At 38.5% G+C, this 214,058-nt stretch overlaps 1 protein-coding gene across 3 annotated transcripts; it reads left to right on the plus strand.

Moving 5' to 3' along the window:
- Nucleotides 1-55,202: 55,202 nt before the first annotated feature.
- EPS8 (epidermal growth factor receptor pathway substrate 8) lies at nucleotides 55,203-209,382 on the plus strand. Of its 3 annotated transcripts, XM_058655784.1 has the most exons (22): nucleotides 55,203-55,349; nucleotides 117,247-117,279; nucleotides 150,303-150,372; nucleotides 154,352-154,428; nucleotides 161,176-161,243; nucleotides 162,224-162,385; nucleotides 162,512-162,661; nucleotides 165,549-165,631; nucleotides 166,086-166,222; nucleotides 167,493-167,566; nucleotides 168,888-169,014; nucleotides 170,867-170,955; nucleotides 171,333-171,407; nucleotides 176,340-176,488; nucleotides 177,931-178,114; nucleotides 181,404-181,537; nucleotides 185,727-185,835; nucleotides 187,009-187,152; nucleotides 196,920-197,142; nucleotides 204,528-204,708; nucleotides 205,923-206,052; nucleotides 208,043-209,382. In XM_058655784.1, exons 3-22 carry the CDS (start codon nucleotides 150,317-150,319, stop codon nucleotides 208,154-208,156), a joined length of 2,466 nt encoding a protein of 821 aa, XP_058511767.1. In that variant the 5' UTR covers nucleotides 55,203-55,349; nucleotides 117,247-117,279; nucleotides 150,303-150,316; the 3' UTR covers nucleotides 208,157-209,382. The 3 variants fall into 3 exon arrangements, with proteins under 3 accessions (XP_058511767.1, XP_058511768.1, XP_058511766.1); XM_058655783.1 differs by lacking the exons at nucleotides 55,203-55,349; nucleotides 117,247-117,279 and adding an exon at nucleotides 120,870-120,936; XM_058655785.1 differs by lacking the exons at nucleotides 55,203-55,349; nucleotides 117,247-117,279; nucleotides 187,009-187,152 and adding an exon at nucleotides 120,869-120,936.
- Nucleotides 209,383-214,058: the final 4,676 nt, after the last annotated feature.

A 214,058-nucleotide genomic window follows, 5' to 3' on the forward strand; every position in this document is an offset into this window, starting at 1 on the left:
GGCCAAGTCCTTTAACATTTTTTTTTCATTTTTCTTTTACAAGCGTACATAGGTTTATCTCGCCCCGGGATTATCTCCAAGTCAGACTCTTAAAGTAGCATCTCCAGCCAGCCCCTCTGCTGTGTAGCTTTCCTTATTGCTGGATTTTAGAAATGAATGCTATGTGGCTTCAATATGCACTTACATTCAAGTTCTTTTCTGCCCACACCCCCAGTATTTTTAATAAAATATTTCACATTGATAAAGTTTGAGGCTGCACTGCCTATAGATGGTTGAGACTTACATACATTCACATGAAACAGGTAAAAATAGAAGTATTAGGATATTCTGGAAAATTGCATATAAATGGAAATGCTGACTTTATCCTCCAGCAGGTGGCCCACTGAGGAGTTTAGTGCCATTGGGGTTATGAGTTTGCCATTTGACTTGAGTGCCACACTCTGAGTGACATTTAGTCAATGTTGAGCAAAGGATCGTTTACTAGTTAAATAATTGCTACACTATTGCTGGAGGTAAATAGGTAAAAAGACTCAACAGACTACTAAGTTAAATAATTGATAGTATTTACTCATAGCTCACTATGCAGGTAACACGTAGCTAATTATAGTATCTGCTTTGTAAAGAGTGTCTTATACATGCACCTCCTGTTCACATATGCAGTGTTGTGGTCACAACCAATTGTGTGTGCTTCCAGGTCACTATAATATCAGAAGACACGAATACAATGAATATAAGTAACCGTATGGAAAGAAAAAGAGATGTGTGGCTTTTGATATATATAGGTGTTCATTCCTGATCATTAGCAATAGAAAAAAATTTTAAAGATTTATTTTAATTGGAAAGGCAGATTTACAGAGAGGAGAGACAGAAAGATCTACTACATCTACTAGGTCACTCTCAAAATGGCTGCAACAGCTGGAGCTGAGCTGATCCAAAGCAAGGAGCCAGGAGCATCTTCCAGGTCTCCCATGTTAGTGCAGGAATCCTCCACTGCTTTCCCAGGCCATAAGCGGAGAATTAGATGAGAAATGGAGCAGCTGAGACACAAACCAGTGCTCATATGGGATGCTGGCACTTTCAGGAAAAGGATAAACTAATAGAGTCATCGTGCTGGCTGATAGGATCTATAGGGAAAAAGAAACACCACACCTCCACTAAAGATGCCCCAGAAGCCTTCCCAGTTAGGCTGGGTTCAGGACGCACATGACTGCAGAAGCAGTGCTGGGTATTCAGACATCCCTAACAGATACGACTGTTGGAAAGACAGTTGAAATCTGTGATTATTTGCAGAGCTGAGCAAGTGTGCCAGATTTTCCCAAAGTATAATAAAAGCTTTTGTGTGACAAAATGCTGAAATGTGCCATAGAGATTAGCATCAGCAGTTAACAAAGCTCATGGAAGTGGAGTCTGACAAGTTATGTTTCCCAGGAGGAAGATAAATTGGCACACTGAAATGAGCCCTTTGTCAAACTGTCCTCAATGCCTACATCTCTTGGTGCGACTCTTTCTTGAAGGGGAGCAAACGTCTTAACCTGAATTTGCAGAAAGAGCTGTAGCTGGAGAAAGCTGCTGAACCAGCACTGCAACAGTTGGTGAAGGTCCACTACTGCCATCGGTCACCATCAGGCCTGGGATGGACAAAAAAGGAAAAAAAAAAGGAGGACTGGGCCCAGTACGGTAGCCTAACAGCTAAAGTTCTAGCCTTGCATGCATCGGGATCCCATGTGGATGCTGGTTCTAATCCCGGCGGCCCCACTTCCTATTCAGCTCCCTGCTTCTGGCCTGGGAAAGCAGTTGAGGACGGCCCAATGCCTTGGGACCCTGCACCTGCACCCACATGTGGGAGACCCAGAAGAGGCACCCAACTCCTGTCTTCAGATCGGCTCAGCTCCAGCTGTTGCGGCCACTTGGGGAGTGAATCAGCAGTTGGAAGATCTTCCTCTCCGTCTCTCCTCCTTTCTATATATCTGACTTTCCAATTTAAAAAAATCTTTTAAAAAATAGGAAATTGAATCCTGCCTTGGCCTCCTGCTCTGCTTTCCAGTGATCAGAGTCTGGTCCAGCTCTGATCATTGTGGCCATAAGGGGAATAGACCAATGGATAAAGATCTCTCTCTTCCTCTCTTTCACTTTATCTCTCATTTTCTCTCTGTAACTGTGCCTTTCAAATGAAAAAAAAGATCTAAAGGAAATTCATTTTAAAAGGTACCTGTGATTGTCTCTAGATGGTGGGATTATATAGATCTTTTATTCTCAATACTTTTCTGTAGTGTATATATTTTTGATAATTGTATATTCAAGTATCCTAAAGCAGAAAAATAATATAACTCACTGGAAAAATTATTTACTTATTTGAAATTTTAACCACTCATACCTCTATATCTGAATTTGCTTCATTCTTGAATTAAGATAAAACTTTTATTAATAAGATAGTGGGAAAAAAATTTACTCTTTTCACAAGCACAGAATGAATTTTCTATTTGGCCACAAGGTGGCAGTATTGTCACATATATCGCACCAGTTACAATCCTGACCTAGTTTTGTGGGGATTTTGCCTAAATTACAAAATATATCATTTTTTCAACCAGCAACTTATAATATTTTTAACATTCATAAATATTTTAGCACTTGCTGTGAATTTTTTTCTAATCTAAAATTTAAATCAATTTTTTTTTTTTAGAAATGTATCAAATGTCCCGATAGCTTCCCTACATTTTCCATTCCCCAAATGCTTACAACCATCAGAACTGGGCCAGGTCAAAGCTAAGAGCTGGGAACTCAGTCCGGCTCTCCTACACGGGTGGTAGGGCAGCACGCTAAGAGAATTACTTAGTGTAACCAGTGATAGCCAACGTACCCTCATGTTTATATCAACTGCACATTGGCAGAGACCCAAGAACAGGCATTCAAGGCGAAGTCAAACTGAACCATACTTCTCAAGGTTAGAGGGCAGAGGAGGAGCTATTCCGTGAGAGGTGTCCTGGAGGCACCTGTCTGAATCAGAGCAATTCTAAATCTCATGTGAACTAATGTATCTGGAGACTTTAGAATATAGGAGATGCTTCAGGAGGATTTTACAAATAATAACTGTCACCATTCCCACCACTGTTTGCATGTAGAATACATAGGCACGGTCGACATCTGTACTCCTCTCCAGAATTGCTTTCTCTGTCTCTCGTTCTTTCTTTCCAAACTCAGGTTGCTGGTCAAGAACGAATCCTCCAGAGCTAGTGCACTTGCCCTTGACTGAGAGACTCCAGCCTCCCACCTCAGAGTCCCTGGGTTTGAATCCTGGCTCTGGCTCCTAATTCCAGCTTTCCACCAACCCAAGCCAGCAGTGCTGACTCGGAGCAGCTGAGTCCTGCCACTCATGTGGGAGACCTTCACTGGCTTTCTTCTCCCTGGCTCTGGCCAGACCCAGCCAAGGTTTGGGGGGTATTAGGGGTCATGCGCATTTGGGGAGTGAAGCAGCGTATGGCAGCTTCCTGTCTTGCTCTCCCTGACTCCTCTTATATCTCAGACCCTCTTTCTTTCTCCTTTTCAAATAAATAAAGATTTTTAGGTGATTCCTCCTTTTTAGGCTTCACGTTGCTGAATGATGGCACGTCTGCCTGGCATTACAGTTTCCATTTACAATTCCAGTGCTCAGTGAAAGAATGCAGTGTGGTAACCTCAGAGCCACTCTTCTGCCAGATCAGCTGGGCCTTTTGCCTTTGGACACGTGACATGCATGTCGAATGTCTGAATGTTTAGGGGCTGCATGTTACATTCAAGGGGGATGACTGCACATTCAAGCAGGGTGTAACAAACACATCACAATTTTTACAATTATTCTGATGGCAAAATGCATGTGCTTTTTAAAACTTTTGGGGTACTTTAAAAGCTCAAAGAAAAAGGCTTAAAGTCACTCCTAATTTATTTCCCCCACACCCAGGCAGTCTCCTAGAACTGGCTATAAAGTTAATTAGGAACACTTATGTCTTAGGTGAGTTGGACAGCTCTGCGTTCTCGTCATTTTCAATGATGAAGTTGTATCTGTGGTTCTGTTGCTGCTGAGAACTGTTATTAGAGATAGTGACAAAAAAATCATACACTGTATTCTGTTTCCAAACTAGGTGGCAGCTAACATTTAAAGGCAAGTCCCTTCTTAACATTTTTATTCTCCTAGGGTTAAATATTTTCTTAATATAGGTTAACTTCACAGGACCGCCACAAATGAATCCTGTAGCTTGGACATGCACCTGTTGGACCGAATCAGTCTTTCTCAGGATACCGGAAATTCGAAACGCCATTCCTGCCATCTGACAGGATTCTGTGCGGCCTTAGCAAGTTAATTATCCTCTTTGTGTGCCTGATCCTCTTACCCCGCAGCCCTCCTCGCTTCTGCGTGCTGCGCCATTGAATGCCGATGAATGTTTCTCTTTATCCTCTGTGTGCAGAAGTGGGCAAAAGTGGAATTAAAATACGAGATTGAGACACCTCAAATCTGCATCGAGCTAAGACACATGGGTTCAATGTCAAGAGAACCGAGTATCCGAGTCCTCTAGGACAGTTCAGAGCATAATTTTAATTTTGAAATCAGAAGATTAGAAGTCAGCGTTTAACATGAGTGTTGTTTGATTTTTCTTTTAAAAAGATTTATTTATTTGTTATTGGAAAGCCAGATATACAGAGAGGAGTAGAGACAGAGAGGAAGATCTTCTGTCCACTAATTCACTTCCTAAGTGGCTACAATGGCTGGAGCTCAACCAATCTGATTCCAGAAACCAAGAGCTTCTGGGTCTCCCACTTAAGTGCAGGGTCCCAAGGTTTTGAGCCATCCTCGACTGCTTTCCCAGGCCACAAGCAGGGAACTGGATGGAAAGCAGGGTCGCTGGGACACGAACTGGCACCCATATGGGATCCTGGTATGTGCAAGGAAAAAACTTTTAGCCACTAGGCTACTGTGCTGGGCCCTGTTGTGTGATTTTTAACTGTTTTTCTCATTTATTCAGACTCTAAAATGACACCACCTGTTATTGATTGCTAGTAGGTGTGAATGTTACATGCATCTTGATAAAGCACAAGCAAGTAAAAATTTCTTCTTTCAGGATTTCCTATTAGTCCATTTAAAGAACATTTCTCGAGTGTGAAGATCGATGACTAACAGCTTGTACTTGAATTCTGCTGAAGGGCCAGAGAAACCCACAGTTGCAATATATTTGAAAATATTTAACAAGTGTCGCTAAATGCACGTAACTATACTATCACAGAGCTTATGTTTTGCTGGGGACAGACACACAGTGAATACATAATCCCCAAATGACCATTGCAAATTGTTCAGTGGAAACTTTCCTCTTTCTTGGAACTAGGACACACATCACTTCCACTTCTATCATTTGTGGGTACCAGGAGGTGTCAGGATTAAGAACACTTGCTGTGCCAAATGCGTGAAGTCACCACCTGTGGTGCTGGCATCCCAGAAGGGCACTGATTTGAGTTTGGCTGCTCCAGTTCTGATCCAGGTCCCTGCTAACGGGTCTAGGAGAGCGGCAGAGGCAGGCCTTAGTTCCTCCCTGGCCTGGGAGACTGAGCCAGCCCTAGCGACTGAGGCTATTTAGAGACAAGTCTCATTAGAAGGAAAATCTCTCTGTCTCTCCTTTTCTCTCTCTGTAAGTCTGTCTTTCAAATTTAAAAAAAAAAAAACAACTTTTTTTTTTAAATGTCAAAAACCTCTGAATGTTAAAATGTGTAGTTCCCATCCTGGGCTGTGGATTCAAGGATTCAGATATTCTTCTAGAGATACACGATTAAAAAAAAAAAACCAGCACAGTTGTTAAATAATAATTTCCAAATGTAAATGGCCTGTGGCAGAAATGAAACAGGACTCTGCGATGCAGCTGACTAGATGGGGCATGCATGGTGGTGTGACAAGGTTTAATTAGAGTTAACAAAAAAGATATATGTGACATGAGACTCAAAACACCACACAAGAAAGAGCCTGTTACCTTAACTCAGTCAACAATCCTCTGAATTCCATAAGGTATGGGTAAACCTGGGGCGAGGAACGTGCAAGTACGTAGTAAGAGGAACATACAAGATGAAAACATGGCCTGGACATGTTCAAGGACATCTCCAAGGACAAAGAGAGACATGTGCAGTAACAACTAAAATTCACCACCACACAACCAGTGCACATGGGGTGTAAATGAAATGTTAAAGTCAGAGAGATACAGAGCGTGGCTTTCCTGAAAATGTGGGGGAAAGCTTGACGGATGGGCTTCAAAGAGCAGGTGGTGGCAGAGCTTGGCATTAAGAATAAAGGCACTTAGTCATCAAGGTCTGCCTACATCACTGGCATCAACTCATGTGTACTCCAGCCACCATGTTAAGGAAAGGGAATCTTTCATCCAATCCTGTTAACTCTGAAAGATAGTTACTCATAATCAACGCATGTCACCGTGAACAGGTGAGCTGGGACTTGAGCTCAGCTAACTATAGAACACAGGCATAAGGTGTGCACTTAAAAAGGTAATCAGCATATTAGCTGTGCCTTTCTGTTTTCATTTTTTTAAAGATTTATTTACTTTTATTACAAAGTCTGTTATACAGAAAGGAGGACAGACAGAGAGGAAGATCTTCCGTCTGATGATTCACTCCCCAAGTGACTGCAACGGGCCGGTGCTGCGCCGATCTGAAGCTGGGAACCAGGAACTTCTTTCCGGGTCTCCCACGCAGGTGCAGGGTCCCAAGACTTTGGGCCATCCTTGACTGCTTTCCCAGGCCACAGGCAGGGAGCTGAATGGGAAGTGGAGCTGCAGGGATTAGAACCAGAACCCATAGGGGATCCCAACGCTTTCAAGGCAAGGACTTTAGCTGCTAGGCCACGGCGCCGGGTCCTCTCTTCTCATTTCATCCTTTAGGTACTGTAGATAATCTAATCAACTCTCAGCACATTCATCTTACAGCATCATTCCCAAAATATATGCACATAATAAAAACATCGTAGGGCGAGAAGAGGAATCTCATAGCTCATCAAATTCTAGAATGCGCAAGTGTTTAGGATAAAGTGGATTGCATTTATCTCAGTTTGCTGTTTTGAGCATTTTATTTATTCCATCTGAAAGTGTTATCACAAAATAAATGTGTGCATTTATAAATAGAGACAGCAAGTGTTCAACTGTTTCCCTAGACCATCAAGCAAAGAGGAGCAAATGGACACATCTCAGCTCTGTAGAGCAACCAGCGCTCCCCAACCTGGACAGGTGCTGTGGTCAGGAGTCAGACTCTTGCTGGGAACCTACCACATGAATTTTAGATTTAGGAAAATGCTTCCTTCGGAACATAAGGGGATATTTCGCATAATTTATATTTGGAAGGAAATAACACAATAGTATTTTTTCTGTCTTTTGTCTTGCAGATCGGTTCTCTTTGATGACCCTGGAGATGGGAGAAGGTCCCATGTTGACTTAGTTGTCATTTTCTGCCCCAGCCAGATGACTCCCGCAGTCGCTGCAAGTGTGAGTGAAAGGCAAGGTTACATTGCCTTTTGGAAGGGTGATCCCGATTGTTGATTCCAAGGTTTCCTTAGAGACTGATTGTAATTCTTTGTAGTCTTTTAAAGTTTGTGTTTTCACAGAAGTGAATTGAGGAACACGCACTTCATATTCCAGGAAATTGGGGCCTATTTCTGGAAATTGGCCATCTCAGCAGAAAGGAGAGAAACTGAATAACATTATTATTCAACTAGCTCACTGATGTCAGATTTATTTTTTCAAAGTCTGTGTTGGAGAGAATTTGTTTGCTTTGCTTTTTTTTCCCTAAAAATGAGCAGAGGGCTGTGAGGAGGTAACATGTGGCCTGACTAATATGGATATGGATTTGCCTGTCAATAAATACTTAACCTAAATACTGCTATGGGAGTGTGTGTGTGTGTGTGTGTGTATGGAATGTGTATGAAATACATTTAATGTGCTTACATTTGATTTAATACTGCACTGGGCATGTATTTCCCTTGTTATTATGATTGTGCCATCATGCATAAAATTTATTTCTCAAATATTTCTGTAATCTTTTAGCAGGCAGATATACATACATATATTCATAATCTATGTATTATTTCCCTCATATATAAAATCATTTCATTTTATCTTTATCCTAGTAATATATAATCTACTATCTATATCATTAATATATTACCTACCACATATAATGCATATATTTTATAATATATAGCATCATCCATATAACATCTACTTTTAATCAACACTTCTAAGCAAGTGAAATATGATCAACTCAGACACTTCATCCTCCCATTATTCTCCTTGCTTAAATTCATAAGTACCACAGTCTCTGCTTACTGTTCTACTCCCACGATAACACATGACTACATGTAGGAATATATATATGTACATATTTATATGTTTCATATATAAACATACTAAATATAGCACCATGGAGTCGAAAAAACACACCACTGAATAACCAACACATGGATGACAAAAAGAAAACACAAAAGCCTCTTAGGTAAAATGATACCACCGTGTGATCCATGAGCCAGCAATGAATTTGACAAGAGAAAAGAAACTATTTAGAAGAAAAGAAAATTAAATCAAACACATCAAAACGCATGGGATGCAGCAAAAACAGTGTGGAAAGGGTTATTGATCTTATAATTTGCATGATGGTTGCCTTGGTACTGTAAATTTTATTTGCTTTAACTTCATACCTGTTGTTGACTTTGTTTAATGGCTTCTCATTTAAGGGAATGTATAGTGATGGCGTCATAGAGACTATCATATTCAGATGTGAAGATACAATGCAATTTGTACCCTACTTCTAAATCAAAGATGGACTCCCAATGAGTCTGTTGATCATATCTAGACAATGGGCTGCTGGACTGTCTGACATTGTCTGTACCAGCAATGTCGGAACACACATAACAGACTGATGGAATTAGGACTCCTTAAGAAGGACTATACTACTGTAATAATATAGGGAAAATCAGCCAGGGGGTGGAAATTTGATAGTGGTAGTGGGGGAATCCTGGACCCTATGGAATTGGACCATTAAATTAAAAAAAAATTAAAAAAGGAATTTAACTCCTTCAAAAAACATACGAAATATATAGTGTGTATTCACACACATATTAGATTTTGTATTATAATGAGGGAAATGAAAGAAATTTCCTACAACCCTTAAACATCTGGGTAGAGACAGAGAGTTGCACTGATTAGAACTGGAGAGGCATATGGGCTGTCAGTCAGATTATGTGGATGATCCAGAATTAACCTACAGAGAGGGACTTGCTGCTTTAGCTCCTGGAGCTGACTTTGATTTTAAAAAGACAACTGTAGTGGCATCTCCTATTCACATGCTTTCCTATACCCCAAATGGTGGAATTCTATAGAATGGTGGATCATAAACACGGCATGCACATCAGCTTGTTGTCTTGGGATGACCATGAGGCAAAGATGCTCAGAATGCCTGTGGAGGGATACGGGGTTGGCCAGCAGTGTCCAGCATACTGTATGAGTGAGCTATCTTGAAGATGGAAGTTCCTTCCAGCCTCCAGCAGTGCCACCCAGGATGAGCTTTACCCAGATCACAGATTTTTGAGCAAAATCATTATTTGGTATTTCCAGCCCTGATGTTATGGCATGGCTTGTTCTGAAGCAATAGATAACTGATACAATGATAGGAAAGTTACAACAGGATGTGGCAATCTGCTGTTTTCTCAGGGAGCTGGATCAGGAATGTAGCAGCCAGAATTCAAATGGGATGCCAATATTCTCTGCCAGTGGTTTCACTCCCTACACCACTACCCTGACTTCCAGAACGAAACATTAACTGAGAGTTCTCTCTTTAGTCCCTGAAAATGATAGCCAGTGAATACCAAGATATCAATACTTTCCTACACCTGTAATATTATTGGAATTTCACTATTTTAACACTTAGAAATGTTATAGAATTTTCTTCTTTATCATAAAACTCCCACATTTGGGTACAAGATAATAGAAGCAAGAGACAGATGAGCTAAAATCAGAGGGACTTGCAAGAAAAGAAGACCTAGCGAAAAATCCTCAAGGAACCCTGGTATTTGAAGATGTGTAGAGAAGTCAGCAAAGTTGGCATGGAAGAAACTGGGACGCAGCAGATGAGCTGAGCGTGTAGTGCTTAAGAATGCATGGGAAGTGATGAATTTAGGGATGAAATATCCATCCGGGTTGATCATATTTTTGTTAGAAATGAGTTAAAAATAAGAAATGTTGCATAGATAACATACATTACTAGAATCAACACAAAATCAAATTGATTTTTACAAATGAGGGACATAGGAACGTGGCATTTATACCCACCTCTGAAAAGATACCACATATAGTTTAGAGATAAATTTTACATACAGTAGTACAGTCATAACACAGAGTAGAATATAATTAGACATCACAATACATCAAGTCTCTACCCTTAATTTATTAACTATTGACATTAATCCATTAACCTTTAATATAACATTTTGGGGTTCAAACATCTGCATCAGTTTATGTGTGTATGTGTGTGGGGTTGCAAATCCTTTTCAACCTATAACCCAAACTTATACAGATTTCCAGGTTGGTGGCTGGAACCCACTCACTGGGCCATATTCTTTGTCTTTGATGGTTTGCTTGAGCAAGAAGCTGCAGCTAGGAGCAGGCACTTTTGCATGAAAATAAAATGATCAGACTTAGGCACTCTGATGTGGGACTTGGGCATCTTAAACCCTAGACAAAGTGCCCATCCCTGACTACAGGATTCCTGAGGGTAGATCGTATGTCTCTGCACTTTTGTATCTTGATAACTGCTTGCACATGGATTAATGAAAAGAAACAGAATTAAAGAGAAGGCAAAGTCAAGGTTGATCCAACATACACGAGAGTAATGTATTGAGGGCTGGGAACAGCACCAAAGTGTGAGAAGTATGTCTCGTACATGGAGAAATTTCAGAAAGAAACTAGGTGAGCCAATAGAAGCCAAATCAGAGCGACCTTTCATGTCATTTAAGAGAGTTTGGACTTTGTTTTGTGCAATGAAAAATCACTCAGTAAGAAATGAAAAGATAAGACTTGCATCTCAGGTCATGTGGGAGAGTAGAAGTCGGCCAGCGCTGTGCGGAGCACAGATACTGTGGTAGTGGGGGCAGGCAGACCAATTAGGAGGAGGCTCCTCAGTGTCTCCAAGGCGATCAGGGTTTGTCCCAAAGCCAAAGCAATGAGAGTGAAGTAAAGGCGGAGGGGCCCAGTGAACATCTGGAAGCTCTTAGCAACACAGTTGGTGAGTGACTCTCCTGGGACTGTGAGACAGTGGTCCAGGATCACTCTGAGATACCTGAAGCACAGTGCACAAAAGATGAGGAAATCTGTTTTGGGGCATGAGACGTGGAACTATAATGAGACTCGCAAAGCAACTAGTAGAAATTTGATGTGGAAAATAATTAGCGAATTGAGAGAGAAGGGGGTGGGGGCAGGAGACTGACACTGGTGTGCTCAAGCTTTATGTTTACCCTTGCCATAGTTAGAGGTGGCATTTTCCTCTTCCAGTCTTGTTGTTGTTGTTGTTGTTGTTCCAAGCTTTCAGAATGTGTTACTCTTCAAAATACATGTGAAGGAACCTTCCCCAAATGTTCTTTTTTTCCCAACTGATAAAGAGAGCTTGATCTGTTGTATGAGGGTAATTCAAAAAGTTAATATAAAATGGAATGAAAAGATAAATTTGTTTTGATTCGCAAAATGCAATCCATGCATAACTTTTTCATAATAGCCATTTAAAATTTTATTTAATGAAGAGGTAAAAGGGTATAAGAGGCAAATAGGAAGATCTCTCACTTAAGTGTTCTTTCCCCAAATGCTCACAACATTTGGGGTTGGACTGGTTCTGAAGCCAAGAGCCAGAAATGCAGCCTAGGTGTGCCTCATGGATTCCAGGAATCCAATTACCTGAGTTACCATCTTTGCTTCCAAAGGTCTGCATTGTCAAGCAGCTGGAGTCTGGAATTAAACCCAGGAACTTTGATGAGAGACACAGCATCTCAACATCTAGGTTAAGTACTGACTCCGATAATATGTGTTCATGAACCTTGGAAGAATCTTGAGAAAGTAGGTAGCTGCTTTACAGTTATCTTTCTGTAATGCTCAAGTATCAGTAGTAACGATGCAGCAATCAGCCTGTGGCTGAATCACTCTGAACTGTCAGAGAAAATTTAAATGTACATTTCAGCCATAATAACCGGAATCCTGAAATGGTCAAGAGCACTTACAATTTCTGAAAACCAAAAAAAAAATTGTATATCCACAAGAATCATTTATTTTCACAGTGATGTGAAGTCTCTTGGGTCATGTGAACAGATTTCACATTGTACCAGCACGATGCATGGATTCTTCAAGCACAAAAGCAGATGCTTTAAAATATAGGAGAGTTTCCAAATTTCAGACAACGCACTTACTTTGGAATGCATCCCAAAACCTTGGAACTGAGGCTCAAATTATCTAGGATACATGGGCCAGAATTTAAGCGTTTGAATTCTCAACACAGAGATCATCTTCTATACATGATGAACACATTCACAGCTGCCAAGTACGATGAGTCAGTCGTGAGACAATTTGTTGAACCCTTTCCCATGATCTCAGTCTCTCTGGACTTTAATAAGTAAAAGACCAGGAAATTAGAAAAGAAACAGCAATAATATAGATTAATAAAAATATGAAATCACTTAAAAGTGATTTATTTTAAGGTCAAAGAGAGAGAGTGGAAGAGAGAGATAGAGAGAGGACTTTCATCTGTTGATTCACTCCCCAAATGGTCACAACAGGCGTATCTGGGCCCAGCCAAAATCAGGAGCCAAGAATCACATCCTGGCCTCCCAAAATGGATATCAAGAGCCCAACTAGTTGTGCGTCTTCCCCTCTCTTCCCAAGCTTATTAGCAGGAAGCTGGATGAGAAGCACAGTGGCTGGGGCTGGAATCTATATGGGGCGATAGCATTCCAAGCTGTAGCATAACCTGCTATACCATGATAGCAACCACAACTTACAAAATCTTAAATGTCCAGCTTTTAAGAATCAGAATAGTAACTTAAATGCTGTGTTAGTCAACTTTTCAATACTGCAATGAAGTACCTGAGGCAAACCACTGAAGAAGGAAAAAGAAGTTTATTTAGCTCACAGTTTTGGGTTTCAAGTTCAAGGTCAGGTATCGCCACTAATTTGATGTCTGGTGAGGCATGTGAAGAGAAAGGACCCCAGAGCATGCTAAGAAGAAGAGAGCATGATGAGCTCAAACTCAGGCTTGAATAACAGCCCTCTCCTGAGAACTCAAGAGGTTACATGAGAATAAGTTCTCAAGGGCACATTCCCAGTGACCTAGCAATGTCTTACTATGCCTAATCTCCTCATGGTTCCACCACTTCCTGATGATATCATGTTATGCACCAAACTTTTGACTCAGTCTTTTGGGGAACATTCAAGCTAACATTCAACCTTTCTGTTCTAATTCTCAGGTGTCTTGGAAATGTTTATTGACTATTATTCTCTGTTTTGATTTCTGGTGTGTGTGTGTGTGTGTGTGTGTGTGTGTGTGTGTGTGTGTGTATGTGGCACTACTGAGGCATGAAAGACCTGTACATGCTTAATGCATGCAATTGGATGAGTTTGGACACCTGCACATATCTGTGATAACAGATGTCTGTGTCTGTGGTGAACATATTTAACAAAAAAATCTACTATTTTAATAATCTCAAGTATACAATACCATATAGCTTTTTAAAAGATTCATTTATTTTTATTGGTAAGGCAGATTTACAGAAAGAAGAAGAGACAGAAAAGTCCTTCATCCACGGGTCCACCCTTCAAATGGCTGCAATGGTTGGAGCTGGGCCAAGGTGAAGCCAGGAGTCAGGAGCCTCTTCTGAGTCTCCCACATGGGTGCAGGATCACAAGGCACTGAGCCATCCTCCACTGCCTTTCCCAGTCCATAAGCAAACAGTTGCATGGAAAGTGGTGCAGCCAGGATATGAACGAGTGCCCATACAGGGTACCGGTGCTTGCAGATAAAAGATTAGCCAGTTGAATGATTACACCGGCCTCTACAATGTTATAGTATTAACTATAAATACCATGTTCTACTGGAAATTTCTAGAACTTATTTGTTCTTCGCAACTGAAACTTTATACCTGTGAGCATCAATTCTCCATGTCTCCTTCCTTCAGACTCTGATGACCAGCATACTATTTTCTGCTTCTGACTATTTTAGAAGCTTTATATAAATGGAATCATGTATTGGCCCATTCGTGACAGGATCATTTCACTCAACATGATGGCCTGTAGGTTATGAACATCAATTTTTAAAAATTTTCTTTAAATTTAAGACAGAGAATTTAAGAGAAAGAGAGAGAAACAGAGCTGTTCTCTGCTGACTTACACCCCAGATATAGAGCTCCCATCTATCTACCGGTTCAGATTCCAAACAGCCACAACAACCAGGGCTGGACCAGACCAACCCTGGAGACTGAGAACTCCATCCAGGTCTCTCACATGATGGCAAAAATCCAATTATTTAAATCATAATCTTTCCCTCTAAGTATCTGCACTGGCAGGAAGCTGAATCAGACACCAGAGCTAGGAAACAAGCCTGATTAGGTGAGATGAAGGTGATGTGAAACATGAGTGTTTTTAATTGCTAGGTTAAATACCTACATGTTTCGTATGCTCCTTTATTGTGTGAGGATTTTGGTGTAGCCAATCTAATCTTTTCAACTTTAAAAGCATCTTATTACTTTCCAGGGGCCTGATGAAGCAGTTTATTCTATATTCCAATATCACAATACTGACTATACTTTTCCAAACACCATTGATTTCCAGGTTATTAATAAGCCAGTTGAGGGAAATGAATCTTTATTAAATTTCCTTTACTGTATTTTAAATATATGTGTCTTGCTCTTTAGGGTAATAAAATCTGGTGCATGTTGGGGGTTAAAATCAATGTCTATACTCTCATACAGATGGTTTACAGTGGTAGAAGAACAGCCTCCTGGGAACTCATAGCCTGTATGTATGAAGTTAAATTGAGTAGCACAAATTCCATGCTCAGCTCTACACCAAGCTCTGTACAAAACAACAAAAATGAGATAAGGCTCATTTCCTATTCTGAGCCTTACAGTGTTGCTAGGGAAACAAGGCTTTTACACTTTAGACAGACATAATATAAGATGGCATAGAATTGCATCAAAATTAGTTAAATGAGTACAAGGGTATAAGAGATGTCGGAGCTCAAAGGAGGGAGGACAGATTGCTGTGGGGCTTCACAGAGAGGCTTAGGACAGAGTTGGATTATAGATAGGATATGTGGAGAAAAAGATAGAGTAATGAAGGAGACATTCAAGGGTGGGAAATGTTTTAATAAAATCTTGGTTTTAGAAGTGATCCTAGCCTGTCACAAATCATGAAAGAAAGGAAAATGGAGGACTCATGCCAGGAAAAGTGTAGCCAAGGATTTACGATTTACTGCAAACATTGTCATTGTACTGGTTTTGTTCAAAAACTCACAAATAATGAGGAGTTTTAAAAAATCCATTTGAATCAAGTGGAAAACAAAACAAAAGGTGATCAATGTTCTATCATAAGGGTTAACACAGGACCTAGCTTTCTATTTTCAATATTTCACAACTTTTAAAAAAAATTGTGGCTCATTTTAACATGTAATCACAAATGAGTATCAGAGGCAAAAAGAGGATATTTCCAATCTAATTAAAATATGAATGAATGAAATGCTTGACAGTGTATAAAATGCTTGACCTTGTCTTATTCCTATACTTAAAAAGTACTGATGAGTCCACAATTTAATTTCTACAAGTCTGACTAGAAAGGATAGTTTGTAAATAAGTACTTTCCATTGTAATAACCTCTCTAAAGTTACAAGAGGCGAATGCATTATGGCTATTTATACAATGTGTTAGAACATACAGCAGTTTTGTTAGTTATGAAAGCTAATGATTGAATATTACACTCCAAATGCTTATGACTTTAACATTTTTTTTCAGAGCCATGAACTGATTTTCTACAGTGAGCTGATGGAGGAAGTTGAAAGAAATAATTTTATTTTTTAATTTTTAATTTTATTTTTGATGATGTTTACATAGTTGATCAGTTGGACAGGGTCAAGGATCAGGGGAAAGTGGACAAGACCATTGTTTACACATTTTCTTTCTCTTCCTGTATCAGGGGGAGGGAAGGATACAATGGGAAAGACCACACCCAGCCTCTCCAGTACCTGATGTCATCCCGGGTTCCCCATTGTGGAGCATGTTTTGAAGGTTCTGACCCTTAAAGACCTAAGGGTGTGACCCTTAAAAGTCCTCGTGTTTCCTCCTCCACGGGTGGCTTGAGGGCTTCACCAGGCACAAGCTCTTCCAGACACAAGCTCTGATTCCTGGGACCCTGCCCCTGGGAGAAGTACATGGCTGCCTAACGGGCCTGAGCCACCAGATCCTAGCCCTGCTGCTTGGGAGCCACCACCCTGGGCAGGCCAGCTCCTCCGGCTCCCGAAGGAAAGAAATTCTTATAGCCTGAAATCTACTTCTCAGAGCTATAAATTCTTCATCTAGTAAACATAAGTTTGTCTTGCATACATAAAACAGGACACTAACTTCTTTTCAGTTATTTTAGTGCATCTTGAGTCTGTGTCCTTTCTAACTGAAGAAAGAATTGGGCTCGTAAATTCTCCCTGAACTCCTGACAGCCGTGTATGCACCTCCTACAGAGAACCAATTCTGTAGATAGCCCTGAGATCAATATTGATTGTGACATCAAAATAAGTGGGCTTGATGTTCTCTTTTTAGCACTCAAGGCTGCAAGTAATGAAATCTCAAGGAAACATGGGGCGGGAATAGGCATGGGTGTAGAGAATCCAGACTTACATCTCATTGCACTAGAAAACAGACTAATTGTTCGAAACTCTATTCTGTTTTGTCAGACAGGAGGCAGGGATGAGGCATTTCATCTTTACTTTGAAGCTAGTTCTTAAACCTGAGGGTTTCCTGGTTTTCTGGTGAGACACCTGATTAATGGAAATCGGGTTTGCCTTTTTCAGATCACACGTGGCTTATCAAGCAGTATGCTTGACAGAATTACGTCTCTACCAAAGGACTATCTTTTTCTTATTTTGAAGAATGTATATGGATGACGAACTCTGTTTCTACTAAATGCCACTCTGCTAACTTCCAAAGCAAATGCATTCACTATGCCAGGGACTCTAGCTAGAATCACTATGATAAGTGTCTTTATTCTGTCTGGTTAAAGGGTTCCTTCCTTTCTCTGTGTGAAGACTCTGAGAAGAAAATTCTGTCCCTTCAATAGGGAATCAATGACAAAACATCCCAGTTGTATAAATAGCTACTGTTTATGTTGATTTTCCAGTTCTCTCATGACATTAAAATATTTACCTGTATGATAAAACACAATGTCATGAATCCCTTACAGGAATCATTACAAGCAACTGAAGTGTTCTATTGCTTGCCTACAAACACACTTTGTAATTCCATAGCTTTAATTGTCTTGACTTACTCAAATCAAATGTACCCTTTAATGTTTATGTTAAATGCTAAATCTTCCTGAAAGTATTTCATGTAATATTATTTTTTACTTTTTCCTCACATGTACTGTTTTTAAAATTTTAATATTTATGTGAAATACAGAAGTACAAAGGTGGGGGAGACACACAGAGAGATACAGAGAAAAAGTGATTTCCATGCACTGGTTCACTCCTCAAATGGCCATGATGCTCAAAATTAGGCCAGTCTGAAGAAACAATAGAACTCACCCAGACACTAGAGCCAACGGACTTAATTGATAGCTACAGAACCTTTCATCCTAAAGACAGAGAATACATTTTTTTTCATCAGTACATGGAACTTTCTCCAGGATTGACCATGTTATGGGCTACAAAAAAAGTCTCAGTAAATTAAAAAAAAAAAACCAAAACACTGAAATTATACCATGCATCTTCTCAGACCATCAAGTACTAAAACTAGAGACCAAGAGGACAAAATACCCCAAAGACATGAAAATACTTGGAGACTGAATAATATACTACTAAATGAACAATGGGTTAAAGACGACATCAAAGAGGAAATGAAAAATCGCTTGAAACAAATGAAGACATCAACACAACATATGAAAACTTACAGGACACAATCAAGGCAGTGTCAAGAGGAAGGTTCATCTCAATCAATGTTAATGTTAAGAAATCAGAAAAGCAACAAGTAAATGAGGTAACCATACTTTTTAAGGAGCTAGAAAAATAGCAGCAAAGTAATTCCAAGATTGGCAGGAAAACAAAAATAACCAAAATAAGGGAGAAAATAAACCACATAGAGACCAAAACAACAATACATAAGATTAATCAATCAAAGAGCTGGTTCTTTGATAAAATCAACAAAATACATTTCTTACTAACCCAACTAATCAAAAAAAAATTTAAAAAGGAGGGAGAAGATACGAATCAAAGAATCAAAGACAAATTATAACAACAGATACCTCAGACATAAAAAGTATTACTAGCAACTATTACAAGCAATTATATGCCAACAAAGCAGAAGATCTTGAAGAAATGAATCGATTTTTGGACATATACAATCTACCAAAATTGAATCATGATGAAATTAATCAACTAAACAGACCTATAACTAGGAATGAGATGGAATCAGTAATTAAATCCTTCCCAATCAAGAAAAGCCCTGGACCAGATGGCTTCACTGCTGAATCCTACCAAATGTCTCAAGAACTTACCCCAATTCTCCACATGCTATTTCAAACAATAGAAAGGAAGCTCAATCCTTCCAAACTCTTTCTATGAAGCCAGCATCACCTTAATACCAAAGCCAGATAGAGAAACAACAGAAAAAGAGAACTACAGATTGATATCCCTAATTAACATAGACATAAAGATCCTCAACAAAATACTAACCAACAGAATCCAACAGTGCAGCAGGCAGATCATTCATCAGAACCAGGTGGGATTTATCACTGGCAGGCAGGGATGATTTGACATTTGCAAATCAATCAAAAAACCAACATCATTTCATAGTTAAAAACTTAAGCAAATTAGGCATAGAAAGAACATTCTACAACACAATCAAATCAATGCCAGCATCATACTAAATGGGAAAAACTGGAAGCTTTTCTACTAAGAACTGGAACTAGACAAGGATGTCCACTTTCACCACTTCTGTTCAAATTTACTAGAAGTCCTTGCCAGAGCTGTTAGGCAAGAAAACCAATTAAATGAATTGAAATCAGAAATGAGAAATTAAATTATCCCTGTTGCAGAGGACATAATTCTCTACATAAAAAAACCAAAGGATTCAACCAAGAGACTCTTGGAACTCACGGGAGATTTTGGAAGGGTAGCAGCATACAAAATTAATGAACATAAATTGATGGCACTAGTATAGAAAAATAGCTGCATAGCTGATAAAGAAAGTGTCAGGGGCCCGGCGGCATGGCCTAGCAGCTAAAGTCCTCGCCTTGAATGCGCCAGGATCCCATATGGGCGCCGGTTCTAATCCCGGCAGCTCCACTTCCCATTCAGCTCCCTGCGTGTAGCCTGGGAAAGCAGCCGAGGACGGCCCAAAGCTTTGGGACCCTGCACCTGCGTGGGAGATCTGGAAGAGGTTCCTGGTTCCCGGCTTTGGATCGGCGCAGCACCGGCTGTTGCAGTCACTTGGGGAGTGAATCATCGGACGGAAGATCTTCCTCTCTGTCTCTCCTCCTCTCTGTATACCCGCCTTTCCAATAAAAATAAATACATCTTTAAAAAAAAAAAAAAGAAGGTGTCAGTATAGTCCCCTTTAAAATAGCTGAGAGAAGTCTTAAAAACCTTGGAATTAACCTAACCAAAGATGCAGATGACCTCTATGATAAAAATTACAAAACATTAAAAAAGAAATAGAGCACATTAAAAGATGGAGTAATTTACCATGTTCCTGGATCAGCAGGATCAATATCATCAAAATGTCCATATTACCAAAGGTAATATACAGATTCAATGCAACACCAATGAAAATCCCAACAACATTCTTCTCAGAAATAGAAAAGATGATACAAAATTTCATCTGGAAACAAGAGACCACAAGCAGCCAGTTATCCTGAAGAAAAAAAATCAAGCTGGAGGAATCACAATTCCAGACCTCAAGACATACTACAGGACAGTGGTCATTAAAGCAGTCAGGTACTGTTACACAAACAGAGAAGGTCAGTGGAACAGAATAGAAACACCAGAAGGGAGCCCACGCATGTACAGCCAACTAATCTTTGACAAGGAAACTGAAAACAACCCAGGGAAAAAGCCTGGTGTCTTCAACAAATGTTGTTGGGACAATTGGATAGCAGCTCACGGAAGTGAGAAGTAAGACCCCTATCTGTCACCTTATACAACAATCAGGTCTATTGATCAAGGACCTAAATCTGCACCCAAAACCCAAAAAACTGCTAGAGGAAAACATAGGAAGCACTCCTCAAGATATAGGAGTCGGGAAAGACTTCTTAGGAAAGTTACCAAAAGCACACGCAAAGCCAAAATAAACAAATGGGACTACATCTAGCCGAGTAGCTTCTGTACAGCAAAGGAAACGATCAACAGCATGAAGAAGCAGCCAATGGAATTGGAGAAAACCTTTGCACACTACACAAGTGATTGGGGACTAATATCCAGTATGTACAAAGAGATTCAGAAATTCAGCGACAGCAAAATAACCCTGTGAAGAAATGGGCAAAGGAAAGGAGCATGCATTTCTCAAAATAACAAATTCAAATGGCTAACAGACATATGAAAAACGCTTAGGCTCCCTAGCTATCATGGAAATACAAATGAAAACCACACTGAGGTTCCACGTAACTCCAGTGAGATTGGTCTACATTCAGAACTTTACTAACAACACCTGCTGGCATGGGTGTGAGACAAAAGGAACCCTCCTTCACTATCTGTGGGAGTGTAGGCTAGTACAATCTCTATGGAAGCCAGTATGGAGAGTCCTACAAGAACTGAAAATTGACCTGCCGTAAGATCCAGCTATCTCACTTCTGGGACTATATCTGAAGGAAATAAAATCTGCATTGGAGACTTTTTCTTCAACCTCTTACCAGGAACTAGCAGGGAAAAAAAAAATGTTGCCTAGCCCATAAACTACTATTTATGGAGACAGGCATGGAGCCCATATGCAAACAGGATTGTGACATATTGAGAGAAACACAATGAACTGATTACAGACTTAACACCGGCCCTGTGTTCCTAAGAGATTATGCATCACTATGTGAAAGTACACAGTACACAGAGTGGTAAAATACATACCCAAAAGTTAGCTTAAGTCCAAACTATTCTGCTTTTCAACATATAAATATCACTAATCAGAGTTACTTTTTGTTTAAGTATAGACTCGAGTGAGAGAATTAACTATAATGTGTTTTATTTCATTCCACTTCATTTCACTTCATTTTTGTGTATAACAGAAACAGATTTCATGCTGAGGCCAGCACTTTGGCTCAAATGGCTAATCCTCCACCTCAAAGCACAACATATGGGTGCCAATTTGTGTGTTGACTACTCCACTACCTATCCAGCTTCCTACTTATAGCCTGGGAAAGCAGTGGAATATGGCCCAGTGCCTTGGAACCCCACATCCATGTGGGAAACCCAGAAGAAGCTCCTGGCTCCAGTCTGCTGGGCTGACACAGTAGCTGCAATTTCACCAAGTCCTCAGGTTGACTTTGCATTAAAATCACTGTCCCAGGCTGGGGCCAAGGGCTTCTTCCATGGTGATAACTTGACTGCTGGTTCCCAAAACCTAGTCATGTCAATAAGCTCCACAGATGTCCTGGTTTCAAATACAAGGCAAAATGATGATGCTGTAGTTAGAACTGCAAATATTGACTGAATGGATAGTTTGGATTTGGAAGTTTCAAGCAAATGCATGACTAGGCACTATAACAAGTTAACTAAATGAAGGAAACCTAAAAACTTTCTTTGGAAAGTTCCATAGCTACCAAGCTTCTGAGGAAATTTCCCTTCTTTTTAGAAAACAGGTCATCTCTTGGATTCCTTCAAGGTCACTGCCTTGGCCCATTGGCTTAGGCTGACAACATGACCATATGGCGCTGACTGTACCGCTTACAATGAACAAGTCTTTGGATCCTAGAGTGGAGGAATGCTTTCCCAGAAATCAGAGAGAAATTCAAGAAGGATGAATAAGAGAACTATGAGTCATATTTAGCACATACCGAAAAATGAGGGAGATTAGGTAAGAATCTACATGGTCTAGCACTGAGGATTATTTGATTAATATATACTAAGCTCCAGTACACTTCTAATAAGTACAAGATTGATGAGCTCATCAATTAAATACTTGTTAAGTATTTTATGATCTTATAAAAATTGCAAAGCTAAAAAGGGGTTTGGCAGGTCAATGTCATCATTATGTATTACCGTACTGGCAAACAAGTAAGCAACTTTTGTTTTTCAGCATAAAAGTTTTTTTTTTCTAAATGACGAAGATCAAAAGAAAGAGAAGAAAGATCGAAAGAAATTACCCTGTTACTAAGAGCTTACACCTGAGGAGACTAGGCATAGCTGTAGATGGAGAAATGGTAATGCAAGTAGTATCAGGTCAGTTAAAACTTTACCTCCTTTGAATTCGTTTGTGTTGTTCTTTTTTGGTGCAGGTGGGGGGAGCGAGAGGATAAACAATAATTTTGTGATTCTAGACACAGGAACACAGGTGGAGGTGACCTCCAGTATGTCTGCACAATGAAGAAATGATTGAAGATTTTATTAGGACAGAGATGCCCATGTAAGCTACTGTGAAAGAAAGTTCATTGGCACATTCTAACAAGCTACTGTGATTGTGTGAAGCTAGTCTTAAGGCCATATTTGATGGCTCCAAATAAGCAGATAATTAAACAATACAATGAATATAAGTGAAATTGACATTTTGAGATTTGAGTTTTTAAGAGTTTTTTTTTCTTGAAAAAAAGAGTTACAGAGAGATAGGGAGGGAGAGACAAAGAGAGAGAAAGAGAAAGAGGCCTCCCATTTGCTGGTTCATGCCCCAGATGGACATTACATATGGACCTGGACTGGTCTGAATTCAGACGCCAGGAGCTTCTTCCAGGTCTCATTGTGGGTTCAGGGGCCCAAGCATGTGGGATTTCCCAGGTGTTAGTGTTAGCAGGGAGCTGAGCAGATGGGAATTGAAATGACGCCCATACAAGAAGCCAGTTAGGCAAGCCAGCAGCTTTACCTGCTATGCCACAGAGCCAAGTCTGAGATTTGTTTATTGTTTATAACCTTGTCTATACTCTTGAGCTACAATAATTTTTTTTATTTACTACTTGTTGAATTGTTTATTTAGTGGAGATTTAAGCTTGTAACTATAAAGAAAATTAAAGGTATGTCACTGCAAACATTAAAAGAAAAAATCAGAAGTTAGGAGGATGGGAGTGAGGGAAGGGAAAGCAGGGTTGAAAGTATTATTATGGTCTTAAAACTATATGAAGGGCCCAATGCAATGACTCAATTAGCTAATCCTCCCCTTTCAAATGCTGAGATCCCATATTGGCGCCAATCTGTGTCCCAGCTGCTTCCTATATAGCTCTCTGCTTTTGGCCTGGAGAAAACAGTGGAGGATGAACCTGATCCACATGGCCGACCTGGTAGGAGACTCCTGGCTTCTGGCTTCAGATCAGCTCAGTTCTAGCTGTTGCGATCAGCTCAGCTCTAGCTGTTGCGATCATTTGTGGAGTGAACTAGTGGACAGAAGATGTTTGTCTCTCTTTCTTTTTGTAAGTCTGTTTTTCCAATAAAAAAATAAACACATGAAACTTGTTCCCTTCTCATAAATAAAAAAATTAAAGATTTATTTGCTATGCATCTCCACTAATACATATTTATGATTAATATGCCTAACTATTCCAGGATTTAATTTTGTCCTCCAGCCACCATTTTAAACACAAGCATTCCATATCAAATCACTAGTTTGAGTCCAGTTACTTTGATTCCAATCCAGCTTCTTGCTAATGCACCTGGGAGGGCAGCAGAATGGTCCATGTACTTAGGTCCCTGCATCCTCCAGAACTCCACCATGTGGGATATCAGGGTAGAGTTCCTGGTTCTTGGTTTTGGACTTCACCAGACCGTTTATCACTTTCTGCTTCTCTCTTAAATAAACAAATATTTTTAAAAAGTTTACACTGAACACACATTTAAGTTTTGTGAAGAAGAAAAACCTGAAAGACTGTACGTGCTTCTCATAGAACCAATGTTTAAACAAAGTTCTATGCACCTTTTGGTGAAAATCCTTCTTCCGAGTAGACACAGACCTGAAAGGCAAAAGCCAATTTTATTTTTAAACTAAAATCATAGCACTGGGGTATGATTCAGAACATTTTCAGATTGTTGCACATATTGCTAACAGGTACTGGTGTGAATTATTCTAAATGACATTCCAGAGCTAATTTCAACATCTTATCATTTTGAGCAATTTGTTTTCCCAAGTATTCTGCTTCATACATGCATTCTGTGATTGGCCAATGCAATGCTGGTATGATACAAGGAAAAATAGTAATATAGCAAGGCATACACAGTAATAAAAAGAGAATCATAGGAATGGGAAATGTGGCATAGAGGATTATTTGAGGAGTGAACCAGTGGCTGGAAGAAATTCTCACTTTGTCTATTGTTGTGCCTCTTAAAAAGTAAAAATTTAAAGATAGTCTTTAAAACACTACAATATTAATACAAGAAAAGACAAACGCACCCAGAAGAATGAATAAGTAATCTAGAAACTGTAAATCTTATATACCATACTTGATATTTAACAGCTGTACATTTGTAGGAAAAGGTTCTGTGATAAGTGATCATTTAAGTGAAAGGATCAAACTATTTCCCTATCTCATAAAATAAAATTCCAGATGAATTTTTCACAATTCTTATGTCAATGTGATATTAAACACAGATTCAATGTAGTTGACAAAATTCTAAGAATATAATTATACTTTCCTCTCTCCCTTTTTCCTTGTTTCCTACCATCCTTCCTTTCTTCTTTTTTTGAGATTACATTTTAAATTTATATTACGCTTAGAGATTTAATGCTTCACTAAATAAAGAATTCAACATAGGGCCCGGCGGCGTGGCCTAGCGGCTAAAGTCCTCGCCTTGAAAGCCACAGGATCCCATATGGGCGCCGGTTCTAATCCCGGCAGCTCCACTTCCCATCCAGCTCCCTGCTTGTGGCCTGGGAAAGCAGTCGAGGACGGCCCAATGCATTGGGACACTACACCCGCGTGGGAGACCCGGAAGAGGTTCCAGGTTCCCGGCATCGGATCGGCGCGCATCGGCCCGTTGCGGCTCACTTGGGGAGTGACTCATAGGACGGAAGATCTTCCTCTCTGTATATCTGACTTTGTAATAAAAATAAAATCTTTAAAAAAAAAAGAATTCAACATATAAAAGTAAGGGGTATAAACAATAAACAAATGAAAACTTTCACTCAGTTAAAAAATAATTACAATCATTAAAAGTATAGTAGTATATCATTCTTAAAACTGGCTTTTACAAAGATATATAAAACAAAGCTTGACAGAACCATATTTGCAGCAATACTAATTTGCATAGGCCTTTCTTTTTTTGGTTTCTTATATTTTTTTCTTTTTGACAGTGAAATATTACAAGGTTTAGAAGAAACTAGCAGAATATGTTCATGTCACTAAAAGCGCCAGCCATCAAGAAATATATTGTTAAATTTAATGTAATAAAAAATCAAAACCTGCATTTGACAAAGGTGCTAATTAAAAGCATAAAAAAGCAGAGCTGGGAAAGAATGTTGAGATACACATATCTAACAGAGGATTGTTACCTGGAATATACAAAGAGTTTCTGCAAAGGATGGTGAAAAAGTTACAGAGGCAACAGCTAACGGACAGCGAACATCTTTTTTTTTTTTTTGTGACAGCAAACATTTTAAAATGCTCAATATAATTTGGATTCAATAAAATTAAAATGCGATAAAACAGCAAGTCATTAGTGTCAGTAATTGAAGCAGTAATCCTAAATCAAGGCTATGCCGGGGAGACAGAAATCACAAATACTGTCAGCAAAGATGGAATTTGGTGTACATGCTTTGGAAAAAAGCCTATATTTTATGTTCATTATTTATTTAAGAAAAACAGAGGGGAAAAGAGAACAAACTACCATCTGCCCATTCATTTCCCAAACGCTCACACCAGCTGGGGCTGGGCTAGGGCGAAGCCTGGCCTTAGAGAGTCCATCTACGTCTGCGTTGTGAGTGGCAGGAACCCAACTGCTTCAGGTATTCTCACTGCCTCCCAGCTTCTGTAGTAACAGAAGTCTAGAACCAAGGATTCAAGTTGGAAATTGAACCCAGTCACATCCATGTAAGAAGCAGGATTCTTAACCACGGAGCTAAACATCCACTCCTATGCTTACGCTTTACTCAAACCAGTTATAATTTCTAACTTGGGAACTGTTGATTTCAAACATACAGCTCTAGGAAACATGTACGGGTATGCCCACAAGGACATGTTCAAGAAATGGGCTTTTCCCAGCATTTTTCTTTTTCATGTGCAAAGTAAGATTTATATACCAGAAAGGCCTCCTGCCTAGTGACAGGAGGAAAGACTCCTTCCTATATTTTTTGTACTACTCAGACTTTTAAAACAATTTTCCACCAGAACAATAGCTATTCATTGTGTTTCTTTTTTTTTTTAAAGACTTATTTATTTTTATTGGAAAGTCAGATATACAGAGAGGAGGAGAAACAGAGAGGAAGAACTTCCCTCCACTGATTCACTCCCCAAATGACTGCAACAGCTGGAGCCAAGCCAATCCAAAGCCAGGAGCCAGAAATTCTTCTGGGCCTCCCATGTGGTTATAGGTTCCCAAGGCTTTGGCCTGTTCCTGACTGCTTTCCCACAAGCAGGGAGCTGGATGGGAAGCGGGGCCATCAGAATCAGAATGGGCACCCATATGGGATCCCGACATGTGCAAGGTGAGGTCTTTAGCCACTAAGCTACTGAACCAGGCCCATTGTGTTACTTTCAACACCATGTAATAGTAACAAAATTGAAGTAGATGAAGTAGAGCTACATTTGTTTACATAGACATTTCTTTAAAAAGCAAATACCATGCCTAGTGTACAAAGAGCAAACTATGAAAGCTATTTTGTTACACACTTATATAAAAATGCAAGGAACATTCAAAATACATTCCTGTTTTATATATAGATGTACCCAAAAGTAGTGAATGGACACAATTTATGTCACAGATGCTGTGCACCGGCGATAGGATACTGCTTATTTCTAGGTAAAGTGGATAGTGCAATGGTCAGAGGTTTCAACCTGTTTTATTAAAAAAAATCTGTTGCCAAATTGACAGAGCAATGTATTTTTAAATCATGGTGAAATTATTTTTTTTTTAATTTTATTTCATTTGAAAGGCAGAGGAACACAGGCTTCATGAGCATGCTTGCTCTCCAAATTCCCGTTAACACAGGGTTGGCCCAGGGTGAAACTAAGAGCTGGGAATTTGGTCTGGGTCTCCCACATAGGTTAAAGGAACCCAAGTACTTGAGTCAACACCTGGTGCTTCCTAGAATACACATTATATGGAAGCCAGATAGGAAATAGAGCCAAATCTTTAATCAGGCACTCCAACAGAAGGAATTTTAATGGATATTTTCTATGTATTCTCTGTATCACTATGCATTATTTCATTTATTTTCTAACAATTTTACTGAAACATAATTTACTGAAATAATATACATAGTCCACAATTTAAATGACAAAAATTAAATGATGTGTAGTGCAATTACAGAGCTGAGAACTATCATTGCAACCAATTTTAGGACATTTTTGTCATTGCCACGCAACGATGCACCCACTAGTGGTATTTGCCAAATTTTCCCTAACCTCATCTACTACTCTCACCTACAACACTCATCTATTACTCACAAATATCTCTATAGATTTGCTCATCCTGGATATTTCAGATAAATAGAATCTTAGAATTTTGTCATTGACTTCTTTCACTTTGCACACTGTTTTTGAGGTTTATCACTGTATTTTTTTATATGACCAAATACTATTCCATTGTTTGGGCATATCGCATTTTGTTTACTTCATTTTTCACATGTGCATTTTTCATTGTTTGCTTTTGCTGTTATGGATGGAACTGTTTTGAAGATTTGTGTACAAGTTATTATACGAACTATGCATACATAAACTAGGAATGGCCTGGTAAGGTCATGTGGAAACTGTGAAGGTAACATTTTGAGGATCTGCCAACATGGTTTCCAAATCAGATGCATGTATTTCTGAGCCCAGTCCTGAAGTAGGTTCTAATGTCTTCACATTGTCAACAACACATTTTTGTCTGTCTTTTTGCTTAGAGACATTCTACTATATGACTGGTACCTCTTTGTGGTGTTGATTTACATTTCTCTGATAAGTTACTTGGGGTATCTTTTCACGTGTTAATCCTGGATATGTTTTCAAGGGCCTAAATAATTTATAATTTAAAATGTCTTGGGCCCAGCTCATTAGCGTAATGGTTAAGGTCCTCGCCTTGAATGCGCCAGGATCCCATATGGGCGCCGGTTCTAATCCCGGCAGCTCCACTTTCCATTCAGCTCCCTGCTTGTGGCCTGGGAAAGCAGTCAAGGATGGCCCAAAGCCTTGGGAACCTGCACCCGCGTGGGAGACCCGGAAAGAAGTTACTGGCTCTTGGCTTCGGATTGGCACAGCACTGGCTGTTGCGGCTCACTTGGGGAGTGAATCATCGGACGGAAGATCTTCCTCTCTGTTCCTCCTCCTCTCTGTACATCTGCCTTTCCAATAAAATAAATAAATCTTCTTTAAAAAGTCTTACAAATTAATTATTGATATGGAGACCAATTGTCTACAGAGCCTAATAACAGTGACTTAGGTAAATGTTGAAAAATATTAATGTCTCTAATCCTCTTCCTGAAACATGCTAAGGACAAATTGCACAGAACATGATGAAAGAAAAACAGTCATTCAATCAGTGGCAAAGAGAAAAGCTGTTAGCTTATTTGTGTTACATACAAATATAAGACACCCATATCACAGAAGGAAGAGGTGTGTTAAGATTGTCAACTTTATAGATGAGTCATCTGTACCCACTAGTTTGCAATCAAACACTACTAGAGTAGTAGAATTGGAAACGAGCTAGAGAGGAAAGTGGGTGCTTTCTTTCCATAATTTAAAATACAGGTCATAAAATCTTGAGAAGAACAATGTGCTCTATAAAATATATTAAGTTTAAAAAGCAAATCTGATCTTTACTATAGATTGCTGTAAGTCAAATTCTTTTAAAACTATGATGAAATTTGATTAGTAGATCAAGGATCAGGCCAGTATATTCTATTACTCTGTGAATTAAATGACAATGCCAGAAAATGACATGGTCACGAAAGATGTATTTACAAAGCGCTGCATTGAGGTCACAGTTGGTATGAACTTGGAGGATTAATAAAATCTATTCCCAGAAGCACTCTTTCATCTTTCAAACTCTGTGTCTTGTGTAAGGGGAAAGTACTCACATGTGCGTGTAAGAGTCAATGGGCACATGAGAAGAAAGATACACCTCTTTCAGCAGTGAGTTTGAAGGCAGCAAGTTGCACCAGTATGTCTGTAATTCTAAATAACTTGATATGCTCTAAGTATAATAAATTTAACGTAAACAGTCTGTGAAAAAGAAAATCAGTAATGTCATCAACAAATACACTAAGGCAGGAAAACAAAACATTGTGAAATTTTCTAAGTCCTTTCTGGCTTCCTCACTGGTTTTAATTTTGGTGAAGTTATTCTGTGAATTAAATAAAGAACCAGCCTCCAGCCTACAGGACTTTTTCTAAAAGAAAGTGAACATGCAAATCTCCTAGAACTAGAGTGGCTAATATGCAAGAAGAAGAAAACTACTGACCACTCATTCACTAAACTCATAGAACTGGATCACAACACGAGACAGTCATTTGGAAGCACATGTTAGAAAAAAATAAATGGCCCCCACACAGCAGCCTAGTGGCTAAAAGTCCTTGCCTTGCATGCGCTGGTATCCCAAATGGGTGCTGGTTCATATCCCAGCTGCTCCACTTCCCTTTCAGCTCCCTGTTTGTGGTCTGAGAAAGCAGCTGAACAGCCCAAAGCCTTGGGACCCTGCACACATGTGAGGGACCTGGAAGAAGCTCCTGGCTCCTGGCTTCAGATTGGCTCAGCTCCAGCCTTTGTGGCCACTTGGGGAGTAAACCAACGGATAGATGATTTTCCTCTCTGCCTCTGCTTTCTGTAAATCTGACTTTACAATGAATATAAATAAATTTTTTAAAGAAATGAAGTAAGAAGTAAACATAACAGCACACGAAGTTGATGATAATTTCTTTTATTTTTAAAATTTTTTAAATTTTATTTTTGATGATGTGTACATAGTTGATTAGGGTGAGAAGTGGCAAGGATTAGGGGAAAGTGGGTGAGACCATTGTTTCCAAATTTTTCCTTCTTATTCCTGTTTCTGGGGGAAGTGGGGAAGAAAGGGGAAAAGCCAACTGTCTCAGTACCCAGGGATGGAAAAGCCACCTGATATCATCCCAGGATGTGGAGCACGCTCTGAGGATTCTGCTTAAGTTGTTTCAATAAGCCTGAAATGCTGTTAATCTCGCAGATGCAAAGATGAGATACTCCTGCTAAGGTCCACTGGCTGACATAATTCACTTCAGAGTTTCCATTTGCCCAGATACTTGCTGTCAACACTTGGCAGGATTGTTGACCAATTTATTCTGTCGTCCTTCCCCTGCTATGGTACCAGATGTCCTCTGCAGGCTCCAATGGACTGCCATATCCTCCATGTGCATCTGGGTATGCCATCCATTTCTCATCTAAGCCACTGAGGAGGCTCTGTTCTGACACATACACTCCATGGTCAGACCATAGCTCCTGTGATTCTCTCCATGGTTGAAATTCTGAGTCCAGTGGTTCAATTTGGGGGACCCCCAAATAAATATCATCTGAAGTGATCCCAGACCTGACTCTTGGGTGTGCTTGCCAACACAGGGTTTGGCTCTGTCTGTCAGGCACACCGCTAGTTGCAATTGCTGGGTCAGTTCTGTCTCCAGCCCCATCTCTTATGTTAATCAATGGATGCTGTGGCCCAGCCCAGTGTTGTCCCAAACACACACAGCCTTCACGTACTCTAGTGGGAGCTCTAGCTGTTGGAGAGTGACCCCAAACAATCCCCAATAGGCCTGTCCTAGCCCTGGTCCTTGTGCTTGTCCTTGTAGTGGACTGGTCCAGAATGTCCCACATCTCATTCAGCTCCTGTACAAGTCAATGAGTGTTGAAGCATAGCTCAATCCACCCAAACCCCACTATCCAGCCCACACTCATGCTGGTTGGTGCCATCACCCATCTGGCCAGGCTCACCCCCAGATCTGGTTCTCATGCTCACCACTGGGAGTTGCAGCCCATCACAGAAGTGCCCATAGTTTCCCTACTGAACCCACTCCCAGTCCTGAATCTTGCACTCTCCAGGTGGTTTTGCAGTCTAGTTTGACAGGATTTGCCCCCAGTCCTCCCAGCACTTGCCAGCTGATGCAGCAGCATCAGCTTGTACTTACTCCACCTTATGCATGTACCAATGGACACAGGCGTTTAGCTCACCCTGCCTCTTGCTCTAACCCTGTTCACATGCAGGCCAGCAGGAACTGTAGCCCTGCTGGCCTGGTCTGCCTCCAATCCTAGTTCTCACACTCATCAGTGGGAGCAGTGGCCCAGCAGGGGAGTTCCCCTGCAGCTCCCCTACTGGGCTAGCACCCTGCCTTTTGGGTCTCATATGTGCTGGTGGGTCTCATATGTGCTGGGGGCAGCCTGGCCAATCCCAGTCTGCCCCTCCAGTTCCAGTCATCCTGGTAGATGTTGCTGCCTAGCCCAGCCCAGTCAGCCCCCAGTCCCAGCCCTAATGTGAACTGGGTGGTGATGGGGCCAGACCCAGCCTGTCCTGTACCCCATCCTGGTTCTCAGATATGCTAGTGGGTACTATGAATTGGCCCAGCCTGGTCTTCCCCAAGACCTGACTAAAACATATGCCCGAGGGCACCCTAAACTGGCCTGTTCTGGGCTGCTCCCACCCTTGGTTATTGTGCTCACCTGCAGGGGTTGTATCCTAATAGAGGAGTTCCCCAAGCTCCTTATTGGGTCTCCTCCTAGTGGCAGATCTCATGCACTGGTGGGTCCTCGGCCCAGCCTGATTTGACCCACCTCCTGCCCTGGCAGGAACACTGGTCTTGCCCCACCAGCCTGCACCCATTCCAGTTCTTACTGTTCAGTGCTACAGCCCAGCCACAGCACCAACACAACCCTCACATGATTCAGCGGGAACTGAGATAGAGCCCAGCCTATCTACATCCTGCCTGGCTCTCAGGAACACCAATGGGTACTGGAATCTAGCCCAGTCTGGCACACCCCAGACTCAGTCCATACCCATGCCAAAGGACACTGTAGAAATGTCCAGCCCAGTTTGTTGCCCCTATTCCAACTCTCATGCTTACCTGTGGTAACCCCAACCCAGCTGGGCATCCCCTTAGCTCCCTAACCAGGCCTATTTCTAGCCACAGGTCTTGCATGTGCCAGTGGTTGCTCTAAACCAGCTCAGCATAGCCCATCCCCTGTCTTGGTCTTTGCTGTCAGATGCTGTAGCCTGACCTGTCCCCCGCCTACCCTTGGTCTCAACTCATTGGTGAGTGCAGCAGCCTAGCCCTGCCCAATCTGCTCCCATTGTTGGCTCATGCAAACTGGTAGGTGTGATAGCCTAGTCTGGCATGACCCACACTCTATCCTGGCCACTGCACATGCCAGTGAGCTAAGGTTGGCCTGGCCCTGCCTAGTCTGCCCTACTCCAGAACCAACCCTTGCTGACAGGTGGAGCTACCTTGCCCAGCCTGACCAATACCTAACTCTGAATCATATGCTCACCAGTGGGAGCTATGGCTCACCAAGGGAGTTTCTCAGTTTCTTCCATCAGGCCTACCTCTTGGTTCCTGGCTTTGGTATTTTGAGCCTTTTCTCTGTCAAAGTGTAATACTGTACTTTCTTAAAATAATTTCAGAAAATCGAATAAGCATTTATCACCATACTCTTCTTCATTCTTCAGAGCCTCACTGATGGATTTTGTGTAGGGAAATGCAACCAGCCACTGCTGGTAGTAAATCATGGTTCCTACTTTCTTAAAGATATCTTATTTTTCTACAGAAGAAAGACATGCAAAAGGCAAAAAGTGAAATTATTTAAGTTATATTTGCTGTAGGCACAACTGGTCTAACAAAATAGACAATAATAAGCTATTTGGCAAAGAAGAGGAAGAGTGAGAGAAAACTTCAAAGGGAAAGTCATATTTAGACTAGGTCTTGGCAAACAGAGACACTCTCTGTGCCAACCAAGAGACAAAAGGCTTTCCAGTTAGAAGAGAGATGTGTATGTGTGTGTGTGTGTGTGTGTGTGTGTGCACGCGCACTTTGGGTGTGCATCTCTGTGTGCATGAAATAATAAGATGGGTCTTTCAGACACAATGAACAGACTGGGGTATCCATCAGTAGAGGAAGATGATAACAGAAAGGCAAAGGTCATACCCTTAGGAGTTGATTATATCTGGTGATGGTGGGAAAACATCATTCATTAAACTCGATTCTTTTCTATAAGCACTACATTAGCTATTTTAGGTTTGGCAGTCACATGACATCATTTGTACTTTTGTGACAATCAGTATGGCAGCAGTTTTAAGGATGGCTTGTGGGAAAGCTAGAAGCAGTTTGACCTCAAAAGGAAACAACCTCTGAAAGAAACAATAAAGGCCTGAAAATTGTTACTGGTGATGGAGATTTAAAGGATGGGGTAAGCAGGAGTTCATTTTAGGTTGATTTGATGGGATCCAGTGACCTAAAGGGAGTAATTTTCAGTGACTGAGGAAGAATGATAGTCATCTAATTGGGGGCTGAGGAATTGGAGATGAATATAGAGATAGAAAGGTTGACTTATAGATAAGGAATAGAGAAGTTTTGATTAGATGGACAAACATTAGGAATTGTGATCTGCAAATGTACAATCACAATACAATACAACCAGAAACAACACTCTACACTGACACCCTAGAGATGAAAAGAACCTCTAAGGGCCCGGCAGCGTGGCCTAGCGGCTGAAGTCCTCACCTTGAACGCCCCAGGATCCCCTATGGGTTCTGGTTCTAATCCCGGCAGCTCTACTTCCCATCCAGCTCCCTGCTTGTGGCCTGGGAAAGCAGTTGAGGACGGCCCAAGGCACTGGGACCCTGCACCCACGTGGGAGACCTGGAAGAGGTTCCTGGTTCCTGGCATTGGATCGGCGCGCACCGGCCCGTTGCGGCTCACTTGGGGAGTGAAACATTGGACGGAAGATCTTCCTCTCTGTCTCTCCTCCTCTCTGTATATCTGACTTTGTAATAAAAATAAATCTTTAAAAAAAAAAGAAAAGAACCTCTAAGACTGTAAGAGTTGGCAAAGAAACCACTGGGTAGATGAAATAAAAAGCAGGAATGAAAAAAAACAGAACCATCACAATTTTTCAAGGAGGAAGCAGTTCCGTGACTGCTAGCACTAGACATTGAATAGCACATCCTGGGAAAGAAATGTGCTACCAGCGCAAAGGCACACTCACTTGTTTTCATCCCTCACTTCACTGCATCGGTTGTTTCCTGCCTAGCTTTGCACACGGTTGTTGAACAATAAGTGACAAACAATATTAATGATACTTATAAAACCAGAGAACACAGTTTACTCACCAAAGAAACAGAATGCATCCTCTTTTCAGCCGCATAATGATAAGTAGGAAAAAACTGAGATTTGTCATTTACTATGTCATGAAATCAATTTCAACAAAGTCCAAGCACATTATTCTCATAAAAGTAAAAGTTACTTAAAAAGCATCTCAGAGTGTCTCAAAAGATTTGCGACTATTCTCTCAAGAGTCACAACATTTTTCATTTGTTTATCGTTAGAAGTATTCTCTTATGTTGCACTGAACTCAATATGCAAACATTTCCTGTACTAGTTTACTTTTAAAACTAAATTATGAAAATAAAATTCAGAAATATTTAGCACATAAAGAATTAAAATACTGATTTTTTAGGAGAAAAACTATCATACCCAATTAAGAATTATTTAATCCAAACAAAGAGGTATAGCAAAAAATATTTCTTAGTCTTTATTTCTATATTTGTTTTCCTTTTTCATAGAAAAAATATTCACAGGAAACTACAATGTTTAAAAAATTGTTGGACATCTCTAGGCTTCATTCTCTTTTTATAGAAGTGTGATAACAATATTTTTAAAGTATATAAAGGTAAGGAGATACCAGAAAAGACTCAAAATAAGATTTTACAGCTAGATATGATTATTAATCTTGGTTCCACACCCGTATAGTGAGAGAAATGTCCACGATATGTCCAAAGTCAACTTCTATAGACTGGGAAGGCAATCTGGTTCTATTTTCAAGATTTCTCTCATGAAAATATTCTATTCCTTATCATACTCAAATAGTACCATAAAACCTGAAAGTTATCTATTTTGTAAATACAACCACATTAAAAAATGCAGCAGATTTTAAGGAAAGACATTAGTGTTATTTTGGGCCTTAAAAATGTTCCTGACGGAGGGCGCGGCAGGAAAAAAAAAAAAATGTTCCTGACAAAATCTTTACCAAGACACTTAATATATTCTACAATTAAATTGTATAACTTTTTTTTAAAGTCATGCTAGTACTGCATTTATATAATCATTTAGATTGGACTTTCAGTATTAGAACATCATAACAAGTTATTTCTTTTTAAGTTATTTGGAATTTTTAAAAAATTAATTTAATTATAAAAGGTGAACAAATTTCAGGTATTTCATACATACAGATTTAGGAGTATGGTGGTACTTTCCACCCTACCCTCCTGCCCATGTTCCCACCCTCCTTCCTCCTTTCCTTTTTATTTTTAAATTATTAACATGACATATTTTCTTTCCTTCTTATTTTTTTATTATTACCATGACATACTTTCAATCCATTTTATAACCACAGGATTAGCATTCCCCTAGGTAAATAATTCAACAACATAAAGAATCTACCAGTAGTAGTAGTTACTAAGACGTGAAATAATTTTCTATTTGGACTATATTCCCCTCCAAAAGATTATGGGCTTGCATGTCTGCATGTATATTTTAGAAAGAAAGAGAAACTCTAGAATACCACCAATCCAAGGCCTTGTCCGAAATATTTGGTTAAGATAAATATTGGTTAAGATAGATATTACTGTTTTTATTTATGTTACAGTCCCATGTACCTTATTAGTGAAAAGAATTTTTGAGCCAGGCCATATTAGAAAGAATGCAGTTGTTTAGAGCTTTAAAAAAAAAAATCTGGAAAGTTATTCTGGCAAGTAGAGTCAAATCCATTAGCAAAACAGATGTTTTCCAGTGTGGTGGGAAAACACAAGTTTATTGTATGTGCTGCATATGCTCCAGATTTCACAAATGACAATCACTTCCTAGAGGACCTTGGGACCACAGTATTCTTGTGAACTTTGGCAATATAAGCATGGCCAAGCCCGTTTAGTATAGCAAAGCCAAAATTTTATAATAGTCTTTTAATCTTGTGTTTCATAAAACAAGAAAGAAAAGATTTAAAAATCTAAGCTGCCTTTCTAAGTCTTCAGCTAAAAAAGTTAGAGTTGGGGGTAAACATTTGATGAGATAGTGAAGGCACCCCTTGGCATCCCTATATCCCATACCATAGGGCCTGTGTTCTAGTCCTACTCCCAACAGTGGCATCCCAGTTGAGTTCAGATTGCACCCTTTCCTATTGAGCTTCCTGCTAATGTTCCTGGAAGAAGATTATGACCCAGGTGCTTGGATCCCTGTTACATATATGAAGCACTCAGTTTGAGTCTGCATTCCTGGTTTAGGCCTGGCCCATTGCTGAGTGTTCCAGACATTTTAGCGTATGAGCCAACAAATGAACGACCTATCTGTGTGGATGTTTGTCTTTTTTTCCCTGTTTTTCAAATAAAGAAAAATTAAATCTAATTAAAATCTAATGGGTGATCTTGGGCAGGACTTCTGAGAGTCAACAGGAAAAAATTTTCCTTTTATACATGAATCTCACATTCTCAAACTAAATGATTTAAGTAATAGATGTCATAAATCAAATATTCTATGGTTTTTTAAGCATTTGTAATAAAAGTAAGACAATTTTAATAGAAATTGTATTGTTCATTTTCCAATTTATTGCTTTAAGCTAAAATGTTTTGTATTCAATGGAACCAATTTCCTGGAATTTAGAAACTTCCAATGAAACAATTTCTTGGTTCAAAAACAATGTTTTCAGCATTGCTTTACCCAAGAAAACATATGACATTGGGAAAAACAGAACAAAACAATGACTTATTTCCAGACTATTTTCATTAAAGTTTTTAAAACATTTAATAGACACACAAATTGCACATACTTATAGGGTGCCATGCGATATTTCAGCACATGTTTATATAGTGCAGTATTCAGTCAGGGTAAATACATGTATCTCTTCAATCCTTTGACATTTCTTTGTTGCAAAACATCTAAAACCCAATCTTCACTTTCTTTTTTACGCTAAAATATGCAATATATATTAATATTATACACAGTCATCTTATCATCCAACAGAATCCCAGAACTTGTTCTATCTATTTATGCCCTAGTATCCAGCAATCAACTTTTTCCCATTCCTTTAGTTTCCTCTTCCCTTCCAGCCTCTGTTTATCACCATTATACTCTTATCTCTATGAAATCCCCTTTGTTTTTGTTTTAAACATTCCACAATTAAGTGTGATCTTACAATACCTGTCTTGGTTGTATCAGGTATTGTCAAATAATTTTTATCAAGTTGAAAAAGAAGGCCCATTTCTTGGAACAGGCTGATTAAGTTGGTTTAGAATAATCCTGGCTGTCTGAAAAAGTTGCTCCACTGAACCGAGAACTATTTGGGCTGCCTCAGATCACTGCTGAGCATTTAAAAATATTTTATAGTTTTGAAAGTACATCTTGTAAAGATAAAGGGAGCAGATCATTAGTTGGATCCAGAGACATTTAGGCTTTTGCTATTTCTAGAGAAGAGCTGCCTGCTGTGACAAAATGTTTTAGGTCTCTTTATAATGAGGAGCGATCATGGTATAGACTGCAGTGCTGACGGAGAGTCTTTATTTACGTTCTGTTCATCTCAGCTTGCTACATATGCCTGCCAAAATAACTACTGTTATGCACACTGGGGTTTGGTTTCACATGTTTCAGGGAAAATGTGAACAGAGTCAATGATTGATATTAACAGACACGTCTTATTTTAAACTTCTTGTTAACATTGTAACCTGATCCGCTTATGATATCATCACCACCTCTGTTTACTCTCATTCTTGTCAGAAGCTGGCTCATTGGGAATTTTACAGTGAATGCCTTTGAACCTGAAACACTTTAATTATCACCTTGCTCTGGGGAACTGCGAGTTAGAAAGATACCTTATTTTAGAGAAGAAAATAAGAATCTCTTCGTGACAATGATTTGCATCCGTCCAAGACATAATGCTATTCATCCATTGCATGCAGGAGTGCTCAGAATAGAAATAAGCAAGGAGGAAAGATTTGCTAACTAGATAGCTTTCTAATTGCAACTGAAATGTATCGTCCAAGCACAACTGTACTTTGTTTGAAATGTTGTGACTTTCCACGCCTGTGTCTATACAAATTTTTTTGAGCATTAAAACACATTTCAAAGCCAGATTTAAAAAACTGAATTTTGTATTTTTTTGTCATCAATTCTTCCCTACTTTATTTTACAATGCTACCAGGGGAATAATTGAAAACTGATATTTACAGATATGAAAAGGAGCAACTAGAGATAGGAAAAGTTGTGCAGGAAGGCACAAAGAAGTAGGAGTATGCTACATGGAAGGATGTGTGCTGAGAAAGGGCTTTGTGCAACAGTGATGTAATTTCTGGGCTGATATGTGACCACTGTAATTGCTCATGGGAGGGTAAGGATAAAAGAAGTTTAGCCTAACTGGAAGATAGCATGTTAAGACTAAAGCTGAGGGGTGAGAATTGCAGGAAACAACACTAGTGATTATGTCCATTTGGGACACATTGTGAAAGGAATACTAAGGCTTCTTTTTAAATAATTGCTGCAGTTAATATTTCTCCCTGTGGAAGCAGAGGCAGAATACAAAAGGGAGGAGGCAATGAAGAAAATGAATATTAATCAGATGACCTTGGTTCCTGTTAGTTATTTAAAAAGATTGGAGAGCGTTCTAGTTCATAGGATATTACGATATTATTACGCGCAGCTAATTCCCACAACCTGGTTCTTTACCGTGAGCTGAAACACACCAGACGCAACGAGGTATCTTAGGAGGTTTATTCCAACGGGCAGGAACAGGGTAGAGGTGGTGAAGATCAGGAAAGAAGGGGAGAGAAGAGAAGGGAAAGAGAAGAGAGAGAGAGACCAGAGAGAGAGAGAGCAGAGAGACAGAGACCAGAGAAGGAGGGATAAGAGAGAGAGCCGCACCTGCGGGGGGGGGGGGGGGGGCTTTTTGTCTGCCAGGTGTAGGGGGTGGGGATTGGGAGGGATTGAGGCCAGGCCCCCAGGGGATTGGCGCCTACAGGTGAATGCCTAGGGATGACTGGCGAGTGGGCGGAGTTGGGGAGGGGGCTGGAGGATTGGGGTGGGATTCAGGTGGAATGCCAGGTTACATCTGATTGGTGGACGGCTGGACCGGTGCGAACTTCATGAGCTGTGAGGAAGAAGGAATGGCGCCGGGTTCAGGGAAGGATATTGGAATAACTCCTTACAGTTCCTGTTTTCCTAACCTTTGAAAACAAAGTAGAAATGTGTCATTAGGCCAAATCCAGAAACAAAAAACTTCATGTCCCTTTTAAGGACAACAAATGTCATGGCCCATGATGGGGAAGCATTAAAAGCACATGAATTATAAAGAAATTAGAATAGACAGGCCCATGAGTTTCTATTTAAAGTCCTCTTTAAATGTGTAGTAAGTGATTTTCCAACTAGTTTTATAGAGTGAAATCTTCCATCTGGCTTCCCTGAGTAAGATTCTGCAAGCTGTGGAATAGTAGCATCAGAACTGGAAAGAACCTATGTGTTTTTTTGTTGCCACCCCCTCATTTTTCCTTAGCAATTCTGGAGTGTGATTGTAAACAGAATCTACTGAGCCCATATGCTGACACAATCAGAACAGCTTCTGGTACTTCTTTGTTCCCTCCCAGCCACTATTTCATCCTCCTCTACTCTTAGCTAAGCAACTAGGCATCTGCATTTGTCCCTGGCACCTCCTCAACTCCCTTAACCTTCCCAAGTCTCAGACATGCCACTCCACTGGAACAGCCCTGACTTAGGTAATCTCACAAATCACACTTGTGCATGTGTGCCAGTGTGGGCATTTGGATTATGGTATTTGTGTAACTCGGGGCAAGTTCACCTCTCTGGGCCTCATTTTCTCATTGATAAAGTGGAGAAAGGAATAAAAATCCCTCAGAAAATGGTTGGGAGAATTGAATAAATTATACCCTAGAAACTGCTTAAAACATTGCCTGGCATGTTCTAATTCTTTAACAGGATACATTTTGAATGCTTAGCTATCAACATTATTCTTGATATCTTTGTAGCACTACTATCAACCAGCTTCTTCCGTCCAGGCTTCCCTTGACCTCTCCCTCTTTGTGTTCCTTTTTCTAGTTCCTTTGTTTCACAAATGTGAGTCTACCATGTGCCAGGACATTGGGACCACCACAATGAATAAGATAACCCAGTAGTAGAAGTGTTCCCATGGGCTTCATACTCTTACTTTTTCTCTTATTCTGTTAGCTGTCTCTCACTTTGAGTATGTGTGGCAATTTCCTCAGTCTCTTTAATGGTTCTTATCTTTTATCTTCTTGTTCCAATACATCACTCTGAAGATCCAGGCCATTCTAAGCCTGTCTCATATCTTAGCATTACTCTGAGGTCTATGTTTTCAGCTACATTTTAACTGTTTCCACCAGTTACAAGAGAACTTTGATCCCAACACATCGCACTTGGAATGGATTACTTGATCTTGTATAGTCCCCTTTCACCAGCCCTGTAGTTGATGGCACTTGTCCAGCCGTCCATATCTGCTTTTTCTTTCCTTGTTGCTGCTTCCACATTTAAACATTTGACAATTCCATTTGCTTCTCAAATATGCTCTCTCTTCTCAGTGTCCATATTCTTAGTCCAGACCTTCATTATTTTATTCCTTCTATAAGTCAACCTTCAGAGTTGTCTCCCCTCGGGCCTGGCAGCGTGGCCTAGTGGCTAAAGTCCTCACCTTGAACACCCCGGGATCCCATATGGGCGCCGGTTCTAATCCTGGCAGCTCCACTTCCCATCCAGCTCCCTGCTTGTGGCCTGGGAAAGCAGTTAAGGATGGCCCAATGCATTGGGACCCAGCACCCGCGTGGGAGACCCGGAAGAGGTTCCTGGTTCCCGGCTTCGGATCGGCACAGCACCAGCCCGTTGCAGCTCACTTGGGGAGTGAATCATCGGACGAAAGATCTTCCTCTCTGTCTCTCCTCCTCTCTGTATATCTGGCTGTAATAAAATGAATAAATCTTAAAAAAAAAAAAGTTGTCTCCCCTCCTATCTTCTGTTCCAGCAACCCATCTGCATACACTTCCTAAAATACCAGCCTGGTAATTCAGTTGTTTATTTACTTTTTGATTTACTTCATAGCATTTAATGTAAAGCCACTGTGTGCCACACACGAATCATTTCCTTTCTCTCTTTAAATTTCTTCAAAGATTCCTTGGCTCCTTTTGTTATCCCTGTGTCTGTGAATATTCTGTGCCACCACCGTTTCTGTTGACAAACTGCTACGTGTTTTTCATAACTCAGCTCAAGTATCCTTTCATCCATTCATTTAGTTCTGTGTAGCATTTGGAGATACAGCAATAAATAGAAATGATAAATCCCCCATGACCACAGAATTTATATGAGGCAAGATGACAGTAAATAATTGAGTAGGATGTTCAGATTGTGGTAAGTGTCTTGAAATAAAAAGGTAATGTAGTGAAAATGTGTGTGTGTGTGTGTGTGTGTGTGTGCATGCAGGAGAGGAGTATAACTATCCTAGGACCACAATTGTGATGTAGTATGTAACACTGCCACTTGCAACACCAGCATCCTATATGGGCACCAGTATATGTTCTGGTTGCTGCATTTCCATTTAAGCTTCCTGCTGAGGCCTAGGCACAACAGCAGAAAATGACCTACCTGTTTGGGGCCCCTGTTACCCCCATGGGAGATCAGGATGCAACTCATGGCTCCTGGCTTTGGCCTGGCCCAGCCCTGGATATTGTGGCTATCTGGGGAGTGAACCAGTAGATAGATGATCTCTGTCTGCCCTCCACCCCCTCTGTAACTCTGATTTTCAAGTAATAATTTTTACAAAGTAAAATAAATAAGGTGAATGTTGAGAGATGTCTTTTCGAATGAGGTTGATTTTTTTGAGATGGGACCCAGAAAACAGAGGGGGCAAGCTGTGTGTCTATCTGTAAGAAGTGCTTTAGAGAGCAAAGGAACAATAAATGCTAAGGGGCCAAGACAGATAATGCCAGAGAGATCAGGAGGTTGGAAGGCATTCAGCAGAGGCAGAAGAGAGTTTCTGTGATGCCACTTCCAATTCTGTACCACAGAATCGGGCATTATCTGCCTCTTTTTGTTCAAATAGTGCCTGGTATCTTACAGCACTATTACAACATGGCATATAGTTATTGTTATTGGCTATGTCTAATTGCACATATTGTAAGTCCTCAGAGAAGAGGTTATTTGGCTTGTGTGTGTGTGTGTGTGTGTGTGTGCGTGCGTGTGTGTATTCCAGGGCTATCTCTATACTTGTTTGAATCTGCTTAATGGACGAGTTGAGTTAGAAGCCCTCAATGTGCTTTCTTATGTTGCAGTCACCTGATTGGGTTTCTTAAGTACCTTCTTGAGGTGTGTTTTTCTTTTTTTTTAAGATTAATTTATTTATTTGAAAGTCAGAGTTAAATAGGTAAAGGGAGAGAGAAAGAGTTCTATCATCTTACCATCTGCTGGTTCACACCCTAGACGGCTGTAACAGCCAGGTCTGGGCCCAGCTGAAGCCAGGAGCCAGGACCTTTATCTGGGTGTCCTAGTGGGTGCAGGAACCCAAGGACGTGGGCCATCCTCTGCTGCTTTTCCCAGGCATTAACAAGGAGCGAATCACAACTGGAACAGCTGGGACACTAACCAGCCATCCATGTGGGATGCTGGAGTTGAAGGTGGTTGCTTTACCTGTTACTTTCATCATCTTAGCCTCTTTCCACTTCATGTTGATGTTTTATCAGATGTTACTACTTTTTTCTTGGAATCTTGAATCATGGGCATTGAGGAGTTGATGTTCAATCATTGTTCTCTATTCCTCTCTAGATTTCTTGTGTGTGGACTAATAATTGTGGTGTGGGGCAATATCCCTAAGGGGCTCCATATAGTACCGCTTTGTAGGGCTCATGCTGTGAGCAATAAATGAGTTTAACTGCATAGTGTGAGGTCAGAGTATAGATGGATTTACAAGCTTAGCAAAAGGGAAAGATATTGACAACTATCTGATTATTTAGCAATGTCACTATGAAGTATTTTTAAGGTTTCATAAACATTTTGCCACTTATTGTCACTGTTTATGTTTTTGTTCAAGAATGAATGTGCTCTACATCTTAGCTTATTTTCATATGGCTCATAATTTCATTGAATACATGTATCAGAATGACATGGTTTTGCAATATGTCAGGCCCTGCAAGTACATCTATAAAATGAGCCAATTTATTTTTCTCTCTCTTCTAGAGCAGGTTAGAATTATTTTCTGAGGTTAACAATCTCAAAAGTAATGGATACAGTTGAGAATTATTAGCAAGCAAACAAAATCTGTAAATCATGGAAGCAGATATTATCACAAATGTGAGTGAAACTTATTTACCATGTCATAAATAACTTTTAAGCTCCTAAAGTAAAGCTTATTCCAGTTTAGTAGATGACTTTGTTTTAATCTCTTCTAGTTTTTAAAGTCACAGCAGATGAAAGTAATAAATTATTAGTGTAGGACAGGTGGCAGAAATGCTCTCAACAACAAAATGGATGGAAAGATGCCAGACCACACAGAGCAGGCATAAACATTTTAAAGAGGCAGACTTTACACACTTAGAATGGCAGATATGATGGTCTTCAAGAGCAGGGTCAATACTTCAATTAACTCCATAGGCTCTGCTATACAGATGCACAAGGCTTTACCTATAGTAGCAAACCTTAAGTCACATGTTTAGGGGCTGGCATTGTAGTGCAATTGGTTGAGCCACCACATGCAGTACTGGGCTCCCATTCCAGATGTCTACTTCCATTCTAGATGCCTGGTAAAGTACAGAAGATGTACTTGGGTCCCTATTGTCCATGTGGGAAAGCCACATGAAGTCCCAGGCTCCTGGCTTCAGTTAGGCCCAACCCCAGTTGTAGCCATTTGGGAAGTGAGCCAGTGGGTGAAAGATTCCCCCCACCTCTCCCTCTTTCTTTCTCACACATTGTCTAAAATAAAATACATTTTTTAAAAATTCAGATATTTTTTTCCTTTTTAAAAATATTTATTTTATTGGCAAGTGAGATTTACAGATAGAGAGGAAGACAGAGAGGAAGATCTTCCATCTGCTGGCTCATACCTCAAGTAGCTGCAATGCTCGGAACTGAGCTGATTCGAAGCCAGGAACCAGGAGCTTCTTCCAGGTCTCCCACACAGGTGCAGATCCCAAGGCATTGGGCTGTCCTTGACTGCTTTCCCAGGCCACAAGCAGGGAACTAGAAGGAAGTGAAGCAGTCAGGACACGAACTGGTGCCCATATGGGATCCCAGCACATGTAAGGCAAGCACGTTAACCACTATGCTAACATGTTGGGCCCCAAATTATATATTTTAAAAAGTTGTGTTTTCGTTTCAAATTCAGTGTGTTGGCAATGCCTAATCTGTTTGCATTTATTTGGCAGTAGATGTGCTCTAATGGGAGGCTATTTATGAATTTATTCTAATTTAATATCACTAAAGACCCTGCCAAGGATATACTGAATATATGATAGAAGCATCATGTCATCTTTACAATATCAAAAACCACTAGCCTGAAGGGTTTTAGAAAAGTGACGATGGCACACTTGTGCAGCACAATCCCAAATGCCCATCATTAAGAAGTGTGGTTAATAAGATGAAAAGCATTACACTTCATAAGAAAGCATGGGGGCTGGCATTGTGCATAGTGGTAAATCCATGGCCTACAAAGCTGGCAACCACTATGAACACCAGTTCATGTCCCAGCTGCTCCACTTTGCATTCAGCTAATGGCCTGGGAAGAGCGAAATAAGAAGGCCCAACTGCTTGGACCCCTGCTGTCCAGGTGGGAGACCCAGATGAAGCTCTTGGCTCTGGATTCAGCATGCGTCAACCCTGGCTATTGCACGTATCTGCAGAGTGAACCAGCAGAAAGATCTCTTTTTCCTCTCTAATTCTTTCAAATAAGCATTTTTTAAAAGATTTATTTATTCTTATTTGAAAATCAGATTTATACAGAGAAAGAGACAGAGTCTTCCATCTGTTGGTCCATTCCCTAAAAGACTACAAAAACAGCAGCAGAGTTGATCAGAAGCCAGGAACTTCTTCCGGGTCTCTCACATGGGGGTTCAGGGTCCCAGTGCGATGAGCCATCCTCCACTACTTTCCCAGGTCATAAGCAGGGAGCTGGATGCGAAGTTAAACAGCTGAGACATGAACCAGTGCCCATATGGGATGTTAGCACTTGCAGGTAGACAGCCAATTGAGCCATCCTGCTGGCTCCCTAATTTTTTTCTAAAGGAAAGTTTGGAAAACACTTTGAAAACTTTGCCTTTTATACAAGCATATTTGGAAAATTAGCAAGCATTTATAGTTCACTTCAGATATTTTACACCTTTTTTTTGTGTGTGTGTGTGTGTCCTTCAACATTAAATTGTCTTGGAATTGGGAATTCTTGCTCTTGTCTCACACAAACTTGGATTTCTGCACTGTGATCAGGAAAATTATCATTGTATTTGTTGTAGTAACCGTGATTACTAGGGATTAGTTTGAGCAAGTATTTTTAAATCTTTCTGATCTGCAACAGGAGTTATATTTTGTTTTATTCCCTACCCCTTGAATGCTGTCAGGCAAGAAAGAAGTTTGGCTGCCAACTAAGGAAACAGTGTGTATGTTATCAATATCCATGAGCAGGCCCAAGGGGAGTTGCTAAAGAGCCTAAGGAAATGTTATGCTTATTCTAGCTCAGCAAACCTAAAAATATACAAAGCAAACTTCAGACATCAGGGATAGAACTTCTGAAAATCTGGTTGAATTCTAGTAGGAAGAAAGTTTATAAATTCACATCATTCATAATGGAAAATGAAACACTGTGTTAAAGTTGTATGCTGCAGATGAAAAAAAAAACTCTAAACATTATAGAACATCCTGATAGAAATAGTCAAAAAATTATTCCTAATAATTACACCTCATGCTGTCGCCATAAAAATAGTGTTACACTGTTGGCTTACATTTCTCTCATTCTTTTCCACATTGTTAATTCTTTATATTTACATTTATATTATATATCTATATATATTTGTAATATATATATATATATATATATATATATATATATATATATATATATAAACCATGTGCCTTTCCTCTCACATAACTATTTATTTTGCTGCCCATTTAAGTTAGTGGTTAATTCCATCATCCCACCCTTTTATAAAAAAAGATTTTTTTATTTGTTTGTTTGTTTAGTTGAAAGTCAGATATACAGAAAGGAGGACAAAGAGGAAAATCTATCTGCTGATGACTGCAATGGCCTGTGCTGAGCTGATCCAAAGCCAGGAGCCAGGAGTTTCCTCCAGATCCCCCACGCAGGTGCAGGGTCCCAAAGCTTTGGGCCATCCTAGACTACTTTCCCAGGCCACAAGCAGAAAGCTGGCTGGGAAGTGGGGAGGCTTGAACACAAACCGGCGCCCATATGGGAACCTGGCACGTTCAAGGCAAGGACTGTAGTCACTAGGCCCGTTCTAGGCCCATTCCACCCTTTTCAATCTAGATAAAGAATCCCATTTTATGTCTATACCACACTGTATATACCTAAAGAGGATGATGAGCTGAAGTTTCCCTTTTTCCCATTACTATTTTAGTATTTCCCCTTTGATTCACATTAACTTTCTTGCTTGAGCACACATTTGAAAGTAATAGTCTAGATTTGATTAAGAAAAAAATCATGAATAGTGAGATAAGTACTATTCTCAAGAGGCAAATTTCCAGTTTAGTGGAATAAGATGTGTTGTTACCTCCCAGATATATATATATATATATATATATATATATATATATATATATATATATATATATATATATCTTTCACATTTTTAAAGAAAAAAGCCAGGTATGACTACTAAATAAACCAGTAACTTTCACATGAGAAAGTTAAATTTCCCTGGATTATACCTAAGTATTAAAAATTCTGGAGAGGATAGACTCTGTTACAAAAATAAACTTTTTCATTTAACTTAGCAAAGACTACCTGTGGTTATGTTCAGGAAGCAATGCTTTATCATCCGGGCTCCTGAGTGTATAAAATTCAGTGATCAGGCACAATAAAGAATTCTGACCAGCAATTGTGACGACAGGTGTCCAGGTAAGCTGAGGATGGGACGGGATAATCTGACTTCAAATCGGAGCAACTGTTTCCTCTGCTTGTTCTCAGCGTCTCCCTCTCTGTGGCTGTTTCCCTGCGTAGCGATCCTTTTTATTGTATGCAATTCCACAATCTTTTCCTCCTGTAGAAACAAAGGCTATAATTCAGATGAACACAATCGAGCGGCTGTAAAATTCTACGGTGATGTATCTAATTTATCCTCCCCATTTCATCCTTCTGCAGTTCCTCAGAAACCATCACCACTCTGATTTATGATAAACATCCTTTTGTTTACCAACTAGATTTTAGTAAATGTGTATGCTCCAAAAATATGCATAGTCTTCAAAAAGTACATGGGAAAACATGTATTAAAAATTGCATAGATTTCAAACTTTTGTGCACACAAATAAACTTATCTTCTAATTCTTTCTACCAACTTTTTCTGAAGGGCAGAAAAAGAGCGAGTATTCTTCTGGTTCACTCTCCAATGGTCACAACAGCCTGAGGTGAGCCCGGCTGAAGGAAGTACTTCCCACTCTCTCACGTGGTATGACAGGAGTGCAAGTACTTGGGGCCATCTTCTGCTGTGTTCTAAGTTGCATTTGCAGTGAGCTGAATTGAATGCGGAGTACTTGGGATGCAAACCATCAGTTTAAAACAGGATGCCAATGTTAAGAGTGGCTTAACCTGCTGTGACACAATGTGAACCCTGCCACAGACTATTTGAAATGCCCTGCTATACCATTTAGTTTTGCCTGTTTCTAAGCTTTGTAAAAAGGTATCTTATTTGACACCATCTGTGACTTTTTTTAAGTCACTATTCCTTCATAGCACTAGAGTCTTCATACTCATTGCTATAGAATATCCCATTATCTGAATATAGTAACATTTGTTTTCTTTCTTGTCATTCTAAATATTTTAAAATTTTCATGATGACATCTTTGATTCAGGAGTTCACTGAAAATCTCTTAAAATTGCACTTATTTTCATTGATCTTTAGATTAGTTTTATTTCTAATTTAGATTTATTTGAAAGGTGGGGGGGAGAGAGAGAGAGGGAGGGAGGGAGGGAGAGAGCGAGAGAGAGAGAATGAGAATCTTCCAGCTATTGGTTCACTCCCTAGATGGCGACAGTGTCCCTAGTTGGTCCAGATTGAGCTTCATCCAGCTTCTCACATGGTTGTCCAAAACCCAACAACTTGGACATCTGCTGCTGCTTTCTCAGGTCATTAGCAGACAGCTGAACTGGAAGCAAAACAACAAAGACCCAAACTGGTGCTCCCACATGGGATGTTTGCAAGCAGCTACTTGATTTGTTGTACCACAACACTGGCACTTCCACTGTGATATTATTAAGAATTTTAATATTATTAAGAATTATTTTTAGTATTTTATGGACCTGGTTTCTTCGGTTTAACCCAAGTGCTTATCAATTTATTCTATCACCATTTCTGCTTGCATCCCCATATTTCCACTGGGTCTCATATTTTGCCTCTGAGAACAGGTTGGTGAACTTCATCCAGTGAAGCTAAGAGAAACAACAGTATTTGTTTATCTAAAATGGCTTCATTTCAATTTTTGTTCTAGAAAATAATTTCTTCTGGACACAGAAATCTAAGTTGAAAGCTCTTTTCACTCATTATTTTGAAGATGTTCCACTGTCTTCTAAGTACCATCATTGCTGCTAACATTTGCAGCTTGCATGTTTCTTCTTTGAAGAATATTTGCTTCCTCCTCTGTTGATGCTTTTAAGATTGCTCTTCCTCTGATGTGCCGCAACCGTGGTCATGTGTAGTGCTTTGCTTTGCCTTTCAAATATATTACTTTTTGCATGTATTTGCTGTGCTTCCTCCACTTGGTTTGGTTGTCAGTGTCCTGCCGGATACATGTATGTTCCTGTATCTCCTTTCTAAGGATACATCTCCAGTATCAACCTGGGCACATTATCAGCATTTGCCTCTTCATTCTTCATTTTCTCAGTCTGGAGTTCTTGTTACATATATGTTACATCTTGACAGTCTCTCTTCTGTTTTGATTAATCTGTTATTGTCTATCTCCTTTTCTTCCTGTATACTTCATTCTGGATACTTTCTTCACATCTACCTTACTCTTTTTTTTAAAGATTTATTTATTTTTATTGAAAGTCAGATATACACCGAGAGAAGGTGAGACAGAGAGAAAGATCTGTCCACTGATTCCTCCCCAAGTGGCTGCATTGGCTGGAGCTGAGGCAATCCGAAACCAGGAGCCAGGAGCTTCTTCGGGTCTCCCATGTGGGTGCAGGGTTTGGGCCACAAGAGGGAGCTGGATGGGAAGCAGGGCCTCCAGGACACAAACTGGTGGTCATATGGGATCACAGTGTGCGCAAGACGAGGACCTAGCTACTAGGCTACCATGCTGGGCCCTACCTTACTTATTCTTTTCTGCTGAGTTTATCTCACTCTTAAACTTATCCAGAGGTTCAAATTAAAACAGCTACATTTTTCCTTTCCAAAAAGTCTGAAGCTTTTTTCTACCTGATTGTGTAGTCCTTTAAAATTGTTTTTAATTTATGATTTTTTTTTGGCTTCTTTGAATAGCTAGATCATAGTTAATTAGTTTTTGGCCTCATAAATCTAATTATATTTGTTTATTGTGCTGACAGTCATGGTGATTAATTTTCTTATATGTTTGTGATCTCTGATGACAAATTTCTATTTGGTTTATGTTAATTTGTGGGAAATTCTGAGACACTAATATGAAGCTATTTTTCTTTCCCCCCAAATACATATTTTGTATATATATACAAATATATATATCAGTCTTGAAAGTCTTGGGACCCAAGAACCTGAGGCCATTCTGACTTCTCTGGGGGTAATCAGATACTGTGGGATTTTCGAGGTTGGCTTCATGGGACAGGCATTTGTCTTCGTGCTTGGCACATCCGGTTTCCACATCAGAATCTCTGAGTTCTGCATCTGGCTCTGGCCAGAAGCAGGAATGCTAGAGCAAGTCATTGGGTTCCTGCTGCTCAAATGAGAGAGCTGGCTTGACTTTCTGACTCCTGCCTCTGGTGCTGTTTCGGTCCTGGCTGTTTTGCAAATCTGGAGAGTGAACCAGTGGATCAGAGCTCTCTCTTGCTGCCTCTCAAAGATTTAATAAAACTTTGCATTGCTCTAGTCACCTTAAGGTGGTTAAAGCTGGTTTGAGGTGCATTCATTTATATTTTTTGTAAATAAAGATTTATTGGCATACAATCATGTCTGAATATCTATGTCCATTTTGTTCTACATTTTCACTAGTGGTTTATACCACAGTAGCAATAAAATTAAAGAGCAAACAAGATTGTGTTCGATCATAGAGCATTTTTTAAAGATGTATATATTTATTTTTTGATTTGCAATTGTTACGCTCTTCCATGACACAGTTTTTTAGGGACAGGGATTTTCAACGCTCATTTAAAATATTAATATAGACCTGTACTGTTTCTGTGCTTTTCTTTTGTCTTGGACTCTGATTCTCTTTACCTCCTGAAGGTCCAACAATACGTATCAAAGTATATTTTGCACAGAGTCCAGTTTTATAGCTGGAGAGCTCTTCAGATGATCTAATTCTCTCTACATTGTGAAGCTTAAATAAACATGCAATGCAATAACGCACTACAATGTGAGCACAAGTGCAGTAAATAACAATGGAGACCTCTTTGCTTATAAGAGCTCTGAATGTCTTCTAACATTTACTTCATTTTTCCTTAGATTTTCAGTGTTTTTTCTGAGTGTCTCCTCTTTTCTTTTTTTCCTGCGTTGTATCATTACCTGTAATTTTTTGCCCAAATTTTTATGTCAATTTTAGATTTTTACTCGACCCCAAGAGTTACTTGTTGAATCACTGATGTGATAATATTACATCCATTATAGTCTTTTAATAGATCGAAATTCTTGTTTTAGATGATCGTAACCAAGTAATCCATGGAAAATGAATTATTTTTTAAAAGTTATAAAAGAAAATATTTCATTCATGTATAAGTGCTATACATTCATGTTATAAATTCACTTCTTTTTGACTAATAAGATTCCTTGTAGGTAAAGTAAAAATTGCACTAGCATTAGAAAAAAAACTGTTAATTGTATTTCACATCCTATCATGCCTCAAGTTTTCACAATTGTCTAGGTATATGATATATCACAAAGCATCTGCACATTCAAAAGCAAAGGAAAACTATGTCTCTTGATAAACATTAATTACAATATGAGGAGGAGGTCCAATATCTCTAAAGATCAAATATAATAATCCAAGCAATTTGACTCATTCCTTCAACAATGTGAAATAATAACGGTGATGGTAGCCAGAGTGTAATTACTTGTCTACCAAGTTACACTTAGAAGATTTAGACTGGGTCATAAGAACAATAATATTCTAACCTATGGTATACTTCTTCTAGGTTTCTCTGGAATTACATTTTTGCATTAGCTAGCCTTAAAACTGAGAGTCTGCAGAAGTATCCACAGCAGTGCCTAAAGGATATTCATGTGGCAGGTTAAAGGGTGGGCATGGCAAGGAGTGTTTGAAAAATATATCTAATTTTTGGGTAGTTTAGGTATCTTTATCTGTTACTCCCAGATAAAACCCAGTCATTCTAATTGCTCCACAATTTCTGTAGCTGGTTTTCACATCCAGCATAAAAGCTATCCATTCTTCAAGTTTTGCTTCTCCTGTTGCTTCGTTCACTATTCCTAACGCCCCATTCATTTCATTTGCTCCTCTTCAGTTTACCCTTTGCCATTTTCATCCCATAGACCAAAACTAACAAATGAGATTTTTAAAAAGGGAATTTTTTTCTGTGATGGTGCTAGAAACAGCTGTTTGTCATCCACTCTTTTAAAAAAATATGAGCCAGATTATTAACAATGACTTTAAATTTAAAGACATAGTAGAGGCACAGGGAGTTGGCACAGCAGTTGAGATGCCTCCTGGGACATGTACATCCCATTTTACAGAGCTGTGTTCAAGGCCTGAAGCTTCCAATCCCTGCTAATGTACAGGCTGGGAGGCACCTGCTGATGGCTAATGGACTTGAGTTCCTGCCACCAACTTAAGAGGCCTAGATGAAGTTCCCAGCACCTGGCTTCTCCTGGCCTAGCCCTGGCTGTTGCAGATACACAGGTAGTGATTCAGCAAATGGGAGCTGCCTCTGCTTTCTGCTTCTGCATTTCAAATGCATAAAAATAACACACATGTTTTTTAAAGCGATAGCGATCATTGATACCACAATGGGTTCATTTTAAAAAACAGATCTTATTTAATTAGCTCTGCATTTAAAAAATAAAATTTACCAGACCAAAAGAAAGAATTCTATAATTACAAAATTAAAGACGTATAGACTGTGTGTTAAAGACACGTGGTTTTCTATCTGAGTTCAGAGACAGTGTTTCCTAAAAGAAAAATCTACACAGGGTTTGTGGTATAGCTACTCTCCTAACCTCACAGCCATGCAGCCTTTGTCTTCTTCCTTTGGCCTAAAAACTATTTCCCACTTTTGGATGTTTTCTTTTCTTTCTTTCTTTTTTTTTTTTTTTTTTTTTTTTATCTCCCCATGGAAAAACAGGAAGAATGCCCTTGGCTTAAAGGGGCTACTGGTCACTTTGTGACTTAGGCCTCTACTGTACTGGGATGTTGTATTCTTAGGGAGAGTAAAAAATGAAAGTACATTTAAAGCAGGGTAAGAAGTATGGTTACAAGAACTTACTGTGTTATCTGATGAACCTTGAAAGGGGGGAAAAATCAAAGAAAAATACACAGAAAATCTAGAGGTGATTTAACAGTTTCCACCATGAGGTGACTTGCAGTGCCTACAAGATTATCAGTGTGGTTCCTAAGTACAGAAACAGCCCTAATTGTCTAAGTCCAGGGAAGCCGATGGGATGTTCCCAACACAGATCTTTCTGGTTTGGGAGTTAAGCCAGAGCTGGATTTTAAATTTGATGTCGGCCTTGGCTTTGGTATAAAGATGGAAACTCCTGAGCTTTCTTTTCCTAAAATGTTAAACAGGTGTAATGGGGCCTCTCTGCTGTCACAATTAGAAATAATGTTTGAATTATTTGGCTCCTGGCAAAGGTAAATAGTCAGCAAACGATCATGGTTAACCATACTATTGATACAAATAGAGATTTCCAACCTTGGAAATGGGCAAGAGGATGGAGAACTAGTGGAAATATTGTGGCAAGGGTTCCTGCTTAAGGTAGGGGACTTGATTTGTGATTATTTCAAATTTCAGCACAATGATTTTGATTTGTGCTGGGTCTGGTACATCAACCCCCCCGCCCCCCCCGCGCGCGCGAGAGTGTGTGTGTGTGTGTGTGTGTGTGTGTGTGTGTATGAGAGAGGGGGGGGAGGGAGGGAGAGAGAGAATTGGCTACCCAGGACGTGTAGGTCCAATCCATTCTAAGCAAGCTCAATTTACAGTGTTTCACTGAGTCCTGGAAGTCACTAGACGTTCCAGTTTGGGTGGAGGTGGGAGGGAACTACAACCTGAGGTGTTGTTTTAGGAGTCAGAACACAGAGTTCAGAACTTGGGCTTCTGGCTCCAAGAGAGATTCCGCTACGGGCGGAGGTTGTGAGGCTCCATCACCTCTAGCTCTTGGCAACAGCCCGCCCTTTCTTTCTTTCTTTTTTTAACTGGGATCTCAGGCGGGCAGCCGAGCGTGGCAGGTCTGGGCTCGGCACCGGCTCGGGAAACGTGGCTACCGCCCGTTTAGTGCACGGGACGGAGGAGACACAAAAGAGAAAAGCGCCCAAAGTGGACAAGCCGGGCTGGTCCCGGGGTCCGGGGAGTGCCCAAGGGTTGCACCCCAATACCTGTGGCACTGAGACGACAGCGCTCCGTGCCCCCGTCCAGGGCGTCACCCCTTGCCCCGGGGGCGACCCTCTCTCCTCACCGCAGGCTCTTAATCCCTCTCTCCGCGTCTCCGGGTGGCGACACTGTCCCGCCCGGGCACTTGAGGGAGCCCAGTCAGTCAGCGCCTCGTAACCTTGGCTTTCCTCAGACCGTGGCCTCCAGAACTTGGCGCGAGGCCCGCCTCCTGCCCTCCGGGTGTCCCCTCCCACCCGGCCGCCGCCGGCCTCTTGCCTGCAGCGCCGGGGTCCACCGACACTCGGCCACAGCCCGGAGCGCGCAGCCCGCTCCCGGCCGCAGGGCGCGCTCTCGCCGCCTCAGCTCGTTCGCTCGCTCGCTCGCTCACTCCCGGGTGCCGGCGCTGGGCATGCGCGGCGCGCGCTGGCTGCCGCTCCAGACTCGGGCGGCAGCGGTGAGGGAGGCGGTGGCGCCGGCGCGAGGCCGGCGCTGTGCTTGCCGCGGGGATCGCTGCTCCTCTGCCGGGCGCGGAAGGCGGCTGTGCGGCGCGCGGGCGCGGGGCGGGGTGCGGTCATTCTCGCCTGGACTGACGAAGCCTCCAGAGAATCCCGGGGCTCCGAGGTAAGAGCTACCTCGGGTCCGGCAGGCGTGGACTCTGCTGCCTGGGTTTTCATCAGAATCCGTCTTTGTGTGCTGGGATCGGAGCGGTGCCAGGCGCCGCGTCCGCCTCCATTCACTTTGGGTGCTTTCAACTGGTGTTGGCAGCCAGGTGTGCGAGGGCTCTGCGCCCGGGCGCGTCCGCGCTGTGCGGAGCTGGGACCGGGAGCTGCAGCCGACCCGCGCCCGCCTCGCCAGCCCCTTGCGCTCCTGGGCTGCCGCGGGGTAGGTGGGCATGGAGGACCCACGGTGACCCTCGCTGCTCCTGGGAACCTGGGCTCGCAGATACACCTGAGCCCAGCCGGGGCCTGGGGCGACTCCCAACGGAGTGTTCTTGGGGTCCCAGTCTAGGGACCGGACTGGGGGGCTTTGAGAGCTGATTTCTCTGCTCCTCACTTGGTTTGTGTGACGGGTGCAGGGGTGAGGAGAAGGGTCTTTTCCAAGTGACCCTTTAGGGCACGGTCCTTCCACCGTGTGTCCTCTCAAATTAAGGAAACTTCTTGCTTAGGAGTAGGCAGTCCCTAACTGTTGACTTTTGTGACTCCACTTCACGTAACATTTTACTTTGGGGGACACGACCTGTCGTTGCCAATTTGCGCCTTTAGCGAAATGGGGGGAGGTTCCCGCGTCCCAGGGCGATCCCACAGGGTCCCAGACGCCGTTTACCTTCCGAGGAAACCGCCCCTCACCCCAAATGCATCTTTTCTCAATGCCTTTGCAGTCCGTGGACTCTGGGGCCAGGACGCGGGATATTAGCGTTTGAAATCCGCAGACATCCAGAGTAGGGGAAGCGTTTAGAATCCTTGACAGAATACGTGTCAGCGGAGTAGCTGCGGCTTTTTCCCCTCTAAGGTTTCTGTTCTGGCCTGTGGTGATAAGGGTGAGACAGACAGCTCATCTTTTAAGATGGGTTTAGATCAAAGTTGATTGCACATATGTTTGAGTAGTTTGCTAGTTTGGGAAGATAGAATTCCAGAAAGGCTTCCATATGTTAAAAACAAACCAGAAAAAAAAAAATAAAGGCAGCTATGAAAGTCAACTGTTGTGTATTGCTTTCATCTCTTTCCATCGAATAGAAACCATTCTTCTACAACTCCTTGAATCTTAGAAAGTGTGCATTGATAAAGCAGCTCATGTGGTGGTGGGTCTTTTGAAATTATAGTCAGTGGCTTTCCTAGTGTGGATTTTCCTATTTGGGATTGGAGTTATCTGGACACAGTGTTACTGTTGGTAAATTGTGGCTGTGGAAGAGTTTTGATCATGGGTCCTCAGAATTTGAGAAGGAAAATATTTTATACATCTGCCACATTGAGGCGAGATTAGAATGGAGTAGCTGCCCCTAGAATGCCTTCAGTGCATGACATAGCTTTAAGACTGGGGTATTGCAGAATTCACTCACTTCACAGCAGGGATAAGCAAAGAAAAGTCGCTTTTATTCCACTGTTCTGAGATAACCGTGGTACACAGTATTCGACACAGCTTCTTTTTAACTGTTTTCACTTCCCACTGTTATTATCTAGCACCGTGTAGTGATTTTTAGCTTATCAATAGTGGGGAATACTTTCAATGAGGTAGTGATTAGGGTGATGTCTCCTCCTTCCTTCTTCCTTATCAGGAGCCTAATGCCTGATTTTCAAGGCTTTGCTTGTTTGTCATGAACAATTTACTTATTGTATGAAGATTTTGTGTATATATATATATGTATAATATGTAACATATCTAGTTTTTTCCTGCTGAACATTTTGATCCACGCATCTTTTCAGTTACCAGTCTGTGTCATGTTTTCACTTGGTATCTTGTAAGTGCTAGTCCTTTCCTTAGACTATCTTAGACATCCCTGTCCTGATGCATTTTATTCTTGTTAATTTTCTTCACGTATCTGTTTTAATTATGCAGGAGTTTACTTGGTCCAGGTTTGTGTCAGGAAACAGAGTTTCCAGGATACTAAATTCTCTCTGTGGAAGGTTTATTGGATGAGTATTTTAGCACAAATTTGATTGGTATGAAATTTGCTGACTGTATTATCCATATTTTCTAATTATTTGGTGCATAACACAAAAATGTAAGTTGATGGTAAGTTACCAACTTTCAAAAATCTGCATAAGTAGGTAAGGGGGAAATGTGGACATTTAGTTAAAATACTTTGGCTATCCTAGATCCCTGTTGGAAATTACTGTGTGCAATTGTTTGCAGCTGTTAGTGATTGGACATGTTTTCCTAAGACAAATCCTGTAATGGGATAGTTGCAAATGTTTTCAAGCTGAATGTATACAAGAAAGTGGGAGGTTCATCACTATGGCCATCTTCAGCATTTTCCAAGATGCCTTCCTGAGTAGAATTTCAAAAGCATGCTGTTTTTTTTTTTTTGTTGTTGTTGTTCCCAAGACCAATTTTAGGTTTATAGAAAAACCACAGAAGCAGTACAGTGACATCTCATCTACCCCAGGCCTGTCCCCCTCACCTCTTAACATCTTATGTTAGTATTTGTTACAACAAATGGATTATTAATAATGCATTATTATTCCTCACAGTTCACACTTTTCTTTAATTTTTAACCTAAGACTACCTCCTCCCCCCTTTTTCTCTGTTCCAGAAACCCATCAGACAGGATACCACATTGCATTTAATCAGTGTACCTTGTAGGTTCCTCTTGGATATGACACTTGGTTAGAATTTCCTGTTTTTTGATGACATTGATAGTTTTGAGGAGTACAAGTAAGGCATTTTGTAGAGTACACCTCCATTCAATTTAGCATGTTTTTCAGGATTAGACTGTGGTTGTGGGTTTGCGAGAGGAGGACCACAGAGGTAGAGTTCTACCACCAGCCTACTTTAGCACCCTTGGCAGGCATTTTCGTCACTGGTCTAAGTGACACTGGTTTAAGTGACATACACACAGTGTGTGGTATGCTCCCCAGCATACAGTTACCCTCTTCTTCCCTCTTTAATTGTGTGCTCTCAGAAGGGACTCGCTGTGCTCCCCACCGTGGCAGTGGAGGGTCTCAGGACTGGAAAGTTCTCTGCCTGGGTTTGTTTCATCTTTTCTGCTCAGTGTTTGGTTACTCCATCATTGGCTTGCATTGCTTTAGATTCATGGAGCTGCTTTTCTACCTGGGGTTGTATTCCAATGCTGTCCTGTTTTGTTGCTTCACTTGTTGCAGTTTGGCTCCTGTGTCCCTTTTGACATGCCATGGACAGTGTAAGGATTTTGTTTTTGAAGCATGTAAGATACTCCAGACTTATCTTGTATATTTCTTGTACCTGCCAAGAAGTAGCCATTTCTACAATTTGTAGACTTTTCTTTGGTAGTGCTTCTAGAAGCAGAGCTTTCAATGAAGGACACTGCAGAGTCATTACCTCTGAACTCTGTCATCTGACACTGCAAGGAATACAAACCCATGGAAAAATACATGGCTCTATTTGGGTAGGCATATGTATATCTGTGTTAAGCTAAATATGAATTCACACTGTCTTCTCTGATCCTATTCTGCTCACATGTATGTCATTGTAGTTTCTCTTGTTGACTTGTAAACTCATTCCAGTACTGAGAAGAAATCTGGCTCCCACCATCTGCCATCCATTTGCTTAATTGTTCTGTTGTCTTGCACATGTACAACAGTACTGAAACTATTGACCTGTGCTACCATGGGGAGCAACTAGAGGACATCGCTTATGTGCAGTTTCTTTTGCTTTCCCCTTACATCCTTCATTCATTTCCAAAGTTCATTAACTAAGCATCATTTCCTCCTGTAGTTTCTGGTGAGTGTGTTGCACACATTTAGAAATATGGTTTGATTCTCTTGTCACAATCTGCATCCCGTTTTGTGATTCCTTGATCTTCTAAGTCAATTTTTCATAGTTATATAGTTCACTATTTGATAAAGTTCTGTGAGTTTTGACAGCTGCACACTTTGATATACCTGTTAGTTTAAATCTCATAATTTTTATACAGAGTAATTTCAACACTTTAAAAATCCACTTTCATTCTCTTCCTTTCACCCATCCCCTGGCAACCACTGATTTTTTTCTTTCTTTCTTAAAAGGTTTTGCCTTTTTCTAGATGCCATGTAATTGGAATCATAGAGCCTGGCAAAGTGATTCCTTTCACCTAGTAATATGCATTTAACTCTTCATCCCATATATTCTCATCTCATGTATTCTTTTGGCTTGATAGGTCATTTTTAAAATTGAATAATAATATTGCAATGTAGAGATGTATCACAATTTCCCCCATACAGAAGGATGTCATGGTTGCTTTCAGTTTTTGGCTGCTATAAGTAAATCTACCATAGATTTCCCTGTGGAAATCTGTCAGACATACTCTTCAAACCAGTTTGGTCAATACCCAGGGGAATGATTGCTGGAGAATGGTAAGTATATAGTTAGCTTTGTAAGAAATTGCCAGACTCTTTTTCAAGTGGTGGTACCATTTTGCATTAGCACCAGCAATGCAGGATAATATCCATTGCTCCACACCCTTGCTGGCATGTGATTTTGTTTGTGTTTTGATTTTTATTCTAATAGATGCATAGTGATATCTGCTATGGGAAATTTGACACTCCATGGGGACAGATTGTTAACTTCCTCTGATAAAATGTTAGTTCATATCTTTTGCTTGCTTTTTAGTGGACTTGTTGATTTTCTTCTTGTTTATTGCAAAACTTCCTCATATGTTTTGTTTATAAGTACTTTATAATATAATTCTGCAGATGTTTTCTCCCAGACTGACTGGTCTTTTTATTCTGTTAAGTGTCTTTACCAGAGCAGATAATTATGATTACAAAATTATCTGAAAGGCAGAACAATAGAGAACTGGAGCAATGGAGATGTCTTCCATCAGTTGAGTCACCCCTCAAATGGCTACAACCGCCAGTGGTGTGCCAGGAAGAAGCCAGAAGCCATAAACTCCGTCTTGGTCTCCCATGTGGGTTTTAGGAATCTGAGTATTTGGTCTATATTCCACTACCTTCCCAGGAACATTAGTGGAAAGCTAGATCAGAAGAATAGCCAGGATTCATAGTGGTTTCCAGCATGGGACACCGATGTTCTGCTTTTCTTTCCTTAGTCTTACAGTTTTTTTTTTAAATGTTTTGATCATCGATGGTCCATTTTGAGTTATGTTCATGAAACATGTAAGATTTGTGTCTCTGGCACACATTAATGTGAGTTTTAAGATAATAGAATACGTATATGTACTACCAAAGCAAGCACAAGAAATAGAATATGAATTAAGTACAAAATAGAAACAGATTTTTATTAAAAACTTTTTAAAGTTTGAAAACCAGAGTGACATAGAGAAAGGAGGAGGATGAGTGGGAGAGAACTGACAGACAGATACACAGAGCTATCTTCCATTTCCTCGTCCATTCCCCAAATGACTGCAACACCCAGGGTTGGGCCAGGCTGAAGCCAGGAGCCAGGAATAGCAGAAGGTCTCCCACACCAGTGGCAAGGGGCCTGGCTACATTTACAATCACGTGTTGTTTTCTCAGATACATTAGGAGGGTAAGTGGATCGGAAGTAGAGCAGCTAGCATGCTACTATACATGTTGGCATTGAAAGTGATGGCTTAAACTGCACTGTGACATTGGCTTCAGGAAAGTGCTTCAGTTTGATTTTTAAAAACTGTTATGCAAAGTCGCTTACTAGAAACAGTTGAGAAAAGCCTTGGAGATTGAAACATAGTACAGCATCTTTTTGTGTGGATGTTGGTTCCTAGATATTGTGTGTGATTCATTTCTTTCTCCCTGATTAACTCAGATTCTGTATGAAAGTAGTGTTTTGAGTCCAGAGTAGCATCCATCTGTTCTTTTAGATCTTACCATAGGAAGAAAAGTTTGCTTTACCACAAAAGGATCTGGAGGAAAGGGTGTGCAGGATAGGATGTATGCTAGGAAGAGCAGATGATGTGTATACCAGTTAGAAACTTAACCAGAAGTTAGCTGTAACTTAATAACACTTGCTTTGGTCTTGAATCTTACCTCCTGCCACTCCTCTTACACCAGTGGCTTTTTTCCAAGTACCTGTCTTGGGGAAAACATTTTGTGTTACTTTCACTGGGGTAAAGGTATCTATATTGTTTCATTTAAGAAAGAGCCAATAGCCTTCAAGTAGCATCCAGAGAGGCTATTGTGTAACACTAACTTTGGTGTGGCAGGAGTTGCATACATTGTATGCTTTAGCTCTTCTGAACAAAAGCTCTTTACTGCACAGTCTCTTCCCTTTAATGGTGTGTGGGAGACGGCCCCTAGAGCTCCACCTGCCTAGCCCATATGGGAGGCAATAGGCACAAGGCACACACCATGTCCCCGGGAGAACCTCTGACAAGAGTCTCAACTAAGAGACCCCAACATGGCCTGTTCACTGGGCATACAGCAGGAGCGATGGACATGCAGCAGTGGTGTATATGAGTAAGTTCAGAAAAATAAAGCTCCTTCCATGGGGTGGGGAGGAATAGAGTTAGGACGACGGGGTTGAGCTTCTTGGCTTGAATACTCAGGCCCTTTCCACTTAGCTGTGCTTCTCATGAAAGAAAAAGTGCAAGGCCACGATCAGGCTACCCTTGATGTCAAAATTTTTTTACTATAGACTACTTAAATGACTACTGAGCTAACATGAATGACTTCAAACAGTTTGTAATTAAAATCCATGGAGATTCTCTTTTCTTCTTTTTTTTTTCCTGTTCACTGTTGATGTGTTTCCTGCTGACCAGATTTATGTGGTGTTGCAACATGTTTGTAAAGAATGAGGTTCTCTTCAAGAGAGGAACTGGTGAGGGATTAAGGAAAAATAAAATAAGTCATAATAACAACTAGCTAGATGTTTATCCCTTTCTCCAGTGAATTTTAATTTTCTCAAAGGCAAGGAACTCATTTTTTTAAAAAAATATATATCTTCTGTGGTATTTAAGCACAGCACATCACATATGATAGGCACTGAAACAGTGCCTGTGAAATGAAATGAGCACTTATTAGCCTTCTTTTTGCACAGTATTTAGAAAGAGATGAGGGTTTCTCCCATTTGAATGTGACCATTATTCCATTTCATCTGTGTGTCCATCCATCATTTGTTGAACATCACTTGCATAAATTTTCTTTTTTTTTTTTTAACGATTTTATTATTATTGGAAAGCCGGATATACAGAGAGGAGGAGAGACAGAGAGGAAGATCTTCCATCCGATGTTTTACTCCCCAAGTGAGCCGCAACGGGCCGGTGCGCCGATCCGATGCCGGGAACCTCTTCCGGGTCTCCCACGCGGGTGCAGGGTCCCAAAGGTTTGGGCCTTCCTCAACTGCTTTCCCAGGCCACAAGCAGGGAGCTGGATGGGAAGTGGAGCTGCCGGGATCAGAACCGGCGCCCATATGGGATCCCGGGGCTTTCAAGGTGAGGACTTCAGCCGCTAGGCCATGCCGCCGGGCCCACTTGCATATATTTTCCTTGTCAGCCACAGTGCATATATATGGGCATGGACTAAGGCAGGACCTCTGCCTTCTGTCATCAGGAGACTCAGAGAATGGAGCCAGACAAGCTTTTCAGCAGAATGTGGAGCTAAAGGAAGTCCATATTAGAAAAAGTAAACAATGGACTTTGGAGCCAGAGAGACCTTATCTATTTAGTCTTATTATCTAAGAAGTGGAAATAATAATAACTAACTCTGCTTGACACAGTTGTGGTGGTAGGGGAGAAGTTAAATAGAAAAAAAAAATTTCTATAAAGTTACATTCCAGTGCAAGCACAAAGGAAAGGCTTACTACAGCCAAGGGAGTGAACAGAGTCTTTACTGGGAAAGGTGACGTTGTTTTACAAGGTGAAATTTTGAGGCGTGGAGTGAGTGGGAGGTGGCACACTAGAGCATACCAGGAAGAAAGGCAAATTTGTACGTCATGTGCTGAGTGGGTTGCCATGATGGGAGTGGTGGGGGACTCTGCATAGAAAGAGAGAAGGAAAATGGGCAAGAAAGATGGAGTTTAGTAGAAGGAAGAGAAGTTTTTACCTAAAGGGAGGGAAAAATGATGTTAAATCCCTTGTTGAGGCATGTTGAATTTAATTTTGTTTAGAAGATTTTGTTTTAGCATCACTAGGATGTTAACTAAGTCATTTCTTTTTTTTTTTTTTAAGATTTATTTTTTTATTTTTATCACAAAGTCAGATGTACCGAGAGGAGGAGAGACAGAGAGGAAGTGGAGCTGCCGGGATCAGAACCAACGGCCACATGGGATCAAGGCGAGGACCTTAGCCACCAGGCCACGCCGCCTAGCCCACTAAGTCATTTCTTATTCCAGAAATGCCACATATGTTGTTGAGATATTTGTTGGTCTGATGCAAAAATATACTATTTCCAGGGGCTGAAATTTGTGGTCATTCAGCAGTGTGTATTTTTTTCCTGTGGATTTTCATGTTTTGATGTGTATTTTAATTGTTTTTTATTTTTTATTTAGCAAATTAAATGTTGAAAAAGATGGCATGAAACCAGTAAAGGAAAATGTATGTTTAAAATATATTGCTTTTGAAAAACACATGGAATATAATTTATCTAATTTCCTATAATGATTTTGACGTTTGAGTTTAATGGTAATATTTTAGCTGTGAATTTACAAGAAAATAAATGTGAAGTACCCTGACTTTTGAAGATCAAAGAAGGACGCAGTGCAGTAGCATAGCAGCTAAAGTCCTCACCTTGCACATGCCAGGGTCCTGTATGGGCACCAGTTCTAATCCCAGTGGCCCTGCTTCCCATCCAGCTCCCAAAGCCCTAAGACCCGGTACCTGTGTGGGAGACCTGGAGGAGGCTCCAAGCTCCTGGCTTTGGATCGGCACAGCTCTGGCTTTTCCAGAGGCTTGGGGAGTGAATCATTGGATGGAAGATCTTCCTCTCTGTTTCTCCTCCTCTCTGTATATCTGATTTTCAAAACAAAGCAAAAAAAAAAAATCAAAGAAAGCTACATTGATGATGATACAGAATATATTGTTTCAGAGAAGACTGTCTTATTGTAAAATCATGTTTTGATTTCTGTTTAAATAGGCCTGCACTTCTTGAAACTTAATGTGTGAGTAACCTGGCAAGTGTAATGACTTGTTTTCTGTCAGGGAAAACTCTGCATTCACTTGTTTATTTCACATATCAAAGATATAAGACAATACTGAAGCTGGATGAATTCTTCCCCCCTCCCACTCCTCTTGTAAAAGCATGGTCAGGTTATTTTTGTTCATAGGTGTGTAAAATCTTGAATTTCTCTTACCAGAGGATATTTGCAATTTTAACTCTTCCATGACAGGCGACATGTATTTGGGAGTTTTTGTATAATTTTCTTTAATCTGGGAATGCTGATTTAAATCTGTTCTAAGTCTTGTTTTTGTTATTTACATTAACAGAACATCTAGTGTGTGGTCTATTTTCAGTACTAAGTACTATCAACTCCAGGTCGTGTTTATTACATCCTAAGGTCATTTTAGTGGAGAGCATTAGTTTTGCTCCCTCGCTTTTTTGTTTTAAGCTCTGTGTAGGGCCTTGTTAGATTCTGAATAATTTAAAAGCAACGGAATTCTTTCTGTGATAAAAATCTGGTCCTTGAGCCAAGTCTTGTAGCATTATTCACATGATACTCAAACATGTAAAGGTGTGGGATTAATGTGACCGAAGAATATGTGTTACAAGTTTTTAATCATTGAGGAAAATAGTTCTCCAATTTCAGTTTACTGTGTTATGCTATAGATTTGCCTAAAGTATCACCATTTTTATTTTTAAGTGAGTGATCCACAACATCCATGCCTAAACAGCAGTTTACAAGAGCACCTCAGTATGTTTGGGAAAAAAAAGAAGTTAAATAATTATATAAAGAACAATAGGGGCCCGGCGTGGTAGCCTAGTGGCTAATAGTTTTGTCTAGTACATGCTGGGACCACATATGGGTGCTGAATCTAAACCTGGTGACCCCACTTCCCATCCAGTTCCCTGCCTGTGGCCTGGGAAAGCAGTCAAGGACAGCCCAAAGCTTTGGGACTCTGCACCCATGTGGGAGACCTGGAAGAGGCTCTGGGCTCCTGGCTTCAGATTGGTCCAGCTCTGACTGTTGCGGCTGCTTGGCAAGTGAATCAGTGGATGGAAGATCTTCCTCTCTGTCTCTCCTCTCTGTATATGTGACTTTCCAATAAAAATAAAATAAATCTTTAAAAAAAACCACAAAAGAATAATAGAGGGCCCATCACAATGGCTCAGTGGCTAAATCCTTGCCTTGCAAGCACTGGGATCACACGTGGGCACTGGTTCGTGTCCTGGCTGCTGCACTTACCTTCTAGCTTACTGCTTATGGCCTGCGAAAGCAATGAAGGACAGGCAAAAGCCTTGGGGCCTGTTCTAGGTTTTTCTGATTAGTGAGATCTCAGTTGTGGAGAGAGAAGGCTGGTTGAGAGACACTCGTGGTGGTTGTGTGACAGTGCAGATGAAGCAGGCAGCTGCAGGGCTGACACAGCAGTGAATGGTGCTCCCACCCCCTTCATCTATTGGAGGGTGCAGGAAAGGTATTTTGGAAATAGTCCAATTCGTTATGAAGAGAACGGACTCTTGTCCATAGCAGTGCCTCCACCATGGCTCTGCTTGTAAAGTAGATATCTTTACAAGCTACTGATATCTTGTGGACATTTGAAGAATTTATTTTGCTTTTTATTTATTTAGGAGGTAGAAACACATCAGTGGGTAGTTGGAGTAACGACCCAGAGACAGGAATCAAATCTATGTGTTCTGTAATGGAATGGGGACATCTTAACCACCAGGCTCAATACCTACTCCTTTTTGACATTTTGTAGGAGCTGCTTATCCTAAGACATTTTTAAATTTTAATTACTATGTCTCTCAAGAAAATTGCATGTTATAGAAAATTATTTTATAGAGGGTATTCTTTGCCTCTATAGAGTCTTGAAACAAAAGTAAACATTTCTTCCTTTTTGCCTCCAAGACCTCCTTGATTCATCTGTGGCTGCAACCAGATGGTTATTTCCATTTTTGGTTGCTTAGGAAGTAGGCTGTTAATACAATAGGTAACATGTGATTTTGTGAGTTTTCACTGGACTAGAGGACAGAAGATTCAGTGACTACTGGTGACATTTTATATTCCATAATAGGTTTAAAAGCAATTTCAAATGATCAAGTTATTGTTATGTGAAAATAGGACATTTTGGACAATTTTTTTTTACGATTTATTTATTTTTATTTGAAAGGTAGATTTTACAGAGAGAGAGAAGGAGAGATAGAGACAAGGTCTTCCTCCACTGGTTCCTTTACCAGAATGGAAAAAGCTAAGTTGATCCAAACCTGGGAGCCAGGAGACTTCTCTGGGTCTCCCACAGGAGTGCAGAGGTCCAAGGACATGGACCGTGCTGTGCTGCACTCCTAGGCTACAAGCAGAGAACTGGATGGGAAGTGGAACAGCTAGGACATGAACTGGCACCCATATGGGTTGTTGGGTGGCACAGGGTAGAGGCTTAGCTTGCTGGGCCACTGCGCTGGCCCTGGACATGCTTTTAGGCTAATGGATAAAGCTGAAGTAGAACTTGATAGAGAGTTAGTATAGTGATAATAAATAGGCGGAAAAGGGAGGGGGGAAATCCAGACTATACAGAATTGTATGATAAATTTCAAAAATAAAAAATAAATTAATTAAAAAAGTGGAAACATTTAACTTTCTTCCAGAACCCAAAAGCTGTTTTTACCACCACTATGCTGTTGGTGAGCTGTATCCAGGGAACTTTCAATATATTGTAAAGAAACTTTATTATTTGACAAAAATATGTATTGAATGTCTATTCACTGAGTGAACACAAAATGAAAGGCTTTGTATTCCAAACACTGAAATTCCTGCTTTTTGCAAGATTTAATAGCAGGCATTTGTAGCTGACATTGGCTTTATTTAGATGAATATGGGCATTAACTGGATTTTGCACACTAAATGTAATGATGGGTTCTTGATTCATAGAGGCTAATCTAGCTCTGTATTAGCTCCTGGGGGAGCAGACTGAATCTAAGTGTAGACATTTTAAATTAGAGAACTCATTTAAGTCAAATTTTTCTCTCTCTCCCAAAGGAATTCAAGAAATCTGTTCACTTTTTTTCTTTTAATTTTCATTTACTTAGAAGGGGAGACAGAGAGAGCTTCACACTCTGCTGGTTCACTTCCCAAATGCATATAACTGGGAGAACCGTTCTATACCAAAACCAGGAGCAAAAACTGCATCTGCGTGTGCCCATGTGCATGGCAGGAGCCCAAGCACTTGAGCCATCATCGCTGCTTCGCAGGGTGAACCCGAGCAGGAAACTGGATCAGAAGCAGTGTGGGGGCTCCCGCCAAGGCCCAGGACCCGCCCACTGTGTCCCAGGAGTGTGCAGATTTTTGCAGGGACTTCATTGAGAACATGTTTTAATGTATATTGCCAGCGAAACTAGTTTATTGCCAGCAGTGTATTTCCCCCCCATCTGAAAGAACTTAGATTGTGATCCCTTTCGTCTTCCTCTTCCTCCTAGCTCTTTAATTGTTCTTGCCACGTTCTGTTATGGCTGTCAGTCAAGGCAGGCACTGGAATGGATAATACAGGAACAAAAAGCTTTCCCTTTCAGAGGAACGTCAGCAAAGAAATGCACACACACTCGCATATTGACTATAATCAACATCCAGCTGCTTCTGTAGGTGTGGATGAGTTTTGTCGTAGTGGCCTTAGGTCTTGTTGGATCCTGTTCGCTCCCTCTCCTCTTGTGTTGTACATGTATGACAACGTTATGCAGATTTGGGAATGGGTTAAGTCACCATTAAGCCCATTGGCTGGGAGGAGCCCAGTATCGTCTCTTGGTTTCACAGTTCTAAACATCGCAGTCTATCAATAAAGAAATACTGGAAAGTCCTGTTAAGTGCTAGTTTTATCACTAAATAATGAGGAAACTGTGACGGACAAGATGGGTAATATTTTTATTCTTGTTGAATAAGACAGCATTCTTATTCTTACCAGTTTAGGAGCTTCTGTTAAAAGCAGCACAGACACTGAAAAGAATCCTTTTTTGACCAGGTAAATGGTTAAACATGTAGAAATTAAAGGATAACTCTTTCGACTTTGCTTTATCCTTAATTTCCATAAGTTTTCCCTTCAAGTATTAAAAGATTCACTTTTAAACTATGAAGGTTTCTTACATATCTTGATACTGTGGATTTATAAATCAAGCCTATTTCCAAATTATATATGATTTTACAATAGCGCCACAAAAGAACATTTGTTATTTATGAGCTTTGGGAAAAATTGCAGTATACAAATACTCCCTTTGAAAGATTTTCTGCTATTAAAGTCAGTTTAATAGCAGATCAGACAAGTATGGTTTGTGTTTTTCATATACACTATTCAGTGTTCCCCCCCTCCCCCGGAAACTTTGAGGAATGAAGAAGCCATTATTCATAAAATGAAACCACACTAAAGACTTCAGGCTGGTTGTAAAGTGTCAAATTCTGGAGATGGGGAAAATATTATCTTGAATTTTGAAGACTGCCAAATGAGTTACACAGTTGCTCAACTGCTTTTGCATTTCCCTTGCAAGAGAAGAGGATGTAGACTCCTCCCCCTTACGTGGAGCCAAGTGTTCTAACATACCTCTCCGATTACACACCATTGAAATGATCCTCACAATGAGTTTGGCTCATGTGTTTCTAGTTAGCTCCTATGAATGAAAGATTCATAACTATCTATTTCAGAAAACTTCTTTATTTGTGTTACAGAGAGCTTCATTGTTTAGTAGCAAAATCACAAGAGTAGCTTATAATTTCTATATCAGCTTGTGTGCCTGGGGCCAATGACAGTGAACTGTGACAAAAAAAAAATTCTGTATCTCTCTATATAGACACAGATATAGATATAGGCTTCTGTGTATAAAAAGAAGTCCAAGGTAAATATTTATGAAATTGTTGATTACATTATTGGCTGTGGAAGGAGAAAAGTGTCTGTTTTCTCATAGTCGTAGTGGTTTGGATCAAATATTTTTGTCACTGTTAAAGAAAACCCTGCTAACCTTTGTCTTATCTTGCCTGTGGGACACTGCACAACATGACTGCAGGGCGGAGGAAGTCACTCACGCTTGCCAGACAGATGGTTGGAGTCCCCGTGGCAACCCTGTGACCTAATTTTCCAAGCTCTGTCTACCTAGCTGGGGAGTGAGAACTGTGGGCAGTTGGCTTAAGTAACACTGAGCTCCTGTCCTGTGAGGATGGAGTAGGGAGAGGGAACCAGGCGTGGATGCACAAGTCCATCTCCCTGCTGTGTAGCTTAATCCACACAAACCAAGCACTTCTGTTTTAAAAGAAAACTTTAGTTCATTGCTACCGCAGTGTGGTTAACATCCCTTATTTGTGTTTCAAAAAGTTTTTTTTAATCGTTTTTACATGTCTGTGCCTGTTTATATTGTAAGCATCAGGAGTTTGAGTGTCTCCTGGTGTGGTCCTATATGTATCTGGAAAATTCTCCCTTGCTACTGCTGTATTTCTGAATTTTCCCCAGCTGGATTCTTGAAGAGACTCTCGCACCGGTTTTCTCTTCCTTACTTCCACAGTTGTCAACCTCCTGTAGTCTGGGGCCTGAGCTCATGTCTCTGGGTCATCTGTCATCTCCTAAAAACAAACCGAAGGGATAACGTTTAGTTGCTCTAATTTTACTGAAGCACTTACCTGAAGACATGAATTGTGTCTTGTTCACAACTGAATCTTTGTCAGCTGGAGTTTTCATGTCTTTGTCGACTTGTCTGTCTGTTGAGTCAATGTGTTTATGATGATCTTTGCCTTTTTCAAAGGAATCTTATTTTTCTTGGATCTCTGGTGAACATCTTATCTTTTATTTTCTGCCTACCCTTGATGTTACTGAAACTGTTCCTTGGGATGGATTTGTTCCAAACTTTCCAAGTTTTAGCGCCATCTGTTGGTAGCGTGGAAGCCAATACCTTTTTTGGTTGGTTTTGTTTTCTTCACCTCAGTTTATGGTTTTGTGCATTATCTGAACACATTCTTAAGAAATGGGAAGCTTCCGATTTTTTATCACCTCCTGCCTCTTTTCATGTGACATTCTTTGTTTCACTCTGTTTGAAGGTGGCCTCAGTGGCACACATTTCCAATCAAGGCAACGGACTCTTCATTCTTTATTTTCTGCCATTTTCTCTCTTCTGGGCTCTAGCTCTTTAGTTACGACTGTATCTGGATGCCAAACAGGCCCCACAGCTTTCACACTACCCCCCAAAATTTGTTACTTTTTAAAGAAGTTCACCCTCCTCTCATCTTTTCTTTCAGCTCTGTTATCCAGAAAACTGTCTCAGGAATTTGATCTTTTTTCCTGAACTTTTTTTTCCCTCTGTCTTATGCTGCTCCATCTTTGATTAGTCATCAGACACTGTCCATCTTTATTTTAAATATTTGACTGCTTTCTTCTTCCTTATCTGGCTTCAAATTGTGCTTAAAATTCATTAGTGTGTGCCCACCTCCTCTCCGCTCTGCCCATTCCCAAGTTCAGCTGCTCTGTTTAGTAACACACAGTGATGGCGTCCTGGGACTCGATTCCTGCCTTCTTTTCAAGCCTCATTGTTTCACTAGTAGACTCCACAAATGCCATGGTTATTGCAGCTCCCTGAACACACGTAGCTTCACTCATCCGTGACTCCGCACATGCTGTTTCTCTGTTTCTCTCTTTCTGCGATTTCCTCTTTGTCAGCCTCATCGTCTTGTTCAGCTTGGCATCTGCTCCATATTTTAGGTTTGCCTTCTTGATCATTTTACTGGGAAGGGCCCAAGTATCATTTTATAGTTATAATTACAAGGTGACTCAACTACACTGTGTAGTTTTTGTGCTTTTTTCTGTTCAGCCGGTGTATGAACACTTGCAAAAATAGATTGTTTCTGGATAATCATGTGTTTCTTGGGGAGCATACCACAATTACTTCAGAATTTTGTGTCAATGAGTGTTCATTGAATGAATGCTTAACATGAGGTTTGGTCCTGGCGAAATTCCAGTCCCTATCCTACATGTAAATAAAACACGAAAGGAAAACTGAGCAGAATCCATTTGTCAACTCTTGGACATTTTACCTCTTTCCCAGAGCAAGCAGAGGTACAGCTGTGAGGTGGGGCCATGTGTCTGAAGGCTCGTTCCATTTCCCGTTCTTCTGTTTTGCACTTGGTGTTTGGGCCAAGCGTACTCTTTCATTCAGTGGCTTACTGCCTAGAGTTCAAAGGGAAAAGTTATCATCAGGTGACACTTGAGTTTTGTGTTTCCCATGTCTCCTGGATGACTTCCAAGCATGTTTTCTCCAATTCATTTCAAAGCTTAAAAAACAAAAGGGAAGAAAGCATGTGAAGGAAATATAGAGTAACTACTTTATCTTTTCATGATTACATTGTAGTGTTTTTTTCTTTGCCTCTTCTTTTCGTATTTTCAAATAGCTCTCAGTACTGCCATCAATAATAGTTTAGGATGAGTTAGCCTCAGAGAGAGTTCAGTTCTCAGGAGAATTGGTAGCCCTTAGAAGAACCTGTCTTGGACCTCTTCTCCTTTACCTGCATTTCCAATTGGCTGCCAGAAGCTGCTGCTTCTACATGAAAGTTAACCCTAAAGCTCCATTTTCATCATTTTAGAGCCCATGGCCATTTTCTTAAACTGTTGCCTCCTGCGTGTCTCTATTATCTGACTCAGAAACACTTCAGCTCATTTTAACCGTTGCTTTCAGACCAGACTTGCCAAAGTTCCAATAATGGCAGCCCGTTACTTGAAAACCTCCTGACAGAGGAAGATTCATTCCCACCACCTGGTGCTTTGCTTTTCATTGTAACTTCAACCTCACTTTCCCGTTTCCTCTAAATGACTGATTTAGCCAAGTGAAGTACCATACACTTCCTCCTGTGTGCGTCATTCTTTCCAATTTCTCTGTGCTTAGTGCCTCTGCTGTGTTTCTTGGACTGTCTTGATTTTATCTTCATATACGAACCTAATCTGCCATTTAGGGTCCTGTTTGTCATTATAGAAGCCTGTTTGCCATCTTGGAAACCGCCCCTCTCAGACAATATGTTAGGCGCTCTATCCCATCATATGCGTCTTACCTGCTGTTGTATATCATGTTTCTCTCCAGTGGGCTCCACATCTGACTTTTACTTTTTGCTAGGCCTTGAAGTGTAGAATATTGCTTTTGTGTGTGATCAGCACTTAAGGCATGTTTGTTAAATGAGGGAATGACTGAATTTTTGCTTTGCTTTTTTTAAATTTTGAAATATGTGACAGTAACACTGCAACTCATAGCCTAAAATGGAGAATATCATGCTGACCACAGCTTTTATGGAGCTTAAATTGAAATACTTGGAGCAGCTTTGCTCATGGTGACAGCTAGCATGCACTCTTGTTTTGGGTGAAACCCCATTTTTCAAGTTCTCATTCTTTCACATATAGGCTGTGATTATTCCCTTTAATGAATCCCATAGACTTTAATAAATTAGCCATTGTTTTATAACTGAGTTCATGACAAAACTGACCTCATGAAATACAAAGCCAACAGAGATGAGAGGATTTCAAGTCTTACATTTGCCCTTTCTATTCATTCCTGTCATTAGGGCATAAATGTCAAAGTTTTTGGTAAAAAATGATATATGACTAACATGATAAAATCCTTTTGATACTTTTATGAGCCATACCCTTATGAGGGGGGCCTGAAAGCTGTGCTTCTTCACTGAACTCAATTGTAATTACGGATATTTTCAATAGTGTACGTAATGCTGTCTCTCCTTTTCCTGGCTCTTGATAATTCATTCTGTACACATATATAAATAAATGCAATTGGATTCAAGGTTCTGTCTTAGGATATTATTTGTTAGGCAATTCTTAATCCAGGTATTTATAATGAATAAGACCAAGCTAAAATGTAAAAGTCCAAGTAATGACGGCAGTCTGGGGGATTATTCAGCTGCTAAGAATAAAATAAAAGTCTAGAAAAATGCATTTGAAAAATGATAAAATGTGGCTTTGGTTAGAAATCTCAGGAAACTTTTGTCCTGTGTTTTATTTTGCACTGCAATCAGATTCTTGTTCGACAAAGAGCTGAAAATGTGGTTACTATTTAGAGATAATCATTGTTGCTGGAGAATTCAGTAGAATCTGAATATTCTCATTATATGTGGAATAGTGTTATAGTTTTTAAAAACCATTAATGCATAATTTTTAGTGTCTTAAAATGATATTAAAGATATTGCTTTGCAAATTTCTATTCTAATGTTGTTATTACAATATTTGCAAATAATATGGTCTTATATTTGTGTAGCCTTTTGAAAACTGATTAATATCCATGTTCTAGTTTATATAATTTACTTAAAATTCTGAAAGATTCGGCTAACCATATCTATGGATTATGTCTACATTTATTTCTCCATTGTTTTGCTTATATATGACTCTAAATATGGCATTTATTTTAATGAGTCGGTTGATAACATTTACAATAGAATTTTAATCTTGTGTTAATGAAAGAAAGAATGATTTAAAATTTGCCTTTCATGTCTTCTATCTTGTGCATTTTCTTAAACACATATCCTTTTATGTTGCCAACATTATTTTATAGAAGGAGAACTCCTGTGCTTTCCTTGTGATTATTTCTTTTAGTCTCGGTTAATAGATGAAGTGAGATTTTATTGATAACAGTGATTGGTTTTGCCTTGAAAGCACAAGAAAAAAGCAGGGGATATTGTTTTTGCAGATGATTTAAGTACTTTCTAGAAGAACAGTTGACCATTGCAATTAGGAGTGACTGTAGTTGTACCTAATTTATGTTTTATCCTAAAATACTCATGTGATTTTAATTCCATCCATAAAATGTTGCAGTTATGGTCTGCTTAAAACGGCATTTTCTACAAAATGATTTTTGGTGCATTTCGCTTTACTATCTTCTTTTTCTAGGGGATCACCTGGTAAGTAAATATAGAAAACAAGGCAGAGACCTGCAGATCTGACCTTCTCTGTTTTTTCTCGTTATTGAGTTGTATTCACCTTGATTTTATTGCCAAGATGTCTTGTTGAGACAAATGTCAATGTTGTTTAATGTTAACCATTCACTTATACGGCCAGGAGAAAGCATACTTTTCCCTGTCAAGATATCCATTATCACTACCATTTCTGCCATAACCACCATCTTACTGGTCATCAGTAATTGTATTAAATCCCAGGAACTGTTTCCTGATCAGCTTGTAGAATATTTGAAGAATATAAACCTGAGGATCTTAAAAGATAAAAGCTGATATAAATGTCAGCTTTAAAAAGTTAGAACTTTAACACCCAGCATGGTAGCTTAGTGACTAAAGTCCTTGACTTGAATGCGCCAGGATCCCATATGGGCACTGGTTCTAATCCCAGCGGCCCTGCTTCCTATCCAACTCCCTGCCTGTGGCCTGGGAAAGCAACGGAGGACCCTGCACCCATGTGGGAGACCCAGAAGAGTCTCCTAGCTCCTGGCTTCGGATCAGCTCAGCTCTGGCCTTTGTGGCCACTTGGAGAGTGAATCAGTGGATAGAAGATCTTCCTCTCTGTCTTTCCTCCTCTATATATCTGGCTTTCCAATAAATAAAATAAATCTTTTTTTCTTAAGTTATAACTTAATTTTTTTAAAGATTTATTTATTTTTATTATAAAGTCAGATATACAGAGAGAGGAGGAGAGACAGAGAGGAAGATCTTCCGTCCGATGATTCACTCCCCAAGTGAGCACAATAGCCAGTGCTGTGCCGATCCGAAGCCGGGAACCAGGAACCTCTTCCGGGTCTCCCACACGAGTGCAGGTTCCCAAAGCATTGGGCCGTCCTGAAATGCTTTCCAGGCCACAAGCAGGGAGCTGGATGGGAACTGGAGCTGCCGGGATTAGAACCGGCGCCTATATGGGATCCTGGGGCGTTCAAGGCGAGGACTTTTAGCCACTAGGCCACAGCGCCGGGCCCAAAAAAGTTATAACTTTAAAAAGGGCAAATGTTATGTATCATTATAACAATTGAGACTAAGCCTTCTGGCAGTAATGACTAGTGGTTTGGGCCTGTAACAGAGATTTGATTTAGTACCATGGTCAACCCCACAGAGGCTTGTTTTGTATGCATGAGGTAGATGAAAATTAGTTTTATTTATTTAATCTTAGGACAAGTGTTTCATGGTGATCACTATTAGTGTTCGCATTACATTTATTAGTTATTTAAATCATTGATGAGTTTTCTACTTAAATTCAAAAATATTTATTAAAACTTTTCCTCCCAGTGTATATAAAATCAAGACACTATTCTTTTATACCTGACTTTCATAATCCCTTTAATTCTTTGTAGCTTTCGAAAATCACTTTTTTAATACTGACTTTCTATATAACTTAAGTTTCTAAGGGAAATGATTTCTTCAGTTTGTATTGGCATCACCTTCATCCCCAATCATCTAAATGTGTTATACTGTTCTTCATTTTTAAGAGCTAATATTGTTATTTTTCCTTACAGAAAACCAGTGATGGGTACAGTCCTAATCTTTCTCTTATTTGGGGAACTTGTGTTTCTTTCTTTTGTTGATCCTTCAGCAAGTGACAGTTTCTCAAACCTTTTAACATCTGACTGCTCTAAAATCTGTTTAAACAGCATGTGGAAGTTGGCAGTTGATACGGGGGTAAGTACAGAGATGGAAAGGTGCACCAGGGTCTCTCGGATGTATTTATATATGAGACGTACAGTTTGAAGTTTACTAGATTATGATAACCTATAAAAGTGAAGATACCCAGTACTGTGTATTGATCATTATGGGAAAAACTTGTTTTACTTCTTTAAAAATTTCTTAAAAGTTTATTTTGATGGGAGGCAGGAAGAACAATAGGAAGAGGGGAATGGAGGGAGGGAGAGAGGATAGAAGGGGGAAAGAGAAAGAAAGGAAGGAAAAAAAGATGAAAGAGATCCTCCATCTACAGATTTATACCCCAGCAGCCAGATACGGGCCAGGTCAAAGCCAAGAGCCATAGTTTCATTCATATCTGCCCCATCTGTGTCCAGAGACACAGGCACTTAAGCCAGCGTTTGTGCTCCCAGGATGTGCATTAGCAAGATGCAAGATTAAAAACAGAGAGCAGCCAGGACTTCAGTCAGGATCACCTGCTGCTTGTTTTATTTCATTTATATACTTTTTCCATGTCTTTTGTTATTGTTAAGCAAAGTCTAGCCAGCAAGAGGTTTGGTTTTCAAATTTAAAGAGCTAAATTTAGTTCTGGTTCTTACCTGATTATGTTGGCAGTTCTGTTGGCTATGAACCCTTTAACTTGAATGGCTCCCAAGATTAATTATAACCTGATAGTTATACTTAAATATGGCTTAATCTCAATTTCTACAAGACATGTTTTTGACCTTTGGTATAAAATGATATATTGTAAACTGATTAATAGTATACTGTTTCTGGACAGTGATGCTGTGCTTAACACTGAAGATGCTTACATGTAGTGGTTATAGACACTATTATTTATTATTGTTATATTGAATTGCTTTTACTAGCTCGTCATACCCCAGATTATGTTAGGGTGGAGAACATCCAACTAAGACTCACGGCACATTTAGTCTGATCTTACCAAGGACACTGTAGGTGGGACTAGGAATTAAATAAACCAATGGCAGATTGATTGTTTTAAGTTGATAATTTTGTTTGCCCTGTGAATAATATTCTACATATCCAAATGGCTCTTGACGTAGAGCAGTACATTACTCTTACTCCAGAAATTATAAGGTTTTGTTATCCTATCCAAGGACAAGAGGTTAAGAGTTCAGAGTGTGAGTTGTATAACCTGAGCTCCTTTCCATTGACATTAGAGTTTTCCCCTGGGATCTGACTTCTCAGAATTGTTGGCCTCAGACATGAGTGTTGAATGAGAGGTGTTAAAATGGATCCTGTACAATTTCTTGTCTCTGAAGTTGAGATATTATTTATCTACCTGAAGTTTCATCAAACCCAGAAAAATATCTTTTTAAGTAATATAAAACCTCTTGGTTTTATAATGTACGCAAGTTAATCTTTGATACTAATAGCATTTTCTGGTATTTTACTTGTAATATTTTATTCTTATGATATTTCTTAATTTACTTTTGTCTGGAAACTTGTGGACTGGAACAGATTTCCTTTTTACCTCTCATCCTGCAGCTTCAAGTTTTTCTCATACAGTACTGTTTACATTTGAATTTTGTATAAATATGGTGTTGAACATCATTCTGATTAAGAAAAAGTCATGGTTCTCACAGTAGCAGGAAGTTTCAGAGATAACTTTTGTATATAATGAAATGTTGTGTGGGATCGATAGGTTTTGCATGTGAAATGGTTCTGAAATTCTTGACTTTGACATCGAAACTAGGACACTCATTTATGGCATGGAAAGGCTACAGTATTTCAGACCAGGATAAGGTGGGGTGGAGAGAGAAGAAAGCCGGTGGTATGCATGTGTGTCTTTAACCCCGTGAATTTATGTCTTTTCCCAAATTTTATCATGTTTTCGAGGGGAGCATGACCCTTGGTGAATACTGTTTGAACTTGGGAATCTTTGAGTCCTTTTTTTAATTAGCAGAGGTCCCTTGTTGGAAGGTGGCAGGGTTCCTACGGTGCTGCATTGTAAGTGGCTGTCCTGCCTGTCAGCTCTGCCTCAGCTGTTTAACCCGTTGTCGGGAGGCCAAGGATGTGGTCAGGCCATTTCTGCATTAGTTTGGAATTTACCCGGATATGCCATCCTTTGTGCTCATTAAATATTGTAATCCATATTTCATTGCCTTGCTTTACCTTTTTTCTCCCTTAATCAACTTGAAAAATTTTGTATTTGAACCAAGTTAGATATCACTCTCGATTTTAAGCGTATACACATATTTCCCCTTCTATCCAAGTATGAATATGATCTGTTTTTTAAGGAAAAAAATAATCAAATAGAAAGCCTATATTTTATTGAAAGTATAGCAATATTTATAGCATTATGTCACAAATATCTAACCATATGTTAGTGACAAAAACACAATTGAAATTCCATTTTGCCTCCTGAAACTTAAAATACATTCAGAAAATCAATGAAAGTTTAATTTATTGATGTTGTTTCTTTTTTTTTTTTTTAAGATTTATTCATTTTATTACAACCAGATATACAGAGAGGAGGAGAGACAGAGAGGAAGATCTTCCGTCCGATGATTCACTCCCCAAGTGAGCCGCAACGGGCCGATGCACGCCAATCCGAAGCCGGGAACCTGGAACTTCTTCCGGGTTTCCCATGCGGGTGCAGTGTCCCAATGCATTGGGCCATCCTCGACTGCTTTCCCAGGCCACAATCAGGGAGCTGGATGGGAAGCGGAGCTGCCGGGATTAGAACCGGCGCCCATATGGGATCCCGGGGCTTTCAAGGCGAGGACTTTAGCCGCTAGGCCATGCCGCCAGGCCCCAATGATGTTGTTTCTTAATAGGTATGTTTTGAATTTAATGGATGGTCATTGCAATGCTTCTTTATAACATGAAGCTAGTTATATGTGTATCAGAACCAAATTATAAAAAAATATAGCTTGTTGCTATCTTCAAAGCATGATAAAGCCTTATTTGGCAAGAAATCCTTCTGGATCATTACCATCAAGGTCAGCCTGACCAGGAATTCCCCAATATTTAGACACACACCCCTGACCAAAGAACATAAATAAGGCTATTTTTAAAACTGCTACTCATGGTTGAAACTCTGTGATAGTATTTTAAAGCAATAAGGAAATCAATAGCTATTAAGAGAGCCACAACTTCAACCCCTAAACCACGAAATCACTGTTACATGGAAAAATGGTTATTAGGCCAGATTTATCCTCATATCTGTCTGGGGCGTTTCATGATTGTGTGTTGCTTATGTTGTCTATGAAGCGTCTTGTCTTTTAATCACTGCAAATAAAGCAATACTGAAAACAAACAACAAAAAAAGAAATCCTGCTGGATACCAATCAAATTAGCATATATTTCTTTTTTTAATTAATTAAAATATGTTTATTGGGATATTTTTGGTGTATTACCACACTGTTGGTTATTGTGAAATCCAAAAGAAAACATTGGTGGATGTAAAATGCAGTAAAAAGAAAAATTAGGACATAACCTAATTTTGATAAAACAGTGTATGTGTGAAGTATGATAGATATTGGAGAAGAAAATTTCATTCCCCTTCTTATGTTTATTTAAACAAGTTAAATTATGAAAATGTTGTTACGTATAATGATCAGTCATATATGCTTCATTGAGATTCAACATTTTTTAGTAACTTAATGATTTTGAATTTGCTCTCCACGTAAGGGGCCCACATGTACACAAACACAAATGTAAATAAGTGATTTCAAGCATTTTTGCACCAAAACATCGTTTGATTTCCTTTTCCTGTGAGCTTTATCTAGTATCCTTTATGCTTGTTTCCAGCCCCATTTGGAAGTCAGCTGCAGTTGTCAAGACCTTGTGCTCCCTTACTGTATATAGCCCGGGAACAAAATTGTTCATGCACATAAAAATTATAGCCTTTCATACATGAAAATCTTAACATTGCTTTAATATCATCTTTTACTGTGTGGGCCTTTTTAGATTTCTCCTATGAGCATTAACCTTCATACGTTTCTGTTTGAGTTAGGGTCCAATCAAGGCCAACACTTAGTGTTTAGTTATATGATTATCCTGTTTCTTAGGAGCTATCTCCTATTTATCTTTGTCCTGTCTGGGAATTCCTTATGCACAGAAACTGTGAGAGCTAATAAATTTTCACCGTCCTTCCTTGCTGCACAGTTTTCTGGAAGTTGTTACAGCAATAAATAACTCATCCATAGCTTAAAAATTCTGATGAGGCAGTATATGGTGAATTTTCTATTGCATCACATCAGGAAGTGTGTAATGTCAGTATGACTTGCTGGTAATATTTAATCACTTGGATAGCATGCCATCAGGTTTCTTTCTATGCAGAGAACCTGAGCTTTGTTAATCCTGTTACTTGAATATGAATAAAATGGATCAGAATTAAATATTGGAGCTTTTCAAATTTGTTCTGCCAATAACAGCCCATGTTTTTCTTCTCATATGTTTGGCTCTGAGATACAAGAATTAGATTTTATTTTGGCTTGTTCTTTTTTTTTTTTAATGGGAAATTTAGATTTTTTTAAATTTGGTATCCTGAAGTCTATTTAAGGTTCTTGGTACAACATATAATTTAAGATAAATGAGAAGGAGTAGATTCCGTACTTATTTCATCACTGTATTTGCTGGTCAAATCTTGCTGGTTAGACTCTGTTGAAAATGTCATCAAGCTCAACAAATTTCAATCCTTTGTGGAATCTCTACTTTCTCCTGTTTCTTGTTCTCAGATTGAACATTTAATAGCATTTATTCCGAAGTAGCTTTGATTTAGGAGAAATCCCACAAGAGAGTGAATGGATTGACAGACAATTTAGGGAAATAAGCCAGAGAGCAACCTTTGCTAATTGAAATGGGATACATTAATTATGTTTATAAGTGAAATGTCACAATTGCTTCAGAATCACAGGAAGATGCAAGAATAGTGCTATGTACCTAGAGAAATAGCAACCACTTTTGGAAAACGTAAAATACGAGAAAACCTGTATAGAGTAAATGTGAAAGAATGTGGTTCCATTTAGAGGTGGAACAAAGCTGTGAAGAGTTACGGAGATGCATAGTGGAAATGTATAGTGTGATGGAGTACTGGGGTCTATCATATACAGATATGGGGATATAATGGAACATGCATCCCTGCTTCCAGATGAAAGACGGATTCCAATGAAATTGTAGGACATGTGTAGACAATGGGATGCTGGTCTGTCTGACATTGTCTGTACCAACAATGTCGGGGTACACTTAAATAAGAGACTGAGAGAATTATGATTCCTTATGAAAGACTACACTACTGTAACAAAATGGGAAAAATCTGATGGAGGGTAGGAGTTTGGGGGGGGGAAGCCTAGCCTATACGAAATTGTACCACATAATTCAAAATTCAAACTAAAAAATATATTTTTTAAAAAAGAGTTAATGGAGGGGCAGGAAGGGACCCTACTACAGGACAAGGAAAGGGGGATCAGGAGTCAGCTTCTTAAATTTTGGAGTGAAATTGTGGATTGGAGTTCTTAGGAAAGAGAGACCAGGGAATCCATAGAAGGACACATCATTGCTTCAGATGTTTGTGCAATAAATACTTTTAAGAGTTACAGAGGAAGGAAAGATGCTCAGTCTTCCAGAAACCAGAAAACAGAAGAAACTAGCTGATGGGCTTTGAAAAGCTCTGAAAAGGTGCCTTTGTGTGAGTGATGTCATCAACACATACCTTTGTTAGATGTAAAATGTAAGTACAGCTTTCCATTGACATCTGTAACCAGTGACATCAGGTTGTCCTGAGGTCTGGGCAGCTTTCTGGGTCATACACATCAGGATAGTGAGGTGTTTTTATAGGGAGCAGAGAGAGGAACTGCATTCCCAGGAGCTTCTGCTTCAAAATGGGAGTGACATTGTCTTCCTCTCTTTGTACCTTGAGGAGGAGGTAGAATAGAAAGTGACCAAGCAGCAGCAAAGACCAGGGAACTTAATGAATGCCCTGGCCTTGTCAAATCACAAGTATCACATTACACATTGCTCAGCCAGCCTACACCCTGTCTCTAACCCTTGGGCAAAAAAGAAAGGTAATATTGTTTCTGTCCCATATTTCCTTCACATTTTGACTAAACCTTAGAGTTTGTTTGGAGTACTTGGGGTTGGGTGTTCAGGGAAAGGAGAAATAATTTCCAGTTGTTGAAAAGGGCTGAGGGTTATTTGCTTGTCTTTGTCTCTGCTGGCATACATGATGGTTGCTCTGTTTGCCTGGGGCCTGAGGATGAATACCTAGTCACTTATTTCTCATTTACTACTCAGCCATGCCAAGGGCGGTATGCTCAGATCAGCTGCTAAATAAAACAGCAATATGTTATTATGTGACTCACCCTTCATGAGTGACTTGCCCCTGTATTGCACATTTATAATGGTGTGGTGCGAAGAGATTCAGGATTTCCATCCGTGCTTCCCCCTTTCCTGTCAAACTCATGACCCCAGCCAACTCCATCTTTCCCTTCATCTGTATACAGCTTTGGTTTAGGTTCTGGACTCTTTGGGAGTTTTTAGAATTGGGGTCATTTAAACTCTTTTTTTAACCCCCCTCAAATGGAACAAGTGTCTTAATTGAGGTCAGTCCAACACCTAGTGCGACAGAATCTTTCCCTCCTATTCGTCTCTGGCACACAGAGAGAATTATATTGAAGAATGGTGTGAAACTGTGTACCCAAATAGTGTCCATTGGGATAAATCTAATGCCCAGTTGGAGGCACAACACAGTAAGCTCTTCTGCCAAGCTCTGTTGTTCTGTTTGGTTCCAAGCCAGATGGCAGCCTAGCAGGAGAACCATTGATTCTGGCCTTTCTTCAGCCTGCTTGGGGCTAGCATAAAATGCCCAGCTGTCCCTCCCTTTGCAGGAGTGATCCTGTGGAAATAGTCGTTGCTCTTCTAGTTACTTAATATTTATGTGGTTCTGTGTAAATTTGTACCTGTAGTGTTAAAAATATGGTTGTACTGGCTGTGTGAAAGCTTCGGTCTTATCACATAGCAGGTAATCTGAGGCTTTCCTAAGGCCTCGGAGAGGAGGTAGGAAGATCTGCATTAGACTTAACTGGGGTAGATCATATAGTATTGCAGAAAGTTCATGGAAGATACAATGGGCAAATTTATTGTAATGCAAAAATACTTGCAGTATACATAGGAGGAGTCTTCAACAGCTTGTGCAAATACATATGAAAAGATTGTGCATGAAATTAAAATAAATTTACCTTTTAATTTCATTTTATCATAAAAAAATTGAGGGTTTTGTGACTCTGCCCTTTAACATTTCTCTAAGGTCTAAATAAAATGACAGTTTGTCCTACAAATGCTTCTTCCACCAAAATGTAGCTGGCATGATGCAAAGAACATTGTTAATGTCATTAGAAAATGATCCTTACTGTGCCTTACTCAGGATTTATGGCAGCTTAATTCAGAAGCATTAAGTGATCCGAAAAGAGGCATTGTGCTTATTGCTGTTATTACAACAAACTTTCCTCCTGTTGGTCACTACCCACTTAACGTCTAGGAACATCATCATTACTGGGGTGTAACTTATCTGCTTTTTCTGACTGAGAAGAGAAAGGAAATTATCATCGTACTCCTGGGCCTTTTTTTCCTTTTCTCTTCTTGGAGAATGTGAAGCCTCAATATAATGTCTGTGATTCTGGACTCTGGATTTTCTTTATTTCTAAGCTGAAAGTACTTGATTTTTGCCTTTGAAAGTCCCTGTACAATCTAAGAGACCCAGATTTGTTCTTGAAGGGATTTTAAAACTCCCAATTAGGTACTGCTTTCTGGATACCAAGCACCATTGATGCTGGTTCTGTGTTCACTTTGGGTTCCAGTCTGGTCTCCAGGTTTCTCTCCTGCATCTCTAGTGAAGTTTTCTAGTCATTGATTTTCTGCATTGACTCTTTGTTTTATCTGATAAATGTGCCTAGGATCTTTCCACTCTTTGATTTCTTGAACTTTACCACTGCCCCTTCCATGCTCGCATACCCTCCAAGACCAAAGTTTTACTGCTGTCTCAGCCAATCAGCAGCAGTCTCAATCACAGTAATGTGCTACCTGGAAGATGATATGTGACTACTTCAACAGGATTGATTCTTTTTTTTTTTTTTAAAAAGTTTTATTTATTTAACAGGCAGAACGATTGATCCTCTGATCATTGCCCTGCTCCTCAAACTGCTGCAACTGCCGGGACTGGGGCCAGGCTGAAGCCTGGAGTCGAACGCCTCCTGGGTTTCCCTCTAGTTCCTTATTGTGACAAAGAAGAAACAGAATTCTGTATCTTATCATTTACTTTGATATATATTGTAGTAAGGATTTTGCTCTTGAAGCATTTTAGCAGATGAGTTCAGAAAGGAAATCTTTAAGTAAATGGATCTTTTTAAATGTAAGATGCTTTGAATGTAGTGTATAAGTATGTGGATACAATTTTTAAATGTTTTTCTTTCTTTTTAATATTTTTTACATAGTTTAGAGGAGTGCACACCCATGTGAGCCTCTGATTAGGGTGAGAGGGTCAGGTATGGAGTAAGGTGGGTGGGACCCGTGTTTTTCTTCTGTGTCCACAGGGGAGGGAGGATAGAGGACTGCTACTTGTTGTCAAACTACATCAGTACCTGGGCTTGGTGAATGGTCATTTGATGATGCCCTTGGAGACCCTTTCTCAAACATGCTTTGAAAACCTTGATGACATGGATCATCCGTGTGTGTATATGCAGCAATACCGGAAGTATGTGCTGATTTTATATTGCATGAATAATGGCTGTGGTTTTAAGTACTCAACAAAGTGATGAAAGGCATGCACTGTGTTCATTCTTGCTGGTCTACTTTGCTTGAGGCTCCTGGAATCTGGGTTTCTAGGTGTCAGATCCACTTCTTTGTCTACCTCTACCTCTGGAATCAAGCATGGTTCATTTTAAGACCATCAGGATATGTTTGCTTGAAGCACTTTCACTGTGGGAAAGTGAGATCCCCCTATAGTGCTACCAAAGTGGGTGAATTCACTATCAAAACCACTTGAGCAGTGCCCTCAGAGCATGCCCCATGTTAGGGACGCAGGAATGGGGTGGGAGTTTGGGTGGGGCTTGTCCCTTTGTCTCCCTTCTTACCCCAGACACACACACAAAAACTGTGGAAACAATGGTCTTACCCACTTTTACATAACCCTTGGCCCTTTGTTCGCTAATCAACTATGTAAAGATTATTTTTAAAAAGGATTAAAAAAAACAAATAAAAAAGAGTTTATCTTTAAGGATATACATAAAGGATTTTCTTCAGTTTCCATCTTCATTGAGTGTTTCCATTGCTTATAGGATCACATCACCCGTGATTGCAGTAAACATTTCTTACAAAAATAGAACGTTTTGTTTTGCTTTGCTTTCTACACAGGATGGCAGACATGTATGCTAGTCATGGACAGTTACTCCTGTCAGCTCTGAACTAAAACTGGAGCTGGCATTTGAGCAGGACTCTTGCGAGCACACAGTGAGCAGGGGGGTAGCAGGTGCAACCTCTACAGGGTGGGAGATCGTTGTCACTCTTAGCTCCCTGCTTTCCCCTTGTCTTCATCCAGGCTAACAGCAGGCGTAGAAAGAGTCCAATTCTCAAGGCAGTTGCTCTGCAGCAGGAAGAAAGGAAGGAAAGTGATTATATGAAATCTTGGACTAAGTGGACAAAAGGTCGGGGTCTTAAGTTTTCTAGAATGTGGGTATCCTATGGTCAGAGTCCTTTTTCTTAGCTAAATCCCTGTCATCTACAGGTTTTGTTTACCTAGTGAATTGATTCTTTTTATGCTTGCTGATATGCTGGAACACAGGTAAAATCTATTAGCCAATATCAGAAAACAGAATAAAGAAGAAAGTGACTATCCACAAAATCGATATCTTAGAAGTTTTTATTCAGTTTTAATGATGAACAGTATTCTGTGTGTTGTATTGATGAGGCTGATTTGTCTCCTTACTGCTCCCACCATCATAACCATTGTGATTTTCATCACCAAATATTAATCGAATGCTTCCTACGAACAAGGCATGCCTCCAAGGAAAGTGGAGAAAAAGAGCTGATTTTGTCTCTTAAGGACATTGTTGTCTACTTAAGGTTGAACATACCTTTAAAAAATGATCATAATACATGATTTGTTTCCTCAAGAAATGATTATCAAACTTTGTTCTGTGCTCAACATTTGAGAATAAATTTGAACTGGATGTAGTTTCTATTCATGAGGTTACTATCTACGGGAAGTGACTGACAAGCAGATAGTAATTACAATTAGTTATAATATTTGAGTTGTTAATGAAATAGTAGACGGGAAGTACTGGAGAAAGATATGGTCTTCTGAAATATACTGAAAACCTGGATAGAGACATGGACATTAGAATAAAACTATTCTTTTAAATACTCATTTGCTATGTTGGCCCTAAAGGAGAGCCTAAGGCACAACCTTAAATATTTAAGTAATCAATGTATTTTATGGAAAGAGTGCATTCTATAGAAAGCAATATTGAGTTCACTTCTTCCAGGAAGATTCTAGAATGTACCTTTAGAAATATAGTTATGCAGGTGTAAATTTCTCTTTTCTAGCATCAGCATATTAGTATTTTCCTTCTGTCAAGGCTCTGAAGTAATTTGACAAAAGTATGAAATTCTCATAATCTGTGGTGTGGAGGAAAGAGAAAACCAGGTGGTCGAGATTAGAATTGCATTCAGAAAACTGGGAAACTGGACGGGCTCTTTTGGTGGGATGGGAAACAGTGGACATTTCTGCCTGTGCAAGGAGAAAACTTGAATGAAAGAGCAAAAGCTTAGATCTGTTATACCTTAGTTGGCTTTCACCTGCTATGAGATCTGTTGCCGAATAGAATGTTATTTCTAATGTTTCTATTTTCAAGTTAGGGTAAATTTCTTTTTTTCTTTTCTGTGTGATGGGGAGAAATGAGAGCTTACTTGTTTACACCTTGTTTGAGTTGCTCTGTGCTGGAGTGAAGAACACCAAGGGAACTGTGAAATTTCTTTCCCTTGAGATCTTTAAGAAAAGGTGTTCTGACACTTAACTGTGTACAACTGCTTGTGTAGCGTTCTGTGAGTCTTTAAAAATATCAGATGTATAGAAACCTAGGCTTAGAAAGTAGGCGTTATTGATGATAATTTTTCCTTGTCTAATCCTTGCCGGTTTAGTTTTCTCAAGAATTGGATTTGAGTTCAGAGATTTAAAATTGGTGAGTGTTTGACTTGAATATGGCTTGCACAATCATTTATGTCTGAAGCATTTAACATTTTTCAAAACCTTTTTACATCATTCTTTGAGCCTCGGTGATCTTGGATCCAGATCCTTCCAAAAATTTATGGAAAAATAGAACTAAAAGGTAATTTTACTTGCTTTAGAAGCTGTGAAAATCTGTGCATATTCTTTCATAATATTTGTGTTCTGTGAACTGTGTGAAGACTTCTTCTATAGCAGTTTGATATGATGAACATCCTCATTTTTCCGATAAAGATTGTGAGGATGAAAAGTTACAAAATTTGATGTTAGCTGTGATTTATTAAGTGGTGAAGTTTTGTACAGAGCCATTTTATCACTGATTCTGTGCTTTTACAAGGAAGTTTGAGGTCTTTCATTTAAAAAAACATGAGCTAGGGCCCAGCATGGTGGCCTAGCAGCTTAAGTCCTTGCCTTGGATGTGCCAGGATTCCATATGGGCACCACTTCTAATTCCAGCAGCCCCACTTCCCATGCAGCTGCCTGCTTTAGCCTGGAAAAGCAGTGGAGGACAGCCCAAAGCCTTGGGACCTTGCACTCGCATGGGAGACCTGGAGGAAGTTCCTGGCTCCTGGCTTCAGATCACTGCAGCTCTGGTCATTGCAGTCACTTGAAGAGTGAATCAATGGACAGAGGATCTTCCTCTCTGTCTCTCCTACTCTGTATATATCTGACTTTGCAGTAAAAATAAATAAAGCTTTAAAAGAAAGATGAGCTATTGTCCTGTGTTAAATGAACATCAGGTTAGTGAATATCTTGGAGGATTGAATTTGCATGTAAAATGACAGAGTTGTTACAACTGGAACTAACCTGCTGCTCATACAGGATTGCATTTTGATATTTAAAGATGTATTGGGTTTCTAGGAAGTAGGGAGTGAATTTGTTAATGCATTGAGATTAAGTACTCTCATTAAACCACAATAGCTGTATGCAGTATTCCCTTTAACTGTGCATTAAGTTAGACTGTGCACTTCAGAGAACTCCCAAAAATGTGTTCATTAACTGTTGAGTTCCTACATTGAAGCCACAGCTTACATAGGTTAAGGAAAATTAATAGGACCAAATGTGTATAGCAAATAAACTACCCAGGAAGAAAAAATGATATGTGATTTGGGGTTGGCAAGTTAGGCTTCTTGTGTTAAGATAATGTTACCTTGTCTTTCTAGTTTGGAAAGTTTGTTTTTCTGAATATGTAATGTGTACATAATATATACTAACTGCACAGAATTTGAAAATGAGGAGAAAATGAGCCTACATTTGTCAATCCCTTGAGAACATGTGTGAGAAGAAATTAGTGAGTATAGAAGTAGAGTTATAATTTCAGACATCTAGCAGAATATGCTTTAAAATAAATTTATATTTAAAATTTTAAGATGTGACAGTTTTAACATGTAAATATTATACATGAACATATACTTGTTTTTCCTCTTTTAAATTGTTATTTCTCATGATACATTTGCATAAGTACAGAGATTCCTCCCGATATCCCCCCACCCCATTTCCCTAGCCAATGTTTCCATCCATATTATTACCATAGTATAGTCCTTCAGCAACAGTCCGAAGTGCGACTTAAGTATATCATGGTATTGTAGGTACAGACCATGGTAGAAAGTCCAATATCCTATTGTCAAGCTATATTTAACAGTTTCATTGTGAGCCCTCCTTTTATTAGGGAGTGGAGGTCTATACTGCAATGCATCTTCACCTCCAGGAATGCCAGGCTCTATTATGTGGTTATCTATATATATGCATGTTCACTTCTATTCACCTATATTTATCTTGTATTTTGCGTGAAGAGATTTTGAAATGTGGGATTCATGATAGTGATCACAACATTAGGAAACAAGGATATATTTTTATGTACATAGTATAGTTCATTGAAGTAATATTTTTTTAAGCTACATGCTAAATTATATAACATCCATGTAATTTTATATTCTCTGTTATATCAACTTCCACAAGTAAGAAAAAAAATCTTGGATATTCGTCTCTCTGAGAGTGATTTATTTCAACAAAATGGATGGAACCAGAGATCATTATGCTAAGAGAATATGCTTTGAAGGGTGGTTGGAAATGGGTTTGATTAGTTATCCTACTGCTAGGAACAAAGGTTTGCTGTTCTTTGAAAGAAGGGATCCAAAAGTTCTCTTCTTTAGGGCACTTGTTTTCCAGAGAAGGAAACCAAATTGAATTGTTCAGGTTACTGGAGGAGCTGGAGCTGAAACTGGCTGGCTGGTTAATAACCTAAAATCTCTTCTAGTGTACAAATACCATGTTAGCCTTGTTTCTAAACAAGCTGACAGTGATGTAAAAGCAGTGATTTTTGAGTAAATTCTCCGTTTTAGAAAAAAAGGAGAACAGATCCAAAGGGGAAATGACTTGAAATAGGAAATCCAATTAAACTTCTTTTGATCATGAGACCTGAGGTGCTAAATGTAGTTGTGGGGAACTTTTTTTTCCTGCCGAGGGCAATTGGGATATTTATTACATCATTTGCAGGCCATACAAAAATATCAGCTTAAGCATTACCCTGCTGTAGACTTATTGAACTGCAGGTTCTGTCAATGATTGCCATGGCAGGGCCAAACCACACAATTTCGTGTTCCCTGTGTGATCCGTGAGCTCGACGTTCCCCACCCCTGTGAGACGTCAGTAATGCTGGAGTGACAGGGAAAATAGAAGGGCCATTAAAATACACCAGAGAATTTAAAGAGTATACTTGTAAGGAAGAGCAACTTGCGTTTTTGACTGAATTAGATCAAGGAGAAAATTTTATTAGGTAGACAGCAGAATGGTGCTGTTATTCAAGGCATTCAAGATGCTTTACCAGTAATGAGAATTGACTAGTAGATTAGCAACATAGGACTCTTTGCTTCACACTTGAAGGCAATTTTATTCTAAAACGTCTCATCATGTCTTGATTGAGGCTTCAAGAGAAAACTAGTCATCTATAAATGTGTCACTGGATGGAACAGCTGGTTAGGAAACTGGAATAGGTAAGCTCACTTGAGAAAACCTTTACTGACCCTGTTTTGTAATTGTGTGATGCTTCTGTTTCTCTAATAAAGCATTTGTTGAATGTGTCACCCCATGTGAAATCTGTATGTCATAGAAATATGATATGTGTTATGGAAATATGATGCTAGTCCTAGGTGGCTCTGTGAACTTTTATGATATGAACACATGTACTGACATGATTGTGATTCAGCTTAATAATGCTAATCAGTTTCATTTGATCAATATATTTACCCTAGTCTCTCATCAATTATTATTTTAAGCTTGTACATATAGCGAAACCATATGTAACAACTGTTGATGTTTCTACTTAAACATGAAGAACCTGAACTGTAATCTGTGTGGTCTTTGAAGACTTGAAAGAAGGGGTCTGGGGTTGGCAAAATGGTATAGCGGGTTAAGCAGCTGGTTGTAATGTTGGCATCTCATACTGGACCACCTGTTCAAGTCCCTTCTGCACCACTTCCATTCCAGCTCCCCGTTATTGTGCCTGAGAAAACAGTAGAAGATGGTCCATTCTGTCATCCATGTGGGAGATCCAGATGCAGTTCCAACCCAGATTGTCTCATTTAGTGATAACACATAATTTCCTTTCTCTCCTGAATTTATACATTAGTTACAACTTAGAGCAAAGTTGAGCAAGACTCCCACAGTTCTGGGTTCAGTAGTAAATAACTGATCCATTATTGCTGTCTTTCAGTGATGACTGGAATGGGGAGTGCCTACGAATTTGCTACCTCAATCTGTCCTACTTTACTTGTTTCTTAGATGAGAAAGCTGAAATCTTTTGAATGACTGACTTAGTGTGCAATGCCCAGTTATATGATATTTAGAGTTTTCCTTTCACATCTATTCTTTGAAACAGATAGTTTTCCTATAAAAATAAAGGTTAAAATAGTGGATGATTTGGTTTTCAGACTAGTCCATGAAAGATTTTTTAAAATATTGGTTAAAATTATCCATATGTGGTTTATATAAATAAATAAATAAAATTATCCATATGTGGTTTATATAAATTCCTGTTTATAAATTTTCCCAAAACCCATGCTCTAATATTTGCCTGAGTCTGAAAATAGTCTTCATTACTTAGTGGCTATCTGTATTTATAAGTTATTTCCATTTTTTTTCAGTTTCCTCATCTCTAAAACGTTATGATGTGATGATTTGAAAAGTTAAGGGTATAGAACACTTCAAGAATGTGACACCGTTAAAAAGTATTTATTTTTATTGGAAAATGAGATATACAGAGAGGAGGAATGGCAGCGAGGAAGATCTTCCATCCGCTGATTCACTCTCCAAGTGGCTGCAATGCCTGGAGCTGAGTTGGTCTGAATCCAGGAGCCAGGAACTTCCTCTGGGTCTCCCACGTGGGTGCAGGGTCCCAAGGCTTTGAGCCATCCTCGACTGCTTTCCCAGGCCATGGGCAGGGAACTGGATGGGAAGTGAGACTTCCAGGGTTAGAACTGGCGCCCATATGGGATCCTGGCACATTCAAGGCGAGCACTTCAGTTGTTAGGCTACTGTGCCAGGCCCAACTTTTTTTTTTTTTTTAACACATAAGCATGAGTGAAATCCCTTGTAAATAAAAACATTAGTAGTCTAAACAGCAGTTAGTGGCTAACAGGTACTTGGATATTAGCTATTGTTTTTCCTACTGGTCAGTTCCAGCCAGGTCCTTCTATATCTGGACCTAGAGAAACGCCTATATTAAGAACTAAGGAAGGGAGTAGAGGAAGGATGAAACCATAGAAGACAAGCTCTTGGTTGCAAGTGTTACTATTGTACCTGTTTAGCTGTACTCTTGAAGAAAATTGAGTTTCTATAGTTGCTAACACTTAAAGTTTCTGACTTCATTGTGTTGGTACAAATGAAATAATTTGCTTAATCTAAGTTGGCAGTAGTGAATAGTTTTCATACACCTTAAAGGACAAAAACACTACCCAAGCATACCTGTCTTGTTGTCATGGGCTTTTTTTTTTTTTTTTTAACCATTGCAAACTGAATGCCAGGGTAGGTTACATCATTTGAAGCTATGAGAGCCAAAATAAAATGTGAGGGTTCCGCTAAGGTGGAATTTCCTCCTTCCTCTTTGGCCACTGCATGAAACTGCAGGTGACTAATATTATGGAGCTAGAATTTGCTTGCCGCTTCAGTTGGGGATGGGCAAGAGTGCCTCATTGAGTCATCCACTTAAAACGTACAAGTTGAAGGTGGCTAATGCCTCCCAATAGGGAGATCACAGCTCTTCAGAAATTCAAAGATGCAATTTTATGAATAGATTGTAACCACAGATCAAGGTCCTGGTACTTTGGTGCACAAGACGCTGTGCATCTCATGTTTACATGCCCATTAAACCCACTCTGGTGAAGAAAGGATTTTCAGATATACCTGATTCCCCATGTGGGGAATCTGTTCTGCCTGTTAAAGACACCTCCCTCTTGTTCAGTTCCTATGCTGCTGCTGCTACCTTTGAATTTTCAATTTTCCATAAAGCACCACTTTCAGTAGCACGGCATTGCCTTTTCCCTAGCATTTCCAGTCCACTTGGATGGGCTCAACTTAATGGCTGTATACACTGTGATATGTCAACTAATTATATTTCTCTAAGTGTCCCACAAGAGAGGCAGTCTTGTTTCTCTTGTACATTTTAAATACTAAAGTTAAGCCTGGTTCATCAATACCTTTCTTAAAGACATACAGTAATTTACTGAACTTGGAAAAGTTTGTCTTACTCTAATTTCTACTGTTTCCGATAGCCTCTGATAAAAATTTTAGTGTCAACTTTACACAATATTATGTTCTGGTGACAGCTCTGTGGTTCAGGAACTTTTCAGTTTAGTGAAGTCGTGTGTATGTGTAAAAGTGCCCTGTGGTTTCAATGTCCTGTATGATTTTTAGTTACCAATAGGGATTTAGTTCTTCATGTAATGTACTCCTGCCAGTTTGATTTCCTCTCCCCTCCTACATCGGTCTTTTGTTCCCAGGATTTTTAGATTTCTTAGATTTCATTCTTGGAGCATTATTTCCATTGTCAATTTTATCTTCTCTTAGCTCACTAATTTCTGTTGGTCAGCATTCTCTGTATTCATGGATCTGTGTGTGAGAGAATATGAGAGGAAAAAGCAATGGAGTCATATAATGAAATTAATATTGCTATTTGGAGGCTCATTAAAAATATCTAATTACCTCACGGGATCATTAAAGGTTTTTTCCAAAGCTTCGTAATCTCATAGCTTTCTATATTTAATGTTCTCTAGAGAGAACCAATAGTCTTGCTTCTGTGCAGATGGATGGTTGGCTAGGTAACATGGATAGCAGAGATATATTGAAGAAACTTACTCATGTGAGTTTGGAAGGTGAGAAATAGCATGACAAGCCATTTGAAATGGTGAGGAATCAGCTTTATGTTGATCATTCCAAGTCTGGGAGCTTCAGGACTGGGGAGCCAGTTGTGTAACTATGATTCTAGGCCAAAGGTTCAAGAGCCCAGAAGGCTGCTGGTGTAAGTCCTAGAGTCCAAAGTCAGGGAACCTGGAATTCTGCCATCCCAGAGAAAGAGAAGAGGTGCTCTTTGTTTGAAAGAATTCATATGTTCTCTGTCTTTTGATTCCATCACAGTTCCCAGACAATTGGCTGAAGCCCATCCATAATGAGGATGGTGCCTGTCCACATCTTCCCCATTCAGTTTACTGACTCCTATGCCCCCTCTCTTCAAGAAGCATCATCAGAAACACATTTGGAAGTAATGATTTACCAGATACCTAAGTATTAATTCAGTCAGGTTGACTTCTAGAATTAATCATCAAACCTTCTGTGAGAGACTCAATGATGGAGAATACAGACTCTTAGACAAATCTGGCTCAGATCTTTCCTGTGCTTAATTTTCTTTGGACTTTGCACAAGTTTTGTAAACTCTCTAAGCCTCAGAATCTGACCTGTAAAATTGCACTAATGCTAATGCTCTTAAGTTGTTATGAAAGTCACTTGAACAGGTAAGGTGTATGATGCGTTTGAAGTAGTTCCTAGAACATTGAGTGCTGTCAATGGTAGTTGGCTCTTGTTACAGACCAAAAGTTCCAGACTTGAAAAATTAGCCCAGAGCTATATTTTGCACTGAGTTACAGAGCTCTGTAGAAGATACACACTCCATTTTGCTAATGGGTAAGGATAAGACCAAAGGGAAAGTTTCATGGGATTCTGGTCCCAGATATGGCTTTAGTTCCACCAAGGAGTACTTACACACCTTTTAGTAATCTGATTGAAAAGTCTTTGGAGTGAAGATGTTTGCTCATATGTGGGTTCAACAAATATTTGTATTATTGCCTGTACTGTCAGGCACTTTGCAGGTGTTGGTGTTACAAAAACAGAAGTAAGTTGTCCTCTGTATTTTTGGAGTTTATATTCCAGAGCTGTAAGACAAATGTCTAAGCAACTTACTTATATTGTGTAATAAATGCTTTAAGCTGCAAGTGAATTAATTTGTTCTTTATTGCTCTTCTTAAGGATAAGGATTTTCTTCTAGTACTTGCATTGTTAGTAGGTTTATTGAATTATTTTGGCATTTTGGGGTGAAGAATAATCCTTGAAATGCTAACCGTCCTGAAAATTTTACTTTGGATACTTAGGTGAATGAATCCTATGCAATATTATTTATCTGAAATGTTTTCAAGTTAGGTGCACATTAATTGGAGGAAAAATATTAGAGGATTATAAAAATACTGTTTATAACCTTATGAAAGGATTTCCAAGCCCTTGGACAGATGTATTTTCATGTATTTTCCCAGTAATAATTTAAAATAATGGGAAATGTTATTTGCTTTTGAGGAAAAGTAAGTCTCCTCAAAAAGTAAATATTTCATTAGCATAAAAACAATCACTAGTAGAATAATGATTAGATGTTGGCAATGAGGATATTAGCTTTTAAGCATTGAACATCATCAGGAACAATTGTGACACCATCAAAAATGGTGATATATGTGTGTATGTGTATATTTCTCCAGTTTATATAAAAAGGTTAAAATATACTAAACAGGGCCCGGCGGCATGGCCTAGCGGCTAAAGTCCTCACCTTGAACGCCCCAGGATCCCATATGGGCGCCGGTTCTAATCCCGGCAGCTCCGCTTCCCATCCAGCTCCCTGCTTGTGGCCTGGGAAAGTAGTCGAGGACGGCCCAATGCTTTGGGACACTGCACCCGCGTGGGAGACCCGCAAGAGGTCCCAGGTTCCTGGCATTGGATTGGCGCGCATCGGCCCACTGCGGCTCACTTGGGGAGTGAATCATCAGACGGAAGATCTTCCTCTCTGTCTCTCCTCCTCTCTCTGTATATATCTGACTTTGTAATAAAAATAAATAAATCTTTAAAAAAACATATACTAAAGATACTGTATACAAAACCATTGCAATTTAGTATCATAACATTTAGTGAGAGAAATTATACTTCCTGGATTACAGATCGAGCAGCTAGAACCTAATTGGGATAATATAAAGCCAGTAGATGATTGCACCAAAAGCGAATTTTATAACCTTTGTACATTTTACATTTGTATTCTGTGTTTCTTATCTAGCAGGGTTAATAGCATAATAAACTAAAAAATGCATTATCCATGCTTGGGGATTATGAGCCAGAATCTCCCATTTGTGTTCTTAATGCTAGAAGAAGTTCACAGGAAACTTTAAAGTAAAAAAAAAAAGTCTGGCAGTTTGGAGTCAGCATTTTGGCACATTAGGCTAAACCCCTGTCTGTTATACGAGCAACCTATGTGAACCCTGGCTTGAGTCTCAGCTACTTGGGACAAGCGGTTTTAAACACCTGGGAAAGAAGCAGAATGGCTCAAATCATTGGTCCCCTGCCATCTACATGAGGCAGGCACAGGTGGGGTTCCAGGATCCTGGCTTCAGCTGGCCCCATCCCGCCTGTTGAAGTTATCTGGGGAGTGAACCATCAGATGAAAGAGCTATCTTCCTTCCTTCCTGTTCCCTCTCTTCCTCCCTTTCTCCCCGTCTTCTTTCCTTCCTTTCTCTTTCTTGTTTCCTCCCTTCCCCACCTCTTTCAACCATACCTTTCAAATAAGTAAATAAATCTTTAGAAAAAGTCTGGTAATTTTCTAGTAATTGGAAGCACTCATTGCTTTTCAAAGAAGCAATGCTTTTACAGTACCAGCAGTAGAGGATACAGTTTAAAAACAAACATAATATTTTAGGGAAACTATTGAGAAGAATATCTACTAGTTGAGGCATCAGTATATTTCTTAGTCAAAACATTTCTTTTTTCCTAATGGGAACATTCACTCAAATTTTAAATTGTTCATTAAAGCACTTCCATTATTTCTATTATAATATTGGAGGTATTAAGTTTTCTTAAAGTATTAAAATGTATTATATTTCTTCATTTTTGCTTTTTTTTTTGCTTTACCTTTTTTTTTTTGTTTTTGCTTTGTGTTGTGGAAGATCTCAAGTACACAAGTAGACAGAGTAGTAGTTATCATATAGCTTTCCTCTATGCCAGCAGTTATTAGCCCTCACTTTTGTTTCATTTCTATCCTCATTTTTTTAGTTCCTGGTGAAGTAAAGCAAAACTGAGACATGCCTTTTCCTTATAAATGTTTCAGTGTGTTGTAAAAGATAAAATTACTGCCAAGACATAATTCTAATTTTGTTAAAGTACCTAAAAGCCAATAATCCCTGAATAATGATGAATATTTATTAATGTTCAACTTGTCAGTGGCTTCATAAATTTTCTTTTAATGCTTTTCAAAATCTGGAAATATTATTAATATTTCATATCTCTTAAAATGGAGATATTCCCCATCAACTTTTGTTGTTCTCACATTTTCTTTTTTTCCTTATGTTTAATTATTTGAAAGAATGATAGCAAGAGTAACAATATGTGAGCTTGCTTATTCTGCAGCTCTACCATCCAGGCATCTGCTGGTTCTGCTTGTTAACAGGCTAAAGCCAGGAGCCTGGAACTCAATGTAGACAAGGACCCAAGTACTTGAAGAACCATTGCTAGTTGCTCCCCAGGATACAAATTTGCAGCAAGCTTGATCACACATAGGGTAGCCGAAATCCTGACTACCTGTCTGAGCTGGAATGTGTCTCAAGTGGCCACTTAAAACACTAAGCCTCAATACAGGCCCTTTCCTGGAACTTATTTATTGATGAAATAGGGGTCATTTGCTCTGTAGAATTTTCTACACCTAGCTATTGTTGATTATGTGGTGTAGTTCAGTGTGTTCCTCTGTCCTGTGTATTTAATAGAAACTATTAGAAAGAATCTAGAGGCATAGTCAAATTCAGGTTTGTCTTTCTTGTTTGTCTTTTCCTGTAATATTCAACCTTTGTCGTCTTCTTCCTTATTATACTTTTCCCTCCCTGTTCTTCCCTTCACTTTCTGCTATGTGGGTGATACTTCTTCCCTAAGATGACTTATAACATGACTTCAAAAAGTTCATGGATAATGGAATTTTAAAAAATCAGTCTATTTTGGCACAGGAATTTAAAAAATCCATTTGTATCAGTAGGCCTTCAGAAAATTCATGGAAAATAGTTAATACAAACAGTGCATGCGTTTTTCCACCAACTTGGAAGAATTTCCATGTGTCACTTTTCTTGTTTGATGCGAGCTGCTATTCTGCCTTGCTATCATAATTTATTAAGGGTTGCAAAGTGTGATATATTGTTACTGTATTTCTCTTTATTTGGAATGCTTCTGTAAAGAAGAGCTTCCCCTCATTTACTATTTGATTGTCTAATTGATTACATAATTTATATAAAGAAGAGGGCAACTGTTTTATATTCGATCTTTTAATTTTTAAAATTTTTTATTGAGTTTTAAACATTTATTTGGGAGACAGGCCAAACAGGAAGAGATAGAAGCAGGGTGCATGCACATTCCTATCCTTTGGTTCACTCCTTAAATGCTGATAATGACACCCTGGATAACAGCCAGGAAATAAGGAGCATAGTCCAGATCTGCCATGTGAGCGACAGAAACCCAGACACTTGAACCCTCACTATCATTTCCCAGGATCTGCACAGCAAAAAGCTGGAATCAGGAGCTGGGGCTAGAAACTGAAACTGCTCCAGAATGGGACATGGGTATGCAGTCAGCCAAATGCCTGCACCCAGTTTCTGAGTTTCTAATGGAAGGAGTCATTTGAAAAGTTTTGACATTATTTATAGAACAAACGTGGATCCTGTGCTATGAGTGGCCTTCAAAAGTTCCTGGAATATGTCTAATATGAAAACTTGGCATGGATTTCAAAATTTTTCATTATCAAAGTAAACATCTTTTAATTTGTTGTCTGTGAACTTTTATCATTTTCTTTGTCCAGAGCATGATAGAGACAAATCCTAAACAGATATTAATAAATGAACAAACACTGAAAGTAATTGGTTTTAAAGGAATATGAAGAAATTCTTACAATACTTTACAAATCCAGTATGGTGTGTTTTTGAGAAGTCTAAGCCACGAGGTGTTAATGGATATTTAATGAATTCTTAGGGATTTAATACTTAAGAACATGAGCTTTGAAGCCAGACTTCTGTTTTCAGATTTTGATTCTTCACTTTCCAGTGTCCCTTTTGACAACTTGTGTAATGTCTGCATATGTCAGCATTAAATATAGCTCATTTATTAAAGCAGGACACCAGTAGAACCATTATAATTTTGTTATGTGTGTTAAAGCAGTTCATTTGCTTTTAGCAATGCAAGAAGAGCCTGGCCCTTAGTGAGTGCTCAAAAATTGCTAGCTGTTGCTGTTGTCTTTGGTCTTCTTGGTAAAAGGAGAAAGGGAACTTCTAATTTTCTTAATACTCATGTCACAAAGTCTGTGTCTTGGTATATTTGATCTCACTTACTATATGTGCTCCAGTCCTCCTAACGTCACTTCTTGCAATCACCACAGAATTAACATGTCTAAGCATTGCACATTCGTTGCTGGAGAGACAACCAAGCCTGTGTTTTACTGTGCCAAATAGTGTTAAAGTGTATATATAGGCAACATTTTCTTTTCAAGTGTGAGCTTTATGTGGGAAGAGACTTACTGTATATTGTGCTTAATTATGCTATCAGATTTTTTTAAATTCATGTAAGTGAATGGATTTTAAGGTTTGTGTGCCAATGTACTGTTAAATTCCATCTTCACGAAGTTTTAAATATCTTCATACCAGTAATAGGTCTAAACTTCACTTATTCCATTAAATTTTGCTATAACATATTTCTTCAGATTCATGGAAGACTAAGTATTTCAGCTCTCTAACTATATAATTTAAAATTTCTTTTTTTAAATATAAAGATTTTATGTAATTTTTGGCTGTTGGAAATATTTTTCTGCAAGTATTTAATACTTCCCAGTCTTCATAAATGGATTATAAACTCATCATTTTGCATATTGTTTATTGGAATTATAGTATTGTGTTTCTGTGGAAGCTACTGCATGCTTGGATTATGATTCTACAATCACATATTCTCTAGATGCTTTCTTTGCATCTTATTTTTGTAACCTACCAGATTTGTGTGTGTGTGTGTGTGTGTGTGTGTGTGTATACAACTTCATTTCCAAATGATCCATGATTGGCATTATGGCATAACAAGTAAAGCTGCCATCGGTGTCACCTTCCTCCCATATAGGTGCCAGAGTAAGTCCCATGTGCATTACCTATGTTTCAGCTCCCTGCGTATGGCTTGGAAAGGCTGCACTATCACAGGAGACCCTGAGGAAGTTCCTGGCTCCTGGTTTCTAACTAACCCAGGTCTGGCTATTATGGTTGTTAGAGTGAACCAGCAGGTGGAAGATTTTCTCTCTCTCACTGTCTCTCTGTAACTCTGCCTTTCAAATAAATAAATAAATAAATCTTAGGGAAAAAAAGAAAAATATCCCAACCAAGAATAAGGGCACCTTTTGCCAATACAATGCAGGTTAAACTCACCAATTCTGTGATGTCTATGTAGCCACCATAGACCTTATATGTTTGTGATACTGTTCAAAGTGAGTACATATGTAGCCTGCAGGCACATAAGAGTTTCTTACATAAGAATTTCTGGGGCCTGGCATGATGGCCTAGTGGCTAAAGTCCTCACCTTGAATGTGCTGGATTCCATATGGGCACTAGTTCTAATCCTGGCAGCCCTGCTTCCCATCCAGCTCCCTGCTTGTGGTCTGGCAAAGCAGTCGAGGACGGCCCAATGCCTTGGGACCCTGCATCCACATTGGAGATCCAGAAGAAGCTCCTGCCTTCTGCCTTTGGATCAGCTCAGCTCCAGCCTTTGCGGTCACTTGGGGGAGTGAATCATCAGATGGAAGATCTTCCTTTCTCTCTCTATCCTCCTGTCTGTATATCTGACTTTACAATAAAAATAAATAAATCTTACAGAAAAAGAAGAATTTTTGTAGTCCTTACCTACTGTGGATTTAGAGAGGTGGATTAAAATCCAGCTCTCTCTTACCCTGAAGTCTGTTTTCATTGTTGCTAGACTTACTTAACAAAGATATTAGCACCGTTAATTATCACGCTACTCATACAATTATGAAGTGTTAGCGATTTGCTTAAAATGAACTCTGTCCTTGTCCAAGTATTGATTTTTTTCTGTATTTTGGCTTTAAAAAAAATCCCACTTACAGGTTCCTTAAATATCTGGTGAATAGGCATACCTTCAAAATGTCAGAACACTGTATCTGCAGCAAAATTGAGAGTCATGTCTTTGTTTGTTTGTTTGTTTTTTAAATAAAGCAGAACATATCTGGCTTATTTCACTAAACATGATGTCCTCTGGATGCAACCATTTTGATGCAAGTGATAGAATTTATTCTAAAAATAGCTGAATAATAATCTGTTGTGTGTATAAACCTAATTTTATTTATTCATTCATCTGATGATGGAGACTTTGGTTGATTTTATATTTTGGCTATTATGAACAGTGATGTTGTAAACATGGTACAGGTACCTCTTTGTCCCGGTGTGCTCATTGTCCTTTATATTTCTACCAACAATGTTGCAAAGTTCCCCCTTCTCCACATCCTTGTCAGTGTGTGGTGTTCTTTGCGTTTTGGATAATAGCCATTCTGAGTGGTGAGGGTGATATTTCATCGTAGTATTGATTTGACTGTTGATGTTGTTTTTTCATATGTTTTTTGACCATTTTTTTGGTTGCTGTTGTTTTAAAAACTGTCCTTTTAGGTCCTTTGCTCATTTGTTAACTAGAATGGTTTAGATTAGCTGATATATCCTGGATATAAATCCTTTGTTGGAAAAGTAACTGCAAACATGTTTACCCATTCTGCTGGATTTTTTTGTAGTGTATTGTGTGTGTGTATGTGTGTGTGTGTGTGTGGGCAGACATTTCTGAATCTGAAATAGTACTGTTGGTGTAGTTTTGTGTTTGTTGTTAGTGCTTAGAGTCATGTCCAAAAATCCACACTAATGTCTGAAAGTGTTTCCCCTGCCTTTTCTGCCAGTGACTTCATAATCAGATCGTAAATTTAGAACTTCGACCCATCTTGAGTTGATTTTTATATATAATGAGAGATGATAATCTGATTTCATTTTCCTGCATATCTACATCTCGTTTTCGCAGTGCCACTTTTTTTGAACAAACTGTTCATTCTCCAGTGTATGCTATATACAGTTGCCAAAATTAACTTGGCTATATGTACATGCATTAATTTCTGGGCTCTCTATTCTGCTCCATTGATCTGTGTGTCACATTTTATGCAAGTTTTAATTATGGAATATTTGTAGCATGCTTTTAAGTCAAGTATTGTGATGCCTACATCTTGTGTTTGTTTTGTTTAAGATATTTATTTTTATTTTATTTTTTTTTATTACAAAGTCAGATATACTGAGAGGAGGAGAGATAGAGAGGAAGTGGAGCTGCCGGGGTTAGAACCAGCGGCCATATGGGATCAAGGCGAGGACTTTAGCCACTAGGCCACGCCGCCGAGCCCAAGATATTTATTTTTATTGGGAAGGGAGATATACCAAGAGAATGAAATATAAAGAGAAAGATCCTCTGTCCACTAGTTCATTCCCAAAGACTCCGTAACAGCCAGAGCTGAGCTGATCTGAAGCCAGGAGACAGAAGCTTTCTCTGGGCTTCTCACTTGGGTGCTGGGTCCCAAGACCCTGGTCTGTCCTCCGTCGCCTTCCCAGGACACAGCAGAGAGCTGGACAGGAGCTGGAACAGCCAGGACACAAACCAGTGTCCACATGAGATCCTGGCACATACAAGGTGAGAATCCAGCCATTAGGCTATTGCTCCAGGCCCACATCTTGGTTTCTTTTTCAGCGTCTTCATTTATTTCTCTTCCCTAATTGCTGTTCCAGTTCTGTATTGAATAAAAATGGCGACAGTGAACATCCCTTTTTTTTTTTTCCAGATTTTCCTGTTTTTTATGATATTAGCTGTTGCTTTGCCCTGTGTAACTTTGATTCTTTTGAGATAGGTTTCTCATATAACTAATTTATAAAGGATGTTAAACCTCTGATTTAAAACATAAATTTAGGGGGCCCGGCGCCATGGCCTAGTGGCTAAAGTCCTCACCTTGAATGTGCTGGATTCCATATGGGCACTAGTTCTAATCCTGGCAGCCCTGCTTCCCATCCAGCTCCCTGCTTGTGGTCTGGCAAAGCAGTCGAGGACGGCCCAATGCTTTGGGACCCTGCACCCGTGTGGGAGACCCGGAAGAGGTTCCTGGCTCCTGGCTTTGGATTGGCACAGCACTGGCCATTGCGCTCACTTGGGGAGTGAATCATCGGATGGAAGATCTTCCTCTCTGTCTCTCCTCCTGTCTGTGTATCTGACTTAGTAATAAAAATAAATAAATCTTTAAAAAAAAAACATAAATTAGGGCCCAGTGCAGTAGCCTAGCAGCTAAAGTCCTGACCTTGCACGCACTGGGATCCCATGGGGGTATCAGTTTTAATCCCAGCGGCCCTGCTTCCCATCCAGCTCCCTGTTTGTGACCTGTGAAAGCAGTCGAGGACAGCCCAAAGCCTTGGGACTCAGCACCCGCGTGGGAGACCCAGAAGAGGCTCCTGGCTCCTGGCTATGAATCACCTCAGCTCCAACCATTGCGGCTCACTTGGGGAGCGAATCAACAGATGAAGATCTTCCTCTCTGTCTCTCCTCCTCTCTGTATATCTCACTTTCCAATAAAAATAAATAAATCATAAATTAGGAATGCTCTGAATACCTCTTAGTGCATATATTGTGATAATAAGTTGAGGTCACAGATCGGAAAATGTTTCACTAAGAAAAATGTAAAGTAGGGGTATTAATTTTGTGAGATTTCGTAGTAAAATAAACAAGGATTCGCAGTTTCCTGCAGAGAACCTTTGGAGAACACAGTGGGATGGGGTCATTTTACTGATTCTAAGCAATTAGAAGAGGAAGATGCAACAGTGAAGACTAGCAAGTCAAGCCAATGATACAGTCTTGGGAGTTTTGTGCTGTTTCATAGGAGACAATTGAAGTTGTCCATCTATAAGTGAATCTACCATTTAAGACATGTTTGCATTATTTTCAGTTGTTTACTGAATAGTTTTTAGTTATTAAGCTGCTTACATTACTTCTAGATTTTTGCTGCTGAAATAAGCCTAGTTTTGAGTTTTTTTCCTTCTCTCAAGTTTCAGTCATTTTCATCCAGATTTCTTTGATACATGTCTTTGGTATGATTCTCGGTAAAAAGTTTTTGTGTGTCTGATCTGTTTAAAATTACATCTTAAAAATATTATATGTATTTGGTTGAAGGCAAGAGGCCCTTTCACCGTCACTACCCAAGTGCCTACATTGGGCTGAAGCTGGGCTGAGATGGGGCTGGAACAGAGCCACGAACTCAGTTCTCATCTCTCACGGGTGAATGGCAAAGACCCAATGACGAGCCATTCCTGCTGTCTCCCAGGGTTTGCATTGGTAATCTGCTGGAGTCAGGAGCCAGAGCAGGCAATCAAATGCAGATTTTGATGTGGGATGCAACCACCTTAGCTGCTAGACTAACCATATGCTTGCTTTGTTTTCCATTTCCTTTATTTCTGTTGGTGTTCTTCTTCCACCCACCAAGCACATATGTCTTCTTATCTGTTTGGGCAGAGGCTTTTTTCACTTATCCGCCTATTCTTTTAAAGATGCCAGGACACTAAGTGTGGAATAGGTAAACTTTTTCCCACAGTGACTGTGTTTTGGCAACAAAATACTGCTCACATGGTAGTAAAATGTCTCTATTTTCAGGTAGTCTACCATTTATTTATTTATCTATCTGTATCATTGTGTTGGTTATCACTGTATAGGGGGATGCTTTGTTCACCTTTTTGTCTCACGTTGGAGCTGTTGTTTTTGTCACACAATTTACTCTTCAGTTCCTTGTTTGGTGAACAATGGCATTGCATTCAGGGTTGATATGTTATTGACTGAAGTTCTTGCTTGAGATTTATCTCTGGATTGAGTAAATGGAATATTTTAAATGTTATATGAAATCAAATCATTTGTGAATCTGTTTTTAAAGTAGTAAACCCATAAGCTTCTAATAAATCATCTGTTATGCTTTTGAAGATTTTCTGGTTTATATGGACATAAGTAAGTTCACAAGGCTTTTCTCTGTTTTGTAATTAAGTGGAAAATATAATTTTCTGTGAGGGAATGAAGGAAAAGAAGGGCTGTGTTAGACTTGATAAAAATGTTTTCTACCGGAATGTGTTGAGTGTTGATGAGTAGTAGTCAGAGAGCAACGAACTCTGATAGAGTTTTTAAGTGTACCTAACTGTGAAGTTTGTAATGTGGTGGAGATAAGATTCCTGCTCTCATGGTTTCTTTCATAATACAGCATCGTCTGTTGTAAAGCCTCGTGGGGATTTTTTTTAAAATTTTACTTACCTGAAAGAAGAATGGGATTCTCGTATTGCAGGCTGCAGCTTAATCTGTTGCACCATTGTCACTGACTCATACCTTTTAGTCTTTAAATTCCCTGTAGACCTGAATCATCTAATACCCATACTCTTTTCTGAGTCCTTATTTTTCAAATTCTCTTCGAGTACATAGCTCAGTGCTTAGAATTTATACCTCAAGATACTGCTGACAATAGACTGGCAGTATTGAATCAAGTTGAAAGTAAATCTACAGTTTCATTCTTCTTTAGTTTGTGCGTTAACAGCAGAAATTTCAGCCTTATTTAGATCTAAGTTTAAAATCTGGCACTGCCACTTTTATAATGTGATCTTGGAGAAGTATCAAAGTTCCCAAGCTGTGTTTCCCCAATGGTAAAATTGGGGTCATCACATATATCTCAAAAGGTGGTTGAATGGTTAAATGATATTGTGTGTGCATATGATATAGATATAAATATCTATATATTTCATTAAAATATTTCATAAAATATAGACACCTGTATTTTATAAAAATATAAAAATATTTGTAAAATATTCATTACAAAAAATTATAAGTATCAATATGATTAGCAAAAGCAAGCCAAAATTGAAATGCCCAGATAAATTTCATTATTTCATGACCACACTGTAATAACAGAGAAATTTTTACTTAAAAATCTTCAGTGCAAACACCATTTTCTATGTAATTTATTTCTTTTGATTTTTCTTTTTTTCAGGGGGCAAGGGAGGGAACAAGAATGAAAGAACACATGCTCCACCTACTGCTGCATTCCCTGAATGCCAGCAGTGGCCAGAACTGAGGTGGGCTGAAAATGGGTACAGGAACTGAAGCCAGGTCTCCATGTGTATGCTAGGAGCCCAATTACTTGAGCCACCGCCACTGCCTCCCAGTTGAAGTCTGGAGCAGGAGACGTGGAATCAAATTCTGATGTGGAATGTGGCCATTTAAACTGGTATCTTCAGCTATTTATTTTAAGATTTATTCATTTACTTGGAAGAGTTACAGAGAGGGAGAGACATAGAAAGAGAGAAATCTCCATCCTATGGTTCATTGTCCAGATGGCTGTCAGGATGAAGCCAGGAGCCGGGTGCTTCTTCTGAGTCTCTCACGTAAGTGCAAGGGCCAAAGCACTTAGCTGTCGTCTACTTTTCTTAGGTCTTTAGCAGGAAGCCAGATTGTAAGTGGAGCAGCCAGGACTCAAATCAGCCCCTATTGAGAATGCTGGTGTCTCGGGTAGCTGCTTCACCTGCCCTGGTCCCCTAAAGCTGTCTAAGTTTAAAGTCTGGCTTTGTTCAATACAAATTAAAATCTGGTTGTTTCAAATAGACTATTGATAAATGATTGCTCCTATTACACAGATTGTGGTTGTTTTAATTCCTTTTGGAGTATTATGCTGAGGTAAACGAATATGTAAAATGAGGTTGGATGCTCTGTATATCATGAAACAGTGAGAGTGTTTCTATGAAAACGGTATGGTTCAATTTCAAAAAAAAGGAGAAATTTTCGCTTATCAGAAAACAAAAAAAGTAAAACTTGAATTAGGCCTAAAAGCATGAAGAAAGAAAAAGATTGAGGATAGAGAAAGGAGAGACACTTTGAGTTAACAAACATCTTGGGTTAAAACAAAAAAGATTGACATCATGAAGAGGGCTCCAGGTGAAGGTGTACTGAGAAAGAGAGGCAAATGAATTGCTTTCACTGCAATGAGAGTCAGTAGGAGGTGTTTTTGATTCTTGATCCTTGGGACTGCATTGTGAATAGTGAAGTAGGGATACATGTTTAAGTAGGACTAGTCTGGAAGTTCTTTACAGAAGATATGTGGGCAGATGTAGACCTTGAGAAATAATCATTCCTAAGCAGTGCATTAAATGAAAGCACTGTACAGCCAAACTAAGCCATACTCTTGGATATGAAAAGTATTACAGGAAGTTGTAAAAGGATTGAAATCACACAGAGTACATTCAAACACTTTGAAGTAAGCGATACATTTCTAAATAATTCATAGGATAACGAGGTAGTCCGAAGAGAAAGAAAAAAATTCATTGTACTGACCAAAAATGAAAACAATGTATGGAGATTTGTGGAATATAACTAAAGCGGTGTTGAAAACAAAAACAGTAATGAAGAATGCCTCCAAAATGCAGAATTCCCAGATTATTCTGTTGCCATTGGTAGAATGGACAAGGCTAAGACTTACTGAGCTTGGAGATCAGGCAGTCAACACTTTACAAGCTGAAACACAAAGAGAAAGAAGAATAAAAATTCACCTCAGAATATCTGTGAAAGTTGAGACAATTACAGAAGGAGTAATGAATACATAATGGGGATCTTAAAATGAGAAGAAATGATCAAAGAAATAGCTGAAGTATTAATGTGTGAGGATTTCCCAAAATTGATGACAGATATTAAGGAACTTCAAAATTATTGATAGATATCAAGCTCAGAATAAACCCTAAACAAAGCAAATGCCAACCTCCCTCCCCCACTCCCAAAATTGGGCAAATCCCAGTTGATCTGCAGAAATTTCAAGACAGAAGATCTGAAAAGAATCCAAAGGGGGACAGGATGTTACCTTACGTTTAGATGAAAAGGGATAAGAATTACACTGTATGAGTCTGTGTAGCATGTAAACAAGAGGAGTGAATTAAAGCATTGGAAAACAAAAACAAAAATTGCCAATCTAGAATTCTATATGCAGCAAAATTGCCCTTCAATAACAAAGGGAAAATAAATACTTTTTCAGGCAAAAGAACATCAGCAACACAACTGGGCCTTTGTCACAAGTACACTTCCATGCAAGAAATGTTAGTAGAAATTTGATTGACAAATATTTTCTTTCCAATTTCATATTTCCTTCATGTTTTGTGTTTTATCCCAGTGTATGATTTGTCTTCCTCTCAGCTGTGACCTTTAGCATATTTTTATTGGCCTGCCTTAGAAATTATTGTTGCTACATTTATGTTACATCCTTTCTTTCCTCATGGTGAAAAATATATCAATTTTCAGTCCTTCAGGATTCAGTATTTTAAAGAGTCTCTGCTGTAGTGTTTTTTTTAATCTTCATCTCCTGAATTGTTACTATTTTGGCACAGGACACTGTGTCAGTTATGTAGATGCACACACTCCCAAATCACTCCCTGGTTTGAAAATGGAATCTATGAATTGGCTTCTGTGCCTCTTTTGAGTTATTACCATGGTGATGAATAGTGTGCTTAGTATTAGAGTTGGCATGATTCTTCAGGGTTAGGTCACCTGTGTTTTCTTACTAGCAGTTGACCACACTCTGGGCAACAGTCAAATTTCCATAACTTAAAAACAAGTAGGTTAGAATGCAAAACTAGTGGCTTAGTAGAATTACAACATCAATGCTTTTTGTGTGTTGGTTATTTTCTTTTCAGCACTGACTAGCAGGAACCTACTCATTTCACATGGCTTAAATCTTTCTTTTGCAATCAGACCTTGTTGCAGTTACAACTGATCCTATGCTGCAGTTATAAATCTTTCATTATTTGTTCAGATATTATGAGAGAAATGAAGTAAACTGACAAAGACAACTTAATAAAGGAAACTGGATGTTTTTCTCCATGTCTTCTCTTTCCTCTTTTTTCTCCCCTTTCCTCTCTTGCATTCTTTCTTAAGAGTCAGAGAAGACTCTCCTCTCTCCCACAACACACACACACACACACACACACACACATGAGATTAGGGGAGGAGAAACTTCTATCAGCTGAGTCCCCCCAAATGCCCGCAATAACTGGGGCTTAGCGTGGTGCGCTGATGGGGGCAGGGAGAAGGAAAGAATGGCATTCCCATCTGTAGATTTTACTCCCCAAATACCAGCAATGACTGGGACTCAGCTGGGCCTGGAGTGAGAAACCGAGGAACTCAATGCAGGTCTCCTAATTAATGGTGGGAGTTAATTCCTTGAGCCTCACCACTGCTTCCCCCTGCTTTGTGTGGAGTGCCTTTTGACCATTTTTAATGAACTACCCGTTTAAGTCATTACAGAACTTTGGTTGCAGTTTTTAAACGCAGACTTTGGCACATACCTGAGATCACTCAGCAATTGCTGCTCTACCTAGTGATTTGTTTTTTAGACTTTTTCTTCCATGCCAACCATAGGGGCTGGATTTTGTATTCCACCAAAGAATATGGAATTCTGATCCCTTTCCCCAGATCCCATGTTTCTGCCATTCTTGACATTATAACCATGCATTCCATTTCTTGCTGTTTTACTGCTTGTGTTTTCTCTTCCTCAAAATATCCGTAATATGAAAGAAGCTTCCAAACCTTCTTGCTTTATTTACTCTTTCGTAATTGCTGTGAAATAATCTTCAAGTATCACCTTCCATAAAATATTTCTAACCTACTGGAAGAGAAATCAGCAGTTGGTTATTTGGTTTTATGAAGGATTCCTCAGGAGACATCATATTAAACTCTTATCATTTCCTGATACTTAGTTATGGTATTGTTAATGTGTTGTTCAGTGTTAGGATATATTCATTGCATGCATGTGTAATGTATAAAATGCGTACTTGTGTCTTTATTTGTAGCAGGTAAAACCAAAGGGCAAGGTCTGTGTCTTCTTTGTAAAATGGTCAACCTACTTACATGAGAGAAATCTCAACAAAAGCAAAGACACACATAATGCGTAATATGACAGATCCCATTTATTAGATTGAGCTTCTAAATTTTAAAAATTCATGCTTTTCCTCATTTACAGTTTTCCTTAATCACTGTCTCTGTTCTTTGTTGGTAATGAGTCAGGGATGTTGTACTGAAATCTTCATTGTTGTGATGTTCAAGGTCAGTACTGTGTAGTGAGTGAATCACCCCTGACTAGTAGCCACTGCGTGACTCCATCATGTAACTGAAGGAAAGGCTATGGTAAGTGAAAAGGGTATTTAAACTGCAAAATATACGTGTGTGCCTGTGTGCTCAGAAACACACAGGTGCAGTATTTCTTGAGATCCCTGAGAGTGGCTTCAGGTGATGCAAAATTTGTGGTCTGGGATAAAATATGTTTTTGCTGTAATTCTTGACAATTCCTGTAGCTGAGTAGATGTTGGCTTAGATATCTGCAGGTAAGTGTTAGATCTGTTATTTTACTCTGGCTTATTGGCATAAATTCTATTGGGATGTAGCATGATGTTTGCTTTGATATTAAAAAAACTGGCTTTTAAAAAATGTTCTTTAACAGAATGTTGAAGGTTGAGTGATTTGTGGATGTTGAATTTTATTTCATTGTCAAATAAATCAAGATGACACAAAGTGAACTAAAGACTCATTCAATTCCATGAATTGTGTGGTGTTTTATTTTGGGGAGAAAAATTTTGAAGACAGATAGATTTTATAAATAAAGCTATTTTCATACTTGTAGACACTGAGATGTCTATAAGCAGACCCCTTTTCAAAATGGAGCAGTGCTGAGAAAATTTGTGTGGGAGTTATACATATGTATATATCTTTGTAAGTAATTCCTTTAAAATGTTAAAATCAATGCAAAGTGGCTGTTTGGTATGTACTTATGGTACCATTGCAGCTAAATTTTAAAATAGAGTTATGACAGCTTTGAATTAATTTATATAATTACTATTCAAAGACAGAAACATTTGATAAAAGGCGTTCATGCTCATAAAAGCCACCTTCTGTTTTTTGAATCTTATATGTAACTAATGTTGAAGTCATTTAAAGAAGACGTTTTAAAAGTATTTTAAACATGTTACACATGTAAATCATGAAAGTTATTCTAGCAATCTGAGATAAGGATGGAATAGTAATATGAAATTGTGGAAGTTCATAAGACACTTTTTAATTCATAACTTTATAATACTGATAACACTAATATTTTTGCTTCATGTTAAGAACTAAATGTTTTTTGTTCAGATAATTAAGATTATACAAAATCAATTACAAACTGCATTGTCCTATAAATGAAATGATGCTTTTGTGTGATAGTCAACCTAATGATGACCTTAAAATTAAATTACGTTTTTGAAGAAAATATTAAGGTATCTTTTCTTTGGAATTGCAGAGGTAGCATTACGTGACTCTGCAGACTTCATTATCTTAACTACAAAATGACCTTACTTAAGAGTTAGTCCAAAGGTACTTTTGGTTTTGGATTAAATATTATTAAAATACTCCAGGGAGGTGTAAGATAGGATTGCTTCTATCATGAGCCCTGTAGGACAAATACATATGATGTTTAATTTGGGGATTGCTTTCTAATGTTGTTATTGAGAATCCAGAAAAATATAATCTGCTTTTTTAAATGTAGACTTTGAGTAGATCTACATTACATTTTTAAGAGAGAATTTGACTCTGAAAATACATGTAAAAATATGTTTATTTTGGCTTTAAGAAACTTTATGCATAGTTATGTTTTCTGTGCATGTAATAGAAGACTTTGCTCATAACTGATAGAATGTTTTTTATTCATCTAAAAGAAAGAAAAGGTGTAAGTCAGCAAGAATATATTTTAGAATAAAATGATTTTAAAGAGAGACCGATATCGCATAAACTAAGTAAAGCATAATGTTATTCTCCAGATTGGCAGAGATCCTTAAAACAGCTCTATCTAGTGGGAGTGTGCTGCAGTCTGAATGTGTTCCCACAGAATTCTTGTTGGCACCTGGAGTGGGGCTCCCAGGAAGTGGTGATTAACTTCTGAGTGCAGCAAGGAGCTATGTGCCCATTCTGCATTCGCCCATGTGAGGAGACACATGGAACCTTCTGGCTATGAAACCAACAGCACCTGCCGCACTACCAGTGCCTTGACTTTGAACATCCCAGCCTCTGTAACTGGGTGAAATACATTTCTTGGTTTTATGAATTATCTATTGTGAGTTATCTTTGATATAGCAACCCAAGAGATTAAGACTATTACATCAGCAAGGGGAGGGTAGGTGGCAGGGGTGGAAGGAGGCAGAGAGAACGTAACAGCATGTCCATTATTTTTGAAATGGACCTAGCCCCCCTTACATGGCGTTTCTTTCTTTAGAATTTTACTCTAAGAAAACATTCAGGAATATGAATAAAGATTTTGGTACAAGGATTGAAAAAGTGGATTTTCCTGGTGAAAGAAATATTGGAAACAGTAAAACATATCGTTGCATTTTTTTTACTGTAAGCTTTTAAAATATGACTATAGAAACTTTAATGAGAAACTACTGAGAGTATGTTCCTTTTTGTTGTGATTCCTTGGGATATTTAAGTAAAAGACATAAAACAATATAGACAGTAATCCCTTTTCTGCTAAATATGTCTATTTGTGTGAATAAAACCTATTTAAAAAACCCAAAGTATGAAAGCTTATTCTTCATCAATAGTATAACAAATGAGTTTTGTTGTTATTATGGTATAATTATTTCCTAGCATTTATCTGTTTTTATTTGAAAAAGACATACAACTGTATTTCATTTACTGGTTCATTCCGCAGATGCCATAACAGCCAGGGCTGAGCCAGGCCGAAGCCAGGAGTCAGGACCTCATTCTGTGTATCCACATGAGTGTTAGGGACCTAAATACTTGAACCGTCACTCGCTGTGTTCCAGGCTGTGTGCCAGCAGGAAGCCAGAACTGGAAATGGAAGCAGGACTTGAGTCCAGATAGTCTGTGTGAATATGACAGTCCAGAATGACATCTTAGCCACTTTGCCAAACACCTGCCCTCCTTTCTGGGGTGGAGAACATTTTTTCTGTCAACAGCCAACAGGACATTTATATCATTTGTGGGCCACACAAAATTACCAGCATAAAAATTATCCTGCTATAGGTTTGTTGGATTGTTGGGTCCTACCTGCAGTTGCCTTGGCAGGGCCAGACCAGATGATTGCACTTGCCCTACATAGCCCAGAGTCCAGGCATTCCCTCCTCCTGTAGAAAGACCTCCTGTAGAAAGACCTCCTCCTGTAGAAAGACCTTTCATCATGACCAGAGGCCTCTCTGGATCTCATCTAGTCCTGTTTACATCCTAAAGACCCCTCCTGCAAATACCATTCACACATGGATTTGGGGATTAATTTTCCAACATATGAATGCTGGGAGACAAGCCTAACCATAGCAGCCTTCAACCAGAGAACTGTTCCAGGATATGATGATGAATGTTTGTGTCTTACTGATTCACAGAACTGCCTGCTTCAAAAGAATTGCTTAGAAAAAAAGTTAATTTTATTTGAAAGGCAGATTTTACAGAGAGAGAAGGAGACAGAAGGTCTTTCATCTCATAGTTCCAAAGGCCAGAGTTGAGTTGATGTGAAGCTGGGAGCCAGGGGCCTGTTCTCGTCTGTCATGTGGGTAGAGTCCTGGGACTTAAGTATTCTCTGCTGTTTCCTACATCTGAAGCAGATAGCTAGATTGGAAATGGAGCAGCCAGGACATGCACCAGGCCCCATATGAGATGACAGTGCTACAGAGTGGAGGATTAGTGTGCTGTGCCCTGCACTGGTCCCCAAATAGGCTTTTGATTGAGCTTCACACATGTTCTTTTCACATAGAGTTTTACACAATTTTCCCAACATTGTTCTCTTGCATTCAGTTCACCTAGGACAGTGGTTTGGAAACAAATTTAAAAATTCAAATTCTTGTTTGTCAGTTTAAATAATCCACCTGCAGTGTATCGGGTTGATTTTAGTGGGTGGGAAAAGGCATGTGGTAGACAGGTGTGTGTGTGTGTGTGTGTGTGTGTGTGTGTGTGTGTGTGTGTGTGTGTGTGTTGTTTTTACTGATTATAGTAGGAAATGTTTGAGTTCCCTCTGTGATGGTGATTGAGTTAGTATTTTCTTTTGTTCTTTTCATTCTATGTAGCTGATGACACGTACAAAATTGTCTATAGTATATTTCTGCTGTTGTTTTGTGATGGATGCAGTGATGAACAGCCAAAGCTGGTCTTTACCCTCAAGAAGTATACATTTTAATGGAATAGACAGGCTGAAGCATACAAAATTATCAATTGCAGTAAGTGGAAGGAAGAAAATAAGAAATGTCATGTGGAGGATGCTGCAGGGAGTGGAGTTAGATAGGGGGACTGGTAATCTTATTCTTTAATTATACAGATCTGCTTCTTTGAAGGAGTGATTAGCCTGAGGTTTAAAGGATGAGATATGCTGAGGGATGGAGAAATTGAGGACCAGGAAAAGGAAATAATTTGTAAAGGAAGCTAAATTTAGGACCAAGAGACTGAGGAGGAAGTAGAGTAAGACAAATTTGGAAAGTGAGGCAAGGGTGAGATCCTTTGGATAGTGGTGATTTCTGTTTTGCCATAATTGCATCCAAGCAATGTTGTTGAGTTCCAGCTAGGTCAGTGACAATGATCAGGTTTACTCCCAATTTTGTCAGTAATAGTTTTAGGATTATTTTTGACAGTCACCAGAGTATGACTGCCAATGACCCACTCCCACTCGAAGCTCTGGTTACACTGCAGATGATCAATATCATCTTCATCATGCTACTGTAACTTTGTAAGATTAATTATTAAGGGGTCAGCGAGGTGGCTTAGCAGACGAATGCTTCACCCACAGCACCAGCATCCCATGTAGATGCTGGTTTGAGTTCAGCTGCTCCACTTCATCCAACTCCCTGCATATGATATGGGAACATAGCAGAGGATTGCTCAAATTCTTGGAGTCTTGCACCCACATGGAGACTTGGAAGAAGCTCCTGGCTCCTGGCTTTAGGTCTGCTCAGCTCTGGCCATTGAAGCCATTGGGAAGTGAACCAACAGATGAAAGATTCGCTCTCACTCTCTTCTGTCTCCTCTCTCTGGTAGTCTGCCTCTTAAAGAACAATAAATAAATATGTTTTAAGAAAGATTCATTATTAAAAGATCTGGAAATTGCACACCAAATAAGGGTGGAATCAACATCCTTCTGATAACAAACTTGAAGGCGACTTTAATATTTTCCTCAATTAGGATAAACCTTCATTAACAACTTTCATTCGAAAACCATGACTAGATTCTGCTGTCTAGGCAAAGTCTATTCCAGTTATTTTCAGGGAAGTTATGCCACTTTAAAAAATGCTAAATGCTCAGGCAATGTTAATATCAGCATGTCACTGGGCATTCAACTTTAGCTCATGTTAAGTGACTTTTAACACCCTCTCCTGTGTGACCACAGTTCTTGTGTGCCACTGACACAGCTGGTCTGATTCAAGCCTCTTCTGTCACTCGAGCTTATTGGTAACATCCAAGCTTCAAGAATCATTTGATGTGCAGATTTAATCACAGGTTTTATCTTCAAAGGGTGACATAAGCTGTATCATTCTAACTCTTTGCACAGGTTTTCCTGAACTGCTATTCTAAAAGCAAGTATATCATTGTTTTGTTACAATGCTTCCTGATTTATTTTTTCAAGGCTTCTTGCTCAGAATTGGCTTGTCAATTTATATTATAATATTTCATTGGATTCATGTGTTAGGTTTGAATTTCAGTCTCTCTTGATTTTTTTTGGTAAGATACATTATTCCTTATAGCATTGACTGATTTTCCCTGTTTCCTTTTGTTTTTTCCTCCCATTCCAGGGCTTACCCATGATTATAAATAAGAGTGATTGAGTCTCATTGTTTAGCTAATATAGAGTTGAAGTAAAAATACTCTAGGAAGAATTCATGCTTCTACATCAAATACCTTTTTCTTTCCAAATGTCACTTCAAGACACCAAAAGCACTCAGAACTTATAGTAAGCTGAACAGTCCGTTCTAAAAAGTAAAGTGTTTCACTTTTTGTGGAAAGAAGAGGTTTTGGGAATGACAGTGCAAGTTTCAAAATGCATTTTACAAAGAACATTTGTTCATTCTTTTGATGCACATTTGCCGGATGGAATGCTAGTACCTTCTGCTTCAGGGGTAATCAGGTTGGTCAAAGTAAAGCCCTAGATATGGAATATTGGTGTTGGTGCACTTCAAAACCTCTTTGTAAAGATGAAATTAACAGAGAAGTGAATTTGTGGCAAAGATTTTGAAATGTATTTGTAGTTTTTTTTAATATACATATTATACATAGATTTCGAAAGATTTTTCTACCAAAATAAACTTATCTTTTAATTTCCTTTTTTTGGGAACTGTTTGAAAAGCTTGCATTTTTCCCTGCCTCTGAGAAATTCTTTGTGCTTACTCTGTTTTAGAAGAGTCAACTTAAATTTAAGGGAATTTTTCAGCAGAAATGAGAGGATCTGTGACAAGTATTATAAGTTTCAAGGTGGATTCACAGATCTCCTCTTAGTGACTGATGCTTTTTCTTATTCCTCTTAGCTTCTTTTGGCTATTTAGAATTTTGTTTTTCAGAAAAGGTACCATTTTAGCATTGAAAAGACTGCTTGTTACTCTTAGAATCTCTTCAGCTAGATTTTTCTCCTTTCAAGTCTGAATTAGGAAAACATTTAAGAGTATCATAGCTGAATGAGTCCTTGAAAATCGTTGTCATTTTACAGACGGGGAAATACAGGCTATATAGGCTATATAGGCTATATACTATATATAGGCTATATAGTATATGTATAGACTGCTCAGTCCCTCGTCCAAGGTTTCAGAAGTATTGAGTGGTGGACCCGACGGATAAATACTGCCTTTTGGCTGACCAGTGCTGAGTTCTTTACACTTTACAACCCCTCTCTGGTCATGGAACATGAATGGACATGGAAGATCACTTTTTTTCCTTTCATTTTCGTGATTTTTCCCCCTCTACAAATTTAATGACTTCTTAAATTGAAAAGATAAAGTAAGACTGTGTCTTATTGGAATGGTTTGGTGATTCCCAGATTGCAAATAGCATTTAAATCCATGATCAAGTGAGTTTGAATGTGTTTCCCCTCGCATAAACTGAAAGATGTCTTAGTTAAGCAAAAGCTGCTGTTTTGTTATTTGCTATGTCATCTAAATTTCGAAGTTCATCTTTCTCAAAACAATAATCTTTTTACTTGGACTATATCATCTGAAGATTTAAATTTAATCTCAATGTTTTAAATAGCACATACAAGTATTAAGTAGTATTTGTCCTGTTATTTGTATATGCCTTAACAAGGATCTATTTGTCTTTTCTCTTCTTTTAACACAGGTTCTGGGACCACACAAGAGCTCCAAACCCAGAGTAAGTTGTTTGATCTTTTTTTGCTATGAACAAACTGATTCTTCTTCACTTTTATAACTTCTGCAAGTTTATCCTTTTGCTTACCTCTGACATACTAGTCATTCAAAGTGATTCTGTGTAAATGTGTATTATGTTACATGCCTTATCTCTTCTGCAGTTAAGTTGTTAAAGTATTTGGCTAGACAATCTGTTCATATCAGTTCAGCTAGCATAGCTTGTATGTAGTTGAAATTTGGCAGATTGTAATTTAGAGTTTTCTCTAGGAAGCTCTGGAGGATTCCCTCACATTGTTAGTGTGTTAGTTTCTTACTCCCACTATAAAAAGCTTTAGAGTTAGCAAAAGCAGGGTTGTTTAGCAAAGACAAGGCAGAAAGTGAATCTTTGGAGAGGAAGGATGAAAGGCAGATAGGGAACTGGAGTTGAGCTGCACAGGAACTGAAAGTGAAGTTCTGCTTATACTTCCAAGATAACTGGATTGTGACATTGTTGCTCCATTCTGCAGGGTTCTCCTATCAGTTATGTAAATGATCTCTTGTCATTTGGGATGTGCTAATCTAAGTTGGCAGATTCTACTGTAGCCTGTCTTATCTGTGTCTCTGCTTACATGATATAGGGATGTCTCTAAGTTATCAGCAGAGAGGTGTGTGGGTGTAAAATCTCAAGTTTCCTTCAAAAGCTATGGGAAAACACCTAATAACCAAATGTCACTTTCCATGTATATGATATGTCATGTGGCTACTTTTGATAAGCTGCTACATCTTAGAAAACTGAAAGAGAAGCTGGTGTTGTGGCACAGGCATTCCATGGAGGACCCGTGGTAGTAACCTTAGCTGCTCTGCTTCTAATCCAGCTACATGCTGTTGTGCCTGGGAAGGCATCAAATGATGTTCTGATTCCTTGAACCTCTGTCACCTGTGTGCAAGTCCTGGAATGAGGTGTTTCTGACTCCTGATTTGAGTCTGGCCGAGCCCCAGCCCCAGCTGTAAAGGCCTTTGAGGGATGAACCAGCAGATGGCAGATTCTTCTTTCTGGTCCTCTGTGGCTTCCAAGTCAATCAATTAGTCAACCGAAGGGGGAAAAAAATCTGACTCGTTCTGCACGTAAGCATGAGCCTTGCTTACCCAATTACGTACCACGAGTCTTGCTTAGGTTTGACTCATGTCATTGCATCCTGAGCGTGTATATAACTGACTATGGATAGTTTCAGAACATGCCTTTTTTTTTAATTAGTTTTCTGGACAGTGATTAGTCATATGCCACCCTGTACCTAATTAGCCTTTCATAAAACTTTGCTAACATCCTTTCCTGTGATTCAGAAGCAGAAGGTGTATCTAAACTCTGATTTTACCAGGAAGGTGTCAACTGTATCTACTAGTTTTTTTATACGAAACCTATTTAAGTGCAGCAATACTTTCTGTCATCTGGCAGACTCTTGGGCTTAAGACACGTTATCTTAAAAGTGAAGGGGTTGGAAACCCACCCTGTGGATCACTTCCATTCACAGATACAGTGATACCATGAAATGTCGGGCTTGAACTTTTATGCTTCTATTATTCCTTTTGAAGGCTTTCCCTTCTACTTCTAAAACTGATCCTCTCTCTGGTGAGATTCTGTGTTAGTGTTTTTTGCTGTCCTCCCCAGCGACCTCATTGAGACCTCTAAACTTGGGATGATAGGATGGCTCTTCTCCACTGACTCCAGTTGGAAATATATAGATTTTTTTTTTTTTTTTGCTGTGTGTGTCAAACAGTCTTTGAGTGGAAGCAGCCCTGGATGGGGAATGTGACATACTGGCTGAGAAAAACTTCACATCAAGACAGTCCTCACAAGAGCTGATAGCTGAATTCTGTCAGCTGGAAGCAGTATATTAACGGGGGTGGGGTGGTGGGAAGGGAAATAACCTATATTTTTGCTGGAATGCTGGAGATGGCCAAGGACAGCCTGGGGAATGAGGCAGACTTTCCACCGAGAAGCTATAGGACAGAATGGCTAGGAGCTTGTGAGAGGCAGTGCGGTGGGTATAAAACAGTAGTTGGAGAGCAGTTGGTTCTGACAGACAATGGAATGGTGGTGTAAATTGTTGCTTTTCTAAAGAATTGTTAGAATTTTTTTTATCTAGGATGCTATTCTGTTTTTAAGTTATAGAAACAAGGTGAAAACTCTTTATGCTTTACACAGACAGATGTGCTTATCTTTAGGCAAATGAATTATATTTCCTTTTTGTAAAATCTTCTTGGCTTCTTAGTTTCCTATTATTTATAGGGCTATTTCTATTCTTTATATTATCTTTTTTCTTCCATATCTTTAATAATTTAAATGTATTGTTTTGGATCTTCAAACGAAAAAAATGAGCATTAAACTTTCTGTTCAGTGGTTCTGATAATATGTAATCACAGGAGATGATTTTATGGCATATTTTTAAATTTTCTAACTTGTAAGTCCATCTTTTGCACAGTTGGCTGATTGGCTGGTTTTTCTAACTGTGGAAATCTGGTGGTCTTTTTTATGGAGCATGACTGCCAAATTGTTTTATATTTGTTTGTTTCAGATACTCCAGGAATATTAGTGGAAGAAACTAATTTTTTTAGTTTCCTATTTCCTGATTTCATAGCTAGGAGAGTCTTATATAAACAAAATTCAAAAACTGTTTTGTGTCACAGGTTTAGAATTTTAATTTCTGGCTGTAGCATTTCCCTCATCCTTTTACTACAATTTTTAGAAACAAGCTCATCTGATTAAAGTCTAATTAAAAAAAAACGGGCGCATTTCTTGTACATTGTAACTCGCCAAACCAGTACTTCTTAATTGTCATTGTAGCCCTCATTAACTCATGTGTTCACACAACCTCTTCTGGCCCTGTGTAGGTTATGAGGACTACTCTAGACAGTTGTGCAAGTTATGTTTTCATGTTAGAAGAAATCTCATAGCCCTGTCCTCATGAGGACTTGCTTCTTCTGATCTTCTCTGCTTGACGGGAGACATGACATTCCCAACTTCAATCTAGGTTCTAGTGATAAAGAAATGCGAATGAAGCCTTTTTTCTGAAGGCCATGGCTGACTGTAATTGGCTGTTGTATTTAACACTTTTGCCATTGGATATAGCTTTGGTTTGGCCCCAAGGGCTTGTCTTTATTGCAAGCAAAGTTGAGCATTTAACTTTATTATACTTATTTTTATGTTTTAATAAGTAAATGTTTCTAGTTTAAAGTCTTTCATTAGTTCAGTTCACTGCATTGCTGCCCCTGTAGATCCCATAAATTATGTATTAACCACTATTTCTCAGATTCACTCTCTTTAACTTGGGGGCATTAAAAGGCTCTATCTAGACAATGTTCATTTAGAGCACACAGTACATTCTGAATCAATGCTAGCTATTGCTTGCATCATCTGATAGCCTTTTTACCACCTAAGGCAAGAGTTAGAAGCTCCTGTGGTATCTGTGTTTACTTGCTTAACAAGAGGAAGTCTTAGTTAACGCCCAAGAGAAACCAAAGGAGAAACTTTGTTCTGTGTAGTACAATGCTGAAACTGAAGCATGGGGTCCCACCCTTTCTGCCGATTTGCCAAAGGTCAGTTGGCACTTATGAGCACTCAGAGGAATCTCCTCTCAGTGCTGCCTGGAGGAGTGCTTGGAGGAGTTTTGCCTGGATTGCGTGGGTATGTAAATTTGAATTTGTGAATGTTTTCTTTGCTAAGAAGGGCACTCAAAGACAGAATTATAGAAGATGTTTGTAGATTTTGTAATATGTAGTGTTTTTAGTTAAAGTAAGCCCTTTGACAGTATTTAAAATTGCTGTTTGAAAATTCCTATTTATTCCAGGAACATTCTGAATTTGGCAAAACTGGAGGTATCCCAGTTTACTCAGGACCTACTTCCTGTCTTCTTGACTACAGAAATGAGGGTTTAAAGGGTTCCATACCTGTGGGTCATGGTGTTTGAGAGAATAATTTATCCCTTATATCTAAGAAGAGTCTGTTGTTTCCCAGGCTATTAACAGGTGGATATATATAGATATCAAGTTTTCTTACAACTACTTTGAAATTGATCTTACCTGTAAAGTATTATGATTATCCTATAAATATTTACTATCTTGAACTGTTTATGCAATGCTAGCTGTACTATGAAAATTTGTTTGTTAACCAGGTTTAGACTTCTTAAATTATTATTGGCTTTGAGTCCATAGGAAACACTGCCAATTTTCTATGTAAACATTTTGCTTGGGACCTGAAATGTAGCTGAATATGTGTATTTAAAGTTTTTTTTAAGTCCATGTGTATTAATGGAACTTGTCAATGTTTAAGTAGTCAATTAATGGAAGTTTTTAAAGAACAACTCTTTCCAAAATAAAGTTTGTAATTGCGATGTTTTGGACACCAAATTTAAAGTTAGTGACATACATATCATTCTTTAATATGAAGAAATCTGTGTATGTCTTTTATTTTTTCCTTCTGTTATAGTTAATCTGACCAATGATCTTTTCTATCATTGTTCTGACACAGGTAATTAAGTTGAAGGCTTGTATTTGTGCTATTTAACCACAAACTAGGGCTGATAACATTGTACCACAAAATCTCAGCTGGGGAACAAAAGCAAATAATTGGACAACTTACTGTGTTGAAATTGGAATTGGGAAAGGTGGCATTTTCTTCATTTTAGTGGCCACTGTGGTTACAGTATTGATCCTTGATTGAAAAATATCCTTCTAACACTCTGATTTTCCTATAATGTATTTGTTCTTTTTTAAAGCCTTTCTGTACCATTTATCATTCCACATGAATTTCATCTATTCATACAAATATTGTGTGCAGCTTTCTGGCAGCCTAAACAGATGCTGTTCCTTGAAGTGTTTCTGTTTCTGGCCGGGTTTCATCTTAACATTGCTGTAAAGCTTTGGACAGCCTACTGGCCAAATTCCAATGTAAACATGGGTGTCATGTGGGGTTTAAGTCTCTGTGTCATGTGCTGGAAATGGTATGTGAAACAGTTAGCTCTTTGACCCAGGACTCCTCAATTTTAGAAGCATATCCTCACTCCTGCTAAACTTCGCGTGTTTACCCAAAAGGTTTCTGTTTCCAGTGACTATCCTTGCAATTACTTATTTTCAATTTAAAGTAAATTGTGTGTGAGAGGAATATACACAGTGTGATAAGAGCCATGTTAGTCTTACTTCTGTGTAAATAATTGTGAAATAATTTGTATAGAAGAATCTCCTATTTAGTTTACATTTCACTACATCATTTCTCATTTATTTATGAAGGTAAATATGAAATTTAGCTGGGGGACTGTCTCAGAGTTGCAAGGTAACAAAAGTAGCTCATTATATTTTATACTTGTTTTTTAAAAATGATTTATTTATTTTTATTAGAAAGGTAGATTTAGAGAGAGAAGGAAAGATAGAGAAAAAGAGCTACTGTCCACTGGTTCACTCCTCAAAATGGCAGCAATGGCCAGAGCTGACTCCATCTGAAGCCAGGAACCAAGGGTCTCTTCCTGGTCTCCCATCACTTGAGCCATCCTCTACTGCTTTTTCAGGCTGTAAGCAGGGCGCTTTAGTGGAGCAGCTAGGACATGAACTAGTATCCATATGGTTTGCTGATACTTGAAGGTGGAATTTTAGCCAGTTGAGCCAAGGCACCAACCCCATTTTACACTTAAAATTTTAGGTTGGTTGAATTGCACAGAAATCATGTACAAAAGATATAGTAAAATGGATTCTTGTATAGTCTTTAGATCATTTGTTGCATAGTGTATTTGTCATTAAGTATTACAGAATTTCATTATTAATGTTAGGATTGTGTACTTTCAGTACACAGTTTAATTTAATTTGGCATGTAAGACTTAAAATCTACTTTTCAGCTGTGTGAAGGACCGATTATATTTTGACTAAATTTGTAGTGTTTATATATCAATTTTTATGCATAGGATATGTAAATTTGACTTGAAGAAGTGTGTGGTATTTTTCATCTTCAACATATTTTATTAAGTGTTGAAGTAATTTGTGAAAAATTGTAACTCCGTACTTGGATTCCTGAAAGATACCTGGGCTCTATTTTGTTCATTCAGAACTCAGGCTAAATTGTTCTGGTTAAAGGTTATCAGTGAATTTTCCATTTCCCATCGTATAAAATTCACTGTCCAGTGTTATAACTTAATTGTAGTCATATGTCTTAAGGCCTGAGCTTCTAGTTATTTAGTGCTTTCCAGTTCTCACTTCCTCCCTATTTCTTTACTCTTGTTAAAAATCAAAAAGTCCCATGCATATCTAAATCCAATCTCATCTATAAGGTCTGTTGGCCACTGCCGTGATGTTTCTTTGGATCCTGTCTCTTGATATTGAAAGTCATTTATTACATACTTTCTTCATGTTCTTCTGGTGCTTCTGTGTCCTAGTGTTTAGTTTTAGATGTGTTATAATAAATTGCTCCTTCAATAACTGAATGCAAATTGTTAAATTTTTAAACTCTGTGTCTCTTACTGTGATGATTTAGGAGTGATTCCGTTTTATGTCTCCTGTATTGCTTTAGATTTAGTGGATGATCCTTAAGACATTTGTTGAAGGAGTATGTGACATGACATGACAGTGAATTCCTGACTAGGAGACATTTTATTCCTCTGCTGACATGGAAATTGGGGAACAGGGGACCAATGGTAGACCTAAACAGATGTGGCGTGGCTAAGTCCACTGTCTCCAGGAGAGAAGGCTGGAGAAGCAGTCATGGTTCCAGAAATGTTTCAGATTCTGTTGCCCAGGGTCTCAGTACTGACAGGGAAAGGACTGCACATTTAGGTAAACACCTTGCCTGATAGGAAATTGAAGAATAACATAGGCTTTCTGGACTACAGCTATGACTCAGAGAAAATTTTTCCTGAGTTCATAGTTCAGGAATAAACACAGTCAGTTCTGCTATAATACTTGTTTTGAAAAGTGGTAATTTGTTCCTACATGATTGATATGTGGCAACAATTTGAGCATAATGCAAATTTCGTTTTTGCTTATGTATGATTTCATTTGAGAAATGGCGGGTGAGCAGAAAATTCACCTTGCTGAACTGGCTGCAAAGTAATACAGAGAATGCACAATCTCCTCCAGGACGTCTCCCAGCTGCCTTGTTAGCCTGCATGGTAGGAGCCGCAACATCACGTGCTTTGTGGTATGTCGTCCCCTAGGTTTCACAGAACCTTTGCTACATCATTTCTCAGTAAGTCACAAGCCACACCATTTGACATCCAATTCCACAAGCAGACTTCAGGCCTATTTTGAAGTAGTGTCCTAACATTATAGTTTTTATTTGCTATTTTAGCTCTATTTTGCTATTTTTTTATTTAGCTATGCTGTAGTCTTGATTAGGTTCTTTTCATGTGTCACTGATTGTGTTTGAATGTTGGGCCTCTAAGTTTACTTTTTACCATCAGTGTGGTGGCATTAATTAATTGATTCTGCATAGCATTGTGATTTTTACGATGGCACATGTCACATTATGATAGGACCGAGTGTGCTCATTGGTAATCTATAGAAAGTGAATTTATTGTTCTCTTTCCTTATTTAGTGGGAAAGGACACTAAATAATGCCTGTTAAGAGGAACAAAGTACAATAGAGCAAAGTGTCAGAGAACTTGTTTAACCATCGTTACAGAAAAAAAGACATAGCATGACGATGAAAATAAATGGATAGGCTTAAATGTGAGTAGAGCTTGAGATCTCCTGAAGCAAAACATAATAAAATCTTTAAATAATAACATTGTATTTAATGTGTTATAAACCTTTACCATGTGCTATCACCATGATACATTCTTGACATGGATTATGTCACAAATCCCTATAAAATAGATATTATTGTCCATATTTTTAAAAAAGGAAAATGAGATTTAAAGGAGTTCATTAATTTGCCCAAGGTCAGTGTTTCACAAATATAAGTGGTAGAGCCAGCTCTTAAAGCAAGGCAATTTTGTGTCTTGATCTTAGTAGTCTCTTAGAGTGCTTTGTAAATAAATAATTTCCACAATGGCTATGTGTCTGATTGTAATCTAAGGTTGTTTTGACCCCTGTGATACACTCAGAGGCAAAAGTACAGGCTAAACAAGTCACAGCTCAGTGGAGGCAAGGCAATCATAGAAAAGAATTGTGACATCTAATTCAGAGCTGCTTTTCTTGAAGTTATTCAGAATAAGGAGAGAAAATTAGAGAATTAGGAATCATTAAGTGAACCAAACTGTAAGAGAGGCAAAAATGATTGTGTTATAAGTTAGGGGGAAAATGAAAAGTGAATTTGTAACAATACCTTAGCGTTGGAAGGAAAAGACCTAGTGAAGAATGGTCACTCGGGGCTTCCAGTGCTTCAGGTTCGCCTAAGGGAACTAAATCCACCAGTCTTTTTTTTTTTTAATTTTTTTTTATTACAAAGTCAGATATGCTGAGAGGAGGAGAGATAGAGAGGAAGTGGAGCTGCCAGGATTAGAACCAGCGGCCATATGGGATCAAGGCGAGGACCTTAGCCACTAGGCCACGCTGCCAAGCCTTAAATCCATCAGTCTTGATGCAAGGTTACAGTAATACAAGTCTGAGGCCTTGAACATTAGCTACTGATTGTAAATCCTGATTAGCAGTGGACTCAAATCAGTGGGGAGAGCATGGCACCAGGGATTCCTGTCCTTTATCTTTGGTAGCATCAATGTGTATTTCTGTAAAATAGTTACACTCAGGCACATACTTAATGTAAGTTTGAGAAACAGGAAGGAAGCAGTTTTTCAGTTGAGTGTGGAGTGAAATGAAATACTAAGATCTACAAGTGTTTTAATGGTAAGTAGTTAGGAACTTGAAGCAGAGGGTTAGGAAACTACAGCCAATGGGCTATTTTCTTTCTATGGACCTGAAGTATTACATTCTCATTAGTTTATCAGAAACAAAAGCAAGATTACAAACTATTGACAAATACCGTAAGTGACCTTTTAAGCCTGAAATAGTTACAAACTGGTCCTTTACAGAAAGTTCATCATCTCTTCTTGTGATGAATCAAAAAAGTTAACTAGTCCTCTTTAAGAAAAGTAGGTTAGATAATGGAAAATATTCCAGTATTTCACACACTGCTACATTTTTAGACAAATGCCTCATGTTGGAAGAAATTGATAAGTATTTAGCTGAACATTTTGCTGGGGCTCTGTGGGTTTTTTTGTTTGTTTGTTTGGTTGGTTGGTTGGTTGTTGTTGTTTCTTATACTTGTATTACAGCCACTCTGCAAATGAAGTAACCATGGAGGCTGCAAAAGCCTGAAAGCTTCACATTTCATAAGCACTGGGAGGCATGTGATCTTGCTGCCTCCACATAAGAAAATGGTAAGGAAAAATTGTAAAAATAAGTGTGGAATTCAGGATTCTGACTTGAAAATTTTTAAGTAGGTATCAGATAGGGCCTCACTAGCAACTTTAGTCGGAATCTAAAATACTTAAAAAATAACAGGTTTTGAACACACACAAAAATGATGTATTTTTATTAAGTAATTTTCATATGAAGGAATATCTTCGGACTCATTGCATAATGAGTTACAAAGAGAATATGAACAGAAGTCCACTATGAAAGGCTAAAATAATACTCATTCAAAGGAATGATCAAACTTTTAAAAACTATTTTCAATACAACACGCAAAAAAGAAATATATATGTTCTGCCTCAATAGAAGGTATAGTAGATAGCAGTTTGGTTTCAGAACACAAATAGTAAGCAAATCTTGGCTCATCTGTCTGACTGTAAAGCTTGTGAAGATTTCAGGGTGCCATGAAAACAGGTAACGAAGAAGTCTAAGATCGGTGAGTCGAAGAATGACTGTTCTCCCTTGGAAGGTTTTTTTTTTTTTTTTTTTTTTTTTTGTACTGAACTACATGAGTTGGGCAGGCAAAACCAGAGACCATGATTATTCTAGATACAGCGGGATTGGCCTTGAGGAGGGAAAGGCCTTGCTATTTTCCAAGAAATATTTAAAAAGTCCGTGAGTTTGCTCACAAATCTGAAGATAGGAATTGGCTTGTTCATCGTTGTTTGTCAAGCTTTGTAAATACAGCACCTACTGTTACAAGCCTTCAGATGTCTTGAATGAGTAAAGAACGCATGACATTTTCCTGGAAAATTTATGCTTGATGGTGAGTATAGGGATTGCCTGAATGAAGGCTTCTCTCTCTCTCTCTCTCTCTCTCTCTCTCTCTCTCTCAAGCCAATCTGATTACATTAAGCTACTGAGTTGGCTTTCCCAGACCTTCTTTAACTGTTACATGTCTGCATCAGGCTGCATGGAAAAGGCAGGAGAAATGAAAAGAGCCACTGGAAATGCCTTGAAAAAGGAAAAAATGAATTTACATAGTTAGTGTCAACAAACCTGAGATTGAATGAATATTGCCATCTTTTAAAAAATAATCAGCCACATGATCCTTGGTTCTCTGGGTGATCCCTGGTGACCAAGTAACACGTGATAATCAGTCTTAGAGATTTCATTAAGAAATTAGATACTCAAATGGCTCTTATTAGCAGAGCTTATTTCTTGAAAATCAAATTTGAATTTCTAGCATGGGATAGTTCCATTTGTATCTTTGTGAGAACTTTCTAAAGTAGAAAGGGGGGAGCCAGGGATTGTTGATTTCCTAAGTCTGTGAATAACATTGTAGCAGCCAATGGAAGCACTATTTCACAAGATGTTTATCATAAATTTGAAGTAAAATATGAGGTTATAGAATAAAGGAGAGACAATAGTTAGGTGAGAATAATTAGGTGAGAAGGCAAATAGTAATGGAGATAGAAGGAAAGAAAATATATTCAAGATTATTGTAAAATGCTGGGGTTTTTTTGAGTAAAAAAAATGTACAGCTACATATGCAACAATATCATGACACCTGTATTATTTTTCCCAAGGCTTGAACTTTAACAAAGTTGAGTTGTGTGTTAGATCATTGTGAATTAAATGTGAAGTGTGAGTAATTTCTTAGCAATATCTTACCAATGAGCAGTATTTTACGTCTTTTCTTAAAGAAAGGTAACACTGGCTAGCAAATGAGGTGCTTATCAGTAGATGGAAATTTTGTTGTGACCAGAAAAAAGAAAAACAGACACCCCAACATTTTAAAAGTTATTTGGAGGTAGTTTACGAGTTAAAAACTCAGTTATTTAAAATGTATTCTAACTTAAAAGCACTGAGATAGACATGGTCAGCATCATCCTACTCCTTTTCAGGAACAGAAAATATGCTAATTACTATAGTCAGTAGAGTTACTGTAATAAGATATCATGTTAACAGCATTTTTGAAATTGTATTTACATACTTCATTTTGTTTCAGTTGGGGCAGATGGATGACAGTGAGAGATTGATCTTCCACCTGCTGTTTCACTGCCTAGAAGCCCCGGTATCCACCCAGACTGAAGCCAGGAGCCTAGAACTCTGTCTGACACTCAGGGCCCCAAATACCTGCATCATCATCTGCTGCTTCCCAGCATGCTCCTTAGCAGGAAGCTGGATTAGAAGCAGAGTAGCTTTAACTGAAACCAGTACTAGGATATAGCATGTAGACACACTAGTCTCGATATCTCTTTATTTTATTATTATTTTTAAAGACTGATTTATTTGAACTTGAAAATCAAATTTACAGAGGTGGGAAAGACAGAGCAGCATCCACTGGTTCATTCCCCAAGGGACCACAAAGGTCAGAGCTTGGGTGGTCTGATGCTGGGAACTAGGAGTTTCTTCTGGGTCTCCCACATGAGTGCAGGTGCCTAAGAACTTGGGCCATCTTTCTCTGCTTTCCCAGGCCATAAGCAGAGAGTTGGGTTGGAAGTGGAGTAGCCAGGACTTGAACTGGTGTCCCTATGTGTGGCCAGTACTGTAGGTAGAGGATTAACTACACCATTATGCTGACCGCTCAAATATCTTAATCACTGTAATAGATCTTACCACTCATTTTAATAGTTTTTAAAAGGAATTTGAATACATACGTATTTCTCTGTATTTTAAACAAGAAATGAAGTATTTTGTTACTATCATTAATAATTCCTATTTTTAAGAATAGTTATTTGAGAAAGAAAAGAGAGACAGGATATCCTCAGTCTACAGATCCATTCAGGTGTTTTCAATATTGAGGTTGGGCTGAGGTTGGAATCCGTGAGCAATGAACACACCAGTTCTCCCATGTGATCGAAAAGTACACAGTCACTTGAGCCGTCCATCTGCTGCCTCTCAGGTTCTCCGTTAGCAGACCTAGAACTGCGAATCAAATCTAGGTGCTCCAGTATGGGAAGGGGCCTTGTAAACCACGAAACTAAACACTTAGCTCTGTAATTAAAATTAATATTTGGTATGGAATTTAATAGAGTAGTTGCACTAGCAAAGTATAAATTTTTTTTATTACTTTGAAAGTTTGGCCTTGGAAACTATCTTATGGAACAGATTGTTTTTTTAACACTCTTCAAATTACTGATGCATGTTATTTTGTACAGAGACTGTTTTCCTAAAAAGATATATGCATATTTGATTATTTAAAAAGCTCAATTAAAAGGAGAAAAAAAGATTTAAAAAATTTTTAATCATTTCAAAGCTCTACATATCTATTTATAAAATATCATATCTACTCCAAATCATTGTATATTTTTACAGTTATTTTGCATATCTTTAGCTAAATGTTCCCTTCAGTAAACTGCGATACGACTGGGCAAGGATTCTGAATTTGTTTTTGATTAATGTGAAGATTAAACAGTGAGAAATGGTATTTTCAAGTGGCACAATTAGCAAAGTTAGAATTACACTAGAAATTTGAAGATTAAGACAGGGCTAGCAGTCTTTTGATTTCTTAAATCTATTGATTTACTTATTAATATAATTCAGTTTACTTCTTTGGCAACTTAGGGATTGTGCTTGTTGGTCTTTACTGAAGTATAATAATAATGTTCAAATTTTAAAATATCTATGCAAATGTTAGTATATATGGTTTATGTGTTATTTAACAGTAAAGACATGTTCCAAGGAAGACATCAGTAGATGATTTGCTCATAGAAACTCATGGAGTATACTTAATAAAACTGGATTGTACAACTTACTACACACAGGTTATGCATACCCCTTACTTTCTCCCCTACCCGTACACCATATAGGATAGCCTGTGTGTCCTAAGCATGCGATGAGCACAAGAACCCAAGATTAAATTACACACAAGAGAAAATGATGCCATTAAGAGATGTGCTAGCCACACAGGTATGAGAATGAGACTGCTGCTAGGGCAACAAGGCAGACTGACTATCTTACAGCAGAATCTCCTTGTTGTAAACTGAGTGCATCCTGAAATAAAGATAGAAAGCCAGGAAATGCATACACCATTAACACAATCGCTTATCAGCTGCTCTGTATGATACATAAGTGTACATTCTATTCGTTTGTGTAACTGGCAGTACAGTAGGCTTGTTAGCTTCAGTGTCACCATGAACAGGTGAGTAATGTATTCACTGTGATGTTACCATGGCTACAGCATCATAGGGTGGTAGCAGTTTTTCTGTTCCATTATGATCTTATGGGAACTGTTGCATAGCAGGAATTTTGTTATTTATCTTGTTCATCCTTATTACAGAGGAAGCTATAATGATATCTAGCCTTTACCTCACAGACCAGGTGTATCAACATGAGTTATTCGCAGTTAATTCATTTCTCTCATTTTTAATGATGATGATGGCAAATATACATAATGTAAATTTTACTGTTTTAACCATCTTTCCGTGTGTGGTATCTTATCACTAAGTCTTTTCACATTGTTATGTAATATCAACACTGTGTCGAAAATGTTAACTTCTCAAACTGTTCTCATTAATGAAAAGCTGCCTATTCTTTACCTGACCCCCTCAGCCCCTGGCCACCACTGTTCTGTTTTCTATCTATGTGAATTTCACTACTCTAGGTATAATATTTGTCCTTTTGTGTCTGTCGGATTTCACTTAGCATAGTGGCTTCAAGTTTCATCCCATGTTATAGCAGGTTTCAGAACTGCTTTCTCTTTACAGGCTGACTCGTGTTCTGCTATAGGCATAAGTCACATTATCCACAGGTGGGCAATACTTGGGTTGTCTCTAACTTTCTGTTAGTGTAAATAGTGCTGTTGTGAACATGAGAGTACAATATCTATTTGAGTCTTTCAGTTCTTCTGGATATGTACCCAGAATTAAAATTGCAGATTATTAGTAGTTCTGTGTTAGCTTTATGAAGAAAATCCGTACTGATTTCCACTGTAGTTGCACCATCAAAGGGATGTTTTAAAAAACAAAACACAACAACAAGAACTTTACATTCCCTTAATCTTTGCAATTTTAAAATGAGTTTGTTTAAAGTAGGATAATATAACTTCAGTGGATTTCTTATGCAACCATTAACTCAGAAATGTAAGATGTTGTTATAGGTTAGTATTAGGTACATTTCAAATTAGTTAAAATGTTTTTATTTGCAAAATTTTGAAGCTTGAAATTAGGCAGTATCATGGGTCAGTTTTAGTTTTTACCAAAAAAAAAAAAAAAAAAAAAAAGAGGGCCCGGCGGCATGGCCTAGCACCCAAAGTCCTCGCCTTGAATGCCCCGAGATCCCATATGGGCGCCGGTTCTAATCCCGGCTGCTCCACTTCCCATTCAGCTCCCTGCTTGTGGTCTGAGAAAGCAGTTGAGGACAACCCAAAGTCTTGGGATCCTGCACCCGTGTGGGAGACCTGGAGGAGGTTCCTGGCTCCAGGCTCCAGATTGGCACAGCACCGACAGTTGTGCTCACTTGGGGAGTGAATCATCTGATGGAAGATCTTCCTCTCTGTCCATCCTCCTTTCTGTATGTCTGAGTTTGTAATAAAAATAAATAAATCTTTAAAAAATGGAGTATTTCCATGGAGGTTAAAAAAATAGCTAAAATTATTTCAAAATGAGTTGGCTTTACTCCCTGATCAAATCGACCTTCCAGGGTACCCCTTGGCTATTTTACTAAACATTAATGAAGTAATTCTATTCGTCTACATTGTCTTACTATTTAACATTTAATTATATGCTGTACGGAACTTCTCCTAGTCTGGCATCAAAATTTCTCTACCTTATTGCCATTTTACATATTGCATATTTGGAGCCAGTCTGAATGAAATATCTCACTATTCCATAAAGCCCATGAACTTTCATACCCCATGCTATTTATATGGAATGCTGTCTAAGTGCCCCATACATGTACCAATTAACGGCTTGATATGTGTCGCTCAAAACCTGATTCCTCTAGAGAACTTATTTTATGCCCTCATGCAAAGCACCATGTCTTATAGGTAATAAATGAGCCAGAAATGCTGAATGAATTTCTTAGGTGGTTTCATTAATTTCATAGGATGTTTACCACTCATATAATTGGAATTCCTTTAATAGTTTCAGTAATTAATTATTAGTGTGCTAGATATGTCTGCTGAGCATAGGCAAAAATATCAACATTCAAATGACTCTTCACTAGCTTGCTATTGCTGATATTTTGTGCACATTTCTTACATTTCTGGGCATGCTGATTTTGTAGTAGGCATTCCCACATTTCCCTAGAAACCTAACATTCTGGAAGAATGTATCTGATCATTCATATTTAAATGCTAATGATGTGATGTAGTTTTACTCATGTGTCTATAGTTTGAGGCTGGCATTATGCCATAATGGCAGAATAGGTAAATCCATGCCCTGTGATACAGGAATCTTAATATGAGTGCCGGTCCAGATCCTGGTTGCCCCACATCTAATCCATATCCCTGCTAGTGGCCTGGGGAAAACAGGATAGCATAAGTGTTGGGCCCCTGCCACCCTCATCTGAGACCCAGATGATGTTCTCGGCTTCTGGCTTCAGCCCTGCCCATCTCTGACTGTTGTGGCCATTTCGGGAGTGAACCAATGAGTGGAAAATCTGTCTCTCTCTCTGTTCTTTGTGTGACTCTGCTTTTCAGATAAATAAATCTTAAAAATGTTGATAATTTAAAAGTGATCCCTTGGCATAAAACCACTTAACTCAAAGGAGTTAATTAATGTCAAGCATTAGAATATTATTCTGTGTGTCACTTGGATAAATGATATATTTTAAAGAAACAGGATCACTCCCTTTTGTCCCTAAAGTTACATTGGGCCTTCATATTTCCAAGATTAGCTATGAATTTTTAGCACCTTCTTAGTCATATTAACAGTGACAAAATTCTGTCTCTGTAGACTAAGTCCCTGAGGGCTTTACCCTGTAGGACTAATTTATGCTAATGTCTTATTCTCTAATAATCTGTATGTCAGCGTGATATAGCCTATGAGCATGCCTTTCTGCTGTATCAGCTGCCTGGGGATGTCTTTCCAATGCTTACACTTAGAAATATACAGTTATTTAATCCTTAAACTTATTTCTATGAAGCAATCATAGGTTTCAGTGAATACATATTAGCTGACTTGACATATAAAAAGCATGGTCTTTTTAACAGGAAGCAAAATACTGCAAGAGTCAGATGTTTGAACTTTTTCCAGTGTAGATTACTCAAAAGGAAACAAACAGCAAGATTCAATTTAATTGCTTGTTATTTTGAAGAAGGAAATATGATGTGTATTTTTCTCCTTCAGGTCTGGGTCCAGGGCACTATCATTTTTTTTAAATGTGTCTGTGTAGTATTTCCAACATTTTAGATTTAAAAAAACAATTGAAATTGACATAGACTTAGATAAAAAATGATACAGATATAGGTTTTAAAACTTAACAAGTGGGTGATTCTTCCCGACTAAAGATGTAGTATTATTTATATATGAGTTGTACTGATACCATTGTCACATTAGAAGTTTATGGTGTACAAGAAAGATAAACCTCAAGTCAGACATGAGTTACAGAAATGCAAAGTTTTAACTCATATCTGTTTCTGTGAATTGTGTGTGTTAATGATCTAACTACTTGAGCCATCACGTTTACCTTCCAAAATGCATATTAGAAGGAAGCTCGAATTCAGAGTGAGCTAGGATTTTTCCAAAGAAAAGAAAATAATTACCTTGAAAATTTTGAAGCCTAAAGCCAACATGTTGGTTGATTTCATGGATTAAAATCATGACATTGTTTCTCTGTCTTCAAGAGATTTCCAGCAAACAGAGGGATATGTATAGGTAGTCAGGGCTTTACTACACTGTATAATAGGTCTCAGGTTGTCTATTCTGTATTGTCTTTAAAATCATTCCTTTCATGACCAAATAACATACGTTTATGGATTTCTCTGAACTTTGAAACCTGGATGGTTTTGGAAAATGTCTTTTCCCCATTTTGTGTTAGACTTCAATTTTGTCTAATCAGTGATTGAAAGAAATGGCACTTGTGCGGACTCCCTTCCAAGAAAAACACTGGGTGTTTCAGGAAGTGGTCTTGGTGAGTCAGAGGATAGTAGTTTTTCCTCTGAGTCAGTTTTCAGCCTCCCTGTTGTAAATAGGCCTGCTTTGAGCAGTTCTGCTTTTCAGGTCAGATGTGAAAGCCATCACTAACACGTGACCACCTAGCAACTGTGCCTTCACTGTTGTTTCCCCTCAACTAAGTTCAAGTGTCTTATCTGATTATAATTATAGGAAATCTCCCAGATAACTCATTATTAAATTTTGATTCAGTTAATATGTGTAAATTATCTTATGTTTCTCACACCAACTTTCTTTCTGATAGGAGTGGGGTCAGATGGTGATATGCAAAGTTGTGAGATGATACGCAGATGGTGATACGCAAATTTGTACTGATAGTAAGACCTACCCTGGTTCACTACAAAGCTGTGACTCTGTTTTAGCATTTGTACATAAAACGCTGTAGCACAACCTCAGTACAGGGATTCCTTTGTAGAAGGTTCTACTAGTTGGCTATACCTCAGAATTGTGTAGGAGATACACAGGAACAAATTATGGTGGCTCTTCATAACCACACTAAAGAGTGTTAAACATAATAAGTCATGGCCAACTGCTTAAATGTTGTTAATATTGAATGGGTCTAGGAGTCTTCCAAGAAGCATAGGAATTGAAGGTTTGAGAAATTGTTATATAGGAAGTGTAGAGTAACAGAAAGTGTACTTGGGATGAGAATAGATTTCTGAAGAAGGTAAGTTAGTGTGATCAGTGCTTACTGGTAATAGTAAGGTTTTGTCTGATGAGTAGTTGAGAGAATATAGATGCCTGGAAAAACTATTTCAGATGAACTTTTAGTAAGCCTTGAATGATTAACTGAGGAGTGTTATTTTTGTTTGTTTTGCTTTGGTGCATGTGATTGGTAACATTATTTATTCTCTTATTTTTCTTGAGGGTAGGGCCATGTTTAGTTCCTAAGCCTGCATTACCTCATCAGGGCCTCTGTACAGTCAAATGTACCATTTGTGGGCAGTGGCCATCCAGCACCTGACACTTATGGTAGTATACTGATTAGTGTGCAGATTGGTAGTTTCTTATTTTTCTTTATCGGAAACATTTGGGCCTTGATTTGGTTGAATGTTTTCATTTTCTGTTTTGACATCCACAGTCGTAACAAGAATATGCCACCTTCTTTCATCTGTTGCCTTCATGGCAGGGAAACAGCCATGTGGCTATTGGCAAAACTGACCTTCCCTGAGGTGTCAACAGTGTTAGTTGAGATTAAGTGCCCTTCTTGTAAACACTGACCTTTATAGTTCACAAAATCTAAATACTTGTTTCCCAGAAACATTTCCACTATAGCTTCCCAGAACGTAGCAGCTCAGCTGTTGGAGCAGGGAAATTCATTGTGTCGATTAGTTTGAGTCTATGCTGCCATGTGCTGTTCTGTGCTCTTAAGGCCTATTAGTAATGGCATTGTTTAGATAAAAAGCAACGTCAACAAAAGGGGTGGCTTAAGGAGAGGTGGGAATTGTGATAGAGTAGGTAAAGATGCTACCTGTCATGCTGGTATCCCAGACAACCATTTGATTCTCAGCTACTCCACTTCAAATCTAGCTTCCTGCTCTTGTGTGTGGGAAAGCAGCAGAACATGACTCAAATGTTTGGGACCCTGTATCCATGTGTGAAACCTAGAGGAAGCTTCTGGTTCCCAGTTTCAATCTCATCCATCCCTGGTCATTACTGCCATTTGGGAATAGATTTCTGTGACTCACTCTCTGTCTCTTGCTGTGTTTCTGTCTTTTGTTTTCTTCCTGTGAACTCTGGTCTTAAATATTTTTTTTAAGAGAAAGCAAAGAAGGACAAAATTCTCTGTCATATGTGTATTTGGGCTTTATCAGGATACAATACTACAAGATACAGCCTCCCTCCCACCCCCAAGTAAGATGAAAAATACTGATTTTTTTCTCCTCTGCCCTACTTGCCAGATGAGATGGTCTGTACAGGTAAATTTGTATGACAAAAAGCAGATCACTTAAGTGAGTATGCTGGCTTTTGTCACGGAGTCACTGGGCTATTGCATTGGATTTTGGAGCTACAAAAAACATTTGGAGATACACTTGTTTTTAGATTAATCAAAAATCTGGGGCCCGGCAGCGTGGCCTAGCACCTAAAGTCCTCGCCTTGCACGCGCAGGGATCCCATATGGGCGCCGGTTCTAATCCCGGCTGCTCCACTTCCCATCCAGCTCCCTGCCTGTGGTCTGGGAAAGCAGTTGAGGACGACCCAAAGCCTTGGGAGCCTGCACCTGCGTGGGAAGTTCCTGGCTCCTGGCTCCGGATTGGCACAGCACCAGCCGTTGCAGCCACTTGGGGAGTGAATGAATCATCAGATGGAAGATCTTCCTCTCTGTCTGTCCTCCTTTCTGTATATCTGACTTTGTAATAAAAATAAATAAATCTTAAAAAAATAACAATAAATCTGGAAACTCATATGTAAGTGACATGTGTGGGAGTCCAAAGGTAGAAATGGTATTGTCAAAGCAAGGAATAGCTTTGACTTTAGCATTCCTTGGTCTTTCTAAGCTCATTGTCAAACTCAGTTCAGCTGTTGTCTGGGGCATTCACAGTGGCAAATTCAACAGTGTTGTTTCCTCACACTCACAGCAAGAATAATTTGGTTTGGATAGGATTGTTGCTGAACTACAGAGAGAGGGCTCAGTTGGAAAGACAAGAGGATATAGTTAGATAAGGACTTCCATTTCCACCACCTTTGGGAAAAATAAAAAAGTTGGCTTGCAATGAGATCAGGATGGAGAGGCAGGAGGGCAGTGTCTATTTACTGTATGGATAAGGGTGAGTTAGAGAGGGGGTTGGGAGAGTAGCTGAACCTGCTTGCTCTTTTCCTGGAGTGGTTTTTGTTAGAAGCCAGAGATACTGCAAATGCTGAAGTTTTCCTGCTTTTATAACAGCCTTCCATTCTGTTCTTACAAGAAGATCAGAAATAAGCACCTTTATTTTGTCAAATAATATCCACAAACGTTTTTCAGAAAGATTTCAGGAAATTGTTAACATTTATTTTATCTCTATTGAACAATTTCATGAATTTTTTTTAACATTTTTAACTGTTTTTATTTATTTGAAAGGTCTAAAGGTGAAGTGACACTGTGGTGTCACAAGTTAAGTCACCACCTGCAGCAGATTAAGCATCCTTTCCCTATCTATTTTTTTTATTATTTTTCTTTCTTTTTTTTAACATGTATTTTTATTGCATTTCCTTTTTTTTAAAACTAATTACATTGCATTATGTGATACATTTTTTTATGCACTGGGTTTCCCCCACCCCTCCCAAAACCCTCCCCCCACGGTGGATTGCTTCATCTTGTTGCATTTCCATAGTTCAAATTCAGTTGACATTCTTTCATTGGAGGTATTTACCAAGCATAAAGTTCAGCATCTTATTGTCCTGGTAAGTTCAATGGTTTCTTGGTGAGACCATCTCTGGTTGTTTTTGTTGTTGTTGTGCTCGATGTGGCTGTTATGAAATGATGTCAATTCGAAAAACAGTAATATTATTTCAACCCCAAACAGCCTGAATTCATGTAATAAGATATTGTGAAGTAACCAATGATATGAGTCAGATTGCTTATGATCTACATCAAAGAAATGTAAAACCTAATGTACTTGTAAGGCCCCATGATACTTGGAAATGGGGAGGGAGAGCAGAGAAATGTTACATCACCCTAGAAGGTGTGAGGAAGATGGGAAATATAACCTATCAGGATCATAACTGGTAACTCATAGACAACAGACTCGAATTAGCATTAGACAATAGCAAAACTACAAAGACATATGGGGGAATCAGGAGTAATCCTAACAACCTCTCAACAGGAGGTCATACGCATAGAGCAGGGGGGCACCCCAAAGTGGAATTGTTTTAATATATATGCATTTCTTTCATAATCATTCATATTTCCCTATGCTTTATAAAACACATGTTGCCCTAAAGCAGCATATAAAAGTTATATCTGTTTTTTCCCTGATTGCTATTATGGAATTGGAAAAATGTTTCATCAGAGAAATATTCTGTGATGGGCATGAACTTTGTGAGTGAAGTCAAGACAACATCACACACTCTTAGAATTTTATGAGCCTTTTGAATCTCCAGGGTCTACTTTCTAATTCAGGTACTTTCGCATGTATATTTATACTATTTCTCATACTACTGCCTTTCTTATGCCTTTCTTTGATAAGTTTCTAGAACCTAGATTTTTTTATTCATTTACTTATTAAGTTAACATATCAGTTGTTTTTCTAAATTTATATGAGGTTTCATATAACAAAAGAGAAAAAATTGTGTACTTCCTTTAAAATACTATGTGACCATGTGATTTGGGGTTAAAAAAACTTTATTCAATGTTTTTATGTGACAGAGTGGTTAAATTTTATTCCACATTTACTGCTTATTGCTTCTTTGACACTGGGTATGCAGTTAAACTTTGTACCTAGCTTAAGTCATCTGTAAAGCAAGAGTAGAATAATTCCTACTTCATAACATCATCATGACAGTGAAAAGAAAATAACATATACAAATACTTTATTTGAACTTTAGTTACCACTGTTCTTCCTTTTCTCATTTTCTTCTCATGACTATTAGCAGTAGCAGTAGTGTTTAGTTTCCTAACTGTATTGAATCTGTAAAATCTGGCTTAAGATGGAAGACAGCAGTTTTATCAACTGATTTCATTAAGAACTGGCAGTGATTTGATGGTGTCACTTGGAAAAATTCAACATATTGACTTGGTCAGTACATTTAGTGAAAACCAAAAATACTTTCTATCCAAGTTTCAGATGATACACTGTTTTTCTAGTTGCTCTAGATAGGAACCGTTAAATTGGAAGGAAAGAAATACTAACATGAAATTATCAATCCTTGTTAGGATTCCATCCTTAAACCTCCTCCTTCTTCTCACCTCAATACTGTAGCAGATCCTCCTTGAAATTGCCTGATAAAATTCACACTCAGTTTAGGAGTCGGAAGGTTTTGGTGATTGTCTCTTCCTCTAAATATCCAAACATTCTTTTTCACCTAGTAATTCATGATAGATTGCTGTGTTTTTGCTTTGTTTCAATTCCAGGTGATTGCATATAGTAATCCAGTTGTTGGCAAATCTGTATTATTTCTAGGGGGTGTGATTGTTCTATGCATTGGACCCAAGGTGGACATGCCTCTGTAAAAGTAGAAAAGTTTCATTTCTGGTCAAATGATGCAGAAGTTGAGTTGTTTTTCTGATTTCCGTCTTTATTTTATTTCGTTTCTATTCAGACTATTACCCCAAATATGATCAAATAACAGCATTGTTGCTCACAATAATTTTCAAGAAAGTTCTTTATTTGTTCTAGTCTCAAAGCATTGAAAACACTTTCCGCAAATGCATAAATGCTTTGTTTTCACTATTTATCCTTGAATTAAAATGGGTAAATCTTGAGAGAGCATTTAGAGTGAATCTGTCAGCCCATTCTTGTTGAAGTTCATAACTAAAGTTGACCCACTCAGAATTTGTATCTTTGTAAGTACCATCCTGTGTTTTCCTATTCAGTTAACAGATGTTAGTTATATTAGTTTGATGTTGCTCTTCCTTCAGATTGTAAGCTCTGTGATGGTAAGAGCTATGTCTTTAATGAACTGGGCATTCAGTACATAGAACTGTTCTGGTCAGTATGGTAGCATTTAGCTGTATATGGCTATGTACATTTAAACTAATGGTTTAATGTAGTAAAATTTAAAATTCAGTCTCTCTGTTGTACTGATTGGTACATTTCCATCATGGAAAAATGTTGCATTGGGAAGTATTTGTCTAGAGCAGTTGAAGGGCACTTAGTGGTTACATAGAAGGTACTTGTTGTATAAGTGAATTAATAAATGAATTGGCATTTTAGTTGGCTGATAGCAGTCAACAAATCTTGCTTCCATAGTCATTTTCAAAGCTAAATTTGACTTTTATTTCTTTAGGATTGACATTACCTCAGCCCAATTCACAATTATGGATTTATCATTAATTTACCAAATATATAATAGTGATTTAAACCTCAACTTGTCAAATATTAACTATGGTACATACATGTTGGCTGTCAAAATCATGGTCAATTTATCTTTACCTAAAACTTTTCTAAGTCCAAGATTGCTCATTATATGATAAGAAGCTCTTATAATTTCTCTAATCTGGGAAGAATGAAGTAAGATAATACACATATCAAGTACTTTGCACAGTGACTGACAAACTAAAATGCTTACAGTAGTGATTTTATCATGTCTTAATTTATCCTAGTTAATGAGATAATTTCATGGTTATGAGAAACTTTACTGCGTTTTTTTTTTTGAGAATTTCTTTTTAGCAGATATTTTTCACAATCAGTATTAGCTATAATTAAAAGTTGCATTTACTGTATTTTAAATATGAAATTTAATGGTCTTAGTTGGAGATAGCCAATTGGATTTAGCTTTTATTCATCTTTTAATTTTTATGACTGTAAATCTGTAAACTCCTGTAGAAAGGAAGCAATTCATCAGCAATTAAATCAAAAGATTTTCTTTCCATGCACAATAATACCTAACTGAGTTGAGGATAGTGTCTCACTTCCGTGCCCAATAACGTTGTTTCTCTTCTTGGATTGGAAAATAACATATGTTGTTGTGATAACAAGAGGTACTGAAACATACACTACCACAATATCAGCTGACTTTATCTAATATAAATTTCCTTCTTTTTGTGTGTGACTTTCACTCTGGTCGCTTGGTACCTTTATTGTTAGTATAAACTTGTACTCATATTTCAGAGTTTATGAACCTCTCAAGTTCACATCAGAGGTGACTTGAATTTTTCATGAACAAACAGCTGTTAAGCAGACTGTAATACAGAAAAATGCACGTATGTTTAGGCACACTGAGAACATGCATTCCATTTTATCCCCCAGAATAAATAATAGCAACAGGATTTTAAAAAGGTAGAAACTGGGTAGACCTTTGGAATAGTGATAAAGATGCTGCTTGGGATCCCGTATTGGAGTGCCTGGTTTGAACCCCTGCTCCTCCACTTCTTGTGCAGTTTCCTGCTAATGCCCACCCTGGGAGGAAGTAGTGTTGGATTAAGTACAGGAGTCCCTGCCACTCATATGGGAGACCTGGATTGTGTTCCATGCTCTTGATTCCAGCCTAGCTCAGTCCTGGCTGTTGTAGGCATTTGGGGAGCATTTGGATAGAAGATACCATTGCTCTCCTGCCTTCAAATAATCTTGAGATGTTGTTGCTTATGTGTAATGGACCTGATTGAGCACTCTGCAGATTTCTCTACTGTCCAGGCTATCCAGCATCAGATCTCTGATTGGTACATGTGGAACAGCTCATTAACATACACCTTACCCAATCAGAGAAGTTTTGTTCTTTAGTAATACAGGAAAGCGGTGAGAGGCATCCCTCTATGCAGCAGGCCTCCTGGGCACCGGGAAGCCCTGTTTACTTCATCCTTATCTTTGTGTCTCGTTCTTCATGGTCATGAGACAAAGAACCTGGCCTAGAAGAGAAGCTGTAACACAAAAGATGGCCAAGCTCTCCGAACCTGGCAAAGAGAAGTAATGACGTGATGGCAGAGAAGAGAGCTGTGATAGTCCTGAAGAATCTGTCACATCTCACCAAGACAAAATGCACACCTGAGTCATTATGGCTGAAGACCCGTCCTAGCGCTGCTCCTACAACACCAACATCAGAAGTTCAGCAGTACAGGCACACAAGTATAGATGTGGATGGTCCAAGCAGAGTCCTAACAACTACATAAAATACCCACCCTCTACAGTTTCTGATCATGTTTATATTGTTCTACACCAGAAATCGGATATAATTCAGAATTCAAAACATAGAGAAAACAAATTGGCAAAAATAGGGAAAATGAATGAAGATTTCAGAATATATAAAGATTGAGAATCACGATAACTACCTGACATTCAGCAATGACTCTGGAGACAGAACAGCAATGGCTTCAAATTTCTGCAAAAAAATTTCCAATCTATTATTTACAACTAAAACAGTCGCATACAAAGGTAGAATAAAACTTGTTTTCAGTCATGTAAGCCTTTAAAAATCTATCATTCTTATATTCCTTATCAGGAAGTTCTTGAAGTATGTGTTCCATCAAAATAAGAAAACAAGAACATGGAAGTCAGAGTTGGGACACAGGAAGTAAGGAGAAAGATGAATGGAATGCAAAGGTAGATGGCAAATTTGGATTCCACCAAAAAGTCACAGAGCCGACCTTGAGATTAATCTCCTGAGATCAGAGCAAGGAAATTTGGTGTTCTGGGGGAAGGCCCTCACCAAGAAACACATCACAGAACAACAATAAAATAGATCATCTTTAAATGTACTAAAGGAAGTTTCACTTTGGGTCAGTAGTAAAGCATTGAAATTATGGCTACACGGGAAGGTTTGAGAGTTGGAGGATGATGGCTGTTAATGAAAACAAGACAGAAGCTTGTCCACGAATGCCAATGCAATCTTAGTTTACTGTGAATAGCATTTACACAAGTGCACCGAGTTAAACACTAATAGTCTGACAAAGATTTGACAGAAGACGCATTTGCTCTTTTTGATGCAGATTCTCCCTTCACTTCCAGCATCGTGCCTCATTACCTTATTACCACCTCCCAAGTTAGCTATTCTTCAATCACTCCAAACTTTGGGGGATTCTAGGTACAGAATCCTGTCTTGTCTTTGCACATCTCTCTTCTGAATACCACTCTGCTCACATCTTGTAGCCTCTTCAGGTGGACTTTCTCCCGTACCTACTTTTTCCTTCTCAGCCAGAGCTGTCACTTTGTATTCTGTGTTTGGGTTTGCCCTGTTGCACTGTGCATGACCCTTCAGCTGTGTGTCTCTCCCACCATAGTGCATGTTTCCAAAGATATTTTACCATTTCCCTAAAAGTTCTCCATAAGATAGGAATGTTATCAAGGAAAGTTTTGGTCATTTTAAGTTTTCTATGAGTTGGATGAGCTGTCAGAAATGTGTGTGTTATTAGCATTGCCCACTGACAATCTGTTATTTTTTAATTCAGCCAACTGTAGACAGTTACTGGAGTGGGTTTTGTTATGTTTTGACTCTTCATTACATCACTTTCTAATAGCATGTTAAAACTGCCTCATTTCTTGACAATAACTGAAAAATAGTGTTTTGAAAAGAGTGCATCTTTATCTTTGGGATTCAGCTGTTAAAGGGTACAGAGTCATAAGAAGAAGGAGCTCATCAGAAAGACTTATGAGTTTGACCTCACCTACCTAATTATGGATTTTCCACAGACTTGTAAAGTTAGGATGGTTGTATGCAATCATACCTAAAGGAGTTTACAAAGCATTCTGTTTGAGCAACCCTGCCCCTGTGTAGTCCTTATGTTAGAACCTAAACCCAGACAACCATATTTTGGTGAAGTAGAGCAAAAGGAAACTACAAATTGTTTTTGATCACATGTAATACTTCTCTGTCCTCTTATCACAATAATCAATGATTGAGTAGTTATTGCATATAGGGAACAAAGTGGAGGTAAGAAATAACATTTTTAATAAAATAAGTCAGAAGTAGTTGTGAGATGGCCTAAATGGGTGCATTATATTGCATTAGAAAGCTTTATTTTACCTCTTTTGAAGGATAAAATTCCATTTTCTTTTTAAAAAGGCCTCTTTGGTTTAATGACTTTTTCCATGTTGTAGCCTTAGGGGAATCTATTTATGATTCAGTAAAATAGAGTGTATTCAGTATATTAGTTATTTGAAGGTACTCGCTTTGTGGGTTGTAACCACTTGTATATATTTTGTACATTTTGTGAAACATCCATCCTCTTAAGAAGCTCAAGTAACAACTCAATGAGTCACCTGTTGAATACTGTTTACCGTTTAGTGTCCTTTGCTCTAAGTAATGAAGAAAAGGTAGTCATGTGGTGAACTGGGTGGTTAAACATTAACAAGTTTTATCTCATCTGTGGGCTTGAACTCATATAACTGTACCTGTGCTGTTTTACGATTTACTATTTTTAGAAGCCTTCTAATCTGTCAGAATGCCATTTGAATTCACAAGTCTCAGTCTCATAAGGCTGCTTCTAGAGCTGGTTTCTCTCTCTTTTTTAGCCCTGTCAGGTTATGTCAAGCTTTGGTTACCATTGATTTATTTTCCTTTGTCAAGTAGGTTACCTTCTAGTATGTTAGTATAAAATGCTAGTGTGGAAAATGAATGTCTAGCAATAAAAATATACGTGCTCTTAATATTCTCAGTGAGTTTTTAGTGTTCTGCTCAATGGTACAAACTTAATTTGGAACCTTCCCATTCACTGTGGTTCTTAGAATATCAGTGAATACTCTCTCTCAAGGCTGATTTACAAAACAAAAACAAAAACAAAGCAAAACAAAAACAAAAACAAAAAACAGAGAGAGAGAGAGAAATATGAAAAAAAACTTCTGGTATGGGGTAGGGAGGGTATAGCAAATTTCTCCATAATAAATTTTAAAATTTCACCCCCTGAAATCTGTTTAATGGAGAGCTAGACTGGCAGCAAGTTCTGCTTTTATTTATTTTTTTATCCTGGGAGAAAATTCCCACAGTGAATACTTTTGCCTCTTTAAGAATTGGTACCCAATCACCGTGCTTCTGGGGCAATCCTACCTTCTTTGCTTGAGTTTAGATTTTAAAATTCTGATCAACTTTTCGTGGTGTTCGCCAACATCCTTTTTAAGTACTGGATCTCGCTATGCCCTCATTTCTCCAGTTGCTGCTTTTTATTAACCAGTATTTTTCACCTTTCACCGGAATGCCGTGTAGCTCAGTTCTTGTCTGAGTCACTGAAAAAAAAAAAGAGTTTTATGGAGGAAAATTCATTGAATTTCTTTGAAAATTCATTGAATTTGGGCCCAGCGGCGTGGCCTAGCGGCTAAAGTCCTCTCCTTGAACGTGCTGGGATCCCATATGGGTGCCGGTTCTAATCCCGGCAGCTCCACTTCCCATCCAGCTCCCTGCTTGTGGCCTGGGAAGGCAGTCGAGGACGGCCCAAAGCTTTGGGACCCTGCACCCGTGTGGGAGACCCTGAAGAGGTTCCTGATTCCTGGCTTCGGATCGGCGCGCACCGGCCCGTTGCGGCTCACTTGGGGAGTGAATCATCGGATGGAAGATCTTCCTCTCTGTCTCTCCTCCTCTCTGTATATCCGGCTTTCCAATAATAATAAATCTTAAAAAAAAAGAATTTGATGAATTTGAGTCTCTAGGAATTCTCCATTTAAGAGGGAAACAAATAGGCCCTACACAGAATCAATAAATACATGCTGGAGAATAGACAAGTCTGTCATACAACAAAATTCTAAATAATGTTTGCAGGGACACCCAGTTAATGAGTTGGAGCTTAACTATCCCATAAGCATGGCCTGTGATTAAGTGACTTGGTGTCAGTGCCAAAGGGTGACATTACACTTCTTACCCTAGTCAGTGACTGTGAAAATCCTAGGCTAAGTCATGCTACTAGCACATATCTAGGTATGGCGAAAGGGAAAGAGATTATTTCTGCAGACTTCTTTCACCACACATGTAAATCCAGGACAGTCATGAGAAACACATCAGAGAAACCCAGTTGAAAATCATCCTATGAAATATAAGTGTACAATGATCCACACAAAACTCCCAGTGTTGTTACTGTGTATTGAATTGTGAAGCAGTTCAATCATGACTAGGTGTTCAGTCATCACTGTGAAAAATTAATATCAGATGCAAACAAAAGCAAAGACAAGACATTCTGAAATTCGAATTACTTATATTTGGAAATCTAAAAATTTCTGGTACTAATTTAAGTTGCTGGTTTAATCTTATGGTACCCTTATTTTCTCTTCCTACAGTGATTGCTCATATTTTATTTCTTTTTCTTTGAAAATGTCAGAGTTTAAAATTTTTGATGTGTTTAACTTAGGTCTTAAATTTTTTCAATTTTTTCCTTATAATTGCCAAATAATGTTATATGTGGAAAGTAGGAAGAAAATTGTGACCCTGGCTTATAAGAAGTCTTTTTTTTTTTTTTTTTTAAGATTTACTTATTTCTGTTGGAAAGGCAGATTTACAGAGAGAAGGAGAGACAGAGAGATCTTCCATCCACTGGTTCACTCCCTAAATGGCTACAATGGCTGGAGCCTTGCCAATCCAAAGCCAAGAGCCAGGAGCTTCCTCTGGGTCTCCCACGTGGGTTCCAGATCCCAAGGCTTTGGGCCATCTTCTGCTTAGATCCCATTCCATGAGCATGGAGCTGGATCAGAGGTAGAACACCCAGGACATGAACCAATGCCCATTTGGGATGCCAACATTGCAGGCTTATGGTTAGGATGCTATGCTACTGCTCCAGGCTCCATAAGAAGCCTAAGTGCTGCTACTTCAACTCAAACAGTTGGAGCAATTATGGTTTTATTGTATAGTCTTGATTAATTAAGTAGTTAATTGAGTGTAATTAACTGCATATGAGTCCTTAAACTACTAAAGAAGACTTGGTCTCATTTTTAAATTGCTTTAACAGTTTGGGAAAATAAAGCACGTAATTTTTCATTGAGGATTGATTATTTTTTAAATCATATCTATAATCCTTATAGATATAAATTGTAGCAGTCTTTTAAAAGTCTAAGAAAAAAAGGTGAACATTTGTTTCTTTTGCAAGATGTTTATGGTAATGGTTATCTGTTTAACTATTTGAAAGCCTCCATATTGCCGCATGAGCCATTGTGACAAGTGAGGAAAGTTTTTATGTTTAAAAATCAATTTAGCAATTTGACATTTTCTAATCACGTTTCTAAGGTTCTTATATTCTAACGGGTCGCTTTTTAAACTCTAAACACAAACCATGTGTTTATTTGACTGTCATGTAAAATTAAACATGAAAAGATGAAATGCTGTGATTATTATTTTTCATGAAAACCAGCTGTCGTGACTTTGAAATGCAAACCAGATCAAAATCCATGCAAAGCCTGGGAATTTTAACATTTATACTGAACGAACCACTTTGTTAACCACAACAAGAACACATTTTTTGTATGGTGGTTATCTTTGGACAAAATTTCCCTGTCTGCCCCCTTGATCTTTGCACTAGCCATGTGAGCTTACCATAGAGTTTACCTCTGGTTTACTGATGAGAGGATTGAATCAGAGGCTTAAATTTCCTAGGCTGTACACAGTCAGAAATAGTGTTTGAATTCCAGTCTCTAATCCTAAGTGCTTGAATCCTAAGCCTATTAGTTCTCCATCAACAATGTTATTTCAGGCCTCTTGTCTTGGCCTCAATTCTAGGATGTAGCAATGGTACACTCCTATGGATATATGAGAGCTCATTGTGAAATGTTTAGGGAGTTTGTGAACTGCTGTTAAACTACTGCTGACTTGAAATCAGCCGTGGTGGAAATATTTCTACTGTGGAAATCAGTAAGCACTGACATATCAGGTCATCCCACTCCTAAATCCAGATTGTTGCATGGAAACAACAAAAGAAGAATAGAGATATGTAATGTAAACATACATTTATAGCTGCAGAATAGAAGTCAGTATTTTCTGGCTTTTTAATTTAGGAATTTGCTTTTAAGTAGCGGATAATTAGGCACAGCACTAGTAGAAAAGCTTAATTGAGCCTGAATGTTTAGAGAACCATTGTACATTATGTTTTCAGAACTAGGTCAAGGGGCTGTGATGATCTGCAGGGCTTTTCACTTGTCTCAGCCTGTGTTGAATTTCAAGCACATCCATGTGTATTAGGACTTTTCTATATATGCCTCATTTGAATTAATTTGATCTCTAAGAATACAGTCAGTTGTTTGAGGATGGAGACGTTTGCTGCCCTGTGATTCTGAAACATGTGCTATGGACAACAATTCTATTCTTGATGCATTTTTTTTTTTTTTTTAGAAAAGAGAGAAAGGGGGAGCATGGAGGGGAGAGAGGAAGGATTGAAAAGGGACATATAAGCAGTTGGGAGGAGAGAATCTTCAGTTCACTGGATCACTCCCCCAAGGGACACCATCAACCTCTTCCCATTGCCTGCTCTCACCTGTTGCCTTCTCAGGTGCATCAGGAGGAAGCTGGATTGGAAGCAGGGTTGTCAGGGCTCACAACTGTGATACACATCTCGACTAGTAATGGGCGTCTCAACTGGTAACTTTAACTCTCTGTCCCAAACACTTGCCCCCCTTCTTATTTCTTAAGGAACACAGTTGTCAAACATCCATTCCTTTAGAGCTAATAGTCTAGCAAAGAGTCGGGAAATAATTTAAGTAAATGAAAATTGTGAGTATTTTGAAAAGAATTGTTTATGAAGAAATAGAGAGTTTCTGAAGCTACAATTTAGTCAATAAAAACTTTCCTGAGCACATTGAAAGCTGAAGTAAGAAATAATCAGGTCTCAAATAAAATGCCTTTATGGAGGTTTTCTTTGCCTTCCCAATCGGAATTAAATTTCTTCATTGTCTACCCCTTTGTCACCCTGAATTTTCCCTTTGTAATAGTGAAGTTTATACTTTTATGTTTATTAATTATATGCCTATTTTTCTCCACCAGACAGTTGGGCCTATAGTTGGAACAAAGTCTGGTTCATGTTAGTAGTCCTAGTAGTTTTCACAGAACCACATAATAGTCTTGCTATGGTGGTTAGCGCTTCTATGGTAGTTTGCTCTTATCGTAAATCTGGGGCACCTTCTGCCTAACTCTTAGTCATTGAGAGGACATGGCACTCTAATGTGTATACAAAGATAAAAGTTAGGAAACTGAGATGAGATTCAGAATAATTGAGTAGCACAGAATTCAGAGAAGGCCAAATATCCTGGAGTAAATAGAAATAATCCAGATGTAGCTATTGTCTAGAAGAAAAAAGGGAAAGCTATTTCACTTGGTAGAAAGTTTCACTTGTTTTCATTTGTTTGAAGTGACTTTGTCCATTTGTAAAGCAGATTTTTAAAATGTTTTCTGAAGTATCAGAGTTGATTTGTGAGGTTATTTCTTAAGAAAAGAGAAATGACAAAATGAGCACTTTGTTGGAAAAAAGTTGTATTCAAACATGTGTTTATATGATGTTGCCAGATGTCATTTGAAGACATGGGAAAATAAAAGAAGGGGTGGAGGAAGGAAGGAAAAGTATGTGCAGAAAGAATGACCAGAAAGCACTTGATGATGGGACTTTCAAATGACATCTTTAAGTGATAGGGCTCTGGGTAGTATTTTTTTCCTTAGTGCTTTTCTCTACTTTCCAAGTTTCCAAATGCAATTAGTCTCTCTCTTTTTTAAATTAAAATAATAAAAAGTTATCTCCAAGTTGACACTAAGGAGTTTGAGCAGGCCACGTGCATGAATGATATTTGTAGACTTAGAAGACTCAGGACGGCTTTTGGACCTTCCTTTTCCTCTGCTAAGTTTAGTTGAAATGCTAGTGTATTCACATTCAATACCGTTTGTGTTTTTGTTTTCATGTCCGCTTCTGCCTCTGGATCCTGACTTCTCTGAGAGTGGAGATCTTTTATCAGTTAATCTCTAGTACCATGGCTGCAAGGGGCAGATACGTGTAGAATGAATAACTTGAGGCTAAAGTACCTGATGCTTTTATTGCCTTTAATCTGTGCACTTTTATTTTTTTTTTCCAACACAGGAGTGAAAGACACGATGAATGGTCATATTTCTAATCCCAGTGGTTACGGAATGTACTCAACGCCAGTAAAGTAAGTTGAAAGATTCATATTTATTTTCTTTGGGGAGGGGGATTTGAATGGGCAGTTTTAATTACTAATTATTTGAATGGCATTTATTTATTTATTTATTTGAATGGCAGAGAGGGAGATTCATATTTGTCCCCCAGATACTCATAATAGCTAGACTGGGTCCAAAACCAGGAGCCTGAAACTCTGTCTGGGTCTCCATTGTGAGTGGCAGGGACCCATGTACTTGAACTAACAGCTTTGCCTCCCATCCTGCACATTAATGGGAACTATAATCAGAGGTGGAGTTGTAATTTGAACCCCCACACTTGGATATGGAATATTGGTAACTAAGCAATGTATTTGTTGCCATATTAAATGCCTGCACCTTGTTTTGTATTTTAAATGAAAATGTTTCATTTCTTAATCTAGTTTATTTCTCATTAAGATACTATCTTTTTTATTACTAACATGTTTTCATTAAAGGTTTACTGTGTTTGTGAAGAATAAAATGATAAAGTAATTATGTGGTGTTAGAGATCTCATAATTGAGAAATATTTCATTCTGATGTTTTTATCATAATTATTTTTCAAAGTTAAATTGATGCTCCATTTCAGAACTTTGAGCTTTTCTTGAGCTTTCTATTATTGTTACTCAAACTATATTGACATTTGAGGAGGATTACATTTCATAACACTTAATGCATACTACCTAGAGAGAATGAATTTCTAGTTCTCAAATGTGATGTAAAAGCCTTCAGTCCAGCTGCCTTTGCTACATTCATTAACTCTTTTTTTATTAATTTATTTATTGATTGATTTCATTGCATTATGTGACACATTTTTTTTTTTATGCACTGGAATTCCCCCCGCCCCTCCCCAAACCCTTCCCCTTCCCCCCACGGCGGATTGCTCCACCTTGTTGCATTTCCATAGTTCAAATTCAGTTGAGATTCTTTCATTGGAGGTTTTGACCAATCATAAAGTCCAGCATCTTATTGTCCTGGTAAGTTCAATGGCTTCTTGGTGAGACCATCTCTGGTCTGAAGGTAGAACCAGCAGAGTATCATCCCAATCAAGTAAAAAACCCAACATAATATTTACAACCATTTACAACATTATGGCATTAATTGACATGGTATTGATTAACCAGTATGTTACTGGGGAAATGCAGGTTCTCGACTGAAACCTGTGACTTCCTCATAGACATTTCAATTTTGGTTAATATTCAGCCATGTTCTATATACCTTAAAATGGCTATAGATTGCTATCCAGCTGTCTCTTGTCTATTTCAATGTTAGTATTTAGCATTTTATAGCATTGAAGCATGATTTTGCTAAACCTGGTTGTTTTTGGGTAGTCTAACTCTATAACTTTAACAGGACAAATGTCAACAGTTTAGGTGAACATTTTTGGGAGGGGTGTGCAGAGAAATCTTCAACACCCCAGAGAGGAGTAACTGATCTTTGTGTCCCACCCAGTGAGTTATAAGTGCATCCCGGCTGGCCGCTTCCTGTCTGTTTCCAAGCCTTCCTAGTTGTTCTCTGTCTATCTATTCTAGTTTGTTTGTTCATATGTTTGTTTGTTATGAGGGGTTTCTGGAGCAATCCTGATGGTCCTTACAAAAGAGGGTGGGGACCCAAAGTTGGAAGCAGGCAAGGGCCAGAGAAAGCTTCCCTCCCTAGTTCCGAAGGAAGTTTACTGTTCTTCTGTTTCTGCGGACTGCTCAGGGATCCTGGTTGTCATTCCGATGACCCTGGATCCTGCAAGGCAGGAATTGGGCTTCTTCCATCCCACATTGTAGGTCCAAATGGGAATGGGTGACCTCAGAGTTCTTAGCCTATGAAGGCACTCCTTTTCCCCCGTGGTCTCCTTGGCAGTAGGGATGTAGTCCTCGGTGGTCGTACTGAAAGTCGTTGGTGAGGCTCCAGGAGTCTTCAGGGTTGGGATACAAGCCTCCTCCTGTCCCCCTGCTCCACTCTGGGGTCCCCCCCTGCTCTATGTGTATGACCTCCTGTTAAGAGGTTGTTAGGATTGCTCCTGATTCCCCCCACATGTCTTTGTAGTTTTGCTATTGTCTAATGCTGACTCAAGTCTGCTGTCTATGAGTTACCAGTTATGCTCCTGATGGGTTATACTTCTCCCTTCTTCCTCACACCTACTGGGGTGATGTAAGATTGCTCCGCTCTCCCCTCCCATTTCCAAGTATCATGGGGCCTTACAAGTTCATTAGGTTTTACACTTCTTGATGTAGATCATAAGCAATCTGACTCAATCGATTATTGGTTCACTGGTTACTTCACAATATCTTATTGCATGAGATACAGGCTGTTTGGGGTTGAAATAATATTACTGTTTTCTGGATTGACATCATTTCATAACAGCCACATCAATCACAACAACAACAACATCAACAACAGAGTATAGCACCCTGATAAAATAATGTGCCTCTGAGTAACCAACACATGCTTAATTAAAAGGAAACACAGAAGTCTTTTGGGAAAAATGATGCCATCGTCTGCTTCATGAGCACGTGATGAATTCTACTAGTGGAAAGAGATTATTTGGGAGCAATCAGACTGACATAAAAACATTACTGCAGTCTTGTTTGGTCTGTCCTGCCTCTCATTAAACTCTGGAAGTTATTGATGCATTTTGAAGCCCAACTCGACCCGACCAGCCCTCTACCCAGCCCAGATAAATACTGGCATATGCGTTTCTGTTTAGCAATCCCACCCCTATTTTGGTTTCGTGTTCATCAGAGGGGTAGTTACCTAGGAGGAAGATGCCCACTATTTTCCTACTAGGCCACTCGAGCTTCTGGGTCTTGGTTTGGTTGGTAACTCAATCTGGTTCTAATAGTTCTTATGGGTACTCTCATTCAAACCTTCATGTCTCAGTCCCACTCTTGTCCTAGTGTTTATGTTTACTATTGCTGGGAATCACCAGGATTCATCTCTGACATACACAAAGGCTGGCCTTATTCAAGAGTGCCCCTGGGCAGCTTTTTCTGATCGTAAAAACTCCGTAGCTCGCCGCCGGGCAACCAGCTGGCAGAGCCTGGCACCATTTGGTGCACTGGCCGCCCAAAGCCAGGGACCCCCTCACTGCCTTGCGGCGGTGGTCTTGGCATGCTGGGTCCTCGTTCTCGGGTCCGGCCTGGCTGAGGCGCTCCCCCAGGGCCGCCCCTAGCCCTGGGGGGCAGCCAGCCGTCCCCAGGCCAGCAAAGGTTCCAGTACCTCCCCCACTAAGCACTTGCCGTTCAGTAGACTTTCTGAAAAGCACTTCGCTACTCTTAAATCCATTCCATGTATTTTCTCCTTACTTGGTTCTCTACCTGTCTACTGAGTGTCTTTACATTCTTTATAGATTCACTTTAGTAAAGTCTTGGAAAACTTGAAAAAATTTACTCCTTGTTGGGTCTTACCTGTGACATACATTGATTTTCCCAGGTATCATATCCTGTAGTAACTGTTTTACTTACTTCCCCTCTCTTAACTCCTTACTCTCCCAGGTTTGGGAGCTTAATAAATACATACTGAATAAATACATAAGACTCAAATAAACCAGTGTTTACTTCATATAGCATATTAGTAACAAGCAATTTATAGGATCAAATGGGTCATATTTAATCCCAAAGTATTTGGGTTTATGGTATTTCAAATATTTGTTAAAAATGTGGTTATTTCATAATGGTCTTAAATCCCTTGGAACTTACTTAGATCATGCTTGGATGTGACCAACCCACACTCTTCTAACAGAGTTGCAATCTTATTCATTGCCCATGACCCCAGTTCCAACTTGATACTTGAGAGAAGGCTGATTTGTACAGCCTTAGACTTCACTGAGGTTAGGTGGTTTGTATTATCATCTCTTCACCACTTACCAGGGCAGAGTGTGTATAAAACATGATGATGGTTACTGGTATTTGTGTTTTCTAATTCTGAACATTTCTTCCTTGCCTTGGCTATAACTCAACACAATAACCATCTTTTTATTACAGTGGCTACGGTTCATCACCTACCTATTCCCAAATGGACCGAGAGCACAGTTCAAAAACAAGCGCAAAGGCCCTTTATGGTAGGTAGATTTCATGGAGTACGTTTCTGTTTCTCACAACTTTTTACAAATTGTATCCAGGTGGGTCATAATTTGAATCTAGATTTAGTTTTTATTCTTTGGAAGGATGTGCTGATAACTAGATATGGATGATTTTAAAGAAGAGTTTTTAACAACCAAAGGATATGTCACTGTGTTCTTAGAATTGTATCTCATCTGTTAAGTATTAAAAATTTTTAAAAGATGTTTAAAAGTAAAAAGGAAGTTTTTTTATTGTCGAAATTTTTATTTATGTGTTTATTTATTTTTATTAATTATGTTGCATTATGTTTCACAATTTCATAGGTTCTGGGATTCCCCCACCCCTCCCCGTGCCCTCCCCCCATGGTGGATTCCTCCACCTAGTTGCAGTATTACAGTTCAAATTAAGTCAAGATTCTTTCATTGCAACCATATACCAAGCATAGAGTCCAGCATCTTATTGCCCAGATAATTTCAACAGTTTCTTGGGGAGAACTTCTCTGGCCTGAAGGTAGAGCTGGCAGAATATCATCCCATTCAATTGGAAGCCCCAGAACAACAAAAAAGAAAGGTTTTTACAAATATTGCCAACACTACAGAATTAGGTTGCTGTCATATAATTTCTTTTTTTTTTTTTTTTTGTCATATGATTTCTAACTACAGGCAAAGCATATTGCAGTTCTTTTGGGTGTCTATTACATTACACCTGTAGTTTACCCGGGGTTTTCCAGTAATGATTTGTAATGTGTTTGTGGATCGTTGTAATTCTTCCTACTGATTGTGGGATTACAGTCAGAGAACTTTCTCCATAAAGAACTTTCTCCGTATAGCCTTTCAGCTTTTCAGATAGCGGTCCTAACACTGTTTCTTACTTTCAGTGCCCACTCTAGATTATCTCACTTACACACAGATTGTTTCAAACTTAAAGTAGAAAATAGAGAAGAAATTGAGGACTCCTGAATACACCATGCATATTTAGAAGGCATTTATTTGTATACAATTGCCATGGTCTTTTTTATTATCATCTAATAATAACCAAGATAGCAGTGTGTTTAATAGAAAAGGTTCTGGTATCAGACTGCCTAGATTCAAATCCAGTTTTTAAATTTATTATTTAAATGATCTTGGGCAGATTAATTCACCTGTCTACTTCATTTTACTCTTCTGTGTAGTAGGATAAGTCAAAGGATTGAGGTATTAATTAATACATACAAAACATTTAAAGTAGTGCTTTGTTGCTACCATTGATATTGTCTTCAACGTTGTGTTGTAGAAACCAGAAACATTTTCTCAGTTGTAGAATTTTTTCTTCTTATATTGTCTAAATCTACAACCTCTTGGCTTTGTAGCAATGAGCAGTTGTGAGGTTGTGTGACTCTTGTAATGTCCTTATTCTTAGTGAAAAGGCTTTAAACTCAAATTGAGAATTTCATAAATATCATAATTCATAAAATAGATTTAATATCATACATTTATACATCTTTATTACTCTGTAATGCTGATTGTAATACTCAATTTTCTTGAGTATTTTACTGAATTATGATATTTGTTATTTGTAGATTTGGTGAATATGTTTAAGAAATACTTATATAATAGTTATAATAGGACCCATCATAGGACAACACGTCCCAAAGTTCATGGACAGTGGTACAAAATTTTTTGAAATTCATGCATTCAAAGGGGAGGTCTTCAGAAATTTTATGGAAAACCCATATATGGTGCAAAACGGCATGAACTGCTTCTCTTAAATGCAGATTTTGGAGGCAAAGGGCTCAGTAGTGAATCATGACACTTCTAACTAAATATGCTTAATTTAGCCTATTAACCTCAGTTTTGGCACCTATATAATATACCTGATAATAATACTGTGGTCCATTTGTATGAGGACATGTAAGTAATAACCTGATCATGGATATAGGGAATAGTATTGAAGGGTCACTTTTTGTCTCAGGCCTAAGATTCATCATGCTCTTTAAGTATTGTATAATATATCCCATAAATAAGCATAATTTTATATGTCTGTAAAAGCAATACTATTAATTACTCTATTTTGTCATTTATTCATTATTATACAGGAAATTTCCAAGCCAGCATGAGAAAGCTCTGCAACACTAGTATCTTTGACAGCGTTGTAACACATATTTGGGAAAATGTTTCATGAGAGTAGCATTTCATTTAGGGACTGTTAGTCAATACTCATTTCTCATGTGCTTTTGTAGATCCCTTATGTGTATAGATTTAGCCTCTTTATTTTCTAGCAGAATTCTTTCCATTTCATTTCTTTTTTAAAATTTCATTTCAGAAGATGTTAACATAGTTGATCAGAGACGGGTGGATCAAGGGTTAGGGAAAAGTGGGTATGATCATTGTTTCCAAATTTTCAATTTCTCCTTTCTGTTTCAAGGTAGGGTAGGGGGAAAAGGGGAGGAAACCATACCCAGGCTCCCAGCTGCCCCACTAACCAGGGATGGGGAATGGCCACCAGATATCAACACAGGGTCCCAGTGTGATGCACACATTGAGGGTTCTGCCCAAGTGGTTTTTATAGTTCTGAAATGTTGTCAGTCTTGCCGTTCCCAGGATGAGGGACCGCTTTCAATGTCCATTGGCTGATGTAGTCGACCTGAGTCTCCATTTGCTCAGATATTTGCTGTCATCATTTGACTGGAGTAGTTATCCAATTTATTCTGACCTCCTTCCTCTGGGATGGTACAGATGTCCCCTGCAGGGCCTAGTGGGCTCTTGTATCCTCCATGTGGATCTGGCCCAATGTCCACTACTCTGTCTTTTCTGCTGAGGAGGTACAATTTTAATTTCATTTCTTTTTCAAAGTTCTCCTGTAGCTGGGAAATGTGTTTAACATTCCCTTCCCCCAAGGTGTGGCACCTGCAACCTCTTGGTGACCCAGAGTGCTAGGGTGTGCCCACTGCTAAGTATGGAGAAGAGCTCCCAAGTTACATTCCTCACCTTCGCATCAAGTCCTTGCACCAAACAGTTTAACTTTGCCTTCCTTCTCAATACTTGGGGCTGCTTTTCCGTGACAAAAGGTTCTAAAGCCTGTCATGGTCTCCTGTTGTGAACATGGAACTCCCAGCATTGCTTCTGGTAGCAGTGGACTGGAAAAGTAGGTAAGAGTGGGAAATGGAGAGGTTTTTTTTCAATAAAATATAGACATTAAAACCTGCAAACTTTAAGGTCAAGGTGCTGTGAAAAAGTCTAAGGCTGGCCATCTCAGTTTCTGAGAAAAGTAGATACTGCTAAATTTGGAGTGGCGTAAGTAATTATAAGTAATGAACTGACTCATTAAATTTTTTTTCTTTTAAAGAACTTTCACAGACGTATAAAGCTATATAAGGGATACATAATATGATTTTTCGTTATATATGTACATTGTGTGGTATCTGATGAAGATATAAATATTTATCCTTTTAAGCATTTGCTATTTCAAATGCAAAAGCATTCAAAATCCAATCTCCTAGGCTTTTCTTTACTGAAAAGTATAATATAGTCTCAGTAAATATACAGTACAATATAGTCTCAGAACACCTTAAGTATCATAGAATTATCAATTTGGTAGTTATAAATACTCACAGTTAACTTTGAAGTGTGTAATTGGATAATATAGTAGGTAATGTTCTTAGCAAATACCCATAAGCACATCTTTGTTGTTTGTTTTTATGTTTCCATTTTTTTTCTACCCACCTTGCTCCTGATCTTGTAGTTTCAGAGCTAACCTCTCTTTTTAATTGACATAATTGAATTCCAGGTAAGTGTTTTTGATATTTCCAGTGCTGCTAGGGAGTTAGTATTAGGTATTGTGAGTGCAAGGTGCTTTAGACACCTGCATCACAGGTACCTGGGTTCAATTCCCAGCTCTGGCTCCTGTCTCAAGCTTCCTGCCAATGCAGACCTCAGGAGGCAGCAGTGTGGCTCAATGATTGGATTCCTGTCACCCACATAGGAGAACTGCATTGCATTCCAAGTTTATGTGTCACTGGTCCTGTCCTAGCCCTGGCTGTTGTATAGGCATTTGAAGAGTCAATGTGCAGAGGACTTCTATCTATTTGCCTGCCTCTCCGGCCTTAGAAAAAATAGAATTCTAAAACAGTTCAATCTCGTTTTTATATCCTCATTATATACAGTGTATATTGTAGTGGGAGAAAACTTTTTTTTTAAGAACAAATGTTAGTTTTTGAAATATTTTTTGAAGATCTATTTTTATATTTATTTGCGAGGCAGAGTTAGAGGAGAGAGAAAGAATCTTCCATCCACTGGTTGAATCTAAACATCCACTGGTTCACAATGGCCAGATGTGGGCGAGGCTGAAGCCAGGAACCTGGAGCTTCTTCCAGTTATCCCACATGGATATAGAGGCTCCAGCACTTGCACCATCTCTCAGTGCTTTTCGGGGTACATCGGCAGGGAGCTGGATTGGAAGTGGAACAACAAAATAGGATGCAAAAATCATAGCTGGAGGCTTAACTTGCTACATAACACAAGCCCAAGCTTTTGAAATTTTTAAGTAAATGACTCATGATTGAAAAATATCAGGAAATTAGGCAACATTAACATAAAAAAATCAGCTTAACTTGCTGTATTAACACAGGTGACTTCTAAAGGCAAGGGGGCAATTTTCTTATCTTAAATTTTTGAAGCTCCTCTTCTCATGATAGGACCCATTTTCATGCATTGATGAACAGGATGCTAAGATTAATTACTAAGTAGTATCTTGTAAAAGCAAGTGAAAGTAAAAACTTATTTATTTTTATTTGATAGTCAGATTTACATATTTAGGGGGCTGGATTGGAAGAGAAGCAGCTGAGATTGGAACCTGTGCCCATATGAGGTAGTATTACAAGGATTAGTCTTTTAAGCCACCAGCTGGCCCAGCCTTTTTGTTTTTGAAATAGAAGCTTAGTGCTTGTCAGTGTGTGTGTGTTGGGGGGGCGGGCGGGTTGTGACCTGCATTGGACATCCTGGAGCCACCTGGAGCTACCTGCTGGTCATTGGATCCCGCGGTGGCTTTATGGCCCTGTGTTCTGCTGACTCAGGTGCTGTCCGAGGAAGCAGAGCTGCCCTCGTGTTCTTTCTGTCCTGGAGAGTTGTGCTGAGATTAGTCAGTGTTTCTGAAACAGAGATTATTTCTAATAATTGTGTCCGATAGCTCCCTAAAACATGGTTTGTGTTTCAAAAGTGATGCCATTTTCCCAAGAGTAATCATTCATGTGTTAACATCTCACCTTAATTAGAACTCACTGAGAAATTAGAAAAATCAGGGTGGTTTACAATTTAAAACGTGTTGAATGCAGTTATGTAGTGAGGGCTTTTTTTTTTTTTAATCATCATAAGAAATTCAAGGTGAAACCAGATCTTTCTTTTTGATCACATTGTCTTGATAGGACCAGATGGATCATACTTCTTCAGGTCGTCATCCAAACAGAAAAAGAAAGGTAGCAGAGATTGGTTTTTATAGTGTGTCTTGCTTTTACGTAAGTTGAATGCTGCAAAAACAAAAATAGAGTATATTACAGTAATGTAAATGATACTGATATAAGACATATGGAAATTTTCCTTCAGAGTACCAGTGTAGCTTGTATTTTTGTGCTTACATTGTAACCCTTATGTTTAGCACAGTTTTTCAACTTTACTAATCTAGGATTATCTTCAGATTTCTGTATTAGGTGAAACTGTTTTTATTAAGAAGCTAAGAAGTATATTTATATATACATCTGAGTACATATATGTATATATGTGTATGTATGTTAAAAGCTTAATGTCCCAAGGGCCTTAAATCTTACCTTGCATAACTATTTTATTTATAGTGAGGATGCTGAGGCCCTGAACAATGAATGTCTTGCTTAAGTTTAGTTTCCTATTTAAAGTAGTGACAGAGTCAAAGCTAAATTAGCACACACAGAAAAATTCTTTCGGTTCTCAGAGTTCTTTTTCATGATAGCGTTCTGCTTTATAAGAAATAGGAAAACTGTAAATTTGCAAATACTCAAGTTTCTTGGTTAGAAAATAGCTAGTACTAAACAATGCCAATACATTTTTTATTTTAATATTATTTTTGAGTTTGCAGCATTTATCTTAGAAAGTAAAATTAAAGGCTTCTTTGGGTTTCTTTTGGCTCTTAAAGTAAGTTTAGTACAAAACTTTTATACCTAACTTTCTCATTTTTTCTAACAGCTTATTTCTATAATTCTGTTTGTGTGTTCTATAAATGTGTGATAAAAGATAAATATTAATGGCATCCAGGGTGATTGAACCATGTTTTGAAGCTCCTGCAACACTGTCCATATTTCAGGTGTTAGAAAGAGATATTAGTTTATATTGTCTATTATTTCATAATCTTGTCTAACTCATACACTGTGTTATCTATAACAATATTTACAATTGTATTTTGAGCACAAGTGCATGAACAGATGCAGTTTACAAAGTCATTTTTATCTATTTTGTCAGACGGAATGTTCCTAATTATTTCCTAGATGAAATGATTTTACTTCTTATTTATAATCTTGATAACTTTGGAGTTTTGAAAATTACTGAGTCAAACTCTCCATGCCTATGGGGCTTTCAACTGACTATGAACAGTGAATGGTTTCAAATACAGCACACAATGGTGACTTGTTAACTGTGTATTTCTGTGTGAGCTAGACCTGCTTGTAAATGACCACATGACACCATATATGAACTTTAGCCTATTTATTAGTGAGTAAATAATGTCTTTTTAAATTTCTCTTTTAGAACAGAGAAAGAATTATGCACGGGACAGTGTCAGCATTGTGTCAGATGTATCCCAGTATCGTGTGGAAGTAAGATGCTTTGGTATTTGCTAATATTTAAAATAAGCATTCAGGAACATGAAGATTGAAAGCAAAATAAAATTTATGCTTCATTTTTATTTCTGTGATGCATTTTAGGTTGTGTTGACATTTCCTTTACATTTTTGGAAAACTGAGATATTACCTTGTGAAACATTTTTTTAGTCCAGGGTTTATATTCATAGAGATACATCAAAATTATAGCTGTGCTAATTAATCACCGTCAGCCTTAATGACAGTCAGAAGAAAGCCAAAATTTTCTATTTTGTTCTGTAAGAATCTTCTTGAAATTAAGCTTCTTACTGTTTTAGAAAGTGGCTTAGATTTAGTTTTATCTAGAATCATTACTATAATTCTCTAAGACAGTGGCTCCTAATTGAAATCTACTTGCTAATAATTTGCTCACAATTGTAAAGGTTTTTTTAAATCGTAATTAAAACCTTTCTATGTTGACCTCTACTGTCAAAGAAATCAAACAATAAAATAATTTTTAAAATGGCCTCATTTTCAGTTTTCTACTTGAAGCATGCATAGGTAAAAATCAAACAACTGTTATTCCAGTAAATGGCTTCGTGAGATTGACCATTAGAAGCTGTTATAGATGGAATTGCTATGGCTCAGCAAAGTATCAGTATCCGTAGCTTTGGAACTGACGTATAGATTGTTCAACTGGGAAGCCATCCTAAGAGTAAGATGGAGGGTGGAGTTTATTGTTAGAGAATGTTATTTAGGTTGTTAAGACTCTGTTACATTTAATTCAGCATGGAAGAATACGAAACAGACACAGATGTGAGTCAAGACTTAACGGTTTCTGCACTGAACACAAACCTGGTTGACCTTATTCTTGATAAGATAATCATGAAGTTCTAGAGTACTGTGTGTTTGTCCTCAATTAGATTAATGCTGCCTTTGTGCTCAAAGATGTTGTGTGTGTATGTTATAAACATTTTTTCTCTTTTGCCAATCGTAAGCACTTGACTACCTTTGTGCTGGATCGAAAAGATGCTATGGTAACAGTTGATGATGGAATAAGGAAGCTGAAATTGCTTGATGCCAAGGGCAAAGTGTGGACTCAAGACATGATTCTTCAAGTGGATGACAGAGCTGTGAGCCTGATTGATTTAGAGTCAAAGGCAAGTGTGTGAAACCTTTACTGTTTCATTTGCTAAGGATCGCCATAAATACTCATTTAAAGAAAGACCAGATTGTTTGACAATGGGCAGAAGTCTTACAAAATAAAATATTTACTTTGTTTCTAGAATGAACTGGAGAATTTTCCTCTCAGTACCATCCAGCACTGCCAAGCTGTGATGCATGCATGCAGCTATAATTCTATTCTCGCCCTGGTGTGCAAAGAGCCAACCCAGAACAAGCCAGATCTTCATCTTTTCCAGTGCGATGAGATTAAGGTAAAAAGAGGGTGATTTTTTTTTTTTGGCCTTATAAAAAGATGTTTTGATAACCTCTAAGATTCACATGAGAGATCTTCGAAAAAAGTCGCAAAAAAATGGGTATCATGAAAAAGTGCAATGAATGCATACTTTTTGACCGCAAAATAATAATTGTATTTCTATTAACTCTGTAAAGTTCCCTCCTATTTTGATTATTGGTGTTTGGAATACCAGGATTTTACTTTTTGATAATTTTAACCAAGAAAAACTAGTACCTTACTCTCTTCTTTGGGATTTCCAGGCCACGAAAAAAAGGGGAAGTTTGAAGGATACTAAAAAACAAAATGTGTTGTATATTTTTTAAACTTGTGGATAATATATTAAATTCCTTCTAAATTGACTTATACTTGAAGATCAAATATTTAAAAGTCATGTGTGGACAATAAATAAGTATAATGCTGTCCTGTTTCATTCTGCATTAACTACCTAGCATAGACTATTGCAATGAAGCAAATAGAGGTCCCTTATTGATACAGGGTGCATCGTTTAATTATGTTACTTGGATGATATCTAAACATTTATAATCTTCAAATAATTTATGAAAATAATGGAACATAGTTACCTGTAATAATAGACTGTCTTAAACTTTTTATTTTAGAGAATACTATAATTTTGGGATGATTATAATTTTTGTTGCTTTTCTGAACCTTAGAGGTTATCTTCAATTTTCTTAAGTTGATTTAATTGAAATCATTTTCTGTTGATTAGTACCTTGCCAAAGCAGTGATTTTTTTTTTAGTTTTGATTATATACTACAAATATTCAGGCAACATTTGTCTTACAAAAAGAATTTGGGAAATTATCACAATGAGACATCTGATCTTTTCTATATTTCTTTGACATTAATTTTTTTTTCAAAATTTGTTTTATGATACAGTTCCATAGGCTCTGGGCTTTCCGTTCCCTGCTTTCCCATATACCCTCTTTCCCCCAGATTCTCCTCCCACCATATTTCCTCCCCCCACCTCACTGATACCCCTATATTATTACAATAATATATTCCTTCAAAAATAGACATAAATTCATTATTCTGTTATTTAAATGTATCCTGACATTGTTTTGACATTGAATTGTAATAGGTAAATTAGGGCTGAGTGTAAAGTGTGTTTTATCACTTTCTAAATTCAGTTCATTCCTAGATAACCTCTAAGGGATCTCATATCTAAAAACGTGACTTTTAGGTAACTTGTAATGTGTTAATCACATTTCTGTATAGTAGAATACCTTCTGAAAGTCATAAAGTATATTAAGGATTTGTTAGGTTAGATGTGTTAAGTCACTGAATGCTAAAGGGAATATTTTGCTCTGAGAATATAGTGAAATTTAATTCAAGCATTTTGAAAACAGAGTACTAAGTTAAAAGTCATTCCAAATCTAACGTTTGGATCCATGATGTGAAAGTCCTCCTGGTAGATAATACTTACCATAGTGAGCAAAGTTTCTGGATTTCAGTTTCTAGAACAAAGGGCTTGGTTTATTTGATGTGTAATGGTGACAGTTATAGGTTCAACTGTATGTATTGAGTTCTCTTTTGCTCTGCTAAAAACTCACTAACAGTATGCATTTACTTATTGGTGCCATAGTCCACATAAAAGGCATTGTTCCCTTGACTGATTAAACATACAAGTGCAGTGGATATGATAGAATCTCCTTTATCTAATCCCCTTGCCGTGTTGCTTTTGAGTTTGAGTATTCATTTATCATGGCCCTTCACACAATGCTCTTGCTGTCCTTCGTAATATTTTTTCCCCCTAAGAAATAGAGTAGCCTTCTGTCCCCCCATGAGAAAATCAAGGTCCCTAGGCATCTTCACTGTTTGATATCCTACATAACATGACGTTTTTGGTGATACGTGATATATTTTCTTATGGAAAAATAAAGCACCACTGAACTGGGTACCTTGACCCTGTGAGTTAACTGCTAGCATAACCTTGTTAAGGCCACTTCATAGAAGGATTCGTCAGTTTCATCCATTAGAACAAACGGAGAATGGACTATATCATCTTTAACTGTCCATTCAGTTCTAGAATGTTTTGATTATCAGTGCTCATTGTAAGAATATATAAACTGCATGGTTAAGGAAAATGTAATTTCAGGAGCAAGAAGGCACAAAAATAGAGGATGAATGCATCTCAGAAGTGGTCTAATGGTGTTAAACACCAGCTGTAAGTAAACTTGGTCATCAAACAAAATTAACTCTGTAGCTTCCAACCCCACATTGGTTCCCAAGTTTTGGAAGTATTATTTGCAGAAGGTTAATTTTCACCTGAAATGACAAAATAAGACAGTTATCCCAAAGGGGGAAGCTCTTGAGGTGCGTCCCACAAGTACAGTAGGTTGGCCTGTGACTGAGAGTGTGTCTGTTGGGGCCCAACAGTTTGTGCTGGTGGGACCATGAGTCTCCAGTGGGCACTGAGTATGAAAAAGGAAAGGAAATTTACTCCACATGTATGTGTTTCTGCCCAGAAGGAAAGAATCACACAGCTTAATGTATAGCACCTGCTTGAATTTGCAGTCCATGTGAAGTCCTTTTATCTTTGCCTTATAAAAGGACACCTATTTTAGAACCAAGGGAATCTGGATTTAATGGCCTTAAAACTTGTTTCAGCTTTTAAATGCTGTGCATTTAAATCTCCCCATTGCAGAAAACAAACAGAAAATCACCAATCCCCACCCGCCCACAAGAGCCACAATTTGAAAGCAGTTTTTGATTTCCAAAGAAAACGTTTTCTTTGCATGAAAACATTGACCCAGGCTATAAACCTGATTCCTTTGCCCATCTGAATGGACATTAGAAGGCTTGGGGAAGTCTGCAGCCCTTGAGCTAACTTGTCTCTCCTTGCAGGCCAACCTGATTAGTGAAGATATCGAAAGTGCTATCAGTGACAGTAAGGGAGGGAAACAGAAGAGGCGGCCTGATACCCTGAGGTAAATTAAGGAATTAAGATGTTGAATTCTTTCTCTCATCTTTCTTTGGCCACCCTAAGCGGTTGGGAAACTTATTTTCAGCGGATGCATGTTGTTGCAGTCTTACCTTGAGTGCTCTGCTTGTCGCATCATCATGTGGTTGCTTTTTCTTTCTTTCCATGTTTAGGAGCTTTTCTATAATACTTTCTCCTGCTAATGTGGGAAGTCATGGAGAGAGTCCTGAAAGATGAATGGGGGTTTAAGAGAAGATGGGCTATGGGAGTTCAAACTAGACCTCAGGAGTGTATTTGGTGTACAATTTTGAAGAGACCAAGAAGAAAACGTATTTGTAAACCTACCTAAATCTATTATAAATCTACTTAACAGGGAGTGGCGAGAAAATCACCATCGCCCCTTGACTTACTTCTTTTTGAGGTTGAAAAACTAATAGCATAAACGGTTTGTCTTGTTAAAGGATGATTTCCAAAGCCGAACCTGGCATCCCACCTCCACCCAGAGCACCGGCCCCTGTGCCCCCCGGAACTGTGACCCAGGTTGATGTGCGAAGCCGGGTGGCAGCCTGGTCTGCATGGGCAGCTGACCAAGGGGACTGTGAGTATTTCCAGCTTTTTTAGTTTTCTCAGATGAATATGTACTGAACATTTACTTTGAGTAAATGGTTCTTTCTTTCAAATTCTGATGCTGTTTGATTGGATGTAAAGTTCAGCCTTGGCCACTGTTAAGATTATTTTTCCATGCCAGCCATTTAATGAGTGAAATGTTAGGATTAAGATCATTCTTTTTTCAATACTGAGATGAAGTGTCACATGACCAGTAATTTCTTTAAAGTGGTAGAATATGTACCAAACAAGAATCTTTTTTTAAATTGGTCTTCAAATCCTTTCTATTTATTGTGAACTCACCACTATCCCTTGTTGCCAAATTTGTTGTAGTTAATGAAAAGGTTATCAAAGACAATGATAAGACTTTGCCAGTGGAGAAAGAGTAAAAGACTTTCATGACACAGATATGTCAAATTGTCTACTGAATGCGCTATTTTACTATAGAATTTAGTAAAACAAATTTTTCATTTTTTAATTAATTTTTTTGTTTGAGTACAAGGCACAGAGCAAGAGAGAGAGAACGCTCCTATCCACTGATCAACTTGCTCTCCAAATGACCCTACTAGATGGAGCTGGGGTGAGGCTTAAGCAGGGAGTTAGGGATCCAGTTCAGATCTGGGTGACCAGCCCTTTGAACTTTTGGCTTTTAGGATCCATATTGTCAGGAAACTAGAATCAGGAAACTGGAGCTGGGAAGTAAATCCATGTACTTTGATATAGGATATTGGCTTCTTAATTGCCAGGTTAAATGTACAATTTATAGCTTTAAAAATTTTTTCATTATGTATATAGATGTCAAATATTTTTGTGTCTATTGGCCATTTGTTTTTGATCCTTTGAATAATGCCTGTTCATTTCCTTTCATATTTCTTAACTGGATTATTTTGTTGTTGCTGAGTTTCTTGAACTTTTTTCATTTTTCCTGGATATTAATCCTTTATCACATTTATAGCTTGCAGGTATTTTCTTCTATTCTGTAGATTGCCCCTTCATTTTGTTGGAAAGTTAAAGAGCAGAGGGACATCACAGAGTCAGTAAATACTGTACTAACATGGGGAGGCAATCCTTCACCTTCACCCAGTGCTTCTGCATGTGGTGGCAAGGACTCACTGCGTGGATGTTACCTCCAATGTTGATTTGTGGTTCCAATGCTATTAAATTGTTTTGCAAGTGGCAATCTTTTCTACACATATTTTCATTATTTCTGTTGGAATTGTTTAAGGAAATGGTTGAAAGGTTTGTAATTCCCTTTTCTTTAGTTGAGAAACCAAGGCAATATCATGAGCAGGAAGAAACACCCGAGATGATGGCGGCACGGATTGACAGAGAGGTGGTAAGTATGATGGTCATTTTTAGATGATTGGCTTTAAGAAAAAGGATCACTTAAAGAACAGAGCAACAGAGAGACAGAGGGAACTCTCCCGTGCCCTGATCCAGGATGCCAGAAGCTCTGTGCTGCTCTCCCATGTGGTCTCTAAGGAAATAAGCACTTGGATCATCTTTTCTAGCTTTGCAGGCCCATTAGCAGCGAGCCAGATTAGAAGCAGAGCAGCCAAGACTTAACCTAGCAAGGAGATATGGGATGCTGACATTGAAAGGTGTGACTTAAGACCCTGTATCACAATGCTGGCTCCTGGCCTTCTCTTTTTCTAAACTAGAAAAAAATACACACACACACACACAAAATACATTTGAATACTAAGGTTTTGTGAATACTGCATACTTCCCTGATAGTTATGCCATTTAAATAATCATTTGTTCTTAACCATTTTTGCTTTTCTGCAGATGTTTAGTTTATGAATTTATGATGAATTCGAACTAGCATTTTAACTAGTTAAAATAAATTTAAGCTTAATTATCATATTTGAAGCATATTTGAGGAATTGTCCAATTTTCCTTTTCCCAGTGCCTGTAATTTGAATGGTTTGTAAATATATTTTCTTGGTTTTTATTAAGCAAATATCTGAGAATGTCTGAAAGCTAGAAGAATATAAGAAAAAAGTTAGAATTTGGAATTTCATTTTTGCATTGCAGTTACATGTTATGCTTAGAAATGTACGTAATACTGGTTTCTGGGTCTTTAGTTGCAAGACTGTCTAATTTTACAAGTACTGGAGAAGTCCAGCAAGCCTGCAGTATATGATACTCAAATCTTTGTAGTGGTCCCTGAGAAGATAAGATCCCTGCATTGATTTTATCCTAAAAACTCTTATGATTAACGTGTGTATTGTTATCACATGATTCTCAATAGCTTTAATCCTATGAAATTGCCAGTGTTTTAGTGGGACATTTATGTGGAAAACAAAAGTGTTCAGTGTTCTAACAAAAGGTTTCTTAGAAAATTTTTCTCCCAACTTTGAGTGGGAGAGTACTACAAGAAGGTTAGAGTGTTTAATAATCTGAGTAGACATTGTGAATGCTTGTTGATGGCATTGCTAATAGAGCAAATTTAAGCTGAAGAAAAGATGTTAATGTCAGAATCAGCCACAGGTGTATTTAACACAATGTTTTTCTTTGAATTAGTCATGAACTTTACATTTGCATATGGAGGTGTTGTGTAGTTTTTTTGAAAAGTGTTTTCTGTTCATTATTGATTATCAGTGCATGACTCAGGTGAAGTAGTTTTGTTTTTACTGTACAATTTCTAATTGCAGCAAATCTTAAACCACATTTTGGATGACATTGAATTTTTCATTATGAAACTCCAAAAAGCAGCAGAAGCATTTTCTGAGCTTTCCAGAAGAAAGAAAACTAAGAAAAGTAAAAAGAAAGGACCAGGAGGTAAAGTGCATTGTCTTTATCACATAATTATTATTTTCATTTTTTATCTTTTGAGATCACATATTTTTAATTCACTCTGTAGTCAGAGGCCCAATAGTGCTACTGACAGGCTGTAAACAATCAAATGAAAAAATGTGCAACTTCAATCATGTAAATTTTTGAAATAGTCACAAAGTTGTTAATGCTTTCATAGTATCGAATTCCTGGCAATTTCTCTGACAGCTGTACAAGGTAATTGACAAAACACCATATGTGCAGCAAATGTGATGCAAACAAGAGATGCTTTTAATCTTGTAAAGACTCCAGTGCTATGCGGTTTCTGTCCTTGTGAGCTGTTCAGGAACATTGCACTAAATTTGGACCCAGGTTACTTGTCTCAGGGTGGTTCCAAGGATTGATACAGGATTCAGCTGAGCCTAGGGAGCCCGTTGAGCCAGGTTGTAGTAATCCTTGTAGCAAAGACCCTTGCATGTGTCCCTTGTCCCAGAGACCCTGAGATTTAGTTGGCAGACATCCAACTCAAGTTTTCATTAGCGATTGTCGAATGAGTGCATGCTAATGAAAGTCATAGCTCAAGCTTCATATTTGCATTCTTTAGAAATATAGAACTTCACCATTTTGGTAACAAAATGGTTGTTTTTTCTCTGCAATATTTTAAAAATGTCAGTGGATATGAATTTTCCAACATAAAAGCCCAAGGTGTACATCCACATACAGAGTGACATACAAACATTTGAAGTTTGCTATAGTGAGGCCATGTTAAGCAGCCTAAAACTTTATAAAATTATAATTTTGGAAGTAATATTTATTATGCCATCTTTGGGAAAAGGATAAAAATTGAAATATATAAAGGAAAAGTAAACATTAAGTCTCAGCTCTATCTTTTAGATCTGTGTCTGAAATAAGTCTGTATAATCTGAAACCAGACATGTTTCTGATATCTCAGACTACTTATTGCTCCCCCTTTCTCTGTAAAGGGTATTTTATCTTCTTATACAGATTCAACACCACAGATTGTTCTATGACTGCATTCCCTAGCTAATAGATACCAGTTTTATTTTCTCAATATCTCCTGTATTCAGTTACCTCCATTTTTGTTTTCACAAGCAGCATGTAGTTCTAGCTGGCTTCATGTTTACTCTGCTCCTAAGCAGTCTTCATGCTGTGAGACCATTCTTCCCAAAGCTGTAAATCAGTCGCTTCATTCTTCTTTGATAAAGCATGTTAGCTTTATCCAAGTGTTCCATCAGTTTCTATACAGAATCACACTCTGACAAGGTCATCTATAATCTGAACTTGGCATATGCTTTCATTTCCATATTTCTCTGTTTGGGTGTTGCACATACATACAACCCCTTTTTTGCATGTTTTTAACTCATGCTACTTTTTATCTAATCATGATGCTTTTTCCACGCAATTGCCATGAAACAAACATTGCAAATGCTACTATAAAAGCTGCTTTACCTGAGAAGCACATCGAAGTATCCATTTCCCTGTTCCCCATCAGCTATAGCTCCTGCTAGCACTTAGAAGGCACATCCCTGTACATTATCTGATTCATGTCTTTTATCAATTTTCAAGCCCTAATAAGTGCAATCCATTTTGTTTTATACTGTTTATACTGTTCACAATGATAAGCACAATCAGTGGCCCAAGGAAGGGCTATAGATGTATTTATAAAATTGAGTAGGTAACTGATAGTTTCATAGAGGAAGTAATGTTAAACTTTGGCTCTAATTCTTACTTTGCAGGTGTAATAAAGTAACTAGGTAGCCTGCCTAGTGTGTGCATCAAACTTTCCAGGCATAAATGTGATTGTAGTTTTTTCATTTGTTTTTATTTATTTCATTAGAGGGTGTTTTAACACTGAGGGCAAAACCTCCACCTCCTGATGAGTTTGTTGACTGTTTCCAAAAATTTAAACATGGATTTAACCTTCTGGTAAGTGGAAAAACTTTTTATATGATCCTAGAAAAAATAAATGAAAGAGAGCAAATTCTAGCTAGGATGCTCTTGATTAAATTCATAAATAAAATTAATATTCAGATTTCTTTTGTCACACACATTTTGATGTGTCTTTAGTTAAAATAAGAGATAGTAAAATATATCCAGGAGAACTGGTATAAAAATAAGAACTTCTATTGCCTTTTTTTTTTTTTGTGGTAACTCATCTCTCTTTCTCTGGCATATGGTAGTGTATATACGAAAATAAAACTGGTAGGAAAATACCCTGGAAGGGTCTGTGTTGGACCTCTTGGAGTGTCTGTATGCTATTCAGTTATATCATCATCATCATATTTGTGTTTTTAATGTTACAGGCCAAATTGAAGTCTCACATCCAGAATCCCAGTGCTGCAGATTTGGTTCATTTCCTATTTACTCCGTTGAATATGGTAAGAGTTTGTTGGCTTAGTAATCGTTCTTGATAGTGTTTAACTCCAAGCGTCTTTATTAGTTATCTGGGCCATTGTCATTTCCTTAGGTGAGTGCCAGTTTTGCTATTTGTGCAACCGTTGAGAGTATAAAAGTTGAGTGTTTAAAACAACGCATTATTTTACGAATCAAGAGACTTTAGTGAGTGTTGTGAGAACCATGGTACTGGGTGGATGGCTCTGTTTCATGAAATTGTTAGGAGACTTGTATTCTTTAGATGTTCTTCCATATCCTAAGTGGTCTCTGATTTACTTGTTGGCTCATTTTTGAATAGCAAATACTCATTGAGAGCTTCACATGTGATTGGCATTATAACACCTCATCAGGAACAAGGCAATCAAAAGATGTTACCCTCTTGGAATTTGCTTCATAATGTGAAGGGGAAGTCAATAAGCTAAATGAGTACACGCAAGGTGTGGTTTTCTAAAGATTAAATACTGCCTGGGAAAAAAACAGAGCAGGAAGGGAAAACAGAGTACTATCGCTGTGTGTGTGTGTGTGTGTGTGTGTGTGTGTGTTGTGCATTTGATTATAAGGAAGTCTCACTAAGAAAATGTCATTGGAGTAAAGGAAATAGAAAATGACTCATTGATTTTTCGGGGAAAAGAATTTCAGACAGAGAAAAGCTATTGTAAATGCTCTGAGTATTAATATTTGAAGTATGTTTTAGAGGTATTATGACTTGAGCAAAATAACAATGTGACGATTCAAAGGAGATAAGCCCATCAAAGTAAAAACAGGAGTGGACACATCTTTCTGGTTCTTTTAGGGAATTTTGAGTACTTTGACAATTTCAGAATGTATAGCAGAGGATTATTGCTCTCATTGCAACATAGAAATGTATGAAGGAATGTGGAAATTTGGTAGAGTGGTAAGATGCTGCTTGGGACACCCGTATTCCCTGTCACAAGGCCTGTGCTTGAGTCCCCGGCACTTTTCTGGTTCTAGCTTCCTGTTAATGTTATCTACATGGCAGATTCAGGTTGAATTCTGGGCTCCAGGCTATGGACTTGCCTAGGTTCAGTCTTTGCAGGCATTTTGGATGTGAACCAGTGGGAGCGCGCTCTCTCTCACTCTCCCTCTGCTTTTTGAATAAATAAAATAAGTAAATAAAACCTAAAAAGATATTTGGATGTAGAAGCACTTAGGGTATATATTGACTCAAATAGGAAATCATAGTGCTTGAGCCAAGTACTTGAACCTAAAAGTGACAAGTCTGATTCTACATATCAATCTTTTGGTATATTGAATATATTGTGTAAAAATCTGCAAGGATTTTGATCATTGTGTTTTGACAGTATGGGGTAAGTGGAATAAATCTTTGGAGGGAAACAAATAATTCAATTTAAGATATGTCTACATTTATCTACTTCAAAATGAGGAAATTTGAATTGGTAGCCACATGTATGAATTTAGAGTTCAGTAGAGGTATAAGGCCCAGCAACACATTGGACAACCATCTATATACGAAAGACATTTAAAGATGTGAGATTGGATAATGTCATCAGGGGAGCTATTGTAAATAAAGGAGAGAAGCAAGGACCGGCTAAACCCTGTGCATTTTCAGTGTGGAAACAATGGACAGAACCAGAGAACACTTCGCAAGCATTGGCTTACCTACTGTGTCCCAGGTGTGATGATGTGCACATAATATAGTTTTGCATATACCTGTTTGTATTTGCATGGGAAACAATTTTGAAGCAAAGTTATGCATTGTTAACAGTTCCCTTTGTGAAATGAACTGGAGGGTTCTATGATTTCATCAAGCAAAAGATTGTATCATAGATCATGACCCAAAATACCCACATTATCATTTTCTACATTTCAGCATTCAGGGGGTATGCTGCTCCTTCTTTATTTGTTTAAAGAATGGATGTACTAATATACTTCCCTTTCCATTTTTAATTTATTATAGTTGCATAAAGTATAATAGCAATTTTTCAAAGTTTACATTACGTATAACCATTTTGCTCTTTAGGGACAGCTAAATTATATTTATGCCACACTGAGAAACATTAAGACCTGCAGAACATGCTGCAGCAGAAAGCAGAGGGAGTAGTTAGTGGTTTTACACACAGATATGCATACTCTTTTCACTAGTTTTGATTTACAGTATATGACAACTGTGGTAGTTGAATTCTTTAATGCTTCTCATGGAGTGAGTTCAACATTTCTCAGAATTGTTAATTAAAATCAGGAAGATTAAGAGAAAAAGAGTCCAAAGATCAAAAAGGAACATAAATCTTCTCCAGGGATAACTGAAAAGATGTGAAGTAGATTGTGGGGCCAATAATGCTTTACAAATGGGGAAGTAATAGCATGAATGACAGAAGGTGAACAATAAGGGGTTAGCTATATTGAAGCCCTAGACTACATGAACGATTTATGAATGCACCCACATTCCATATATTATATATCGAATTCCAGGTTTCTGCTTATGTAGCTGTTGTTAAATAATCCTTGCAGTATGAGCCCATTTAAAAATTAGATCAAAGCCATCCTTATGCAAAGAAAGTGCTGCTAGCTCATTAACAGGATGTTTGTTTTTCACATCTTTGTAGCTGACTTCATTTGAATATTAGGAAGCACTATTTCCAAAGCAGTGTGGGGTAACTTTTTCATACTCTTCCACAGATGAGTAAGTTACTACTCATTTCAGAGTAGAGCTATAAAACAGTGAGACTGGCTGTCCTAACACAGAGTTAGTCTGTGATGAGGCTGTGTGTCTAAAAGCATGGCTTTTGTGTATCCTTTCTTAAAAATAATTCCATATTAGTAATCTCTGCAGTAATGATTTGTTCATTGCTCTATGAATGTTCTCCCCACAGGGCCTCAGATATTTTACCTGGACAAGGCAAATGGGAAGAGACATTTATTGAAGGCCTACTATGGGGTTTTAAAGTTTGTCAGTCACTCCCCTCCACCCTCAGCGTGTTCACATGAGCCCGCCCATAGCACATTAGATTCCGCACATGCCTGGTTACATTTCTGACAGTAAACTCTTTATTTTGTTTGATTAAATTTGTATTTGTTCTGTTTAAGACAGAGAAGGGAATCTTTCATCCAATATCACTGCAAAAGTTGGGACGGGTTCAGGCTGAGGCCAGGAACAGTAACTCAAAGTCTCCCACAAGGCAGTTAGGGACCCAAGTATGTCGGCCATCATGGGCTACCTCCCAAGGTGTACATTAGCAGAAAGATGGAGTTAGAATTGGAACTAGCACTTGAAATAGACATATGATATGAGCTGTCTGTGTCCTAATGGCATGTTAGTCTGTGCAGCCAGTGACACCCTCTGCACCAGCAAAGGCGCTCTGACGTAGCTTCATTTCATTTTCTCTCCCTCTGTTAAACCAAAGATTGTAATACCTCCCTGCTTTAATTCCTTACTTTCCACCATCATTTATCCCTATACATTTATAGGAAATGCTAGTGGAGCTCAATAATTAAAAATCACTGTGCCAGGGAGCCAAGGTAGGTTTTATTCTCAAGTTAAGGGCCATCTATCCTCCTTTATCTGCCATCCTTTCTTTCATGTATTTTAGGTTCATCCCCTAACACCATGTCTTCTGTACTTCAAATTCTAGTAAGCCTTAGTCCAAATGAGGGAACACTGAATGAAGCCATACGTGCTAATGTAATGAGCTGCAAATAGGCATAAGTTATTCTGTGGACACTTGGTGCAGAACGGGGACATTCGAACCTCACTGTAGGGTTCAAATGAGGTGGAATTTATTTAGTATTCTGAGTGATGGTTGAGGATCCTTCTGAGGACTGGGAATGGTATGTGCAAATACAAAGAGACAGTGTGACAAGCTGGCAAGAACTACGTGGCTATTGAGAAACTGACGCCTCCTCCCAAGTCATTGAAAAAAATCTTCTATCTAGTGCCACATTTGTGAGAAAAAGAGATTTTTTTAGAAAAGTGTTCTGGCTTCTGCTCTAGTTGATAACTACCCCTTTCTAGCCAGAAAATAGCTCCTGAGAAATAAATCTGGAGCAGTTTTGATTGACTACTTATTGTCCTCTTGCTTATCTGACAGTTTCACCTGTTTTTTGTCTCAGCTAGTCGTTGAATTAACAGCATTAATTCAGGATCATTTTCTAGAACTGAATCCTGGGAAAAATACCATAGATTCAGGGTGTTAATTATCATTCATTCTCCTTGGATTTTTCTACTTTCATGTGTCTGAGTAGGCACAACCATAGCTATTAACCTTGTTTTCAAAGATGTGCACATAGAGGATATGTATGTTAAAAAGAAAAGGGCTAAAACAGAGACAGCTAAATTTCCTGACTTAAAATTCTTTTCATAGCCACCAGTATGTTTCAAGAAAAGTACAGTTATTTGTAAACAATAGTTACTGTAGGAAGTGTTACATTTTTTACTTTGATTTTGGATCTTAAGGCATTGTTGGAAATGAACACCTTGAATTGACATGAATTGTTTATATTCAGTGGTTTGTTATATGGCATCAAAATTTTTGTTTTTTTTGTTTGTTTTTGTATTTCTTAAGCCTCTCAATTTGAACAGAGAAGAGAGAGGATAAGAAGAGCAGGGCCAAGACTACATCCAGGAACCTGGAAATCAATTCACTTTTCCCTCCTTAGTGGCAGAAAGTCAGTCACTTGAGTCATTCTGTGCTGCCTTTCTACATTAGTAGGAAGCTGGAACAGGTGCCTGAGGAGAGTATCAGAATCAGGTATTCTGAGGTTAGAAGCATGCATCTTAAACGGCATCTTAACCACTAGGCCGAATGTCTACTCCAAGAATTCGATCTGAATATACAAAATGAAGGCTGTTTATGGCACACTTTTTTAATCTATGTAATATGTAAATTATATAAGTAATTGTTGCCTTTGTGCTGAAATACTATTTATTATCATTTTAGGTGGTACAGGCAACAGGAGGCCCTGAACTAGCCAGTACAGTGCTTAGCCCCCTCCTGACTAAGGACACAATTGATTTCTTAAATTATACAGTCAATGCTGATGAACGGCAGCTGTGGATGTCCCTGGGCGAAGCTTGGATGAAAACCAGGTAAGCACATATTCATTTAGTTTAGTACCTTTAGTGTTTTTAAGTATGGTTCTTTGCTTATAACATGTATCTCAAGACATTGGTTTAGCATTCTATCTATGAAAGACTAAACGTTATATCATGAAAAACCTGAAGCCTTGAAATCCTAGACAGCTAATGGAAGAATGAGAAAGTGGGCAGTATGAGATACGATAAAAGCTGTGAGTGGTCACAAATAAAATCTGTTGGTTATCAAGTTGGAGTAATCAGGAGGAAAATGGAGAGGCATGTATTTAGCTTTTTTAAAAAAAGCTGACATTTAAAATCAAGAATAAGGACTGGTGCAATGGCTCAGTTGACTAATTCTCCCCTTGAAAGTGCTGGCATCCCATGTGGACACTGGTTCATGTCATGATTTCTCCACTTCTAACCCAGCTCCCTGTTTGTGACCTGGGAAGTCAGTGGAGAATTGCCCAAGGCCTTGGAACCCAGTGCCAACCTGGGAAAGTCAAAAGAGGCTCCTGGCTCCTGGCTCCTGACTTCACATCAGTTCGGCTCTGGCCACTATAGCCATTTGAAGTGAACCAGTGGATATAATCTCTCTCTCTCCATATCTCCTTCTTTTTGTAAATCTGTCTTTCCAATAAAAAGAAATATTTAAAGAAAAAAATAAAATCAAGAATAAGAATACTAATAGGAATCTGTATATCTGCACCTATCTGTATAAATGTATACATGCATGTATATAGTGTGTATATATACTCGCATATTTATGTATATATGTATATATATCCACTTCTTACTATTTCTGTTTTGCAGATGAAGAAAGTGAGGCACAGAGAGGTCATGTAATCTTCCCACAGTCATACAGCCTAAATAAAGATCAAGGGCATGAACCTGAGCCATCAGGCTGTAGAATTGATATTCATTATTACTTGGTTAAACTGCCCTTCAGTTGGGTGAATAAGAGTTCCACAGATAGGTAGCAGGAAGGCTTTTCGAGGAGTGAGAGAAACATAGAGTCAGGGCTTGAAGCAGGAAATCTAGAACAGAATATGTGCATGGGCATAACCGCACAGTGGATGACCATGGAGCAGCAGCAGAATGACGTTAAATGAGGCAGGCAGAGATTAGCAGGTTTGGGTTGTAAAGACTTCCACTGCCATGCCTAGAGCTGGAGCAACAACAACAACAAATCCCTGCATTCATGTTAAAAAGTTCAGCTTAGTGGAGAGTTAGGGAATGTAGAGAAAAAAGATGTGCCACAAAATTCAATATTTATTTCATTTCATATTAGTATAAGTATGCTTGCTTTCCATTTTTGGGTGAATGGAGCACAGATGGGTGCGTGTTTTTTATTTGTTGCTTTGTTTCATGTTGATTTGGCTAGGCATACCAATTATTGTGAACATGGGTACATTTGTTAATTTTTACTGTTTCTGTGTCTTAATGTCCTCCTCCAGGACAGAGTGGCCAAAAGAACAGTTTATCCCCCCTTATGTCCCACGTTTCCGGAATGGTTGGGAGCCACCAATGCTGAACTTCATGGGCGCACCAATGGATCAAGATCTTTATCAGTTGGCTGAATCTGTGGCAAGTGTAGCAGAACACCAACGCAAGCAAGAAATTAAAAGATTTTCTACAGAGGTAACTTTTTAACATCACTTTTTGCAGCTAGGGCAATGATTTGTGTGTCCTCCTATATTTCCATGTGTTCCCATTTTTATCTGAAGACTGTTCTGAAATCAGTGATGGGAATGCTAGCTTCTCCTGCAGCCAGTGTTGCTCACCTTTTTCTTGTTTTTATGCCCGTTGTTCTGGCTCTCAGCCTGCACCATTCCCTGTTTGACTCTTCTGCCACTGCTGCTGGGACGTGGTGACTTTGTGTCATACTTTCGTTGCCAGCAAATGTCCCTGTTGTTTTTGGTTAAATTTCTTGCTTTTTTCTGTTTCCATTTTCAGACCTATATCCTGCAAGCCTGTCTCAAGCAGTTCTTTCCTGAATCCTGAGATTTATTTCTGTTTTTTTCTTCCTTGATTCCAACCTTTGTGAGTCCTGTCAGCCCAGCTAAAGGACCAAACCTTTTTCTGAACTTTAGTTCTCAGGTGCAGATAGATGATCATGTACAACCTGAGGACAACTTGAGAAATCTTAACATGTATTGTGTCTTCTAAGAATTTAGGAAGCTTTGAGGTATCTTATAACCTGCTCAGGGAGGAAATCGAGGGCATGAAATTGACTGTCTTCTCACCTCCCTTAAGAATGGTTTTTCTTAGATTTCTCGTGTTCTATTGAGAAACCAATTCAAATTGACTCAAGCATAAATGGGATGACCACAAATTAGATGAGTGAGATCTAATTTGAAGTGAAAACAGTAAACATGGGCTAGATCCTCCTGTTGCCCAGTTCTTTTCCTTCATTTCATTCCTTAATTTTCAAAGACATCTATCTAATGTGCCAAATGTGTGATAAGCAAATGAATTAGCAGACCAGAGTAAATGACATACTATCACCAATTTTACAGAGAAACACACATTTCTTAAAATAGTTCCTGCAGGGTCAGTTCTTAGAAATCAATGTTGAATTCAATTCCTGACATTTTCAAAGTCACACAAATGCACTGCTTTGAACTTGCTTGTTTTCTAGTGTATTGTTTCCTCTCTGGCTGAATCTAAGGGAGGAGGTGGACTCTATGCCTGCCCTTTCCTCTACATGAGTAGTTAGATGACCTCAATGCTGTGGACACTGGGTGGCACACAGATGTCCTTGCCTCTATTTTATAGACCTCGTCATTATGAGTTTTCTAACCGTTTAGAGGACAACTTCTCTAGAACAACAACAAAAAAAAAGATGTAATCCAACCTAATGTTATGGTACCCTTGCTGTTGCTGTAGTTACAATTGACTATTTTCAAATCAGAAGAATTTCCAGCTTATAATCTTCATATCTTAAATAGAAATATGCCTCAGAAAATCGCTCTTGTGATTTTTTTTAGTTTGCATATTTAAGGAAAGAGTAATGCATTTCAGCTTTCCAGAATCTAAATGTCTACTCTTCAGTGAATAAGTAATTTTAAAAGAAAAATTATTGAGAGCACTTTATAAGGAGTTATTCTTTTCCTGTTGTAATCCATTTTCTATTATGTGACTTAAGTGGATGCAGAGGTTTTAAAACCTGCTAGCAGTTTGGGGGAATTTTATGTGTTGAGATTTTGTTGGATAAGAGGCCAAGTAATGGTGATGTAAAATGCACACACAAAAATGTAATCATCCCTAGAAGAGAGCTTTTATTGTACTTTATTGCTGTTATAATAAATGCATTTATGACAAGATGTGGGTAATTCAGGAACTGGTGATTTGTGTGTGTAATTGAAAGGAAACAGATGACGTGGACTGACAGACAAGTGTGAGTGGCAGTACTCAGTAGCTGTACTTCCTCGGCCCAGGCAGGGCCCTGGTCAAGGCTGTGTAGTCATCACACTTAGTCACTGCCATGGCTTCTCTCCTGCCTCCAGTCACTGCAGTCACATCCCCCGTGATTTCCTACTGGTTGACCTTGTGTTGTTCTGTATAGAGCTAAGCAAAAGGTGGAGTTTCTTATACTCCTCCCTTGAAGTTTAGTCTTAATAAAAAATTGATCAAATAGTTCCCTATGGTAAGATTTGCTAGTCAAATTTAGTGCCTCTGCTCTCTCCTGGGGAAATGATAAACTGAATTAATCAAACTCAGATAATTAAGTAAATGAAAAATGTTGTATTGTTTCGTGAAGTACGGTGTCTTGATTATGTTCCTGAGGAATAATATTTCAACTTTAACACTACCTGCTTTGTCTATGTTTAAACTCAGCTCCGTTTCTGCTAATTTTGGTAATCATGTATTTCCATGGTGAACCTGCCAACAGTGGAAATGCTTAAGCAGTTTCTGTGCATTATTGTCATGCTTCTGTCAGACTTCATTTTACCTAAGGAAACAATAGGAAAATCTTTACGTAGTGTTTCTGGCTGTTTTTTTTCTTTTCACCTAATCTTAGTATGTCCTCTTCATAGCTTTAAAGCTGTGGTGTTCAATGAGATCCAAACATCTCACTCTTCCTCTTGGTAACATCTGTTAGGTTCAAGTCTGTGTATTAGCTGAAAAAGAAAAGAGAAATGTCTCTATTCTTATATTATTCTGAACTCTTTGACACTCAAAATCAATATATTTTCTTCTTGAAAACAAAGCTGATAAAAGTGTTGCCATTAAAAAATAAAAATAATATGTGTTCAACTTAAAAATGAGAAAAACAGGACAATGGTATAATTTTATTTTAATAGGATGCTAAAACTAAGTTTATTCATATGTATTTGTTACCAGGCTAATTTTCATGTTTCCACATCCTCAATTTTTTATTTGAAATAATTTTCTATTTTAAAAAATTAACACAAAAATTATACATTTTTATATACCATCTGATGTTTTGATACATGCACACATTTTATAATGTTGAAATCAGGATGAATGTATCCATCTTCACAGATGTTCATCATTGTTCTGTGCTGAAAACGTTCAACATTCACTTTTCTAGTTTGTCTTAAGTACAGAATATATTGCCATTATCTATGATTACCACGTTGTACAGTGGGGCAGCAGAAGTTATTGCTCCTAAGTAATCATACCTTTTGGTACAGCTGTTGACCAACTTTTCCCATACCCTGCTTTGTATAGAGCTCAGATGATTTTCATGGGACAATATTGACTTCAAGATTTAACCTTTGCACTTTGGCTTTTCTTGTTACACGTAGGTCTTGGTCCAAATGTGTCATAATTTGTTAATGTAATTGCCAACCACTTAAATGGAAGCTGTTGACAATGTAGTGGGAGGTTGTTGTTCACTGATAAAAATGCTCATTCAGGTAAGCATTAGAGACTCTTGAATCTGTCTTGGTCTATCTTTCAGCATTCCGGTGGATCAGACTACTCTCCTGGGGATGCCTATACGTATAACAGCAACCTTTACACCCGAGCGCCCCTTTCAGAACAAGGAGAACCTGCTGTTGCTATTAAGCCAACTCCGAGCCGCCATGTAGATAGGTAATTTTCATTGGATACACTTTGCGAAACTGTGACTGACTGTCCCTGATTTTATTCTGATAAAGCGGCAAGGCCTAAATTATAGTCTGTTGCTTTAAGCTTTTGATCAGTAAGTTTACAAAATTTGTCTATACTTCCAGTTTATTTTGCTCATTTAGTGCCAATACCTTTTGATTCTTTTCTGTTTCTTAAAAGATACTTCTGACAAAAATCTGTGCATGAAGAAGAAAGAAGAGTTAGCTTGAAACTATCAGTGTTCACCAGGGGGTCTCTAAGGATCTTTCCAATTCTGTACTTTTTAAAGGAAACAATTTCCATCTTACATCCAACAAAAATAAACAACCTTCCTTTAGATAGAAACATATTAAACCAAATAATCACACAGACTCAAGCCTTATTTAGTTCTTACCATGTCCTCTTATATTTATCTTTACTTTCCAGTTTTACATCTGATTCGTTTTCCTATGTTTTTATTTTTTTTAAAAAATAAACATAAGCAGAAGTGGGAAACTGGCATGGAGGAGAAATAAGACAATGGAACTAGATTCTCTCTCTTTCTTCAACGTTGTTTTTCTAGCAGGTTAAGTTTACAAAGGAGCCCATATAGAAAAGAGAAAGAATGGGAGGCGCTTCGTTGCCTCAGTGTGTGTGTTCCCATGAGTGTTGCATGCCCCCTACTTTTTTTCCAATTTACTCTAACAAACTCAGGAGAAGGTGGATTTTGTATGTTTTTTGTCAGGGTTGATGACTGAGAAAATGACCTGCTTATTAGTGTGGTCACTTTGTGGATATTACTCTTGGTGCACTACTAACATATTAAATTGAGGACAAAGACAAATCAGCACCGAATCACATACCTTTAAAATGCCAAGATTTCAAATAATTTATACTTAGAATTATTTTTGATACAGATAAAAATCAATTGTGAGTCATGAGCATTGCTTCATTAAACTTCTCATTGACTAAAGTACTGCACATCCAGGTAGTCTCAGGTCATTCAGTCTTAGATGTTAAGATTCTGGAAGTTATTTTTTTTTTTTTTTGTTCTGTTGCTTCAATAAAGCAGGCTGATTTCTCACAGTGAAATCACTTGAAAACCATTTGGGTATATTTCTCGTGTGTGCTCAGATTTATTATATAATGCTACCAGAAAATTTTATCATGTTCCATATCTAGTACGCCTCTAGATAATATAGTATAACCACTCAAGGTAGATCTACTGGATTGAGTAAATGACTAAGTACATGATAGTGCATGCAACATTTCAGAGCCACTAGTTCCCTGTTCTTAACCCAGAAATCAATAAGATAGAGCATTACCTGGTTTAGCAGTTGAGGGAGTTGATAGTATTCTGGAATAGTGGTATTCTGTATTACTTAGGTGACTTGTCCTCATTCCACAAGTTTGGGGCTAACATGAAATACATGGGGGATTAGAATTCTAGCACTCTTGACAACTTATTACTATTATTTTTTCTTTCATTATACTGAATGGTAGGAATACAGAATGCAGTAGTTATCAAGTGAAGTATATTCGTTGTTCAGTGAAATTACCATGTCACAAAAAAGACCATCTGTTGAATTTAGAGCCTCACCTTTGAGTGATTACAGTTTACAGCTCTTTAGATGCAATTAGTCTCTTGGAGAAGTTCTCAGAATATTGTCTCAACATCTGCTTTAGATCAGTTGAGCTGTCCCAAATTAGAAACAGACAATATTGATTGGTTCCAGATCTCGTAAAAAAAAAAAAACTTCAGTACATCAGAATAATACAAATTGTGATTTTTTTTTCCTATTGACAATTGTCAATGTCATATCCAACTTTATAGAGGGCAAAAAGAAATTTGAAAATCGCTATAGAGATTTGTAAATGTGAAAGCGCTTTATAAGTACATGCAGGACAAATACCTTTGTGGCATTGGGATGGCAAATAGTTCAAAGACAACTGTACCATACTTTTTTCTCTCCCACACGAATTGCTGCAGGCAGATAATTATTCTCTTGGTTATAGTACACTCAGCCCTCCATTATTTGTAGTGATTTGGTTCCAGATTACAGGAGAGAAGAACATGGAGGAAGAGAGAAAGCTAGGAACTAACGTTACTGCTTCTCTAACTTTAGGGATGGTTGTATCTGTTTTATCTCCCAAGTGAAATTTTGATGGAATGTAAATATATAAAGTAGATACATGCAGATTTTGTCCATTTGGATAGGAGGAATAGGAAATCCTATCAGTTTTTAAATTGTTACTATTAATGTATATCTAAAACTGGTGGGAAATTAAATTATGTCCATATTACTGTTACATGTTATTATTAATAGTAATTACATATAATTATATTATTATATATGCTTATCTGTGTATGTGTACAGATAAAGATAGATACAGAAACATCTTTTCCAGCTTAGGTACCTCTTGTGTAGAAGAGGTATTCTGTCATTGTGTACCTACTATATTGACAGATTACATTCTCTTTACAGCTGCCCTGCAGGCTCTGTTGTAACTCGGTTCTCTAGAAAACTTGGTAGACAGCAAAAAGAGTGGTTACTATACAGAGACGTAATGATCAACATCTTTTATCTTATTGTGCTTTTTCTCTTGAATTGTGTGAGGAAATGTGGAAAATCAAATGGAGGAGATTAGGAAGTAAAATTGATAAGGAAAAGTTGAAGTTACTATGGAAATATATATGAAGACTAGATTAACACATTTTCTTTTTTGCATTTATTTTACTGTTAGTACATTTGCTGTTACTTGCAATTTTTTAAAATAATTTTTTAAGTCTCTTAATGTTCACTTGATGACTAGAAAAGATATGGTGTTTGAAGAAAATTTCTTTTAAGATTTATTTGTTCTTACTGGAAAGGCAGATTTACAGAGAGAGAAGGAGAGACAGAGAGAGACAAAGAGAGATACCTAATATCTGCTGGTTCACTCATTGGATGACCACAATGGCTGGAACTGGACCAGTCTAGTTTCTTTCAGGTCTCCCACATGGATACAGGGGCCATCTTTTGCCACTATTCCAGACACATTAGCAGGGAGTTGGCTAGGAAGTGGAGCAAACAGAACTCAAACTGGTGTCCATATGGATGCTGGCACCATCCTGCTATCTGCTACACCACAGCACTCACCCCAGAGAAGCTTTCAAAATATTTCTTTATTTATTTGAAACAACAGAGGTAGAGAGAAGGAGGAAAAGAGGTTTCTTCTACTGGCCCACCCACCAAATGTGGCAACCGCCAGGGCTGAGCCAGCCAAAAGCCTGGAACTCTGTCTTGGTTCCCCGTATGTATGGCAAGGGCCCAAGGATATGAACCATCTTCCACTGTCTTCCCAAGTACATTCCTTGCAGGAAGCTGGATTGGGTATAACTAGGACTTGAAGTGGCAATCCAAAATGCGATGCTGATGTCCAAGCAGAGGTTTAACCCACTGTACCACAATACCATCCCTGAGAAAAGTTTTTTTTTTTTTTTAATATTTGTGTCATTAATATTGTAAGAACTTTGCAGTGAAATAATTTATTCTTGATTGATCCAATTAAATATGTAAGTGAATTCAAGATGCTGTTTAAATTAGTGAAATCAACAAGTAACTTAACGTCTATGAAAATTATCTTGTCTCCTTCAAGTATATGAAAAATGGTAAATTTATCTTTCTGCTGTCTTTCATAATATAGATGGTAATTAACCAAAAGAAATCTACACAAAGAATTCATAGATTCGGACTACATATTTGGTTCATTATCAGATAACCTAGTGCTTTTGATTGTTGCTTTTGGCCATAGTTCATGCCATCTATTTTATTTGTTTTTTATTAATTTGAGAAGCAAAGAATGATACACTATGCTCTCTGGCTCACTGCCCAAATACCCACAGTAGCCAGGAGCCGGAAGTGCAGTCCATGTGGTGGCAGGAACCACAAGACCTGAGACACACTACACCCCAGGCATGCCAAAGGAGGGCTTGAGCATTTCAAGCACCACTCCAGTGGGTGAATCTTAACAGTAAAAACAGAACAGTTCTTGATTTCTCAGGTTTTGTAAAACATATTTTAAAAAACTAAGCTGCTGACTCAGTAACAGAATTTTCTGATAAGATTTGACTTGCCTTGATGTTTTGCTTTTGTTTGGCATGTTTAGGAAGAGCTTGCAGAGTGATCATATATTTTATGTTTTTTTTTAATAGGAACTATGACCCAATGAAAACACAACCCAAGAAATATGCCAAATCCAAGTACGACTTTTTAGCCAGGAACAACAGTGAGCTCTCAGTCCTAAAGGATGATATTTTAGAGGTAATAGCATTTTACTCTTTTTTATACTCTTTGTAAGATAAATTTATTGGCTTTCTCTCTTGATATGTCAAAACCATACTCAGAGGATTGCTCAGGTCAAGAGATTATTATGCTGCATGTTATGTCACTGAGAGTGTGGTATGTTGGAGACTGTGTCTGTTTGCCTTAGAGAGATTTGTGTGAATTTCTTGGTTTTCATTCTTTCTGCAGACTTTTCTCACTTTGGAGTCAAATTTAGTTATCCGTTTATTTGCATCAATTCACTATAATATCTTTTTTAAAAGGTTTGCTTATTTTCATTGGAAAAGCAGATCAGATTTACAGAGAGAAGGAGAAGCAGAGAGAAAGATCTTCCATCCACTGGTTCAATCCCCAAATGCCTGCAGCAGCTAGAGCTGAGCTGGTCTGAAGCCAGGAACCAAGAACTTTTCCAGGTCTCCCACACAGGTTAAGGGTACCAAAGTTTTGCACCATCCTCCGCTGGTTTCCCAGGCAACAAGCAGGGAGCTGGATGGGAATCCGAACAGGACACAAACTGGCTTCCATATGGGATCTTAGTGCTTGTAAGGTGAAGATGTGGCAACTGAACCATCACACCAGGCCTAGCACTGTAATGTCTTACATAGTAGAAAACATTTTCTTCTTTCCATCCCAGTGTCCTTGCAGAAATTAACTCAACAGTTAGGGAGATAATGGTATTAGGAATAGTTAACTATGACAAACCCCTTTCCAAGGTTGTACTGAGAGTTCATCTTCTTAATATGTATGCATGTGTGTGTGTGTATACACTTACATACATATGAAGAATCAGGATTATACATTTTGTAAACAAACAAACATGCCTTTCTTTTCCTTTTTTAATCAAAAAATGGAAACAGTAAGCTGACCAAGGAAGCCACTTTAACACAATAGTTTAGATCATGCAGATTCACTTTTGGAAGGTAATATGGTCCTCAGATATATTCTTCCTAGTGTTTTGATACCTATTTTATTCTAAAATATGTGATTTTTAGTGTGACTCCTGAGAGTCCTGCGGTCAGCAGTAGGTTGCAACTGAGTCAACTGTCAGGAGTGAAAAATTTTTCTGGGTTGGCATCTAGGGAAAAGAATCAAACTCACTTCATGGATTGATTTCCATATGGAAATTATGCCTTTGTTTTCTTGCATTGACAGATCCTTGATGACAGGAAGCAGTGGTGGAAAGTTCGAAATGCAAGTGGAGACTCTGGATTTGTGCCAAATAACATTTTGGATATTGTGAAACCTCCAGAGTCTGGGTTGGGGCGTGCTGACCCACCATATACGCATACCATACAGGTAATTGTGGGTTTTGCATTTTTAAATGTATTGCTGTTAAGCAGAATTTTACTGCAGTTTTGGTGTAATTATTTTGAGATTTCATTGACTACATATTATATTTTACAGTAGTTCAGTGACAATGGTGAGAGACACAGGGAAGAATCACATATGTGTTTTGTCATTCACCTGTTTACGAAACTTTAAAATGTGTGACAGTGGGTGAGTGTTTTTCTGAATGGCTTTCTTCATGTCATTTCTGACATTCAGGGCAATAGTGTTTCTGTGTGTCCACCCATAATTCTCCTGTCCCCCGTTGGTCCCTTGCGGAGTGTGACGCTGACATGGTGATGCTAACGTCCAGCAGGTGCCCAGCCAAGTGCTGTCTCTGTCTTCACTGCTGTACTGAACCAGCCTTGAACCTGTGTTCATTTCACCTCACACAAATGCATACATGCTGAATCCGTTGGACTGTAGTACTGTTTCCCCTTCAGATTTATAAGATTATAGTACACATCGCAGTTAGGTTCTCATCTGATCACTAAATGAATCCTTGAGGCCACATTTTCAGGATTCTAATGTCCCTAATCATCTCATTCACCCTAATACTTGAATTCACTCATTATTGAACTCTGGGGGTTTGAGACCTATGAGAAGTTCTCTGGAATCTGATCTGTCTTCTGACCAAGACAGACAGAATGAATCGATTTTTCCATGGACAGCCTATAAGCCTTAGGGGCGACTTCTTTTTTGTTCTTCCAGGAAAAATTCCTTTAATTTTCAGATTCTTGAGGATAAGATCACAAATGACCCGCTAATGCTATACTGAATTTCAGTAAAAGTTTCACAGATCATGCAGTACAATTATTACTTTTATGCCAGGTCTGGGCTTAATAACATACAAGTTTCTACATTGTAGAATTGATGTTTGATGATTCATTTAAGAACTCAGCATTTCCTTCTGACACTGAAGTGTAGATCATGAGTTTATCCATAGGGACCTGGCCTTATTACAATCTATGAGTAAGACAAGCATTCAGAATAAAAAATAATGTAGTTTGTACGTATCGGTAATGTGAAGTGATTGAAATCCCAGAAGTCTGGAAACTGACTAGCCTGATGTGCATATACAGTATGTACTTATTTTATGTTCCTATTTGTCATTAGCTATTGATGCCAAAAAAGGAGTTTGAATTATTCAAGGTATGATCTGCTCTATTCCGCATGGGTTTTTGAAGTGAAAGTTACAACTTAGTTTTTAATACTTTTTTCTTTCCTGATTTTCTCACTTCACTGAGTTTGAGATGTGGTAACCTTGCGTAACATAGGTTTCTGTTTGATTTGTGATTCTTGGTCTTTTTTTTCCTACAGAGCTTTTAACCATGTTCTTAAACAGTAACTGTGATTGATTATATAGTTAAAATATATGCCTTGACTGACAGAGTGTATGTTCTATGAACTGTGTACCTGTAACTATTTAACTCACTATACGGAAGGAGATGCAGTGTTCAGGAGGAACATTACTATTTCCTGAATGTGAGCAGAAGCTAAGAGATTATACTGTATCTATGGAAAAAAAAACAGTTCTCAGAGTGTGCTTTTGTGTGCATATTGTGAGCAAAAGGCAAACTTTGATGAAATTCTTAAAGTAGCAAATAATATAAATTCTGTATTTCTCTCCACCTGAAATTTCTTAGAAATTTAAAGTTTCTGACTTGAAAATTTTTCATTTGAGAGTTTGACGTCTCTTAACTTCTACTGTTAACTGATCAAACATTTTTTGTTGTTATTCATTTCTAATTCCTGGCTTGAGCCATAGGTTGACTTTTCTGAAAACATGGATGTCTAAAATTGAACCATATCATCAGTAGTGAAAGTACTTTTGGAAAATGAAATCTGTGCCCACTATAATTGTGCAGAACTTATCTTAGATTTTGGTCAACTTTGACCCAACCAAGATTTTGTTTTTCAAGGGAAACCAAGTTTCAGGAGTTAGTGTTTGCTACTTTATATAAATAGAAACTTGGGATCCTTGAGATGGCCTAGTTTGGCTACTTTTAAACTTTTCCACACTGTCTCACTATCTTCTGAAAATTCTAGATGCAACTATGAATGCAGTGATGCCTGTAGCAATGTGTGTCAAAGTTTCTGTGTGTATGCATGTGGTTTAGACTGCAATTCTCTTTTCAGAGGATATTAGAAACAATCTGCTCTTTATAACACCTCCTGAAAACGTTGGGCTGAGCCCAACAAAACCAGCAAGATCTTGTAAGATTTTAATAAACAACTCAACAATCTGCTATCTAGCACAAATCCCACTCCGAAAAAAAAATTCATTCTCAAAGGATTTATAACTTTTTTAAAAAAAAGGAATAAAATAAGATGGCAAAGAAAACATGTCTAGAAATATATGCTGCTTGTTTTTGTTATCTGTGCAACAGCATCAACAGAAACTTTAACCTAAAATGTCTAAGGAAAGCTCTTGTAGTTTATTTCCAAATGACAATAAAGATCGCACCATATTTATATAACACTCCAATGACACTGATAGCTTAACCTTAGAAAATTTCATGAGATTGAAATTCTGTGTCTTACCCCTCTGATTGTTCATTCTTTCCCCTTTTATCTGAGCACCAACATCTTGCACTTGATAAAAAACACAACAGAAAGCCAGATAAAGTGCAGTGGATTCCCTGGGGAAAACTTTGGCACCTTGGCTTTCTTCTTGGCTCTATTTTTGCTGAAATAATAGTAGGGATCCTCTCTCCCCTCCTCAAATGGGACCCATACACTTTTTCTCCTTTTCTCACTTCCTGCCAGTGATGCCACAATTCTGAAGAGCCACTCTTCTAACAAAAGCATTTTAGATCTCTGCGGTGTCCTCCAGCAAAACACCTCAAGGTGCATTATTTAAGTGTGCTCTGTGCTCCTACACAGCAAGAGACACTGCCAGTGGTCCATGCTCATGCTGTGCCAGGCATTGTTTAAGCACTTTGCATTTTGCAGATACCAACTGCTGTTAATTCCACAATGGCCTTGTGAAATAGGCACATTATTTTTCCTTCGGAAGTAGAGGTGTAGGAGAAATAATTTGTGTACAAGTATATAGCCTTGACAAGCTTTGATTGGGATCCGGTGCTCTGAATGGGAGCCCTTGCCCTGATATACTCTGTTATTCCAGGAAAAGTGGCTACAAAAGGATGTCATGTCTTCTTGTACAAACATCCTTTTTTTTTTTCCACTGTACGAATGCTTAATATAATATTTTTCTCAGAATAGCTTCACCATGTGTTATGCTGTGATAAAAGGTGATCTGATCTGTCATCATTCTTAGAATCAGTTCTTCCCCTGTGTATCCATTCGCTGGATTTCACTTTTTTTTTCATTTCTGTTATCATTTAGGAAGATAACCCAAATTATATGATTCATGTAGAGAGTAGATGCTATGTGAATTATGAAAATAAGAGAATTAGGTGTAAACCATTTCTGTGTATTACCTGTGAGTTACCAAGTGTTTTAGATGTCTAAGAATTTTGATTATGCTTTTATTTAGGTGAAAGGTAAAAAGACAGAGTGAGTGAACGAATTTTTCATTTGCTAGTTCACTCCTCAAATGTCTGCGTAGCCAGGGCTGGAACTCAATGCAGATCTCCCAGGTGAGTGGTCAGAGCCCAAACACTCAGGCTGGCACCTGCTGCCCCATACGGTGTTCATTAAGAGGATGTTGAAGTCAGGTGTGTTGGCAGTGTGTTTTGCCAGCGTTGTGACTCAGACATCCTACATTGGGTGCCTATTCAAATCCTTGCTACTTCACTTCCCGTCCAACTCCCTGCTAATGTGCCTAGGAAGGCAGCAGAACATAGCCCAAGAAGTTGGGTGTGTGGTCCTACATGAGAAATCTGGATGGAGTTCTTGGTTGCTGATTCCAGCCTGGCCCAGTTACTAGGGGAATAGATAGAGAATCTCTCTCTTTGTCTCCCACCTTCTCTTTCTCCCTGCTTTCCTCCCTCCTTCCCTCCTTCCTTCTCTCTCCTTCAAATAAATAAATATTTTGAATGTTTTATAAAGGCAAGGAAAAAGGCACAACACTAGAATTAAGATGTAGCTGAAACTCTAATGTAGGCATTCTCTGTTGGGGTGTGGATGTCCCAAGTGTCCTTGGAACTGCTGCACCAGAGGACCATGGCCCAAATATTTTAAAGTGGATATAGTTGTGACTCTTTGTTTTATTCCCTACATTACCTAAGAAAAAGCAAATATGCGGAGGTTTCAAAAAATTCCTGGAAAACTGAATTAAAAGATAAAATGGTTTTGATATAAATTTGAAGTCTATGTATAGTATTTTTTTCCATAAATTATTTTCCATCCACCTTTTGAAGATATTTCATAATGCATGGATTTCAAAACGTTTTTTCACCCATTAAAACTTACATTTTAGGGCCCGGCGGCGTGGCCTAGTGGCTAAAGTCCTCGCCTTGAACGCCCCGGAATCCCATATGGGCGCCGGTTCTAATCCCAGCAGCTCCACTTCTCATCCAGCTCCCTGATTGTGGCCTGGGAAAGCAGTGGAGGACAGCCCAATGCTTTGGGACCCTGCACCCGTGTGGGAGACCCAGAAGAGGTTCCTGGTTCCCGGCTTCGGATCGGCACAGCACCGGCCCGTTGCGGCTCACTTGGGGAGTGAATCATCAGATGGAGGATCTTCCTCTCTGTCTCTCCTCTCTGTATATCTGACTTTGTAATAAAAATAAATAAATCTTTAAAAAAATAAAACTTACATTTTAATTCCGTTTTCCACAGGCTTTTTGAAAGCATCCTTGTATTACAGGACAGCCCCTGCCTATTGTTCACACTTTTGATTGCATTTGATGACAGGGATGCTCATGGCTTCACCAGCAGGGAATAGGTGTTGAATTGCCACCCAGCATCCCAGAGAGTCCAGACGATTTAATATCCTCACATTTGCAGTGATTTTTAGCAGCTCTGCAAAGGCAGCTGTTCCCACCCAAAGTGTTTCCCCTATGGCTTCAGCAGGGCTTTAGAAATAGATGGAATGGAGGTAGTAAAGCATTTACCACAGAAATGGAACGCTGAAATAATTGAATGCAGGCACAGGGTAAAGAAAATAAATGCTCATGAGAGATGGTAGAAGATGACAAGTCTTCTGATCAAAGTTGGAAGTTTTGCAAAGCTTTGTTGTATGTTTGTGGCCAACTTCTGTTCATCCAGGGGACTCTTCTCACCAAGGACCTGTTTCCATGTGAAGTCTCCTGATAGGTTTTCTCCCTCGTCTCTCAGACATCTTGCTCTGTGCCTCTACTGAAGAAGTCTTCTGTTTGTTATTAATGACATCTGAGTGCCTCTGACTATGTTCGATGTTCCTACGCTACCAAGATTAATTAAGAAAACCTAGTCTTTATGGTCTTGTAAATGCAACAACGATGACGGAAGTTTGTCATCTTCTCCGTTTCTGGCAAGAGCATTGTGGAAGAGGCAAATTCCATCTAGAATAGCGGTAGACAGATTCTAGTCTTGGTCCTGCCACTAAGAGCAGTGACACTTTTAAGGAACAATTCGATTTTTGTACTCCAGCCTTACTTAGATGTGAACTAGAAGAATTCAAGTTATATAATCTCCATAACTAGGCTTAGATATAAAACCTTAACATTCTATGTAGACACGTTTACATAATCCTAAATTAAAAGTAGAAGTATGTTCCATAGTTGACCACTAAACTGACACATGCTGCTGACTTCATACCATGTTATAAATGTTTTGCTTTTTAAGCTCCATCCAGACATTCAGATACTGCTGGACAGAAAGTGACCATTTTCTGAGACAAACTAGGCATTCTTCCAGCCTGGTCAACTTCCTGAGGATCTTCAGCTCTATAGGAAATGTTTTCAACAAATCTTAGAATATTGTGCTCATTAATGAAAAGCATAATGTACAACATGAAGTTATAAAATATCTACACAGTATAGTAAAATGGTTGCTGTAGTAGTTCAAATTCACATACCATCATCTCACATAATTATCCATTCCCCACCCCTAGAGCAGTTATTTCTACTCATTTAATAAGAACACTGAGTATGAATTCCTGGTATCTACTGCAGTCCTTGCTTTATACAGTGTATCCTTTATTTCAAGCATCCTTTATGCTTGCTGCTTTATGTCCTTTGATCTGAATCTGCTTGTTTCTCAGTACTCCAAATCTGGCAACCCCCTTTATATTCTTTCTTTATTTGACATTAACAATGATTGCTTTTCATTCTGCCCCAAATATTTGCATTTTTCCCAAAATTTCTTGTGATGGTTTGGATAATACCTGCCCTACGTATAATACATACGTGTATGGTGCACATATATATATATACACACGATGTATAATATATATGCTGCTGTTCAGCTTACATGTGCTCTATATTTAGATTGCTTACAAGTAAAAACCAAAACAACCTGAAAACTACACCATGTCTAATTCCTTTTGTAACATTAGTTATTAAACAAAAATTACTTATATTTAGTGAAGTCTTAGTTTGTATTCTTTGTAAACTTTAAGAATAAAAATGCACCTACATGTTAATATTTTAAGTTAGTACTTGTAATAGATGGACAGCTAATACTGAAATGCTTTCTATTGTTTATACTATTGTCTGATTGGCATGGTTATTTTTACATGGCTAGAGAAGAATGGTGGATGTTAATTCTATATTTACAGACTCTCACAGATTCCTTTGTGGGTAGGTAATTTTACTGGCAGAAACTAATTTATGCCCATTTTTTGGTATCTTATTTGAATTATAATTGATATTTCCTTGATTCCATATTCTGTGTTCATTTTCTCATTTGATGTGATTTGCTCCATTCTTCTAATAGCAATTACTGGGCGAGCTGTCAGAGGTAACCCACATTCATTCGCTCCTGGCACTTCATTTTAATATCGTGTTTTGGATTCAATCTCTTAACTTAACACCCTCCACATGTTCCAGCTGTGCTGTGTTTTCACTTGCAGTTCCCAAAAAGGACAAATTTAGAGGGAAAACATGCAATTCCGAGTGGGTTAAGTTTTTCACAACAGTTCAATTTTCATGGCTTTGTTGGGCTTACTTGCATAATTTCCACTCTGCAGCAATCTTGGCATTAATCAGAAGTAACTCCATCCCATTTAGTTATCAGTAGGAAAGTATGCATCCGTTAAGTTCTAGAAATTTTGACCTCTTTCAAAAAATATTTTGTGGAAAACTGAACTTTGTATTGATGGAAAATGACAGGGAAGACTTAGGAAGAGACACCCAGTACAGAAGTCGGTCCTTGTCAGGTTGACCAACCATCCCGTTTTCCTCTGCAGTGAAGTGTAACAGCAAACTGGAAAAATTCGATCAAGATTTTTTTTTTCTGAGTTCGGAACTTCTGGCCCTTTGGTTCAGGAGAGCAATTTTAGGATACAGTTCTATTTTCTAGGCCCAGAACCTGAAAGTACACCAATGTCATCACTTCTGTCATCATTTGACCAGAGCAAGCCATGAGACAGAAAGTGTCAGAGTTAGGCATTCAGTGGCTAGTTGTGGAGACAATAGCAAAAAATACCAAAAACTTGCAGTAAGCAGTACCCTGTGTCTCCCACAAGAATTGCAAACCAGTGTCCATAGAAGGCCATCTCGTCTACCATTTCAAAACTGGTTGTAATGAGTCAAGGAGGAAACCTCCCCCTTGACAAGAGTGAGAACATGAGGCAAGAGAAAAAGAAAGAGGAAAATATGCAAGTAAATGTAATTCGTAATGTAAGTCATCAAAAAATGTCATACTGGTTTTCTTTAATCAAATAGGTCTACTCTAAACCTATTTTGAGGAACCCAGTACTCATGTAAGCCATCCTGATAAGAATGCATTTGACAGCCAGCGGTGCAGATGAGTGAAACAGAGCACTGGACATTTGGTGATCTTGTCTCCAGGCTTGAGTGTGACAATAACACACAGTGTATTTTGTTTTGCTTTTTTTTTTTTTTTTTTTTTAGTTACTGCTTGATGGAAAGCAAAACACTAGCTGTGCTTGTTTTTATGAAGCAGAAAATATGAATCATATCATAGAATTCAGAGCTGATGGCATTTCAGTGTTTGTTTCTGCTTTAAAAACAACGATTTAAACTGATGCATTCGGGAACACCAGTGTGAGACTTAACCTTTCATGAAAAAACATGCAAAGGAACTTTGCATAGACGTTTAGTCAGATAACTTTGCTGTGTGCTGGCTGTTCGGGTGATGTTTATTCTATCTTGATTGTTTTAATTTTTTTTATTGTTTTGTGGGTGTTATATGGTAACAATATCTTCTGATACACTGTTGGATGGATTAGGAATATTTCTGAGCCCTGAATGCTGAGGGGATTATCAATCAGTTGTGTGTCAGCCCCATCCTCCTGGAACAACTAGGTCTGGGAGTCTTCGCTGTCCCTTTTCTCTTTCCTCCCTGCCTCTTCCTTCGTTACGCTGGCTGTCCCCGTAGCAGCACCACAGCAGTGCTATCAGCTCCCTTCCATATTTGCCCAATACCCTTTCCACTGTCGCCATCCAACCGACAGTGAGTGTCAGATGACAGCAGAAAAGGAAGAGGCCTCCTTGCCTTGTAGGTGTTAATTATTTGCTCGGATGACAACTGTGACAGGTTTTCTGAGTAACGATTTAAGTGAAAAGTGGTATGTGTAGTGTGTACTACTGTTTTTGATCACTGTGATAATTGGGAGGACTCTGATAAAATTAAAATTATATTATATTTGAGCCAGCAAAGCACTAAAAACTACTGTTGTAATCAAAGGACAGATGACCAAAAGACCATTTTGCATTTTATACACTGGCCCTAAAATTTAGGATAATTAAAGTTGTGCCACTATGATATCTAAACTTTGTCTCTATTTTAAATCAGTACTCTGTATTTCAATTTTACAAGGAAAATGCTCCTTTTGGAAATTTGGAGCCTTTTATCTGTAGTTGTCTGTGTGAATTATTTTATTTAGATTAAGAGCTTGAGTTTCTGTATCTTTATAAGGAGTATGCATAAATACTGTTTTATAATAGCTTGACAGTCTGAACATTTAAACAAGATTCCATTACCCATCTATCATATAGCATTTGCATTTCAACAATAAAATTTTCTGATTTTAATCAGTTGGCATTCACATAATGTCAGAAAGGCTGTGACTTAAAAAAAATTATTAATATTTTTAAATTAGTTGTTTAGTTGACGGTATAGTCCCTTTAAAAAAGGTGAGATAGTGCCCCCTCTTTTTACTGAATTACTTAGAAATGATAGAAGTAAATATATTTGAATACAACATATGTTTTAATTGAGGAGTAAACGAAACATTATGGTTTGATAATCAGACTTCTAATACAATTTTAAATTTAAAATTAAGATTAGTGTATATTATAATGTAATCGGAACTCTTTTGACCTGTGATGGTCTTGTGTGATTCCAAGTATAAATTTCATTTTCTTGACATTTAATATTATATTCCTGTTTGCTACTGGGGTAGCCTTGTGACTCCTTAATTTACAGTTCAGATACGTTTGTAAAATATTTAAAAGGTTGTTTTTTATTGATCGTTATGCCAAATAGGATTAGACATAGGGTTTGTGAGGGGTGGGTATGTAAATGAAACTCCATGTATACCTTTAAGTTCATGAATAAATCACAATCAACAATACCCTGGCAAAGTCTGATTTTTTTGTCTGTGTTTGTTTACTTATGTATTCATTGAAGTTTTAAGTTCATTTTTTGTCTTTTTCTAGAAACAAAGGCTGGAGTATGGGCCAAGACAATTAGATACTCCCTCTGCACCTGCACCTCCTCCTGTGCCAGCTCCTATTCCTGTTCCGCTTCCCCCTGCTGCCCCTGCAACTGTTCCTGTCTCGAAGATCCCAGCCAACATAACCCGGCAGAACAGCAGCTCCAGCGAGAGCGGTGGCAGTATCATTCGAGACAGCCAGAGACAGAAACAACTTCCAGTGGATCGTAAGTTTCCCAGGGAGGCAAAAAAATTATTAAGTGATTAAGTGATTATTAAGTGATTAAGCACTACTTAATCACTTAAGTTTGTTATTATTGATTCTATTAGTAACAAATTTAAATCATAATCCTTTGTACTTGCACTGTACTTCATAGATTTCAAAGATTTTTCACCTTATTTCTATCTTCCTCTAATGAATTCTGAGTAGTAAGCAGCACTTTCCACTGTATAATGTATGTATTTCCACAACCTTGTGGTTGAATGTAGGTTCCAGAGCCAAACATGCTGGAATGTGTATCATGAAATATTGTTTGCTACCCTGTGCCCTTCAGCAATTTAATAGTCCCTTCTGTAATTGAATGTATGAAATGGAAAAAGCTAAAGTTATTTGTCTCATAGGATAAGTGTGAGAATTTAATGAGATAATGCATGTAAAGCAGGTATGTCAGTGATTCTCAATCAGGATGATTTTAACTTTTGAGCTGGGTATTCTAGGAAAAGGTTTTGGTTATCACATGAGGACAGTGCTGCTGCATGTGATAAATGGTGGCCAGGGATGTTTAACAATATTCCACAAATACAGGATAGCTCCCCAAAACAGTTTTATTCTGATCAAAGTGTCAGTGGAGCAAATATTGAAAGGCTTTGGTTGATTTTGACCAATATGTGATGCATCATTAACTAATTTGTATTTGCTACTGTCATCATGATCACCATCATAAACTGCTATCATCACCTTCCTACTTCTATTCATGAGAGCTGCTGTTCTCACATATAAGCACAAACAGCATCATTAGGCACAAAGTGTACTCCTCAGTCAAATTCCAGGCAATTAAGAGAGACTTCAATTTCATACGTAAGCCAATTAAAATTTGAATTTCATAGAAATGGTTCCTGTGAAAGCCTTACTTAAAAAAAATAGGGTACACAATGGTTAATTTTGTTTATCTTTGTTACCACTGCAGAATAGTAGTATAGATATTTTGAAAATCTTGTGTAATTCTAAGTGAATTTTTATCTTGTTTTACCTTCTATTATGGGATATCTATTAACTGTAATCGCCAATGAATGTTTTTACAATGTGGTAATATTACCAAAATTTATCTACATTAGTTGTTATTTGCTTTCGTATTTGTTTGAAAAGGAGAGAGAGAGGGGGAAAGAGAGAACAGAAAGCTCTTATGTCCGCTGGTTGACTTCCTCCGTCCCTGCATCTCCCACAAAAGTGACAGGGATTTAACCAAGGAGCTGAACCATCATCAGCTGCTTACAAGAAGGTGGAAACAGAGAGGCAAAACCAGAGGAGATGGTCCGTCTACTGATTCACTCCCCCAAAGAACCATAACAGCTGCTACTGGGCCAAGCCAAAGCCAAGAGTCAGAAATGCCATCTGGGTCTCCTGTGTTGGGGGCAGGAGTCAAGTATTTGGTCTTTCATCTGTTTTATCCCAGGTACATGTTAGAAAACACAATCAGAAGCAGAGGCAGGATTTCGTTCCATACACAGGATCTGGGCATCCTAAGTGGTACACTGAACCTGCCATATCACAATGCCTACCCATTTCTGTATTTGACATATAAAATACTTGAAAAATTAGAGACAGGAAAATTTTCCAAATTTCCTCAATACAGAATTGTATGAGTGGTATATTGTAGGTGTGTTTGTGTGTGTGTTTACTTGGTATCTGTCATTCTCTCAATATGTGTCCCAGAGTTCTGCATTCTTTCTATATTAAGCACATTTTTGCTGTTGATGATCACACCCTTTCCATTTTTTTTAAGATTTATTTTATTTTTATTACAAAGTCAGATATACTGAGAGGAGGAGAGACAGAGAGGAAGTGGAGCTGCCGGGATTAGAACCAGCGGCCATATGGGATCCAGGCGAGGACCTTAGCCACTAGGCCACGCTGCTGAGCCCCCTTTCCATTTTTTTAAGTACCATCTGTATCATTGGAAGAGGAGTCATCCCACATTTAGGACTTCAGACCAAAATCTCACTTCTCACATATATTGAATGTTTAATTGTAAGGCTGAGACTGGATGTCTGAAATTCATGTTCAAAATGAATTTTTAAAATTTATTTGAGACAGAGTGAGCTGGTTCAGTCTAATAGCTGAAAATGGACCAGTCCAAAGCCAGGAGCCAAGAACTGCATTACAGCCTCTCCAATGCAGGAAGCCATCTACTTTGCCCTCACTGCTTCCTCCCCGGGTCTATATTTGCAGGGGCCATGTCCACATACTCTGATATGGAATGTGTGTGTCACCACCAGGCTACCCGCCTGCTCTTCAAAACTAAATTATTGAATCTTTGACTTCCATTTTCATCCAACTGTTTTTCTTATCTTGGTAAGTTATAGCTATCCAGTTGCGGTCATTCTTCATACATTAAAAAATTTAAAGGACACTAAAATTTTCACTATTCAGCTGTTCTAGAAATTCTGGTTAAATGTAATGAGCACAAGCCGACTTTTAAATGTCAATTTTTCTACCAAGTTGTAGCAGGTTGAAGTAACCTTAGTATCAATAACCTGATTTTGTCAAAAAAAAAAAAAAAAAAAAAAACAAAGGAAAAATGAAGATTTGAAAAGCAGCTGACTTTTTCTGTGTGACCAGAACAACTCTGTTTGTGGGCATGTGTGTGTGTGTGTGTGTGTCTGTAACTATGGGACTCTAATATATTTCAATATGTGTTTTCAAAATGTGCTTCTTTTTCTGAAGACACAAAAGTCAATAGTTTTGAGATTAGAAAGTTCTAGAAATATTTTTATTGATTTCCCTAAGGAAAATTGTCCTTAGTAATAACCATTCCTTTCGTCTTTCTTCCCATGAGTTTCTACCATTCCCCTTCCTGTGACACGTCAGCACAGTGATCCCTGACTTCGTGCTGCCCCGACTGCAGGCCTGGGAGCAGAGGTCACGGACCGCTGGGCCTCACTTGGAACAGGGAAAGGGTGAAGACAGTGTGTTCTTTGTCCCGCTCTGGGAAACCAAGAATAACCAAATGGGAAAGTCATAATTTGGATACTTATAAAGATAGAGGACTCTCCTGATAATTTTGAGTCATCATGTGCAAGTTGTTTTTCTTAAGCAAAAGAGTTCATTGGTGTGTGGAATATAAATATCTCTCCCAGAATTAACATGTGTGTTTGTTTTCTTAAACTAATGAAAACCTTGCAGTTATTCAACATAGTGTTCCTTCTTAGGCTATCTCAAAAGCATTGCTTTACTTTAAATATTTTTTTTAATGAAACAAGTCTTTTTGTAGCTTCTTCAGCACTGTTTTGAAAAACAGTTTTTCTTCCTCCCTCCTTCTAAATAACCAGGCTTAGAATCAGATAAGCACATTTAAATGTGTATTTATTAATAGCCAGTTCACTCTGGAAATATACCCGCATGCTACCTCCAATCTCTCCTTACTGCCTAAAGCTCCGTAAAAATAAAATGAAATAAACTAGAAAGTACTCAAAATATTATCAAATAATCATGAACACAGGGAAAAATAAACAATCCTAGATGCCTGTTTCTGAAATGTAGCAGGTGCCAAGAGTGACACCCCTGCTGCTAACGTGGAAACCAATTCAAAATACCCCCAGCTACCTGGAACCCTCCATCGTGCCAGTCATTCCAGTCTGTTTATGTCAGGATCCAAACCTCCCCTTTCCCTTCTGAAGATACCAAGTCAACCTGCGTTTGTCTCATTTCCTTCGAAATGCTATTCCTTTGATTTGAGCATTTAATCCTTTTATAATCGAGTGTTATTTTAGAGAAGTATTAAGTTCCTCTGGTTTGCCATGATGGGTTAACGCATTTAAAGTGGAGACCAGAAGCCAGGATGACTTTGGAGGGAGGTTTGCTGTACTCTAGGGAAGACAGTGCTAAGAGCTGGCAGTGTTCAGTTTTGTGGCTTAGTCCCTGGCTGAGAAAATAAACCCTTTATGTTAATGCTTTTTCTTGTTTGTTCCTTTGAAATGTATGTCTATGCTTTATGGTGCCACCATATAGTAATTTTTAGTATACTTTCTAATAATAATAATGTAGTGATTAATTAGCTAGTGAAATTGCATGTAATGTATTGCTTAAACATAACAATCAATTTTATTCTCTTTCATTCATTCTGTGCCCCCCTTCTTCCTATTAATTTCTTCAGAATTCTTAATTTCTAAATTCTTGAGACCTTAAAAAAACTTTGACTAGTTCACACTTGCATTTATTTCCCAAGGACACTAAATGGTCCTAAAACACTTTCCATAAAAATTAAAAAGAGACAGAGAATGATCATAGAACACTGTCACATAGAACTTAAGTGGCCAGGTCACTGCCACTAGAGAAGAAGTAACTGGATTAATAAGCCAGTCGTTCTTTCCTACCTCTTTCTTAATTCTTAAAAGTGACACGAAAATAATTTAACATACCTATACATGTATATATACATATTCAAATATCATTTGTGAGAAATCCAGTGGGGCAGAGAGCTTCAATATTTTGGTTCCCTCTCTAAATGCCCACAGCAACCAGAGCTGGGCCAAGAGAAACTGGAAACTTAATCCTTCCTGCCATGTGCGTGGGTGGCAGAAAGCCAGACACTTGAGCCACATCTGCTGCCCTGAGAACCTGCAGTGGAGGGAGGGTGTCATCAGGAGCAAAGCCCACACTTGAACCCAAGCACTGTGATACAGGAAGCAGCATCCAAGTGGTATATCAGCCACTGCACCAAATACCTGCCTGTTGTATACTCACATTTTTTTAAAATACACAAACATATTTTTGTCCCATCTCTGACTCCCATTTTTCTCATTACTACATGTTCATATACACAGCTTTCCCATCAGCATCAAATGAGAAGCCTGGTGAGCTAGCAAATCAAGGATAGGAATGGTGACTTTGTGAAGCAATCCTAAAATGAAAGTTAAAAGACAACAGTTCCAGCTGAATTCTAATAGTTAACAATGTAATTTTGACTGCCTATTTCTTTAGGGTTTGCATGTGATGAGGATCAGGGTCTTTTCAGTGAAAAGTCAGCAGAATGCCTTATGCATTCTTTTATTTTAGGAGTTGCAATCCAGTAGCTATGCTGCTCTGAATGCCAAGGACATAAAAGCAAACCAAACAGTAGGAACGTGGTTTGTCTGTTTATTTATTTGTTTGTTTGTTTTTAAAACTTATATTCTAATGGAAAGAGAAGTACAGGCAGTTAGGTTGATAGAGAATAGAATTAGCTAGGAAGTGGTTAGGAAACTAATAAAGCTATGTGGATCAAGTACTGCTAGGGACAGGTTGCAGCGTTAATTAAGTTAGAAGAAGTAGATAGGTAATGACTGTAAGAACAGGACCAGACATAGGCTAATTAGTGGCTCAGACTAAGCTGGAAAGACTAAGCTGCGGTTGAATTTGGATACATTTTGATGGTAGAACAAACAGAATTTGTTGATAGAACGTAAGGGAATCTCATGAGGTCCATGGTAATTTTTTTTTAAGATTTATTTTATTTGAAAGGCTGAGTGACAGAGAAATAAACACACAGGGAGATACTCTATTCCTGCTTCTGTCCTTAAATATCCACAACCAGGCCAAAATCTAGGACCAAAAAACTCCATTCAGGTGCCCCATGTGCGTGGTAAGGATTCAGGTATTTAGGTTATCACCCACCGCCTTCTCTTTAGCAAGAAGTTGGATTGGATCCAAGTAGCTAGGACTCAGACCAACACTCCATTATGGGAAGTGGGTGTCCGAAGCATTAATCTGCTCACTGTGCCACAACTGCGCCTTGGATCTTTACTAAAGGAACTGGAGAGGTTGGCTGCAATTAGCTGAGTTGTGGGGTGTAGACACTTCATAAAGAACCAGCTTCAGGAAGATCAGGTATTCAGGCTTAGACATGTTTTATATGAGATTTATTTGAGGTGTTTAAGGAGATACTCGGGGAACTATTCCAAGTAGACAGGATAAATGAATAGAGAGTTCTGAGTAATTGCCAGGACTGCAGAGATAATTGGCACCCAGTGCAGACCCAATGGTCGTTTGTGGAGTGAGTGTAGGCAGAGAGGAGGGTCAAGGATTGTGCCTAGAGCAATTCAGCATGACTTAGTTGCAGAGATAATCAGATGCAGAAAGTGACACTGAGAAGGAATGGACAATGAGACAGGAGAGAAAAATGAGAAGGTGGTGACCTGCAGCTCACAAGTAGCATTTTAAGGAGAAGTCACCTATAGGCTGCATGAGTTAATGGCTGTGAAGGAATTGGCCACGGGGGTTTAGAGAGATACAGTTGGAAATATGAGGGCAAAACCAATGAACAAATGGTAATGAATTTAAGAGAAATGGAAATTGCAGGCAAATGATATATTTTACTGGAGTTTTGCTCAAAAGAGAACAGAGAAATGAACAATAATTCTCAGGGGTAAGAAGGAATTTCCCAAAAGGGAGGCAAAGAATAATAGGTTTGAATACTGATTAAATGATAGAGTAAATGGAGACAATTGCTAAAAGCATAAGAGAGGGAGAAATTCCCGTTTAAGTATTTGGCTAGGTGGAATTTTGAGATCCAGTTTATAGATAGAAAGATTGGCTTTGGGAGTAGTGAAACAGTTCATTTATAATGTAATAGAAAGGAGGGCAAAGTATGCAGGCAAGCACTGAAACCAAGGAGGACTTGTAGGTGAATGTGTTGAAATTCTAACCCTTTTATTTAAAAAAAATTCAAAAATTAGTAAGTCAGGTCATCAGTTCGAGGTGAACATTGGGGAAAAAGGTAACAGAAGTTTGCAGAAACAGTAGAAGACATTAAACATCAAGATGACTGACGTTTATGTGTTCCAGGCCAGGGTTTCTCACCCTGGCCTTTGTTGACATTGGAGCTTGCACTTTTCTCTGTTACTAAACGCTGAGAGTTTCCTAAGCATGGTAGATCATTGTGAACATCCCAGGCCTGCACCCACCGTCTTCCTCACTGTCATCCTTCAGTTGTGACAACCAGGAACATCAGTAGGCATTGCCAAATGCTTCCGAGAGTCAAAACTGTCAAGAACCATGCAAGCAGGGAATGTGGAGTGATTGTCCAGGAACATTAACAGCCTAGTTGAGGTTCATAAGCATGAGTTTCACAGATCACCCATTCAGCATTATTGTATTCAGCAGTACAGGTGCATTTACAGAACTTAAGTTCAGTTTAACCAGGATTGGGTTAACTGAGTTGCCAGGTAAGTGTACAATAGAGAAAAGAGTGAAATTGTTACTTTAATATTTAATCACAGAATTTACATTGTGTATAAAAGTAAGAAAAGCTATTAGAAACTCTACATTGTAAGTCCTGCTGGGGAAAAGGGTTATTGGGATTGAGATTTTAAGTTATTATTTTTTTTAAATACCATACTCTGTGTGGGTGTCTAGGTAGGAAATCCCAGATGGAGGAAGTGCAGGATGAGCTGATCCACAGGCTGACCATTGGTCGGAGTGCTGCCCAGAAGAAGTTTCACGTGCCACGGCAGAACGTGCCTGTTGTCAACATCACCTATGACTCCACACCCGAGGATGTGAAGACCTGGCTGCAGTCCAAGGGATTCAACCCTGTGTAAGTCTTTCTTTACCATGTGGTATGCAAAACCTATATTGTTTTCAATTTGGTCACTTACCTGTTACAAACCACTCTTATAATCTTTGAGTCCAGACTGTATTCTTTGTTCCAAGTTTGCAAAATGACTGTCGCTATCCATAGCAAAAAAAGGAAAAAATAATTGGAAGATGCAGAAATAACTATAATGTCATGTCACCCTGTTCTCTAGTTGGTAGTATTTACACATCCTTGGTTTCTTACACAGATTGTTATGTCTCAGACAAATAACAAATGAAGAACTTTACCTATTTTCAGTTATAATGTTTTTTAAGAATTGAAGTTGAGGGACTAGTTAGGTTGTCCCCTACAATATTTGCACCTCCTATGAGTGCCAGTTCAAGTCTTAGCTGCTACACTCCTGACCCAGTTCCTTGCTGATGCACCTGGGAGAGAAGAGAGCAGTGTATGGTGACCCAAGTACTTGGTGCCCACATGGAAGACTTGGGTGGAGTTTCAGACTCCTGGAATAAGCTTGGCCCAGTCCTGGCTATTGCAGCCATTTGGAGAGTAAATCAACAGATGGAAAAAAACCTCTCCTTCCACCTCCTCTTCCCTCACTTTCTTCTTTCCATTCTTCTTCTCCTTCCTCTTCTTTTTTCTTCTCCTTCTTCTTTCTTCTTCTTTGCCTTCTCTTCTTCATCTTTTTATATATAACTGTCAGGTTAATAATCTTAAAAAAAATGTATTTGAGAAGCAGAGAGATAAAGAGCACTTCCGTTGACCAGTTCACTCCCAAAATGTCTGAGTAGTCTCCAGGAGCCAGGAATGCCAAATCTAGGTTTCCCACAATGGGTGGCAAGAACCCAGCTACTTGGGCCACAGCATAACCACTGCTTCCAAGGATTGGCATCCCCGGCCGAAATCACACATCAAACCTAGGATTACAATGTATCATGGGCTCAACCCCCATCTTACCCACAAGGTCAAGTACCCACTCCTGATTATAACCTTCATAAAGTGTTTCCTTTAGTAAACTTACAACAGAGCTTCTGTGTATCTGTAATCAGTCAGTCAACAACAGGATCCCACTCCAGGCCCCAAGGAAGCACAGTGGCAGTGACATGTCCAGTGTACGGAGACCCTGAGAAGGCAGGGTAACCGACAGACATAGAAATGTTTGCTTTGTTCTCTTTTCCTAGGAAATAGTTTTAATGTTTCTTTTTTTTTTTCAGGACTGTCAATAGTCTTGGAGTATTAAATGGTGCCCAACTTTTCTCGCTCAATAAAGATGAACTGAGATCGGTGTGTCCTGAAGGGGCCAGAGTCTTTAGCCAAATCACCGTACAAAAAGCCGCACTAGAGGTAAGTCCTGTCAGCCCCACGTGGTGGGTTGGTGAATTAATAAAGAGTGTTGACGGTAAATTGAAAGTTGCAGAACAAACTGTGTCCATAAAGGCCAGTTTCTCTTTCTTATTAGCTCCGCTTTTGTAAGTTCATCACTTGAGACCATCAGAGACCATTTGCAGGGAGATGGATTTATTGTTAAGTGCTCATTTAGCACAAAGCTTGAGCACATACGTTGGTACAGTTAGTGAAGACCAATGCCCTCATTTTGCAGCAATCACTACTGCTATTGGAATTTTAATTTTGATGCAATAATAGTAATTCGCTTCTGAGTGAGTAAAGTCCCATTAAGAGGCCAGCAGATTTTGCCTGTCCTTAATACTTCATTTACAGATTCTAATAAGGTTTAGCTTATGAGATCTCATTGTTTTTACATTTTAACTTTAAATTTATGAATGGTAATGAATTCCATTTTTCATATGGTTTTAAAGGCAGGATGATACATCTCACCCTATCCCCCTTCCTCCTACTCTCACTTCCACCCTTTATCCTCCTTCTTTTCTTATCTTTCTTTTTAATTTTTACAATGACATACTTTCACTTTACTTTATTATCACAAGCAACTCTCCACTAAATAAGGAATTCAACAAGTAGTAAGTAAAACATTTTAAAAAAAGAACATTATTCCTCAAGAGTATGGACAAAGGCTATGAACAAATCATCAGGTCTCAAAGCGTCACTCTTGTTCACTGGTTGGTTGTGTTAGGGCTGGAAACTCAGGCAGGGATTACTGAAAATGCAGCACCTTGCAGTGTGATTACTTAATCATAGTTGTCTGTATGGAGGCAGAGGAGTCACTGTTTTCTTGGTGACATATTTGTGTTGCCTGCATCTTACTCTACTTAGAATAAGCTGTATAAAGGTGGTAGTTTCCACATGTCACCTCTAACAACTCTTAATAGTTTCATGGAAATTACACTTGGACTCAAATGAAAGGATACAGTCTTTGGCATGAAATTAATGCATAATTATCTTTAGCCAAGTACATTAAAATTTTAAAGTTGAATAACTGAGTGTAGCATAGTTCTATGCATGTTACCCTTATAACCATTCTCAATCAAGAAAAATTGTATTTCTCTTAGAAGTTTTCCCTGCTGTTTTTAATCTTGGCAATTTCCTGTTAGAGTTTGTGTGATTACCTTCTATTTATTGCTTATGAATAAGATTTTTCTTTTCACTCAAGCAGTTTTGTTCCCATTATATTCTCTAATTTTACTGAGACTTTAAATTACTCTTTAAGCATATCTTTGAGTGAACATTCTTTATTCTTCATTTTAGAATGGACAGTGTTGGTCATTTTTTCTCCACACCCACTTCCTCTTGCTGTCTTGCTGCCTCTCTCTGGGGATGCACATGGAGGCACAGGCTGACGACCTAAGGCTCCACATGTTTCTAGCCCATCCTGCCTCTTGTGGGAAGGATCTAGTTCATCTTTTAGGTTCCTCACCTGGGTAGTCGGAAACTTCTGATGGGTGGCAGTGGAATAAGGACAGGGTTCTAGAACTGGGAAAGGAGAACCAGAAACATGCTCAGAGAATGCTGAATGTCAAGGGCTCTTTGCTGTATCCTGAACCCGTCACTTGAAATCCAAGGGCAGTCCATAATTTTGCTTCACTTGAGAAAAGATTCTTCAGCAGTTGACCTTGTGATTGTATTTAGTGTGCATGCATTTTCTTTCTCTCAGGCAACCCACCACCTTCCACAGGCATGATTGGTTTATTTTCAGCTTCTTTCATGAAAGGCACAGTGAATGAATAACATTAATGGGTACAACCGTGATATGTTCATGAAGTCCAAAATGTCATTTGTGGGCAGGACAGCCTTTAGTTTTCCCAAAGAAATGCTAGAAGAACGCCTCAGAGGGCTTTGACCTTGAACCATTGGTTACATATCCTGCACTCTCCCCAAACCAGTAACTGTTTTGTTGGGACCATGTTTTATTTTGCAGGATAGCAACGGCAGCTCTGAGTTGCAAGAAATCATGCGACGACGACAGGAAAAAATCAGTGCAGCTGCCAGTGACTCAGGAGTGGAATCTTTTGATGAGGGAAGCAGCCACTAATTTTTGTGTGTGCGTTTAAAATTCCGTATTCTTGGCATTATTCCAATATGCTTTGTTTTAAGAAGCCTTGAAGGGAATGTCAGATTTGTTTTTTTCTTGGTCTATTTAATTTATCACCATTAAAAAAATGCAAATCTAAGTAAGCAGAGGAGTTGTGTGAAGGATCATTATTTTTCTAAAATTGAAAAAAGATCTTAAACTGAAAAATTTTGCCCTGGGAATATATATTTTCTGCTTGGCTACAATGAAATTTCCTTAATTAGATTAATTATTCAAGCCATATTTGGGGTGTATATATAAGAGGTTGTTGTGACGCCTAAATTCATCACAACCAAGCAGATATTGTCAGTGATTTGAAATCTACATGAAATTGCAGTTTTGCCTGTGAATGTGATGTCTGGCCTCTCCTTACTAAGTCCCTGCTTACTTAGGTCTCTGACATGCTCAATGATAGACTGTTTATTTAACGTTCTTAATGCCAATGGTATAACAAACAAACAAACAAACCAGAAAAACAGCATTGAAACATTTGAATGACTGTAAAGTACAGCCAGACCTGCACTTGCAAATGCAAAGCTGTGGAGGATTCCACAGACATGTTACACAGCTCTCTTGATCATAGTTTCTTGCACAGTCTGTATATTGATTTAGTTCATATTCTGCTGCTTATGACTTACCGTATTCCTGTATGTGAGAAAGCACAAGTTGGAAAGAGGTCATATCCAATCAAAATCTGTCACGCAGAGTAGCCTGCCCTGGTGCACATGACAGTATTTTGCTTAACGATGGCCTGTGAGTATTGATAGAAGTAGTGAAAAGGAACCTGGGGCCATTTATTGTGTATTTCTGTGTCAAGTCTTTTTGGTAAGAAGAAACACTTACTTTACACATATTTTGATCCAGTCATAGATTCTAGATAGAGGAAAGAGAGAAACCTAACCTTCAACAAAAGTTATTTTTGGAAACACAATTTTTGTCATTAAATGTTATTTCACATATATAAAACAGATGTTATGTAAGACTGTTGTATATTTTAACATAAATCCATTTAGAGAGATGATCTAGATTCATTAATTTTCATAGTGCCTTTTTCACAAGTCAGCTGAAAAGTCTGCAATAAACAGTATTTGCTGTATGTTAATAAACGGTTTCTGTTTTATTAGAAGGGATATTTGCTGTGTAGATTGGGATTTACAATTGAATGGAATAAATTGGGAAAAAGTGGACATACACAGTTTTTTCCTAATTAGGATTCATTTATTTCTGAATGGATAAAACCATTCTCCATATTATATATTTTTTCTCCAATTATTTATTTTCTTTCTACATTTTTATCTCATCTTTTTCCTCTACCACTTAACAATAGTTGATAAAAGTAATAAGGATTAAGTTTATATAGCACTTAAAATGGTTAAATGCCTTCATGTAAATAGTTAATATTTAGAAGTAACTATGAACTACATGAGAAAAATTTCATAAAGGCTGTAGAAAATAAAGTTACAAGTACGTTTACTTTTGGTGCAAAAAAAAATGTGAAATGCATGCATCGTTTTTCATAACATGCATTTTCCATGAACGTTTAGTGAACCTTCTCACACATTGATTTCAGAGTGAGCTTTATTTTTTTTTCACCAAATTAAAGTTATCTTTTAATTTCATTTTCTCTGAGTTTGCTGAAGTGTCCTACTATTTTCAGGAAATAGGCTAACTTTTCCTGGACCATGAAGGTCAGGGACGCTTTTCCCCTCCTATATCCATGTCTCCGTAACACTGCCCCATGGACAGTGCACCAGATGTAAGAATGAGTTACGGAGAATTGGTTTAGACCTTTTGCATTTCACAAACACTGCCACATGTTGGTAACTTTCCCTGATTGAAAACTGGGGATATAGGAATAAGATAAAAAGAAAGAGCATTGGAAAAGTTGACATAATCTGTGTGCAAATTAGCAAACCTGACCTTGAACTAATTGTTGTAACCAGTGTCTTTATGCTGTAAATTACAAAGGAAAATATCCCCAGTACAGTGACTGCTGGAAGCACACACCTCACTGAGGGCTGTAGGGAGCCAGAAGAGACGAACGGGATGTAGACACTTCTTGGGAGGGGCACCCCAAAGTGGAGATCCAGACATGTAAGGAGTGTGGTCACTGGAGCCTCAGAAGTTTGGTGGAAAAGCCCATCAAGTTGGAAAACAAACCTCTAACAAGAGGGCACAGCCTGGTTGACACTGTTACCTGAGGAATTAAGGAACTTTTTCAGAAAGCTAGAGGAGCAGGATCTTGGGACTCTAAGAAGAGCGTGCAGGTAACTGGTGCTGGAACTCTAAAGGCTCATTTAGGAGTGAGGAAGAGATAGACTGGAAACTAAAACTAGCTGATCCTGGCAGTCTTTTGCTGCTCACGGGGTGGACAGTCATTATCAGGGTGATGTTGGTAGGAATACCACGGAAAACAGCAATGAGGTATCACTTACTCACCTTCCAACCTTCTGCCTCCCTATAGCTTGTATTTTGGATTGAATCAGTCAGACACTCAACAACAAACCCATAAATCACAAAGATGAGAACGTGGCTGAATTGAAGCAAAGGGAATAACTCTCTAACCAACATATTCCAACTGCTGCCTACTTAGTCTGTAGATGCTTACTCTTCTATATACTTTTTTCTTGAAAATAAACAATTACAAAAATATTACATTCTTTTCATAATGAGATATAATCATTCTCTGATATTTAAACAATAATAGAGAATATGCAAAAATTTTTATTTATTTTTATATGGAAAGCACAGTGAAAAGGAGAGAGAGATCTTCCATCCACTAGTTCATCCCCAACAGAATGGTCAGTTCCAGGAGCTAGAAACTCAATCTGGGCCTTCCAAACAGGTGACAAGGACCCAACTACTAGAACCAACACCTGTTGCCTCCCTGGATATGCATAACAGGAAGCTAGAGTCAGAAATGGATCTAAGACTCGAGCCCAACTACACTCTTAGGGTATGCAGGTGTTGCAATCAGCATTTCAACTGCTGTGCCAAATGCCTACCTCCAAATATGGAGTATTTCATATAGAGATCTGGTTAAACAGACAAGAAGAAAACATCACACAGAGGGTGAAACAGGGAGCAGCTTCCATGCCAGCACTGAGGAGTGACGGGAAAGGTTGGGCTTATCAGCACTGAGAAGCCTGCAGACGGACGCTAGAAAGGCTATGCTTGGACCCAGGATGAAGAGGATGACGTCAGTGCTGGTATTTAGGGAGGATACCGCAGATCTTCCTGGATCCTTGAGAAAAGTTGAAACTGTTGTCTCCAAAAAGGTGCAGCAATGTTGATTCTAATAATGATACTGTACAACCTGGAAACTAGAGGCCAACTTGGTTCTAGAATATAGAATTTTTTTTCTCATCACCGGGTTTAAGGCATTTGCTTTCAGTGTGCCTTCTGATTTTTCTTCCTGTTCTGTTGATTTCTTCTTGGTATTCATTGAGCTGCTTGGAATACAGGACTATGCTTTTATTAAAGTTGGAGAAATCTCAGCCATCATTGCTTAATGTTTATTCTGTCCCTCCTACCCTCTCTTCTTGGGAGCCTCCAGTTTCATGCACATTAAGTCTCTTGAAATTTTCCCAATCTTACCAATCTTGTATTAATTTTTAATCATTGTTCTCAGTTTCATTTGGGTAGATGCTGTTTAGAGTAGTACTCTTGATTCCATTGTAATCTGTCATCTTAAACATTATAGTTGTTATCTCTGAAACTTCGGCTTGGTTTTCTTTTTTAAAAATTTTGTTGCTTTGAAATAGTGGCAAAGACAGATTTTCCATCTGGTATACGCCACAAATGCCCACAACAGCTGAGGCTGGGCGAGACTAAAGTCCTGAGTTTCCAGCATGAGTTTCAGGGACCTATCCACCTGAGCCAGCATTTGCTATCTCCTAATAAACACCTTAGCAGGAAGCTATAATGGGGAGTAGACCAGGGACTCCCAAACTCTGACATGCCAATATGCCATCCAGGTGTCCCAGGTGATAACTTAGCTACTGCATCAAATGCCACTCCTGATTTGTCTTCTAAATTATCTCCCCATCCAGACACTAATTTCACGGTTTCTTTGATGCACTTATTTTGGAAGACAACATTCCTTAATGGTTTGGAACTTCCAGCCCAAGGCTTAGGTGGTCAGTAACCAAAATTAACCAGAAAATTCCACTCAGCACAGTAGCAGCTACCATTTCGAATGCCCAGCCCTGTGGCAAGCTGTTGTGCACATGTTCCCAGATCACCATGTGCACAGCTCAGTGGCAGCCAGATGGCAGGAAGCACCACTTGATGGTTAAGATTGTGAGTGCTGAGAGGCAATGACCACCTTGCCGCCAAGCCTTCCTCTCAGAGGGACTTTCAAAATTTAAAGAGCTGGCTCCCTTTTTCTTTCCCTTTTATTTCGTCTTCTGATGTTGAAGATTAATACATTCAAAAGATGCTACAATTAAGAGTGAAATTTGAAAATCACTGTGCAACCAAGGAGAAGGTGGGAGTCCAGGAAATGCACAAAACCACCGTGGGTTTGCACATTAAGCTGATCCCCATCAAAGAGCTAGCCTGCAACAGGTAAATAACAAAGCAGGAAGGCCTATAAAAACAGAGGAACATCCAAGACCTACAGCATTGTTACATGCAAGTGCTTATTTTTCAATCTCAAACCTTCCACTGTATCCAAAGAAATGACAAATTTAATTCAAAGAGAAAAATAAACCAACAGAAATTGGGATGCCTGCACTGTGGGCTCAAATACTTGGTTTCTGGTCCTGGTTTCATTTCTGATCTGAATCCACTTTCTCCTACTACACCCCTTGGAAAGCAAGGATATGACTCAAACACTTGGGTCCCTGCCACTATGTGGACGTCAAGATTGAGTTCCAGACTCTTGGCTTTAGAGTGACCGAGCCTCAGCTGGGAATTTGGGAATGAACCAGCAGGTAAGAAGATAAAAAGGGCAGAAATAACTCCCTAACTCATTCTGTGAGGCCAGAATTACCCTGACACTAAATCCAGATAAAGATGCCATAAGAAATTACAGATAATAACACTAAAAGAAAACCACAGGTCAATATTAATAATAAAAATTTGTGCAAAAATAGTCACTTTATCAAGCCAAATTTAGCAGATCATTTAAACAATTATGTACCATAACCAAGTGGGATTTATTCTTGTAATACAAAGTTGGTTCAACATGTGAGAATACATCAATGTAATATACTACCTTAAAAGAATAAAGGAAGACTACTATATGATGGCCTCAATTGTTGCAGAAAGAATAACAAAATTGAACACTTCATGATTTAAGAAAACATTCTAACAATGAAAAGAAACTATCTCAACATAATAAATGAAACTTTTAAAAAATATTCTCATACATCAGATTTAAGGATGAAAAACAGAAGGCTTCTGTTGTAAGATCATGAATAGACATCTAACACCTACATTTACCATTATCTATTTATTCATCATAGTTCTGGAAGTTCTACCCAGGGCAAGGATAAATTTAAAAACCTCCAAATTGGAAAGAAAATTATCTCTGTTCAAAGGTGATATCCTATGTGTTGGAAAATTCTAAAATTTCTACACCAAAAAACTGCTAGAACTAATTAACAAGTTTAGCAAATAACAGAATAAAAGTCAACATACAAAGGCCAGTTTGCATTTCTGTAGTTTAACAGTGAAAAATACAAAAGAAAGAAACTAAGAAAATCCTGTTTACAAGAAAGAATCTTAAAAGAGTAATTTTAGGCATTACCCGAGAAGGTAAATAAAGTGTGCAAGACTGCAGAAATATTTCTGAAAAAAAAATTAAAGATCTCAGTAATTAAAAATAATACCTCAGGTAAATGGATTGTAAAATGAT

Source organism: Ochotona princeps, chromosome 27 (assembly GCF_030435755.1).
Source record: "Ochotona princeps isolate mOchPri1 chromosome 27, mOchPri1.hap1, whole genome shotgun sequence".
In the NCBI taxonomy this organism is placed as follows: domain Eukaryota; kingdom Metazoa; phylum Chordata; class Mammalia; order Lagomorpha; family Ochotonidae; genus Ochotona; species Ochotona princeps.

What these genes read in the sequence shown, in the direction of transcription:
- EPS8 (XM_058655784.1), top strand. Translation starts at nt 150,317, where the DNA reads ATGAATGGTCATATTTCTAATCCCAGTGGTTACGGAATGTACTCAACG. An exon ending in TATCCCAGTATCGTGTGGAA is followed by an intron (nt 161,244 to 162,223) that starts GTAAGATGCTTT and finishes GCCAATCGTAAG; the next exon opens with CACTTGACTACCTTTGTGCT. An exon ending in TAAAAAGAAAGGACCAGGAG is followed by an intron (nt 169,015 to 170,866) that starts GTAAAGTGCATT and finishes TTATTTCATTAG; the next exon opens with AGGGTGTTTTAACACTGAGG.